Raw genomic sequence first — 243,688 nt, forward strand, 5'->3', positions numbered from 1 at the left:
TCAACAAGGATGCATTTATTTGATCAAAAATACAGTAAAACAGTAATATTGGGAAATATTATTACAATTTAAAATAACTTTTTTCTATTTGAATATATTTTAAACTGTAATGTATTCCTGTGATGCATAGCTAAATTTTCAGCATCATTTCTCCAGTCTTCTGTCACATGAACCTTTGAATGATTTGCTCAAGAAACATTTCTTATTGTTATTATCAATGTTGAAAACAGTTGTGCTTCTTATATTTTTGTGGAAATTGTGACATTTTTTTCATGATTCTTTGATAACAAGTACGTTCAAAAGAACAGCATTTATTTGAAGTAGAAATCTTTGGTAACATAAATGTCTTTACTGTAAATTTTTGATCAATTTAATGTATCCTTTCTGAGTAAAAGTATTAATTAAAGAAAAAATGCTACTCACTCCTATCATTTGAATGATAGTGTCACTTTTCATGTATTATTTTCCCACCTGTACAGGAAATCTGCCAGTCCGTTGAGACTGCATTGAGCAACCCGTGAGCCCAAATGTCTGTTTACGGCTGCAGATCTCTCAAGGTCCTCTTGTAGCCTCTATAAGGCAAAATGTAAGAAAATATGTTATTAAGTGAATTTTGAGTATTAAAAACCTCAATTTAGCTCTTGAAATATTTTGCTCAATGCTCGTACTACTTCAGCCAACCAAATAAAAGTGACTGACTATTTTCCTTAATACCCTTTATGACCACTAGGGTGCAATACAGAGCCTACAAAAACAATATACTGTAATGGAAACATGCTCACAATGGGAAGTGTTTATTTATGTCGATTCAAGCTAGGGGACTATTTTCTTGTTACACAGAGGTGAATGATTGCCATTCTTACGTTTTGTTCTAACAACAAACCCAGTGTCTAAAACTTGCTGCACATATTGCAGACTGAACAGTGGCGCATTATACACGAAATCAATACTAAGAAAATCGAGTTAAGGCAACATGTGATGCTCTTACTTCATATGTCAAGCACAATACCTTATTATATATAAAATGAGCATAAATGGTCCATGTGGCCTGTGCTGACCTGAATAACAGTGCGAGCCAGAGGTATCTGATACTCTTCTATGTTCACGGGTGTCCAGCCATTTCTTTTCCTCCTCCGCAGAACCTGAGACAGCTCATTGGTCACTTTCCCCCTGAAAACACAACATTTCAACACACTCATTACCAGCATCCTTGCTGTGAGAGGCCATATAGGGCACTAGGTGCATATTGCATCCATAAGGAAACAATCCCACTATTAAGCCATTCAGTGCGTTAAGTATTCGGCTAATGTCACTCTTTTCAGGATGGGCTAAAGGATTATCAATAAGACCAACCATTCATGTTGCTTAATGAGTGAAGGGAAAAATGTGTTGTCAAACTGAATTCTATTGTGTAGTGCTCAATGTAGACAGGAAAGCCGCGTTGACCTCTGAAATGCCGCACTCTAATTGACCGTGCAGGTTGAAACGACCAGCCATCTCTTTGAGTGGACAGGATGTGCCGTTGTTTGAGGTACGCAGAAAAGGCTAGAAGATAACTCTGGGGATGAGGTTTGAGAATTTCAGTTCTTACCCTGACTGAATTGAGGCAGTCGAGCTCCAGTTTTTCCACCGTCTCTGTCGGCAGCAGTGGGCCGAGCTGCGAGAGGTTAATGGGTGTTGTTATGGTGACTGTTCCAAGGACATCTCTGCAGCAACAACAGGAAGAGCAAATCACAAACTGAGTCTGGACTTCACTCATAAGGAAACATTGAATTATGAAGGAACAGGAATGGGAAGGTACAAGAGTGGGTTTCACCTCTCATATCAACCAGAAGCTATTTATAACAATCTGTTTTAGGTTTGCTGTAGTTTTATGTGGCTTGACAACTGGATAGAGTCAGTGCAAACTAGAAATGGTACATTATCGTTCAATTAAAAAGGTTGGGGTCAGTAAGATTTGATCATATTTTTGAGTCTCGTAAGGCCTGTTCACACCAAGGACATAACAATACAATCCAAAATATAACGGCACAGAGAAACAATATCATTGATATCACTTTCAGAAGGATTATTTCCAGTTAAAAACATTGACAGCCAATCAGAATCCATCCTGCATTAAAGAGCTTGAGCATTTAAAGCGGCAGAAGACATAGCTGTGCGCGTTCAGAATAAACAACAATATTGTGCGTTGGTGTGGACACTAATATAGTTATCGCTATAGTTATATTTATTGCTATCGTTTTTGGTATGAACGGGCCTTTATGCTCACCAAGGCTGCATTTATTTAATAAAAGAAAAACAGTAACAATTTAAAACCACTGTGTTCTATTTTAATATATTTTAAAAAGTTCATATATTTAATATATAAAAAAATATGTATTTCTGTGATGGTAAAGCTAAATTTAAAGCAGCAATTACTCAAGTCTTCAGTGTCACATGATCATTCAGAAATCAGAAATTATAATATGCTGATTTGCTTCTCAATAAACATTTCTTATTATCAATGTTGAAAGCAATTGTGCTGCTTAATGTTTTTGTAAAAAATAAAAAAAATAAAAAAACTTACTGACCCCAAACTTTTTACTGGTAGTGTTGTTCCTCTAAAAGAATATTTGTCTGTCAAAATCTATTCATCCTAAAGCCATTTCAACTCTCAACAGTAGATTTTCTGTTTTCGGTGAAACATACAAAAAGATATTTTGCATAATATCCTGGATGTTTCCTATACAATAAAAGTTAATGAGGATTGGGCCTCCAAAACATCAAGCTCCAAAACATGACAAAAACACCACAAAAATAATCCATATAACTAAATATGCTAAATTCAAAGTCTTCTAAAGTCATACGATAGGTATGTATGAGGAACAGCTTGAAGTCTGAGTTTGAAAAATCTTCAGTCATCAAATACCATTTGTACGCATGCATATTCAAACTCGCTGCATTTTGTCCAGTTGCAAGACACACAAGAACTGATGCTGTCACATTTGAATATGGCTTCAGAAGACTTCATATGGACCACTTTTATAGTACTTTTATAGAGCTTGACAACCCATGGTCACTGTTTGGTTTCATTTTATGAGAATTGACGTTTTGAATATTCATTCAAATCCCTTTAAGGAACTATCCCTTTGAGGACATTAACCTAGTCAAACTACTGTTTACCTATTGTAAATGTTGTAGAGCCAGTCTAGCATAGAGTATATGTCAATGATCTGCAGATCTCCATTGGTGATCGCCTGGAGACGACGGGTAACAGCCTGGTGGTAGCTGTGCGTGTACACTTGGAAGGAGTCGTATTCCACCGGATATACAGACACCACATTACGCCGAGCCGCCCCGAGGTCCTCCACCATACGGACTCTAAGCTTATCCAGATAGGCTGCTAGCTCGCCTCCCTGTGCTTCTTCATGCGGGGGTAAGTTTGCATCAGCTAACTCGACTACCGCCTCCCTCCAGCGTTTCTTGAACTCCCTCGGCCGTGGGCCTCCTGGAGCGGCTCGTTCGCTCTGAGCCCAGTCCCGATCGGCTTGCTCCTCCTGCTGAAGCACCTGGACCACTAGGCCCAAGTTGGGTCCGGCGGTGGGGCAACGCAGAGAATCCCTTACCACGTCCCACAACTCTTTCTGCAGGGCCTCGTACAGCAGCTCCACATCTTTGGCTTTGCGCCGACTGCTGTCTTTGCTGCTGGGGCTGGTGAAATCCTCAGTGCCCCCTGCCGTAGGAGATTCGGCCTCCCTACACTCCTGCTCCAGCTCCAGAATGTGAGTGTCAGCCAAAAACAAATCTCTTTTTGTCACCAACTGCAGGATCTCCAATACTGACAAAACAGAAAATAAGGTTACCCATTAGTCACATAGCAGAGACCGAATACTACATTTTTATTGTTTAGTCACCCTCATGTTGTTGACTAATAAATAAATAATCATAAATAAAAAAAACAAGAAAAGATTTTTCGATGTTGTGAATAAAAAAAAAAAAGATTGGTGTGTGTTTTACAAGAAAACACCATTCGTATTTGTCTTGAAAAACCTGGCTATATGAGGTAGCCTAATTTTCTGATTTCTAGAACTGGAAAAACTGAATGAATAAAATATAACTCCATGGACATTTTTATTATGAAAATATGTTGTTCTAAATAAGCCAAGCTCCAAAATATTTTACAGTGTAGAAATTGTCCTTATCCACTAAACCACGAAAAAGTGAAAAAAGTCATGGAGACTTGGAATAGGAGTGAACAATGAGGGCTGAGAATCACTGCTCTAAAACACCCAGAAGATAGTGAATATGGGAACATTCTCTTGGCCATCCAGTACAATTCTTCAGAATTCCCCCATTAGTAAATTTCATACCATTAAACCTAAAACATAAATGCAGTATATCTTCCAGATGGTCAAAATGATTGCCAGTGCACTCTGCTGGCTATAATTTATAATGATCTCACTTGTGTTTCTTATGTGCAGCAACACTTTTTTACATTCCAAAAAATGTCTTTGATGAAGCAGGCGGGCTCTCATTGAGGTCAGTGCTCACACCCATCCTTCATCATTTCCATTCCTTTCCTTTGGGATGAACACATTTACATGGTCTAACAAATTGGTCTGATTACTGGAGACAGGTTTTGGGAGGCTTCGAGAACAGCTTTTCATTAACCAGTCCATAGGAAAGTCTAGAGGTCAACAAGTTCACGTACTGAAAGGACTAGCAAAGCTGGTCACCAGCATATTGTGTTACAGATGCAAGTGACCAGCATGTAATGTTTCCAAGTTCTTAGCTTAACCAGACAAACTTCTATGGTATATACTTTATAATGATAATAATATAAAGAATAATAAAAATTATTAATAATCATTTTACTAAAATATTTATTAAAAAAAAAAGTATTTTATTTGAATTAACAATTATATATATATACACACACACAAACATACAGTAGTGGCCAAAAGTAATATTCGTTTTTACGCAGCACGTTTGAGCTTCTGCAAGAACCAATGAGGTTTGTTCTTGGGCGTCAAGCAGGTTTGGTTGAGCTTCTGTTTATGTTCGCTGATCAATGTTTGAATGTGAATTAAAGCCTAAATTCAATCTGTTCATCATATGAAGTGATTGTGGCTCTTCAGAATATTTGGACTAAACCGCTCAATCCGGATGGATTGGTTTTACGGTCTCTTTATGAACTTTTTTAAGCGTCAAATTGGTAGCTGCGTAGCTGTTAATGGAGGGACAGAAAGCTCTCAGATTTCATCAAAAGATCTTCATTTGTGTTCTGAAGATGATTGAAAGTCTTACGGGTTTGAACAACATTAGGGTGAGTATCTGATGACAGAATTTTCCTTTTTAGGTGAACTAACCCTTTAAGCTTGCTTACTGACAATTCTCAACACGCATCTATTGAGATGAAGATATGTCACAAATCAGCTGTGCAAATAATTGGCGCTGCTGTTGAATTCCTCAGAACATTGAACGGACAGTAAGGGGCCCTTTGCGGTGCTGAGTTGCCCATATATTTCCTGTGACTTCCTGACCTCTTCTTAGAGGGAAGGATGCGGGGGCGTTTGGTTGGCGCCTGACTCATCTGTCCCTATCCCTATCGAGGATGGACTGTCCAGTACTGCCATGACAGACCCCACACCCTTCTCAACCATCTCGGATAATAACAGTCCAAGTGTGCCAGTCCAATGGAAGGAGATCTAAATATAAAATACAATACCAAAAGGCTTATCGCCAACACAGACAGGGGATAAGATGGAAAAATGTATTTGCTGCCTGTTAAAAATTAGAGTCACTTCCTCTGCAACTCATCCAAGTGAAAAGTCCTCCACCCAAGGACGACATGTCACTGTATCATCTAAGTGACCTTTAGATAGGACTACTGTTCAAACCTAGGGGAAGTAAAAGCTGACCCTGTAAGCTTATATCTGAGAAGAAGTTGTGCAAAATTCAGAATTTAGAAACTGGCTCCCTTTTAATGCATGAATGAGAATTAAAAAAAACAACAAAAAAACAATTGGTCACATTACAGTACGTTGAATGGGAATTGAAATAACAGGAATTGAAATTTACTGAACTTCACTTCAAAGAAATTCAACAGGTTATGGCATTCCAGGTAATGAAGTGTTTTTCCACACTTGCTCATAAATCTGTTTGTAAGGCCCATAAAACCTTCAAACTCCAAGACTTTTGCAAGCATTTTAACTTTAAAACAAGGTTGTGTTTACAGTATATGTTATATAATAAAGAACTTATAAATACTTGCATATTTTAACTTACATCTTGTTTAAAAGTTTGGACAGAAATAAATGCTTTTTATTCAGCAAGGGCATATTAAATTGATCAAAACTGACATTAAAGAAATTTACATTTTTACAAAGTATTTCTATTTAAATAAATGCTGTTTTATATATATATATATATATATATATATATATATATATATATATATATATATATATATATATATATATATATATATATATTCATATACTGTATGACAGAACTGTATATATGTATTTGTTTTGAATGACAGACTTTTATATTGGACAAGCAATGGTCCAGATGTTAAAAGCCATGCAGTTTAAATGGTTTTATCCCACAGTTATTAAAATGCGGATCGATGCCAGTAACTGAGCTGAGCTGTGCAGAGAGGACAACACTAGTTCTTTGTTTCCAGAAAGTCTCATGCACTAAATTCATGGTGTGTAGAGCATACTTCACTTAAGCATGGACATGTCACCACCCTTCCTTAATGAAAACCACAGGGATTGAAGTGTTGCCTTTTAAGGGCACATATGGCACTATGCTACACAAATATACCTCCACCATGATTTCCAAGAGGAGGTAATGGTATTTACTTTTGGCCAGGGATTTTAAAGGGTGGGGACTGACAACCAACTCAACTGAATAGATCTGACTAAGCAAGATATCTGCTAACATTGCACCAACACACCTGCACAACCAACACCTCTCAGCAGGACCAATCAGCCGTTACAAGGAAAAGATTAGCCCGAGTTCTAGGAATGTAATGGAATATGATCTGTTCTTTGTCGTGCCACAGGTTCAGGACCATTTTCCATGAACCCTCCCTCTGTAAGGGTTTCAGAGTCAAAATTCTCCTGTCAAGCCGGAGAACGAGAAACCGAAGAACTTGAGGAATAGCAGCCCACTGAAATTCCCTTTCTCATTCATTCACTTCCCCCATTTAATGCTCAGCATGTGCAGAGTAGACATATTTTCCCCAGAAGTGAAATATTTAATAAGTGAAGGGCGATTGTATTTCCTGCCTCTGCCTTAGAAGCGCAGATGGGTCGAGTAATACTTGTTGGTCTCGTCCCCTGTGCCCAATCCTGTCCAGAAGGAATTTTCACATGCTAAAATCTTGTTTCAATGTCCAGCCCAGTGAGATGAAGTGGCAATCAAAGTGACAACTGGCCTCGCCTGCCACTGGAGACCTTAAGTCAGGACAGAACGGTCCCACTCCCTTCTTAATTAATTTAGACATGGCCAACGTCAACAGAGAAAACCTAAATTGAACCATTTGAAAAACCGAGTACTCCACCTTACACTAAGTGGAACCCTGCCCTCACTTAATGCTTGTTGGTTTATTTGACATGCATGGACAAATCTTCCTGCCAAGTGTTGGACAATAGCTGGATAAGGTGGAAGTGTTGGCTATTCCCTTTTACGAGTGACTCTGCCAGTTGGCATGCGGGAATATTTGCTATCATAAATTGGAGTTCAGTGATTCCATTCAGATACTGTTTCCATGGTGGCCATGACGGAATGGCTCTCAGCTGTAGTTATGGCTTATGGTTGGGGATTGCGGGTAGTAATTTGGTGAGGTCTGGAAATCATTCACTAGGATGAGGGGTAAACGCCCTTCTATATGGCTGCTTTATCAATTCAGTCAGATTTCATCTTATACTTTGCCAATCCCAAAGACAACTGAATGCGTTCAGTTCTGATAGATACCAGCCACCCGAACGCAACGAAGACCTTGCTGTCTGAACAGTGAGGTTTAGTTGCAACATGCTTTGTGTACCAAGAACAATTTCTTCATATTGTTATGACAAAACAAAATGGAAAAAATTGGAAAGCATTGTATTTTGTAAAAAGAAAGAACCTTTTTGTTAAGGAAACTTGCAGCATAACAATTTGAGCGAAATATTGCATTGACGTTTAAGTTTAATCTCAGAATTTAACATTTAGTATGTTCTTCCTTTGATTTAATATCCACATTTGGAGCAAAAATTCCAGATTTTCATTGTGGTTTCATTTTTTTTGGCACCCACTGAGTCTGTATGTAGCAAAAATCAAAGCCTAAATTCAATCGGTTCATCACATAATGCGATCATGTCTCTTCATTAAATTTTGGACTAAACCGCTCTATTTATATGGATTAGTTTTAAGATCTCTTTATGAACTTTTGAAGCATCAAAGTGGTAGTTGTGTAGCTGTCAATGAGAAAGCTCTCAGATTTCATCAAAAAGATCATCCGAAAAATGGTGTCAGTAGGAAATATCAGTTTACATTTCCAAACATTCCTTTTGCCATTAATTGTAATAATCAAGTGAGATTTTCGAATGCACAAGGAGTCTGACAACAGCCGGTGCTCCACACGGAGATCTGATCTCAAGCCTAAGACTTTTGCACAGTACTGTATATATATATATATATATATATATGTGACCCTGGATCACAAAACCAGTCACATGGGTACATTTTTTGAAATGTATGCATCATTTGAAAGCTGAATAATTAAGTTTTCCATTGGTGTATGGTTTGTTAGGACAGGACAATATTTGGCCAAGATACAACTATTTGAAAATCTGAAATCTGAGGGTGCAAAAAAATCGAAACATTGAGAAAATCGCCTTTAAAGTTGTCCATTTATGTTCGCAATTCATGCAGCATTCACTCACAAAAATAAATGTTTTATATATTAACGGTAGAAAATTTACAAAATATCTTCATGGAACATGATCTTTACTTAATATCCTAATGATTTTTGGCATAAAAGAAAAATCGATAATTTTGACCCATACAATGTATTGTTGGCTTTTGCCAGAAATATACCCGTGTGACTTATGACTGGTTTTGTGATCCAGGGTCACATATACAGATAGATAGATAATTGATATAATTATATTAATTATATTTTGAGCTATAGAATTTAAGATTGGTAAAGCAATGACACAGGAAGTAAAAGCATACAAAATATTTTGCCAACTCAAGTGAAATCTGATCTGGTTGACAGTTGACACACTCCATGAACAGGATTGACGTCCTGTTCTTCGCTCAATTTTCTGGCTTTTCTTACATGCACAGCAACCAAGGCATGCATGGCATTACACATTATTTGAAGCGTTACTTCCTTATTTAATGTTTCTTTTGATCCATATATATGTCATATATACAAATACGTCATTGTGAAGATGTTTGATAACATTATTAAAAAGGACTTGATTATCATTCCCTCAGGAATGTGCTGCCACTTGAGGACAGCTGCATGGATGAAGCAATGCTTTCTTTTGTCATAACACGTACGTCTGCAAAATAAATGGGAATTATTATTTAAGCTCATACAGAAGACCTTTCCTGGAATACTTAAGTAAGGATCACAAAAACAGATACCAAACAAAAAAATGGGTTTAGCATTGGAATTTTGTATATTTAATATGACATCCAATGAATGTGTAAACAAAAATGCTCTTCAACCAAATTACAGATGGATCGTAGTGTCTGGTGGTCTTCTCAGCTGATAGCTGAGAGTTACTAAACTAATAACTTGGAAACCCACATGACTGTTGCGAGAGTTCACAAGAAGGTTTCCCGTCAACATAATGTGGCTAAATACACAAATAAAAAGTGATTTTTTGCTGTGTCAGCTGGGACATGCAAAGCAGCAAGACACCCTTTCCCCCCTGCTGAAACAAAGCAAAGACATGACCAAACATGACACTATTGGGCACATTCAGTTCCTCTTTGCTCAGATTCCTCTTTTATCATGTTCCATGCTGCATTTACGCAAGGTAAAGAGGCTGATGGTTTCAGATTTGACAGCCCTCTAGCCCGTATGGTAGGAACGATTAGTTAAAAAAAAAAAGCCTTGATAATCAGCTAAATGCATGCCGCTCTGACAGTCATGTTCCCCGATTATCAATCTTTCTGCAAAATTTAGTTCCAACTCTAATCAAAAACATCTGAACTTGGTAATCAGAGTCTTGCTTCAAAATGACACACAATTGTGTAAGAGCATAGCTGAAATAAAATTATAGGTTGAGCACACAATGAACTCTGTTGACTGTTCAACAAATGCACCAGCAACCACTAACACATTATATATATGCTTGCAAAACAGTCCAGTCCTGTGACGTTAGCAATTCGCATTGCTAGGTTGAAGATATCCATTCTCATCCTTCACTACCATTCTTAAGGCTTTTTTTCTTCAACAAAGAGAGCTTGCAATTTGCTGCCAGTTTTGAACCTTATCTCTCATGGTCTTGCAGTGAAAAGCCTGAAACCTGAGCATGCAATCATGTGCAAATTCCTACGTAGCATGTTCCATGCTCATGCAGGTCAAGCTAAACAGCCACGTTCTGGTACAGTTGTGGTTAAAGGTTTGAGAACAAGCATTAAAGATAGTTAGATATTAGTTGTACATTCATAGTTTAAATGGTGAATTAATTAGCAAATAATGGCATGTTTAGCACTATCACAGTCTTTGATGACTGCCTGTAGATTTTCTTGAAGGGCAATATAATTATGCTTCATAAGAAATTAGAATAATCAGAAATACTATATTACATTGACACAAACAATTACAAAACAACTGTTATAAATAGCTAAACTGCTAAACATTTTATGTGTGTAAAATGAGAAACACATATAGAACAAAAACAGTTTTATAATGTATATTTCATTTGTAATGGACAGGTAAATCTGGTCCTTTTTTTGACGAATATGGGTCTGTTGCTGAATGCTGCTATACAAATGCACAGCTTCAGATTCACTAGTTGACTGTTTGTCCAAGTACCTGAAAGTGGCTCCCTGGGTTTGACCTCGGGCACCTCCTCAACTGGCTCTTCCTCGGGGCCCTGGGATGAGTGGTCCTGCATGGACTCCCTCTTCATCTTGCCCTTGCCCACCATCTTCAGGAAGGAGAGTCGACGACTGGTGGAGTCCGAATCAGCTTCTGAGCATAGGTCACCATTGGTCAAGCTCTCCTTGCGATCTTTACACCTCCCTGCCATTCTATAGGAAGAAGAAAGTTGATAAGGTTGATTAGTTACATTTTGATTGTGCAGACACTTTTATCAAAAGCACATTGCATCTAATTCAAGGTATACATTTTCATGTATTTCCTGGGAATCAACTCCATGACCACGGTGTTGCTAATCATGTTCTTCTGCTGTTTGAGACTCAGGAAAGCTTTATGAATTATGAAATGAATTGTTGCAATAGCACAAAAATAAATGGTCTTTCATAAACTAATAGTGTCGTTAGAAAACTATGGATTTAAAGGCATGTGTCTAGAACAGTGTGTCTATTCTACTAGTGGCAACAAATGGAACTACACAAACTATAATTGTTTACAAATGAGTTTCCCAAACACTCCTACCTCCCCCTTTGGCAATAAATCATCATATAAATCATTAATTAGTCCTAAACCGTTTATCACACTTCATTTCTTTATTTTGTGCAACAGTGCCCGTCCATTTTCAGCCATCTTGGTTCCAAAGGTTTTCTTTTTATTAATTCTTCCTATAGGGATTTTCAAAATGTCTTTGTTAAAGAATTTTAAGTTATTAACCAAATCAACTAGGTACAAACTGAATTATTTAAAGCAAAAAAGTATTTGAAAATCAGACAACAAGTCAAATATACAAGACTGTGTACTTAATGGGTTCAATGAGGGAAAGAACTACAATCCCATGATGCATTCCGAATGACATAATACCATTAAAATATAATATAGAATTATAGTATTACAATATAATACAGTATTGCTTTAAAGAAATAGATATAGTTACATATCTACACAATATATTAGATTTTTTTTGCAAAATATCACACATACACAAATATTTATATAGTTTGAGAGCATAGGGAGACTAACAATTACATCACTTGCAATGCTTCATGGGAGTGGGCGGGGTTTCTTTGCAGAATCATAAATAATAGTTTCTCACCAGGACTTAAAAAATAACTTATTAAAAAATGTTAAGATAAAGGCTTCAACAAAAGCATATATCACCAATGATTAACAAACTTGTGGCTCACAGTAGGTCTGTCTTTAATGGTTTAGAAGTTTATAAGTAAAAAAACAACCCGAATGTTGCACTCTAAAAATGCAACCGGAACCAAATGACATTCTTTTACGTTGATTATCGCATGTGCATTCTTCTGCTGAAGATTACACATACTGTGTTCCCTGCACTATTTATTCAACGGCACAGACTGAACTCTGCAGATGAAAATTGGCCCATGATTTACTCACCCTCAAGCCATTCTAAGTGTACATGACTTTCTTCTTTCAGACGAACACAATCAGAGTTATATTAAAAAAATAATATAACATTGCTCTTCCAAGCTTTATAATGGTAGTGAATGGAGGTTCTGATTTTGAAGTCCAAAAAAGTGCATCCATCCATCATAAAAGTAATCCATATGACTCTGGGGGTTAATAAAGGCCTTCTGAAGTGAAGCGATGCATTTGTGTAAGAAAAATATCCATATTTAAAACTTTATAAAATAAAATAACTAGCTTCCGAGTTCCGACAGACGGCCGTACACATTGATTTACGGCAAAAGAGTAACCTCTGACCTGACGCATGATGTATTGACAAATACAATTTTGAAAGATAAATGTCGGAGGATTTTGAAAAGGAAAAGGAGCTTGAAATTGTTGCCCAGCCCTATTTTTCTTACAAAAACGCATCACATCGCTTCAGAAGGACTTTTTTAACACCCTGGAGCTGTATGGATTACTTTTATGATGGATGGATGCACTTTTTAGGACTTCAAATTATTATAAAGCTTGGAAGAGCAATGATAATATTTAATATAAAACTGATTGTGTTCTTCTGAAAAAAGATACATATACACCTTGGCTTGAGGGTGAGTAAATCATAGGATAATTTTCATTTTTGGGTGAACTTCATTAAGAGGAATTGGAACCGGAACCGTTTAATTCTTTTCAATTCCCATCCCAACCCATCATACCGTAGCAAGCTCCCTTCTGAACTCCGTCTGCCCTTCTTCTTCCTCCCCAAGGGTGAGGCTGAACCTATAGAGCCCTGTGGGGAGGGGGTTTCCCTGCCCTTGCTCCTGGCAGACATGCGCAAGTTCTTGCCCAGTTTGCCCAGGGTCTTGAGGGGGGAGACCCCCTTCATGCGTTCCAGCGTGCCTTTGATGGAGCTTCCCTTCCCTGAGCCTCCACGTCGCACCTCATTAGCCTCATTTTCATCTTCCTCATCCTCAAACGGGTTTCTGTCCCGCGGCACACGCCCATCCAGGAGTGAGCCTCCGTTGCTTCTGGGCCAGTCCTCATCTGAACCAGGCTCCTCAAATGGATTGTGGTTAAGACTCATTTTTCTGAGAATGAACTCACTACGCGTAGTCTCCAAATCCACACTAAATCTGCCTCCCTTCAGCCGAGACGGGAGGTTCTTAAGGACTGGCATGGTTGCGCTTGGAGGATATATGCTGGAAGAGAGATAAAACAGTTATCTATCAGAATCCCCACTACCAGTATGAACTGTGTAAGCCATTACAGATGCCTCTACAAACAGGAAATTACTGCCACACAGGCCATTACACTGGCATTCATCCATCATGCTGCTATGAGCTTTCATTTTTTATGAAAAAGTTCCTTGGTTCTTGCCCGCGTACAGCCGAAATAAAATAGTAAAATGCACATAAAAATAGAGAGACTGGATCTTGTGAAACTGTAGATTTCAATAGGTAGCGTCTGATAATGTGGACACTGTGGTGACTTTAATTAATTTAAAAATACATATAATGGAAGATTTGTTCCTCTTCTTTGATAAGCATGTTGTTATGTTCTGAATTTAAATTCGTTTTGACACTTTCTTTGGGGGATATACAGTCAAAATGTCAATGTGATACAACTGAAAAAAACTGAAGAAAAGCCTAATTAACAATGAAATTATTGAAAAGAAAATCTTAACTAGTCTGGCTAAGTCTTAACTAACTTTTCTGCCAAATCAAAGCCATGTGATGCAACCAACATGCAGGAAACCCCCCCCATAAAAATAGGAAATGATGTCACAGAGAGGACCACTTCAAGGTGCAAGGTGACCTTGTGGTGCAACTCCCCAAATACATAGATTTTATGAATTAATCATTTCAATTATTTGTTAAAAATGCTTTTTATATTTGTATATTATTTATATATATAGTAATGATTAAGTCTGACACTCACATTCAAGGTTTAAATTTTTTTTTTTTTTTTACGGAGCCCCTCACATTAGGAATTTGTTCTCACAACTTATTAATTCATGGCCACGTTTTATTAATTCATTCCCTCATGATAATTACAATGTCGCCATGTTATACCGATGTGTCCCTGAAAAGATATGTTCTTTTCTTTATTTGTCATTGACCCATGTCCTGTTGAGCCCTTTTCATTTTACTGACGCTTTCGCAGTTTTAAATATCAACTCAGCAATATCCGCAATGCAAACAGCATTAAACAACACAGATAAGAGGGATCTGACAGTTTTATTTGAAAGATTACTTATTTTATGATGGCAGAATCTGAAACACACCCTCTGGTTAATCTTGAAGACAATTATTATGAGGACTTTTGATGTTGGGCCTGCCTATATCACAAGAATAATAAAATAACGACACATACAGCCCAGAGAACGAGAACAAACTTCTGGTTAGGACAACTCACCCAAAACTTTAACATCTGGCATTTTATATTACGCCATTACTCTGTGTTACGACTGAATATGTGAAATCTTATGTAAATAAACAAAAGGAGGCTTCAACTTGATGAACTTGAGTCTATTTCAAGAAAACATGTTTGCCTCTTTCAAAGGCTTCTTGGGTAGAATAGCCCACTTGGATATTTATGGCTGGTGACAAAAGGGGATAGGAACAGCGCTGAATCACATCCGGTTTGCTAATTTGTGTGCTTGTTGTGTATGTGTGTGCGCATATGATGGGGCCAATACTTTATGAATGATTAACTTTGGGTTAACGGTCGTCAACCTGGCTTCCTCTTTATAAAAACTACATACTGTGAACAAAAAAAGAAAAAAATATATGAAAACATGTTTCTGAGATCAAAGTCACATTCTATACAGTAGCTTGGAGACCAATTTCAGTGTGTAACAGCCAACAAGCCTTAAATTCCTAGAGAGGGTCTATTGTTTGTGGCTTCCTACCTCTTTTAAATAATTATGTCTGCATGATTTTTCCATATGGGTCACCTACCATTCAGGGCTTATTCTTTTATGATCATCCACATTGCAAGATGTGTGTAATACACTGAAAGTGTCTGACAAGGTTTCGAAGAATGTTTCAACTCTGTTTGTCCATGTGATAAAGTTCAGTGGGGATCCAAACCAATATTGGAAACCATTAACTTTCATTTTATGAGCAAAAACTATTTTCTTTTGAGTTTAACAGGAAAAAGAAAGTCATACAGGTTTGTAATGAGAAAATAATGACTGAATTTTAAATTTTTAACTTGGTTGTTGAATCACTAGTGAGATGTAATTATTAGACAAGAAGAACACTTATATAGCAAATGGAGTGAATGAGGAGGAGAACGCAAGTTACACAACTGCTTAACAACAATGTTCATCTATGCTTGAACCATAAGGAAATTAACAAGTTAAATTAATGAATTAATAAGACACAAAGCGACTGAAAAGTCTCACGGCTTCAGCGATCGAAGTTGCATTGCAGATCATCCTCTCTCAATATTTCCACTGAAATTCCAGCTCTAATTATAAACCTTACAGTGGAGCCAATAAGGAACGTCGGGTTAGATCATTGGGTGAGATATAAGAACCATACTACCGCTTTCCCAGACCAACTCCTCTTCCTGTCTCATACAGGTAGGGGACAAAAGGGACAGGCCCCCTGCATTACAGCCAATGGCAGTGACATTACGTAATAAGTTTACTGGATGAAGTCAAGGAGAAATCAGTCAGACGAGCTATATCAGTGTATCTATCCTGTTACATCTACAGTTAATAACCAGCAGTTGTGATTGCCACATTTGAGGTATTACAGGATGGCATATTAATGAAGTGATATAATGTCAGTATACCATTTTTTTACCTTAAAATGTACTGATAACAAGCATAATATTACAATATGGTTAGGTCACAGTTAGTCTCAGCCACAGACTTCACGCCCACGGACCGTTGGATGAACATCTGATGCATATGGTACACAAAATGGGAAAAACATGGGAGTTTCGAAGTTGTCATTTGATTGGTTGATTCTACAGGATGTCCGGGAGAAACGTGTGTCACGTTCTTTAACGGTCCACCTGGAAACAAAGCCGCCGCGATGCCAAACCCCCTCATGGAAGAAGAAAGCTATAGTTTTTTACAACTGTGACAATGAGCACTTTGAGGATTTTCAAAAGTATGTGAAGTTCAAGGGTCTGTTGTTGCAGTAGCCTAAACTTGCACAACATTCTTGAATTATTAATTTATTAGAAGCAGGCCGGTCAGTTATCGTAAGGACATCGACGTTACATTTCCACGCCCCTAAACATGACGCAAAACAAAACGTTACATGTCAGTCAAACGTCCTCTTGGGCGGTCCTTGGCCAATGATAGCTGTGATAGAGTCCAAACCTTGTGCCGTCAGTCTGAAGGTCTGGCTACATGAGACTAGGTAGCAGTTAACCAATTAACAGATTTTTACTGTAGCATATTTTCTCCTGAAAAAATGTATATTTTATTAGCATTAGCAATGATGGTTTTTCAGGAAAAACTATAATAGTTTTTGTACATTGTGTCCAAGATGGCTTCTGGAGGATGCAAAAATACCAAAATCGTGTTATATAAGGTGCATCAGCTAAGTCTCACTCTATCCGCACCATAATCCTCATCAACTGCACCTACTATTTCAAAATTATGCGGAACCACAGACTGCAGTGCCACTGAGGTTCAAAGTCTATCATCTTGTCTCTCAGAAGGGATGGGCAATGAGTTACACTGAAACGGAGGGAGGACTGGACTTAATATGTGACGGACAGAGGAACTGCTTCTGTTGTAGATTTGGTTTCAGGCTCTGGTTAAAGGAAAAGCACTGGAATGTTGGAGAGAGCCAAAGACAACCTCCATATGACTTTCCCCAAGGCTATTGCAAGCTTGTGATCTCAAACAGGTCCAGTGAAAGTACTGATTATACTGGTTAAATGTAAGAGGTATATTGCATTGATAGACAGACAGACAGACAGACAGACAGACAGACAGACAGATAGATAGATAGATAGATACATAGATAGATAAATAGATAGATAGATAGATAGATAGATAGATAGATAGATAGATAGATTTTTGTTTGCACGTCACTGAAGCCACAGATTCGACTCGAACACTTCGAGGATGGAAGTGTTGAAAAGGGTCCCTTACGCCATCATTCATCACCACTATATTAAAGATGAACTCAAAACAAGCAAAGCATTATATGGGTACCACAAGGTCAGATTACTTGTTTTGACGTAACCAGCACTGTCAAATCTTAGTCGACCATCTTGACATTGGAATATGCCCTGCTATAAAGGCTTGTGCTTTTCCAGTACATTATCTTTTACTTGTGAGTAAATCTTTAACTGTGCACCAGGAGAACAATGTTAGATGACCTTATAAGATTGCCTGTGAATGAGGATTCTTTTTTTAAAACAGGAAGGATAAATATTTTACTTAATAAGCAGGAAGGGAAAAGTTTTAAGTCAGCTAGTTTAGAAATCAGTCGTACTATTTTTTTACATGGTCATGTGACGAGTTTGCAAAAAAGACGTTTAAATGAGGATTAAACTGAAGGACAGAGAGGACAGTAGCTGCTGTGACACTATCGACATTCCATTCAGTTCAATTTCTCTCATAAGAGATGTAGAAATGTTTAGTTGCACTCAAAAAACTGACTTACAACCGAGTTTAAAAAAAATCAATAATGTATTTATTGGCGTTAAGCCTGATTTCCCTTTAATTATCCCTTTTAAGACATATTCAACATATTAATACAATATCCCAATATTTCATTCATTTAACAGTTCTATAACCAAATGCATAGATTTGAACAATAAAAACGCCAGCGTTATTGTAGGCTAGCATTGCAGCTGTAAATTCTTCAGAGTGGTTAACATGGTTACTAATAACACAAGGTCCAGTGAAGTTTAGCACTTTATAATAACAAAGGGGAAATTTAAAAAAACTTACGGAGTCCATGTCGGTCTGTCTTCATGTCAGAAACGAAAAGTAAAAATATTTAAATGAAATAATGTGACATCAATTCAAATCGAGGAACGTCCCACTTATGTGTGTCAACACCACCGTTCAGAGTAAATGACACGAGCTGCTCAGTCAGGAATTTTACTTTTAGTTTGTGGGCAGGTCTAAGAACTCCCCCCCCCCCACCCCCCCCCCCCCTCCCTCCCTCCCTTAAAATAAAAAATATTTTTAGAATGAAAAAATACATATATGAATAAAATTACATTTAATTAAAATAATAATAATAATAATAATAATAATAATACATTTTAAGGATATTTTAAGAACTTTAAAAAGGTGCCTACAGGTTCTCCAAAAGGATTTCACCAGTGTGCCACAAGTACCTTTTTTATTACAATCATCTAGTGTGGACACAAGGATAGTAATACCAGTAAATTTTGACCTTGCGGAAATTGGACCAGGTACACACACACACACACACACACACACACACACACACACACACACACACACACACACACACACACACACACACACACACACGTGTGATAGAATATACAGTTTGTGTGTGTGTGTGTGTGTGTGTGTGTGTGGTTGTTTTTAAATAGTTTGAAATAGTATTCATGTATTCAGGACATCCTTAATATAAAAAACAAAACAAAAAAACGGATGAACCGTAAATGGATATGTGGCTTATTTAATGGGTCACAGGCCATTAAAATTGACCTGTGACCTCACGTCTTATATTTTTGCCCCATTTTTAACATTTTTATATTTGACAAAACAATCAGGCAGCACATGTGCCAGAGGAAAGTCAGACAAATGCGTATAAATTTTGTCTGAACAATATAAATTGCTCTGGAGTGCGTCATGGGGGTACATTTCAACTGAACAAGACCTGCATAAAAGAAAGAAAGCATGTTGAAAGAGTGAGCTTCTCCAGACCCTTGTTTTCTTAAGTATTATGAAATCTGTGTTCTTCAACAATATGATAAACAGTACAGAAAAGCTTCTTCGCTGATGCATAAACAAAGGATTGCCATGATTGTCATGGCTCCCATGAGCCTCAGGGTCTTTCACAGAGGTCAAAAACCTGGCATGGCTATTTAACTCTAAATTTTTTTATTTTTTTTAAATCTGTGTTATAAACATACAAACAAAAGCACTGACCACTTGGGCTGAGCAAATGGGCTGCATGGGGGGGGGGGGGGGGGGGATAACAAGTTGTACATATTGTACATTCAAGGTTCAAGCATTTTATCCCCCTCTTTTCTTTTGCAGCTATAGCTTATCTTCCGGACACACTTTCCCATGTCCACCTTGACCTCCCAGATAATCAACTATAGGATTCATGCAATACCTTTTCGTTGAAACTGAACAAGAACAACACCTTCTTGTTCCTGTTGATTGTCGGGGCAAAAAGTGCATTAGGAAACCACAATTGGCGCCACATCTAAGAGCAGCACTGAATAAAGCGGGACTGTATAAAGAGAAGCTCCAAACTGGGGTGAATTCTTGGCTTGGGGTGCAGGAAATAGTACCGCATAACATTAACTTTGTCATTGTTGTGTGTGTTTGCTGGTGCATCCTTTGCTCCTGCTCTGCCTACGATGTTCACCTTGGCGATGTTTCAAATATTTCCCAACAGCCTAAGCTCTTCAAAAGGACAATCTGGCTTGCATTTTGTTCGACATGATTCAGTTTAGAAACATTTTATTTGTTTTTTCAGATTGATTCCTGTAAAATGGTTCTGGGATTTTTGGACTATGCTTATTCACGGAAATCACACTATTAAATATAAAAAAATCGACCCCCTTCCTGAAATATAAAGGCAGATATTTATTTGTCATGTATAAAGATTCATGTATACTGGTAAAAATGTAATTATTATAAATATGTGTAAAATATTATACGTAAAATATTTACTTTCTATTATTTATCTGTCATTATATTATATATTTTTGTCTATATTACGATGAAACTGATTTTTCCCAACCCAGTTATTTATTTATTTATTTGTTTGTTTAAATGATTAATATAAAATAGTATATTTTTTTATTATAATTCAATAATTTTATTATTTATTATAAAAGAGAAATACTTTTAATACATGGATGTTTTTACCCAGCATTAAGAGTACAATTAGACACATATTCTATTTATTTATTTATTTAAAAATAGTATCATTTTTATTTTAATAATTTTCATATACAACTATCTTTTTTTACCCAGTAATGAAGAGGTAGTTCACCACTGGCTTTCAATAAAAGTTGGCTGCCTATAAAATAGAAAGGTGAAAGAAAAATCTAAATCGGCGCTACCTGACTATAGAGAAAACAGAGGAAAAGGCTGTTGTCTTCCCTTTTGCCAAATAGGTATAGGAAAACTTCAACACCCATAATGCACTGGGGCATGTTGCCATCCATGGTCTGCTGTACGCTTTCCAGAGTCAAATATCTCCATGCTAAAGTAGGAAATACTTCTTAGCAAACTTTTTGTATTGTTCCCGAGTGCAAGAATTCAAAGAGTAAATGTTTAGCAGGAGTGAGTTACTTTCGGTTTCCAGTGAAGGATTCTGTCAGTTCTGCCCAACAACGTGAAGCAAATACTGACGCGTTGCTGCCATAGTGTTCCATTTTTACCATAATGTAGTTTAAAGAGTAGACATAGTACGATCAAATTTTCCATAACTGCTCTGTTAATAACCCTCTGTCGATCCGACTGTCCGTGGCCGGGATCACAAAAATGAGGAAGTATAACCTGTAGTTTTCGTGAAAAGTTTTCACGAGCTGTAAAACAATCCCAAAGTTAAAATCTACAAAACTTGTGTTTGATTAAATGAGGATCTCATTTGATTACACCCATTTTTAAAAGTACCTTTTCAAATATCTTTTCATTGCTGCTTGTCATTACAGTAAAGCACACCATTCTTGGTTTCTTTCCCAAAGTGGTGTGCTCACATCCCTGTTTGTCACCATTATTATGCAACCTCTTGCTGGCACCTGAGTGAAAGGTCAGCGGAGGATGGTCCAATCATAGCCCGCCTGCATCCTGCAGTGGTGCTCCTTATGAACCGCAGGAAAAGCCCTCTGGATCTGTGCTGAGAAAAGGGCTCTAGGTCATGCCACTAACACAGCAGCGAGCAATCAGGAGCAGCCTTACTGACACTCTCCAGTGTGGTGAATGCCAGCAGAGGAACAGGGGGTTATCCTTTATAGGGCCCGTTTTAGCTGGTAGCATCCTGATTCCGTTTCGCTGTAGTGTGGGCATCTGCAAGCGGGAATGGACTGGATGGACGTCACAAGTGTAACCTTTTACATTGAGGGGGGTCAGGTTAAAGCTAATTTAAGAGGTTTGTGAGGGAAAACGTCACTCAGCATGTGAGGAAGGCTTTGTCTTTCCCTGGGTTTTTATGGTTGTCGTCGTGTCATCGCTGTACGTGTGTTTTCTGTCATCTGCAATGTCTTGTTTACTCTTCTTGGTGCAGGTGTTGTTTTCACTCACTTGTACAGTATAAGACTAATTGTAGTATTCTACATATTATTACAAGTCGATTGTGTATTATATGAATTCACGATTCATTTTGACAAGAGAATGTGTATGTGACACTTTTTTTTTTTTAATGAAAATGCACAGAATATTCATTGCAACTAATTACCCAAATTGGCCATGGACAGCAGGTAAAAACATGTAAATAATACAGTGCAGTTACCATATAATTGTGTAAGTTATATCAAAACAATCGTCTTATCAGCTACAAAAAGAGAGGAGAAAATGTTTGTTTTGCTGTTGGTGTCAGAAGGTCGTGTCCAATCAAACTATATGGTAGTGGTTCCTTTTTGGTTCCTGTTTGACTCCAAGGACCCCCCTTTGTCCAAGACACTCTATGGCCCTCCTATCTAAGCTGATATGTACCTCTATTGCTTCTGATGTAATAAAAATAAATAAAATCAAATATATGATGTCAGTTTAATGTTTTACATCTTTATTTTTTAGTGTTTTCCAGCATTTGAATAAAGATGGTAATATAACTAAACTGAAATAATTTCAAAACTTATTTAGCCCCCCTGGAAGTTTGCTTAGGCCCCCTAGTGGGCCCCGGGGCCCTGGTTGAGAACCACTGCTCTATGGCACATTCATTTGTGAATTGGTAGAAGCTGTTCAAATAAGGCAGATGCCCTCGAAAAAAATAAAATAAATAATAAAATCCTTGAAAATGAACAACGAAAGGACAAATAAAATATAAGCCACAATTAAATAATGGTTCACTTGTTAATCAAGTCAAATTACACTTCTGTTGTTCTTTTTTTTTTTTTGTTGTCCTTTCCATGTTATGTAAATGCAAATCTTTTCGCACAACATTTTGCACATTATTGGGCTTATGCAGTTTGTGGTAATTTACACATTTTGATTTTTTTTTATACATTTTTTTTTTATATTTTTTTTTTAAGTTGGGTCGCCACCTGGTAATCAGTCAAATCTGACGTGAAACTAGTTGAAACCCAACTGATTACAATGACTAGATTTCTGGCCATTGTTTTGAGATGTGATATGCGCAGAAAGTGAATCAGTAACTGCCACATGCGAACACATGGTTTTGTAGCATCACAACACAGACCATGATAAACATATCAAGAAGTACTTGGTCATATTTCACAACTATAAAGATCAATAACGCTTTCCAGTTTTGTTTGAGTGCATTCATGCGAGACGTGTACAAAAAGTGTGGAGAGTGAAGTGTACTTGGCCTTAATGACATTAATGTTATATCACTGACATTGAGACCTACACAACATCCACTCGGCTCACCAAGACATCAGAATAACCTTCATTGCCCAGTGAAACAGCTGAAACCAATGACATCTAAACTACTACTACTACTGAAGTTGTAAACACTCCTGCACTTGTCATATGAGGAATTTTGTCAGAAACCCTGTCAAACCAGAAAAACGTTCCTCTTACCTTGTTTGGCAGTGAAGCGATGGTAAATCCCTGAAAGTCTCAGAGCAGGGACATCCCAGTGCCCCAGAGGTTTAGTATCTGTGTATGTATTTGTGTGACAGGATTAACTTAAGTGTCCAACTCGAGAGTAGCTAACTATACATGTGCTGTCGTCCGACTGAATGCACGTCTGAAGCCCGAGGATAGCTATGGTCACTTCCTGAGTTGTTTTGGAGCGCAAAAGACGATGCTTTTTCCTCAGGAAGCCGGCCATCCCCTTTCCTTTCCACCAGCTTGGAGCTTCCCCCACCACCTCTTGGGCCTCTGGGATCATGGGCACTATGACTCCACTAATTACTCTGGGAATCGTGGATGCATGCAGTACAGTATTTTTCTGTTTAATTCTTTACTGACTGGCATGGATACGTGTGCTTATGACCAACATGATTGGTCAGCACTGGTGCGTGGCGTGAGGGAAGTGGATCTGAATGAGTAGGAGTCCTCTGACAACTGCTCGGCTTTTGTCTGAAGCATGTTTGTTGATGCTTATCGTCCTCACAGGCCTAGCACATCTGAAGGTGTTTTCCCAACTGTGGGTTGAAATAAGCAGGGCAGACTTGCTGGGTTGCTGTGCCAGGGTCAATGAGTGCACCTGCATGTTCTCTGCGTGGGGTAGTTTGTTTGTTTTCTTACAGCGAGACTCGGCATTGTATTAGACCCACGGATCCATAGACACAGGGCTTTGATCACCACTGTGGTAATGAATGCTATTTATGTTGTTTACATCATGGGAACAAGCATGACTTTGCTGCTTGAAAGAATTCACACAGCTTTATCTAAAAAAACAACGTTTCTTTCCCCTTTGTTGACAGGCCTCACTGTTGACATGGTATGCTTCTGATATACCATGTGTTTTACATCCTCAAACAATACAAAATATTAACTTTGTACAGAGTTTAAACCCGTCATTCACGTTTTTCCATCTTTCACTAGGCCTAAGCATTTTTGCTGATTGACTGGTTGTTCATGAAAGCTGAATAAGAGCTTCTTCTGAATTTATAGTTATTCGTTATTCGATTATTAATCTTAAATGGAAAGTCATTCATGTTATACAATAACATCAATAGCTTGTGTAACCGAAATGGCTCAAAATAGATTCTTGATATGAACAGATTCAATGCTGCCCTCTGCTGTCACTCTCAATACACTTTTTGACAGGATAGCAGAACATCTTTTGTCAGATAGATCTATCCATATTTTTATCATAATTTATCCTGAATAAAAGGTTCAAGGAGCTAATACATGTTTCACAAACTCATACATCCACCATTATTTAAATTGGATTATATGTGTGAAATTAAAGGTAGAATATTAAAGTTGCAAAACCATAAAGCTACATGTAGGCATATTAAGTACTTTAGTAAACATAATAATAATGAACTGAACACATATAGTAGATTTATTATTATTTTATTTCACAAAGATTTAACAGGCTATATGAGCATGATTTATTCCTGCGTTTCTTAGCTTGAGTGTTTTAGTTTTAACAAAGGGATTCCAAAAGCAATAGCCCATAATTAATTGTATTATTATTTCTGTCCAATGTTTAAAATGAGATGTGCACTGGAATATGGATTTCAAAAACCCTTAATTGCAAGCAAATGAAAATGAAAACATGATACATAAAGAAACATGATAAGAGAAATTGCTGGCACTCTGTCACTGTACAAACAAACTAAACAAACTAAATACAGAGCTGGAAGAGAAAAATGTGAAAATTCCTTCAAAATGTGAAGAAAATTTGACCAGTTTGAGTAGTTAATATAGTAGCAGCAAACATATTAACAATACCTCATGGTTTTGTCACAAACCAGTCTTTATCCAAGTCCTTCATATCTACTGGGCTTAAGCATGAGCTGTCAGTTTTAATCAAGCATCATAAATTCATCAGTGATATTCAAGAGTTTTTCTGAAAAATAATTGAATCCTACAAAATCTAATTCACAGATATAAACAACACAACAGGGAATTACTGATTTGAAATCTAAAAAGCATCCTGACAAAAATCTTTGGTCCAATAGTGGAAAACTCATGAAATCATTATAATCTAAAAACCCAGATATTTCTTTAAAAACAGGGGTCAATATTTTTAAGGGAAAACTATTTAAAAAGGATATTATGTACTGTAAAAATTCTTCTTCTCAGGTAACCAAAAATGTTTTACATTAAAGGAGACATATCATGCTTTTAAATTGTTCCTTTTTACATATAAATCATACATTTGTAGTCTATATAAAGCGGAACTGCAATGCTTGGGTCCGAATTCCTCATTATTATAGCTCCACAGGCCCCTTTTCTATCCCTTTTCTGATGTGCGTCTGAGAGCAACTCGTTTTGGTGCGGTCTCTTTAAATACAATTGAGACACTTCATACCCCACCCACACTCGGTTCAACTCCACCCCGTTCGGCCATTTTTGTAGTTTGATAGCAGAGATACGATTATCTAGCGGCACAGAAACTTTTTATTCACACGTTATTAACAAAATGTCAACAACGGAAGACTTGTCCAGCCAGCCTTACATGTTCGAGCCAGAGTCGGAGCCGGAGCGAGATGAAAATGAAGACGACGAACCTGTAGAACAACGTCTTCATATGGATGTATCGCAATGGTGTGTACTGTATTTACACATGAAACTTTGGTCTTCCGACCTTTTACCACCGTGTCGATTTATTTTGATTAATATGTGCGAGGGAGAGAGAGCAAGACAGCGTCTAGTTTGGAGACGGTGAAGTCTTGTTTACACTTTCGCCTGGCTCTGAAGAGAGAGAGAGAGAGAGTGAGCGCGCGCGCGACCAGGGGCCTCATGTATAAAACTTTGCGTAGATTTCATCCTTAAAGTGTGCGTACGCACATAAGGCAGAATTTGCGTACGCATAAAAGTTTTCAGATTTATAAAACCGTCCGTACGCCAGAACCTGCGCAGAATTCACTTTATAAATCCCAGTCAGCGGAAGATTGTGCGCACATGCGTCTCCACCCTGAAATAACCATATATGGAGCTTACAACGCCTAGTTTTACTATGCATATCCTCATCTGCATATCATTTGCATATGATTATTCATCCACGTGATAACGTTTAACGGTACAAGACACATTACATTAATAAAAGTCATGTATTTGCCTATCCTTGTCTTGTTTTTGAATACATAAATCAAATAGTGTAAAATACATTTAATCTTTTCCACTGGCCGAATAGTATTTTTAATTGATTTATATTTTTAATGGAAACAGATAGGCCTTGGGCATTATTTGCACGAAACTATTTTCTCAGACAATCTGGTATTATCATGATAAGCAATTATCTCTGTGGTTAAAACATTTAAACACAGCACGCTACAGGAAACGTGTTCAAAAACATCGCATCCACAACAAATATTTCTATTGATTGAATTTGAATATAAAAAATGTTGTAACTTCTCAGTAATGATTTCATGTTTAAGTGTTCTCTATTAATTTGAATGGCATATTTAATCTAAATGTTTATATCATAAGTAAAACATAGTTTATATCAGAAGTATTTTATTTATTTAAACTGTTATTTGCATCAGTTTCACTAAACGGCCCAACGCGCTCGCTGGCGCGGACATTTAAGAAGGGATGGATATTTGCTTCAAGTGACAGGTTGGTGAGCGAAATTATATTTGTATTATCTTGTATTTCTTTAGATTTTCTGTCTAAAAGTGATCTTCTGCAAGACACCAGTGCAGAGCTATAATGAAATAGAGTCCAAATTTTATTAAAATCAATGAATCCATCAAACTCCATCATAATCATATCATAATGATAATTCGGGTTGATGCAATTTGATTTATTGGGTGATGTAATAGGATAATTTAGAAGTTTTTCATTTTAAATAGTTATTGCTATTTGGGCCAGTTGGTGTCGCCAAAACACATACTCTTCTAAAAGAGTGCGTACGCACGGTCAAGAGCATCCTTACGGTGCGCACTTATCTACGCCTAGTTTATTTTTTATAAATCCCGATATGTGCGTGGAAAAATGCGTACGCATATTTCTATGCCCATTTTGTGCGTACGCAACGTTTATACATCAGGCCCCAGGTCTCTCTCTCTGCTCGTTCTTTCAGTTAAACATGCGCCCTGTCACGCGCGGCAGTTCATCTACATTAGACGGCGTAATGAAGCGTGTGGGTTACTACATCCAACAACCGAACATTTTAACTTACCCTCTCGTAACTTCTGCATCCTTTAGCTTGGACTACAAAATTGCAGCGAGAAATAAAAATGGCGGATTGCTCGAAGTGTTGGGCCGGAAGTCAATGTCCTTATTTGGCAGTTCCGCTGCAAATACTGTGACGTAATAGTTCAAAAAACGTCATAGATAACAGAAAAATCAGAACAGGTTGAAAAATATGACCAAAACAGAATATAAAGAGATCAACGAAGCACCTGAAGAGAATAATTTCATATTTTCTGTACTTCTAAACACTCCAAATATACAACAAAATGCATTTAAGGGCTAAAAAAGTGCATTTGGCATGATATGTCCCCTTTAAAGTCAAATAAATGGTTTAATATTACAGAATAACACTGACTTTATTGGGTTATAACAATGAATGTAATTCTAAGGGATCTGGTAGAAATAGTTAAATTAACAAATAGGCTACATGTTAACTGGGAAGTACATCTGTTATAACAAACAAGTCTCATTTTTCACTGTTAAAAAATGTCAAAATAATGATGACAACTTTTAAAGGGTCCATGCTGTGGTCAGTCACTCAGTTTTTTACTCCGAGTTTTTTTTTTTTTACATAAATATTTTTATAGGTTTTGTGTTGTTTTGTTACTATACAAACTGAAGTCAGCAACCTGTCTATATTTTACAGAAGTGCTGCTGATGCCTTGCTATTGAGCAGTTTTGAGACAGGAGACTGACCAGCCGTAGATGTGTAGGTGCTCAGAGTCTCTCAGTGTCAGAAGAGCCCCGGCGGTCGGGGAAGACGTGAAGCTGGGGATGTTCAATGCCATTGTTGTGGAGATCTTCTTGTTTCTGCAAACCGTGAAGTTTATTCACCAATTCTGTGATAAAAACCTGATGAAGATGAGGAGGAAAAGCACATCATAGAAGAATCTTTATAACGAAAGACATGATGGAATGTGTCAACAGAGTAGTAACTGAAAGAAAACAAGCGACTTGTCAACCATATAGGACCTGGGGCCAGTTGAGACGTTGACCAAGTTAAGACGGTGTCTTAAAGGGATACTCCACTTTTTTTGGAAATGGGCTCATTTTACAACTCCCCCAGAGTTAAACAGTTGAGTTTTACCATTTTCGAATCCATTCAGCCGTAATAATCAAGAAACTTTGCTGCCGTACCATGAGTCCAGCAGGCGTAATGATATGACGCAGCGCCTGAAAATAGTCCCCAGCTCGGTAGACTATTAGGTTGACTATTTTCAGGCGCTGCGTCATATCATTACGCCTGCTGGACTCATGGTACGGCAGCAAAGTTTCTTGATTATTACGCAGGAATGAGAGTATAGTTCCTAGGCATATCAGCCTATAAAATCGCAACTTTTCATTTTCCGTCTGTTTTAGTACATGATGTAACTACAGAAGAGTCAAGTTTTAAATAGGAAAAATATCGAAACTCTTTGGTCATTTTTTTGAGAGAGATGCTAATGGTCATGTCCGATTCAATGATCTATGCTAAGCTATGCTAAAAGTGGTACCGCCAGACCCGGAGATCGGCTGAATGGATTCGAAAACGGCAAAACTCAAATGTTTAACTCTGGGGGAGTTGTAAAATGAGCCCATTTCCAAAAAAAACGACTAGCAATAAATTAGGCCTAAATCAGACCAATCTACCCTATTATGTAACAGATTTTAAAAAGTTATGACCAGTCTTGAAGAAAACAATTAGATGACTAACTTGTAAGACTGTAGTCTAAGAAGTTTATGCAACCGGCCTCTGGGCTTCGATCTTCGTAATTCACTTAATACATCTGAGATGATTTGACAGATGCCAGATCTTCTAATCGTGATCATTGATCTCTGGATAATTTGGCTCTTCAAGCGAATTTGCAGATTTGATTAAAATATCTGGATGAAGTTGATATTACTAAGTGTGCATGTGATCAGCAATGCAAGCGATTGGCTGGCATCAACACAGTAACATATAATTTAAAAAAGGTAACAGCCAAAAAGGCAAAATTACATAAAATTTTAAATCGATAAATGAAATGTGTCAATGTTTCTTATACCCAATTATTTCCATTTTTCACAAGTTCCTCTAGTATTTGTAGAGGCTTTACACTTTTTTTCAGTAGCCTTTTGTAATTAACAATTCATTTCATTTTACAGATGAAGCAGATAAAGCTTATAAAGTCAATAAAATATTTCTAATGGCATCTGCATCTCCTGCACTTCATCAAGCCACCCGTATAATAACTGTCAGCATTCAAATTTATGCATGGTTCAAACTAACTGTACGTAATGTGTCTAAGGATCCAATAAAATTATGAGATAATTATTCCCTCACAAATAAATCTCTCAATGAGAAAAGTTGGACATTATAATTAGACTTCACAACATTATTATTAGTTTCTAATTAATTTTAAAATTATTATTAATTTATACTATAATTAGTATATAAAAACATATTTCCATTTTTATTTTTAATTATTAATGTCCCTGGTTAAATAGGGTGCTCTTGTAAGAAAGTAGCAATGGCTGGGACAGGCAGTCAAAACTTGTGTATGTGAAATAACTTCACATACACACGGCTTACGGACATTTTTGCTATGAGCAAACTTTACAATGACATTCGAAGAACCTAACAAAACCTAAATCGTCAACATGTCAAATCCAAATAACTGAGTAATCCATGTACGAAGAACGGCCCCAGAAAAGCTTTTAAAAGTCTTGACTTGTCAATATCAACTTTGACAATAGGGGGGAGCAGAGGACGATGTCTTAGTTGCAGTGCAGAAGTGAAGGTTTGGCTGCTTAGCATTATGCTAGTTAGTCCCTGCTAGTAGTTGTTGTCACTACATCATTTACTATAATGCAAATATTAGAGCCAGATTTTTTTTTATTTCTTCACATTATTTCATTTAATCAAAACAAGTGTTATCCCATAACACAAAACATGAGAGTTTTGTCTATTCATCAACACTGTCAAGTCACTATTTCCTAGAGTGTGACAGTGATTCACCATTATGTCAAACACTGCAGGGGGTTATTTTGTTCCAAAAAATAAAACTATGTGCAAAAAAAGGACAGGACAGCTTTGTTTAAAAAGGAGAGATCATGTTTAATTTAAATTGTGTGATAGAATGAAAATAGCTTACTTCTGTGTTGTTACTGCAGGTGTGAAGGATGTCCTGCAAGAAATAGAAATCAAGAGATTTGATAAAAAGCCTGACACAGATCTCTTCCCTGCTGAAAATGGATTTCCATCCTAGTCCAGGATGGTTTATGCTGTTTGATTCTGCTCTTGCTGCTGGTATATGAGCTGAATGACCAAAAAGATCCAGCTGGTTTAAGGAATATATTAATGTTGTCCCAAAACACTATGGCTTTCAATCTTATGTTGAACAGAAAATGAGAAGAAAAACAAAAAGGTGAAAGAATTTGCATAATAAGTTCATATGATTTCCTTTTGGGTGAACTGTTCCTTTAATGCTAGTTAAAATAGCCTACACCACATACATATGACAAGCAACTCTGATTGTTTCTTCATCAGTATTTTCAGAGAGCAGATACCTTAAGCTTCTCTATCCTTTCTTCATCACTCTGTAGATCTAGTATCTCGTCAATGTTCACTTCCTCTGGCATGTCCTCTTCCTGTGAGGAGAGAAAGAGTCACATTTAAGGCCTGGTTCACATTAACATGAATGTGTTCGACAAGACAATCTGGTCTTAAATTCGCATTCAATTTGTCTATTCGAACCAATGTCCAACAAATGTCAGACAGGCTGAATGAAAATAAAATTCCACTCTCTGACAGTAGTGGCACTTATGGAAATGATGAAATACCCCGGTTACTCTAGTACACAAAGTGCTGTGCAATGTTCCATTTCTGACACCCGTCTAGGGTGACCACTTCATTTGCTCTGCGACTGCACCTTTGAAATGTTTATCTCACCAAATGTATTGCACCAAAAATTTGTCTTTGTGTGAACAGGCCTTTAATTTTCTGTAGTTTACATCGATCCTGAATCAAGCAGGCTTCATCTATGGACAAGTCACTCTTTTCATTCACATTTTTAGTTCTCGCTATTTATCTGCTTGTTAAAACTATTATCTACCACACTGATTCTACTACACTAGAAAATGATTTTTCAACGCTGTAAATAAAACAAATATTGTTGGAGTATGTTTTACAGGAAAATACTATTTCAGTTTCAATTCAATGGTTTACTTGTCGTTTCTTGTAATTATTTGTGAAATTTACTAGCAAATTCTTGAGTGAAAACACTATGGAAGCTTGTTTCCGTCACAGAGTGAAAAATAAAAAAGGTAATTGCGACTTTTTAAATCTCACAATTCTGACTTTTTTTCTCACAATTGCGAGTTTACATCTCAATTCTTACTTTTTATCTCAGAATTACGTGATATAAAGTCGCAATTGCAGGTTATAAAGTCAGAATTGCGTGATATAAAGTCGCAATTGTGTGTTATTAAGTCAGAATTATGAGATATAAACTCGCAATTGCGAGAAATATACTTGAAATTCAGACTTTTTTTCTCAGAATTGCATGTTTATATCTCGCAATTCTGACTTTATAATACACAATTGGGAGATATAAAGTCAGAATTGCATGATATAAAGTCGCAATTGCGTGTTATAAAGTCAGAATTGTGAGATATAAACTATTCTGAGGTAAAAAAAAAAAGACCGTATTTTTCCCCCGTTAGAATTGGACTTTATATCTCACAATTGTGAGTTTATATCTCACAGTTCTGAGAAAAGATGTCAGAATTGTGAGATATAAACTCGCAATTATGTGTTATAAAGTCAGAATTGCGTGATATAAAGTCACAATTGCGAGAAAAAAAGTCAGAATTCTGACTTTATAAGACACAATTGCGACTTTATTTCACGCAATTCTGACTTTATATCTTGCAATTCTGACTTTATATCTCGCAATTCTGAGAAATACAGTCTCACAGAATTGTGAGATAAAAAGTCGCAATTATCTTTTAAAATGTTTTATTCTGTGGTGGAAACAAGCTTCCATAAACACCATTTATTTCATTGTATTTAAAAATAATTATGAAAATTATGCTAAAATGGGAATGCATCTTTAATGTATAAATGAATAAATAGTGTGAACAGAGCATTTACATTTAAACCTTATCCAAGGCTAAATAAAAGTAACTCACAATTGTGACCTGCTCTTGTAAAAGAAACAATTGCATTAGATGTGCACTTTCAGATGCACTTGACAGCCCACCACATAAATCAATGAATCCCTTGCTAAGCCATCCCTAAACATTAGAAGTCATACTAAATGAGTACTGTGATGAAATCAGAGGGTGGCATTGGCATAGCATGCAGGTTCACACAGACAATCATTAGGTCTTATAGAGCAAAAAATCAAAGTATAGTCTCATCTCCCATTCTACTCAGCAGCTGTCAATCTAGGCCAGACAGCTGTCTCTTAGCAGCACTAATCTATTGTGTGGGAATAAACAAGTCTACTCCAGCCTCAACTACTCATTCACAATACTCGGGGTCAAAGTTCTTGCATTGAGAGATATAATTCATATCTAATGGCTGAATTTCTGCATTGACTTTAAAACGTTCACTGCGGTGGAAAAATAGTTTTCTCTAATAGGAAATGGGCTAGCTGATATAATGCAATCTTTATGTTTTTATGGTGTGTACCTTTATGTTTCGAGAATGATTTAATCTTCACTTCCCTTTTTTTGTGGCTTGGCAATACAAAATAGGCCAAGGGCAATTTTCAGATACTTCCAGTAAATCATTTACCAATACCAAACCAGCTTGAAACCTGCCACCCACCAAATGAAGGAAACAGGAAAAAGGCGGTGATTTGATGCAAATTCACAAACAAAATAATAATTTGGCATGTTTGTGAGAGAAATAGGAATGTCTGGTTAATGTACGAAACGTTTAGACGCATTTTAGCATTGTGAACTGGATCAAAGGATTCATTGAAAAGATCAGAATTTCAGTCATATGGATCACTTTTATGATACGTGTTTAGTGCTTTTGGATAATTTTTTGAGAAAATCATGCAGGTTTTGAAGAGACATGAGGGTGAATAAATTGAGAATATTAAAAAAACTGAGATAAATTCAAAGTAAAGCGACATGGTGTGACCAAAGCTAAATTACAATAGTATGTGGTGGGATTCAGTCTAAATTTACCATCTTAACAACAGCAAGGATGGCAACTATATGTTTCTTCTATTACCAAAGCTCCAAATTACCATCAGTATAGTGTACTGTACACCCACACAACAGGTTAAGAGCTGGTCATGCAAGCCAGTGCTTTTCCTGATAAGATTACGGATAAATACAGGGAACAGGGTTGGTGTGGGTGAAAATCCTGAAACTAACACCACTGTCGAAAGGTCAATCAGATCCAAGCTGAAAGCCCTACCAGGGCATCAGTGACCTTTCTTTTAACTCCAAATGCCACTGAAATGCTGTGAAACAAACATAACCCCTCGCACGATGAACGTTCAGAGCAATCCTCCAGTCATTTAAAGTTTGTGCCTTTGCTTTCAATTCGTTCCTAAGCAGAGATGCAGAATTGAAAATGGGAAATTAGTGTTGCAAATATTATTTAGACTCAAAATTTATGAAAAAACTACACAATTTAGTTGTTAAACTATAAAATGCTGTTAAAAATGCATTTTTTAATCAATGATTTTGAGTACTTAATTGTGTAAATATTCTGTTTTTATTCTCATTAGTCATACATCCTGTGGCGTCACTACATTTTGGCTTGTCTCTGTAGTAATTCCCCCAAAAAACAAAACATTTCCTCTTGATAAAACAGAGTTCTTTCACCTTTTACTGCAAACATGAGTGCTGAGTCAATCACTCCAACTGGTTTAGCATCACCCGATCCCCCTGGGCCGTGATTCAGCCTCTATTATTTCCAGGCCAGTAGCTAATGGGTAAGAGTTTTTTTTCTTCCTGCTGTCTTTGAGATGGGCTGTTTTTTTTCTTCTTCTGAGTTTCCATGCCTTATTAACAGCTGTGACCCTAATTCAAATGCCCATCTCCTGTGTATTTGAGCAAGTATTTATATTTATGATGTAAGAATGTAAGAACTAAGAATGTGACTAAATCAATATTTAGTCAACATTTAGAAAAGAATGTACCCAGTCCATTTTTAACAACTAGTCTGACAAGTGAGGCAAGTATTTTTGAGGCAAGATGCATCACTGGTGTTTGGTTTGCTAAGGCAAGCATGATCATTATTATTTCTCAATCATAGAGCTAGGGATTTTGAACAAACCCATAATAACCACATATATTACACTTCCACATGTATCTTGTCCTGCAATCATTCTGTTTAGTGCTACAAATTTGTCCATACAATGAAAGTCAACAGGGTATGGTGTTATTTTGGACCCGACTGACTGTTTTTGTGTGGACAAAAACAGTTGATTCTTCAGAATATCTTCTTTTTTGTTTGAGATGTAAGAAATTCATAAAGGTCTGGAGCAACACGAGAGTGAGTAAATGATAGCAGAATTTCCATTTTTGGGTGAACTATCCGATAAATTAAAGGAAGGAACCAAGCCATATATAGAGACCATAGTATAGTGACTTGCAAGTGAGCTCTTTTAACTTAGTCCACTAAGCCAATAACTGGCAACCACCCAGAACTTCCTAGCAACATGCCAAAAAAACTCTCTGAGAAGTGGTTCTCAAATAGGATGATTGAAAATTATTTAAAATAAGACAAAACAACTGAAAATCAAGGTCATCATTTTCCCCTTTATCCTTAAAGAACCAGGATTCCCACTGACTCTATGAGAAAGCCTATAATTTTAAAAGTGAGATTTCTAGACCTGGAATAAAATGTAAATTCATCATGTAATATAATACAACTTTATAACTCCATGGGCATTTTTGTAAAAAGCTAAGTTCTAAAATATTTTATTGGGTAGAAATTATAGGTGAAAAATATTCATAAAAATCCATATCCTTAATCCTTATAAAGTATATCACAAAAAAAATGGAAAGGAGCCTTTAAATATTGTTGTGGACAATGAGGGGCCTTAAGAGTAAAAAAGGCTGAGAACCACTGACTTAGAACATTTTAGTAACTGCATAGCAACGCCCTGGCAACCACCCACAACACTAGCATTGTGGCAGACACCTATAGCAATACAAATTTATTTTCAAATTTACGAAATGTAGTTCTATATTTCAGTTTTTAATAATTTGACATTCTTTTGCTTGATAAACTACAAATAATACTGCATTCACAAATCTTAAGTACTACGGACAATCTCAGCATCGCTATTATTTCAGCGCCTCTCATGTCAGCTCTATCCCTTTGTATCCATCCAGAGTAAAATGTCAGATCGTTTGTGCATCATCTGTCCTCAGGACTCCATACACTGTGATGTAATACCCTGTTCCACATTAAAGGCAAAAGTGCATGTGAGAGCAACACGGAGTGACATTGCATAGTCTAACTAATTACATTATAGTGCCTTTGGTGGAATTCTTAACATTTATTTAAAGACAATTCATAAGAAAATCCTTTTTCACAATAAACAATTTTTTAAATATTTGTACAGACAGAATAAATAATTTATCGCAGCCTGTGGTTATTAGTGACTTCTTTACTAACAGACCATATTAGGAACAAGAACTCAGCTGTGGGTCAACTCTGAAATGTAATATTGTTTATAAACATTCTAAATGCGGATCTCAGCTTCGTTTCTCACATCTGCTGTTTTGCTCTTTCCTCCTTGTGATGCCAATACTATAAGCACTACCCAGGTGCATTCATTTTCTGATCATCATTCCCACGGGAATGGAGCTAGCATACAAACTTAGATGTTATACATTTAGACATTTCTTGTTTTATAACAAATAACAACAATAGATTACCAATCGTCAAATTGTACTGATAAAACATAGAAAATGCCTTTTGTGCATTTAGGGGAAAATGTCTCCTTTACGGTGAAAAACACAATATCACCCAGCTAATAGCACAGGTATGTCTGTACGATGTCTGCTTGGGGTTCTGGAGATCTTGAAAACATCTGCAGTAGAAATACATCTGATAAACATCTTAGAAAGAGCAGTTTTACATTCTAAACCATAAACATCTTAAAGACATCTTCTACATGTCTATATGACATCTGACAGGAGACGTGTCAGAGAACTATAGCAGATGAGCAAACACTAAAAAAATACATCTTGCAGATGTAAATGCAGACATCAAATAGACGTCTCTAAGATGTTCATATGCTATCTCAACTGGATTTTCATTTAGATCAAGTCACGAACCAACAAGTTATACAAACCATTATTTAATACAACCTGGGTTGTATTTTCTTTAATTTACCTTACATAAAGTACACGACCATGTTAGCATGTGCCTAATTTGGCTAATTTGGCTAACTTTTACCAAATGAGAGAATAATATGCCTCAAAATACCTATGAGTGGATACATAGCCTTTGACATCAGCAACAATATATATGAGAAGCGTTTTCTCTTTCCTTTTAAAAGTTGATGAGCCTGTTTATTTAGCTACCCCAACCATGCATGATTATTTTACAGAAAACTTCTGCATGTTATTTTTTGCATGTGTTTTCCATACGTCCATCAGAAAAGACCTGCCACTTATTTTAGGTCTCGACTAAACTGTTAGAACCACTGCTGTTAACAATTTACTATTTTTTGGGGGGGGATTACACATTGGATATGTCACATCTGTAGCACAAAGTTTTGTGCCTCTTTTTTACCCATGTTTGATGACATGGAAAAAAAGACGAAGCAGCCTCTGGACTACAAACAGACACGCATCTGATCACTATGGGACTCAAATCTGTTTTTTTAAAGCTTTTTTTAGCTTTTATAGCGCTGTGGGCTTATGGTCCTGCTTAATGGGGCTTGTGAAGCCCTTTGCATGGACCAATAATAGGTAGCGGGTAGTTGTTTTGTGGGATGGGGGGTGGAGGACAGTTGCAGAAGGGCTTTCTTTGTGATACAGTGACATATGGGGTCTTCATTTCCACAGCCCCCATCCCCCTCACTCATAAGAAACACCCCATGAGACAAATATTCCATCAATCAATCCCAGGACCATAAGAGCAGGACGTTGTCGGGCCTGCTGCCGACAGGAAATGAAGGGGGGGATCTGATTACAGCCTCAGTGGGGGCTGTTTCTTTTTAGCACCAACATCACATCTTAAAAATCACAAAAAGATGGCTGCTGAGAATCATCCAGTCATCATGTGATATTCTGCCATAACATAAGTGTCCAGTGGCTGGACAACTCAACCACACATACAAAGAGAATAAACGTATAGTGATAAACTTAATTATAGTGTTGATAATTCAAGAGTATCCTAATGTTTGCTTCACAATGCCTAATACTGTGGTTTGGTATAGTTTTGGAATTATTGGTTTTATTTCATTTTCAGAAGGTGCTGAAAACATTATTTTTTTCTTTTCTTTTTTATTATAAACAATTAAATTTAAATGGAAAAAGTTTTTTATATTTAAAACATTTATTATTAAAAAATAAGTGAATATCAAAAGTTAAATTTTATATCTACAATGTATTTTTTTTTTAGTAACACTACAATAAGGATTCAATGAGAAATAAATTTGTATATATCAATGTTAATGTTAGTTAATAAAAATACAACTGTTCATTGTTCATGTTAGCTCAGGTGCATTCAATAATATTAAAACTTTTCATATTAATACTGAAATTAACATTAATCAAGATTAATAAATGCTTTAAAAGTATTTTCCGTTGTTAAGTCATGTTAACTAATGTAGTTAACTAATGTTAACAAAGGAAACCTTATTGTAAAATGTTACCAGTGATTTTTGAAAGATTATTGTAGTACATTTTACAAGAAAATACTATTTCAGTCTACTTCAAAATTTTATTCGATGTATTACTTGCGATTTTTTTTTATATTCTTTGAGAAATTTACTAGCAATTTCTGAGTGAAACATTGTTTTCAACCAATTTTTTTCAGTGTATAATTTAAAGATGACAGTCCAAAAGCAGCCAGACCTTATGTAAAAAATAAGGAATTTATGTGACAATTATTATTTTTTGATTAAATACTACTTTAATTAGAAGCAGACATATTTGGAAATATATTATACAGTTTGTGAAAGAGTGCAGAAAACCACTAAATGTGTTGGAACACCCCTTGGTCTTCCCTACTACATTTCATAAACGCCTTTATCGTGGCAGGACGCCAAGTACGTTCCACTGACAGAGCCTAAGCAAATCTCTGCTTACATCCACCATCACAAAGCCCAGTGTCTGTGAATGTTTATCATTTTCCAGACGGCTGTTGGCATCCTAGAGCTCTCCATTTAAGGCAGCATGCGCAACAACAAGTCACAACAGCAGCATCTCTAAGCATTTAAGATCAGCCCACTGGAGACTCAAAGAGAAAAAAATAAAATAAATCCCCTCCATCCTAAAATACCCCAAGACACAGGAATGTGAACTAATTAGATATAAATTGTCAGCATTTCTGCATATCAGGCATGTTTACTGGTCTTGAACACATCTTGTTTTTTCAAGCCTCCCAGGAGAACAGGACAAGTAGCCTGATGTAACTATGCGTGCTACATCAACAATCAGTCAAATGATTAAAACCCATTTAGAGATGCAAACATCATGTCAAAGTGTGAGGTAAAAATCTTCACAACTTACTTTTGTGGTCTTAAAGTGGTGGTATAATGCCCCTTTTTACAAGATGTATAATAAGTCTCTGATGTCCCCAAAGTGTGTACGAAGTTTTAGCTCAAAATTTACCAAAATAAATTTTTTTATGGTATGTTAAAATTGTCCCTTTTTGAGGGTGAGCAAAAAACGTGTCGTTTTGTGTGTGTCCCTTTAAATCCAAATGAGCTGCTGCTCCCGGCACAGAGGGCGGAGCTTCAAGAGCTCGCATGTTAGCAGCTTGCAGACACGCACTAAAATGTCAGAAACTGTTCTGCCTTTTATGTTCAAACCGAAGTCCGACAATAATGGAGAGACTCACGAAGAAGTGACAACATGTATAATTGCAACAGTGCGTTTCTGAATGGTTAGTTGATGAATTTATGTAGCTTGAATTTATGTTACGGATGTGACAGCTTGAGCAGACTCATAAATGTGCTCTACTACAACTCCTCTTCCTCTTCTCAACACTGCCTAACCCTCTTTGTTGCTTGCGTGTTCCCGGGGGTGGGGTTTATGTAAATTTTAGGGTTTATGATGTCACTAACCCGGGAGGAAGCTCATGTAGTTTAAAAGCGATTTCTGTAAAAGAAAATATCTCCCCTTGCATTGAACTTTGAGCATCGTAACTTTGCAGATGTTGTTTATGCTCAAACAGCAATATTACACTACACACTAACTAAAGTTAGAAAAGTGAAATCATAATTAACCACCCCTTTAAATAAGTTCATTTTGGGATTACTATCTTTATGTTCAAGGTCATGACACTACAAGTTGTTTATTAGGAGTCATTTACACGACACGTTTTCAACTAAAAACTGAATTTTTTTATACGTTTTGGCCACTCATTTACACGACAATGGCGTTTTGGGGGCCTGAAAACGGTTTCAAAGTGCACATTTTTGAAAACGATACAGTTATCATCTCTGTGTAAACTACAAAAACGCAAATTCGTGCTTATGCATATTACGTGTTTAGTCTAGGTGCATAGTGTTTCTTTACAAAGTGACAAAGTGATTTAATGGTGATATTTCTATGGGAACTATTAATTATATTACATTATATTATAATAATTTTCTGTCTGACTGAGAAACCTAATAAAATAAGATAAAGTTATTTAAAAAAAATGATATAGAGTTCACATTTTGAAAAAAGTTGTAATTTTAAACAATTTTAGTGAAGAGGAGCTATGATAGAAACATGACTGAGATTATATTTTGCCCTTAAAAAAATCTATCTATCTATCTATCTATCTATCTATCTATCTATCTATATACAGACACACAAGTAATTGGCTAGGGATACAGTAGCCTATCCCTCATGGAGAAAAAAATACGAAAATAAAATAAAAGTAATTGGGTTTGTTGAGGAAAAATTACTACAATAACACATAGTAAAAGTTGGCATCAGATTGTCATTGTTTACACATATATTCATGAGGGACACAAAAGGCAGTCGTTCAGTGGTATGACCCAAGGAAAGGTTCACGCCCTTCATGAATAAACGTGGGGCATAATCATTGATGAGCACATCAAAAGGTAAAGAAACGATATATTGAAACGTACTTGCATTCTTTATCACATTTTTATCATCAGACAATTTACATTCCATTCTGCATTCAAATGGTGTGAGTGACACCTGCTTCACAATTGAGACACGTAGCCCAGGCTAGTATAGGCTATGTGCACATTTCCACGTGGATGCTTTTAAATCTAGGCTACCTCCCACTTATAGAAAACTTTCATTATTAAAATTTATTGTTGTATTTTAACAATAAATGACTACACCAATATTACTGAAAAAAGAACAGATTTATCAGCAAGCAACGCCTTTTGCTGCTGGCAGCTCATTAAATATTCACAGAAATGATTTGAAAATCTTTAGACTTAATTTGTCTTTCATTTATTATATAATTAATTTTAATCGTTTATCATTAATCTTTGTTCCAAGAGGACTCACCCTTCCCAAATACAGCTCGTCAAGTCCACAATCTATCCACTTTTCCACATCCAGACGCTTCTGGAGTTCCTTTCTGTTATATTTGACGGTGACTCGTGCTTGTCTCTTCTGCACGCTCAGTCCAGCATCCCGGCTGGTACCTCGGCTCGGTGAGTGGATCTTATTGTTATAACGCTTCCCAACCCGATTCGCAGCCATCTCCAGAGTGACCCTCTGGATGGACACTTGCATTCAAATAATTGATCAAGAGTCTGGCGGAGTAGGTGCGCTCCTCGCCTCCTCCGACACCTCCAGAGCGCGCTGGGCCGCAGGGTCCTAGCGCTGCGAGATTACTGTCCTCGCTCTCGGTGTCTGGAAACCACCCGCAAGGAGGTGCTACAGCAGTTCACCAATCTCGGTCCTGGAGGGCCGCTGTCCGGCATAGTTTAGCTCCGACCAGCTCCAACACACCTGTTTGAAAGTTTCTAGTATGCCTAGTGAGACCTTGATTAGCTGGTTCAGGTGTGTTTAATTGGGGTTGGAGCTAAACTCTGCAGGACAGCGGCCCTCCAGGACCGAGATTGGTGAACCCTGTGCTACAGTGTAAGGTCCTTGCACACTGAGTCCGAAATTTTCACATGCGTTTTTTCGTATTCGTGATTCGGTGGCTCTGAAATGTCAAAACACCATTCAAAATGCTTGCTACGGATGCGAAAAACGCAGAATTTGTTTTTAATGTGCGAAAATTTCGGATGCGAATTTCGGACTCAGGTGCAAGGGCCTTTAGGGAAAATAGTGTGTGTGTGTGTGTGTGTGTGTGTGTGTGTGTGAAACTAACAAACAAACAAAAAGTTTATATTTATGTCGTTAATTTATTTTTCACAAACATCTCTGTTAATGATTTTATTAATGGCTATAGATAGATGCATGCTATTTTATTGATATAATGGCTTAAAAATGTATACTTTTCCTGAAAAATAGGCTATTTGCATAAATAAAAGAGAAAACATATTTGCATTTGTTTGAGAAAATTGCCATTTATTTTAATTTCTCTTCACTTTATCAAGTAGGCTACATAGCCTATAGTTTGGCAGTCATATCAAGATACTTTTTCTGTTAATGTCATGTATTATTATATAATAATAAATCATTTCACAGATTTTCTTGGCAACTGGTTTTTTATGTGTCTTTTCTTTGATAATGTGAACTAACTGTCATTTAGAAGGGTTAGCAATACACATTCACCTACACTTACAGTACAGACAGTTCCCACACACACATTGTTGTTTTCTTCTATCATGGTGGTGGCTATTTTCCACTGACGTCAATTGTTTTTAGAATGACCTAGTGATATTTTTTATCTCCTACCTAAACCTAACTCACACAAACCATCTTTAATAAGCTGTTTCATTGTGGTGATATTTGGCTGGTCAAGTCGTGGAAAAAGTATTTCCCTCTTTGCAAAAATCACTCGAGTCATGCATGGAGTTCCAGATGCCGAATCTTAGACTTTATTGGTGGAGACAACAAAGCTAATTCCTGCAGAACATCTAACCCTCTCATCAAGGTTCGAAATGACTTAGGACTCTTGGGGGGTCCCCTAAAATGTAATTATTAAATTATTAAAAATTCTGAAGACTACCTTGCTACACTATACTGTAGGCAAAATTATATGGACCAATGTTGAAGGTGGGATAATGGTCTTGGGATGTTTTTCATGGTTTGGGCTAGGCCCAGTATTGTAGTGGTGTCCGGAGAAGTGGCTATAATCTAACCGGTAAACCTCTAACTCTGGAGCAACAAAGTTACAAGTTCTTTTTCCTCTTTTTCTCTCCATGATGCAGGATTCTAAATTAAGAAAAATAATATTAGCTTCCTATTTAGCTTACCAAGCTCTCGTATATACTCATTCATGATCAAATCACATTCACTTTAATCAACTCACAGACTTGAATTAAGTCCTGGTTATCTTTCGTAATCACTGACTGGACAAGTAGGTTGTTAAACTAGCTTTGAATAACTAGTCTTGCTGCTAGGTCTGCTATGGAAGCTTGTTTCCGCCACAGAATAAAACATTTTAAAAGATAATTGCGACTTTTTATCTCACAATTGCGAGTTTACATCTCGCAATTCTGACTTTATTTCTCAGAATTGTGAGATATAAAGTCAGAATTGTGTGAAATAAAGTCGCAATTGCGTGTTATAAAGTCAGAATTGCAAGATATAAAGTCAGAATTGCGTGAAATAAAGTCGCAATTGCGTTTTATAAAGTCAGAATTCTGACTATTTTTCTTGCAATTGCGACTTTAGGCTATATCACGCAATTCTGACTTTATATCTCGCAATTCTGACATCTTTTCTCAGAATTGTGAGATATAAACTAACAATTGTGATATATAAAGTCCAATTCTAAGGAAAAAAAAGACAGACTTTTTTTTTTAACCTCAGAATAGTTTATATCTCACAAATCTGACTTTATAACACGCAATTGTGACTTTATATCATGAAAGTCATATCTCATATCTCCCCAAAGATCATATCTCCCAATTGCGTATTATAATGTCAGAATTGCGAGATATAAACATGCAATTCTGAGAAAAAAAGTCCGAATTTCAAGTATATTTCTCACAATTGCGAGTTTATATCTCATAATTCTGACTTTATAACACGCAATTGCGACTTTATATCACGCAATTTTAACTTAACACACAATTGCGACTTTATATCACGTAATTCTGAGATAAAAAGTCAGAATTGTGAGATGTAAACTCGCAATTGTGAGAAAAAAAAAAAAAAAAAAGTGGCGGAAACAAGCTTTCATAGTCTGCTGTTAGCTGGCAGATCATTTTCTTCTTTGGCTTCTTTTTAATAGTGGTGTGCCACAAGTTGGTCTATTTAAAAAAAGAAACATTTAGCAACTTATTATCATTATGCAGGTGCAAGCTCTTGGCAAGTTCAGCTGAACTGAGACATAAGCTACAGTGTGAATCACAGAGGCCTAAAATCATGGTTTCATATAATTGTGCAGACTAGTCTACAAACATATCTTAAAAGTCTAACAAAAATACAGCCTATAGTCACAATACAGTTGATTTTCCAGTTTTTGCTTTTCTTGAGGAGACTTATTGGTTTCCACAATGTAAGCAAAACCAGGCAAAAGATAAAACCAGACAGACACACACACACACACAATGTTAATTGACAGCGTTATGAAGAATATATTCCAATCCATCATCAATAATACATTAATTTGAGGAAATGATTTGAGTTTACCTCAGCGGTTCTGTGCTCTGTGGCGCTTTTTGAGGATCTTTTGAAAGACAAACAGTGTGACGTCACTTAAGAGGAAGTTGTTGTTGGTTGGTTGCATTATTTCCCTGAAGAGAAGACGGACACCTGCTGCGTACGTACACACAAACGACACAGTTAAAGAATCGAGTTTGGTTTAATAGGTATGGTGATTATAGAGCTTGTCTAACTTTATTCGCGTCGCAGTCATAAACGAGAACAGCTTGGACAGGTATACAGGAAGTGAAGAATGGCTCAGGTGCGTTTCACAGCCTCCATCGTTGGTTTTCTCTGTTGTCTGGCGGTTCTAAACGCGTGTGAGTGGGACCCAGACACGGACGTCGAGCAGGGTCTAGATTTGAGCTCATTTGATAACGGCGCGGCTTACCTGGCTTACCTGCCGGAGATCTCGGACAAAGAGCAGTGCCAGAATGCTTGCTGTGAGAGAGAAGACTGCCAGATCGCTCTGATCGGGACTCCTGCGGACGGCAGAGCAGAATGTCGCCTGGTCAACTGTTTGAAAGACGGCAAAGATGTGTGTGTTTTGACGCAGAGCACACAGTTCAAGGTGTACCGCAAGATCCAGGACCAAAAACCCCAAAACGAGGCTGATGTTCGCTCTGTAAACACAGGTAATATTACCAGGAAAAATAGAACTGTCTTAAAAACCAAAATTAACGATAAAATGGCATAATTAATACAGGCCTACTTATTTGAGCTATTATCAGCCTACTATAATGTGACTAGCCTACTAACTATGTTTTTTTTTTTAGCGTAAACTATGTAAAAATTAACATGTTAATTGTAATTGCATGTAAATTAGGGAAAGTTTAAGAATACTGGTTCAATTGGTGTCATAATGTTTTGTAATATATATATATATTCAAAAAAAGAGAGAAATTAATACACGTTAATGTAGCAAAACCTATTTTCAAAACTTTTCAAAGATATTTTTTAACTTGACCTGGACAAAATGTGCCTTTTCATAAAAAGGTCAAAATATGTTAGATGTTTTTTTGTTTTGTTTTTCTTTTTAAACGTATTAAACGTATTAATAACCTTTACACAGTTTTTTTGTTTGTTATTTTGTCATATGACAATACAATGGCTTTCTCCATGTTGGTTACACTATACCGAAAAGTTTTTCAAATATTAATAATATTTTACTGCTTTTTAAAGACTTGGCAATAAAATATTATGCCAACTTCTTATGCCAGTTTAGTGTGTTGTTATTATATCATTAGTTCATGTAGTAACTTGTTTGGCTAGGCTATATGTTACCTTATGTAATGTACAATAAAAGGGAAGGTTTAGCATTTCATGGATAATACATGAGGATAAGTAATATTATAATGTCTATTCATGGAACAATTGTTAATATTGATCTATAATCATGTTCATAATTATGCTAAAGTTTGAAATAAACCTAACCCCAAGAACAAAAAAAATGCTGTTTAGAAAATGCTGTTTAGAAACCCTTCCCTTTTTCCAAGTAGTGTTGCAGCATTGTTGTCCAGTGGCCTGCACCTGACCAACCCGTACTTCAGGTTTTACAACCCAGCACTGTCAACAAAAGTCTGTAATAGTGTAAGGGAGGGTAAAGACACACCGACACCGCAATACCTGAATGACATATTCACTTTGGTATCACAGTAGCTATATGTTGCAACAAGTGACAAAGTGTGGTCAGAGGTCTGCAATAATTTATTGGCCAAATGCATTATGCCACATTATTATGCCAGTTGAAATCTGAGAAGTACATTTCCTACAGTTAGGACAGTCAGTACATGTTCACTACTTTGAGACTATTCCTTTTCTTCTGTCTTTTTAGATCACTGCCTTCTCCCAAGTGCAGTGGGAAAATGCCGCGCTGCTTTCCCCCGATTCTATTACGATGTCACCAATCAGTCCTGCAAGCAGTTTGTCTATGGCGGCTGTGATGGCAATGATAATAACTTTAATACCCAGGAGGAATGTGAGGCATCCTGTAGTGGGGTGACGGGTAAATATCAGCCAATTTTTTTTTAAAGTGTTACATTTTCAGTGTTATGCAAACCTTTATTTTGTAAAAGGTTTATTGCCCCTAATGTCTCTTTATAATGCTTGTGCAACTCTCTCCCCTCTGTTATAATCTGTTTTCATAACTTCACATACAGTACTGTTATGGTTTATTTAATGTTTGTGGAAAAAAGTGATATTGTGAAATATGATTACAATGTAAATTACTGTTTTCTACTTGATTTGACTAGCCATTACTCCAGTCTTCAGTGTCACATGATCCTTTAGAAATCATTCTAATATGCTAATATTAATAGGAAACATTTCTTATTATTATATGTTGAAAACAGTTGTGGTGCTTCATATTTTTGTGGAAAACATAAAGTTTTTTTTTTTTTTTTTAATCAATTTAATGCACCTTCCCTGAATAAAAGTATTAGTTTCTTTTACAACAAAAAAAGCATTTGAATGGCAATGTAAAAATCAATCTGTGAAGTGCCAAAACATTAATTAACTTACTTGCTATCTCCTGTTTTGGACTTCCTGCTTTAGAGATGAGCTTTTGCGTCACACCCTTCACATGGTATTCGTCATTGTTTAGGCATTAAAGCTGAGATGACTGTACTGTGTGTAATGTGTATTTAGTCTAGTGAAGTTCAGTGACAAAACAGAGGCTTTTATGATGGACAAAGGGAATCTTTAAAGTGTAGTTTTATGTTGAGTAATTGTATTAAATTTGTCAAATTGAAGCACACAGTTGATGCCAGTACATTATGATTTAAAGGATCCATGTAGTTGTTTAATCTCTACTTTAACCGCTGGAGCCATTATAAAAGGACTGGAACATTTTGGATCACTAATATGTAATCTACCCACAGCGTGTCAGCAGTCTAGTTAGGGTGTAGTATTCCAAAAATGCGGCTAAATCAATGCAAATCAAGAAACACATCCTGGATTTGCATCATTTGCATCAAGGTAATGTTTGCATTTGGCTGGCATTGGGTCCCCAGAGGAAATGCAGAGAAATTTAGTGTATTGAAAGAAAAACATTCAGCTTTATTGAGTTTTTGGAGTTTAAATCTTGACACACTGGTATGTGAGGCCTAGTTTTGGAATGTATCCCATTACAATCAATGTAAAAGTCACTTGGAACAGTTTTAGAGCATATCAGTCTATGATTTGGCATGTCTGTGGTGACGAAAACCGAGGTTTCGACAAGGAGACCAAAATATGAGCTTTGGAAAACCATACAACTTTTTATTACAGCCTTTCTCCAGTGAGAATGGGCACAAATCAAGTACCCACATTGTAGTTTGTGGTTGGCTATGTGCTGAGTTGGTTTATGTCCTGCTATATTTCAATGGTGTTGAGTTGACTTGCATTTAGTAGTAATCTGTAGTAGAGTTCAGCCAGGTAACTTGTCATGGGGCCTGTATTATTAAGTTATTCTCAAAGCAAAGTGTATACCTTACCCTAATTTTACATGCTCAAAGTCATTTAGGTCAGTTTGTTTTCACATTTTAGTGAGACACAGAACAACTTCAGTGAGTTTGAGTGGGTTTATGCTGAATCTCTTAACAACTGGACACTCTGGTTTCATCTTGCTCTGGGTTGTTGAATAACCGGTTGAAATACCTGTTCTCAACAAGGACATGACAAACACGTTAGTTGTCACCATGTTTTTTTTCTTTTACCTCTTCCTTCTTTTACAGGAATTTCATTTGAATGAGTGATCTATCTTCACATATTCACTAAGACTGGGGGTAGGAAAGAGGAAAGGAAAGGCTTTTTAATGTTCTTTATGGGCTCATTGTGCCTGCTTTATCCGAGTGACCCTTTGTGATCCGTGGAATTACCACATTTTGTTGAGTTGTTGAGATGATGTTTAAAAGGAAAAATATGCCATCTGCTTTCAATAGAGATGCTAAGATCCTATTATTGTCGTCAGGAAATCATACAAAGAATTTTATTTACAACATTCTGGGCTGTTTTGTGTTATGCAACGATATTGTGCGTGTTTGTATGTGTGTGGCCCTGTGTTTGTACGTGGGTGTGATGCAGATTGTGCAACTAATATATTTTTATAGAACATTCCTTACTATGAATTTTCCCCATGGAAAAGTTGAGTTTAGTTTGGTACTTCGTTACTGAATTACACTACCGTTCAAACATTTGTTGTCAGTAATTTTTTATAAAGAAAATTATCCTCTTAATCAGCAAGAATGCATTAAATTGATCGGAAGTGACAGTAAAGACATTTATAATCTTACAAACGATTTATGCTGCAAAGAAATGCTGTTCTTCTTTACATCCTGAAAAAATGTATCATGGTTTCCACAAAAATATCAAGCAGCACAACTATTTTCAGCATAGATGATAATAAGAAATGTTTCTTGAGCAGCCAATTAACAGGATCACGTGACACTGAAGAATGAAGTAATGCTGAAAATTCAGATTTTCATCACAGGAATAAATTACATTTAAAATATGTTGAAACCGAAAACTGTTATTTTAATTGTAATAATATTTCACAATATTACTGTTGTTACTGTCTTGGTGAGTATAAGAGACTTTTTTCAAAAACAATACAAAATCTTACTGGCACCAAACCTTTGAACGGTAGTGTATGTCTCTTGTTCAGAAATATAGCACAGTAATTTAAATGGTCTTTCTGCTCTCTTCAGGTTCTGTGCTTACAGACTCCCATTCTGTCGCTCAACGCAGCAGAATGTCTATACCTGAGAACAACAATGGTAATCAAATCCATCTTCATATCTACATCAAAATCCAGATGCTCCAGTGACACCAGACAGTTCTCAGAGATATATGCGATTATGACATGGCAGTTTTGAAACACTGATTTTGTAATAAACATTTTGTAATAGTAAACAGTTAGCTCAAATTGTATCTCAACAACTGTGCTCAACTAATAATAAATATTAAAATGCATTAATTTGTCCTTTTGTAATGAATTAAAAGAGGGTCTGGGATGTCCAGGACCCAGTAATCATTCACAAAACAAAACAAAATTTTTGCTATCCGATATTTTATTACTATAAACATTTCTTTGTTTTGGTTCCCGTCAGCTATTTACACATGCATTTACTACAAAGTGTTGTTAATTAGCACACCAATTAGTCTTGAGTACTAATAATTTACAATTAAAATTAAAACTGAGACCGTATTCACTTGAAAATGGAAACAATAGACATTTGTTTTTAGTTTAGTTTCCATTTTACCAGGTATACATGTAACAAATAAAACTTTGTACTTAAGTATTCTGTGTCGTCCTCCTCAGATGTTGAACCCAAGGCTCTTCCAGAGATGACACTAGAGGACTTCCAAGGTATTTTATAATTTTTGTTTACTATGTAAAGTAAAGGAGTTTGTAGTGGTTTTGTCCACATCTTTGAGTAGAGTACAAGTTGTACACCATTGGTTCTAGCGTCTTCTTACCATCTGTCTTGCCGTATCAGACAAGTGCCTGGCTGACGCACAGACCGGACGCTGCAGAGCCTCCATTAGACGCTATCACTACAACAATGGCACTTGTCAACCTTTCACCTATGGAGGCTGCGGTGGCAACCAGAACAATTATGAAACTGAGGAAACATGCATGACGACCTGCACAGGTACTATTGTGTGCGGCTATTAATTTCCTTATCAGCCTTCATCCCTATAAATCAGTATAAAATTATAACTATGTGTTTGCATCCCAGTGAGGGTCATTCCCAGCAACCAGAAGGCAGCTGTCGTTCCCTCTACTCCTATCCCTAACAGCATCCCCAGCTTTGAAGGTAAAATGGCAAAAGGTTCTATCAGATTATAAATCAGCTGTCCTGAATTTCTCCATTTCAAACGTATCACTAGTGATGCAATAATGAATGTTTATAGGGGGGGGGTATGTTGTGGGGCATGTACATGGGGTTGTATCAGATGTAGGTTTAAGTTTTGTTTTGCAGTCAGATGTTTTTTTAATTTTAAAATGCTGTTCCATGTTGTCACCTAGGTTGGCATATTAATCATATAGCTGATTAACATTTTGTTTTATGATATGACTCATCCTAGATTGTCACCATTGTCCAATTGGGGTGATTATAAATTTGTTAGTTTTAATTGTAAAGGTCTTAATAATCCTATAAAATGAATACATAATCTGTCTCGTTTAGATGCTCCCATATCCTATTTACAGGAGACCCACCATGGGGCAAATCTTCATTTCCTGCTATTCTCCTACATAAAGCTATTCCATTTGTACACTCGAAGGTGCTCTCTGATTCCTCTGGTAGATTTGTCATCGTAACCGGGCAAATTTCTAATGTAAATATTGTTGTAGCTAATGTTTATGCCCCTAACTGGGATGACAAATCATTTTTCAAACATTTCTTTTCAAACACATTCAGATTTATCCTCCCTTTACCTAATTATTTGAGGCGACTTTAATTGCTGGCTTAACCCACAGCTGGATCGCTTCTCCTCTAACTTTTCTCCTTTGTCAAAATCCTCTAAAGTAATCCAATTATTTAGGAAAGAATTTTCTGTCTCTGTTGCTTGGTGATTTCTCAACCCCAATCCCTCTAGCCGGCAATATTGTTTTTTTTCTACCACATTTATCATACTTTCACACGTGTTGATTATTTTTTGGTGGACAACAGACTTCTTCCAAATGTGGCTGACTGCAGATATGAAGCTATTGTATGCTGACCAAGCTCCAGTCTGTTTGAACATTCATTTTAAAAAGCTTTATTAAGTCACACACCCCATGGCGGTGTAAAACAACAACATATTTCTCAGCAAATTGTTTTTTTATTTTTATTAGTGTGAACAAAACTCCAGATGTCTCTGCTGCTGTTTTGTGGGAAAGTCTTAAAGCCGATATTTGGGGGGAAATCATTTCATGTACGAGAGAAAACTGAGATTGAAAAGTTTTCTACATTGGCAAAGCGAATATCTCAGCTTGATAATTTATATGCCACATCTCCGTCCCCAGATATATAAAAAGCGCCTGTCTTTACAATCAGAGTTTGATATTCTTATGACTCACCAAGCGCACCACTGAACTTCTGCCTAGAAGGTCTACCTATTTTGAACATGGCGATAAAGCTAGTAGACTGCTTGCACACCAGTTACGCAAGGCAGCTTCTTCCAATCAAATCCCTCAGATCCAAACTGACTCAGGTATTACTACCAATCCTTTAAAGATTAATTCTGTATTCAAAGGATTATATATGTCCTTGTACTCATCTGAACTGACTTCTAACTCTTCCAGCTTTGATTACTTTTTCAATAGCTTGAACAGTCGTCTTCAGAGGAATTAGTTGCGCCAATTAGTTTTGAAGATCTTTATGCAGCTGTTTCTTCCTTACAGTCTGGGAAAATTCCAGGACCAGATGGGTACCCGGTTGAGTTCTATAAAGTGTTTTGGCAGAAACGTTTCCCCCTGTTATTGGATATATTTAATGAATCTCTCAAAAAAGGCCTTTCCCTTAGACTTTCAATCAGGCCTCTATTTCACTTCTTTTGGAAAAAAAGACAAGTACCCATTGGACTGTACTTCTTTCCATCCGATTAGTTTGCTAAATGTAGATTTCAAACTTTTATCAAAACTGCTGGCTTTAAGACACGCTCTTCCGTCTATTATTTCATTAGACCAGACAGGATTTATTAGGAGTCGTCCCTCATTTTCTAATCTCAGTTATCTTTTTAATACAATATGCAATCCCTCTCATGCTAATACAAAGGAAGCAATTTCATTGAATGTAGAGAAAGCGTTTGATAGAGTGGATTGGAATAATTTATTTTATAAAGTTTATTTCATGGATTAAGTTGCTTTATTCTTCCCCAATGGCCTCAGTAAGTACAAATAACATTCAATCTGATTATTTTTGATTATTTACGAGTCAAGGATGTCCCTTAAGCCCTCTTTTATTTGCAGTTGCCATTAAACCTCTTTATTTCGCCCTTCGATCTAACTCTTGTATTACAGCCATAGTTAAAAATCATTTTGAGTTAAAAGTTCCTTTTATATAAGGTAATATTTTACTACTTTGTTTCTAATTTGTCGTTGTCTGTTCCTGCTACCCTGGCCACTCTTCAGTCATTTGGCCAAATCTCCTGTTATAAATTAAATGTAGTAATATTTACCATTAATACATTAGCAAATAATTTTCCAGACAAGTTTTCTTTTCTTTGTTTTTGTTGGTTTTCCTTTAAAAAAAATATATATATATAAAAAAAAAAAATATTATATATATATATATATATATATATATATATATATATACCCTTTTGTCACTGTTTACAACTTTTTTGTGTTTAAAAGCATTAAATAAACCAGAAAAAAAACATTAACTTATCATTCTTCCTCCTGTAACTCAATACAGAAGCCTGTGCTGTGCCATCCGAGTCCGGCCCATGCCGTGCAAGCTTCCGTATGTATTACTTTGAGGCCAGCTCTCAGTCTTGTAAGACCTTCACCTATGGAGGCTGCCAGGGGAACCTAAACCGTTATGGTAGTGAGGAAGAGTGCATGTCAACTTGCCACGGGAAAGAGGGTAAGAGTACAGAAATTCTGCTTCCTGTTGTATGTATTTGCATTTGCTTTGCTGGTGGCTTATGTTGTTGTGCTTCTTTTATATAGGGAGGATGGATGAACATGGACATCACAAACGTGGCCGCTGGACTCCAGGTGAGGCATTGTTGAACACCTGAAAGTACTTAAAATGATTTTAATTAATTATCATAATTAGTTCAATTGAATTATATATATGAATTAATTATAATTTACATACACATATTTCTAATTCAAATAAATACAAATAAAATTATTTTGACCTTTCTATTCATCAAATAATCCTGAAATCAAACATATCATGGTTTCCACAAAAATACGAAGCAGCATAAGGAATGCATGATAAGAAATGTTTCTTGAGCAGCGAATCATATTAGAATGATTTCTGAAGGATCATGTGACACTGAAGACTAGAATAATGAAGCTGACAATTCAGGTTTGCCATCAGAGGCAAAAATATATTCAAATGGAAAACGGTTATTTAAAACTGTAACAATATTTCACAATATTACTATTTTTACTGTTTTTGATCAAATGACAGCATTTGTACCAAAAAAATCATACCAACCCTAAAATGTTCATAATATTTATTGTAAGTATAATGTCTAATGCATGTACCGGACAGACTCATTTTATTAACTTTAATACATTTTTATATTATTTAATGGTTTTAGCCAATTTTTATTCATATTGCATATTTTACCTGCAAAATTTACAAAGTGTCTATTTACACCAGGTACCTTGTTGGCAGAGGCTATTTACACAAACTCTGTTCACTATTGTCTGTTTGAGCCAGACAAATCCCACCCATAACAGGATCAGTGGTGTTAAGAGTAAGGCGGGTGGCGTTTGCTTTTGACGTGACCGACCCGAGTTCGAATCCGGCTTTTACCAAACTCATTCTTCTTCCTTTATTGTAAACAAAAAATTAAGAAAATATTCGAAAAGTGAAAATAAAGTGCCTAACGTGTATTTAATAGTGGGAATAGATGTTTAACCGGTAGGTGTAGAGGAGGGCTTTAGGTCCCGATAAGGTAGCATCCATTTATGATTTTAATAAATATAATCATATACATTGAATATGTTGTTATTGTACACCGTTTTATAATATACTACAGTATACTGAGGTGCAAATAATATCTGCCACTCTCTAAAAACTATTTACACTTAGTGCAAAGAAATTACTTTTTGTAGCATCTATTGCTGTTTACACTTAGTGCCCAAAATTTGACATATCTTGTGTCTCTTCCAGCCTTCTTCCTAGTGGCCACCCTGGCCATCATGTCTGCCCTACTTCTGGTAGGTTTGATCCTGATCGCAGTGCGCAGAAACTCTCGAAATAGGTTCGTCATATTGGATGATAAGGAGGAGTTACTGCCTGAAGAGGAGCAGGTGTCTTATGAGAAGATACCCAAAGTGGTTTCGAACTAAAGCCGGATGCCTTTCAGTGTCTGGTACAAACTCCCATCTCATGACACTCCAACATTCAGATCAATTAAAACCACTGAGAATTAAAGTTCCAATTTGAGTACATTTTGTAAGATGTTCCAAATTATCAACACAAGAACATAATACATATCAATACACACAGGCATTATGCAAACAAGTGCAAATTTCTCACACGTATGAGGAACCAGTTTAGAATAACGTGTATGTTTCATGGTTTTTTAAATGGGATATTCTACACTTTTTGTTTAATTGTAAAAGTGGGAGATATTGTACTATACTTCGGTGAGTTGGTTGATATACTTCTGTTACCTTCTTTGTCTTCTGTCACTTTTTATGGTTATTATACACATGAAGTTAATCAGCTTTCAGGGATATATTTATCACAACCATAATGACAAAGAATATGATTAATAATGGAGTGGTTTCCCATAAACTGTTTTGACTTCACTTACATGTATATGTCAGTATACATTTATACATAAGAAGAATTAATTGATGTTTTTTTTTTTATTTAATTTTTTTTATTGGCTTATAACACTCATTACACATTTTGTCTCTAGATTGCATTAGTGAGAATGATTCTATGGAAGTCAAAATGTGTAGCAACTTCAGACTTTTGATGATGCTTGCTTACAACTGAATGCCTTTTAACTGACCTGTAACTGTTTAATTCATACCAGCCTATACTTTTTTTTTCTTTTCTTTTTTTCAACATTGTTATTTTCAAATCTTCAACAATAAAGATACATTTATTCATTTTATGTTTTGTTTCAAGTTTATTGTCCCACCCTCCAAGCTAAATTCCACTGCCATTCTTTAATAGCTTCTGTGTAAACACACGGACACAATTAAACCATTAGGGCAAGAGTTAACTAGATGATGAAGGTAGATTATTAGACAGAGGTATTTTTCATAAATGTCAGGGCCAGGTTGTCACGTGTGTTGTTTTTTTCGCCTGTGTGTTTTTATGTATATTACCTTTTCCATTTACTCTTTTTCCTGAATTGTTTAATTGTTTACAGCTAAAAATGTAGCAGAAGCCTTTTTTATTAATGATAGTATTACATTTTTTTAAATAAAAGGCCTATATAAACAGCAAGTTACTCTTATGACAACATTCTCTGCTATAGAGCCATGTAAATATTCAATAAATGTAAGAATTTAAAATATGTACCAGAATCCGAAATGGACTTTCAAAATTTAAATTTACTCTTAAAAACATATTGCTGGAGCAAAAGAGAACATCTAGCCCCCTAGTGGTCATTCAAATTCACATTTGACTAACCACTAGGGGGCGATGGTGGATTTGATATTGGCTAGGAACACAAAGAAGTGCAAACTACTGCATTATTTTGGTCTTGTTTTAATTAATATCACATGTATCTCACTCCAATAATGAAAGTGTATTTTAGATACTCAAGTTAATCTTTTACTCTGAATGAAAACTAGGACATTCACGGACATGAGCACTTCAGTGACATACAATAATCCCCTTAGAATCTAGTATCACAATATGTTTTTAAAGTCTTATACTCTTTAGTACTCTTCATGTTTGTAAATGGCAAAAACGTTAGAGTTATTACTGTATGAGGTACGGGCACGGTGAACCTAATTTATGATCTTCCTGAATTTTTTCTCACGCACAGAGCAGCATTTGGAATGCAGTTTCTGTCTTTGTCTCAGCAAGCTGAGAGCTCTGAAATTAGGTCATAAAGACCGAGCGATTAGCTCATTTCCCAGTCATGTAAAATCACCCCCTCCGCTCACACAGAACAGGAAAAAAAGGAAGGTAGGAGAACATGACAAAAAGTCTCCCTAACATGGCAAACTTACTACAAAGCCTTTGTGTCGAGCACTACAAGTTTACTAGGAACAAACCAACTAGACTGGGTTCAATACAAATCACACTGAAAAAGTGAAAAGGTCTTGATAGGAGGTGTTTTGGAAAACCTGAGAAAGTGGGAGGAATGAGGGGGTCATGGCTCACACTTAGATCACGAAAGTGCAGTGTGGGAAACGCACTGTGTTTACAGAGTGCCTGCAAGCCTCCCCATTCGTCTACTGCAGGGCTCCAGGATGTTGTAAGGGCCTTTTGTGTTTAAGTGTGTATCTGAGCCTTGGCCTATGTAACCCCTGCATGTTGTCAGTGCCCGTGGTCATCTGGTTTCCATCCCGCGTAAGTGTAATTGTGCTTATTTAGTGTGACACCCCTCCTTTCTCCTCCCTCCTCACCCATCACGCCAGCTGCCCGACTAACTGCATGGATGCTCGGCATTCCATGAATGTGAGAGCGCCAAGCCGAAACGCACCCAAACGCACAATCTTCTTGACTCAAGTTTATTGAGAGTTTTGAAGACAGACATTTCCAAACAGATTGCAAAGCCAATTTACTTTTGGCTGCAAATAACTATTAAATATAAATATTTACTGCTATTTTACTTTTTTTACTTGCTATTGCTAGTTAGAGAAATGTAGAAGGAGGAACGTTCTCATTCTAGAGAGCTTTTGATTGGACAAAAAATTGGGTACACCCACAAGCCCAGGATGAGTCATCAATATTTTTGCTCCAATTTCCTGGAAGAGAAAGACTCATTTATAAATGCGTACATGTATCTTAATTTTAGACATGAACTAAAACCGTAGGCTTTGAGCATGCAAAATTACTTTGGAAATGATTGTGATATGATGTCATGCTCAATGGTTTACTGTAATGTTTCAAACCAGCACAGCAGCTTCATGTTTTACGTTCTTTACACCGTGAGGTTTCATTCTTCTATTGGTCACAAGGGATATGAATTCGCAGTTCAAAGCGCACAAAACATGAACTTTGGAATGCAGTGAAATTCACATGAGCGTGCGTTTCCGGTCTCCACCATTTGCATGTAATTTCTTTTCTTAAAGGTGCACCATGGAACTTTGGCCTCTCTATCGCCATCTGTGGTTGAAAAATACAATTGCATGCAACCTGTAGAGTTATTTTTTTTTTTTTTTTTTTCCACAAATATGTTTATTATAATTTTCAATTTAAGGACAAAACACATAACACACACATAAGAAAAAGAAATAAAAACCTCCCCCCCACCCTAAAACCCACCCTTCACTCAATTACAACAAAAATATTTTCTACAAATCAAGGTCTTTTACAAGGCGTAGAAAGGGCAACCAAATGTCTTTAAAGTCCTCCAGTTTTCCTTTGGCAATATATGTCAGTTTCTCCAGCGCCAAGTTACTGGACATCAGTTTGATCCACTGTTTCACTCCAGGTTTTTCTGTGTCCTTCCATTTCAAAGCAATAACATATTTCGCCTGCACCAGGCAAAAGTTTACAAGTATCTTGTTCTTTGTATTGCATTTGAAGCTATTTGGAAAAATGTGTAATATACAGAGTTTACCATCTAAGGGCATTTTACATTCAATTAGATCAGAAATTAGTGCACAGATTTGCTTCCAAAAGATTTGAAGTTCCTCGCATTGCCACATACAATTATAAAGTGTCCCCTTTTCTTTACCACATTTGACACAATCATCTGGTATATTAGGGTTGAAATGATGGAGTTTCACTGGTGTGATGTATGTTCTGAACAACCACTTGTACTGTACTAATCGGAATCTTGTGTTGATAGTTTGTTTTTGTGCAAGAATACAGGAGTTATTCCACTCCTCAACTGAAATGTCTGTTTCCATATCAGATCTCCAAGCTTGTAAATATGAAAGGCTACTTTCTTTTGAGGCTGCAATTAAAATATTATAAAATTTGGAAAGTAAGCCCCTACTGTGATGATGGTTAATAGCCATATTCTCTATGGTGGACAGTGGGGGCTGCACTGTCGACTTCAATAAACTAGTAATAAAACTTCTGACCTGAAGATACTTAAAAAAATGTTTCTTAGGCAAGTCGTATTTGTTTGTCAACTGTTCAAAAGACATTAGAACTCCATCATTGTACAAGTCCCCTAATTTACACACACCTTTATTCATCCACATTTTAAAGCCCATATCCGCGCGTGCAGGTTTAAATGTAACATTGCCCCAAATGGGTGACAGAGTTGAAAGCTTAGACTCCTCATTCAAAGCAACATGTGCCTGGTGCCAGATCGAAACAGTGTTTCTGACAATTGGGTTTTTTGTGTTTTTTAGCAGCTGTTTAGTTTCAGCTGAGTAAATATAGGATTTTAATGGCAGTTCTATTGTGTTGTTTTCAATTTGTATCCAAGAAGGAGTATCCTTACGTGAAAAATATGAAGTAGCGGCACATAATTGAGCTGCCCAGTAGTACAGCTTCATGTTAGGCAGTCTAAGCCCCCCTCGGTCGAAAGGTAAATATAAAAGAGAAAGTCTTAACCTGGGCCGTTTATTATTCCATATGAATTTGGTAAAGTTTTTATTTAATGATGAAAACAAAGAGGCAGGAATATGTAGGGGAATAGATTGAAAAAGATATAGAAACTTTGGAAGAATCGACATTTTTATAATATTAATGCGACCTATCATGGAGATTGGCATCGTGTCCCATCTCTCTAATGATTCTAAAACCTTTTGAACTAGAGGGTCATAATTGATAGAAACAATTTTCTTTATGTCCGGGTTAACCTGGATTCCCAAATAGGTAAAACCTTCGTAGGTGCAGGTAAATTGTGTTTGGATAGGAGGGTTGTTTTTGTTCAGAAATAATAGGGAGCTTTTCTTCTGGTTATAGAGTTATATTTTTAATTAAATTTTTTACATCAGTTGTGCTTCAGCACTGCTCATCTGCATGGATGAATCTGATTTGATTGTTTGTAATGGTCAACTGTGATCACCATCTGAGCTGATCTATTATTCTACACTGGCAGCAAGAAGAAAGCAAGAGATACATCCAAAATGCATGTTGTTTGAGCAAGTAAGTCCTGTATCTGCCACCATAATATTCGGACCTTCTTTTCTCTGTTTACAGACATGACATAAACCCATAATTCTGGTCTCACTGGAAAACAGAGCTATTTTATGAGGTGGCAATTACATATAAATTCGTAAAATGTTTGAATTATCAATCAATGAATTAAAAGTACAATTTAAGGAAAGTAAACATAAAGATCAATCATAAGATTGAAGAGAGAACACAAGAACAAAATTTTAAAGACTTTTTTGTGCCACATAGGCCTACATACAATTCTGAAGTGTAGCTTGATTAAAATACTTTTGGTGCCACACTATATGAATGTACCTATACAATATGTTATAAAAATGTAAATAGCCACATTTTTAATAAATATATTTAATTTGTAAGAATAGCCATGTGTACCTTATAGCCAACTTAATAGATCTTTTTTTTAGTTGAGGTGTAAAAACGCTGTATGGTTTTCTCACCTATGGTGAGTTTGTTGCTTAGAGGTGTTGTTTAAATTGATAAAACTCACAAGCCCTTTCACCCCTGCATCAGTTCACCACTGCAGCCCTCTGCACCTCTCAGGCCTGTCACCACGTCTTTACTGCCTGACAACAGACTACAATGAAAAACAGCAGAAGATCAACACAAACCACATCTGACTGAAAACAGAGACGAGATAGAGAGAATGACACGAGAGAAAGAGAGTGAAAAGACACGTCACAATCTGGAAAGATTGGCTTATGATAAATGACATAGGAGAAGAAGAAAGAGTGCACTGGGGTGCGAGGCAGCCTTAGAGAAAGCCACTGGTGATGATGATGTCATGGCTTTGGCTCTCTAGAGCATGGAGAGGGCTGGGCTGCGAGGGGGGGGGGATGGGGGGGGGGGGGGGTGCGGGCCGTGGATTGGGTATTGGCGGAAGGGGGGACTGTAATATGAGTGACCCCCATCTTAAATTGAAAGCAGTTGTGAATTCTCTCGAGGGTAAAGTTTAGCAATCCAGACTCGGCTCACGGTTCCCACGACACAGTCCGACCTCCCTCCTCACTCTGTCCCGATGTCCATTCTTTCTCTCTTTCCTTCCTAAAATCACTAGTCTCCGTGCCTATAAATGGGAAGTCTGGTGGCAGTTTCGAGGAAAGGCCAGCACTGAAAAAGGCAATAAGGAGGACTCACAGCATCCATGATTATTAAAAGAAATCTGGAGATTATAAAATGCCTCTGAAATGGAAAATAGTTGAGGCAGATAATTTAGGAGATGGTCGGGTGGCTAGACCGCTCCCGCCTTGTTTTTCTCTCTACTTTCTCTATCATTTTATCGTCGTCTTTATCTTTCTTAGCAAGACAAACGCCTGTTCTGCAGCATCTGGGGAAAATGCAGTTTTCCCAGTGCAGCCAACATGCAGGAAAATATCTCTTAAAATCCCTTAAAATATTAGATCATTTGACCTTTTATGACAAGCCAAGGTTTGTTCAGGATAGAAAACATGATGTAGTGTGACTCCTCAGAAACATATGTAAGGGATAATGTATAGCGAGGCGGTTGTTATAGCGAATAACAACCCCCGACAGGCTGATCGGGAGCCCGACGCGAAGCGGAATCTTGAATCAGCCTGAAGGGGTTGTTATTTGCTATAACAACCGCCTCGCTATACATTATCCCGCTTATTACATGGCTACCTACAAAATAAATAAATAATTTGACACAAATTATTGATTTAAAAAGGAGTTTATTGACTTAAAACCGATTGTATTGCTTCCGCTAAAGAAAATAGTCCGTTCCGCGTCCATAGCAACGCGCTGTTTTTCATGGCAACGGTGTGTTATACTTCGCAGCGGTCTGTTATCAAGAATTATACCATGGTCTGGGTGAATACTCGATTCTGATTGGCTGCAGGGTGTCCATTAAAAAGTGATAGAGGACACCTAGTAAAGGAGTTCTGGTGAAACTGACTGTTTACCATTCGAAATTAATAAATAAATGCGCTGGCTACATCAGCTGTGAGTAACCATAGCAACAGGCAGTAAACTGAAGGGTTCTACGAGCTGAGCGGACTATAAATATCTCCGATTGCTAAATAAACCGTCAGGCGTAACCAGGGAAACCAAGTTATTGTTTGTAAAAACTTTAGATTTCGATTGTAAAACTAATTAAAATATAAACTAATGTTTTAAAAATTTGTTATTTGGCAAGTGACCTTGGTATAAGCGGGTTAATGCCCTTCGAGGTGTCCATTGTCAGGAATTTATGGACTTCGGCGGAGGCAACCTCCACGCCTCGTCGTCGTCCATTAATACCTGACAATGGACACCTCGTCGGGCATTAACCCTTACATAACAGACTGCATTCTACATTGGAATTCAGCCAAGCCATGTAATAATGCTATTTATGTGTTAATAATTTGTGATATTTGTAAAACAAAACAAAAAACTAGGGCCGTGGAACAATTAATCGCGATTAATCGCATCCGAAATAAAAGTTTGTGTTTACATAATATATGAGTGTACTGTGTATAATTATTTTGTATATATATAAATACACACAAATATTTCTCAAATATATATATGCATGTGTGTGTATTAATATATACAAAATAATTATACACGGTACACACATATATTATGTAAACACAAACTTTTATTTTGGATTTTTTATTTTTTATTATATTAATCGCGATTAATCGTTGCACAACCCTAAAAAACCCATAAAAAACACTTTTTAATTTTGAAAATATATTTTAAAAACAGTTTTGAAATGGTTTTGTTAGGTGTAAGCTAAATTAAAGATTTTTCCTTTGGTTTATTGCGGAATCTCTTATAAGTCATTGATCCGTCTGCGATCTGAAAGGGATGCAGATGCCCTGATATTTCAGTACTGAGGTTCATATTTAGTAGCCTAAGGTCTGTCTTAGAGAAAATAGAGCCAAGAGGTCTAAAGTCATTTGAGTTTCCTAATCCATCCACCCACTTGCCATGAATATTGTTGTTTCAGCAAAGTGCTGGCAAGCCCAAATCTTCCAATCAAATTATGTTTTTGATTAACACAGGCAGTCTGGTCTAAAACACACCTGACCCATGCAAAAGACGAGGATTTATTTGGAAAACACTGGCATATCATTTGATGTCTGAAGAGTCTCCTTTTGGAAAACGGTGATGTTGTGGTATAGTTAAAAATATGGCATTCAAAACGTAATTCTTCTGGCAGTACAGCTAATTGCTGAATGTATACGTTGCCCAAGTAAACACAACCGCACACAGAACAGATGGGAGCCTCTGCATTGTCTTGCATGACACTTTGCCAGCATAACACTAACTGCTGGGTAAATGCTTCCAGACCGCAGCTGTAATGTTTTTCCTCAGTTGTATCTATTGTTACGATCTCAGTCCAGAATACCAGCTAAGTAAAATGTGTGTGGCAGTCTTTACAGCCAAGTATGTGTGTGGCAGGCTTTATAAGCAATGAATCGTATTTATGGTTCAGTAAGAATTACAGGCTTGTGCCATACAAAAATGAGTGATCTTATGCAAAAGGGAGAGGCTTCGATTTGATGTCAGACATGAGGAAAGTTGTGTAAGGTCATCGGTTTGAGTCTGAAATCTCACTTTCTCTCCCTTTCCCTCTCTACATAAGCACCATTGTGTTTTTGCATGATAAAATCAAGAGGAAGGAATGTTTGGGGCTGATTCAAAAATGTAAATAGCATTTTAATTTACAAAGATGTGTTATATGTTGACTTAAACAGCGGAGACATGCTTTGTGTCTCTAGAACATTGATTTGTTGTGTAAGAATATGCTTTAGCCTGATAAGCTGTACAAACCTCTTTATGTGTGAAATATCTTGACAGCTTCAGGGAGTGAATTAATGCTTTGTTTTTTAACGGCACTAATTGCAAGTTGTGGTGCAATTTATTTTCCCGCAGTCCTGTGCATGCTCACTTTTGTGCTGGCTGGGTTGTTCTGTTTTATTAGTCAGGCTGTGTCCACAGCTTTTTGGACTCAAGCCCTCGGAGACAATGTCTGGGTCTGTAACATCACAGAAGGAGCATGATGAAGTGCTTTGATGTGAATTAGTGATACATGGAAGGTCTCTTGAATGCATTTATCATCTCAACCTTTTCATTCTTTTGTTGAAGAAAGTGCACAGCTGTTGATAGCCTCACTTTGAATGTCTTCGGAATTAAATCCAAACAGCAATCATTCCCATGTTTGGTGACTGAGGCGATCGGCCCTCAATCAGTGTTCAGAATGTAAATATCCATTCACTTTAGGTCAGTGTTCGTGGCAGGGTTATCATTTATATATTATCGTATTTAATGTTAAGATTTTAAAATAGATATACTTTCAGTTTACAATTTAATTGTAGTTTATGTTATGCGCTTTTGTCTTTTTTTAAAAGTTTTTAAAAATAAATATTTCTATTAAGCTTGAATTTATTCTTATTTCAGTTTTAGTAATTTTAGTAGGCTACTTCAACTTATTTATTTAATTCCCTTGCCAAAGCAACATTATTTATTTAGCATATTTAGGCTACATTTATCAAAAAAACAAACAAACATTTTAATAGACTATTTAATATTTGATGGTCTGATGTGCTCTGTTACACACAGAGGTGGACAAACACAACTTCCGTACTTGAGTGAAAGTACAGATACTTCTGGTCAAATATTACTCTGTTACAAGTAAAAGTTGTAAAGAACAATTTTTACTTAAGTAAAAGCACAGAAGTACTCGTTTTTAAAAATAGGCCTACTTAAGTATCTAAAGTAAAAAGTAAATGTCAATTGTTTTATTATTGTTGCATTGTTGTATGTAGCCTAATAGGCTACTTACAGTATGCCTCTGAATCTATGCCTGCCTACCTACCCTCATATCACTATTGAATTTATTTCTAGAACACAGTTCCAGAAGTGGGATTGAATGTGAGATTGAATAAGTGCACTCAATAATGTCCACAATGGTTTCGGACACCCAAATGGCTGTTCCCTCAAATAGTGTCCTATTTAGTTTTTTGGCTTTTAGTATGAATATGTTAGCCTTACTGTTATCTATAAGCTAGTGTGCTCCAAAACAATGACAAAATTCGCATTTAGAAGACCAAACCCAATGTTGAAAATGAATATCAGGTTAATGTCAGAATCCAACGTAAGATTGACGTAAATCTCCAACGTTGGACAGACGTTTTATTGTGGTTGAAAATGAAAATTCTGATCCGACGTCAGGTTCTGACATCAGTCAGACATCGAGATTATGACGTCAAACCGACATCGGGTTCTGACGACAATCTGACTTCAGGTTCTGACGTCAACCCGACTTTCACTTCCAACCAAAATGCAACCCCTGCAACCAAAATCATCCCCTGACTAACGTAACGTTACAACTTTCTACTCAAGGACCTTGACAGAAATGCAGTGGAGTAAAAAGTACAAAATTTGTCTTTCAATTGTAGTGAATTTATAGTAAAATATTTCCAGACAAAATAATAGGCTACTCAAGTAAAGTATTGATAGCCTACTCAAAAGTGTAGCCAACTTAAGTAGGCCTACAGTACTAAGTAAATGTACTTTGTTACCATCCACCTCAGATTATACACTTCTTTGCTTTTTGTTAGGATGACAGCAAGTTTCAAAAAGTTTAGTTCTGCCTCAGCGGTCTAACATCAATGTCAACATGATTGAGATGGCCAATCAAATCAAAGGAGGCGGAGCTTACTGTTCACAGAAGACAAGAACGAATTCCAACGCGCTCTTGTTTTAACTTACTAGAGTGCATGGTGAGATGCAAGTACCTAAACATTTAATATTTGACAACTGTTTTACCATAGAAATATTCAAAGCTGACAGTAATGATTTATTACGTTTAAAATGTGTTATAATGACCATTAATGTCTTTTAAATTACATAGGTTGTGAAATCAAGCATTTCTCGTTCTCACAGTTTTTAGCTAGCTTATGTACTAGCATAGCATACATTTACCAGATTAGCCTGCTGTGTTAATTATATTAGGTATGGTTTTGGCTTTCAATATGGTTCCCAATTACATGTCTCAAATTAATGATGTTTGTGTGTACTTAGGATGGCAATTAATTTATTAAAATATTATAGTTAAAAAAATATATTTTATTATTATTATTAATAGTATTATTAATATTTTTGTAATAACAAAATATTATAGTATTATTATATAGTATACCACATTACTATTATTTTGTATAATATTAAATTACTTTTACAGAACATAGTATGTTGCAACAATCGATTTCTCGATTTCTCATGACAACGGCCTTGCTTTACAATGCATCAAATTATTTATTTTTTTATAACTGGGAATATCAATGAAGAAGCGCCATTTTACGTTGTTTCCAAAATGGCGGTGGCTAACATGATCTGAAACTAATGTGAAAGAAACAAAATAAACTTTCACTTTCAACTGCTCATAGTGTGAGGTTAGGAGAGAGAAACTAAAGCGAGAGTTAATTTATAATATGTGGCATCTGATTGTGTTTGAAGTGTTTGCATTCGAGATCTGGTGCCAAAAGAAGTCTAAAAAGATGATGTACTGGTAAGAAACTCTTTCTTTCACATTGCATTCCGGTATTATGGTGACCTAATAAACAAAACTGTTTCCAGCCAAACAATCAAAACAGCCTGATATTCTCCCACAGAGTCTTCCTGTAACGTTTCATTACTTGTGAGAGGATATGACATCATTCACTGAGAATTCAGTCTCTCAGAATATTTTGGATATAGAGTCACCTAATTTATGAAGGATCAGACTTTTTGGTGGGCAGCCTATCAGACAACAAAAATAGCTACTTGAGTCAAGTCTGGTAAGGAGTGGGCTGAAAAAATGTCTCATGGATGAACTTTTTGAGGGTGGAGATCTGTATTGAACAGCACAAAAGATAATTGGCGCAGGTCTTATGGATCTCTGGGTGGTCACTGACTGTTAGACTTCCCCACAGCTGCCTTTACAAAAGAGGGCTTTCGGGATTATGGGTGGACAAATAGGAGATGTGAAATATTAGAGCCCACCAAAGATGCCTGTTGTATCCTTTTGAAAATTGGACTACATTTTTAGTTTTTTTAAATCAAACTTTCTGTAAAATGTTAAAATACTCAGTTTCAATACTATAGCCAAAAGAAGTTAAAGGTGCTCTAAGCGATGTTGGGTGACGTCACTTCTTGTTGACGTTCTAAGTTTTGTCAAACAAAACGGAGGCTAGCTCGACCCTCCCTCCTCCTCATCCCGTCCCCTCCCCCTCTCTTCCGTGCTTCCTGAAACAGTCATGAACCATTTAGAAAAAACAAACTGGATTTACACAACTGTCCAGCAAAAACAGAGCCACCTGAATGTCGGATTGGAAGCCGGCAGAGTTCTCGCGACCTTTTGAACGCTTTTCCGATGTAAATTCGGGACTTCGCGTTCCTTCTCCTTTTCCCTCTTCTTTGTTATTTGTTCATTGGAACATCGTCTCTTTGGTCGTGTGTCGGCCATATCAAAATTCTCAAGAATATACTATTTTAACGTTAGTCGTTGTTAGGACATCTCTCCTCTAGCTAACTTCCCTCTTCATGCTTCTTTCTCCTCCACTCCCCACACATCCCCCTTCATGTGCACGCGCACTAACCCCCCAACCCCCACCCCCAAATCATTCTTGTCGGTTATTGGCTGGAGCACTGTTTGTTATGTTTTGTGGTCCAGGCTGGGCCAGTTTGTTTTTCTTGACGTTTGTGGAGCCTGGGCTGTCTACAGAGACCGCATTTTTTTACAGTGTGTTCAGGGGACAGGCAGCTAGCGGATAGTGAAGAGACGTTTGCTGGATGTGACAAAAAATGTTTTGGCCTAAAAAACGTGTGACATCGCTTAGAGCACATTGTAAAATGTAAAAATGGCCTTTTCCCAGAAATGAGCTTTTGCAGGGTGTGGTGTATGATGCACACTAGAAAGTTTTGTCCTTGTCCAGTGTCTGTGCTATTTCTCTCCAGAAGTTACAAGCAATAATATACAGGGTATCTTGGTACTCCCTTAAACTAGAATTGTGTGTATCTCTTAAAGTCACCATGAAAAAAAAAAATGAGACAATCTGTCATGAGATCAGTTGGTAAGCTACCAATTGAGCTTGAAGGGATAGTTCAGCCAAAAATAAAAAAATCTGTCATCATTTACTCACCCTCCAGTTGTTCCAAACCTGTATGAATTTCGTTCTTCTGCTGAACACAAAAGAAGATATTTTGAAGAATATGGGTAACCAAACAGTTGATGAGCCCCATTGATTTCCATAGCTATGGAAGTCAATGGGGCTCATCAACTCTTTGGCTAAGCCATTCTTCAAAATATCTTCTTTTCTGTTCAGCAGAAGAACGAAATTCATACAGGTTTGGAACAACTGGAGGGTGAGTAAATGACAGAATTTGTATTTTTGGGTGAACTGTTCCTTTACCTTGTACTGAACCCAGAATATTTCTACAGCGGAAATTGTTTTAATGACGTTCAGGGGTAGGAAGAATTATGTTTTTTGCCTTTAAATGTTGAAACATTTGAGGCATTTATTTACAAGGAAGGAAAATGAAGGGACTCAAACAATGTTACTGCCACCAGCTGCGGGAACAGATCGCAAGCCATGCAGCACCTCCCTGTTCCCATTTGCCTCAGTAACAGGTGTGAAGCCATCGCCTGCATTTCACAGAGACTTGTGGTATAGCGATCAAAACCGGAGCCACAGACAGTACATTACTCTCACGCTGAGCCGTCACGTCCAGTTTAGAGATGGACAGAGACAGGATGTAGGCCCTCTGTTTACTTTCACAAAAGGCTCCAGCCATTTCCTGTGGGTCATTTGGTGACTGAAAGCAATAGTCTTGGGTTCAATGGTTTGCAGTTCAGCTGACCGTCACGCCGTTTCTGTTGACCTGTCACCTCAGAAACAATAAAATTATGTGTCTTCTCTTGGCGGACACCACAAAGCAAATTATATCTTGTTTTGAAGGTGATAGTTATACAAGTGAAATAAATGAGGAGTGTTGTTTTATGCTTCAGATTGGCTTTCTTCTGGAGGTATATGGACAATCATACATGTACAAAAATAAGTCTTTGGTTTTTTATTGTCTCCGCCTAGACAATCAAATGACATAATCCTCAGTTTGCTCATGTACTTCATGAAAACAAAGTCATTTTTTAGCAGTCAAATGTATTTGAACTTGAACTATCACATCTGATCACATTTGACAGTATAGTCTTTCTTAAAGCAGTATAGACTTTCTTAAAGTCTTTCTTAAAACTTAATATGTCACAATTGTGAGTTTATATTTCATAATTCATAACTACATCTTAAAATTGCAACTATTTCTCACTATTGCAACGTTATATCTCACAATTTTAACTCTCACAGTTGTGAATATTTTTTTCAGTTGTGGCTCTAAATTTCACAATTGCGACTTTGGCTGTGTCCAAATTCAGGGTCTACATCCTTCGGAGTACTCATTTGAAGGATGTTACGTCACAGCGCCGCGACGAAGGCTGTCCAAATTCGTAGGATCCTTCAAATGCGGCCCACAAATACGTCCTCCTTTTCCCCGAATTGGAAGGATGGGTGTGGTGGATCCTTTCCCGTCCTACCTATCCCATAATTCTTTTCGGCAGAGCGTAATGGCGGACGAAGCGAGTGGTAGCCATGGTAGCAGAGTGGGAGAGGAGTATGCTTTTCAATGTAAGTTTTTTTAAAACTGTCTTTTCAAAAAAATATATTTATAAATTTATATATATTTATAAATATATTTTTTCAGTGGTTGTCTAGTCAGGCATTTTGTTTTAGCGTTAAGCATTTTTTTTTACATTTGTATGTTTATGTAAAAAAAAAAACATTACTTTCGTAAACTAGCTTCTTCCTTACTGCCTGTGTGAATATCCCCTTATAGTAATTATTACACACAGCTAATTTGTTAGTGATTGAAGCTGTTTTTAACGCTTCTAGGGACGAAAGAGCAGACAGAAGTGTTTATAAAGCTCCGGTTGCTAGGCGACAGGATATGAGCAACGGGTAAGGGAGGGAACTGAAAGAAGGCTAGGCTGTCCAAATTCACAAACACCGATTTCCGGGTTTTGCGGTCGTCGGAGGATCCCTCCTCCTTCAACCGGGTAGGAAGGATCCTAAGGAGGATGCAGACCCTGAATTTGGACACAGCCTTTATGTCTAATAATTATTACATTATTTCTCACAATTGTTACTTAATATTTCATAATTTGCAACTTGATATCTCGTTACTTTTTATCTCACAATTTCATCTTTCTATCTCACAGTTATGAGTTTATTCCTTGAAACGATCTATTTTTTTTATCAGTTGCGACTTTTAACTGTATATCCCACCTTTGCAACATCATCTCTCACAATTGTGACTTTTATATTTCACAAAGGAAGTTTAATTTAGAAAACTTCTCTTATTTTAAGCTTTTTTTTTTTTTTTTACTCTTAGGCAAATTACTTCCATATGATCAGAAAGCGATTCATGAAGATGTCTTCAGATCTGCACAACATACCTTCCATAATGCCCCTGATAAAAACATGTTCTGTTACAGCTGTGTTGTCGATCCGCTGTTCTGCAAATGACAAACATGAGTGAAACAAATTACATACATTTTCTAATGCTTTAAACCTCCTGTTTCAGCCTATAGAGGCCTGTAATTGGCCTTCACCGACAGGCCTCTCTTCAGCTCTGAAAGCAAATGCACTCCCGTTCACCCTCCCACTGTGTATATTTGAATCATGGATCATTTGTGCAAGCCTGCGGCTTTCTTTGTGGCGACCCCACCGGTCTCCAATTGACTCATGCTTGAAGGTGACTATGATCCCTGCCAACTTTGCCGTCATCGACTGCGTGGTGATTTTCTGGCTGTTTCCCATGAACACGTGCAAGACAGTGATTAGTCAACATTTGATCGTTAAATTTGCATGCTGAGGTATGGTGTGGTGGTAACTTCCTCAAGGCGCTAACTGACTGTTGCCAGTCATTGTGGTTTAATGGCGTCTCAGGCTGATCAACAGCTCCAGGTCAGAGCCAGTGACCAGGCTCCTGAAATTAGAGAAACACAAGCCTACGTTTTCTCCTCACACTCCCCCACTCCAGCTCCTCTCCATGCCAGTGGTACTGCGGGTAGAGGAACTAGGCCCAATATCTGTTTTTTATATCTAGGTCATTGGGATGTCTGTGGCTTTAGATGGGAGCGTAGCCTAATCTATGGGCTTTCTCTAGTAAAATGCTTTCAGCTGTGGTGAGCTTTTTCTCCCCTTTACGCCTGGATCTTGCACACTGACATGCTGGATCATTAGATAGCAACTCCCTGTGCTTTCATCATCCAACCTGTTTTTTTTTTTCTGTTGATGGTGACTGTCTCTTGAATTTAAGTCTGTGTTTTTTCCATCCAAGAATGCAGAAGACACAGATGGGAACACCTTTGGAAAGCTTCCTGGCATTTAATATCTCCATTGTTGGAGGCCTGTGAAATATATCTAACAACCCCAAGTAGAGCATCACTGTTTAGGCCATCTTCAGAGCGGGGTTTGGGGGGGCTACATAATAAAACTACTGTTTGGCATTCAGCCACTGACTACTGCTGAAAGGCAGAATTCCTTTAGTATGTCTGCTGATAATTTGCCAACGGATTTTCATGTTTCTCTCAAAAACACCTTTGGTTTTCAGTTTCCTGTTTTAGAATAGAGTTCTCTGATGGCCTGAGGCAACATTTGTCATTGGACCTTATTGGAACCACTAACCTTTAAGAAATAATGTAAAATATGGGAGACTAGAACTAATAGTTCACCCAAAAACAATACATATTTTGTCATCATTTACCCTCCCTCATGTTGTTCTTATAACCTGCATGACTTTTTTTTTTCTTCAGAAAGAAAAAAAGATATTCAGAGAAATGTCTCAATGTCACCAAAACTATTTGATTACAGATATTGTTCAAAATATCTTTGTGTTCCACAGAGGAAAGTCATACAGGTTTGAAACAACATGAGGGTGAGTAATGAAAAAATGGAGCAATGCCATAGAAGTTTAGGTTCCCCAAATAATTTTTCTTGGTGTGTGTGTATAACATTTTAATAATCTAAAGTACCTTTTCCACTGTAAATAATCCATGGATGTTGAATAATTTAACATCCATGGAAATGGTCTGCATAGAACCATTCCATGGATGTTAAAAGTTACAATACAGAACCATAAGAGTTAATTATTCATAAGAGATATTGAACATTTCCATGGAAATGTTCAATATCTCTTATGAATAATTAACTCTTATGGTTCTATACTGTAAAAAATACTGTAAAACATTATTTTCATTATTTGTAATCACAACTTTTTATCTTTTGTCAAATCAACTTAGTTAATTAATGTGGTTCAGATAACATAATATTTTGAGTTTCTATTGAATAAACCAATCTCCTTCATTGCATTGACTCAATTGTTTAATTTCAATTAACTTAAATTTTTAAGGCAACCAGGTGACTTACTTTTTTAAGTTAAACCAACAATAATTTTTTACAGTGCATAATTATTATAGGATAAGAAGATACAGACATATTTCCCAACATATCTGTATCATAGCATATTTAATGGCCTTTCAGCTAAATGTAAACAATTATGACAAGTAAAACGGCAAAACTGGACATGGTGAATTACAAAAAAACCCAGATGAGATTTAATGAAAAACAAGATTTTGTGCAGTTGAACTTTTGGATTCAAGAGCCCTTCTGAATGTAATACAGACCATGTATAGCCTACTTTTTATTACAATAAAGCAATTTTTTTTATTTATTCTTATATATATTTTATTTATACACAATGTCCTGTTTTGAGATGAAGTAGTAGTGGACTGGATGGTTGGATGGAATAGTAAGGGTGTCTCTGTCTGTACAATTGGCAGGGATTTCACTATATCTCAACAATGACATTCTTCTATTATTGCTCAGCCTGTTTACATGGAGACAATTCAACTATACAACTGAGGACCAGAATTCCTAACATTTAGGCAAAAGCCTCATTGAAACCATGCATTTCTCCTTATCTGTGCAAAATAAACGAATTCCCCGTGTGGAAGGTCACTCACCTTGAAGCGCTTCAGATCCAACAGCCTGTTTGTTTGTCTAGAAGTAAAATGTGATCTTGGAATGTCTTGGATCTCCATCCACTCCTTTGATTCTTTACTCTCGTAAATTATTTGTGCAGTTTACCTCCCTTACGAATTCAATGAATCAGTATGTTTCTTTGTGGTTATCTTGTCAATTTAACTTCATGAAATTGAATTCTTAATGAGATGCGTGGACTTTTTCATTGTCTAATCATTTGTTTTACAGCTGATAACATTGTAGAACATTAATTGATCATTCCATCTAATGTTAGATTGTTTAAAAAGGGATTTCTTAAAAAATAACATGCTTTGGATATTTTGGAGAAACAGGTTTAAACAGTCTTTACAAGCCCAATTTCTTTTCTCAAACATTTTTTTATTCTCACTCTAGTTTCTTCCAAAACATTCGCTTGATTAAAGGGTGAGGTGATCTCAGAGGCGCATGACAAACTGTTATGATGATGATTTAAGACATTACTTGCGCTGACATGTCTGACTATTCCTCACGCTATACTGTAAATGTAACATATTCAAGCGGAACGCATGACGTGATAGAGTCATTTTAGTTTGCTGGAAGTTAGTTTGGTGATATTTTGCTATAAAAGTCAGGTCAATCTTCATGCTTTATTTGGGGTCTGAGAGACCCAAAAAACATTTTTATAGTTCAAAATCATTTAACGTAAGTGTTAGGTTTATACTCTTCGTAATTGTATGAGAAACCACACTGACATACATTCAGACTGGGTCAACTAATCAAGGGCAAATTTTAACTGAAAGGTTGAACTGTTTTCAAATGAGTGACATTTTTACTGGGGCAAATTGTCACACACACACACACACACACACACACACACATATATATATATATATATATATATATAGGCTATATATTGTTTTCCAAGACTTTAGGTCTACATAAATAAATATTGGAGTAAAAGGTGTGACAACTAGCCCCAGTCTCTCAGTAGGCTAACTGAAGTCTATGAAAACGTAAACATAACGTAAATTCAATCTTAATAGGTTATTTGACCTCAGGATGTTGGCACTGTGACTTAAAAACAGATCATTACCTCTCCGGCTAATTTAACGCGTTTTTAATAGCTCTACAAATTTGATAAACTGCCGCTGCTCACAGAGACGCCCTCGTAACATAACGGGGCTTTGTTGAACTCTGCACTCATCCGTCGTAATTGTACTCTTTTGGTGTGACTGATTATATTCCCTGAAGCAAAATGATGTATGAGGACAGCAGCAGTAAAGGAGTTAACGCTGACAGGAAGTTCAAGGAGTCCGTGTCCACACGGGGGGCACTTCTACTCCTCTCTCACACTCGCTCACTTCAAGGCACATGCAGCCTCCAAACCCACTTCAGTCTTTCTCAGTTCTCCACAAACAATTTATGAGCATTTTTTTGTAATTAATGCATTCTTTACGCAGTCTACATGTAGTGTGAGTGATCAACGAAGACAAAGAAACCAAAATGAAGATGTTCCATACTTAATTTTAAGTTTTGAACGGTAGCGTTTCTTTCAGCTTTCGCACGCGCGTAACGTCCAGTCGAGTGACGCGTGACTGTTACTCATATATGGGACTGTGTTCGCGAGAACAGTATCCAGTGAGGATGATGACAGCTCATACTCAGCGGAGAGACTCTCAAGAAAGTTGGAAACTGAACACTGGAGCATCCAGCGTTGCTTAGGGCATTACACCACAGGAAGCCAAGCTTCGAGACGCATTGTTTAGTCAAAGCAAGCAGGAATACTCACTCATGCTCACGAGCTGGGAAAACTGTTGACTCTTTTCTTCAAAGTGGGATATTAGGATTGGAAACGGAGTACGTACATTGGCTGCGTTACTTTTGATGTCTCCGAACAGCACACCTGTAAAGGTATGTTACAGCTTGTCAACTGTTTAAGACTTGTCAATTTTCTCACGATCAAAGATAAGGAAAATATAAGTTACATCTACGTACCACGTAGAAAACCAGTAGGCTACTGATAAGTTGCACAGCATTAAGACTTTACAGTAACCTATAGTGCTTAGTTTTTTTTTTTTTTTTTGCGTCTAAGAACTGGCACAGTTTAATAAACAGAGATTCATAAATCACACAATATGAGAGCAAGTCAAGAAGTGTGTGGGGGTCTATCATCATCATCATCATCATCCCCATCATCATCCCCATCATGTCTTGGACCTCTAAAACAGTACCTGTTAACATAAACATATGTATATTTTTTATAGTAGGCCTAATTAATATGTATAATTTATATATATATATATCTGTTTACTTGCTCCAGAGTAATTTTTTACCATTCAGTTCCTTATTATGATTTCATCTCACTTCAGCCTGCATGGGGAAAAAAACTAAGCTGGTCTGTTGTCTGGTTTTTAGATGGATTGTATGAACTTTTAGCTGGTAAGACTGGGAGACCAGTGAAACCAAATTAAAACACCTTATTGTGAGACCAAGTCTAGACCAGTTTAAACCAGCAAGCCAGTTTAGGCTTGATTAAGGTGTTTATTTTCAGCAGGGTTCTGTACACCTTGTTGCTGTTTTAAGCTGGTTTTCCAGCCTGGTGTGTTCACAAAACCTCTTTAAAACCATCACAACAGACCATCTAAAAACCTTAGGCTGCTTTAAGATGGGGTTTTTTTCCAGTAGGGTATAGACTCATTCTGTAACGTGTATTACCTCAGCCTTAGCTCACAGGCGGCATTGGAAAACCCTTCAACATGGGATTGGTTTCAGCATCAGGTCTTTTGTAAGACATTTATAAAGTCCAAACTTTCTCAACCACTCTTACAGCCCCCCTCTCTTGCTCAACAAACACTATTTTCTTTAGCAGCTGGAATGCTGACTATTCGGGGTGGACAAATAAAACTTCCCAACGATTCCCGTCTGGTCTCAATTTACTCACTCGTTAGTTCAACCGGGAATACAACTCATTGAAAAGATGTCAGTCTTTACAAGTGGGAATCTGTATGTGCAAATATTGCCTGAGCTAAGCCCCAAATATGTCATTTGCTATTAAAAAAGAAACTCAACTTCATCTTGGATCAGTGAAATCATGTGATTGATGGGACAAAAACGTAATGCATCCCAGCTATTCTGAATTACATTATATGCTGCTGTTTAGCAAGTTCATGCTGTTGTGCTTTATGATCTAAACACACACCACACAGTTTATCTGTCATTTTATATTTCAGTAGAGCCGTGGGATCTCGTTTATTTTCCTTTCAAACACGTAGGAGACGTGTATACTTGGTAAAAACAGAACACTGACCGACCTTAAGGTCTAACTTTCTTGAAAATGTCAACACGCATGGATTTGAGCTCTGAAAACTCTAACTCTCCGCAAATGACACTTCAGGGTTTTTCCAGCTTATTATGTTATTTTGAAAATTGCAGCACTTCTCAGGGCAAAAAAAATATCTTAAATATCGCCCATTTGGGTCTTTGGGGGGAAAGGGGTATTGTTTGGTCATTTTCATCATATCAAAGAGAAGAATAGGCTTTGGGATTGGTCATGGAATCTGAACTGAGTGACAGGAAGTCAGCCAAACCCTCCCTCTGGATGTTTGGACCTTTGAATGTGAAGGTTAACATGCAAATCTCTGTTTGCTTTGAAAGCCAACATCCCCTTTTCACCATCCACTTATTCACTTGGAAAACTGTCCTTGCTAATGCCGGCCTGCTGCTTAGTTTACCATGAATTTAGGAGACAAACCCTCTCCTCCTAAGAGCTTGGAGGAAATACACCAAATCCCCATTTCCTCCCAGTGCACCCCAGCTACAAGAATTTGGGCTGATGAGCTTCCCAGCTTCATGCTCCATGTCCCACATGGAGTGATGCGGTACAATACGTGACTGAGGTGCAAAGCGCAGCTCGAAATCTGTGTATCATCTTTCATAGTGTCAGAATGTTTGTTGCAATGGCTGAACTTTAATGCCCAAAGTCTATTTTGTCATCAGCATAGTATGCACATAGTGTACGTGCTCAGTCAGATTTTTTTTTTAACTGTACATACTTTTTACGCTCAGCATGCACATGCACATTAAATATTTTTGCACTTATAAGTGCCATTAAATTACCTGCTCCATTGTTTCACAGTCGGAAAAGAAATGGAGGTTTCGGGAACAACGACAACAAACCACTCAAGACTACAACAACCATGGATGCTCATGTAAACAAGATACCGCAACTAAATTTAAATGAGTACAACTACATTTTTATCGCTCATAAATTTAGGAGAGAAATAGTGCAGACAGCAGACAAAGATGAAGCTTTTTAGTGTGCATGTGATGATTGCTTATTGTGTTCTTGCACGCTATCAAACGAAGCATACTTTAAAAAGCTATGCGTTCTGTTGTAAGTATACACAAACTGTGTGTAACATACAAAGTATACTTAGGGCTTAAAGAGTTAGTTCACCAAAAATTAACATTCAGTCATCATTTACTTACCCTCATGTCCAAACCCGTAAGACTTTATTTAATCTTCGGAGCACAAATGAAGGTATTTTTTCTGAAATCTGAGAGCTTTCTGTATTCTACATTGACAGCTATACGCTACTACAATTTTGATGCTTCAAAGTTCATAAAGAGATCTTCAAACTAATCCATATGAATTGAGTGGTTTAGACCAAATTTTCTGCAGATGAACGAAAGTCTTACAGGTTTGGAACGACATGAGGGTGAGTAAATAATGACAGAAATTTTTATTTTTGGGTGAACTGACCCTTTTAAGCTTTGTATTTGCATTATGTAGATGTTCTATTAGAAAATGCATTTAATTTTGACGTTTAATTTTCATCTCAAATGCAAATGTTCTAAGATATTCCCAGATAAGAGCATCTGTCCAGCAGATGTCCATGTAGAGGTTCTAATGGAGGTAGTAGTGAAAACATGGCTGACTTAAACAGAGGCATTTCTGACACTGGTGGAGGAGAAAAGAGCTGGGTATGGGAGGGAGTTTTCGGACTCTGTTTCTCTCAAGGAGTCTTGTGTTTGCAGTGGTGATGGAACGGGTGTGTTTGTGAGGGTTTCAAAGTGCAGGTGTGTAAAAACTCACAGCTGTGAATGCAGTCCTCTGTCTGGTGACTCAAATCCGCAGTGTCTCTCTGCCTGACTTGACAACGTCTTCCATGAGTAATCCGCCCCACCCTCCTGCACTTCTCTATGACTCTTGATCACCCCAGGTTTCTATCTGCACCCACTGTTCTTTCATCCAGCGTAAAGTTCACAACATTTCTGCGTCATACCTTCTGTCTACACATAGCCTTGCCTGGATCATTTATCCAGTTGTCTTTTTATCTCTTATCTTTGATCACTAGAGACATTCCTGCTTGTAATATATAACTGTTTAACTTCCCAAGCTTGGTACACTATGCATGACATAGCGTTTCCTTTTCCTGGCTACTAAAAGGTCCATTAGCCCCCCTTTTCCCATCGCTGATAAATTGATTAGGCTGCATGCTAGTTTGTTACCTTGAGCTTTATGGGCAGACACTTATTATTTTATAGACACCATTTGTAGAGCAGCTTTCCTACTATAATTAGTTGCATGTACTGAAACAAAGGGGATTTCCCTGGTGGAGCAGGCAAGAGCTCAAGGCTACAGGCCTTTTTTTTTATAGCCCCACTCTTCACTACACCCGATGACACTTTTATTGAGCCTCAGGAACTTGGATGTTTCAGCCCTCTCGGCCAAAACTCTTTCCCCACACTGTATTTTCTCTGGGGAATGATTGCCTTTCTGTGCAATTATGACACATTTCTGAAGAACCATGAAAATGGCTCTTTTGAACTATATAAACTGCTTTCTATTGGTCATTGTGAGGTCACTGGCCTTGTTTCATAGTGTGAATGTCAGGGAATGCTCTGGTCTTTCTGGCCAGTTGATAATGGCCAAATTTGGACGATCTCACATGGACTGCATTACTGATGCACAGCTATTACACTCTGCACTGGTGGGTCATTACAAAATGTAGGCCAAATTCCCAAAACGACAAAATTTGTCCATGAAATGTGTTGAACATTAAAAAACTGAGGGGGACACGTTATAAACCTGATCAGCATGGCTGGTGTATATTAATTATAATTTGTCAAGCAAAATTAAACTCTTGAAATATGAAATTATTTTCCCCCAAAAATTGGGTGTGATTTTCTAAAAGCAGAAGTGACATGTCCATGTCTTCAGTTCTAATTGTTATTTCACCTTGAGCCAATTATTTGTTCTTAGAAACAGTTTTGTTATTACCATATTTTACAACCCCCACTTATTACTGTACAAGAAGGTACAACATTGAACAAAGACTTGAAACAAAAGGCTCCTCAAACTCCTCTCAACCTCACGTGATTGAGGACCACATACAGTTTGGCCTGCATTACTGTCCCTCCCTCCTCACTGCCACATTGCTTTCATGCCCACTGCATTTTCTCACCAGCATTTGTGTAAGTATGGGTCACTACCCCAACTGAGCATTATCCATTGTGTTTGGGAAGCCTTTGTTGTCTAACTGAACAAGGAAAAGACTAAAAAAATATGGTGATGGCATTGGGCAGATGTCAGAGGGGGAGTGGAGAGGTGGATGGCAGAGCTGTGGTCCGGCTCCACGGGGAAATGTGAAGGTCAGCTGGAAAACAAACAATAACCTTCAAAACTCTCAGTTTAAGACAATAGAGCTTCAGGGCCAGAACTCACCCCCCTCACATGGGCTACAATAGTCACGCTCCTGTTTATTTATGTGTTTGGGTGCATCAGCATTGACCTCACTTTGTGAACAGATCAGCTGTTGAACATCAGAACACATCTTCACCTCTCTCCACACAAACATGCACTTCTTGTGTGTCAGACAGTTTAAGATAGAAGGACATTGCATTGGGTGTTAGCGTGTTTACAGTAGTGAGCTCTGTTAGCAATATGAATTCATCTGTTGATAATTCTTTACAGTTCAGTGTCAAAGCAATAGTTTAAAAACTTTTTTCATAGTTAAAACCAGAAGCTTTGCTTCTGCTTTGTCTTTTTCGTTGCAAAATATCTCTGAAGAAAATTAATTTAAAATTAAAATTAAGTTTGTGAGGGCTTTAAGAAAGACTAAATTCAATTTGTTCATCAAATAAAGCGATCGAGTCTCTTCAGAAAACTTTGGACTAAACCGCTCAAATCATATGGATTAGTTTTAAGATCTCTTTATGAACTTTTTGAAGCGTCAAAGTTGTAGTTGCGTAGCTGTCAATGGAGAATACAGAAACCTCTCAGATTTCATCAAAAATATCTTCATTTGTAGATGAACGAAAGTCTTACGGGTTTGGAACGACATGAGGGTGAGTAATTAATGACAGAATTTTCATTTTTGGGTGAACTGTCCCTTTAAGGTCTCTACTGTGTGTCAGTGACTGACTATTTTATATTACAATACAAAAAACAGTGAACTCATTCCCACTAACATATAATTGTCATCCAGCTCTACTACCTTTTAGAGACGCAAAAGAAAACTCCCCAAAACACTCACACACATGTGCAGGCAAGAACACGCACACAGCTGTCCAGTGTAATAGGACTCTGTCAGCGGGGTAGTTTTGTCTCTATGGCTGTCAAAGTGCAGAGCGTACGGATGCACCTGGAATGATGCCATGAGAGATGCAACTGTAATGAAAATTACAGGGTGGAAAAAAGCCTCCCGCTCAACATTTTTCAATATGACAAAGTTGCAATTTTGCATGAGGAGCACGTCAGGGTGTTTGGAAGACGTATGGAGACTGGCTGCTCTGCATTAGGGAGAGTGGAGTCTCGCTAACCTCATTCTAACCTCTGCGCTGGCTAACCAGATGTTGGCTCGCATCCACTCGGCCTCAAAAATACTTGTTGTCACCGCCGCCCACCTCCCCCCCCCCCCGACGGTAACATTTATTCGCTATTAGAAACTGTTGTCGTGAAGCGAGTTAATTTTTACCACAATTCCATTTCTGGAATTTGGGAATTTCGCAGCAAACAAGCTCTGGAGCCAAAAAAATACATGGGGTTTTAACCGCAAAGGCTTGTAGTGTTCTACAACCTTCATGCTTGCAGTTACAGGAAGTGAGATGCCTTTAATGAGGCAGAGCTGGAAATGGGCTCTAAAGGACCCGGGGGACTGCGGTGAGAAACACTCTGAAGGACAGTGCATGGAAAAGTGCCAGGGTAATTTTTAATTTGGTCTGGTTAGTAGACATCCAAAACAGATCATTACGCTTGGCTTTGAGTGTTTCAATGCAGCAGAAGTATGGAGACAAACAGAGCTGCCTAAATAACAGGAGCTAGTCTGTATCACGCCCAGACCGACTCTGTCCCTCTCGGGTATTTGATCCAAAACTTCAGATCAGGGTTTGTCAATTGTTGGATTGTGACCAAAAAACAGGTTGCATGTCTGTTCTGACAGGAGGGGGGGTGCACCAAATGTGATGCACCAAAATTTCGGCGGCCCGAAAATGGCGTTTTCGGTTTTTGGTTTATATTCGTCATTCAAAAAGGGAAACCGATGCTGCAGAAACACAAACCGTAAACAAAGCAGGGCATGCTTAGCCTATACCGTTTTGAATATCAATCCTGATGATCACTTTCTTTATTCCACGCCGCTCGTGTTAATATTTAAGTACTCGCCAAGGAAGACTCAGGTAAGATGACGTAATATTAGAACAGCCTTCTATCTATGCTATTATTCTCATACACTGACTCATTCACAAAGCTGAACAACCAATCAGAGTCCTCTCTCTCACCAACGGCCCGACACTGATTCTACATGCCGAATCGGCCCAAAAAAAACCCCAGACGGGAAATTTTCATTTGGGTGATATGCATTTTTTTCTTCTTTTTTTCTTTTTTTACGTTTAAATAATAGAAAACTCCTTATTGAAAGTCATAAATCAAGTTGACGGAAAATACCTGTGTCAATTTTATTGCAAGACATCAGAGCAAATCGAGAAAGTAGAAATTCTACCCTATGCTGTGAACTATTTCTGTCATTTTCTGAGTTATGAAGGGTGGCTGGATAGCTAAAAGCTTATCCCTCAGATGTTGAGCTCTCCCGCTTGTGTTGTCCTCTGAGTGACGGGCAGCAGGGAGCCTGTGGAGTGAAGGCCGGGGCAGGTGACGTGGGAGACGGCTTGTCGGGATATGATAAACATTAACACATCATAGAGGAGCCCTGTCTATCCCTATTGTTTCCTTTTCCTGAAGTTCCAGCACCAATTGCGCTGACAGGACACATGCTCAACATTTGGGAAAGAGAGATTTTTGTGTCTGTGCCAACCATTACATATGTTTAATTTTCTCTTCTTTTTTAAGAGAGAGAGAGAGAAAGAGAGAGAGAGAGAGAGAGAAGGCTGCGAGCTACCCACCCCACCCCCTACTCATTGCATCTATCGCGTTTCAGCTCTTTAATTGCTTTGGCTCAGACCTTTGGTATTTTTTTCCTCTATATTTTTTTTTCATTGTCTTCCTCTTCTCATGAAAGAAGCGGAAGGCACTTTAGAACTGATAAAGAGAGTCAGTTTGCAGTAGTTTTTCTCAGTCTAAACTAATGGGAGTATACAGTACATTTGTTGGATGGTAATAATGTCGGAGCTGACTGTGTAGTGTGTAGTAGTTATTTTATTTTATTTTATTTTATTTTATTTTATTTTATTTTATTTTATTTTATTTTATTTTATTTTATTTTATTTTATTTTATTTTATTTTATTTTATTTTATTTTATTTTCCAAACAAACCTTCTTACTGTGATGTGCTAGTGCTACCCACTGAGCTATATTAATTTAATTTAATTAGTTGGGGTTAATTTTTTTTTATTTTTTTATTTTATTTTTTATGTGTTGTATTGTGTTGTGTTGTGTTGTGTTTTTGTTCTGTTCATGCTATAAATATGCTGATTCTGTTATTCCAGAAAAGAACATCTACGGTATATGTGAAATATATATATTTACTGTCATTATTATTTTTTGTATTGATTTTCTGCCCATATTTTTCACTACATTTGTCACATAACATTGCTTATAGATCAACTGAAAGTGTTTTGTTTTTAACAGTTTGCATTTGTTTTGCAGGTTTCTACTTCCTGTGATAGAATCACACCATGCCTGAGGGGGCGGGCCGCGACAGCCAGAAAAAAAACACCAACCAAGGTCAGATGTCAATCAAATAATATCAGTGTTTGAAAATCTGAACATGATTATGTAATATCCCAATCAAAAGCTACTGACAGGAACTGCTCATTCACGGTCTGAATTTGAAGTTGCTTTTATTAACTTCTATGTTGTGGTTGAGTTCAAAACCACAAACGAGAGCCTGGGAAAATGACGAAAGATATATTTTCCGAGATATTTCACAATTTTCAATGGAGATAAGCCATCAAGCATGCCATAGATAAGAGTGTATGTTAGGAATGAAATGCTAAGTTATCAGGTTCAGAATTAGACAGGGTGGTCTCCCTCTTGATATTTTTGGACCTCAGCCTCTCCTACTTCACAAAGAATGGTTGCTTACATTATCAATTCAAACAAACTGTACAAGTCAGTTGGAAATGTGCTGACAATCACAATTGTTTAGGGTTGGTCACCTCTCTTTGGATTGGGCTCTCTAAACAATTCGTGATTGAAATAATTCTGATCATGCAATAGAGACCAAGGGGCACATTTATGTTTGGAAAGAATTTTTTTGTGTCAGATAGAATCTGGAATATGTCAAGTTGCTGTCAATATACTATACATGACATCCCAAAAGAGCAATATATCACTGTTAATATACAGTCAAAAATATATGCATTTAAAATCACATGTAATCAACCTCAAAATAATAAAAAGATCATGAATACAAACATCTTTGACATTTGACCCAAATCATATCGTCGTGACCTCAGCTGGTATGTGATGAGGTGTTGTTGAGCTCTGAGCACCTTTGCAGGGAACTGCTTATATTTGGTTTCACCACTTCCTCTAATGGGGCCGAAAGGTGCAGACTGGCACGGCACACAGGAAGTATCTCAACAGACGGATGAGCGCCTAGATACGTTGATACAGTAAACACTCACTGCTTGAGCTCAGCTCTATCTTGTATGTGTTTTTTTTTCTTTTTTTTTGAGACAATGTCTGTGTTGTAATTTAAGGAAGTATTCCTATAAATAGGCATAGCAGACTTTCAGTAATATGCTGTGGTCAAGCTCAGGCAAGTTTTGATACTGTTTTCTGTTCTGTTCCCATTAAAAATGATGTCATTATCCGGAGGAGGAGGATGTTATTAGAGAACTAAGTTGTGCTAGTCAGGAATGGAAAGCATATATATATGTATATACGCACACACACACACACACACACACACACACACACACACACACACACACACACACACACACACACACACACACACACACACACACACACACACACACACACTAACATTCGATAGTTTGGCATGGCTGCATTTATTTGTTCAACAATACATTCAAAACAATCATATTTTGAAATATTATTAAAAGTTAAAATAACCATTTTCTACTCTAATGTATTTTAAAATGTAATTTATTCCTGTGATGGTAAAGCTGGATTTTCAGCATCATTACTCCAGTCTTCAGTCACATGATCCTTCAGAAATCATTTTAATATGCTGATTTGCTGCTCAAGAAACATTTCTTATTATTATAATAAATTATTATAATTATAACAACGATTATTATTCTTATTATTACATATTGAAAACAGTTAATTTAACAGATACATTTTTTTTCAGGAATCTTTGATGAATAGAATTTCAAAAGAAAACATTTATTCGAAATAGAAATAGTTTGTAACATTATAAATGTTTTTAATGATTTTTAATGAGTGTTCATTTCTTTGAAAAAAAATGACCCCAAATTTATATATGTTTATACATCACAAGGGTCACTCCTGCTATATAAGGAGGGACCCTTGTGATGTCATCAATCGTGAGGTTTCCTTTGGAAGAGAAGAGAGATATGGGTGGTGGTCATCATCCTCCATACATTTATTTCAGTACTAAATAATAAATAAATAAACAAATAAATAGATAGATAGATAGATAAATAAATAAAAAAATTATATGAAAAATGAAGCCTGTTTTATGACCTTCAAGATTTTTTTGTGTTGTGACAATGAATCACAGTTATTATCATTTTTTGCTTTGTTTTTTTTTTGTGCTTTATTTTGGGGTGAAATGTTACCTGGATATGTGAGATTCACCCATATTCAAACCTAATTCAGAGGTTCCTCATATGTTGTTGTCTTGTTTCTTTAACACATAAGTGCTCTTCAGCATTTTCCGGCAAGGACTGAAGAGTTTGACAACTCTCAAAATAACGTGGTTTTGCGGCCTGCACGCTAATACACACCTAGACAGGAAATCTCACTATGAGAGAGAAGTGTGCACATTTGAACATTTCATGCACGTTAGATATGGTGCATGGTTCCTGTCTGCGTTACGAATGGTGAGGTCCGTTTAGTCTCTAATGGAATAAGATTCAGTTTCAGAAATCATTTGGATACCTGATGTCATTTGGAAGACAGTGCTAGCCAGTTGCTTTGAATTAGTTATGAGGACTAACTAAACTACAGTGAGAAGACATAATTCACAGCTAACCGCACTGGTGGTCATTCCAGCTGATGTTGCCGTGCCTTGCGGATCAGGTATGTGATTTCTTGCTCTTGGCTTTCACTCATTTGGCCAAATGATCTTCACAGACTTCCATGATCTACATAACAGGCCTGATTCTCTGATAGGAGTTAGATGAGCCTTGTTAGTCTCTTTATTGAACTTTGAGTGACTAAAAAAAAACAGTGCGCATGAAATTTATGATGAAAATACCACAATTACTGGAACTCATAATAAGTACGTATCACTAACTAATAATTTAGCGCAATTATGGACACAAAGACCAAATTAAGGTGTTTTTTACATTATTTCTAAGTAGATCTATGTCATTATGAAAATATTACGAGGAAATGAGCTCTAATGTATTATTTCAGATTTCCAAAACAGCTGCACAATTAATCGAGTCATTGCATTTTCCATTAGGAATCATATAATTATGAAGAACAGTATATGTGTGTTGGCTCACGCACATGTTCATCAGTCTTATCTAGAGATGGTCAGGTTTTGTTGGAAATCCCAACCGATTTATCCACTCTTAATTCGTGCTGTGCGCTTAGAGGCTTTTTAAACTTAATGTTGGGGATTACAAAATCCATAGGGATCATGTTTAGGGTAAAACAGTCCCCTGCCTTTGGTTCTTCCATGCCACATGAAAGTTTCTGACTTCACGCCCAAGTAGTGATGGAGTACCCTGTCTGTTTGCTTTTGTTCCAGAGGATGCACTGGGTTTACGTTGTCACACTTCATGCATCTGTCTGGCTGAATTTATGCCGTGCTTTGAACGTGCTCCTGAATGCTTTTGTATCCAGTACAGCTGATCTTGAGATAGGCATCAAACGAAAAGCAAAAGATGGCCGTAGCGGTGATGTATGTCTGGCTGTAGAGGATTTTACAATCCATCCCTCCACGTTTTTTCCTCATTTTCACATTTTTTCATGTGCGACTGCCGCCATAGTGGTGCTGATCTTGGATTGGGGCCAGCAAAAGATAAACACATGCCTTCATGTACTTTATGAGTGCGTTTAAATCAAATTCAGGCAATCAATATTACAGAAGTGCTTTCAAACCTTCTATGAACGCAGGGAACGGGAGAAAAGGCAGCAAACAGTTCCAGCTAATGGTCAGATGGAATACTTGATGGATGATAGGCAGACTTGGCGAGGAAGGGAGTGCAGAGAGTAACAGTTGACTGCGTCGCCCTGCCTGCTAGGTCAGAGGAAATGGAGGATTGTTCGTCTCTGCCGGCTTGTGCTCTGTAACTGGGCCACCATTGTGATGAGCACAGCCCAGCATTCAGCCTTTAAACAATGCCAATCCTTACAGTGCTCTGTACCGGCCTGTGTTCTCCTGCCTTGACGACCAGACTGTTGTGTTCAGTTTTTGATACGGCTCTTCAGGCAGAACGTCACTGTTTTGATTTAGATGTTCTGGTCGTTTTAGGGCACGGCTGATTGAATGACTTCTGTGTTCGCAGGTTTAATCGTCTAGCAAATTGCAGTCAGGAAGTTGTGATTTTTGTTTCCTGTCTATACAGGGCGTGCATAGCACCGTTAGATTGACAGCCTCTGCGGGTTTGCTGCAAACCATTGTGATTGTGTAGTTTTGCACAGTCACACCTTTGAGGCAGGCAGAAAAATATTGGCAGGAAACACATTGTAAGCACTTATAGTTTGTCCTTGTACTTTACTCTTTAAAAATGCATATTGTTTATATGTAAATGTAAACTTATTTTGTGTTCATTCTGTTCATACTGGGGTCTTCAAGATGCAGGATATTTAAGCCAAAGTCTCCATTTGCTCTACATTGCTGTCTTGGCAACATAACATTGTATTTTTTTTTTACTTTTAATCAATAAATACTGTATTATGCAGTGATCACTAGAATTCTCACACCAACTTGTTTCTTTCTCTCTCTGCTGCAGCTGCTAAGCGCCCCTCCTCTGTGTCCTCGCTGAGTGGGATCGTGAGCCGCATGGCCTCCTCAGGTGGTGCGTCCCGTGGGAGCTGCACCTCTGTTAACACGGTGTGCTCCGACAGTGACCGCGGTGCCAGTCTCAGCTCCTCTGCCTCATCTGCCTCGCTGCAAGATGGACACTCGTCATCTTCCTCCTCATCGCTCCCCTACGGAGCCATGCCGGTCTACCCTGGGCCACAACGAAACGGCTCAGATATCAGCCTGGACCTCACCCCTCTCTCCCTGCTGACGGGAGCCAGTCCCCTCCCCGCCTCCACAACACCACTGCACAAACTCACTCGCCTGGAGAGGGTGGCGCTGGAGATAGTGGAGACGGAGCAGGCCTACGTGAGGGACCTCAAGAGCATTGTGGAGGTAAGGATCAGACACTCCATTTACCATGTTTCATATCGTAAGAACATAAAATGGAATTTGCAACCAAATAAACTTGAGGAATAATGTTGAGCTAATGTTAAAACAATATTGAAATAATGTTTCTTATAACCTTTTAAAAGGCTAGTATACCCCTAAATATTTGTTATTATTTACTCATCATCCTGTTCTAAACCTGTATGCATTTGGAACACAAAAGAAGACACTCTTGAAAAAAAATGTGTCCATACAATGAAAGTCCAATGCTGTTTTCGACCCATTTACATTTTTCAAAATATCTTGAGGTGAGGTGTGCTCTTTTGACTTGGCCTGTTAAGTCACCACTGAATAGCAACCCACTAATAACACTCAGTACACCTAGCAACACCCTAGAAACCATCCAGAACAACCTAGTAAATATCTATCAAACGGTCTAGAAACCATCCAAAACACCCCCTGCAAACAGCTTGCAACGGCCTAGAAACCACCCCGGACCAACCTAGTGAGCATCTAGCAACACCCTAGAAACCACACAGAACAACCTAGCGAGCATCTAGCAACACCCTAGAAACCATCCAGAACAACCTAGTAAATAGGCTATCTATCAAACGGTCTAGAAACCATCCAAAACACCCCCTGCAAACAGCTTGCAACGGCCTAGAAACCACCCCGGACCAACCTAGTGAGCATCTAGCAACACCCTAGAAACCACACAGAACAACCTAGCGAGCATCTAGCAACACCCTAGAAACCATCCAGAACAACCTAGTAAATATCTATCAAACGGTCTAGAAACCATCCAAAACACCCCCTGCGAACAGCTTGCAACGGTCTAGAAACCACCCCGGACCAACCTAGTGAGCATCTAGCAACACCCTAGAAACCACACAGAACAACCTAGCGAGCATCTAGCAACACCCTAGAAACCACACAGAACAACCTAGTAAATATCAAGCAACACCCAAACCACCCCGGAACAACCTAGTGAGCATCTATCAACGGCCTAGAAACCACCCAACACCCTAGAGAGCATCTAGCAACACCCTAGAAACCACACAGAACAACTTAGCGAGTATGTAGCAACGGTCTAGAAACCATCCAAAACACTTCCTGCGGGCACCTAGCAATGGTCTAGAAACCACTCAGAACCACTCACATTGCCCTAGCATGGTGATGGTTTGCATGGGCAAGAACCCCTATTTTAAATGTCTAAATGTTATTATAAAATATAAATGTTAAACACATATAGGGTGACTTTGAAAAAGACCCACTGAATACTATTATTTTTGCTGGTCCGAACCCACCCAGGTGGTGGTACATTCTTTTGAGCTCTAGGATTGCTCAGTCATGGAAGCTCATCCAGATCAGCATTTCAACCGTCACATCTCTTCACCCGCCGCCCACCCTGTATGTAATCCAGGACTCATATAACAGACAGCAGAGAAAGCCGAGCCCTTTCCCTGTGCCAACGGCGATTTAAAATGTGATCATTGTGAGATTCTGTTGTGCCATTCATCACGCATTCAGGTGGAGCAAAGGAGGTCATGGCACTGGATGAAAGCAACAATAAATTCATACTGTCAGTTCAAACGCATCTCTGCGCTGCTTTCTGCATGCACAGCCTTGATCCAGGACAATAAGGAGGCTGTTGCTCAGCATTTCAAACGCATGCACGCACAAATCAGAGTGTGCTGTAAATATAAGAGACTCTTTGTGGGCGCTTCTCAACACATTCATCATATATCCATGCACAGGTTGCTAGAAGAACAGGCCTCCACTGTGACCTTTAGCAGGGGTCATGGATAAGCACCAATATGTTATGCCCCGTTTACGCTGGCAGCGATTTGACCTCTCCCATTGGTAGTCGTTGCGCGTTTGCATAAGCTTTCCTCACATTTATCACAGTTAGATTTATTGTAATACTTTTATTCATCAAGGACATTCAATTTGATCAAAAATAACATAAGACATTTTATAATGTTACAAAAGATTTCTGTATAAAATAAATGCTGTTCTTTGCTGTTAAAAGTCCTGAAATCCGGGTTTCCACAAAAATGTTAAGCAGCACAACTGTTTGCAACACTGATAGTAAGAAATATTTCTTGAGCAGCAAATAAGCATTTTAGAATTATTTCTGAAGGATCATGTGACTCTGAGATTGAGAGCATGAAGAATCATTCTTCAGGAGGGAGCATGAAGAATAATTTTCACACATGACTTGGCAACTCTGAGTACAGACCTTAAATTCTTTGAAAGTATTTGGAATGTCGACTTGACTCTTGCATTGTCAGTACAAGATCTTGATCAAACATTGATGCCCCTTTTGATGAAATAATTATTCTTCATGCTTCCTCCCAACTATTCTTTCACAGTTTGAGCCTGATGAATCTTGGCTTTGTCATCCTGGAATATGGCCATGATGTGTCTTCCTACATGTTTAAGAAATTAAAAGATACACACTCCATAAATTAGGGTTAGAAGAACTGTTGCCAAACATATAACATGCTAGAAACATAATAATCACTGCAATAATGATCTAATTATAGTATTTGCCAATTTAAATCCAAACAGCAACTTTGGATAAAGTTAAAGCAGCTCAAACATGCATTTTAATCTGGCACTAGGCTTAAGCCTTGTTTGTAAAACTGGGGGTAAGTGAGTTTAGTTTAATTTGTGCTGATTTTTCTTTGAGCCTAGACTAGAGAGTGTTGAAATTGGTCTGTCATGAGTCACAGGTCATTGTGTTTGTGGTCTACTCGACACAGCCTTTGAACTCATGGAAATGTTTCCAGTGCCGGCCATCAACAGGTGTGCGCGTATATTCTGTATAGTATGTGTCTGTTATCCTTTGTATCTGTGACTGATTGATTGCAGAGGATCATGGGTACATAGGCTGGAGGTTGGGGAATGCCTGAAATGTATCTCCTTTTCCCTTTTGCTGATGGTTTATTTGAAGTCGAGCTTTTCATAAGCCAATAAAAAGAGAAGGCATGCAAGCTTATGCTGCTTTATGAAAAGATGCCTTCAGATCAAATAGCCAGAAATTGGTTGCTGAAAGACGCAGATCATGCCGAGGAATGCTGCTGTTTTATCAATCTGTGGTCTCAAAATGGAGGCTGAGTGGTGGATGGTTTCGGGGACATAGTGCTGACTCTGGGATATGTGTGTATGATGTCTGATTGGAGACATACTTAGCCAGGCTCTGCTTCTATTAGTAAGAGCCGTCTGGTTTTGATAGAAAGCGTAACAAAGAATGATGTCAAGCTAGCTGGAAACGAGCTTAGAGTGCACGGCTTTGCTGTGTCTTAGTGTTTTGCCTGTTGTTTGTGTGGGTTATATTATTAGTTTGTGAAGTGTCGTTTGGTGACATTCAGGTGCACTGGGTTCAGCTCCAGTGTGTGCTGATGTGGGGAGCGTTAAGGGGAGCAAGACTGAGAGATTCTCCCTTTTTGTTTTAGCTGAATTTCAGCCAAATAGGACAGGAAATTGGGGGACGAGGGGGGTTTGGCTGTAGCCCCCATTCTGGGGCACAAGCAGAGATGGAGAGGGGCTGCTCACGAGAGAGGGACCGACTCCTGTTCCAAACTCCAAACTGACCTAGTTTCTCAGACAAAGACTCTGAGAGTGTGTTTAACTTCTGTTACAATCTCTCTCTCTCTCTCTCTCTCTCTCTCTCTCTCTCTCTCTCTCTCTCTCTCTCTCTCTCTCTCTCTCTCTCTCTCTCTCTCTCTCTCTCTCTCTCTCTCTCTCTCTCTCTCTCTCTCTTATTCTCTCTCTCTCTCTTTGTTTGCCACCTTTCCAAACTTCCTCTCAGAGATAACGTCTTTTCTTTCTTTCTTTCTTTCTTTCTTTCTTTCTTTCTTTCTTTCTTTCTTTCTTTCTTTCTTTCTTTCTTTGTCAGTTGTTCTACTATACTGTGTCTGTCTGTCCCTTCTTTTCTTTTCTTCTGTTTGTCTGTCTGTCTCTCCTTTTTCTTTTCTTTTCTTTTCATCTCTGTCTGTCCATTTTTCCCCCTATCTATCTATCTATCTATCTATCTATCTATCGATCTATCGATCTATCGATCTCTCTTCTCTTCTCTTCTCTTCTCTTCTCTTCTCTTCTCTTCTCTTCTCTTCTCTTCTCTTCTCTTCTCTCCTCTCCTCTCCTCTCCTCTCCTCTCCTCTCCTCTCCTCTCCTCTCCTCTCCTCTCCTCTCCTCTCCTCTCCTCTCCTCTCCTCTCCTCTTCTCTTCTCTTCTCTTCTCTTCTCTTCTCTCCTTCTGGTCCATATCTCTTATGTGAACATTATGTGAACATTTATGTTTTTCTTTTTGCTAGACTGGCTGTCATAACACACTTCACGTACGCTCTAGTAAGTCATTTCAGTAAGACGGCATCTGCCAAGAAAATGTGCGCATAACTTATGGTCCCTTTGTCTGTGGCTGGTCCCGCTTGTCTCACACACTCTCCTTTCATAACTCACAATGTAATCCTCAGATTTCCCCTCACCTCCTGGATTTTCACTCTTCCCTGAGTAGCTGTGTCATCACTCATCTCTTCATCTAGCGCTCCAGTTCACGCTCATGAGCTCCATTCGTTCAGGGGAATTCACTCCATATTGCTGTGTGTAAATCAGGGTAATTACAGTGTCCATGTTCCCCCTGCCTTGTAAAGGTGCTGAATGCACCAGTCCCTTATATTCTGGCTTATGTTGCCCCCACCTCAGCATGTTTGCTTTCCCAGACACCTTGTGGCTCTGGAAACAAACAGAAGAGGAAAAAGACCCCATGTTTTACAGTCCAGGAATGCAGAGGCACAGGGAAAGCGGGAGGGTGACAAAGAGAGCCCCTTATAAAGTCAGTCTACTGTCTCACTATACTCAAAATGTATGTTTATTTGTAGCTATTTGCTGTAACTTTCAGTTAAAATCTTTTTTTAGTTTGTTTTGCCTGGTGGCCTTCTTTTCTTGGCTCCAGAGTCTGTAGTTTCTCTCGGGAGATTGTAGGGGCCATTCTTGGCACTTTCCCGCACTATAGTCCGTTGCAGTCTGGTGGAATTTGTTTGTCTATGATGGTTTGTTGGTTTTGGTCCCAAGGCTTGCTAATTAAGGGTTAATGAGGCCAAGCACTGATAAACTAACTGATACAATGTTGATAGATAGCGCTGTTTAACTCTGCCAGCTTAACAGCCAGGAACCACTCCTGAGACCATTGGCATCAGATCTGTTTTGGTTTTTGGCCTGTGTTGGACACAGAAGAGGTTGTAAAATATGATTAACTTTCTAATTTAATACAAAATGCATTTTCCTCATTAAGGCAAGAATGTACTGTATCTTCATAACAGCCTCATTATGATGATTATAGTGCTGGAAAACCACTTCAAGCCAGAAACCTCACTACCACAAGGTTGTTGATTTAGTAGAAATGATAGTTAATTATTAAGCTGTGCTGTAGATTTTTTAAAGAAACATTCTGGGTTATACAAATATAAATCTCTTTTTTCTAATACAAAAAAAGATGTTATGATGAGGCACGTTTTGGAGGATTTAAAATACGGAAATACTAAACATAATTTTATAAAAGGACTTCGATTAATTCTAAAATGTTCATTATTTGAGCTGCGAGTTGTAAGTCTTTCACTGTGACTTCCTTAAACTTTAACCCAGTGAAACTGCTTGACTAAAGCAGTGTTAACCAACCACTCCAAACCAACGTTTGGTGACCCCATGCTTCTCTTTTCCTCAGCAGGCGGCCTAAACCAGCCAGTATTTTACGTGGCATGATGATGAGACAGTTTTCTCATGAGACTAGCTTATGACTTTCTTCAAGGTCAAAGTTGAAAGAGCAGAGAGAGAAAAGATAAATATTGTTAGAGGGGCTCCTTATAACCACTATATTAGTTGCATGCTTTGCTTTTCAGTACCGCTTTGTATGTTTACACTGAAGATCACTGAGGGGCTCAAATGTGACGTCCACGGTAATTACGTTACAGCGATTTTTGGTGTCGAGAGATCATTCAGGGGTGAGAGTCATGTCCTGCTGCGAAGGACCCATTTATAGTATCTTTGTAGTCTATGAATTATGAATCAGCTCAGTGTTAACAGTGGAAAAAGTGATGAAATAGAGGTATTTTACTAATTTCATAGGTCTCACAGGAGTTTTGTGAATCGAAAAAAAAAAAAAAAGCAAAGCAAATTAAAGTGTGAAAATGCCTCGTATGATTTCTATGAGGTCATCAAACTCAATCTTTCTTGGTTTCTCTCTCTCAGGACTATCTAGGCTGCATTATTGACTGTGGAGACTTGCCTCTCAAACCAGATGAGGTCAGCACCCTCTTCTGCAACATTGAGGACATCTATGAGTTTAACAGGTTGGTGTCTTCTTTCTTTTAAAGCTCTGGTGGTCAAGATGTCTGTCTGGGTGGTAGTGGTGTCTGCTGAATTTTTTTCCGACAAAATGACTGGCCTGTGTCCTGCTCTGTCCCACCGTGAGGGACAATGTGCAGATGTCTGCCAAGAGCGAGTGTTCGCCGTTTCTGATACACTCCAGCAGACTATCCCTTGACTGCTGAAGTCGATCAGGAATGCTCTTCATGAGACGTTTTTTCTCAGCCTTCATCATAACTTAAGCTCTTTTTAAAAGACGTGCAGCATATGGTTTATTACATTGCGAGTTCATGCATGGTCCACCGAACAATTTAGTCAGTCTTGTTATGTGTCTGCTTTACACTGTTTATTGCAAATGACACTCTGTGTTTATTTCAGACTCGTACGCATGGTTGAGCCCAGAGGTTTTTAATTGGTGGGTCGCTGCTACTTGCCACTCAAACACCGTTTTTACATAATTTTCTTTCTTGGTCCACTCCACTCCACATCACCCCCTAATGACATTAGGCAGTGTTGAAATTGAACATGGCGCCCGCCGCCTTACTGCCAGTTCTTGTGGGAAATCAGCTTGGCTGTTGAAAACAGAAAATCTTAAAAACTCTTGGGTGTCCTCACGACCTCATTTAATAAAATTTCCTGTAATAAAATGGCAGAGCATTTGTTCCCATCACAGCTGCTTTTGGCCTCTGCTTGAGATTATATTGGCATGTAATGAGCAGAATGAGTTATTCGTTTTTTAAGAAAACCATTCTTAAGGGGAAAGTTTACCCATAAATAAAACTTGTGTCATATTTGGTCAGTAAGATTTAAAAAAAAATTAAAGTCTTATGTTCACCAAGGCTGCATTTATTTGATCAAAAAATACTGTAGAAACAGTAATATTGTGAAATATTATTACAAATTTAAAAATGTAACAATTGTGTAACATGATCCATCAGAAATTAATGTAATATGCAGATTTGGATCTCAGGAATCATTTCTTATTATTACAATGTTGAAAACTGTTGTGGTGCTTAATATTTTTGTACTTTTAATTTTTTATCTTTGATATCTTTGATAAGTAGAAAGTTCAAAAGAGCAGCATTTATTTGGAATATAAATCTTTTGTAACATTATACATATATTTACTCTCATTTTTGATCAATTTAATGGATCCTTGCTGAATAAAAGTAGTTCACTTTAAAATGAAAATTAGCCCATGATTTACTCACCCTCAAGCCATCCTAGGTGTATCTGACATTCTTCTTTCAGACGAATACAATCAGAGTTATATTAATAAATGTCCTGGCTCTTCCAAGCTTTATAATCGCAGTGAATTGCAACCAACAAATAGCCTGGCAAGCCAGACCTACATCAAGATGTTAGGTCTGGAAACTCACCATAGACGCGGTTTAATCCGAGGGGCGGGATAAACGGCTGTCTTTCAAATTCCCTCTGCACGCAATAGGACAGCGCTTAAACCAACCAGAGCGTTTTCCCAACAGCGGAGCTTAGTTGACAGATTCAACTTTTGCCATATCTGGCCGGCAAAACGACGAACACATCTTCCTTTTTTTAAGAATGACTTAAGTGCCGTTCTTTGCTCTTTTCTCAAAGAAAAACTTAACTCCAAGTCCTCCCGAGTCGCGGCCACAGCCGATTCGAAAGACCGTTGTTCCCCAGCAGCAGCCGTCATTCTTTGTTTTCAAGTGGCAGCCGTCACAACTCTGTCGTCATATGTTAAGCCCGCCCCCGCCTACTCTATACACGACGTGATTGGCCTGACCCAATTTAGGTTTTTGCAGCTAGAAGGTCTATTGAGAGTTGCTAGACCCACCTGGCTGCGAAATACATTTTGCTGCCGCTAGGGTGCGTCTAGATTTCTAGGCTAACCAACAAATTGAAGCTCAAAAAAGTGCATCCATCCATCATAAACAAACTCCAAACAGCTCTGGTGGGTTAATAAAGGCTTTCTGAAGCAAAGCGACAAGTTTGTGTAAGAAAAATATTCATATTTAACACATTACAAAGTAAAATTCTAGCTTCCGGCCAAACGACCATGTGCAGTCTACTTGCGTCTAAAGCGCAACTTATGACGTCTGAAGTAGTGTAACGTAGCGTAAATATCAGCAGTACGTTGCATTGCTCGCATAAGTTGCTCTTTACACTTAAGTCAGATCCATATGTTCGTTTGGCTGGAAGCTAGTTATTTTACTTTATAAAGTTTTAAATATGAATTTTTTTCTTACACAAACTCATCGCTTTGCTTCAGAAGGAAGCCATTTGGACGTTTGGACATTTATTAACCCACCATTTGGACGTTCATTTATGATGGATGGATGCACTTTTTTGAGCTTCAATCTGTTGGTTGCAATTCACTGCCATTATAAATTACTAGTGCAAAATGCCCATGCAAAATCAGTTTTTGAGTGTGTTTTTAGTAATTGTTGGTTTGGTGTGTTTGAGTGCTCATTGTTACAATTACACAGCAAAAGTTCAGTGACATTTTTATTTGTGCATGGTAGAAAGCACAAAATGCACTCCGAGAAATGCTATGCTTGAGCAAACAGTTTGTGAATAGGCTACTACAAATGATACCCGTGAAAGAGACTGTGAACGCATTGAATAGGATATGTTTAGTTGGTGAATAGCATAGGCTACTATTACACAGTAGCAATAACGTTAAGCGCACCAGAATGAAATATAATATTCAGAAGTAAACAGCATAGCTGACTTATAGATTCAGTTTACATCCACAAATGAATAAGCGCGTCGATTCAGGGAGCAGTGCAAAGTGCCCGTGCAAAAAAAAAGTTCAGGAGATATTTCTTAGCGATGGCTGATTTCAACAGTTGATTTCAATATGATAAAAAATAACTTTTATATTGTTTCAATGGATTAATTGCATTTTGAAAAAAAGTGTCATGAATTTATTGCATTTTTGGGAAAAAATAATGGGTTTTTATAATAAATCTTTGAAAATCAAAATCTGGATTTGTTATTATAACCTAAAGATGCTATGTGAAAGTTTGAAACAGAAAATAGTGGTTTTCATCTTGCCACTTTCTTGGTAAAGAAAACACATTTTTACTCAAATTAATCAAAATGGATTTATCACGTTTTGGAACCAAACTCTAATATTCAGAAGTAAACAGTGTAGCTGACTGAGTGTTTATGTCAGAATGTTTATTTTTTAACCACAACCTTCTTGGGGCTTCTTTGACCGATACAACCCTCTAATGTCAGAATGTTTATTTTTAAACCACAACCTTCTAAGTGCTTCTTTTACTGATATTTTTAACGATATCTTTTGCATTTCTCATCCAAACAACGTCAAACTTGGCACTGCACTTACCCGTGCCCGTAGCGAGACACCTGTCAAGTTTGAAATCCATCGGACTAACGGTTCGAGAGATATGCAAATAACACACACACAGACAGACATACTGACAGACAGACAGACGTTTCTGTAATTTATAGATAGATAGATTGGAAGAGCCAGGACATTTATTAAAAATCCGAATGTATTCGTCTGAAAGAAGAAAGTCATATACTCATTTAGGATGGCTTGAGGGTGAGTAAATCATGGGGTAATTTTCATTTTAAAGTGAACTACTCCTTTAATTTCTTTGTAAAAAAAAATCATAATAATAGTCATACCAAACTTTGAACAGTAGTGTATGGAGTATATTCCAATTAGGCTGAAACCATACGCTATAATTACATGATAATAGACTGAAATTTAGGTCAATCACAAATCAAAACATTAATTTAAATGAAATTTGCAGGTCTAAAATCAAATGAGAGTGAATAATGACTGAAATTTGGTCTGTTCATCCTGTAAAGCTTTGTGTTTATGGAAAACAGGGAGTTGGAAATTATTCAATATTTCTCTGATTGTGTTCAGAGAAAGAATAACAGCATGCGGGTTTGGAACGACAACGACTGTGCGTACATTACAGAATTTTCATTTTTTAAGTGAACAGTCCTTTTAAATCAGCTCTCATGCGTAACTCTCTAGTTGTTAAGCCTAAATAAAATGACTGACTGACCTTGTTTTTCCCTCCTGTCTTAGTTTAAACACACAGAGGCTCTCTCTTTGCCCTTTCTTACTCTTAAAAGCCCTCTGCTCATCGCTGTGGAATGTAGCCCCTGTATTCAGACTTGATTCTGTTGAGTCTACTTTTTTGGCACCGGTCAGAACTTTAGGACACATACAGATGTCCTTTTCCTCTTAGCCAAAGCAGCCAGGCTCCGAGGTAGAGCTCCAGCCCCTGTGGTGAACGAGCCACACATGACCTGTCAGAAAGTGAGGGTGCAGCCAAGCGAGCAGTGCATCCTGGGACAGCAGACAGGACTTATTTTGTTCCCACAGACATCTGTCCAGTTATAGTGAAGCATTGTAAATTGTGCCTTTGCACTGGAATGCTGCATTTGTCTTGTGCAGCGACTGCAACAGAACAGGCTGTTTTTGCTGGCTTGGGAATCTCCTCTCTATTTTGCAGTGATGAAAACATTCCACTGCTGACTCATTCCCGTGTTTTGCAATAGTTCTTTAAAACCGTCTCATCAGTTCATATTGTTCTAGGGTTATTTTAGCACTTGTAATCACATCTTTCTAGGTCCTTCTATACTCATTCTGGTGCCCTTAAATGGGTGTAAAAAAACCATCAGGGTCAAATATACTACCATTCGAAATTTTGGGCTCAGTAAAATTATTTTTCTGATACTTTTATTCAGCAAGGATGCCTTTATAATGTGACAAAAGAGGTATATTTCAAATGAGTGCTGTTTTTAAACATTCTATTCATCAAAGATTCCTGAAAAACGTGTCACAATTTACGCAAAAATATTAAGCAGTACAACTGTTTTTTTAACATTAATAATAATAATAAATATTTTTGAGCACCAAATCAGCATATTAGAATGGTGTCTGAGAAAGAAAGAACCGAAAACAATTATTTTACATACATGTAATAAATACTTTACAATATTACTGGTTTATGGAATGTTTGATCAAATAAATGCAGTCTGTGAGAACATAAGAGAGTTCTTTCAGAAACATCAATAAAATCTCACTGACTCCAAAGTGTTTTTACACTTTTTGCATCAAGCTCTTCATGTTGTCTCCTTGGTAACCAAGCACACCAACTTAAGGGAAAAAATACATCACAATTGTAGGACAGTCATCATTTTTGAAAAATTATACAAATAATGTTCATAATACTTTATTAATATAAATAATATTTATAATGGAACTATTAATAATTATTCTATGCGATCTTCATATAACCATAATTTTTTTTCTTTTACTTTTAATAAAACTACTGGGACTTGCTTATAAAAATGTACACATCAAGTATAATTTGGGACAGATCCATTGAGAGACACTTAACTGCCCAGACACATCCCTCCGTTAAGTGACACAGCAACCTTTACCTACTGTGTGTGCTTGCATGAGGTCACGGTCTGCCACTGTACCATGCTTTGACTTCATTTTGGATTCAACCTTAACACTGTGTTTTTTTCTTAATAAAGACAAATCTGTTTTTTCCCAAAGCATTCATTTCACTGCTCTCTTGTCTCCTCACTGTCTCACTGTCTGCTTTGATCACATTCGGGAGAAATAACGGGTGTAGATTTGTCCTGAGGATTTGTATAATGTATAAAAAAGAAGAATGACTGTGTGAATTTCCCCCTCCATAGGATGCTGCGTCTCCAGCAAAAATAAAGGCTTGACTGCTGTGGGAAATACGAGCTAGATAAAAGGAACTGTAATGCAGCGAACTTCTGTTTGAGTTATACACACCGTGTTAATAGATGAATGGTGGGAGTAAGACAAAAGAAAGGGATAAGACTAGGAGGAGAGAATGAATCGAGAGAAGACAACAACTTATGGGTTGAGAAGAGATCATAAAAAAAGGGGAAGGGTGATGTGAAGACTGAATGGGACAAAGGGAATTACGTTAAAAAAAAGAAAAGAAATAAAAAGCTTTCTTTCAGGTAACTCCCTGTCTCTGGTCATAACTCCTGAAAATTAATCTTTTATTTTTTTGCTGTTCTTCATTGTAGTCTGTTGTATGATTTTGCTACATGGTTTGGTAGCCAATCCTGACACGTTCAAAGAAGTGTCTTAATGTATTAAATTTCTCATTATACCTCAAATATGATGCTAAACACTCAAATATCTCTTTGTATGTACCGTATCTGGCAAAGAAGAACCTGGGAAAGTATTAAGTATGAATGTAACACACATATTTCAAGTCTCAAACCTTTGGTCCGCCAACACTTTCCTGGGATTTAAGTGAAAGGGCCAAAACCTCACAAGATTTGCCAAGATCTAATTGAATCCAACTTATCTACTACAGTTCAGACCAGAAATCGACAGTAATATCTTTATTGCTTTACAATTACAAATTACAGAACTATGTGTTGTTATTATGACACACCTTTTCAAGACATTCAAGTCACCGGTCAAGAACATCCCATCTCTACAGGCACCTAGAACATCAAGCTCTTTGGACAATCTAAGAAATCATGCATAAACTCATTCAATTTCCTTTATAACCACAATGAAGTCCCCCCACCACAAAGGTCAGCCACTAAATGAGTTTCGTCTTCAGAGGGGAAGAGAGGATGATGAAGGCTGGAGTTCTGCGGTTTCCTTCCGAACTTTTCCCCTCAGCCACATGAAGGAAAGTCCATAGTGTTTAGAGAGCGTCACGTTGTTTTCTTTCACGACATGCAAGGAGGGATCCCTCGAGACTGACCGGCCTGGCGGTTTGGGGGCCTTGTGGGAATGAATATTGGAGTTTTGCTAATGGACTGAATGAAATACAGCGTGCGAGCCTTCACACAGCTTTCGTTTAACCCTTCAGAACATAGTCAGAGAATGTACAACCACTCATCCTCAGTCGAAAAAGTCCCACCGACCACAAGAGTTCATATCAACTCCATAACACTTGAGGGAAAATCCATTTGTTTCCTTTTAGTGTTTGAGTCACAATAGAGATGGTTTTACTAAACCAAGCTTCCTTTATTTACTTTATTTACTAAACCAAGCTTCCTTTCCAGACACTGTTACCAGCCTATATAATGCAAAATATGTTTTTTTCATTGATTTACTTCCTTAAATTAGCTTTTCCCCACCAGCAGAATGTAGAAAATCTGTGTACACTCTCAAAATAAAGGTTCTTTTTTGCCCTTCTATGGTTCCATGAAGAACCTTTAACATCCATGGAACCTTTCCATTGCACAAAAAGTCCTTTATAGAGAAAAAATCTGTTTATTCAGATTATTTAAACATTCTTTGCGCTAAGAAAAAACATTATTTTAAGAACTTTTTACAGAAAGGTTATCTGGGGAACCTGAAATGGCATTGCTGTGAAAACCCCCCCTTTGGAACCTTTATTCTTAATAGTGTAGAAAGGTTTTCAAGTTTTACTGTGGGGATATTGGAACACGTTTGGAGGAAATCGAGCCAAAATGAAAAGCTTCCCATCTGTGTGCATTTAGACAAGAGTTTACTAAATTATAAAAAAAGATATAAATGCTGTTTAGAAATGCAGGCCGGAGTTTGAGCCTGTTCCAGTCAAGAGTGTCCAGTACCAGATGTTTCCTCAGAAAAGGAATAGCAACATTTAAACATACAAATAGACTCATGTCAGAAAACTGGTTTTTGACACTCAATAGATTTTTCAGCTTGCAAATGCTTTTGTGAGAATATGTGAGCAGAAATACTTTTGTCATGCACGAAAAACTGAATTGAATCTTTTTTTCATAGTGAGCTTTTGGAAGATCTGGAACGAAGCCCCCATGCGGCAGCCATAGCAGAATGCTTTGTGGAGAGGGTAAGCACATGACAAATAAAAAATAAATTTCTTCCTGTTTAACACCTTATTAGAAGGCATACAATACATATATCTCAAGACAAGGAGTTTGTGTTTTAATGCACGTCATTCTAGGACTGTTGTCTAAGGGAAATCCAGTTTTGTTAATGTGTTATGTTGGGGCCTTCAGTTGGCAGTGTGGCACAAGCACAAAGAAATGTCTGGGCCAGAAAAACAGATGGACTCTGTGAAACCTAAACATACCAGCAACTGTGTTGAACTTTTAACACATGCACACGTCAGCTAAGTGCATTTGCAGACAATTTTGGTGCTCTTGTCTCCACACCACAATGACACAACAATGAGCAGACCAGACTGGGATGGGAACCAGACAAGGACATCATTGTTTGGAGTGGTAGAGGGGTTGAATGTGCTCATTCTTATTTCTGCCATGATTTGTTTCTTGGTTTAGAAAAGGAAATAATTATTTACCTTTCAGTTGCCAGAGGCAGTGTCTCAAGCACCAAGACCCAATGTTTACCTCCTGCTGAAGAGGCCACTGTTCGGATAAATTAGCACTGGCCTAGGAAGCACAGAGTACATTTGATTAAGCCATTACCGGTGGGTTATTTTGAGGTTTAGCTCAATTTAACCTTCTCTAATGCAGCAGAGGCTCAGAGTCAGGTTTTTCCCCCCATAGTCTCAGTAGCATCAAAAAAGCCAAAACTTCCAAATCCAAATCAAAGCAATGCCTCTAGACTAGATATCAGGCCCCAAATAGAGCAAATATTTGATGTGTTTACATGCTTGTACAGATGTAGTTCAGTGACTGTAACTGAAGCTGAGCTGCCCATATCTGGTCAAATCTGGGTATAGTGGCCATTGCCAGATGACGGGGTTCACTTGATTGGGTTGTTCTGGTACTGCTTCTGTTTTTGGTACACAAACATTTAGTGGAAAAATCTCCCATACTGCCAAGTGAATGCCAGTCTAGATTGTGCCATTTTTTCTTCTGTCTGTTATATTTTTGTCTGGTTTCATAACACCACACTCTGCATATTTTAAACAGCAAGTGATGTCCAGAATTTGAAGTGTATTTTTGTTGGTAGAATAAAGAATAAAGGTCGATCAGTCTTTGAAATCAATTAATTATTATTATTAATCTTTCTTTTTTTTTTTTAGAGTGAAGCTTTTGACATTTACACCATTTACTGCATGAATTACCCCAAGTAAGTGAAGAATATTTCTATTTCTCTGATATCATGTACACTACAGTGCCGTTCAAAAGTTTGGAGTCAACTTTATTCAACATTTTTAATAATATTAAATATTTTCCTGTGCAAAAATTATTTCTGAAAAATCGTGTGACACTGAGGACTGGAGTAATGATGCTGAAAAGTCAACTTTGCTATCACAGGAATAAATTACATTTTATAATATATTTGAAAAATATATATGAATATAGTCTTTTAACAACATTAAACATCTTACCAACCCCAAACATTGTAACAGTATGTGCGGATGATTGCACACTGCAAGTGAATTTAGTTGAAATTTACTTTAAATATATATTTATGTATATTTAAATGTATATGACTTATATATACATTTTAATTATATAGTATTTTAAATTGCTTAAATTGTTAAAAACCTTAATACGCTGAAAACTCATCAATGCTGTTACATAATTATACAAGTATGTGGCATTTTTGCAGTAAACGTAATTAGATTTATGTGATGTAGATGTCAACCACAATGATGTATAATCATGTAAGATATTTTTTATGAATGTCGTGTGGTTTTAATTAGTCAATGTTAACTATATGTCTAGAGGAAAAATTAGACATATCAGAGGCAGACATGCTTGGGTGATGACTACTTGGAAATACTTTGCAGCCCCTGTCTTAGTATTCCCATGGGCTTCTGGTACAACAGCAACAGATGTTCTGCTAGAGCTGATTCTGATCCACCTTTAGAGAATTAGTTGTTGCATATTAATAGACAGTAAACACTGCAGCGCTGATTCGTCTTAATACAGATTCTTGAGAGAATATTTATTAAAAATATTTGATACGGCAGTACTCGTATGCATCTAATGGTGTTGAAACAAAGTTATACTGAGAAAAAACACATGTTTTGTGTGAAAATGGAAGAAGCAGGAGGTTTCACCAAAACAAGTACTTCTGAGTTGAATTTAGCATTTAGAGACTGTATGCGAAGATTCTGAGTGTTTTTGTAAGTGCATTTGTAGGTTTATAGACCCATCAGCGTAATGCATTACTGCAGTCCTTATAAGATGAAGTGCTGTAGGGCAAAGCTGCCAAACTGATGAGTCTCCCAGTAGACCACCCTCTTAAATGTCTTCCTCCCTGTTTCCGTCCAGCTCAGTAACCGTCCTGCGGGACTGCATGAAGAATGAGAGCCTGGTGCGCTTCTTCCAGGAAAGGCAGGCCACCCTGTGCCACTCGTTGCCTCTGGAGACCTACCTGCTGAAACCGGTGCAAAGGATTCTTAAATACCACCTTCTACTGCAGGTCAGTGGAGTACAATGCAGTGACAGTAGTGCCGATTAGCTCTGATCCTGGCATCTACCAGCAGGGCAAATGGGGCCATGCCAGAAATGTATAACTCCTGCCCAGGGCCGGCCCGAGGCATAAGCGAACTAAGCGGGGGCCCCCAATCGAGTTTTTTTTTTTTTTTTTTTTTTTTACTACATATTAAATAACTTAAACAAGTGACATAAATGAGTGAATGAACGAATAATTCAAGACAAGAAAATTCTGATTTCATGATCAATATACCTGCCTACTACAACTGCTGCTGTCTGCCAGTGTTTGAGTCACGCGCACCTCGCGTGCATGGACAATTCGTGCGCAAAGTCACGGTAATGTTAAGCCATGCCACAAAAATTTGATTTGCCTCACATGATTGACATTTAAATCAATGATTTATCCTTTAAATTTAATGATATTCAGAACAGAACAAGAATAAAAAAATAACTATAAACAAGCCAAAACGAAATAATTTAAAGCGAAAGTGAAAGTAGGCGTTGGGCTCACGTATCTCTCTCATTAGAATCAAAATGTTTCAACATTCGCGATGTATTTGGATGCTAAACTATTCTTTATTATAGGCTTCTTTGTACTTCACTCACGTTCCAATATTGATGGAAAAAATCATCCTCTTCACACGCGCAAAAATGTGCTTGGAAACATCACAGTGGAGCGGTGCTTATGCTGAATTGTACGAACTGTAGGCTACTACTGACTATTTTAACAGAGCAGTGTAATTTTTATATGTTAGGTTGACTATTTTATTATTATATTTTATTACGGTTATAATGAACAGGCTGCGATGTCAAGATTGCAATGCTGGAATAGGCTATATTGTGTGTGTGTGTGTGTGTGAGGCGCGGGCGTGATCGAGGAAACATAAAAACATACTCCGTCATGTTCATACAAGACATTCAAACTGCAAAGTGTTGCAAAACGTTGGTGGATATTTTGCAAATAATTTAATATGTTTTGTGATATGTTTTACAGTTTGTTTTCAGAAGTTTCAAAGTGTTAGTAAAAGAGTAAAGAAAAAGTTAAAACTTTTTTATTTAAGTATCTATTTTTTATTAAGTAGCCTATTTATTTTGAATTAATACATAACCTCATTGTATTAATTTATAATGTAACACTATAGTGTGACATTTGTGTCAATAATCGTAAAGCACAGGTGACGGGAGGGGGCCCCCAAATCAAATTCTGCTTAGGGCCCCCAAAAGGCTCGGGCCGCCACTGCTCCTGCCAGACTTTACAGCTGATATGTTGTCACCCCCTTGTGGTAGGAACTATCCAAACACTTTGATAAAAGTGATCCAGGGTATGAGGTGGTAGAAGAAGCCATTATAACCATGACAGCAGTTGCTTGGTACATCAATGACATGAAGAGGAAACAGGAACATGCAGTCAGACTTCAGGTAATCCCAGACATCAAATGCTCCCTATGACTTTTTACAATAAGTGTATTGTATCTGTAAGTGTAAGAGTTCAGTGTATTTAATTATATTGCAACTGCAAATGTAAAAAGCTAAAAAAATAAAATAAAATAATAATTATAGGAGATTGAGAGCCTGTTGCTGAACTGGACTGGTCCTGATCTCAGCGGTTTTGGGGAACTGGTTCTTGAAGGTTCCTTCCGGGTTCAGCGTGTGAAAAAGGAAAGAGCATTCTTTCTTTTTGACAAAATGCTTCTCATTGCCAAGAAGAGGCTGGATCATTTCATTTACAGTACTCACATCTTTGTAAGTCATCATAATTTGTCATCATATTTAAGTTTTCTTTCCAAATCTACCGTAAATCTATAGTAGGAATATAGTATTATATTTACAGGATTTGGGATATGCAGACCTAATGTTGTTCTATTTCTTCCTCTCATCTTTCAAGTGCTGTAATCTGCTCTTAGTGGAAAACATGAAGGATCCCCTCTGTTTTAAGGTGTCTGACCAAACAATCCCAAAACAGCAACACATTGTTCAGGTAAAGTATATAAAAATAAAAATATATACAAATATATAAAAGGACACTTTTTATAATGTACATTGACAACCTTACCTTAAAAAAAACTTACTTTATCTGTAGGCTAAAAACCAGGAGGAGAAGCGGCTGTGGCTACATTACCTCAAGAGGATGATAGTGGAGAACCATCCTGCATCCTTGCCACAAAAAGTAAGTAGTGTAGGAGCTGTTTATATGTCAAACTATTAATCACTATGTACAGTCAAAACTGACTGGTTCAGTTATACATAGTTCACAGAAGGACACTATAGTGTTAAATATCTTAATATGTTTTCCAGGCAAGACAGGTTCTTGGTGACAACTTCTGTCAGTGTAAGTGTTCACCGCATGTAAACTATTGCTTAAACACTGTTAAACACAGTAAACACTGTGTGTTTTACATACTGTGGATTATTAATGTTTTGTATTTTGTTTAGCCCCGCAGTTTGATCAGGAGCCAATAAGAAAGCCGATGCCTTCTCCACGACTGGATGATGTTCATAACTACCACAGAGGAAGAAGGCAATCAGGTCTGGCAGATAGTGTTTATTAGAATACCTTAAAATGCCAAACCGCACTGATTAATATACTCATAAAAATTACTTTCATAACTTCTGACAGAACCACCAGAGTTCATCTACACCCCTGAGAAAGCCAGGAAATGCCTTCCACTCCTCTTAGAGGGAAACCTGCCATACAAGCGTGGGAGGAGACAGTCTGGTGAATATAATCTAATCTCATATTCTGAAAGAGACCTAAAATGATTATGTTCTCAAAATAGTTTTATTTATAAATATAGTTGCATAATAATTTTTTCTTTTTTATTGTATTTTTCGTCATGTTATATTGATACTGTCACAAATTCTTGATCTTTTGTACTTTGGCAAAAACTAAAGTTTAAAGTCTAAAATATAATCTTTATTTGCATCAAGCCCCTGCCAAAGATATAGAAGCTGCATTCCAGCAAAGTGGTGAGTTTAAACTTAAGTTCTTTTATTTTGTTGTGTTATCTTGTTTTTATTTGGTCAGTGATGATGAGTCTTTCAAAATGAATGTGAAAAAGTTAGATAATTTCAAAGATTTTAAGAATGGAAATGTTTTTTTTTTAAAAGAAAGCAAAATCATTTTTTGTTTCTATTTTTCTTTTTCTAATCTGCCATGGCTTCACTGCTTATGGAATCCAGGTTCTTTAAAGGTGTGAATTTCATTTTATTCCATTTAACATTATATACTGTATACAAAGCCTTAATTATATCAATTTCTACGACAAAATGCAACCTTGTAGCAACATAAAATGTTAATATAATAGCTAATATCTAATAGCATATATATCTACGCTTTTGTCTATTAATGGGTTCCCAGACTGGCAGTGAAGGGGAGTTGTGCCCACAGGCTGATAGCATGGGCTCTTCAGGCAGTACCAGTACTCTGGCATCCTCTGTCATTGAAGTTGAATCTGGCCGTGATGATCTGGTTTTATGTCAAGATGAGGATGACATGACCCCACTTTCTCCACCACCAACACTGTCTATTACTGAGGAAATCATGCAGTTCATTAACCAGAGCCGTGCTCGACAAGGCATGGCAGAGTTAACGTCTGAAGTGGTACATATTGCACAAAAACATTTTGAAACCTCAAACAATATTCAGAGATAGTAATTGCTGTAGTAACTCAGCACAATGCTTCTCTACTACTGGTTTTCACATTGAAATCTCTGATTGTGTAGCAGTATTGCTGTTAATTTGTTAATGTAAGCTTCTAGTTATAAGAAAATGGCATTTTACTTACTTTTTTTTGTGTGCACTTTCTTCCATAGTGCCAGTTGACTCCAGAGTCCCTGGAAGTCGAGCCACTGGAGGCACAGCAGTCAGATGAATCCAAACCACTAATATCTGAGGTGGATGAAAATAAACATCAGACAAATAATACCAAAATATCAGAGGCAGACAATGAACTGGTGGATGGGTCAGAGAAAGATGAGAACAGTTATCCATCCTGTGAAGCAAATGTTGCTTCACCAGAGGAGCTTGAGAGAGCATCATCACCACTGCACACCCCCAAAGAAGTGAATCAATCAGAAGAGTTGACATTACCAGAGCCCAGTCATAGTGAATCATCCAAACCAGAGATGGAGAAGGCCATAAGTGAAAAAGGGGAAAAATATACTGAGGACTCTGTTAGTAAAAGTGAAGAACCTCACCTATCTGATAATTTGGACAAAACTGATGACACGGCATGTGAGGCCAGTTCAGCTTGTGCTCACATTGCCACTACATTGAAAACAACTGACATCTCTCTTGTCCCCAAAGTAGAACCTGACCAAAAACTGACCAAAAGTGACAAGCAGATTATTGAGAAGATACGCAGCTATTATGAGGCAGCAGAGGCAGGTGTTGAGGAGGGTCAGATGGCACGAAGGAACAGCTTCTCTAATATTCCTGCAGGATTAGTAAAGGATTCTGTGTCCCGATTCAATGTTCCTGTTCACCAAGACAGTCTAGTTGAGTCTGAGAGTGGCCACTCAGACTGTGCTGAAACAGACTCAGCATCTTCATTACTTCCCATATCAGACCAGGCTGACCAGTGTGGTCAGATAAGTGAGTCTGACCAGACTTTCAAACATCAGGAATCTGCTCTCTCACATTCAGATGTTATCCAAGAACAAAAAGAAGAATTAGACAGCAAGACAGCAGAACAAATGGATCATTCTGTAGAGTTCAATCCCTGTATGAAACTGTGGAAGGAAAAAGAAAGAATTGGCCAAGAGTCTCAAAACAATCTGAAAGTCCCTCTCTCAAGAGTGAACAGCTGTGTTGAACACACAGATGCTCCTGAGAAAAATAAGACATCTATAAATTGCACAACACCCCTAGTACAGCATAAGCAATATGAATGTTCACAAAGCCATCCAGACACTTTAGACCCTTCTAATCTGCAGATGACAGAGACAGCGGATACATCTCTTCAATATGGAAGAAGAAACAGAGCTAGAATGTCTTCTAATGGAAGCCTGGATAGCCTTCCCAGTCAGATTAAAGTTGGCCGGTGGTCACGTCATGGCAAGGTGGTAACATGTAGTCATACCCTTTACGAAGGAATGGCAGAGGTACCAGATTTAGGTTTTTTTGAGGGTGGACCAGTCAACCAATGCTTGGTAGAGAACTCAGAAAAGATTCTTAATAAAGTGCAAATGCTTGCACGCATGTACACTGCCAAGGCAAGCAGCATGAAGGTACCACTACATCAGAAGAAAACACGAGTGAGTAGAGGAGCATGGTTAGTGGAAGGAAAAGGGAGCACTTCACCTAAGTCACAGCAAGTACAGCTGCATCGGGGGGATATGAGAATACTAAGTCAGCCTGCAGGTGAGCTCTTAATATAGTTTAATTATTATCTTGTGTGATTGAAAAACATGTTATTTTAAATATGTTTAATAAAATGTTGCCTACTGTTTTGTTGCAGAAGAATCTTCCGTATCCACATCTACTGAGCCTTTTGGTCACATTATTTTAAGAGAGAAGCTGTCTACAATGTATCACCAAGAAAATGATTGTAATCTCATTGGGCCTCCAGATGAGATCTCAACAATTGGATCTGACTCATTGTCTTTTTCTTCTGCTGAATCCTCTGCTACTTCAGTTGAAATATTAACAACTGTTATGGAATCACAGGTCTCTGTGATATCAGACCATAGAGAAAGCTCCTTAGAAAAATGTGAGTCTAAACAACATGAAGGAGCTCAATCCTTGTCACTTTCAACTTCTGGAACTCATGTCCAAGAAATGCCATCCAACCTCTCTGAATTTCCTTTAAATGAACATGCTTACAACATATCACAGTCCATTCAGGAGAACTATTCAAATGTTGAGGACAAATTCATTGCAATAAATGGGATTGAAGAAGGTCAGATATTGCATGAGGAAAACCCTGCTTTTGTGAGCAATTCTGGTCTAAGTAGTCAACATTTTATTGACCCAGTAGTCATTAAAATTTTAGAAGAAGAGACTCACAGTGTGGATGAGAAAAGTGCCTCAATTGTACAGTATTGTGAAAGAATATTGACCATTGATGATCAACAAGATGAAATGCATACAGGACATTTGAAATCCAAGCAGGTCCAAGATGATACTGAAACCACTAGCTTGGAGAAAATAACACCTGTAGTGACCTCTGTTAACGAAGTAGGTGCATGTCCCCCATTAAATCTAGCAGCCTTCTTGAAAAACTGTGTTTCAAACACTTTGATCATCTCCGAGGGGTCAGAGCAGTCAGACCCTTTGGCCCAGTTGCAGGAGGATACAACTATCCCTACACAACTGCCGCCTCTGCTTGGTACATGCAGAAAGTGTAGTCCTCCTCTGGATGTTAAATCCAAAGAAGACCTGAGCAATAATTCAAAGTCTTTTAGCCCACCCTCTTTAGCTGGAACTTCGTTTGATGAGCTTCCAAGGTTTACTAGCCAAAGACCTTCTAATCTACCATCCACTGCTGGAAAGAGGAGTCCCTTTGCCAATTGGAATTCATCATCTTCAGTCGCTCAAAGGTAGTCTGCTGAGCATATCACAAACCAAGCTGTAGTTATAGGGTTTACCCAGTTGAAATTTAGGTTATGCTGTTGTAGTTTATATAACAGCACTAAAGTATTTGATTTCATTTTAATCTGTGTCTTATCTTGCTTTTCAGAGTGCCAAATACTTCATCGCGGACTGAGGAACAGATCCAGGATACTTCTGATTTTGGCCTTTCTCATAACAGACAATCTTTATTCCATACTGTTAATGAAAAGCCATTAAACATTCCCTTTGGTGTTGGACGTCCATTAGATGCAAAACCACCCTCTGCATTTAGCCCAAACTTGCGAATGCGATCACCCTCTCCAATTAGAGGTGCCCAGAACTCCAGACCGTCCTCAACGGCCTCAGCTCTTGCAAAGTCTCTTGCTGCCTCTTGTATAAGTCAGACGATTTCTCAAAACATGGCCAAGAGAGGTGCACATCTTCAGACTGCTTCCCCACCTGTAAGCTCCTCTCCTCTGCCCACATCTTCAGTTAGACTTAGGTCACCATCACCTAAATCCATCACCTTGGACTTAAGTGTGGAGTCAGGTTTTAGAAGTACATCCAGCACTGGGGTAGGAAATCCCCAAGGTCAACCCCCAAGGTCTTCTCCATCCCCATGTAGATCAAACAGTCTTCGATCTAGTCCAGCAACAGTTCAGACCCCTCCTCCTTTTCGTAGTCAGCGGTCAATATCCCCTGCACCTCCAGTTAGCCTCCATTCAACTCCATCTGCTAACAGCCCAAGCTCTGCTGCTCTTGAACAGCCTCCTTACACCAATTTAAATGGTAATAACAACAACAACAATAACAACAGTTTGAGTAATAATGGGTTGGCCACTAACCACAAAAAAGCACCATACTCAAATGTGGGTGGACTCCCTCATTTCCACGATCCTCAACGAATAACCTTGCACAATAGGGTGGCTCGGCCCTTCCCGTCCTCCGAGCCCAGCTCTCGTGTACAGTCCCCCTCTATCTGCCCTTCTCCAATTACTCGAATCTGCTCCCCTCCACCTGCCCCGAACCATTCAAGTCATCTGGTAACAAAGCCACCGAATCCCAGAGCCCCCAGACAAAGTGGCTTTTTTACCCCTCTATCTTTGGACATCTCAAGATCAATGTCAGCTTGTTCACTATCTCCCTGTGAGAGTCCCAGAATCACCTCTCCTCCCCCTATTGGCATTCCTACAAGTGTATGGGGCTTTGCTAATCCACAGCCAAGGAATCCCTCATTAACAAATGCATGCTCTCCAACAAAAGCGGAAACAAACTCTACACCAAAAGACACCAGAATAATCTCTCCTACCGCAATGGGGATGTCTCCATGTTCAGCAACCATCTCTCAGAGCCAGAGGAGGCTACGAGGAAACAGTTTGCCCTTTGTTGCTCTAGGGGATAGACCACCAAGTCCAAAAAGACAGGAACGCAGGTCTTGGGCAGAAAGTGGACGATGGTCAGTGGGTTCAGAATTGGGGTTAATAAGTCCTCGTGGGGGTTCATACAGTGGTAGCCCATCTTCCATCAGCCCTGGCCCTCTTTCACCTGTCAGACTAACAGCCGAAAGGACCAGTCATAATGGAAAACATTTCACAAACATTGTCTGGCCGGATGTACATGATCTGTTGATTAAATACAATACAGAGCCCAATACTGAAACCGACGCTTTGTCCTACACCGAGACAGAGCAAGATGACATAGAGGTTGCAGAATCTACATGTCGGAGCACCCTGATCTGTCCCTATGTCGCTCCAGTCAGCCCCAATGAGAGAGAGACTCCCATTCATTGCCCAGATGAGGGCAAAACAGAAGATAGTGTTATTAATCAAGGGTCCAAAACAACATTAAAAACGAGTTATGCCACCACTGTCAACTTGCAGATTGCCGGAAGTGGGAGGATAGCATCCTTTAGCAATGCACAAGTCAGCCTGACTCAAACACTGTCCCCTGTAGCAGATAGCCAGAGCAGGAGAAGGGTCAGCATCAATAGCTGCAACCTCTCAATGCAGAACTGCAAAAGGCTTTGAGTGGTGTGCTCCTGAGGTCTGGTTTGGTGCCTCATTCTTCAAAGACACTTTATCTGGCACTTTAGCATGTAGAAGAGGAGTCAGCTTAGAGATCCAAGTCCACTTCACTCAGAGGGGAAAAATTCATGGACAATAAAATACGGGTGTCAGCCAGTTGATGCTATGGTCAGTGATTTTATTTTATTTTTTAACCCTCAACCCTACTTCCTGGCCAAGATACCCGTAAATCATAGATAAAATTACTGTTTTGCTATTTTTGGCAGTGTTTATTTTATTGCTTTTAAGACTGTAATATGCAAATTCGTTATATGTAATTGAACTAAAGGCTCTGTCATTTAAGGCTTTTAGTTGGCTGTGATATATAAAGAACTTATTTATGAAATGGTTGTTTTCTGGCACTTAACTCTTGTTTCTTTGTTTTGCACATTTTTCTCGAATGTGGTCCAGATGTGTCTGGAAAATAGTGCATTTCAGAAAAGCCTTTCTCATGTATTTTGTGTTCTATACAAATTTTCTTAAGACATTTTAAAACAAGGGAACATGAATAGCTGCTTTGATTGATGTTAATATGAACATCAAAACATCTGATCTGATATTTTGCATTGATGAAAATGTTTGCTATACAATTAAAAAAGCATTCCATCATGCTTAAGAACTGTACTCTGGTGTGGACTAAGACAAGGTAATGCTGATCAAGTGGACTCTTGGACATTCTGTTTTAAATCGTGTATTTTTAATGTAATACATTGTTGATTTCTAAATGAGATTGTCACAATCAATTAATGCTTAAGCCAATTAAACATATATCTCAGATTTGTTTACCTATGGCCTTTATGCTTCACATCATGCCTGCCAGCCGCATTATGTAAAGAAAACAAATGTTTCATCTGCTCTCTGTACTTTAAAAAAAAAACATGATTGCCACACTGTAATGTGCCCTCAGTTATTTGTACCTAAATAAAACCTGCATAGTGTATATGTGATTGTGCCATTGTGTTACCACAACTTTTAGTAAAAACAAATGGTATTTTGCTTAGAAACAGGTGATACAATGGTAGATTTTGTATGGGTGTGTCTGGGACCAGAGAAGGAAAAAAGCTTGACCTGAAGTGAAATTTTAGTAGCTTGTCTTTAAAGCTTCAAGTTTCAGTACAAGTTTAAGCAAGTGTGGGTTGGAGCAATGGGCGTGCCAAAAGGTGGGGGCTTGCCGAACCCTGCCGGTAACTATGTGCATATGTTACATAATCTACATTATATTCAGGCAGACAGCTGCAGGTGTCACTACTGGATGTGCCACAACATAAAGAGACATGTCACTTTGTGACACAGGCCAACTGGCATGTGCCAGTGGAAATTGGTATGTGTCACTAAAACGTGTGATGTGCCAATGGATTGCGTCATGTGCCACTTGCATAACAATTTGCTTTATGCTGTCAAACATATGATTTATTATATCACTGAGTTAATTCGTATAATTTGATAAAAATATTTTTTGAAATATTAAAGCCACAGATGAGAATATTGCGTTGGCCAGTGTTACACTCACTACTGACACCTACAGGCGTGCGTCCGTGCAGCATCATGCAAAAATAAAGGTTTACAGTAACGGATGCTTATATATAACTGTTATATGTTATTCGTAGTGACCCATGAGAGATTTATTTCGTGTCTTTCCTAGAATGGGCAGTTTGTGACTTTGCGAGATAAACAACATAAAGTAGCACTGGTATTACAACATTCAGTGGCACATGATACAATCAAATACAGAAACCAGACAGTTTCTGGGTCCCATTGACTTCCATAGTAAATTTTTTTCCTACTATGGAAGTCAATGGGACCCAGAAACTGCCTGGTTACTGACATTCTTCTAAATATCTTCCTTTCTGTTCAGCAGAAGAAAGAAATTCATACAGGTTTGAAACAACATGAGGGTGAGTATATGATGACAGAATTTTCATTTTAAAGTGGAGTATCCCTTTAATGTTAATACTGCTACTGGACTACAGAGGTGGTGCCGGATACATCAATGGACAGAGAATCACTTGAGATCATGAGGTATAGGCTACTGGGCCTGTTGCGTTAAATACAGAAATGGTCTTCTGTCTGTTTTTTTGTGGACAAAATCAGAACGGATGGTAGTTATATACAGTTAACCCTTGTGTGGTGTTCATATTTTTGTTATTCAGCCAGTGTTCGTGGGTCTGGTGGACCCGCTGCATGTTTGGGTTTTTAGTTCTACACAAGGGCAATTCCACGCAAAACTGTCACATCCATAACGCCAACACAATGCCATTGTATTTAGTTGGCGTTATGGATGTGACATTTTTGCGCGGAATTGCCCACAATCAAAAATTTTATGTTAAAATACTCAACAGATGTTTACTTCATTCCAATTACAAGCAATATAAACTGCATATATGGTTAATATTTTCTCTTTACCTTTGTTAGATCACATTTAAGAATTGCAACCCTGTGCGGGAACGGCAGGGTTAGAAACACAAAACTCACTCTTGCACTCACACTCTCTCACACTTACACACAATCTCTCTCTCTCTCACACACACACACACACACACACACACACACACACACTCACACTCACTCACTTGGATACGTGGTTAACGGGGACTCTCCATAGGCGTAATGGTTTTAATGTACAAACTGTATAATCTATCCCCTACATTAACCCTACCCCTTTGAATTTCAAAAAACACCATTTAGTATGTTTTTTAAGCCGTTTGGTTTATGAGGACACAGATGTCCTCATAAACCATGTTTACGTTGTAATACCCATGTCATTATACACATTTGTGTCCTCATAAACCATATACAAAAACACACACACAATAACAGTATAGGCCCTGACAGGAGGAGGACAGAGTAAAGGTACACAGGACCTACAATTTACACACTTTTATTAGCCACAGGTCCAGTGGACCCGAACATCCTGTGTGTAATATAAATGTGTAGGGGGGGTGTACAGTGTGTGGTCATTGAAAATGTGTTCAGATATATATTCTTCACAGAAAATGAGCCAAGGCCATTGAGTCTGAGTTTGAAAAAATAATTAATCGTATCATTTTTCTCTTGAAAAAATGAAAACTGGTCCTACAGACCCGAACACCATACAAGGGTTAATGTATAGGAATTTAAGGGGCTGTGTCTTTTTTCAAGGTTTTTTCCTATTGTTGCCTTTTCTGGCTTCTTCATTTTATATAGTCTGTTGGACTAGGACTGCATCGACTTAAAGTTGCATGTTTATTTGTGTATTATGAATATTTGTTTTTCAGGTATTTCACTTGACGCTACGGGATTAAGCAAAGTCAAGAATAGATTTCTGGTTAATCTCCTCTATGATAAATATTGTTTCTGACTGTTGTATGTCAGCAGCGCCTCTCACAGATCATTCTGTTATTAAGTATAGTTTTCAATCCTTCTGGTGTTAACGGCAATAATAAAGGGTATTGGAAATTTTATTCAAATCTATTAAAATCGGTGTTTCATTTAGTCGTAGCAGAGGATGTTTTATATCACATGATATAAATATTTCTGTCTCAAATATGATATAACCTGTAGTCAGAACACATTTAATTCTATGATTAAAGCTATCCCCAATTCTTTCATAATTATGTTTAATCCAAGGATATCTTCATAGGGAGGCAGGCTTTATGACCTATACCGGGACCAGCCATCGGGGGGCGATCGAGACACTTTGGCTTCACTTTTCAGGACTTGTGCGGCACGCTTGTAGCCTACACAACATGACATTTTTCCAGGGGGCCAATGTTTCAGAAAATACTGAAGCTTCCCCGGGCGCTGCCATTGATTAGCAGACCATCACCTGCTGTTAGCATTCCATTGACTCCCATTCATTTTGGCGTCAATTTGACAGCGAATAACTTTACATCTGAGCCGTTTAAAGACTCCATTTGTCCATTATTTATTTCTAAAGAAACACGAAAATGTATAAAAGGCTCCATTACCTTGTATACGTTATGGCTCCGTAGAAGCAGTTTTTTGTAAAAATAGGCTAACGATTGCGTCATAACCACGTGACTCTCTGTCGCACAGTAGAGAAATTACCGTATGGACAGGAGGAGAAGCTCGCGGGCAATCGGGGGGACGTGGAGGCAAAATGACAAAATAATTAATCAGAATACTTATCAAAATTTTGTCCTGCTCCTAGCTCATGGACACCTCCTACTCACACTCTCCACCTCTGCAAGTTTCGGAAGGGAATGATTCAGATTTCTCTTGGCACAGCTACTAGAAGACAGACAGGTTGCTCACGTCACATCTACGTCGTCAAGCTCAGTTTGAGTCTGCGCAGTACGCTCCTTATGGAAAGCAACAAAGACGATTTTTTTGGTTAATAACATCCTTATTCTAGTTAAATTTTATATACACAAATCTAAATATCTGAAAGTGAAACCTAAGTTTTGTGTATTTCACAATGAGTTAGTTTCTTATACAAATGCCCTTAAAATGATTAAAAGTAAAAATGCAATTTTCTTTTTTCTTTCTTTCTTTTTTATTTTCTGTAATACACTTTTGCACCTGATTCTACTCTCATTGTGTAATTATATATTTTTGTTTCCATGTTGTTTGTACATGACATATTGTTCAATAAAAATATTTAAAAAGTACAGTTTACTGCAGAACAACTCATTATGTCAGTGTGAAATAAACAATTATGGACATGTAGAAATTAAAGCTGAAGCTCCAATCTCCTCCCGAAAATTGACTACTTCGTTTAGAGAAGCTGTCTATCACAGCTGTCAATCATGACGTCACATTCCCGTTTTTATTGCATCAAATAACTAACTAAAGTCCAAACTTATTTTAAAAAACGAACACTAATTTACATCAGCGTGAAAAAAAACTACCTAAGATGACAGAAAACATCTTTGGAAATGATTCATTTGAAGTGTAATTTGATTGTTTAGTTTCCATCGTGGAACTTGATCGTCTGATTAAAGATCATATTATAGAGCCTGTGAAATTTTCAGAGTGGGCAGTGGACTTTGTGGAGACTACAGAGTAACCATTAATCGAGAGTCGTCACTGGAGCAGTATCCCATTCCTCGAATGGAGGACATGTTTGCAGTTTTAGCTGGAGGTGAAAAATACAGCAAATTAGAAATGAGTCATGCATATCAACAGATTCTGTTAGATAAGACGTCACAGCCATATGTGACCGTGAATACACACAAAGGATTGTTCACGTACACCAGATTACCTTTCGGAGTTAGTTCCAGTCCAGCAATTTTCCAGAGGACCATGGAAGGGGTCCTGAAAGATATTCCAAAGGTCACTGTATATCTGGACGATATCTTGCTGACAGGACAAGATGATCAGGAGCATCTGAGGACATTGGATCAAGTGTTGCAGCGGTTGGAGGAGTCTGGTTTGAGGTTGAAAAGGGGAAAGTGTAAATTCATGGAAAAGGAAGTAATTTTCCGTTATTAGTCCTTTGACGACATCAGAGCAGATCAAGCACTGGACAACTCGAGATCCTGTCCTCTCTAGAGTGCGTGAGTATGTACCAAGGTTATAATCGTTAACGAAAACGAACGAAAAAACGAAAACTAGATGGGAAAAAACATTGTCGTTAACTGAAATAAAAATAAAAACGAGGCATTACAAAAAAACGATAACTAACTAAAACTATAATGTGTGTTTGGCAAAACTAACTAAAATAAAATAAAATTATAGACTAAATGTCCTTAGTTTTCGTCTTTGTCAAGGTCTTTAATTTTTTAACGCAGCGTTTTCGTTCAGCTGCATTTCCTTTCCCTGCTCTCCCTCTGTCTCTCTGTCACTCATGCGTCTCTCACATGCGCGCGCGCACGCACACACACACACACACACAGCCTCTCCCCTCCGTGCACACCGCGTCTCCAAGAGAACGAGTGTTCGTTCGACGTTGAAAGCAAGTTCGCGAAAGGTTGGTATCTCTATCTCGTGAACACCTTTACACAATTACACATTAAAAAGTGGTATAAAAATATTTGAAATTCTGAATATAATTTCGTCAGTGTGTTAATGTCGACCCGAGAAGCGATTGGGCCTTCTTTAAGTTTGAGGTAAAATGCACTTTTTGGTTGTGGTTGTCGATGTCAAAACACTATATAAGCTGTGATTCAAATATTAAATAATGTTATGTCATTTTTTTACTTTTACACTGTATGTTTGCAGCTTCAATCCAGATGAGTAGGCTATTGACTGTATAGGGTAAATTTAGTATAGATAGATTTACGATGACGTCACATTTCTCCTGCAACTCCTTACGGCGCCATCTTGTGTGTCAAGTGGGTCAAGCGTTTGTGTTACGGAGCATGATAATATCCTTAATCGGCATTATTCTGAACATGAAAATCATACGATTATTCTCTGTTTGGCTGGAGTTAATGTTCAGTGCTGCTCTTGTGAACATTTAGAGGTTTTGTGCTCTGGAGATGTGACACTTTATCTAACGTTAATCATTTCCAAGATGGGCTAGCTAAATGCGCTAACGTTAGCTCAAATCGCTGTACCCAGGCGGCTACTATCGACACAGCCCTTGAGAGGTGTTGGCTGGGCAGAAGCACACTCTGACGATTGTCCACCTTCATCACTTTCTCTGTGGCCACATCAGCTGGTCGAGGCAGAGGCTAACGTTACACCTGGAGCACATCGCTCCGTGCCTCTGCTCTCCATCTCTCTCCTACACTAAATTAGTTCGGAGCGTTGTGTTTGTTGTTGTTGTTTTTTTACGCAGATGGTGTTGTCTTGACACTGAGTCTAAATGTACCGTATAATAAGGGCTGTGCAGATATAAGCCGCCTGGCTACAGCGATGTGAACCGTCAATACAGGGCTCCAGACTAACTTTTCCACGAGGGAGAGAGAGCAAGAGAGCGCTTAGTTTGGAGACGGTGAAGTCTTGTTTACACGTTCGCCTGGCTCCGAAGAGAGAGGGAGTGCGCGCGCGACCGTCTCTCTCTCTGCTCGTTCTTTCAGTTAAACATGCGCCCAGTTCATCTACATTACTCACCGATCAAATAAGACTTTGGCGGGCACTAAAACAAGTTCAATGCAGGAGAATTCATGCGTGAATTTAACTGAGTAGTACATGACCATGCACTCGCACAAATGCGACCACATAAAACTTTAACTCGCACATTCTAACAAAATAATTGTATGCTTCCAGAGACTTTCTTCCTCTTAATTCGTCACGCACTAACGGTGTGGATGAGATACTTGGCAATGTCCATTTCCTGAATATCGGGGTACGCCGCAGGATTAGCCTACATAACCAGTCCTCATTCGACATTGTGTAAGGATCCTTTCCATTGATATAACTCAATTTCTCATTATATCTTGCCTTGCAAACATCGTCTAATGTGTTCCTGTAAATAACCTTCACCTTGTTGCCAAGTTTGGAGGAATTTGTCATCGTTATCTCAACACAAAAGAGTCAAAAATACTTTATATTAACTGGCTTTCTATTAATGCAGCACAGTGAATGAGCCATGTCTCCCAGTGGCTTACTGACAGCTTTGACACACAACATGGCGGCGCGCCGCAGAGGATAATGGGTAATTCGAGAAACAGAAACCCATCTATAGGCCAGGGTGTGAAAATTGTACAGCTGTGGTATTTGTAGGGTGTGAATTCTGTATAGAAGATGTGTAGATTTTTGGTATGGCGTGTGGATTTTCTAAGAGGTAAAGGAATTTCAATGGGGTGTGAATTTTTTTTCTAAAAATGTATGATGTTTTTGTTGAGTTATTATTACACAATACTTTTTCTGACCTTTTTGAATCTTGCCCCTGACAAATAACCCAAATTACAAAAAAAGACTAAAACTAACACTAAAACTAATAAAAACTAAACTAAAACTAAGCATTTTCAAAAAATAAAAAATAAACTAAACTAGCAAACCCACTTTAAAAACTAATTAAACCTTTAAGTTATATATAAACAGAGACAACAAGAGCTCAGTGTTCAAGACGGGTGTGTGCTGTGGGGAGCCCGCATCATCATTCCAGAGCAAGGACGTGCAGGATTGCTGGAACAGCTACATCAATCTCACCCAGGTATGTCAAGGATGAAAGGGCTGGCCCGACCCCGGAGTTACCTGTGGTGGCCAAATTTAGATTGAGGCCCGCGTAAAAGATTGTACTGTGTGTCAAGAACAGAGAAAAGCCCCTGTTGGTGCACCACTTCATCCGTGGGAATGGCCACGACAGCCATGGAGAAGAGTGCATATGGACTATGCTGGTCCATTCCTGGTCCAGATGTTTTTAATTTTAGCTGATGCCGATTCTAAATGGATTGAGGCATATCCAGTAAATTCAGCAACAACAGCGACTACTCTTGAGTGCCTCAGAAAGAGTTTCAGTACCCATGGCATTCCTGAAATGATGGTGTCTGATAACGCTCAGTGTTTTGTAAGTGAAGCGAGCAAAGAATTTATGTCTAAGAATGGAATGGAATAACATGTTACTTCAGCCCCGTATCATCCATCATCCAATGGCCTTGCTGAGCGGGCAGTCCAAACTTTTAAGGACCTCATGAAAAAATGTTCTGGGAACACTATGGAGACCAGGCTGCATAGAGCATTGTTCAGTTATCGTATTACACCCCAGTCTACCACGGGATTGTCACCTGCAGAAATGATGATGGGGAGGAAATTGCGATGCACCCAAGACAAAATACACCCTGACTTCACCAGCAAAATTGAATTGAAACAACAAGTTCAAAAAGAGCAACATGACCAACTTGTAAAATCTCGCTATTTTGAAGTGGGAGATACGGTGTACAATAGGAACTTTGGATATGGACCAAAATGGGTGCAGGGAGTAATTCAGGATATCACAGGACCTGTATCCTATAAAGTAACAATAGGAAGTGGCCAAGTAGTGCGACGTCATGTTGATCAATTATTCAGTCGACAACAAAAAGAGATGCTAACTAAAGACTTTCAAGTTGCCTGGGGTGTTCAACCTTATGATGCTGATGTTGTGTCAATGGATGCTGATATTCAAATGCCAGAATCACTCAGTACGTCGACAACACTTGAATCAATTCCAACTGTAACTGGGAGCCTGCGAGTGCAAATCTGGATGTCAAAGAAATCAATTGCCAGATTCACCCAATGCTCAAAGAATGCCTGAATTGACTCAAACTGCAGATAGAAAGGCGCCTGAGAGTGCACCCTCTGGATGTCTACAATGTTCAGTAAGAGAGAGGAAACCACCAGCATATCTTAAAGACTTTGTGACATAAGAAATAGAGTAATCGGAGTTTTCTCTGAGTTTTTCAGTTTTTCAACATGCAATTTGTAGGATGGGTTGTATTTATTTGTGAAATATTATCTAGGCTCATTTATTTATACCTGTAAAACACAATACATGTTTGTTACTCCACTGCATTTTCGCTCAAATTGACCTTTGTACTTGCACATTACTTTCTGTTTGTTTGCGAGTATTAACATATACTTTGTGTCACTTTTGGTTGATTTATGACCCCTGTGATTGATGTATGACCCTTGTCACTAGTGATTGACAGGGAATCCATGTGTCACTCAAACTGACTGGTCAGTGGGTGTCAAATGTTTTTACAGGGGGAACGTCTGTATGGGAGAAACTGTTTCAAAATCGTTGACACACCCCTGACAGAATATGTTGCCGTGTAAAAATACACACAAAGAGTTTAGCACAACTATTCACACACACACACACACACACACACGCGCACACACACACACACACATATCTAACTATATATTGTGTCGCTTTGATAGAACCTTGATATCACCCGTTTTTGGGGGTCAAAGATGATGGTAATAGTCGAAACATCCTAAGCTCATCTCTTTAATTTTGTGCTGGATGTTGAAGGGCTAGTGACTTCCATGATATTTTCTAGCATGAAGCTTTGTCTGGATCACTCAACACAAAGTTTTGTGTTCTGACCACACGAAGATTACACTAAGATTAGATTTCTTGAGTATTTCATGTTTGCACTGTACCCAAAACGTAGGCGTCAACATGTATCCCTTGTGGTTGTTACACACACAGAGGTATAATTTGAAATGTAGGTTTGTCAACAGAAAAAAAGGTACATGCATACATTTAAAAAGTTTTCTAAGTGAAAATTGTGTTTTACTCATGTGAGGAAACTGCTCGGCTACAGTACTAATAAAATATGCTGGTCATCAGTCTGTTTTAAAGAATAAAATAAAGTAAAAGTTTTACTTAAAGGAAATAGACAACTTTTCTTGCTTTTTGTATGGCAAACAAATGTATAAAATGTTTGAACGTTTAAAATCCCTGTGTGTCTTATTTTACTCAGAATTTTGGAGTAAAAAATGTCAATTTGTTGTTTTGCAACACACACACACACACACACACACACACACTATGGGTTGGGTTAAAAACTAAAACATTTTCTTTAAAAATACTAAAATAACAAAAGTAACGACCAAATTTATATACACTAAAAAGATGTTTTTGTGTGCGAGCCCAGAGAATCACCAGAAAGCTTTTGATGAAGTGTCATTCTTTAAACATCTAGGCTAGCCTAAAGGCCTATTTATACTTCTGCGTCGAACTGCCGCCGTAGCTACGTCGTAGGCTGTGTGTAGCGCGCGTACCCTACGGCGTACCCTGACGTGCACCTCTCCAAAAATGTAACAACGCGTCAACTCTACGCGGACGCAAACGCTGTGATTGGTCTGCCAGAACCCCTCCCTCTGGGTTTCACATGCTCCCTAGGTGCGCGTCAACGCGGACAACGACGCAGAAGTATAAATTAAAACCAACACGTTGCCTACGGCGTATAGGCTCCGGCGTAGGTCTGACGCAGAAGTATAATGAGGCCTTAAGCAACTGTCCTAAAACCATTAACAAACCCATTTAGGATGCACTCTTCCCCCGCCAGTTCCACTCGCAAACACCTTCACTGTGAGTTAGATAAATGTTTTGATTCTTTGTCTTTTTAACACTGATCCTATTGGCGTCGGGAAACAGATACAGATGTTCTAGAATAAACGACACCTTTTCTTGTTGAGAAGAATATAGCACGGGGTGTGTGGGTAATTAGGACTCCTTAGCTTGATGAACGTGTCTGATTCTTTGTCTTAGGCATTAACATAAAACCTAAAGTTCAGGTACTACTGATCCTACTGAGGTGCACACACACACCACACACACACACAGTTGTTCTTAAAAGAACATTTACCAGTCTACAGATAAGGCATTGTCGGGAAAATTCGTTTCGCGTACCTACCCCGAAGTGACAAAATAAAATAAAATTCTGTATCAAAATTTATAAGGAAAGACCAGTACTTTGTTTAGGCTTGGTCTGTAGGGAATTACAAACCTGCGCACATATATTCAAACGCACATAACTATAGAAGCAATTCTTAATGCGCATGTGAACGCCATCAGCGTTTCTCACAGGTTCGCGTTTAAAGTCTGTGTAGAGAGAATGGTGTCGTCTTAGCGGCCCCTAATTTAATAACAAATGATCGTTGCGACGGAAGCGAATCAATCAAAACTAACTTTAACTGGAAAATAACTTTATTAAAGAACCGCTATAAAGCCAAAACAATCTCTGCTACCATAAATTATACGTTTATCTCTGTAAAGCTGCTTTGAAACAATCTACATTGTTAAAAGCGCTATATAAATGAAGATGACTTGACTTGACTTGACTTGACTTGACTTAAAAGAACAAGATCTAATAACTTTTCAGATATAGATAAAACAAATATAGCAGAATTACAAAGCAAACTAGACAACATCTATAAAAAAAAGGCTGAAGGAGCCTTTATAAGGTTTAGGAAAAGATGGCTGGAGGAAGGTGAACAGAATACCTCCTACTTCTTTAGATAAGAAAAGAATCACGCTACGTTAAATACTATTCATCAATTAAAAATTAATGATAAAATATCCAAGGACCCTAAAGAGATTTCAGAGTATTGCTCCTCCTTCTACTGTAATCTATATGCGTCACAATATGATGCTAAAGCCTCAAATGACTTCTAAAATTCAGTGGAAGTGAATAAAAAAATAAATAATTTAGATAAGGCTGTGTGTGACCAACCTATTAGTTTAGAAGAAATAACCAATTCAATTCATAACTTAAAAAATAATAAGTCTCCTGGAACTGATGGTCTAACCTCAGAATTTCATAAGTTATTTGCTGAGCAACTAGCCCCTTTTCTTCTTTCAGTTTTTTGTGAAAGCTTATCTAAGTCCAGCCTCCCATCTACCATGACTCAAGGGTTAATTACCCTTATTCCTAAGCCTAAAAAATTTTGACTATAATTGATAATTGGCGGCCAATTAGTCTTTTGAATAATGATTATAAATTAATTGCCTCTATATTTGCTAAAAGAATCAAGTATGTATTAGAATATATTATAGATGAAACTCAGTCAGGTTTTATGAAAGACAGGCACATTTCGAATAATGTAAGGTTGGTTTTAGATACATTAGATTATTCATATTTGATTGATGAAAATAGTTTTATTTTATTTTTAGATTTTCGCATAGCTTTTGACACTGTGGAGCATCTTTTTTTACTTTCTTCTTTAAAGGTTTTTGGGTTTGGTAAGTTTTTTTGTGCAGCTGTTGAAACCCTGTATAATAATGCAAATTGCTCAATCAAACTCAAACATGGAACTACATCTAGATTTGATTTAAAAAGAGGTATTAGACAGGGTTGTCCTATTTCTCCGTATCTTTTCCTGCTTGTAACTCAGTTATTATCTATGTCACAGTGTTTGGTTTGTGTTCCCTGGGTAACCACTAGATGTCCTCCTTCCCCACGGTGTCTGGCACTTTCTGAACTACATTTCCCATGATTCTTGTCTCATCATTGCACTCACTCAGCTGTCCCTTATCACTGATCATTGCACTTAGCCAATTCCCCATTATCATTGTCGTTTCCCTGTGTATATATACCCTGTCTGTTTTAGTCCTTGTCACGGAGTCATTGTTGTATGTCACTTACACTTCTTGAAGTCTGTTTTCTGGTTTGAGTTTGTTTTGTTCCTTGTTTGTTTATTTTGTTATTGGACTGCTAACATGGATTTTGACCCCTGCATGGATGACGACGAATTGGATTGCCCTACAAATAAAAGTGTTGTATTTGGATCCACCTGTTTCTCTCCCTTTCCTTGGGGTGTGAATCGTGACAGAATGACTCCGTCACACAATGGATCCAGCAGCATGAACATTTTGCAGGGCCTTGCTTTATGGGCCCGCCAGACCGAAGAGGCCATGGCGCTGAATTCCCCTAAGCACCCTTCGCCGTTGATTCCTTCCAGCTCTGAACCTGCACGTTACCATCGGAAACAGAGGAGGAGAAGGAAGACCTCCTCCGTGACTGTTCCGGTGGTCCCGAGTCCGGTGGTCCCAGTTCCGGTGGTCCCGAGTCCGGTGATCCCGAGTCCGGTGGTCCTGAGTCCGGTGGTCCCGAGTCTGGTGGCTCATAACACGGAGACCATCCCTGAGGTGACTACCGTCCCTGACGCGCCGCCCAGGCGTCTTGCTCTGCCCGCACCGCCCAGGTGTCTTGCTCTGCCCGCGCCGCCCAAGTGTCTTGCTCTGCCCGCACCGCCCAGACGTCTTGCTCTGCCCGTGCCGCCCAGGCGTCCTGATCTGCCGGCCCCGCCTGAGCTGCTCGCACTGCCTGCGCCACCCCAGCGATCCATCACTTCTGCTGATCCAGAGACTGTTCACGTCACATCTGCCGAGCCTGTGTCTTCGGACAAGATGGCCACCGCCGAGAGTGTTCATGTCACGTCTGCCGAGCCTGTGTCTTCCGACAAGATGGCCGCCGCCGAGCCTGTTCACGTCATGCCTGCCGAGCCTGTGTCTTCGGACAAGATGGCCGCCGCCGAGACTGTTCACGTCACGTCTGCCGAGCCTGTGTCTTCGGAGAAGATGACCGCCGCCGAACCTGTGTCTTCAGACAAGATGGCCGCCGCTGAGCCGGTGGTCTCTGTTCCTGAGCCAGTGGTCTCTGTTCCTGAGCTGGTGGTGTCGGTTCCAGTGCCTGAGCCGGTGTCTGTTCCAGTGCCTGGGCCGGTGTCTGTTCCAGTGCCGTGGCCGCCCGAGGGGTCGTCTCCGCCGTGGCCGCCCGAGGGAAAGTCTCCACCCTGGCCGCCAGATGGACTGTTCGCTCTGCCCTGGTCGCTCGAGGGAAAGTCTCCATCCTGGCCGCCAGATGGACTGTTCGCTCTGCCCTGGTCGCTCGAGGGAAAGTCTCCACCCTGGCCGCCAGATGGACTGTTCGCTCTGCCCTGGTCGCTCGAGGGAAAGTCTCCATCCTGGCCGGCCGATGAACTGGCCGCTCCGCCCTGGCCGCCTGAGGGAGAGTCTCCGCCCTGGCCGCCCGATGAACTGTCGTCTCCGTCCTGGCTGCCAGATGGACTGTCACTCCCCGTCCCCGTTTCCCTCCATGGACCTGGTCCCCCATCCCTCCACCAGTCCACCTCCCGCCTGGACTTGTTTTGGTTATCACGTCTTGGAGCGTCTGGTAGCCGCTCCGTAGAGGGGGGGGTTATGTCACAGTGTTTGGTTTGTGTTCCCTGGGTAACCACTAGATGTCCTCCTTCCCCACGGTGTCTGGCACTTTCTGAACTACATTTCCCATGATTCTTGTCTCATCATTCCACTCAGCTGTCCCTTATCACTGATCATTGCACTTAGCCAATTCCCCATTATCATTGTCGTTTCCCTGTGTGTATATATACCCTGTCTGTTTTAGTCCTTGTCACGGAGTCATTGTTGTATGTCACTTACACTTCTTGAAGTCTGTTTCCTGGTTTGAGTTTGTTTTGTTCCTTGTTTGTTTATTTTGTTATTGGACTGCTAACATGGATTTTGACCCCTGCATGGATGACGACGAATTGGATTGCCCTACAAATAAAAGTGTTGTATTTGGATCCACCTGTTTCTCTCCCTTTCCTTGGGGTGTGAATCGTGACAATCTATGCATGTTAAAAGTATTCTTAAAGGTATCTCAATTGCAAATAGAGATATTATTATAAGCCAGTTAGCCGATGATACAACCCTTTTTTTTAAAAAAAATAATGATCAATTTCCAATTGCAATTAATGTTAAGTTTTCTTATGCCTCTGGTCTCTATCTCAATGTCAGTAAGTGTGAGCTAATGGCTGTTAAAGACTGTGATTTAACAAGTATTAGTAACATTCCTGTCAAGGAGAGTGTTACATACTTGGGTATCATTATTGTTAAAGACCAGCTGAAAAGATGTTCTTTGAATTTTAACCCCATAATAGATAAAACCAGAAAAAAAATTTAACTTCTGGCTTCAAAGAGATCTCTCCTTAAAGGGAAGAGTTCTCCTTACAAAGGCTGAAGGTATAGCCCGACTAACATATGCCTCCTTATCTTTGTATCTTGATAACCTTAAAAATATTGATAAAATACTATTTGATTTCTTATGGAAAAATTGAACACACTATGTAAAAAAGACAGTAATTATGAACACATATGAGAATGGTGGCCTTAATTTTTTAGATTTCACCACAATGAACCATACCTTTAAGATTAATTGGATTAAGCATCACTTAAAAAAACCAACTTCTGTCTGGAATTTTATTCCTCACTATGCTTTTTCAAATATTGGTGGTCTTAGTTTTGTTTTGTTGTGTAATTATAATATAGATAAAATTCCAGCTAAGTTATCTGCTTTCCACAAACAAGTGCTCCTATCTTGGTCATTAATATATAAGCACAATTTTTCTCCGCATCGCTGTTTCATCTGAAAAGAATTTGCAATGGTTTTTGGTTCAATCCCTTTTGGTAAACTAATGCTATTTAGAGGTATTGAAGACCATTCTCCCGGCTCAGTGTCTTTTGATGTTACTAAATCCTATGGTGGTAAAATTTGTTTTTCATCATACCTCAAGAGTAATAATAGAGCTATTCGTACTCTTTTCCAAAGAGAAATTGTTACTGTGCCTTATATCTTGTCTCACTGGGCCTCCTTATTAAATGGAAAATTGATTTGCTGGAGGAAAGTGTGGTTGTTACCACAAAAATATCATCTTAGAAATAAGATTAAAGAAGTTTATTATAAACTTATTCACAGATTTTATCCAGCAAGTCATTACTTACAAAAATTTAAAAAGGGAATAAATGTAAATTGTACTTTTTGTAATGAATATGAGGAAACTGCCTTGCACTTATTTTGGCACTGTGCATACTCAGTTACACTATGGGGTAAGGTCCAAAAGTTTATTAGGGAGAATATTCACTGTTTAAAACATTTTTCACTCTTATGGGAAAATGTACTTTTTGGCTTAACTGACTTCACATTCATAAGTGTAAATTTAGCAATAAAAAAAACAATTGTATGGTTTTGTTAACTGAAATATGTATTTATATTGACAGTATCAGAGACTCTGTGAATAAGAAAGCTGTAAGAACTTTGAAAATTTGTAAATTTTACAATTTATTTATTTGATTTTATATATGCGTGTATAATACTTTCCTCCCCCTGGCAATTGTTTTGTTTGGTGTAACAAAAAAATTGTATTTCCATCTTTTTCTGTTCCTTTTTTTTTTTTTTTTTTTTTACTTTTTTGTTTCTTGATAACATGTTGTATGTTATAGTTCTTCGAATAAAACAAAAAAAAAATTTAAAAAAGAGAAGAGAAGGTGTATCCTTTGCGGAAGAGTTTTATCGGCTAAACGTGGCGCACGTATTAATTCTCATCCCTCTTCACATCGGTCACAATAATTTTATTATTTTTATTTTATTTTATTATAATTTAACAACAGGGTATCTTGCTTTATTATTATTTATTATGAATTTCTTAAATAACCAAACTTCAACAACATAAGGGCAGATCCTTTGAGCGCTGCTGATGACGCGTTGAAGTGACGCTCGAGTGATCAAGTATTCCAATGTATAAAAAAAGCTTTCATTCGATTCATCCGTCCTCATTTTCTTTCCTTGCAGCCTTCCCTTGTATCCTACAGGGGGTAGAGCTGAGACGCGAGGAAGGGAATTGAAACGAAGATGCACAAATAAGAAATGTACCAGGTCTGCAGCCTCCCCATACGTGACCCTGGATCTGGATTTGTGGCAATAGCCAACAATACATTGTATTGTATTGTATCTTTTATGCCAAAATCCAATACCAATCATTAGGATATTAAGTAGGCTAAAGATCATGTTCCACGAAGATATTTTGTAAATTTCCAACTGTAAATATGTAGCCTAAAACATTTATTTTAGTGAGTGAATGCTGCACAATCGCGAACATAATTGTAGAACTTTAAAGGCGATTTTCTCAATGTTTAGATTTTTTTACTCCCTCAGATTCCAGATTTTCAAATAGTTGTGTCTCTGCCAAATATTGTCCTATCCTAACAAACCATACATCAATGGAAAGCTTATTTATTCAGCTTTCAGATGATGTATAAATCTCAATTTAACAAAAATTGACGCATGTGACTGGTTTCATGGGCGTCGGAAGAAAAAAAAAAGTGGGTGGGTCCTCCCCCAGAAAAATGTTACTGGAGTTAAATACCATTTCATGTAGGCTATTCTGGTGCCTTTTAATTAAGTAAAAGTAAACAAAACTCCACTTCACGTCGCGCGGTTCTTTGCCTCCAAGTCGTGCATTAAATGCACAGCTATCCGTGGATTATCCCGCTAATACCATGGTCATCTGCCAGCAATGACAATTTAAAGCTGTTATTGATGTTTGCAACGCAATATTTGACTGGAAAAGTACAACGGGCGGTTACTTTCGTCAGTTGCGGCTCGTTGAGAAATATAATGTAGCGATTCAGCGGAGTTTAATTTATTAGGGAATTCCCTAATAATTGGATTTGACTGACAGCGCTGTGAAAAGACAAATGTGCTGAATCAGAGACGGTAAAAGTAAGTGGGTCCAATATCATTGGTCTTAAAAAGTAGGTGGGTCTTGTCCCACCCATATAGCCTACAATGGTTCCGACGCCCATGACTGGTTTTGTCGTCCAGGGTCACAATAGGATGAAAGTGTAGCGGGCTGAGAAAAAAAACAAAAAAAAAACGGACTGTCGGAGAATCCGCTCGCAACCAAGACACAGAGTCAGACATATTATATCGGGTATTAGATTTTCTAGAGACACTAACGCGTGAATTGGGTTACAGGTTGCGCTGTTGTAACCTGCTATCTGGGAAACAGTTTTGCTGTGCACTTCTTTTGCCAAACTGTATAACGATTATTGCTGCACTAAAACATTATCGCTCCGCCTATATCATATTAGTGCTTGCACTACATCTTTACATCTAGGCTACATGTTTATTCTATTTGTTCGTCTGTAAATGCAGCTGGGTTCCCGGATTTTTTTGAGTAATTACGAGTTATTTAACGGGGTTGCAACTGTAGTATGAGATAAATATTAAAAGTGTTTCCTGTAGGCCACCGCTTTTCTGCAGCGGCGCTTAATTCAATGCGATGACATAAAAGAGAGTGTAGGTCTATACCGAAAAAAATAACGACAAGAACACTTCATGTTTACTCCTGTTTACCTTGACATGGCCCACGAATGCCAAATATATATCGCGTGATTACTGAATTCAGTTTAAACTAAAGTTTAACATAACGTCCTTTCAGTTTCGTATGCTCCATGTGTTGTTGCCTATGACGGGATCACAGTCCAGCCCAATCACGAGGCGCTATATAAACGTACTCCACTGCACTCACTTCACTTCAGTCGAGATTAAGCTACGCCGTGGTAGTCATGAAGATGGATACAGTTATACTACGTCATATCTGCAGAAAGTAGCCGGAGACACGGATCTCAACATTTTACTAATGTTTTGCTTTTCTTGGAGTTGTGGCAGATGAAAACACGCCTATTCTACATGATGATTACACGTGATTCTACAATTCTGTCTATGGTCGTGTTAATCTTTACCCTCAATAAATGTTTAATGAGGTAGGTCGGTGGTAGGCTGCAGGTTGTTTAATTCCAATAAGATCGATAAAAATTAACTATGGTTTTATTATAGTGAAGTACTATTACTAGTGTAGTAACTAGTGTGTTTGTTTGGGTTTTTTTGTTTGTTTTGTTTTTGGCAGATTGATTACCATTTGTATAACCACAGTTTTCGTAAGGGCTGCTGACAAACTGTAGTTTAAAAAATTAAAATCTGTAAAAAATTATCTCTGTATTAAGTCAGTGTCAATTTTATTTGTTAAATGCATAGTTTGTTTAAATGAAATAGGCATATATATTATATAAAAGAATAAATAGGAGAAAAGAATGAATAAGTGACAATTACAATTATTTTTTGCATCTTTTTAAGAAATAATCCTGTTAATTCTATTAATCTGTATTTGTTTTTCCCTCTATTGTTTCTTTAGACTAGAGGCAGCATGTGTCTTCAGCCATGTGCTTCATTGTGTACTGAATAAGCTAAACCCCAGGGAGGTTAAAATGTAGGAAGCCACTCAAAGTGCCCCATCTCTTTCTAGGTCTGATGACAAATCTGGTGCTAAGGGGGAGCTGGATATTTGATATGAGGACAGATTTACTCCACTATTCCATGCGTTTCACATCATTATTTCTGTATCTGCTGATCATGTTGACAAGACAGATCAAGTGTGTATCAATATGCAGCATAGAGAGTGTGGATATGGTGAAACAGATTGCAGAGGAGCTGAGCAAAGTGGTACATTAGCTAATTATTATTTTATTTTTACTTAAGGAATTATTGATAGAAATTCCTGTCTTGTCTGTTCTTCCTCTGCTTCTGTTAAAGGTGTGGTTTCTCTTATGACAGGAAAATGACTGCATGCTGACGCTGTACACACCAACCCTAGCTGTAGCAGATTATGAGGTATGTGGTATGTGGATTTTACACACTATCATTATTTGTCAGTATACTATTTGAATATGCTGTTTTCTAGGTCTGACATTGTTGTGTAGTTGCCTGAAGGGACATTTGAATCTTTGTCCTGTGATATAATTACTCATCGGATAACTGATAATTTACTTTAATTGCTTTGGAATTGGAGTCAAGATATAGTGTTTTTGATAAAAAAAAAAAATGTTTTAAAAATGCATAGGCTAAATGTATATTGAAACATATTGCATACTGATGCAAGCAACAATGTTGAATTTCATAGATTTTTGTGAAGAACAGCTGGGAAATTTTCGTCCTTTGTTTATTCTTTTGTTGACCTTTAGTTTACTCAAGATTTGCAGTAGGAAACAGTCTTGTAATCATTCGCTGATATATTTCAGAAAACCTTTTGAAGAGGTTGTGTAATTTTTGTAATAAATACATGCAGGTCAGTGCATTTCACAGTAAGGAAGCACAGATGTCACTCTTATCACTTATAAGAGTTATGGCAAATTGGTTCTGTTAATTCACGTTATCTTTGTGTGTCTGGAATGTTGCTACTAAAGTTGTTTTTTAATGCCTTATAAACCACAACGGACTAACTAAGTGCTGTTGAAGTGATGTCAGTGATGCATCTCATTTGTTTCAAATATTGGCCATTAATTGCAAAGCCCCCGTCCATTTGAGAGCTCATGCAAACAATAGCAAAGCCGGCTTTTAGGCAGCCACAGATACAGTAACTTAAATCCTGGCATCTATCTAATAAATATTCTTGCTTATATGCTTTTTCTAAACTAAATTATGCTCATGATGCTCTCCTAGACCTTGCAAATAACTGTTTTTGCCCATTCAAATCTGTTTCGTTTTTGTAGTCTGAACATGCAGTCTTTAAGCATCACCGCTGCTACAGGGTATTAATTGTTGTGTCATCTCCTTTAGCAGAACTGCTCCAGGTCCACGCTTATGTGTTTTGCGCTGGAACTGAATGTTTTGTTTGTTGAAATCCAGAGTGTGGCCAAGTTGAGCTACTTGCCTCAGAAACTACTAAGGCTTCTCAATAATCTAAAATATAAGGTGAGTTCAAAATCTGCAAGTCATTTAGGATAATCCAATAATCTGATCCTCTATTATTAGAGAAGTGGCTGTATGATTGTGTGGTTCATGTAATTGTTGGTGGCTTTGTAATCAATATATTAGTTCATTAAAGATAACCTTTAATATAAAAGATGGTATGGTATTTACAGTAATATACAGCCAGTTACTGCATACATATAGCAGCAATTAGTGAGAGGGCAAAATTTATGGAAGCAAAATAATGCCAAATGATTTTGAAACAAAAAGCCTGTTGAATTGCACTACTTGAAAAAAAAAACAGGCATTGCATTAGCCATGCTTGCATTTTAATGCATTGTATTTTTAGGGCTTGCATTTTTATGGGCTGAAATTCAACATGGTTGAATATTTAAGCTGTGAATATTTCAATTCAAAACATTTCAAACACATTTTCATTATTAAAAATTCAATAATCCATATGACACATGACATTAAATTATGTTTTATTAACAAAGTTCAGGTGGAGCACATTCAAATGATCTATCCAATCATCTCGTCATCAGCAATTATCACGTCTTTCCTATCAGCATGAGAGGAAGCCTTCACAATCCTACACAATCGACTTGCCTTCATTCCTCAACAATTTTCAGCAACCCTCATGAAGTCTTTGCTTGTTCCTACCACAGCCAGGAATACGGGGGGAGCACTCTGGGTTTGGGCCAAATACCGAGGTCCGAGCCCTCTCCTCAGACAGCACGCCAAATACGCATAACATTCGTCCTATCTGGCTTATCCGTAAGTGTGAACTCGTGAAAAATAAAATAAAATAGATACCAAGAAATATCAAGCAAAACTATTCGTTCTACTATTCGTACTCGCCTGCACCCAGACATAATAATGTGTTTGTTTTGCATTACACGCAATAGTTCATGTGAGTTCGTACATTCTAGCCTGCTTGCACAGACATAGGTGTTTGTCATTATGCACCTGACCTACTTACCTTCATCTCCCAACTCTTAGTGCAGACCACACACACACACACACACAAACACCCTACAAACCATGGACACACACAGGAGCAGTGGACAGCCATTTTTGATGAGGCACCCGGGGAGCGATTGGGGGTTAGATGTCTTGCTCAAGGGCACCTCAGTCATTTCCTGCTGATATTGAGAATTGAACCCGCAACCTTTGCGTTCCCCTACCAAAATTAAGTATGCTTCAGGTTCATTTTATTAAGTACTTAAGTAAAGTTCAAGTATATTTTTAAGTAAATATACTAATATAATTGTACTAGAAGTATACTTGTAAGAGAACTGTTTCTGCACCATTGGGACTAAATTGGCCTAATTTTCATATAAAAGTACATTTGTAACAGTAGTAAACTTTGAGTACATAACTAGTTTACAACTAAGTTTTTCTGTTGTTGAACTTATAGGTATAATGATCATTTACTAGTCAAATACTTGTAGCACATTTTTTTAGGTTATGAAATTACACTCTGAAGTATACTCTAAGTAAACTACTAGTTTAGTAGTTTTATATTGCAAGTATACTTGCAAGGTTTCTTTAAGTGGACATAACATCATACATATAGTTTACTATTTATATATTATTTTTGCACTTTTGAAGTCTGAATTTTAAATATATTTCTGAGAAGTAAATAAAGTATATTTAAGAACATGAAAATAATTTATTTTTAGTTTAAAAGAACTATACTAATAGAACACTTGAATAAACTTATTTTTTTCGTAAGGGTTACCAGTCTGACTCTCTAACGATTAGGCCACGACTGCCCTAAATGTATTACTGCTCACATTTTCTATTTGTTTTTACTGAGGGATGAGCTGAAATTATTACCTGTCCTGTGATAATCTACAGCATGCGACAAATACGACCCATACATCTAAGCTGTAAATAACCCATAATAGATACAAGGATAGTAAACCTGGTAAACGAACTTTGATGTTGATTCCAGAAAGCATAGCCAGAAAGTTTGAAGGAGACTGTAAAAATAAAATATATATTTTTCAAAGCTGTAAATTTACATTTATGCATTTGGCAGATGCTTTTATCCAAAACGACTTAGGCTGCATTTTAAGGTATACATTTTACATTCTTATCAGTTCTTGCTTTCCCTGGGAATCAAACCCATGACCTTGGTGTTGCAAGCGTCAACGCTCTACTGTTTGAGCTACATAAAACAGAGTATCTGCGTATATTTTACAAAAAAAAAAAAATACTATTTCAGTATTTCTACCGTATTTCAACATTTCATATTTAATTCAATACTAATCCTATACCAATTTTTTCAGTGTAGTTTTAAAAGCTTGAATTTTGAAGCAGTTTTAAGTAGCTTTAAATGCTCAATGTTTGAAGTTTTTTAGGCCATGCAGTATTTTAGACAGATAGACTGCTATGTGGTTGTTTGCTAGGGTATTTTGGGTGTTTGCTATAAAAGGTGTTCTGGATGGTTGCTAGGGTGTTGCTATGCAGATGTTCTGGGTGGTTGCTTAATTGTAATTAAAAATTGTGTAAAACAATCTGGAAATGTTTTCATGAGATTCACACAAATTAATTTATGATTTTGTGAATTAGAATTACATTGTCTCTGGAAATGTTAAGTTATCTGTAAGACACTTCCTCTGCTGCTGTGCCCTATTACATAATAACCTATGTAACCCTATTAAGTTACAGGACAGGATGAAGTCATGCCCAGAGTGTGAGCTCTTCCAAGAACAAAGAGCAGAGACTTTTTTGGAAGAATTACAAAACTTTTTACAAATGATGAATGCTGGAAAACGTTGCACTCCGAAGAAGGTTAAGAGACATTTAGAGAACTTGATGGAAAAAAACATGAAGAACATGATCTGAAGGAGCAGCTGTGTGGATCCCTGAAGCGGTTCTGGAGAAGTTTCTGAGAGGCGAAACAGACACCATATACTAAGCTAAAAAAAACTACAGTACATACCCATCTGTAACCCGAAGCATGCAAAGATATATTTTCTTAAATAAATTACTTTTACTGAATATTTGCTACAGTGTCTGCTTTGACAACAAACTACCTCTAAAGCTTTTTTGTTATTTACTCGACTATAAATGATTGCTGAGTAGCTAATTATGCAATTGGTTGGTTTGAGAATTACAGTAGTATTCTTCTGACCAAAATAATGACAGTTATCTTAACTACAATAAGTTTAATGCATCTTAATAGAAGATTTAATTGGGAAAATCATGGGCCATAAAATGTGACAAGACGAGTTAATTGTTCACGAGTTCACAAATGTTGACCTTTTGTTACATGCAATGTTGTCAATAAATAGCCAGTAATACATTGTTACACGTTATTGGCTAATGGCTTTGCATTATTGGCAAATAAAGTTATTGGTGCGGTTTCCCAGACAGAGATTAAGCCTAGTAAAATGGCCTTTTAAACCAGATTAACAGAAATTGCTTTCTCTGTCATGGTTTTAAATAGTACAAGACTTGGTCTAGTCCAGAGTTTAATAAACTGATTTACTGGAAGACGACTAGAGCTACTACAGGACTAAATTGAGGCTTAAATTAAACCTACCAGGAGGTAGGTTTATCTTCATATTAACGTTGTGTACTTGGACTATGTCAGTGAAGATCAATATATACACACACATACACATATTTATAAACATATTATAAATATTATATGTGTGTGTATCCGAGGCAAGCTAGTAAGAGCTGTGCGTGTAAACTTCACTTCCCTGCCTCAAGAGGTGCAATAGTGACTGACACTAGAGACTAGCGTCCAGTTGTTAACACATTTACCTTCCATGCTGGAGTCCCTGGTTCGAATCCTGCTCGGAGTGGGTAGAGTAGGAAACTGCGTTTACTCACAATATTTTTGTAAACACAAAAGCATTGATTAATTATTTTTCCTTCACCATGTCCCTTTGGGGTTTCGTAGATTCTACAGCTGATGTGTGCAGTTTTTATTTGCTATTTGCTTTAAAAGAGTTTGATCTTGTTCAGTATTTTTCTGCTGTCATTGTTTTCGTTGGATTTGTTTCTCAGTTCCATGCCATTTTAATTTGTTTCTGGTCCATTCCAGGTTTTATAGGCAACCTCTGTCATTCTAATTCAGATTAGCAGAGTTGGTTTTAAATTAATCTGGTTTATTTTAGTTCAGGACTCCATAGTCCTGAGGGTTGTTCCATAAAACAAGATTAGAATACAAGCCAGGCTTATTTTGGTTAGTCAGACTTATTGTTGGTGGATTCTGTTTCATAAAGCAAAAGGCAAAATAGTTCAAACTCAGTTACTCTGGCAACTTATGCTGGGAAATTTACCTGGTCTGGGGCAGGCTAACTGTCAGGCTAGGCGTTGATGCTTAACCAGAATACCGTTAACACTGACGCGCTTGGAATGTGATGATATTACATCGGACCCTCTGGCATGCTGCCATCTATCAGTCCAAAAATGAAAGCAAATGCACTTTAATAATAGCCTAAATGTAATAAATTTGAACATACAAAAAGTGTAACAAAAGAAAAAGTAAAGTTACATTTGTTTAGTTGGTGTGATTTTTGTAATGAATCAATTAAATGTATATAAATTGGGAGCTCAACCCATATGTGTCAGACAGTAACGAGTACTGTACTTAAGTACACTTTTTGAGTATCTGTACTTTACTTGAGTATTATTTTTTTCTGGAAACTTTTTACTTTAACTTCACTACATTTGAAAGACAAATATCATACTTTTTACTCCACTACATTTCTGTCAAGGTCCTTGAATAGAAAGTAGTAACATCAGTCAGGGGATGATTTTGGTTGCAGGGGTTACATTTTGGTTGGAAAATAAAGTCGGGTTGAACCCGTAAGATTAACGTCAGAACCCAACGTTGGTTTGACATTAAACAGAGGTTGGATTTTAGTTGGAAATGAACGTCGGGTTGACGTCAGAACCCGACTGATGTTGGTTTCTGACGTCAACCCGATTTTCATTTTCAACCACAATACGTCTGTCCAACGTTGGAGATTAACGTCAATCTGACGTTGGATTCTGACATTAACCTGATTTTCATTTTCAACGTTGGGTTTGGTCTTCTAAATGCGAATTTTATCATTGTTTTGGAGCACACTAGCTTATAGATAACAGTAAGGCTAACATATTCATACTAAAAGCCAACAAACTTTAAATAGGGCACTATTTGAGGGAACAGCCATTTGGGTGTCCGAAACCATTGTGGACATTATTGAGTGCACTTATTCAATCTCACATTCAATCCCACTTCTGGAACTGTGTTCTAGAAATACATGTGATATTGATATGAGGGTAGGTAGGCAGGCATAGATTCAGAGGCATAAGGTACTGTAAGTATTACATATGGCGATACAAGGAGGGTTTAAAGGTGGTCAGCTAGCGACTACGCCACCCTGGAATCTTGCCAGGGACAGTAAAATGTAATTTTTATTATTAAAGCAACACAGGTTCGTTCACAGTAAATTGGCAGGAGACGTGAATACCAAAAAAATATATAAATTTTATTAAAGATAGAAAGAGACTTTATAAAAGCACAGAACAACCATCAATAACACTTAATATAGACCACAACAATTACACCATTTAACAAGACACACACAGAGCGACCTGAGTAGTCAGCGGCATCTGAATTCAAGAGAAAGGAGTCGAGGCGTGTCAGCAGGGGATAAAGGGCACATAAGGCCTCCACGGCGAGTCACCGTTTCTGTACACCTGTGCATCAACACTCACGCACGTACACACATGCCACTCATGACACAGCACTCGTGAGGAAGACCACCACCAGCAATCCACCCCTGCTTTAAGCACTCAGCTCCTGTAACAACAGAACTAAGTTACACAACTCAGAATTGTCACAGTTGAAACAGTCACTTCACAAAAGACTTCACTCTTCCAAGTTAAACATATTACAACTTCTAATCACAATACCAAAATGACTAAGACAAAAGAAAAGGAAAATAATCACACAAGACACAGAAACAACCAAGAAATAAAGAATTCACATTTACTTGATCAGAAATAAACTCTAATTCCCTTAACCCTTGGGCTGCATTATATATTTGACACCGTTGAGTGCGTTAAGGGACAAAAATGTCCACTCTAAACACTGCCATAAAACTATTATATATTATTATTTTTTTCCACTTTGACTGAGTTCAATATTTTAACCAGCATCAGTCCTCATCATACATACCACATATTTATTTAATTTCAGGATTTTAACCCTTTAAATTCCAGTTTTGGTGACGGTACCCTCAATTTTATAAGAGGAAAAAACACAAAAATCTAATTATTTTCCATATAGTTTTCCAAAAATTTTGGTGCATTTTTATTTTTTGTGCTACATCAGATTAAAATAAAAAACCCATTCAGTGCATTAAGGACAAAATTGTCACCATTGAAACCCATTAAAATATCCATTTTTGAACCCACTGTCATAATATTCTAAAATCATAATTTTTATTCAAATACCCTGTCATCACCAAGCCTTGGGGTAAAATATTTACTTTTTACTGTATTCAACCAGTTGGTACCAATTTTCATACATCTGACATATCACAAACATCATGCAGTATTGCAAACATTCTCCTGATTTCTACTAGGTGACTATAACCTGTGTCTGTCTCCCTACACATCAAAATCTCTAGAAAGAAAGCAAAACTACAAGATCACCATGAACATGAACTTTTATTTTTATCATCTTGTCGAGTGTGAAATGGCCGCACCAAAGGCACAGCTTTATAACTTTTGCATCAACCGCACTTGTATAAACACCGATTTCTCACTTAGACTATTGCAAAACAAAGGTAGACTTTGTTTTGGATCCCTCGCAGATAGATCTTTGTGTTGCCGCAAGATGAAAGTTGTTATGTCTAAGGACTGACTGCATGGCTGTGCTTGTGCCTACGTTGTCCTATGTGAGAAATTATTAGTTACCTTTGAAACATAGACTGCTAAAAAACGAAGCCGTGTCAAAGGTTCATGTCTGTGCGTAAATTACGCATGAATCAAACCGAAAGAAAACAATGCCGTGAGAAGCGCTTTCTCTCTCTCGTGCGCGCGCGCGCGCTCACACACACACACACACACACACTCACACACACACACACACAGAGAGAGAGAGAGAGAGTAAAACATGACTTTCAGGATATTGTGATTTTTGTCACTCGCCTAAACACCATGCATTACGGCCCTACACACACACACACACACACAATTTTTGTCAACGCAGACACACATCGCTCTCAGACATCCACACATACTCGGAAACATAATTTTTAGATCTTTGAACCATTCAAATCCTTCATGCACAGTCAAGTGCCCCTATAGTGGAAACCAGGAAAATGGCGTGCATTTCCCCCTATAGGGAATACACATGTAGTGACGTCATCTGGTAAAATACACTATATAATGCAAATATAATGCCTTTGCTTCAAAATGAAAGAATGTTTCAACAACAATCATGATTTATGTATTAATGACGGCCCCGGCTTTAAACGACGTTTTAATGGGTGTCAATGGGACATTTTTGTCCCTTATGGTACTGAATGGTGCTATTTGTTCTACACCGTGTGTGTTATACATATTTTAATTTTTTTTTTCAAAATTTGTAAATTTATGCAAAAAGTCACAACTTTGCCAAATTACATACCATTGGCATTAAAACAGCCAAAATGGTCAAAGAAATAAAAATGAAAAGGACAAAAATGTCCCTAATGCAGCCTAAGGGTTAAACCATGAACTAAACATAAAGTAAATGTACTACAATAACAATCAAACAGAAACTCACATTAACAATCTTTACAATCACACTACCGATACTGAAAGAAAAAAAAAAGGTATAAACCAACACACACACACACACACACACACTACTTCAATAACGAACACAAAAGAAAAGCAATTTTAATCCAAATGGCAACAGCAAAGCAACAGCGCCTCTCACGCAGCCCAACCACACGGAAACTAATCGCCCATGCAGACGCAATTGTAATAGACCATTCTGTACTTAATGCATCTATAAAATTACAAATTAACAATCAGACGAACTCACCATAATTTAACTACTAACAACTATTCATAAAAATCACAGAATATCGTCACTCAACCTATAAGTTAAAACCACATACCTTGGGTGCGATCTCCGGGAACCAAACCAGTCAGGCAGGCAAACACATGCATGAAAGCTGAGGGCTCGTCCAGTCTATTGAGAGGACAACGTGCGCGCCGGCGGTAACTAAGCCCTTCCGTATTGAAATGTAAACACCCGTACTGGCCGTGCTTGAATCAGCCTCACCCAAACCTTTGACTGTACACAAACAAGGATGCCGCTACAATACGAGTGGATACTTAAATAAAACACAATCTTTACTTTCTCCTACCAGAAGAGGGACAACCTCAACCCAATGCCAGCCGCAGGAATTCGCACGCCCTGAAAATAGGCTAACGTTAGCTACATGCCATTGACGACCCAGCTGACATCACCCAACATACCAATAGGGTACTGTCGTAACCCCAGTTTTCTGAAACATCGAGTGGAGAGATCCACCTAAGGGAAGGGCATCCGTACCTGACCTCTGCAGAAGCATCCAATTGCACCAAGTCTGGCTAGACAGACAGAAGCGCGCAGCCAATGCCAGGTAAGGCCCCACCCCCTTACCTTGGGGCATATAATGCCTGCAAGCACTGCTATTCTCCAGTAAGTATATTCGCTTCTCGTGCGGCAAATGGGGCAAAGCTGGTGGATCTCTCCACTCGATGTTTCAGAGAACCGGGGTTACGACAGTAACCTATTGTTCTCTTTCATCATCTCGTGTTCGAGATCCACCTATGGGAGAGACATGGACAGCTCCCCGATTGCCCAATACACTCACAGTGAGGTTTTGAAAGCCAGAGAAGGATGGTTGCCCCAGGGAGGCGGTGCCTGACACGTCCCATAATCATGAACCTGTAATCCTGACGCACACACATGACTGCTGTGCACATGCAGGACATGAAACATGTATGAGGCATACACACGATAATAACCCCAGCAACACCAATGTGCATACACCCAGAAAAGGAATGGAAATGCATGCTTGGTGACAGGAATGTGCATGGCCTGCCAGCCTATTCACTCCTTATTCAATACTTCCAACAGGGTTGCAGGGAAGGGCTAAGAAGACCCCACCCCTAAAACCGAATGTGCTACCTAGATTCTGGTGACATCCAGTCGGTAGTAACGCACAAAGGTATGAGGAGAAGTCCAACTGGCAGCGGAGCAGATGTCCTGCAGTGACACTCCCCTAAACAAAGCCCAAGAGGCGGCTAAGCCCCTCGTGGAATGAGCTCTGATGTCCCCTGGGGGCTGCACTCCCTTTGATTCATAAGCCAAAGCTATAGCATTCAAAAGGCAATGTGAGAGGCATTGCTTAGATATGGGATTCCCTCTATGAGGGGGCGCCCATGAAATAAAGAGCTGGTCGCTCTTCCGGAAAGCACTGGTCCTGGGGCCTGTACCATGAAGGTAGCTGAACAAACTCGGGGTTACAGGATTAGTTTTGAGTTGACAAAACCAAACCGATGCAATCAGGCTTTATTGGTACCATGATGCAGCTCATCAACTTTCTCTGTCAACTCAGGCTTTGATCCTTAAGCTATGATTACTCCACGCGCGCGTGCACATAAAAGAGTGACGTCGACACTGAACAACCAATCGCGGGTAAAGCTAGAGCAATATATTTTTCCGCGGAGGAGCAAGAGATAATCATTAATAATTACGATTAATTTAAATATGTATTTCAAGCTCGAAACAATACGGTCTCTGCTGCCAAAGCAAGAGAAGACTGTTGGAGAAAGATTGCTGATTGTTAATGTATAAGTTAAACAAATACATTCTATATTTATGTAAAATTATGTATGTATATATGTATGTGTAGCCTATATGTGTAATATAGCCAATAGCCTATTTTTGTAATATATAAAAAATGTGCATGTATGTAGGCTACTAAGAAAGATTAACATTCATTGATTTTTAGATTTTTAGATGCAACCCCAACTCCAAATGTTCTTGGCAGCAGATAAAGACAAAATATAAAAATATAATTCAAAGTGGTTATTTCAAGGAGTTAATTCAAAGAGTATTTACCACAACCTTTTATTACTTTTGTGAACATTTTATCACACTTGTTTGCAGCAAACAGAAATAAAGAATTAAATTCAGAAAACCAGAATACACTGGCGGAGGAGTTGGCTCTGAGTAGGCAATAAGGGACGGCCGATTATGGATGGGATTACAGGTGCTGTACAATCTGACCCTGGTGCTGGCTCCTCTAAGCAAGTAACACTGAGTACGTGTGCAATACATTACTACTTTTTTTTTTAAGTTTTAAATATGGCTGACTGTATGTTCTGCAGGGAAATACAGTGTCCCTGTTGAAGCTAGCACACATTCACACACACAGACACAGACACACAGACACAGTCTCCCACACAGAGGTCAGTATGCAGCAGACAGAACACCAAACATAACCTGCTTTACAACAGTTATGCTTTACAGTGGCCTACTTTTATTTATTAGGGTGAAGCAAATGATGAAGACACTCTGTCTGTGTGTTCTCAGACAGTTGCTGATGTGAATGCACTGGGCTTTTTATTATGGCAAACATTTGAATGTGTGGCATAAAAAAGGGACTGGCCCTTACACATCTCTTTTGTAGGATTTTTCACAACCTGACCCAGAAACTGAGGCCTCTACCTCAATGGGCTTCAGAAGAAATGTGTAAGGATTTAAAACCCTTGACATAAATTACAGTCAGTCCTGTGTTTGTAGGAAGTCAAGGAACTTTTTGTGATTTTGATGAGCCTCCAGAAAACTTGTAATGATCATGTTTGTGGTGGAATTATGTTTCAGGTGGAAACAGACTCAGTCAGGGCCCTGTACAAAAAGAGTCTAGAACTAGACTGCACACTAAAAGAGTCTCAAGCTAGACTGCACACTAAAGGAGACTTGAACTAGACTGCACACTAAAGGAGACTTGAACTAGACTGCACACTAAAGGAGCTGACTGTGAGCTGAGGAGGCTCCAAACAAAATCAAACAGCTGGATAAAACTGATCTATATATATATAACTTATTTAACCAAGTAACACTTTAGTATGAATATTTATTAATGCAACTTTCTCTTGCTCTCTTTCTCTCTCCCATCCCACAAAACCAATAAAACAGTTTGAGACATATCTGCAGTTTCAATGTGCTTTTATTAAGTGTAATATTGTATGGTGATTGCATCTACATCTGCACCAGCTGGGTGGTCAAGTGTGATCGGGTCAGTTTCATCGGGGAGAAGCTGGTTTTGTGTTGTTTCTCGCTCTTTCTACTGGTGGCTATATTGTGCAGAATGGCACATACAGCCACTATCTGTGATGCCCGCTCTGGTGACTCTGAAGCGCCGAACACAGTTGAAATGTGCCTTTAGGATGCCAAAGGTCATCGCTATCTTCACTCTGGTTTTACTGAGGGCCACACTGAAGCGGTGCTGTGGCCCTATCTGAGGGTCATGATAGGGGGTCATTGTGTAGGTTTTTCTATCTCAGTTCAAATTAACAGTGTTTTGTACTGTACCAAATTTAACTTGCTTTCCTCAAAGTGCTGACACAACACAGACTCAAGGAAAATTTGTAAGACAAGCACTGGAGCCAGGCCATTTGGCATCCAAACTTGATCATATGTTCATGACCACAAGTCATCTGCAGATGAAATGTTTAGTAGATCATTGTTATATCTGTTAAAGTTACTATTAATTTAAAGATTCATCTCACAGAAAATAATCATCTCACATATTCACATCATCTCTACCTGAACATTAAGGCTGTGATAGGACTTCCTATTAACATAATCTGCCTCATGTTCCCCTAGAGCAGTGGAGATTGGAGCAATAGACTGCATACATGTTGCAATGACTTGGGAATCCTATCATAAGATTATCAGAAGAATAATAAAAAAGATTCAAAATAATTCTTAACATGTATTATATTGTGTAGTACATTTGTGAAATTTGCTTTTTGAGAAAAAAAAAAGTGTTCATGTGATGTCACCCTATCAATATATCTTACCGGCAATTTTATAAAAGCCCTCTTTTATGGACATGGTCGATAAATGTCCGGGGAACACTATTAATGAAGCTTTTCATGTACTCCTGCAGAGCGAGGACCATCTTGCGAATGGTTCGACAAACATATGTTTTCCCCTAGCTTCTGTGCGTCACCCGCCGTGCAAGAATGTACCACTTGCACACACAAAAAAAAACAAAACGCAACGCAATACAATTTGCGGTACAGTAAGTGCATGAATTCGACGTGTTAAATTCTTTATGTGAGGCTCAAGAAGTTCGCAAAGATAAGACATTCCTTCCGCGGAAAATCTGTATCTTTCATACAAGTAACTATCAGGAAAGGCAAGGGGATTTTGTCTGGCTAAAAACTATTTCTCTACGAAGTGCTCGTCAAACAATTTGCGCTGAGATGTCCACCGGATTTGGAAGAAAAGGTGAAGTCATTGCAACAGACACTTGGAATAAGTTACGTCACCTATAATGTTTCTTTGCTCTCAGCTGATTGGTCAAACTTCGGTCTGAGATCTTGAATCCAGAACATAACCTGCCCCGGAGCAGGTTAGCCGTGCAGCGTAAGATACCATGGCAACGAACACCGATTAAAGCCGAGCTACTTTCATAGTACCTAAAACCCAGGGTTGGCGGAAACTAAGCTGAAACATAGCTGGCTAGCCACCTAATCCGGCTTCATGGTACAGGCCCCTGGCCTCAACCTCAAATTTCCTCCTGATTTGTTGGCAATAAATTGGTCATCTTCAAAGTGTACCTGTAGGTAGGCTTATAAAATCAGTTTCCACTGCACACTTAAAATGTTATTGAAGAGGCATAATTCTCTACACTTGGAAATATGATGCCCTTTAAATTGTCATGTCACCTTTGTGAACATTACATGACAGAGTTTTCTGCTGTTGTTGTCTTCTGTCAGGCAGGCTGTTTCTTTAAATAGTTGTAATATTTATAATATTCATATTTTCAGGCTCCCTCTCCTAAAGTTAAATACTTTTAATAATTTGAAACCCCATGTTTGCATCTGCCTTCAGCCTCTGCCTATCAAACACCTCCCCCAACACTCCTGGCTCCAGTTTAACATGCTGCATCCTCCTCTGAATGGTCCTGATGTCAGGCAGAGGCATATTCATGGCTTGGAGGGTTTTATATCCTGTAGTGCCACAATATAACTATAGTTACATCTCCACCTCCCCCTTTTTTTGTTTTGCAACTAGTTGTGCCAGCACATTGTCACGCTTCAAAGACAGGGTTGCCAACTTTTCAGTTTAGCTCGGAGTGAGACTTCTCCAACGGGGTGGGGTAAGACTTTCCCTCTTTGCCGTGCGTGCGCGCGCTATCGGTTTGGAGCACAGTCTCTGTCTCGCATGCGTGCTCGCTCTAGATTCCGGGAGATTTTAACTACTTTGCGCCATAACTAGTGGTCCATCCAGTAGTTAAGAGCCTGAATTGTTTATAGTAATTCTGAAATTTAGTGCACATGAGTGGAAAAAAAATACAGCACAGAAGAATGTCTAATTTAGCGTGAGATTTCTTTGTTAAGCGTGAGATTGAGGCTGAATGCGTGACTGTCACGCCAGATGCGTGAGAGTTGGCAACCCTGCAAAGAGAGAGAGAACCCAGGCGCAGAATGAACAGAGAGCAAACAGTTTATTATGGACAGTTTGTACAGATGAGGATACTCAAAACACCACGTTTAACCGGCGGGCTACCAGAACATAAAACAACGGAGAGGATGAGTGGTGTGAATAATGCTGAGTGGAAGCCAAACAGGAACCAGAATGAAGATAACACCAAACAGGAACCAGAATGAAGATAACTCCAAACAGGAACCAGAATGAAGATAACTCCAAACGATCTCCAGAAGTTGTCAATTTCTGTGGAAACTTAATACACACATGGAACCCAGACAACACACCAAAACGAACCAGCAAAGACAAGGGGAAAAGAAGCACAATATAAAGGGACAGGATCAGGTGAGCACAATTAATGAAAGGTACCAAAGTACATGAGGATCAGGTGAGCACAATTAGTGAAATGAGGGCAAGACAAGAACTAAACAAGGGGGCGTGGTAACAGAAAACAAGGAGGCAGGACAAGAGGAGCACATGGCAAACACAAACAAAGACAGAGCCATGTGCTCAGACACAAAACCAACGAGGAAACATTAAACAATGACAAAACAGACAAGACAGTAAGAGCAGGATCCTGATACACATAATCTAATTTATACAGCTTTCTTTACAGTTTTGCTCATGTAATAGTGTGAAAAATGTATAATTCATCAAACTGCTTCTCAATCAGTTGCAGAGAGAGATTGAGCTTGATAATGAGAGATGATCCATATCTCATTAAAGTGGGGAAGGTTGGAATATTAAATTCACTCAGAATGGAAATTGTAATTGTTTTATCCAGCATTTGGTTTTTGTGCTTATCGAACATTATAATTGCACTACTGCCCTGTACTGTATAAGTTTGACGATAAAGATGTGTTGTGTTCTCTTGTGTTACTGATTTGGTATAACCCCCTGTTCAACCAATGGTACATTCCTCACGTGTTGCACTCGCACTCGCACACACAGTTTGCTGGAAGCACTCTGAAGAGAGATTGTCGATCCAGATTGTTGATCCAGAACAGATGATTGTAACACTGTCCCATTTTATGCTTGCAGTAAACACACAAAAGTGAAAAGGCTTCTCTGGTGTCTGTCTTTATTTGGGCTGATCCTGTGGTGCGTCCAGTAGTGTTGTTTTTGGCGGCCTGTTTTAATTTTAGTTTTAGTCTAGTCTTTGTGTCAAGCTGTCGTTTTAGTTTTTATTAGTTTTAGTCACGTTCATACTCTTTTTAGTCTAGTCAAGTTTTAGTCGACGAAAACTGATGACATTTTAGTCTAGTTTTAGTCGACGAAAACTGATGACATTTTAGTCTAGTTTTAGTCAATGAAAATTGTATTTTAGTCTCTTTTTAGTAATGCAATTCTATTTGACCCAGTCAATATAGAATTTCAAACAAGGTTATCTTATTATATTTAGTATATTTAGGGCTGTGACGGTGGCAGTTTGTTTTACCACCGCGGTAATGGACCAACCCAGCTAACAGGGAACGTTCCCACAACTTTCACTAACGTTCTTTAAAAGTTGTGTAAATGTTAGCACAAAACGTTAGTAAAATAATGTTTTCGGAACGTTCATACAACGTTATTAACGTTCTTGTAACGTTGAGTAAAAAACGTTCTTAGAACAACGTTCTTGGAACGTCTTTATGACGTTATTTGTGATTGATGAACGTTCTCATAACGTTGATAGAAAACGTTCTTAGAACAAGGTTCTTGGAACGTCTTTATGACGTTATTTGTGATTGATGAACGTTCTCATAACGTTGATAGAAAACGTTCTTAGAACAAGGTTTTTGGAACGTCTTTTTGACGTTATTTTTGACTTGATTAACATTCTCATAACGTTGATAGAAAACGTTCTTAGAACAAGGTTCTTGGAACGTCTTTTTGACGTTATTTGTGATTGATGAACATTCTCATAATGTTGATAGAAAATGTTCTTAGAACAAGGTTCTTGGAACGTCTTTATGACGTTATGTTGTGATGGATGAACGTTCTCATAATGTTGATAGAAAACGTTCTTAGAACAAGGTTCTTGGAACGTCTTTATGACGTTATTTATGATTGATGAAAGTTCTCATAACGTTGATAGAAAACGTTCTTAGAACAAGGTTCTTGGAATGTCTTTTTGACGTTATTTGTGATTGATGAACGTTCTCATAATGTTGATAGAAAACGTTCTTAGAACAAGGTTCTTGGAATGTCTTTTTGACGTTATTTGTGATTGATGAACGTTCTCATAACGTTGATAGAAAACGTTCTTAGAACAAGGTTCTTGGAACGTCTTTATGACGTTATGTTGTGATGGATGAACGTTCTCATAATGTTGATAGAAAACGTTCTTAGAACAAGGTTCTTGGAACGTCTTTATGACGTTATTTATGATTGATGAAAGTTCTCATAACGTTGATAGAAAACGTTCTTAGAACAAGGTTCTTGGAATGTCTTTTTGACGTTATTTGTGATTGATGAACGTTCTCATAATGTTGATAGAAAACGTTCTTAGAACAAGGTTCTTGGAATGTCTTTTTGACGTTATTTGTGATTGATGAACGTTCTCATAACGTTGATAGAAAACGTTCTTAGAACAAGGTTCTTGGAACGTCTTTATGACGTTATTTGTGATTGATGAACGTTCTCATAACGTTGATAGAAAACGTTCTTAGAACAAGGTTCTTGGAACGTCTTTTTGATGTTATTTTTGATTTGATTAACGTTCTCATAACGTTGATAGAAAACGTTCTTAGAACAAGGTTCTTGGAACGTCTTTTTGACGTTTTTTGTGATTGATGAACGTTCTCATAATGTTGATAGAAAATGTTCTTAGAACAAGGTTCTTGGAACGTCTTTATGACGTTATGTTGTGATGGATGAACGTTCTCATAATGTTGATAGAAAACGTTCTTAGAACAAGGTTCTTGGAACGTCTTTATGACGTTATTTATGATTGATGAAAGTTCTCATAACGTTGATAGAAAACGTTCTTAGAACAAGGTTCTTGGAACGTCTTTATGACGTTATTTATGATTGATGAAAGTTCTCATAACGTTGATAGAAAACGTTCTTAGAACAAGGTTCTTGGAATGTCTTTTTGACGTTATTTGTGATTGATGAACGTTCTCATAACGTTGATAGAAAACGTTCTTAGAACAAGGTTCTTGGAACGTCTTTATGACGTTATTTATGATTGATGAAAGTTCTCATAACGTTGATAGAAAACGTTCTTAGAACAAGGTTCTTGGAATGTCTTTTTGACGTTATTTGTGATTGATGAACGTTCTCATAACGTTGATAGAAAACGTTCTTAGAACAAGGTTCTTGGAACGTCTTTATGACGTTATTTATGATTGATGATCGTTCTCATAACGTTGATAGAAAACGTTATTAGAACAAGGTTCTTGGAACATCTTTATGACATTATGTTGTGATGGATGAACGTTCTCATAACGTTGATAGAAAACATTCTTAGAACAAGGTTCTTGGAACGTCTTTATGACGTTATTTATGATTGATGAAAGTTCTCATAATGTTGATAGAAAACGTTCTTAGAACAAGGTTTTTGGAACGTCTTTATGACATTATGTTGTGATGGATGAACGTTCTCATAACGTTGATAGAAAACGTTCTTAGAACAAGGTTCTTGGAACGTCTTTAAGACGTTATGTTGTGATGGATGAACATTATCATAATGTTGATAGAAAACATTCTTAGAACAAGGTTCTTGGAACGTCTTTTTGACGTTATTTGTGATGGATGAAAGTTCTCATAACGTTGATAGAAAACGTTCTTAGAACAAGGTTCTTGGAACGTCTTTATGACGTTATTTGTGATTGATGAAAGTTCTCATAACGTTGATAGAAAACGTTCTTAGAACAAGGTTCTTGGAACGTCTTTTTGACGTTATTTGTGATGGATGAAAGTTCTCATAACGTTGATAGAAAACGTTCTTAGAACAAGGTTCTTGGAACGTCTTTTTGACGTTATTTGTGATTGATGAAAGTTCTCATAATGTTGATAGAAAACGTTCTTAGAACAAGGTTCTTGGAACGTCTTTTTGACGTTATTTGTGATTGATGAAAGTTCTCATAATGTTGATAGGAAACGTTCTTAGAACAAGGTTCTTGGAACGTCTTTATGACGTTATGTTGTGATGGATGAAAGTTCTCATAATGTTGATAGAAAACGTTCTTAGAACAAGGTTCTTGGAACATCTTTTTGACGTTATTTGTGATTGATGAAAGTTCTCATAATGTTGATAGAAAACGTTCTTAGAACAAGGTTCTTGGAACGTCTTTTTGACGTTATTTGTGATTGATGAAAGTTCTCATAATGTTGATAGAAAACATTCTTAGAACAAGGTTCTTGGAACGTCTTTTTGACGTTATTTGTGATTGATGAAAGTTCTCATAATGTTGATAGGAAACGTTCTTAGAACAAGGTTCTTGGAATGTCTTTATGACGTTATGTTGTGATGGATGAACGTTCTCATAATGTTGATAGAAAACGTTCTTAGAACAAGGTTCTTGGAACATCTTTTTGACGTTATTTGTGATTGATGAAAGTTCTCATAATGTTGATAGAAAACGTTCTTAGAACAAGGTTCTTGGAACGTCTTTTTGACGTTATTTGTGATTGATGAACGTTCTCATAACGTTGTTAGAAAACATTCTTAGAACAAGGTTCTTGGAACGTCTTTTTGACGTTATGTTGTGATGGATGAACGTTCTCATAATGTTGATAGAAAACGTTCTTAGAACAAGGTTCTTGGAACGTTTTTTTGACATTATTTGTGATTGATGAAAGTTCTCATAACGTTGATAGAAAACGTTCTTAGAACAAGGTTCTTGGAACGTCTTTTTGACGTTATATTGTGATGGATGAACATTCTCATAATGTTGATAGAAAACGTTCTTAGAACAAGGTTCTTGGAACGTCTTTTTGACATTATTTGTGATTGATGAAAGTTCTCATAACGTTGATAGAAAACGCTCTTAGAACAAGGTTCTTGGAACGTCTTTATGACGTTATTTGTGATGGATGAACATTCTCATAATGTTGATAGAAAACGTTCTTAGAACAAAGTTCTTGGAACATCTTTTTGACATTATTTGTGATTGATGAAAGTTCTCATAACGTTGATAGAAAACGTTCTTAGAACAAGGTTCTTGGAACGTCTTTATGACGTTATTTGTGATTGATGAAAGTTCTCATAACGTTGATAGAAAACGTTCTTAGAACAACATTCTCAGAACGTCCTTATAATGTTATTAGTATTTTCTGAATGTTATATTTAGGCTATCATAGGCTATCATAGGCTATCATATTTTGAGTGTTTTTAGTAATTGTTGTTTTGGTGTGTTTGAGTGCTCATTGATGTTACAATTACACAGCAAAAGTTCAGTGACATTTTTATTTGTGAATGGTAGAAAGCAAGTACTGATCCTGAAATAATGACATAAATAAAGGTAAAAAATTGAACTACATGATGCAGGGAGCAGACTACACAGTGAACTCAGAGAAAACGCTACGCTTGAGTAAAAACAGTTTGTGAATAGGCTACTACAAATGATGCCCATGAAAGAGATTGTGAATGCATTGAATAGGATATGTTTTGTTGGTTAATAGCATGCTACTATTACACAGTAGTGATAATGTTAAGCACCAGAATGAAATAAAATATTCAGAAGTTAACAGCATAGCTGACTTACAGATTCAGTTAACATCCACTAATGAGTAAGCGTGATGATTCAGGGAGCTGGCTACACAGTGAACTCAGAGGAAACGCTACCCTTGAGCAAACAGTGTGTGAATAGCTACGACAAATGATGGGAAAGTGCCCGTGCAAAATCAGTTTTTGTGTGTGTTTTTAATAATTGTTGTTTTGGTGTGTTTGAGTGCTCATTGTTACAATTACACAGCAAAAGTTCAGTGACATTTTTATTTATGCATGGAAGAAAGCACCAAGTAAAATTTGACTATATACGATTCAGGGAGCAGGCTACAGTGAACTCTGAGAAAAGCTGTGAATAAAATACAATATTCAGAAGTAAACAGTGTAGCTGACAGAGTGTTTATGCCAGAATGTTAATTTTTAGACAATTACCTTCTTTTACCGATATATTTAACAATATCTTTTGCATTTCTAATCCAAACAACGTCAAACTTTACACTGACTGCACTTACTTGTGCCCGTAGCAAAAAACCTGTCAAGTTTGAAAATGTTGTTAACAGACAGACAGACAGACCTTCCTATAATTTGGATAGATGTACAGATAGATAGATATGCTATTCAAATATGTGAAGCACTGTTAAATATATTGAAATACATTTTGAAAATATATTATTTCAAAAATACATTGAACATAAACCTTTTAAATTGTTCCTCATGTTACATCTTTAAATATGTGTACATATTGTGTATATTTCACAAAATATATTCATGCCTTTTATCATGTTTAGTTTTTAATAAATGTTTTTGCAATTTTATTTCTACACCACGTTAACCATTTATAAAGCTATATAATATATTACATTATATTATAATATATAACTATATATAGCCTATTAACCTATTATATAAATGATTTTGTAAACATTGTTTTACACTCATACTTCATATACTCATTCCGTTTACAGTTTGGTGATGGCCACTAGCCATACACTTAATAATGTTAACCTCACATTTCAGGATATTTTATATGATTATCAAATAATTCCCTCCATCAATTCTTCTTTTATATTAAATGCTGCGTGAGCGTGACTTCTACGTCTTTTAATTAGCGCGCGCACTCGAGTTGGATTTGAACCAGATTTGAACTGGAGTTACCATGGAAACGGGCGGGGAGCTCAACTGACGACCACACCACAGTCTATGCTGACGACAAGCAGCAACTCCGTCTCTCACTGTTGTCTCTTCGCTAATTTCAGGTAAGTTTAGTCACCAAAATTAAACAAATTGTACATAAAAATGTTTCTGACACATTCTTTCATGTAAATGATACGCTTCCGTTGAATATTTACTTTATAGAAATGGTTTTAGTGTCTTCGGGAAAAGTCCGTTAGCATCTCAACTTTTAGGCTAACGTCAAGGTAAGTTAAGGTTAGGTTGATTAGACTTTAGCTGCTAAGTTTAGGCTTTAGGCTTTTAATCAGAGGTTTTGTAAAGGTTTTGCTGGCATTTTTTCAATGTGAATGGAAGTAACGTTAAACTAAATTATCTTAAAAGTAATTAACTTAAAAGTATTCACTGGACCGTTAATTCATAGTTTTCACGTGACGGAATGCCCACCTGGAGGGCAAATTGGGGTTTTATAATGCCATTTATCCCTAGTATTAACATGCAACCGTTTCAAGTCAAGTTTCAAGTCAGTTGAATCACCGTTTTATATTATTAATGTGCTCTTTTAATTTAAGCATACAGCCGCACACACACACATACGTTACACACAGATTAATAACCTTACTTAAAAAAAAAAGATATATTCCTGGACAAGCTACTTTTTTTTTTTTTTTTTTTTTTTTTTTTACAAGTGAATGAACGATTTATTTGTCCAAAGGACAAGTAACTTACAAGACCAGGGTTAATGCTAAGCCCTGTGGCCAGTTGCATAAACTGTTAAGACTAGTCTTACAAGTTAGTCATCCAATTTTATTCTTTAAAACTGTTAATAACTTTTTAAAGTCAGTAACATAATAGATTGGTCTAATTTGACACCGAACAGTAAGACTGATTATTACCCCTAATTAACTTCTAGTTGATCATACTAGTTCTTAAGACACAGTCTTAACATAGTGGTTATGTTTATGCAACTGACCCCTGGTTTATACATTTTTATAATTTTATTATAATAACGTTAGCTTCAGAAGACCTTTCTCAATGCTGCTATTGTCATACAATGAAAGTATTATATTCCTACTTCCATATAGTATGGCAAATTAGTACAAATTAGAAAAGTTTAGCAGGTACAGAATTTTGATGCACGTTATCTTATTTTCCCCTCAATGATAGTTTTCATTTTCAGGTGTAGCTAATCCTTTACAATGTGTTATTGAACCTTTCCATTGTATAACATTTGTAAGCTACATTTTAATCTTGTGTGGTTTAATATTTATAGGACTCAAAGCACAGCCTAAATAACTTAAGGGTTAACATTTATTGAGTAGTCACAATGTTATTATTAAATGTTTATGAAACAATAAATCACCATTAGTAACATCAGTCAATCTGTTCACTTTATAGACGGGGCATGAAGAGACTGGACCACAGCATGAAGAGACTGGACCACAGTGCTAGTTTGGCACCCCCACACTACTTATATTTAAGGGTTAGTTCACCCAAAAATGTATATTCTGTCAGTAATTATACACCCTCATGTTGTTCCAACCCCTTAAAGGATTAGTTCACCCCTAAATGTAAATTTCCTAATAATTTACTCACCCCAATGCCTTCCAAGATATCTATGTCTTTCTATCCTCAGTGGGAGAGAAATTATGTTTTTCGAGGAAAACATTTCTGGATTTTTCTTCTAACAACAGACTTCATTGGTTACCATCGTTTTTAAGTCCAAATCAATGCAGTTTCAAAAGTCTTTTTAGTGTTTAAACGGGCTGTACGCGATCACAGCTGAAGAAGAGGTTGTTATCTAGCGAAACGATAGGGCGTTTTCAATTTTTTTTTATAATTTATAGACTTTTTACCTTCAATAGTTCGGATTGAGATGATCAACAAACGGACAGGGAACTACGTCATCACGTTGAAAGGTCACGCCGGCAATACTATTTGAACTACTTTTCATATTCAGCAGAATGTTATTCATATACTATTCATATTCAGTGAATACTATTACTATATATAATTGCAAACAATACTATTTGAACTATCCTCCTACGTACGGTCGCATTGTAAACAGTGGGGCGATACTAGGGGTGCACCGATCCGATATTAGGATCGGATATCGGCCGCGATACTGATAAAATAGCTGGATCGGGGATCGGAAAAAATAACAGATCCACGGGCCGATCCAGGTTTTTTTTTTTTTTTTCGTCGCAGCAGAACCTACGTCATTCGTCAGCTTCACGCGTGTCGCATGCTAGAAGCAACATGGAGCGAGCCAGAGGCCGTTTCTCAATACCAAGTACGCAAACTTCGGACTTGCGTCCTCCTTGGTAGTTCGGACTTGCCAAGTTCGACTCAGGAGAACGAACTCCCGAGGACGAGAGGACGCGAGTCCGGTTATTCTGCAAATGGAACAGCGGTGTACTTGATCGCGTCACTCAGCTCGCTCTGGCTACTCCGGTAATCCCTTTATGTATATTTTAGCCAACAATAAAACGAAGTATGTTATACAACACCACTCTGCCTCTTTTCATTTAAAAAAAAAAACTTAAACATATTAATGGCCACATAAATGTGGTTCAGGCAAACGCGTACATTGATTATCTTTACTGCATATTAACAACACGAAATATAAAACACAACCCTGCTTCTTTTTGTTTTCATTTTAAAAAATATGAAACATAATGATCATTAAAACTGACATTTAAATTTGCCATTGCTGATTAAGTGAGCATTCAGGTCATGTTTGTGATGGTGGTGTGACACGTTTGACCAATACACAGTTTTTTTGTTTCCACCGCTACATTTTTTTTTTTTTTTTTTTGACATTTATTTAAAGAAGTTTGATTATATTCTATTTTCGATTACATTTATTTAAAGAAGTTTGATTATATTCTATTTTCGATTTTGAATGCACAATTGTTTTTTAAATAAATAAGAATACAACACATTACATACATCTGTTATTTTGTCTTAGTTATGTTTAGTTAGTAAAGTCTGGTGCCTTTAGTCTCTTCAAGGAAGGTATTTGTGGAAGGTATACAGTTTATTATTAATTCAACTATAGTATCGGATCGGTATCGGGTATCGACAGATACACAAAGCCCAGGTATCGGTATCGGGACTGAAAAAGTCGGATCGGTGCACCCCTAGGCGATACTTCTGCCGGTGCCGGCGTGACCTTTCAACATGATGACGTAGTTCCCTGTCCGTTTGTTGATCAGCTCAATCCGAACTATTGAAGGTAAAAAGTCTATAAATTATAAAAAAAAATTGAAAACGCCCAATCGTTTCGCTAGATAACAACCTCTTCTTCAGCTGTGATCGCGTACAGCCCGTTTAAACACTTCAAAGACTTTTGAAACTGCATTGATTTGGACTTAAAAACGATGGTCACCAATGAAGTCTGTTGTTAGAAGAAAAATCCAGAAATGTTTTCCTCGAAAAACATAATTTCTCTCCCACTGAGGATAGAAAGACATAGATATCTTGGAAGGCATTGGGGTGAGTAAATTATTGGGAAATTTTCATTTAGGGGTGAACTAATCCTTTTAAAGGATAATTCCGGTATTTAGCACTTTTGAGTCTCTTTTCTGGTTTGTTTTGGATGAACTAGAGTGGTGGACACAGAAATGTTGACGATGGGTCCTGTCTCGACTTTTTGACTCGTTTAGAATCGCCTTTGTCCGCTTCAGAGTGGCTGGCTACGGGCATGCACGATTTTACAAAATTTCAAATAAAACACGACAGAAACTGTATTTCGCTACGCTACTTGTTTTGGAACATCAACGAACACCACTAGCCACTCGGTGAGTTGCACAGTTTTGGAAACGAGCGTTGAGGGTTGTTTTAAGGACATGTTCGTGCATGCCGGTAGCCAGCGACTCTGAAGCTGTCAAAGGCGATTTGTCCACCACTCTAGTTCATCCAAAACAAACCAGAAAAGAGACTCAAAGTGCTAAATACTGGAATTATCCCTTAAAGGGATAGCTCACTTTGAAACTAAATTTTGGCATGTTTTAGCTTACCTCAAGGCCATCCAAGATGTAGGTGTCTTTTTTTCCGCAGTAGTTTGAATTTTTATATTTTTAGGTCAAACCGTTCTTGTCTGATAGTCCTATGAATGCAGGTCTGTGGTCACTGTCTCAAAGAGCATGCACAGAGTCCAAATTAAACAATTTCCCATCGTCCAAATTAAACAATTTCCCATCGTTCAAATTAAACAATTCCCCATCGTCCAAATTAAACAATTCCCCATTGTAAGTACACATTGATGGCCTAAGACACGAAACGAGCGGTTTGTGTGAGAAAACGACCAGTATTTCTATCGTTTTTAACTCTTGTACACAGCCACGTCCAAGTGATCTGAGGGCATAGATGTATATATACTAGAATAGATGTTGCCTTGCCTACGGCATTCGTTCCAATGAACTGCCGTAGCCAAGGCGACATCTAGTGTATATATCTATGCACCAGTCTGCGCACACGTCACACACCAGGATGCGCTCCTGCCCTCAGATCACTTGGATGTGGCTGTGTATTAGAGGTAAAAAACGATATAAATACTGGTCGTTTTCTCACACAAACCGCTCGTTTCGTGTCTTAGGCCATCAATGTGTACTTACGATGGGGAATTGTTTAATTTGGACGATGTTTTAATTTGGACTCTGTGCATGCTCTTTGAGACAGTAACCATAGACCTGCATGATATGACTGACAGACAAGAACGGTTTGACCTAAAAATATCAAAATTGAAACTACTGCGGAAACAAAGACACCTACATCTTGGATGCCCTTGAGGTAAGCTAAAACATACCAAAATTGAATCTTAGTCAAGACATTGTTAAAATAGTCCAAGTGACTGGCTCAACCTTAAATTCATCAAGCGACAACAATCAATTTTGTGTGCAAAAATAACAACTTTATTCAACTATTAATTTTTTTATTTGTGGGCCTCTGAGTGAGTTCACAAAAGTGCCGCACTACATCCGAGACCCATCTGCGTCATCTTCTCAGTTCTCGCTGCTCTTGTGAACTCTAGGGCTGGGACGATACAACTATCTCCCGATTCGATACTATCACGATAGGGATCTTCGCCGTGACGTCACGACGCGGTTACATGCGCTCTGGTTGGCAGAAGAAAAGTAATAGCCGCTTGCTGCGCAGCGCAAACACAGAACAAAAATGGTTGTATCGTGCTGTGTGATCAGCAAGATTGGTTACTGTACTGTGTGTATCATCTGTGTACATATCCTTATAAATTAAGGGCAAATTATTGTATTTTCATACATTTTTACGTATGTTAACCAATGTTATATACAGGGCCTGAAGTTAACTTTTTTTACTTTTTACCAGACAGGTTTTTTTTTTTTTTTGGCCTCATAAAAGGTGAAAAAAAGGAATTGCACAAACATTTGTTCTTTAACTTGTAAGAATACACATTTAAGTGCTGTCAAGTTATTAACGAGATCCATAAGTAATAATAACTCTTAGAATACAGATATAGACCTAGTGCAGCTCGTATGTAAACAAATTACACGTGGCTGTGTTGATGGCTGGGCAGCTGTTAGTTACAGCGTTCAGGAACCGTTAAGCAGAACTAAATTAATATTGTTATTACTGGTGAAGTTACCGGGTAGGCTACCGGACATTTTCTCACCGGTTCCCAACTCCCAACATCTGTGCAACTGTCATTGTACTGTCAGCATTGCATGATCTCATCTCATCTCATCTCACCAACGTAGTCAGAGAAGGGCCTCATCTTTCTCTCCGATCACATACACGTTCCGAAACACTCAAACTGCACTGCTTTCACAGATGCTTTTTTTACTCCAGTAATGTGCCGCCAGATTTTTTAGCTGTAAATCCAACGAAATTGCTGACTTCGTTTAAATGTCAAAGAACAACAAAAAATTCTCACTCAGGTGATATGGATCAGGCAGAGAACATGAACCCTGGTTATATAAAAGCTTAATTATATCTCTTTTTAGCTTCTTCGGACAAATAATTAACATATGCTGACAAAACACAGGTAGACTGCTGCGACATGCGACATGTTTTGGTTCTTTCTGCCAACCAGTTCGCGCCCACGCCCATATCGTGACGTCACATTTGACTCCGGCGAACATCCCTATAGGTGCTGATACTGCTGGTATTATGATTTTGTCTTTTCGTAACGATTTTTTACTGCACGAATCGTAACTACCACAATGTTAACAGAAAATAAACAAAGTTAATAAAAGGCTGATTTGACGTTTACTTGTCTGACAGGACAGCGGTTTCTGTGTTTGCCTAGCAACAAAAAACGCAGTTCACTGCTCGTTCTGTGTGATTGGGGCAGTGCTGTGCGCCTCGCGTTTTCGAACCGGAAAAACGCGTTAGGTGTGATTGGGGCTTTACTCTATTTTGATCGCTATCATAAACATCAGTGTTTATATTTGAAATTTTAACTTTTATCCTAGTACTTCTATGATAATTTTAACTATTGTATCACAGAAATAATGATACTATGAGGTTGAAAAGACTGTTTGTGAAGCTGTTTCATGACGACTCTGAGTCAGCACAGCTTTAAAGGCCATGTTGCAGGTTTTTTTTTTCATCGAATTTGTGCAGTTTACTTGTTGGTAAGAAACATTTAAACTGTTATCCATTGTATTTTATGTTGTTGGGTATCACAAAACGCAATATAATACGAAAAAGTAGGCTATTTTACAGCGGTTTCCAACGATTCTCCTTTCCGCCACAATGCATTCCATTACGTCACGTTGGGGAGAGAATATTCCAAAGCCCGCCTTGAGAGCGTTGAGAGTGACTAGAGAGACGAGTAGTAGACGAGAGTATTCAGATAGCGCAGATTATACAACACATCTCTAGTCACCTATAACTGTTTAAGCTGGTTCATAAGTAACTATAAGATAGATGTTCTAGATAAGATATAAGTTAGATTCATAACTATAATCGTATTAAAACAGGTGGCGTACGCCGTTTTTAACCATGTAAACACTTGAATCGCACTAACTGAAGTGCGCGTGTGTTTTTGTAACGCACCTTAAGCGCGTATTCATTTTAAACTTGACATTAGGAAGTTTTCCCTGAACTCTGTCAACACGACTCACTGTCAGCAGTCTGCCTTCATCCAGAAACAGCTCAAATAACGTGACAGCAGTGTATAAAACTGTTACAGGCACCGACATAATATTTCTGTCTTCATCACGGCACAGAATAACAAAATACGTCCATAAGAACCCGTTTGTTATTTAACGTACGTAATTACGCGCATGCGTGAAACGGATCGTGTACCGACAACAAGCTTTCCAACGCAGTTTCCATGGGACGGCACCGCCGGCCCGGCGCCCACACAAGCACCTGCCAAACAGCGACAGACACGCGGCGGCTGTGTTTGCAACATTTTCACCGGAGGAAGAGGTAAACGCTTAGAAACACTTGGCAATGATGCTGTTACTGGAGCTAGTAGGCTACCATCAAAACGTGGGATAACTAATCATTAATGTGTTTACAACGTTGGGGGAAAGACTTAATTAGGGATTATCTGGAGGGGGTGGATAACAGGTGGGACTGGCAAATTAGCCCATAGCTAGCATGATGCCTTCTATTTCTAGATGAAGACAAAGTTTACCGGTACTTATCTGAACTAATGTCATGATCACTGCCACTAGATATAAAGAAAACGTTGATTTTTTCACTCATTTTTCCCAGTCAGTCGCCATAGTTCTAATACAAACTGTATTGGCTGAGGCTACCTTTCCTCCGCTTCTCCCCAACGTGACGTCATCACCGAATTGCGTAAAAAAAACCGTTCATACCAAAAAACGTAAAAAACTGGTCTTTAAGACCATTTTTGAGACATTTTAAAAATGGTATACATATCTTGAGTGATTAATGTACCCATTGATCAACAGTGGTGGTTAACCTGCAACATGGCCTTTAAATGTTGCGATGTGATTTTGTCAAAGGTTTAATAGACAGACAAAATGGAAGCAGATTGCGTGGGTGTTTGAATCGAGATCACATTTTTTTAAAGATGAATCGTGCAGCTCTATTGTCTTATCTCTCTCCCAGTATATGAGTAGCGCGAGGGCTTTTCAATGCATTCAATCTCACGTCGCTTTTACGCATCCACTTGAAAGGGATATTACGTTACTCGACACTCAAAATTTAACAACACATTTCATCCTTTGTTGGAACGAAAGTGACTTACTTCGGTCAACCTCATCTATAAGCAAGGACAAAAATAAAGCAATTTAATTTGAATTAATATCGATTCTGTAATAAAAAATTTTTTTTAAGATCGTTTAAAAAAAAAAAAAACGCGATACCTAGGTGAATCGATTTTTTTCTCCCAGCACTAGTGAAGTCACTCAGAGGCCCATACGGGAGAAAATTAATAGTTGAATAAAGTCTTTATTTTTTATTTTTTTTGTGTGTACAAAAATTGTTGTCGTCGCTTGATAAACTCGCCAGAATAAAATTGCCTAGAAGCCTATGGAGGAGTGAGCCAGCTCTCATATTTCATCAAAAATATCTTAATTTGTGTTCTGAAGATGAACAGGAGTCTTACGTGGTTGGAATAACATGAGGGTGAGTAATTACAGACAGATTTTTTTGGTGAACTAACCCTTAAACACCGTTTTCATTTCATTTAAATGTTTATATGAAAATATTTGTTGTTGTTTTTTTAAGCTATAATGTAGCGTTTAAAATGTATGATAATCATATGAAATTTTCTGCTTTTTGATATACTGTAAAAGTGTGCACTTATAATTCACATGGTTGTGTTAATAAAAAAATAAAGTTGGACGAATAGTGCAGAATTTTTTTTCTAACCTTAAAATAACATTTTAACTTGAAAGAAAGTGGACATTTTATCGTTCTTTGAATGTTGTATTGATAATAACATTTTGGGGGAAAGAACGTTGCAGGAACGTTATGCTTACCTTAAGATGATGTTCCAGCAACGTTATGCCAATGTTCCAGCAATGTTATGCTAACCTTAAGATAACGTTGCATGAACGTAATGCTAACCTTAAGATGATGTTCCAGCAACGTTATGCCAATGTTCCAGCAATGTTATGCTAACCTTAAGATAACGTTGCATGAACGTAATGCTAACCTTAAGATAATGTTCCATGAACGTTATGCTAACCTTAAGAATGTTCCAGCAATGTTGTGATAACGTTCCGGCAACGTTATGCTAACCTTAAGATAACGTTCCAGCAACATTATGCAAACATTAAGATAACGTTCCAGCAACGTTATGCAAACCTTAAGATAATGTTCCAGCAATGTTGTGCTAACGTTCCAGAAATGTTATGCTAACCTTAAGATAACGTTCCAACAACGTTATGCAAACCTTAAGATAATGTTCCAGCAATGTTGTGCTAACATTCCAGCAACGTTATGCTAACCTTAAGATAACATTCCAGCAACGTTATGCAAACCTTAAGATAACGTTCCAGCAACGTTATGCAAACCTTAAGATAATGTTCCAGCAACATTATGCAAACCTTAAGATAACGTTCCAGCAATGTTATGCTAACCTTAAGATAACGTTCCAGCAACGTTATGCAAACCTTAAGATAATGTTCCAGCAATGTTGTGCTAACATTCCGGCAACGTTATGCTAACCTTGAGATAACATTCCAGCAACGTTATGCAAACCTTAAGATAACGTTCCAGCAACGTTAAGCAAACCTTAAGATAACGTTCCAGCAACGTTATGCTAACCTTAAGATAACGTTCCAGCAACGTTATGCAAACCTTTAGATAATGTTCCAGCAACGTTGTGCTAACGTTCCAGCAACGTTATGCTAACCTTAAGATAATGTTCCAGAAACATTTTGCAAACCTTAAGACAATGTTCCAGCAACGTTATGCTAACGTTCCGGCAACGTTATGCTAACCTTAAGATAACGTTCCAGCAACATTATGCTAACGTTCCAGCAATGTTTTTTCTAACATTAAGATACCATTCCAGCAACGTTTCGCAAACTGGACATTTCAACATTTTTAGAACGTTTCAAGTCAACGTTCCCACAACGTTCTTAGCAAACCTTAAGACAATGTTCCAGCAACGTTATTCTAACGTTCTGGCAACGTTATGCTAACCTTAAGATAACGTTCCAGCAACATTATGCTAACGTTCCGGCAATGTTTTTTCTAACATTAAGATACCATTCCAGCAACGTTTCGCAAACTGGACATTTCAACATTTTTAGAACGTTTCAAGTCAACGTTCCCACAACGTTCTTAGGACATATTTTTGTTAGCTGGGAACTACCGGCGGTGGTTGAGGGGTTATTAAAAAAAAATAAAAACTCGTTTTATATTTCCACACAAAGACGCGTGATATAGCCTACCACTCTGCCTCTGAGAGGGATGTGGGACACGAGCAGAAAAGAGACCATCGAGCTCATATGATATCTTCGTGTTTTCTACTTGATGTAAATTGGTCTGAAGAGCGAATTTTATCCTCCACATGGGCGAAATATTTAGGCTATGTTTGAGATTGGGCTGCCAGAGAAAGTTAAACTAAAAATCACCCGCGCGTGTGAAACGCGCTTTACAACTAAACTTGACGCGCCTATGTCTAATATAACAAGCACAAACTGTGTTAAAAAGAATTTGACATGCAAGTACAAATGTAGGCTATCTGTCCTACAGCGTTTTTCTACTTTACCACAGTAAAGAATACGAATTATAATAGGCCTATTAAAAGCGAACCAATGAAGAAACGTTTATAATCCCTTTAGAAAATGGATGAGACGTGAGTGAAGATTTGGGAAAAGAAACAAGAGATTCCATGCAGGGATGAGTCACGATTTTTGGATATTCGATTAGTTTATTTAATTATAGAATATCGAATAGGTTGTGCGATTATTCTCTAAAATAAAATCTCCATGTTCTGGTGCTGATGCGGTGACGCGTTCATGTAACCAGAGACGACGCACATAACAGCTAGCTGTCACAAAGAACCGGCAAAAGTAATGATTATGAATGTGTCAAATATATCAATGAGACATTTTAATATAATAACTAATGGAATAATATTGTTAAATTCGCTGATAATCGGGTGACCAGATCGCAAACCAGAATTTAAAGCCGACGCGGGTTCACGCACAACTCTTCCATTCGTCGTGACGTTATAACATTTCGTCTCGTCTCGTTTTGGTCAACGAAAATGTAGAGACATTTTAGCATAGCTTTTATTTTGTAAACCAAATTTAGTCTCGTTTTTATTCGTCAACGATAATGCATTATAGGCCTACATGTATTTTAGTCATCGTCACATGACCAGCATTTACGTCTCGTCTCGTTTTTGTCAGGTGATAACGGTTCGTTGACGACAATATTTCGTCATAATTTTCGTTGACGAAAGCAATGTGTCCAGTGGTCTGTTACACTCACACCACTTCCCGTTAGCCTCAGCATATCATTATCCTCCTCTGAATTGTCCTGATGTCAGGCAGTGATTCAAGGCTTAAGGGTTTTGCACCCAGTTGTGCCAGACCATCTCATTTGTATGCCTTTCTTTATGGTTTCTTTGCCTCACTTTATCCCACCGTTTGTTTTGTTGTCTTGAGTGAAGCGGCTTGTGAGAACAATGCTGGACCTAGGATTGTTATGGCCATCACCAGTCCTGTCTGTTTCATGGATCACCTGCCCCTGGTTTTTGTTTTTCTTGTTCACACACACTCACACAAACACACATTTTTGTTGTCTGTCATTGTTTAATAAAAAATATTTTATTTGAAAACCTTCATTTGTATCAGCCATGCTTAATTGATGTCTCAATAGCTGTAACATAAGTTACAAGTGTTTTGTTAGTTAATTGCTTGTTACTTGAATTGAGTTACAGCTACCCATACTCTTAGCCTATACTCTTACACTAACCCAGAGCCATAGAGAAAAATCTTCACTCTGCACTTACCTATAGACCCAAACATAAAAGCGTAAATTCGTTTTTAATCTGTTATAGTTTTGATAATGTGTGTATGGCTTAATCTTAAAATTATATTCTTAGTCTTAACATGATGTTTCACGTTGTGGTCCTGGGGGTGGCCACTTTTATCAGAAGAAGTGAGCTAGCTTCTAAGTGAATTCTGAACGGACCGCCACGGCAGACCTCTTTGCGTGATCACGAAGGTAGGCTAATGGCTGAATCGGAATTTATAAGCAACATCACGGGAATCAATAGCCTAATAGCCTACAGCCCAGTTGTGCTAAAATAAATATCATGAGACGTCCATCATCAGATGAATAATATGGAAAAGTTAAGTTAGAGCCGCTAAAGCCAGTGCTACTACCCATGCGAACATGAACACTAAGCTTTTCCCTCCAAAAATATAGCCTAAAACTGATCTAAGTAGCCTAATATACAGTAGGCCTATTTCGTTGTCACCCTGCCTCTCCAAATGCAAAACTGACATTAATAAAATGCAATAATGCAATAACAGCTGAAAAAGTACTTGGGTGTGTGTTTTATTGTATATTTACCGTTCAATAATGCAATCGCTGCTGCCTGTCCCAGAAGAACATGACAGCCAGCGTATGTTTTGGAACTATTGGGTCTTACATGAACCACGTGACAGCCATAGCGGCGACATCAAAGAGTGTCGCAACTCTTTCTCTCTATGGCTCTGGTCCGCATGAAGCAGACTTCGTTAATAGGAAATCATTACACAGCATCAATGTAGGTTGTCCCACTTAGATGACCGGTTAGGCACCGGAGTAAAGATAGTTTTGCGGTTTGATATTCTTTATTCTTTTGGCTATGGTACCGCCGTGCGGTGTCGTAGGCATGCAAATAATATCTCATTTCGTTATTCATGATTTGTGAATTCGTGTGACGCGGTCCTCCGGTCTATTTTTTTTATACTGACTTTTATTTTTAAATTGCGTATAGCTCCAAAAGTCGGTCACTTAGAAGACTGAACCCAGCTTCATCTTGACCTGCTTGATTTGTGAATTTTTTCACAGCAAAGCTCATGTCCATAAACGGTTTGGTAAGTTCACTAGACAGGAATTTGGAAAATAGCCATTCTTTCACGTTTAACATCAATTTATAATAAACACACAGACCGCTGGATTACAAAAACACTTGTTTTATATTGAGCTTGATTTGTGAAAACTTTCACAGTGCAGTTTGGTTCAGTTAACCCTTCCCTGACGGTTTAAATGTCCAATTCTGATTTCTGAAACGTTCCACAGTTCAGTTTGGGTCAGTTAACCCCTTCCCTGAGTGTTTAAATGCCCCATTCTGATTTGTGAAAGGTTCCACAGTTCAGTTTGGGTCAGTTAAACCTTCCCTGAGTGGTTAAATGACCCTTTCCGATTTGTGAAAGGTTCCACAGTTCAGTTTGGGCCAGTTAACCCTTCCCTGAGTGTTTAAATTAACCATTCTGATTTACGAAAACTTTCACAGTTCAGTTTGGGTCAGTTAACCCTTCCCTGAGTGTTTAAATGCCCCATTCTGATCTGTGAAAACTTTCACAGTGCAGTTTGGGTTAGTTAACCCTTCCCTGAGTGTTTAAATTAACCATTCTGATTTGTGAAAGGTTCCACAGTTCAGTTTGGGCCAGTTAACCCTTCACTGAGTGTTTAAATTAACCATTCTGATTTACGAAAACTTTCACAGTGCAGTTTGGGTTAGTTAACCTTTCCCTGAGTGTTTAAATGTCCCATTCTGATTTGTGAAAACTTTCACAGTGCAGTTTGGGTCAGTTAACCCTTCCCTGAGTCTTTAAATTAACCATTCTGATTTGTGAAAGGTTCCACAGTTCAGTTTGGGTCACTTAAACCTTCCCTGAGTGGTTAAATGTCCCTTTCTGATTTGTGAAAGGTTCCACAGTGCAGTTTGGGTCAGTTAACCCTTCCCTGAGTGTTTAAATGTCCCATTCTGATCTGTGAAAACTTTCACAGTGCAGTTTGGGTCAGTTAACCCTTCCCTGAGTGTTTAAATGTCCCATTTTGATTTGTGAACACTTTCACAGTGCAGTTTGGGTCAGTTAACCCTTCCCTGAGTCTTTAAATTAACCATTCTGATTTGTGAAAGGTTCCACAGTTCAGTTTAGGTCACTTAAACCTTCCCTGAGTGGTTAAATGTCCCTTTCTGATTTGTGAAAGGTTCCACAGTGCAGTTTGGGTCAGTTAACCCTTCCCTGAGTGTTTAAATGTCCCATTCTGATCTGTGAAACGTTCCACAGTTCAGTTTGGGTCAGTTAACCCTTCCCTGAAATTTTGCATGTCCAATTCTGATTTGTGAAAACTTTCACAGTGCAGTTTGGGCCAGTAAACCCTTTCCTGAGTGTTTAAATTAACCATTCTGATTTACGAAAACTTTCACAGTGCAGTTTGGGTCAGTTAACCCTTCCCTGAGTGTTTAAATGTCCCATTCTGATTTGTGAACACTTTCACAGTGCAGTTTGGGTCAGTTAACCCTTCCCTGAGTCTTTAAATTAACCATTCTGATTTGTGAAAGGTTCCACAGTTCAGTTTGGGTCACTTAAACCTTCCCTGAGTGGTTAAATGTCCCTTTCTGATTTGTGAAAGGTTCCACAGTGCAGTTTGGGTCAGTTAACCCTTCCCTGAGTGTTTAAATGTCCCATTCTGATCTGTGAAACGTTCCACAGTTCAGTTTGGGTCAGTTAACCCTTCCCTGACGGTTTAAATGTCCCATTCTGATTTGTGAAAGGTTCCACAGTTCAGTTTGGGTCACTTAAACCTTCCCTGAGTGTTTAAATTAACCATTCTGATTTACGAAAACTTTCACAGTGCAGTTTGGGTCACTTAAACCTTCCCTGAGTGTTTAAATTAACCATTCTGATTTGTGAAAACTTTCACAGTGCAGTTTGGGTCAGTTAACCCTTCCCTGAGTCTTTAAATTAACCATTCTGATTTGTGAAAGGTTCCACAGTTCAGTTTGGGTCAGTTAACCCTTCCCTGAGTGTTTAAATGTCCCATTCTGATTTGTGAAAGGTCTCACAGTTCAGTTTGGGTCACTTAAACCTTCCCTGAGTGTTTAAATTAACCATTCTGAGTTGTGAAAGGTTCCACAGTTCAGTTTGGGTCACTTAAACCTTCCCTGAGTGGTTAAATGTCCCTTTCTGATTTGTGAAAGGTTCCACAGTGCAGTTTGGGTCAGTTAACCCTTCCCTGAGTGTTTAAATGTCCCATTCTGATCTGTGAAAACTTTCACAGTGCAGTTTGGGTCAGTTAACCCTTCCCTGAGTGTTTAAATTAACCATTCTGAGTTGTGAAAGGTTCCACAGTTCAGTTTGGGTCACTTAAACCTTCCCTGAGTGGTTAAATGTCCCATTCTGATTTGTGAAAACTTTCACAGTTCAGTTTGGGTCAGTTAACCCTTCCCTGAGTGTTTCAATGCCCCATTCTGATTTGTGAAAACTTTCACAGTGCAGTTTGGGTCAGTGAACCCTTCCCTGAGTGTTTAAATGTCCCATTCTGATTTGTGAAAGGTCTCACAGTTCAGTTTGGGTCACTTAAACCTTCCCTGAGTGTTTAAATTAACCATTCTGATTTGTGAAAGGTTCCACAGTTCAGTTTGGGTCAGTTAACCCTTCCCTGACGGTTTAACTTGTTAATAGTCACGAGACAAAATCCGGGCAGGAACCAAGACAGTGGTGCGTACTGGCAAGACAGTATTCCAACAGAACTTGAAAAGTCTGAAGAGGAAGACACATGGAACATGAGTAACTCAAAACTAAACTGACATTGAAACAGAACCAGAATACAAAGAACATAAAAGAGTGATAATAAAAGGAGACTAGACAGCCACATGAACGGAATGTAAACAGAAACAAAGTTTGTAGCAAAGAGACAGATTAGTCCTGACAAACCATTAACATATAACACATAGGGATTGGTGGGAAATGACAGTACCCTATGATTTGATTTATTATATTTTTTTAATGTTTTTCCATGTCTTGTAAATTAAAATGAATGTTATTGTTACTTTAGATGCTGGTGTGTGTTTTTTTTTATCTCATTGTCTCTAATTTGATGTATTCATGTATAATATAATGTATTGTTTGTTACTACATTTGCTGTGCTTTGTGTAGTCTATAAGAAATGACTATTACAATTTTATTTAATTTATTGTGGTTGTTGTTAGTAGTAATACTACTACTACTACTACTACTACTACTACTACTAATAATAATAATAATAATAATAATAATACTGTGAGAAAGATGATGAATTGGCAGTGCTGTGAAAAAAAAATAATGTTTTTTTCAGTATTAATTTTATAAACAATTTCATTCCAAAATCTCAGGACCATATCCCTTGCGCAAATGTACAAATGTATACGTTGTGCACATAAATCATAATCTTTGAGTGAAAATATGCATAAAATTAAGTACTTCACTTTTGGTTAAATAATAATTTGATCATGTAAAATTATAATTTAAATGATTATTAAAGTGACAATTAAATAATTAAAGTGTGTTGGCCTACCATAACTGCACTGGGATGAATATGGCAAGTCTAAGCCATGTGTAATTTCACCACAAAGCCTACTGTTGCTATTTCGGTGTTTAAAATAAGAATAAAAGGCATTGTGTTTAAATGTAACCAAATTTAGCCACATTTTTTCTACAAAAATCTATTTGAGTAATTTAAATTATTGAGTGAAATACGAATAATATATATATATATATATATATATATATATATATATAAATGTATAAACTACCGTTCAAAAGTTTGGGAGCAGTAAGATTTTTTTTACGTTTTTAAAAGAAGTATCTTCTGCTCACCAAGGCTGCATTTATTTGATAAAAAACAATAAAACAAACAGTAATATTGTGAAATATTATGACAATTTAAATTGACTGTTTTCTTTTTTAATATATTTTAAACTTTAATATTTTAATTTATTCCTATGATCAAAGCTGTATTTTCAGCATCATTACTCCAGTCTTCAGTGTCACATGATCCTTCAGAAATCATTCTAATATGATGATTTGATGCTCAAGAAACATTCATTATTATTATCAATGTTGAAAACAGTTTTTTACAATTTTTTTTCAAAATTCTTTGATGAATAGAAAGTTCAAACGAACAGCATTTATTTAAAATAGAATATTTTCTAACATTAAAAATGTCTTTACTGTAACTTTTGATCAGTTTAACTTATCCTTGATGAATAAAAGTATTGATTTATTTTATTTCTTTCCCCCAAAAAATAAAATTAAAATTCTTACTGACACCAAACTTTTGAATGGTAGTGTGTATATTATATATATATATATAAGATGCCTACGCCTTGTAACAGCATTAAAGACCGGCATTTAATGGTTTGAAATAAACTTTTTACTACAATTTTTTTTTAAACAGTAACATAGAAGACTGGAATATTTATTTAAAGTAAATTAAAATAAATGTTTTAACAATATAATGTAATTTCAACGAATACGGCAATATTTCAGCACCTCAGACAAGGACAGCGACTTACTGGCCACCACCACGCGGTCACTGACACCGTACAGCATAATTTTCGGAAATCGACACGGAGATCCATCACAAATATACTATATATTATTATTTTACATTGTTTCAGGCTTTTTTCTTGGATTCGATTCATATTTTTACCACAGGCAAGTCAAAACAATACCCATCAAATCCAGCACATTAGATTCTGAAAAATCATGCAAGATTATCCCGTGGATTAGACCATCATGGCCAATCCACACAAAAAAAGAGGTATAAAGCATGGTGCTACAGACCTTTGGAGTGAATGTGGTGGGGTTGAAAGACTAGTTGAACAGTTTTTAAAAGCTGAGGTGACTCTAGAGAAAAGGATGCCATGGAATTCCATCATATGGAGCAAGGGAGCCCAAAATATTTTTGGAAGTGACGCACTTAATTACCGAAAGTGGCTCTCGGTTGTATGGCACAGTAACCATAGAAATGTGCAATCAGCAGTTTTTAAACATTTCCGCAAACCAATGAAGCTAACTGACCAGCTGGATAAAACCGAGGAAGACAATAGTGATGCAGTATCAGATCATGATTTTCTGTGCAGTGAGATGGCTGAGGAAAGCAATGAGCGTAATTACTGCTCTGAAGTCATTCCTTCACCTGAAGAAGTTGTAGAGCCTGAGGATGACAGCAATAGTGGACCAGAGAATGCAGGAAAAAATGAAAAGAGCCAATGGAGACAAGCAACACCAGGTAAAAAGAAATTTAAAATTCATATATGTAGTAAAGACTGGAAAAAAATAGCACCTAAAGGAGGACAACTAAAACTCAGAACACCTTGGACTCAAATAGTTTACAAAGAGTTCAGGAAAAAAAATCCATCATGTCCAATTGCATTTAAGTACCAGCGAGTTAGATGTCCTCACAGTCAAAAACATGGACCATATATGAGGTTAAAGGCAGTGTGCACATTCTCGGACTGCAAGGCCAAATATGTGTTCACCAGTAATAAGCCAGCACAACAGAACAGAAAAATCACCATCTCTGTCACCCAATTTGGCCGTATTAGACACGCAAAAGAAGAACAAAAATTTCGTAGGGCAAGTTACACTCGAAGAGGCAAAATTGCAAAGGCAATAAAAAATGGAATTTCCAATTTCTACTACCGAAAACTGAGTTCCACTTCAACTGAAGAGCTCATGGCTGGGAACATTTCGAAATGCCTCACAAAAAATGTTCTCAAAACCATATCCTCTGAGTTCAAAAGGAGTCAGTGGTTTCATGATAATGTTGTCATGGAACTGATGATAACGCAGAAAATACTCAGAGAGTGTGACACAGGATTTTTAAACAGCCCTGGGTATATACAGCATTTGCAAGTTGACCCTTTTGCAGTGCAAATGTACACAGAACAGGGAATGGGAATCCTTGTGTCCCACCTCCGGAAAAACCATAACACATCCCTCTATCTTGATGCCACTGGAGGAATAGTGAGCAAGATACCCAGTCAAGATAAGAGAGTACTCTATTATGCTCTTGTTCTCCCAGGAGATGGTTTCAACAAACCTCCACTTCCAGTTTCTGAGCTGTTGACAAATGAACACAATGTGACAAATATTTCAAGTTGGCTTCTGAAATTTGTACACAGTGTCTGCAAGTTGACTTCTGTCAAAATCCATCACATTGAGACAGATTTTAGTTGGGCATTGATCCAAAGTGTGCTGTTATCATTCAACAAAGAAAATGTTGACACTTACTTACACAGGGAACGCAAAATCTGTCATTACAGACTCCAGAAGAAGGACCTAAAGAGATTCACAGTGGTGCATATATGTACTGCACACATGGTGAAAACCATCTCAAATGCAGTCAGCAAAGTGACAAAAGACAAGGGATTGCACAACTTTGCTGTGTTCTGCTTTGTACTCTTGCAAAATAGCACCAGTCTTGAGCAAGCTAAAGCAATCTTTCTGCAGATGTGCTTTGTCTTTTTGGCTGAAAAAAACACACCAACTGTAGAAGCGGGAGTTGAAAAACTCGAAAACTACATAAAGCAAATCGATTTGGATGTTGAGGATGACATTTCCCTCAAGGCATGCATTCCTGCTGAAGAAGACATTCCAATGTCAAAAAACACAATAATTGGACGCTCCCAGTTTACCTCTGAGTTTGGTAAAGTAAGGGATGAGGCTATGGAGCTAATGGAGAAAGAAGACACACTTAGCAGTGTGGAAGACAACATGTACAAGTGTGAAGGGATTGTCACTCTCCTGACAGGGCACTACTTGGGCCTCTTCCCACTATGGAGTGGCATTTTCCTTGGAAATATGGAACAGTATGCCTCAGAGTCCAAAAAACAACCCCAACCTATAACACCAGATTGTGAGAGAACCAGGGATACAAACAGCCATGTAGAATGTTGGTTTGGAAGTTTAAAAAATTCCATCTTACAAAGACGAAGAAAAATGAGGCCAGCAGATTTTATCTGCACACTTCATTCATCTTTACGAGGACGCTACAAGGAACACGTGATTGGACATGGTTTGTCAGTTGGATCCAAATGTTCTAAATTAAAAAGAAAAAAGGAAGCAATGGAGCTAACTGAAGAGCAGTGGGCCAAAAGAGTTGCCACACCCAAAAAGTCCAAGTACTATAGTGTCCCTCCAATCATGCCAGTCCCGAAAAAACAAAAAAACAAAAAGCCAGACAAAAGGAGAAAAAAGGACATTTCTGTTAGAGATAGAAAAACTGACACAGGCAAAACAGACACAAAAGCAATTCAAATAGAGGCATTTGAAGTATGCGAGGAAGATGTCCAGCAACTTGATAACACCAAGCACCTAAAGACATGGTCAGAAATAGCTGCAATCAAAGATCCTCAAGAAAAGGTAATCTTCTTTTCCTTTAATGTTATGAAAAATTTGTGTTCTGAGAAAAACATAACATGCAAATAAAATATTTATTATAGATGCATGCTCTCTGGGAGACAGACATCGAAGAAGCTGTCATCGCTGCACTGCCCTTAAGTCAAAAAGACCACAAGAACACTTTGGTTTTGAGAGTAAAAGACTTCCAAACACTGTGTCCCCAAAATTGGCTATGTGGAGAGGTAAGATGTTTTAAGTAAAATAATGGACATCAATCATCAATCTGCTGTTATCATAATTTTTAAAAGATGTATTAATATTACAATGACTAAACTCTTAAAAAAAATCCAGATTTTTTATTCACATGCTAATTCAATGATTTATTATTCTTTGGTAGTATTTTTACAAGTTGCAAATTGTATAAGGTGTTGGTACAAAACTGACCACAGGTGCAACACATTATTCATTCTTTAAAATCCTCATCTCATTCTTCTTTAGTTGTACATATTTTGATGTCAGAGAAACATTTAAACTTGTAATAAGAACACTTTGTTTGATCTGTAACACAAAACTGTATGAACTTCTTTAACAGTAATAATTTAAAAAATATCTTAATTAAAGTAGTGGACAATGCAAGATACATATTTTCAAAAGGCCTTTTTTGGCATACTGTAATTGTAAGATTCCTGTACTTTTTCCAAATTACCTGCATTGATGATTATTTTTTTTATCCATTTAGATCAGTAAATAACCCTAACCCTACCCCTAAATACATGGTATTATAATGCCTTTTAAATTCTATTTTATTTTGTATTGACATATGAAATTACTTTTGAAATGCCAATGCTTCAAAACCCATAGAAAATATTAAATATGTTTAATGTTCATTCCAATGTATGTGATTAACATGTTAATTTTTGTTGCACCCACTAAATACAGACCATTGAATTCTACCTCTGGATGGTGAAAACTCAACATGAAGCAGGAAAAAAAGTAATGATCATTAATAATTACACTGCTGGTGTAATAATGGATGGGGAAGTTGAGAAGGTAAAGAGACAGTTAATGTCAAAGGTAAGGACTTAACAATAAAATAAAACTTTGATGTGTGATTTAACAACATATTTGCATGCATGCCAATCCATAAATGTAGCACTAAATTATTTTAAATATTGTTGTATATTAATGCCATGTCTCTTTACATGTTATGTTATGTGTCTTTTTTATATTTCATGACTTTAATTTTGTATAATATAAAATATATTATATTTCACACTATTTGAAATAAAACTACACTTAAGCTCAATTTAACTTACCTTCAGTAGACTTGCATTGTTATTTATTCATTTATTAATCAAATGTTTTTTTCATTAATTTTTACATTGCTTAAATTGCATTTAATATTTTTTTCACAGGTGAAATTTGAGGACTTTGATGCAGCAGTTGCACCACTGAATGTAAATGAGAACCACTGGGCCTTGGTGGTGAGTTTTAAATTTGGTGCTCATTGATTATATATATTTCTATGCATTAATGAAAATGTATGTAATTGAGTAAAACAGCAACTGGAAAAAGCTGGCACACCACAGCTCATTAAATAGAAAAAAATATTTATTATGACTAAAAGTCATAATGCTGTTCATCAGACAATGAGACCATTATATACATCAGAGTACTAGACCAAATGATAGACCACGAGTACATCACATAAACAATGGCTAAATAAATAAATAAAGCACAATATATATATATATATATATATATATATATATATATATATACATACATGTAGTAACACAATGATACCAACAATAGCATGTATACTAAAAACTAGCAAAAAAAAAAAAACTAGCCTAAACTAAACTGAAAGTGAAAACAGATACATGAAAAAATACAAAATAAAGTGAATAAAGCTGTTATTAAATTATTATAGAAAAAGGGTTGGATGTTAAACTATTCCTCAAGTTACAAACATTATTCTATGTCTTGTATCAACCTGACTACATTTGGCTATATTTACAAACAAAATTCAATGGTTTGCATGTAGTAATGAGTTTCATAATGTATTTTTTTTTTTTATTCCAGATTCTAAATGCTGCTTCAAAAGAGGTCTCAGTTTTAGACCCTTTTGGTTCAAATGAGGAGACACTGGCAAATAAAGCAGGACAAAGTTTTAGGTACCTACTTTTACATTTCATTGTTTATTGCATTTAATTAAGCTATAATTACAATTTCTGGGACTGTTTGCAATTGCATTTTAGGAGGTTCTTTCAAATGCGCCACAACATTCTTGGCAGAAAAGATTGGTGTGAGATCAGATGGAGGCCAATGACAATTACACACACAAACCAGCAGGATGGAAGTAGTTGTGGGGTTTTTGTTATGAAGGTATAGAAACATTTTTGACAAATGTATATACTCGTGTACACTGAAGTGGTAAATTTATTATATGGTGCAATTACTTTTTCTGTTGTTACTTTCAGTTTGGTGAGGTAATTGTCTCTGAATTCCCTGCTGTACCCAACCATTTTTCCATCGATGCAAGGCTGGAGGCAATAGCTGAAATTAGGCAACAGATGGCAGCTGCTATTTTAGCTTCTTCAGGTATTAACAGTAACTTTAGTAACACTTTATAATAAGTGCATGCTATTAATCATTAATAAGCAGTTTATAAATACAGCTATAAATGATTTATTCTTGATTTCATATTTATAATGTGTTTAATAATTGTATTTTAATACTTTATTAATGATAAATTGATCATGTCTAAATTAAGTATTGTATTATTTTCAAAGCAGTTATTTAGGAGTTGTCAGTTAATCATAACATCACTTATAAAGTGTCAGTAAATGAAAAACAAACTATTTAAATGTACATTCATACATCTTATTATTCAGACATATAGTAATAGTTATGGTGTGTAAATAAATGCTTTATTAACATGTATTTCTACTGTAATTTAAGGTTAATTCAGGTAGTTATAAAGCATTTAGCAGATATCAGTTAACTATTTTTGTGAGCTCATCTAAAGGATGACAGTGATACACGACATAGAGATATTTAACTGAGCCTTTAAATCTCCTTTATAAATGCTTTATACGACATAAATAATCCTCACTTTAGATGAGCTCACAAAAATAGTTAACTGACAACTACTAAATGCTTTATAACTACCTGAATTAACCCTGAAATACGTGTTAATAAAGCATTTATTAGCACACTAAGTAACTATTACTATATGATTGCACATTTAAATAGTTTATCAATCATTTACTTACACTTTCTAAGTGATCTTATGAACCAATGTACTGTTATTATAAAGTGTTACCGTAACTGTAATTTAATTTTAAAGACAAACAAAATTCTTCGGTATTGACTGCTGTTATAAAGTGAGTTTTAAAAGTGACCTTTGATTGTGTGACAGAGCCTATTGAAAGTGTTTGCCAGTTTTGTGGCTGCAAAGAGATCGCTGAGAATGCACTGTGGGTGAGTATTAAGTTATTTGTCTGTGTGGCATATATTTATATAAACACAACAACAACAACAACAACAACAAAATAAATAATGTGTAAAATATTTCATACATTTTCTTATTACAATGTTATTCAGATCCAGTGTGATAGCTGCTTGCTCTGGGCACATACAAAATGTACTAATCTGACCCTGAAAGAGGTGGAGTCAATAACCAAGGATAACAGTCCATGGCTCTGCACATTTTGCGTTGTGTAAATACACACATGATTCTGTAATGGAAAGTAATATGCTATTTTGTAACAAAAGTTTCTTTAAAAGGGTCAACTAATGACAGTGATGTTTTCATGCCTTATTGTGAAAGAGAAAGTACTTTGAAAACGTAAAAAATGTAAAATGTAAAAGTAAAGATTATTTGTATGTTTCTTATCCAAGTGTGTTAGCTATAACAAATAAGAATGAATAAACCTTATACATAATTTTAAACTGAACATTATTTTTCAGTCATAACAAGTTATGTGTATCTTGTGTATGGGTTTCTCAGCCCTGTTACACTAACCTTTCAATAAAACTGTTCATTTAAGTGATTCAAACATCCTTTCACTAATCAGAATGGTTATTTTAAACACTCAGGGAAGGGTTAACTGACCCAAACTGAACTGTGAAAGTTTTCACAAATCAGAATGGGGCATTTAAACACTCAGGGAAGGGTTAACTGACCCAAACTGAACTGTGAAACCTTTCACAAATCAGAATGGTACATTTAAACACTCAGGGAAGGGTTAACTGACCCAAACTGCACTGTGAAAGTTTTCACAGATCAGAATGGTTAATTTAAACACTCAGGGAAGGGTTAACTGACCCAAACTGCACTGTGAAAGTTTTCACAGATCAGAATGGGGCATTTAAACACTCAGGGAAGGGTTAACTGACCCAAACTGCACTGTGAAAGTTTTCACAGATCAGAATGGTTAATTTAAAGACTCAGGGAAGGGTTAACTGGCCCAAACTGAACTGTGGAACCTTTCACAAATCAGAAAGGGACATTTAAACACTCAGGGAAGGGTTAACTGACCCAAACTGAACTGTGGAACCTTTCACAAATCAGAATGGGACATTTAAACACTCAGGGAAGGGTTAACTGACCCAAACTGAACTGTGAAAGTTTTCACAAATCAGAATGGGACATTTAAACACTCAGGGAAGGGTTAACTGACCCAAACTGAACTGTGGAACCTTTCACAACTCAGAATGGTTAATTTAAACACTCAGGGAAGGTTTAAGTGACCCAAACTGAACTGTGAAAGTTTTCACAAATCAGAATGGGACATTTAAACCGTCAGGGAAGGGTTAACTGACCCAAACTGAACTGTGGAACGTTTCACAAATCAGAAAGGGACATTTAACCACTCAGGGAAGGTTTAAGTGACCCAAACTGAACTGTGGAACCTTTCACAAATCAGAATGGTTAATTTAAAGACTCAGGGAAGGGTTAACTGACCCAAACTGCACTGTGAAAGTTTTCACAAATCAGAATGGGACATTTAAACACTCAGGGAAGGGTTAACTAACCCAAACTGCACTGTGAAAGTTTTCGTAAATCAGAATGGTTAATTTAAACACTCAGGGAAGGGTTTACTGGCCCAAACTGCACTGTGAAAGTTTTCACAAATCAGAATTGGACATGTAAACCATCAGGGAAGGGTTAACTGACCCAAATTGCACTGTGAAAGTTTTCGTAAATCAGAATGGTTAATTTAAACACTCAGGGAAGGTTTAAGTGACCCAAACTGAACTGTGGAACCTTTCACAACTCAGAATGGTTAATTTAAACACTCAGGGAAGGGTTAACTGACCCAAACTGCACTGTGAAAGTTTTCACAAATCAGAATTGGACATGTAAACCATCAGGGAAGGGTTAACTGACCCAAACTGCACTGTGGAACCTTTCACAAATCAGAAAGGGACATTTAACCACTCAGGGAAGGTTTAAGTGACCTAAACTGAACTGTGGAACCTTTCACAAATCAGAATGGTTAATTTAAAGACTCAGGGAAGGGTTAACTGACCCAAACTGCACTGTGAAAGTTTTCACAAATCAGAATGGGACATTTAAACACTCAGGGAAGGGTTAACTGACCCAAACTGCACTGTGAAAGTTTTCGTAAATCAGAATGGTTAATTTAAACACTCAGGGAAGGGTTTACTGGCCCAAACTGCACTGTGAAAGTTTTCACAAATCAGAATTGGACATGTAAACCATCAGGGAAGGGTTAACTGACCCAAATTGCACTGTGAAAGTTTTCGTAAATCAGAATGGTTAATTTAAACACTCAGGGAAGGTTTAAGTGACCCAAACTGAACTGTGGAACCTTTCACAACTCAGATTGGTTAATTTAAACACTCAGGGAAGGGTTAACTGACCCAAACTGCACTGTGAAAGTTTTCATAAATCAGAATGGTTAATTTAAACACTCAGTGAAGGGTTAACTGGCCCAAACTGAATTGTGGAACCTTTCACAAATCAGAATGGTTAATTTAAACACTCAGGGAAGGGTTAACTAACCCAAACTGCACTGTGAAAGTTTTCACAGATCAGAATGGGGCATTTAAACACTCAGGGAAGGGTTAACTGACCCAAACTGAACTGTGAAAGTTTTCGTAAATCAGAATGGTTAATTTAAACACTCAAGTTTTCACAAATCAAGCTCAATATAAAACAAGTGTTTTTGTAATCCAGCGGTCTTTGTGTTTATTATAAATTGATGTTAAACGTGAAAGAACGGCTATTTTCCAAATTCCTGTCTAGTGAACTTACCAAACCGTTTATGGACATGAGCTTTGCTGTGAAAAAATTCACAAATCAAGCAGGTCAAGATGAAGCTGGGTTCAGTCTTCTAAGTGACCGACTTTTGGAGCTATACGCAATTTAAAAATAAAAGTCAGTATAAAAAAAATAGACCGGAGGACCGCGTCACACGAATTCACAAATCATGAATAACGAAATGAGATATTATTTGCATGCCTACGACACCGCACGGCGGTACCATAGCCAGAATAATTGTAGGCTACTACTGTAGAACCGATTGTTCTGTACAATAAGCTGGGCACCAGTGTTCCGTCCATTACAAATGCAGTAACAATCCTCATTTTATAGTGCAGTGCCCCTGCAAAATCAGTTTCTGTGTGTGTTTTTAGTAATTGTTGGTTTGGTGTGTTTGAGTGCTCATTGTTACAGTTACACAGCGAAAGTTCAGTGACATTTTTATTTGTGCATGGTAGAAAGCAAATACTGATACTGACATAATGACATACAATAAATATGGAAAATTGAACATGGTTGCAAAACAATTTATAATGGTGATATTAGGTGACATGTATTTGGGTATCTGTGTAGTACAGGTAGCAGGAGTTTATATTAGATTAGATTTACATTAGTTTAAACTTAGTTGTCATTGTGCAGATTACAATTATAGAGACAATGAAAGGCAGTATAGCGTCTACAGAAGTGCAAAAATGCAGAAAAGTGCAATGTGAACAGTATAGACAGGCAGTGCAGTATAAACAGTAGTGCAGTGTACAGTATACAGTTAATGAAGTGGTATGGTGTATTCTAGACTATTTGAACCTGGTTTAAATTATTAAGATCACATGATCTTCATCTTACCGTTATGGAACCAATTTAAGCGCAGCTGATTAGTTCGGTTCATTCAAGTCTTGGACTTTAATCTCCGCTTTCCTAAGCGGCCTTTATGGAACAACACTCAGGTGTTAATAAGCTTAATTTTAAACCCTATCCGGGAAACCGCCCCCTATACTTTCTCCCTTCTCTGTAATTTTGGTCAAGAAAGAGTATGCTAAAAAGAATAATTTGATGAACTTTAATGAAAGATCACCCAAAACCAGGTGCTAAAGCAGTGCTCCGTTGGTTTCAATAGACTGCTTTTGATTTTGGTATTGCATTCTTTTCCCTTACATTTTTTTCTGTTTGCCTAGATTATCAGGGTTAGGTACCCGCATTTCCAAAAACTGAGGTATGTTTCACAATACCTTAATGCATGGTTTATTTGATGATCAGCAGTTCTATGGAGATAGAATTGTCTCTTTATTACATGCGAGAAAATAAATGATCTGAGAGAAAAAAAAAAGTTTGAGAGAAAAAGTTATCACACTGATAGCAAAAAAGCATTTCATGAGAGAAAAAAGAATATTTGAGAGAAAAAGTTTTCATACCAATAGCAAAAAATAATAATATTTGAGACTAAAAAAAGTTTTGAGAGAAAGTATTTTCTCATAGAACATAAAAAAATATAAATTTGAATTTTTTTTAATTATTTCTGAGAAAAAAAATCTCTCTCAAAATACTTTGAAAAAAACGATATAACTATATATTTTTTGCTATCAGTGTGAAAACATTTTCTCTAAAAAAAAAGTGTTTCTCTCAAAACGCTTTTCTTTGCTCTCGATGCAATTTCTTAAATTCAGTAAATGCTAGGGGGCTTCGGGGTAATATATATATATTATATATATATATATATAAAAGCACTTAAATGCTCAAAATATGTTATCAGTATTTATTTCAGTATTTTAACTTCCACGTTTCCTTCCCTAGTGGCGGATACAGAACGTCATTAATAGGTGGGCCTGGTGAATATACGGAGGGGCAATATCAATATCAGATATATGTACAATAACATTACAATGTCCAGCAATCGATTTAAATAGTAGGCTAGGCTACATGGGGTTTAAGTTGTTATTTAATGAGATGTAGCCTAATGTTGTCAGTACCAAGAATTTTCGTGTGAATTTTTGTGTGACTACATACATAAGCCCCTTTCACACAGCGCTTTGAACCCGGGAAATTGCCGGCAAATTGCCAGAGCGCCTTCTGTGTGAACGCAAACTCGACCCGGGATTAATGCCGGGATTGATGCCGTGTTGGGGACCTAGTAACATTGCCGTGTTCAGTCCCGGAACGCGCGATGTGTGAACAAAAGCCGTAATAATGCCGTGTCGTAGTGATGCCGCTGAAGCCGGGATCGTTCGCCAGCTGTGAAACGGTAGGCTACGTAATGCGCAAGTTTATGGTCGAATCAGAGAAAAAAATGCACAAGCGTGGTTTCTGGAGAGAGAAATCGCAGCTCATAAGCAAACTTTTCAAGACACATCGATGTCACGTGTCTTTACAGGATTTTTATGGGTTGTGTGTGAACGCACTCTCTGATTCCGGAAAATCACTGGCAGTGTGAATGAACCAAAATCAAACGAACCCGGGTCAAATCCCGGGTCACTTTATCCGTGTATTTTCCGGAATCTCTGTGTGAAAGGGGCTATAGATTCGCCTATTTGAATAACTTATACCATAGGTCCACTACCTTAATCCGACTTGGGTAAAGTTGATTATATTCGCATATTCGCGGAGTTCCGCGTTCAATATCTCGTGAGCTGAATATTGTTACTACACAAATAACATTGTTTTAATATTTAAATCTTCTTCTTAAAACGAGCTTTCCTTCGGGTTTGCACTTTGCAGATGGTCCCTTCTTAGCAGCCTGCGCAGAGATCAATGTATTTTGTCCAGTGCGAAGGAAAGATCGTTTTGAGGAAAATTATGTTGTAGCTTCTGGTGTTTAATCTGTAGTTATATGTGATAGGTGTTTTGTGTAGCAACAACGTTTAGTTCACGAGTTATTGAACGCGGAAGTCCGCGAATGTGCGATATGCGAATATAAACCAACTTTACCTAAGTCTTAATCCGCGCCACTGATCGCAGCGGCAACGAGCACTTTGATCACTTGATTTAAAAAACACATTTCAGCCCTAGATCGTCTCTTATTTAAAAAATAAAAAACCTTATGGCGAAATGACAATATCCTCCACACACTCGTTTGTAAGGCGGCCTCCTGTATTTTTGCTAGTCGATTTTATTTCATCCAGTGACATGGGTTTTAACTTCATTCAGGAGATTTTGGGTAACTGCACAACTGACAGATGACTTTGAGCGCACCGCCAACGGTGTGTGTGTGTGTGTGTGTGTGTGTAACCATAGCGACAAAACGACAAACTTTCGGACCCTAGTGGGGGTGGACAAAACTTAGATTTTGAAGCTCCTACGCGTACGTAGGCTATGGGTAAGATGATGACACACACAACTCGATGAGTAGCTGGCTGAGCAAGTTCAGCATCACTGAAGATTAAACATTAAAAAATAGCACTCATATTCATGAATGATCGTGTATTATATTGTGTATTATATGCTCAACTAAGGCAGAGGCGGCATCTATGCCGGTGAACCGAACAATGGTGTAATGATTCAGTTCGACTCCCAAGACAAGACGATGCTCACCCGACTGGCCAATAGGAACGTGGCCCCGCCCATGACACAACTTTCACAGCAAAAGCAAAATCCTGACACGAGAGCAAGAAATTGCATCGAGAGCAAAGAAAAGCGTTTTGAGAGAAACACTTTTTTTTTTATAGAAAATAATTTCACACTGATAGCAAAAAAAATATATAGTTATATAGTTTTTATATCTAGATTTTTTTCTCAGAAATAATTTTAAAAATTTAAAATTTATATTTTTTTATGTTCTATGAGAAAATACTTTCAAAACTTTTTTTAGTCTCAAATATTATTATTTTTTGCTATTGGTATGAAAACTTTTTCTCTCAAATATTCTTTTTTCTCTCATGAAATGCTTTTTTGCTATTAGTGGGATAACTTTTTCTCTCAAACTCTTTTTTTTCTCTCAGATCATTTATTTTCTCGCATGTAATAAAGACACAATTCTAGCTCCATACAGTTCGGCCATGATGTTCGCATATAGAAAAAGCACACATGCATAATGCAACCCGGATATGCAGAACATCTGCAGCCACCACAAACATAAAAATACTATGATTCATGCCCACCAGCAAAACTTTATAAAGTTGCTGCAATCTGAAAAGTTTCATTTAGGCTACTACAATTTGACCTTAACAGATGGTCTATAACTTTGCAGAGAACAAAACTACATAACTTTAAATGTATTTCAATACATGGTTAAGAGTCCCATGCACATACATGTTGACTGATTGCTAGCAACACAGCATTCTACTTCATGACAATGACATGAAAGGAATTTGGCAGCCTTCAAGTATTTCAGGGACATTACATGGCTGACATGGCATAACTGTTTTAATTTTCCTTGCTTTTATTTTGTGATTATTTGAATTCCTTTCTGTTAAGTACTTTGAATTGCCATAGTGTATGAAATGTGCAATATAAATAAACTTGCCTTGTCTTGCTTTGACATATTTTGACATACTTTCCTCCAAATATTTTTGTAGCCTATCGCTAACAAAAGAGATACAAAAAAATGTCATTTAACCATGATAATGTTGACCATGTTAAATTAACCTTACAATGAAATATTCAAAATTAAGCACGTAACAGGTTATTTCATGGCCTTCACAATTATTATTTTTTCACAATTTAAAACAAAAGGGAGATTTAAAGCAAACTTTTTTTTGTTTCGTTTTTGCAGAAATTAGGAAAAATCATGTAACAGCCGGGTTTGCGTTGAAAAGTGTTCTACATTTATAATATTTATTTAATTTTCTTACAATAAGGAATTGTGTGAAGTAGTAGAAATCTTTACCTTGTAGAAGTAGTAGTAAAGTAGTAAAAATACCTTGAGAGTGCACGTCGTCACAGAGAGAGGGCTGATATGCATGTGAGTGCAGGTTTTTTGTTGTTGTTTGTTTGTTTTTTGTAGGCCTACCTATCTTTGTTGGCTATAAAAGACGTTATCAGGAGGAAAACTCAAGTTTAAACAGGTACTGATTGTTAATCAGCAACTAAATACAGGGTGAAGTTCTTGCACCACACAACCTTTGCGTGCAGCAAAATGGCTTTCCTCCCAAGCACGAGAGGGCGCCGTGCAGCTCTCGCTCTGCGTGTTGCTTGCGGAAGTTTAAGAAAAGAAAACAACATTGGCCCTCGCTACCTGATAGAAGCAAAACCAGACAGCTGTTTAAGGGTAAGAAGACTTTTTTTACTCGTTTTTAATAATATGTTTAGCGGTATATGGGGTTTGTGATGAATTAAGACATGACTGTTGCAATTAAACGACGGAGTTTTATTTGTAAAATAAGGTGTAGGTTATCCAGCTCATGTGCTAATACCTTATCGGCTGGATTTAGCAGCATTAGCTAGAGCACAGCACATCACCGTAAACAAACAAAATGCAAGAAAACCGGACGAAGTTAGATAGACTATTAATGTGTATCTGTAGTTTTAAACATGCAAGTCGTGTTATGCATACGCTAGTAAAGAGCTAACATACTGTGTTTAATCAAATCGCAGCGTAAACGTCAAACGACTCGCATCATTCGCTTTGTGCACACTCCTCTAGCATGTATAGTGTGATGATCGAATCTGCCATCTATTTGTCTTTGTTATTTATTAATCGCATTTTACGTGTAATTTATGTGCTTTATCCAGTAGTATTCCCGTCTGGATAACACGGAAAGAAGAAAACAAAGAGATGTCCGACAGCGAAGACAGTGATTTCTCCGATAATCAGAGTGCTGGGAGCAGCGAGGCTGAGGAGGCTGAGGAGGTGGAAGAGAATGAGGTGAGGCAAACAGCTCCTCCTTCAATGTGTTTATCATAAAACAGCTGGAAGTCTGTATGTACCTTTGTATGGTAGCCAGAACCGTGCTTTACCACTGATCTTAAAACTACATAAACTATATATATATATATATTGTTTTACGGTGTGTACTTTACTCTTAACACCTTTTATCTATTTATTTATTATTCTCAGGTAAGGTAAAGAAAGTCAAATCTGACCTAAACCGTAAGCATTCAAAAGGTACTTACAATTTGGTCAGAAGACTCCCCTGTGGTATGTTCGCATTAAAAGTCTTCCAGCATCATAAATCTAAGTCTCGGTAGGCAGATTTTGTAATCAATTAAATTTATTTTAATTGGTTACTTTTCTTTTATAATAAACAAAAATATAAAGGCAAATAAAACTTCATCGTTTAAGTATAAAATACAATAATCACATCTTGAATCAAAGGTGTAGTAAGCTCTGGGCTTCTTCTCTTCTGCTTGGGGTTTCTTGTCCTCAGCTCTGGGCTTCTAGGCGTCGGGGGCACACTGGCGTATCAGTATCCCCACGGGCAAATCAGTTCTTCAGTCTTTTATACTTCTGTTGTTTACAACAGGCGTTGGGTTGTCACTCCTCCAAAGTTTCCCAGATCCTTCTCCAGGCAGGTGCAAGCGGCCCACCTCTTCATGTCCTTGAACTACAGTAAACTCAGCTAAGATGGCTGAGTTCATTTAAAGTTCTAGGAGTCTAGCGCACACACATAATCGCACTTTTCTGCTCCTCTTAACATGGGTTGGCACAGTCACATATACATACATAACCAATTACTGTACATCTATGCCAAAACAATATAAGCCATCTTTTACAAACAAAATAAATAACAACATTGAATGCAATGCATTATATCCAATACATTGGCTAAATATGTGTAACAATAAAGGCATCTATAATAAACAAGGAGGCAGGTAATTGCATTTTCTTGATATTATACAACAATATGTATATATATATATATATATATATATAAAAATACACATATACATGTATAAGCGGAGGGATGGCAGACTCTGATGACATTATCCAATCTTACTCCCTCGACGTGACAGTCCCACTTTCAAGTAGGCTACTTAAGTAAACACAACTCCAGCACTTCAAAGCTCAAAAGTCTGAATATTATCCAATTTGAATGTTATTTTTAATGTGATGTCCAAAAATTTTTTTTTGGTTCATCTTTCAAAGCGTGTCCTCATTTGTAAAACTTTTTGTACTGATGTAGGAAAAGTTGTGAAACACCAAAATTTTTCTCCAAATTGTGAATGAAATTAGAGAGTGAGTAAAGAGCGCTTCCTTTATAATCACTGAAGCTGTCAGTCAGTTCAGCGCAAACTCATTGAGTGCGAAAACCCCCGTTTTAATCAATGAATCTGCGCAATGAATCTTTTATTTAAGTTGTCGCTGTGTCTCCGCTTTGTTATTATAAGGATTTGTGCATGTGCAGAACTTGGTAAACTTGCTATATATAAACTCATTCAGCGTTTTGAGAGATATTGAGCAGATCCTCACTACTGGTAACTTAAACACCTCTGATTGGACATTATTTTTTTAAACAAAAATCCCTGTGATTGACTTGCTACAATACTCAACGCTGCACGATCATGTTGTAAATGGACACTTTGGCACCGCCGTTGAACTCGCGTGACATGAAAATAACAACCAGATCGCTTTAATTGACTTAAATCTGTTTTATTTAACAATACAAATTATGTTAGACATGCATAGCAATTTAACTCTGTTAATCCTGCTATAAAAATATATTACTTGCATTGACCTGACCAGCCATACCCAATTGACGCCCCTGGTATGTATGTGTATGTGTGTATTTGTAGTCTTTTGTAATGTATAATGTTTGTAATATTTATTCCAAGTCTATTTGCTTATTTTTTCCAACTCTTCCAAGTTTATTGGTAAATAGTCTTAGCCAGATGGCACTGCATAAAGTCTCGTCCATTTTGAAGCTTATTTTATCCAATAACTGCGAGTACGGATCTAGATTTGCCTGTACCACGGTCAAAAGCACATCCCTCACATCGCAATCTTCCTCACAACCAGGGCAGTATAACTGGCAGTGACAAGGCTGCTGAGGAGGAGGGAGAAGATTTGGAGGATGAGGAGGAATATGATGAAGAGGAAGAAGAGGATGAGGACCGGCCCAGGAAAAAACCTCGGCATGGTGGCTTCATCTTGGACGAAGCAGGTTCGAAAACCCCCTCACCAACATATATTTCTTATATTAAACTAATTTAACATATTTGGCCTTTTTTGCATACCTGAAAAGTATATGTATAAAAATGTATCTCTGTTTAACTAGATGTTGATGATGAGTATGATGATGAAGATCCATGGGAGGATGGTGCTGAAGACATTTTAGAAAAAGGTGTGACATTTTTAATTATTTCTGCATGTTTTGCTGAAATGACTGAATTAGTTGTATACATTTACTGCTTATTTTATAGCTGATGTAATGATGTTTCCCGTACATATGCCTAATATAAACTTGCAGGTGGAGTTAAAATCTCTGTTGGTATTGTGTTGCCAATATGTGCTGTATGCTTTATATCCATAGCTTAAACAATTACGAAATGGAGGCATTTTAAGTGAAATAACAACGGGTTGTACATTACATGTTGTATAAACTGATGCCGTTAATTTGAATGTATTTCTTGCTCTCATTGATTCTTTATTTCTTGTGCATGCCTCCTTCAGTTAACGGTAAACCAACTCCAGATTTCTCTGTTTTTTCTGTCTAATTGAATGATTAATTTCAAATCATTTTCACATTCGGTAAAATCCATTCCCATAATCTGCACCCCTCTAACATCTGTTTGTGACGTCTAAAGCTGTTTGGCAAATGTTTAATTTGTTTACATTTCTAAACAAGGAGCATGGATGGCAAATACATTTTTTGCTGTACATTTTTTTGCATCATCAACATATTCAGTAAGGGTAAAGTTAATAAAGGCGATCATTATAAAATACACCATTCATTAAACAGGGGACTGTATAGTGGGGACTGACTGAGTTCTGAAAGGGAACCATATATGGTCATTTGCCTGAAAATGCTCCTTTGAACAAAAAACCCAATACCTTATTTTGATTGTATTCAATTGTGCTTATTGTATTGCATAAGCTAACAGTGACATGTTATCATTATCACGTAGTTTCCATCTTTAAAAATATATCATATGTCTATGCCTGCCCATCAGTGGTAATTTCCATTTTTTTTTATTTCTGTTTACCTGGTCCTGTTTATGCCCTTGCCTGAAATTGCTGTGTACACATGACTTTGTATTATGGCTCATGTTCCTCCCTTCCTCCCTCTACACTGGATTTGATCAGAAGAGGCTGAAGGTATGTGCATAAATCTTCTGGTGTGCATGGATATTCACTTTTATTATGCATCAACCATGTGTTCAATAGCTGTGTTTATATGCACTGCTTTAGGTAAATCTGAATAAGTTCAGTCCATTGCAGATTCTGAATGCACACTACCATTCAAGTCACTGTGGTCAGTAAGGTTTTAGCAATGATGCATTAAATTGATTTAAAAGTGACAGTAAATGAATTTATCTTACAAAGATTTATATTTCAAATAAATGCTGTTCTTTTGAACTTTCTATTCATCAAAGAATCATTAAAATAGGCATCACAGTTTCCATGAAAATAATAAGCAGCACAACTATTTAATGAGATAATAAGAAATGTTTCTTGAGCAGCAAATCAGCATATTAGAATGATTTCTGAAGGATCATGTGACTGAAGACTGGAGTAATGATTCTGAAAATTCAGCATCACAGAAATAACATTTTAAAGGGGTGGTAAAATGCCCTTTTCACAGGATGTAAAATAAATCTCTGATGTTCCCAGAGTGTGTATGTGAAGTTTTAGCTCAAAATACCCCACGGATATTTTTATATAGCATGTTAAAGTTGTCACTTTTTGAGGGTGAGCAAAAACGCACAGTTTTTGTGCCTGTTGCTTTAAATGCAAATGAGCTGCTGCTCCCGGTACAGGGGGTCGGAGCTTCAAGAGCTTGTGTCCTTTTACCTCACACAGACATGCACTGAAAATTTCAAAAACGTTTAGCCTTTTATGTTCAAACCGGAGTCAGAAAGATGGAGAGACTCAAGAAGAAGTGACAACATGTAGACAACATTTCTGAATGGTTAGTTGGTGAATTTATGTAGCTTATGCGTAGTATCTTCTAGTCATTGATTAGCATATTCTTTATTGATAATCTATAAATTGTGTTTCAGGGGCGGGGTTTATGTAAATTATAGGGTTAGTGATGTCACTAACCCGGGAGGAAGCTCATGTAGTCCCAACCAGCCGTTTGTTGTAGTCCTTAAAGTAATTTCTTTAAAAGCAAATATCTCCCTTTGCTTTGAACTTTGAGCGTTGTAAATTTCCAGATGTTGTTTATGCTCAAACAGCAACATTACACACTAACTAAAGTTAGAAAAGTGAAATCATATTCAACCACCCCTTTAAAATGTTCAATTAAAAAATTGAGAATAAATTGTAATAATAGATCACCATATTACTGTTTTTACTTTATTTTGATCTACTAAATGCAACCTTGGTGAGCACAAGAGACTTCTTTCAAAAACATTAAATAATCTTACCGACCCCAAACTTTTGAATGGTAGTGTACTTTTTATAAGACATTTTCTTGCAAACAGTATGTTAAAAAGAATCTTCTAAAAATGTTCTATTAAAGAGCTAGTTTTACATGTCATCATTTACTCACCCTCAAGTTGTTCCAAACCTGTATGAATTTCTTTCTTCTGCTGAACACAAAAGAAGAGATTTTGAAGAATGTCTGTAACTTCCATAGTAATTTACTATTTACATACTATGGAAGTCAATGGGGTTCATCGACTATTTGGTTACCCATATTCTTCAAAATCTCTTCTTTTGTGTTCAGCAGAAGAAAGAAATTCATACAGGTTTGGAACAACTTGAGGGTGAGTAAATGATGACAGAATTGTTTTGGGTGATCTATCCCTTTAAGTTCTGCCCCACCTCTTTTCACTTGGTTAGAAATTTTACTTGGATCGAGATTAATCGGTGTATTCAGCTTGAGGCACTAGTAGTTAAATTATTAATGAATTATTACAGTGCATATAAACATAGCTATTAGCGGTTTTTGAATTTTCTAAAAAAAATTCTAGCCACAATATATTTTTTCTTTTTGTCATTTAGTTGCTTATTCTGTTTTCATCCGTTAGTGTCCAACATTGACCAAACAGTCTTAGATGAGGATCACTCTGGTTCAAGGAGGTTGCAGAATCTCTGGAGGTGTGACAACTGCACTAAACACACTTTTGCATGGCTGAATCTGAAGAATGGAGGTCGTTTTAAATAACTGGCTGTTTCTTTATAGGGATTCCCGTGAGGAAGCTCTGGGGGAGTATTACATGAGGAAATATGCCAAGTCCTCTGGAGGCGAGCAGTAAGTCAACAAGAGTTCATCCGTACTCAGTGTATGGTACTTAAATGAAACGCATGACTGACTTCAGCACTTGCCAGTTTTGCAATTAAAGGAATGTTGGGTAACTTCATGAACCTTTTTGCTTTGAGCTAGACATTCTTGTTCTGTTGTTTACTTCAGTTTCTATGGCGGCTCTGAAGATCTTTCTGATGACATCACCCAGCAGCAGTTGCTTCCTGGGGTCAAGTATGAAAAACAAAATCCATTTTTTGATCATTAGATGTGTTGAATTAAATCTATATACATATAAGACCCCTGGGCTTGTGTTAAGAGATTGTTCTCTTGCAGGGATCCTAATTTGTGGACCGTTAAGTGTAAGGTTAGTTCTGGACATATCTAACAAATGGCTTATGATGAGGCTGCAGTATGTGCACTGTTTAATTCTTTTGTTTCTCTGTAGATTGGAGAGGAGAGAGCTACTGCCATCGCCTTGATGCGAAAATTCATTGCTTATCAGTGCACCGACACGGTAGGTTTTCCATAGGCGCGGAACTTTATGAACATAAACTTAGGTGCATTGTGTAAAACACCTTGATGTTTTTCTTAAACTAGATTTCTCTGTCAATTTTTTATTTTTTTTTAATTGTAGGCCAAGAGAGAAGAAAAGTGCAGACAGTACATTTAGCATAACAATGTTTGCTTGAAGGTGTGTCGTACTAAAATGTTGTGCTTTGTTTCTCTGCACAGCCACTTCAAATCAAATCAGTGGTGGCCCCTGAGCATGTCAAAGGTTATATCTATGTGGAGGCGTACAAGCAGACCCACGTCAAGGCTGCCATTGAGGGTGTTGGAAACCTGCGCATGGGCTTTTGGAATCAGCAGATGGTGCCCATTAAAGAGATGACTGATGTGCTGAAAGTGGTTAAGGAAGTGACTAACCTTAAACCCAAATCTTGGGTTCGTCTAAAGAGAGGCCTTTATAAAGATGACATTGCCCAGGTGGGTACACCATAACACTTGGCTTATATGGTCATTAAGAAACAACTATGGTGTTTTTTTGGTTCAGTTGAATTTCATTTTTAGGTTTTCACTATGGCTCTGTGCCAGGAGAACGTTTTATGTATGTATCTAATAATTTGCCTTTGTCAGGTGGACTACGTTGAACCGAGCCAGAATACGATCTCACTGAAAATGATTCCTCGTATTGATTTGGATCGCATCAAAGCGAGGATGAGTATGGTGGGTTATGTCATCACAGTGTATTTATACTACTATAAATATATATTAATGTTTTCAACGTTGATAAAAATAAATGTTTCTTGAGCACCAAATCAGCATATTAGAATGATTTCTGAATTATCATGTGACACTGGAGTAATGGCTGCTGAAAATTCAGCTTTACCATTACAGGAATAAATTACATTTTAAAATATATTATAATAGAATTATAATATTTTATAATATTACTGTTTTTACTGTACTTTGATCAAATAAATGCAGCTTTCGTGAGCATAAGAGACATTCAAAAATGTTTTAAAGGTAGTGTAGATCCACTGTGACATTTTAGTGACCTGATCTGACATGATTGTTCATTTCACAGAAAGACTGGTTTGCAAAGAGAAAGAAGTTTAAGAGGCCACCTCAGAGGCTATTTGATGCTGAAAAGATCAGGTAAGTCTCTCATAATCACAACCCACTGAAACATGTCAGCCACACTGACACATGTGCTCTGCTCCACAGGTCTCTTGGCGGTGAGGTCAGTCATGACGGTGACTTCATGATATTTGAAGCCAATCGCTACAGCCGCAAAGGCTTCCTGTTCAAAAGCTTTGCCATGTCAGCTGTGGTAAGAGCTTTCACGCTCATTCTAGTTCTGGATGTCTTGTCTAATCGCTCCTTATTGGTACACTGGTTCAACCCATGTCTCTTTTTGCACAGATCACAGATGGGGTCAAACCCACTCTGTCAGAGCTGGAGAAGTTTGAGGACCAGCCAGAGGGTATTGACCTTGAAGTAGTCACAGAGACAACAGGTAGACAACCAGACAACTGTAGATCTCTGCAACAGTGCAATAAAAAAATTATTGCATGGAAAATGCGCATACACTGTGTATGTGTGTATATATATATATATCTCACAAAAGTGAGTACACCCCCTCACATTTCAGCAAACATTTTAGTATATTTTCTCAAGTGACAATACTATAGACATAAAAGTTGGATATATTTTAGAATAGTCAATGTGCTGCTTGTATAGCAGTATATATTTACTGTCCTCTGAAAAAAACACTCAACATACAGCCGTTAATGTCAAAATAGCTAGCAACAAAAGTGAGTACACCCTAAGTGATAATAGCTGTACGTTGTTTAACCTTGCAAAGCCACAATGTCCTATTCATCATTTTCATGTTTTTGTCTGCTTGACAGACCATAGAAATTTGTGTATCTTTTATTAGAGCAGTTAAAATTTGTGCTTTGAGTACAATTCTCTCATACTGACCACTGGATGTTCAACATGGCACCTCATGGCAAAGAACTCTCTAGGATTTGAGAATTAGAATTGTTGCTCTCCACAAAGATGGCCTAGGCTATAAGAAGATTGGTAACACCCTGAATCTGAGTTACAGTACAGGCCAGGGTCATACAGAGGTTTTACAAGACGGGTTCCACTTGGAACAGGCCTCGCAAGGGTCAATCAAAGAAGTTGAGTCCTTGTGCTGTGCGTCAGGTGCAGAAGCTGGCTTCAAAAAACAGACGCATGAGTGCTGCCAGCATTGCTTTAGAGGTTGCAGAAGCGGAAGGCCAGCTTGTCAGTGCTCAGACCACTGCACTCAGACCACACTGCAACAAGTCGGTTTGCATGGCCGTCGTATCAGAAGGACACCTCTTCTGAAGCTGGCTCACAAGAAAGCCCACAAACAGTTTGCTGAAAGCAACCTGTCCAAGAGCATGAATCACTGGAACCATGTCCTGTGGCCTGATGAGACTAAGATAAACTTGTTTGGCTCAGATGGTGTCCAGCATGTGTGGCGGTGACGCCCTGGTAAGGAGTTCTAAGAAAACTGTCTTGCCTACAGTCAAGCATGGGGGTGGTAGCATCATGGTCTGGGACTGCATGAGTGCTGCTGGTACTGGGGAGCTGTGCTTCATTGAGGGAAACATGGATTCCAACATATACTGTGACATTCTGAAGCAGAACATGATGCCCTCCCTTCAGAAACTGAGCAATCAGCATGATAACGATCCCAAACACACCGCCAAGATGACGACTGCCTTGCTGAGGAAGCTGAAGGTGAAGCTGATGGAGTGGCCAAGTATTTCTCCAGACCTGAACCCTATTGAGCACCTGTGGGGCATCCTCAAGTGGAAGGTGGAGGAGCGTCATGTGTCTGACATCACAGAGCTACTGGATGTTATAATGGAGAAGTGGAAGAGGGTCCCAGCAACAACCTGTGCAGCTCTGGTGAACTCCATGCCCAGGAGGATTAAGGCAGTGCTAGATAACAATGGTGCTCACACAAAATATTGACACTTTGAACACAGTTTTGACATGTTTACTTAGGGTGTACTCACTTTTGTTGGCAGCTATTTTGACATTTATGGCTGTGTGTTGAGTTATTTTCAGAGGACAGTAAATATATCCTGCTATACAAGCAGCACATTGACTACTCTAAAATATATCCAACTTTCATTTCTATTGTATTGTCCCTTGAGAAGATATACTAAAATGTTTGATAAAATGTGAGGGGTGTACTCACTTTTGTGAGATACTGTGTGTGTATATATTAGAGATGCACCGATTTTAAATTTATCTGCCGATTATTCAGAATGATATCGGCCGATGCTGGTACCGAAAAATGTCTCCCAAATAATGCTGCAAACTATACAGAGAACCCTCTCATTTGGTACACTATAATATAGGTTGCATTTAACAACAGAGGTATTATATTAAAATGCTATTTATTTTCAGATATAATAATTACTCAAATAAAAACTGAAATGTTTGTATACAACTCAGTTGCTCCCATAAGGTAGTTTTCATAAGCACTTGTCTTCATTGCAAATTTATTCAAACATATATAATTAACAGTAAATAAGCTCCTCTCGAGTTTTTTTTAAATAGCTTTTTTATAGCTGAGGTAAATGCAACATTAAGTGACATTGTTCACAAGCTGTTTTAATGACATCTTTCCACCATTGAAACACTGATTAAGAGATTACATGAGACATGATACGGATTTTGGTAAGTTGTACTGTATCTTTCAACGTACCCTCTGATATTCATGCATGTTTTTCTAGATGTAATTTGTATTAAAGTGGAAGAAAAGACTGCGCTACAGCGATCTGTCACGTTAAAGGTGGGGTATGTGATTTGCAAAACGGCCGGCAGATTTTGAAAATACACAACTCAAATGGTCCTACCTTCTTTCCTTTGACTCCACCCATTCAAAGAACATGAGGGGGATGGGGGGATGGGGGGAGGGGGGTATGGTACGACCGTTTGATTGATGCACTTACTGTCCAATGATTCTAGGTGGTCTTGGAAATGATTGGCTGGAGTTTTTCGAGTCCTGCCCGTTCCACAGATGATTAAATTGCTTAATTTTCATTTCAGTGCTTCTAACTCAGTGGCTGTAAGTGGGTTAGGAATAGGATTTCAAGTGATTTTGAAAAAATGGCCAAAAAAGAGAATTACATACCCCACCTTTAAGAGCGTCAAAACGCCATTTATTGTTTGAATTTCGTGATAAAATGGACAGAATTTGAAAGATGATACTTTAAAAAAAATTTTTTTTTAGAAGTAACAAAGCACAGTACTATTTGCGATTTATTGGATGAGAGGCGTGCTACAAATTATATTTAGTATAGGAAAAAAAATTACAGTGTGAGTTGCAATCAGACACATTTTTCCGCACCCCTTTGATTGACCGGATATAATCGGCCCTGATTATAGGCTGTTCTTAAACAATCGGTTGATGGCTGATAGAGAAATTAATAGCTTTTATTGACCGATGCATTGGTGCATATCTTATGTATGTGTATACACAGTATGTGTATATGAATGTATTACATGTTCGTATGTGTGTGCATATTTCATCATGTTTATACGTTTAAAAAATACATTCATATTTTGACTGCTGTAAATTATTGACAATGATACTTTTTGTCGTACCGATATACTGAGCTTGTACCTTTGTTCATAAATTTTTGCGAAGTGAATCACAAAGATTTTTTTTTTTTTTTGTTTACAGGTAAGGAGCGAGAGCACAATCTTCAGGCAGGAGACAATGTGGAGGTGTGTGAGGGAGAGTTGATCAACCTTCAGGGCAAAATCCTGAGTGTGGATGGCAACAAGATCACCATCATGCCCAAGCATGAAGACCTCAAGGTGAGATAAACAACACAAAGCATTGTATCTTGGCAATTGAAGCATGCAATTTCAGTATCATTAGAGTCATTAAAAAACGGAGTTGCGAAAGCTTTACTTTGTGAGAGTTCAATTTTCCTGAAAATCCCTTTCTGCAGTGCCTAGAGGTGTTTTGACTGAGCACGTTGAGTGGCAGGGTGATTCCACCAAAATGTAAAACTGAACCGCATTATAAGTCGTTCCTGCCTGCTGCTGTTAGGCTCTTTAAAGTGCAATAATTAATAACTGAGTCTGATGTCTGATTTATATTTATTTATTTATTCTTATATTTTTTGCCTATGTCCTTAGTATTATTACAATAGGTGATGTATGCTTTAGTTAATTTTGTTTGTGTATTTGTTTTTAATATTATTATTATTATTATTATTATAGGATATAGCATGTTTTTTAGTTAATATATTATAGAGTATAGAATGCTTTAGTGAAAGTTAATGTAGTAAGGTAGATAGATTGATGATGTCTGTATGTGTGGATTGAATGTGGTTGCTGCTATTGTAACAGATCTAATTTCCAGAGAAGGATTAATAAAGTATCTATCCATCTATCCATCCATTTATCCATCTATCCATCCGCCTGCTTCACTTTCTTGTCTTTGTTTTTATTTAGGACCCTCTTGAGTTTCCAGCTCATGAGTTGAGGAAGTACTTCCGTATGGGTGACCATGTGAAGGTTATCGCAGGGCGTTTTGAAGGTGACACGGGCCTCATAGTCCGTGTGGAGGAGAACTTTGTCATTCTGTTCTCGGACCTCACCATGCATGAGGTAGGTTTCACTAGTAAGCTATGGAATACCCCATTCAGAAAAACACACAATATACAGTTGTCAATGTTGTGTGTTCTTTGTCTGATGTGATGTAACTTTTTGCTCCAGTTGAAGGTCTTGCCCCGGGACTTGCAGCTGTGCTCTGAGACTGCATCAGGTGTGGATGCAGGAGGCCAGCATGAGTGGGGAGAGCTGGTGCAGTTAGACCCCCAAACTGTAGGTGTCATTGTCAGGCTGGAGAGAGAGACCTTCCAGGTAAAGTCCAGGAGAAACCGACGAGTTCAAGTGTAACGTAAGCAAAAATCCAGTAGGATACTTGCTGGATTTGATTCTTCACAGCAATAGCACACTTTTCACCATAGTTCCTTTAAGGCCAGTCAGTTCACTCTGTGACCATCTTGGCAACGTTGCTAAGCGGCCACATTGTAGTTTAATTCTGGGTACACACCAAAAGATTTTTTACATCTTATAAGATTTTCAAAATGTGATAGACCACAAACATGAGGACAAAAAATCCTAGATTTAACCGTTTTGCTCCTATAGTGTGAGGTGTGCATGATGTGACAAAGACAGCACACCACACACGAACAGATTTTCAACCAGAGTCTCGACTGTGAACACAGAAAATCTTGCGAGACTTCAGAATAAGCATGGCGGACGATATGCAGTAAGAAATTGCAGTTATAGTGTTTGGAATGATTTTTACAGATTTTACCGTTTTTTTTGTTTGTTTTTTTTCATACCTCCATCTCTGCTGTCCACATCAATTTCACTTTGTGCTGCACCATGACTGCATTTGTTATGCTTCCGTCTTCCATCATCTCGCTTTCTGATTGGATATTGTTTTGTTTCACATGATAATCTCCAGAGCGTGCGTGCGTTTGCCTCAGGGTTCCCCCTAGAGATGCGCGGATGGGCTATTATTTCATCCGCAACCGCATCACAAAACTCATCTTCCGTCCGCCATCCATCCGCACCACGTTTTTGTCCAATTTTCAAAACCGCACCCGCCCGCCATCCGCTGAATGTATACATATATTTTTCATTTGATTGGTTCAACCGCCCGGCACCCGTCCGAATTTAATTAAAATATTATTTTTCGTCACGTTATCCGCCCGATCCGCGGTTTATCCGCGCAGTCCGCGGCTGTAACCGCCAACCGCGCATCTCTAGTTCCCCCCACACATCAGGATTTCTGATCGTAAATATTTTACATGTTGAATATTTACGATTCGCGATCGGGGCGGCTCTGACATTCTTCTGAGCAGGTTCGGAACACTCTTAACACACCTCACACCAAAGGAAAACAACCATCAAGATAATCGAGACAAAGCTACGATTGTCAGAAGGGGGGCAATCGGCCCAAAATTATCTTTGATTATCTTTAGCTATCGGCCGATTATCTTTTGGTGTGTACCCAGCATAAGTATAACCCCGAAGCTTGTAATTCAATTACATGTCAAGTCAGCATTTACATCTGACAACAGTGATATCAGGGATCAGCATAAGGGTTGAGCTGTTTGGTCATGTTTGTGTGTGTATTGGAAGTAATTCCAATGTTTATCACACTGCTTTTACATATGCCTGCTTTGAGAAAATCATTATTGCTTCTCCACAACCTTATTTACTCTATCCAGCTAAATAGTATATAATAGTAATAACTTTGCCACACTACTGTTCAAATGTTTGATAATATTTTTTTTAAATGTTTTTGGCAAAAAGTCTCTTATGCTCAACAAGTCTGCATTTATTTGATCAAATTTTCTTTCACAATGATTTGTTTTTAGGTTCTGAACATGCACGGGAAAGTTTTAACCGTACGACACCAGGCAGTGAACAGACGGAAGGACAACCGCTTTGCTGTCGCTCTCGACTCTGAGCAAAACAACATCCATGTGAAGGATATTGTGAAAGTCATCGATGGACCTCATTCGGTACCTACCAGAGACCTGGGACAAAGGTTTTTGACATTTACTGTGTAACTGAAAGGAAGTTAATATTCTCATTTATGTAATCTGTCAGGGCCGGGAAGGTGAAATTCGCCACATCTTCAGAGGCTTTGCTTTTCTTCACTGCAAGAAGCTGGTTGAAAATGGAGGCATGTTTGTCTGTAAGGCACGTCACCTCGTTCTGGCGGGCGGCTCAAAGGTAGGTCTGTTCTACACCTGTGGACAAATCTTATGTTTTTCCCAACTTCCCTATCCTAAACAGTCCTTGTCCTTTGTTCCCAAAGCCCAGAGATGTGACCAATTTTACAGTGGGGGGCTTTGCTCCTATGAGTCCACGCATAAGCAGTCCAATGCACCCCGGCGGAGGTGGTAAGCGTGTTTATTTAACTAACAGGGTTGTGCCACATAGTGGTTGAAGTTTGAGGTTTTTAATAAAAAGTTTGTATGTTCAAATACTGCAAGAGGTTTTTTTTTATTATGCATTTAAACACTTGCAAATGCCAACATCTGGTTGCCTTTTGAGCATTTGAATCTTATTGATAAAAGCTTCTCTTATGTTTTTAACTGGGCATTATCTGTTGTGTTCTGGTCTTCCCTCCAGGTCAGCAGCAGAGAGGTGGAGGAGGAGGTGGTGGTGGCATGGGTCGGGGCCGCGGACGACGAGACAATGATCTGATTGGCCAGACTGTCCGTATATCCCAGGGACCGTACAAAGGTTAAATTATTTGAAACCAACTTTATTTGCTTTGGTTTGGTATTTTGTTATAGAATGCCATGAAATGTATACATGGTAAGTGTGACTTAAGTGCCATATGCCATAGCCACAAGTTTTTCAACACCTTTATTCAATTCCACAGGCTACATTGGAGTTGTGAAGGATGCCACAGAATCAACCGCTAGGGTAGAGCTCCACTCAACTTGCCAGACTATTTCTGTGGACCGCCAGCGTCTTACAACTGTGTATGTTATCAGTTATCTGTCTGCAGTTTTTAACAAAAAACTCTTCTTCTTCTACATTTTTTTTTATTCCATATTTGACACAGCTTCAAGCTACCATTAAAAGTGCATTACTCTCAGCTCTGCTTAACACATTTACACCACACGGATCTACCAGGGTGGCACGGGGTGGCAACTGCCACCCTAAGAAAAAGCTTTGCCACCCCAGATTTTTCCCAATATAAAATATAAATGTAAGCAGTGCATCATGGACCCTGATGATTGCCGCTTGAAGCTGTATTTTATATTTAGTTATAGCATAATGTAGTATAGATGATTTGAATGCTTATTTGCTTTAGTGTTGCCACCCTTTAAATAATTTTCTTGATCTGCCCGTTTCCCACACAAAAAACATAAATAAAATGGCATGGATCCACAACAGTTTTTTTTTTTTACAGTTCTGCCTCATTTTACTGCAGACAGGTTTGTGTTTATCTGACATGTTTTTTGGGATTTCTTATCAGCCAGTACACTAGTGCAGTGAACAATGACTGAGAGTTCATGCCCAACTAAGCACAGGGATAGATAAGGCTGGATCAAATTTTGCATATTGAATACCTCAGAGATTCCTGAGTAGATTTTAGTGTGTTGATATCTGTGAATCTACACCATTTAAACATTGATTTAAAAAAACAAAAAGATGGTCTCATATTCACCAAGGCTGCATTAACTTGATCAAAAATACAGTAATATAACAGTAATATTGATAAATATAATTATTTTAAAAACTTTTTTCTATTTTAATACATTTTAAAAATGTATTTTTTTCCTTTCATGGCAAAGCTGTCAATTTTGATCAATTAATTTGCAATTTGCTGAATAAAAGTATTAATATTTTTCACCAAAAAAAAAAAACTTTCCGTTCCCTAAACTTTTGAATTGTTGTGTAGGTTTTATATCTTGACTGTCGTGTAAAACAGGTTTCTTCTGTGAACTTTGTTCCCCTGAATATTCTATCTCAATCTTTTTGCTCTCTTTGAACCAGGGGTGGTAAAGAAAGACAAGGAAAGTCTTCCACCCATTTACGAACCCCAATGTATGGTTCCCAGACGCCCATTTATGGAACTGCCTCACGTACTCCCATGTATGGTAGCCAGACACCCCTCCATGATGGTAAGAAACAATATATTTTTATAGACCTTGATGTTCTGCAACACATTTAGTTTTTAAAAAAAAAATCTTTCATTGCTCACAGGAAGCCGTACTCCTCACTATGGCTCTCAGACTCCTCTGCATGATGGCAGCAGGACGCCAGGTCAGAGCGGCGCATGGGACCCCAACAATCCAAACACACCATCACGGTAAGAAGCGGAGTGAGATGATCAGTGCAAACAAACAATTTCACATACATACCAACTTCAACTCATTTTCCCTCTGTTTTCAGGCCCGATGACGAATATGAGTTTGCCTATGACGACGAGCCCTCTCCGTCTCCTCAAGGCTATGGTGGTACGCCCAACCCTCAGACTCCTGGCTACCCAGAAGTGCCCTCTCCACAGGTCAACCCTCAGTATAACCCTCAGACTCCTGGGACTCCTGCCATGTAAGAGTTCATTCAGATGCTCAGATGCTTTTGATCTGGCTCGAACATCTTAAACTGAGTTTGTTTTTGCACCGTAGGTACAACACCGACCAGTTCTCCCCGTATGCAGCGCCCTCTCCACAGGGGTCCTACCAGCCCAGCCCCAGCCCTCAGAGTTACCACCAAGTAGCCCCAAGCCCAGTGGGATACCAAAACACGCACTCGCCGGCCAGTTACCACCCCACCCCATCACCAATGGCCTACCAGGTAATGTTTTGGCAGCTAATAAGAAAGTAGTTGATTTACACTAAATGCACAGAAATATTTTCAGGGCTCCAGACTGCGACCAAAATGGTCGACATATGCAACCATTTTTTGAGAATGTGCGAGTTAAAATTTGACGTGGTCACGCACTTAATCGGTGTCTGCCTACCTGCACTTTCATTAGAAATGTATCTAATCTGTCACTTATTATCGACTAGGCGAAATCGGCTATTCTCCTGTAGTAGACGGTTACAATAGAACGTCAAGAAGTAGCAGTTAAACTGCTGTTTCACACTGCAAGAGTGAGCAGCGCATATTTTTTTCGGCATGCATGTTAACCAATGATTGCATTCACACCGGGAGAAGGAGCGTCGCGTGCCGAAGCGTAGAGTCTATTTTTGCTGCGCTGCTCACACTCAATTAAAGTGAAAGCACACTTTTGATGGGCAAAATAAATATTGTAACGTCTGAAGAACGACAGACAAGGGAAGCTCCGTTCCTGAACTTTTAATCGGAACGCAAGAACAACTATACACAAAATGCACCAGCCTAACTCACTCGCTTGTTTCACTTTACCTGGCCTTTTCCAAACCGCGTTAATCCTATAATTGCCAGTGCAAAATAGTGAGAGTCTGTGCGCTACAATATGATTTCCCCCCAAAAAAAAATCTCTTTAAATTTACCCATTTAAACTTGTTTTTAATTCAGTTTGGGTGAAAGTATGGTGTATTATAAAAAAAACTGAAGTAAACTAGCTAGAAAACATGACATATAAACTTTCTTTTAGTTATTATGTAATACACAGACAGGTAGCCTATATAGGCTCTAGCACTACCCAAATCAAACCCGAGTGTGCTTTTTTTTTTTTTTTTTTTTTTTTCATCCGCAGAGTTTGCCGTCTTGTAAACATATTGAAGTATGACTGAAACAACATGATCTGAGCAGTTGATCTGGTTGTGTTTGTTGTTCACCATTTACAGTTTCAGTGACGATGTTAGTTATGAAACGGCTGAAATTCGCGCATGCGCAACAGTACGCCATTGTATCAGCAACTGCTGCTTAAAGTCCCTATTATCAGTCATGTACACAGGATTTTTTTTTATGGCTTTCATTTGATAGCACGAGGTCTCATGCCACTGTCAGTCTTTTTACATCAGTGCAAAATTAGGGTATGCAGAGTAAGACAACTGTTCATCGGCATGCACTGATTAATTCTATGTTGTACCAAAAAAAAAGGATTGTGACCAAATCATGTGCTGGTGTGACCAACTGAGAAAGTTAGTCTCAGTTGGAATTTTTTTTTTTACCGTATCACTGAAACCAAATTAAAGTTTTAATTTAGCCAAAAACGGAAAATGTTTATTTAACAATCAGTTAGTTCAATTTATTTGTATAAATGTTGTATACAAACATTTAAATTGCTGTCATTATATGCTATGAGAGTGGACAAAATAAAAACTATCACTGGTGTCTGCACGGAGTGGATACATCAGATGTGGATTTAAAACATAGACAACAAAACTGTGTATCGATACAGTACTGTATGTGTTTTCATATTATAAAGTAACACATTTGTCGACTAGATGTCGCATTAGTAGAGAACGGCAGTATGGTTGCTGTCGAGGCTGAGAGGACGCTAACATTAGTAGTACCTCAAACATCCTCAAAATACATGCAAGTCCTACCCAAATGTTTAATGTGATGATTGTTACCATCTATTTGCAATAGTTTATATCCAGCTGGTCATTAAAGCTAATGAATGATATGAGAGCAAATTGATATGTAAATGCAGCCGACAGAAACATATAAACACATCAGAAACGCATCCGAATGGTAGGGGGAGACCGGGGACAGTTGCAACATGGGGATGGTTGCAACATGTCATTTTTCTCCAATCAGAAACAAGCTAGAGTGATGACACTCATACTGCACATGCACAGTTAGACCCTCCCCCACCAAGAAGACAGTAGACATATTCAACATCTGCTGCTGCATTTATTGAACAAAACTTGTTTTGGAGGTATGAAAGTAAATTTTTTCATGAGATGTATTTTTATCATACTGTCCTGAAACTTTGAATTATTGTTTTGTTGACTTCTAAGTGACATGGTTAGCATGTGTCAAAATCAGTGTGTCTAGCAGGAATATGATGTTCTGTCATGGCTGATAGGGTTGGGGACGGTTGCAACAAGTTATAAATTGCATGTTTAATAAAAGTTTGTTGCATTGCAAATTGTTAAATTCTTTCTGTCTGACACTGAAATATGGAGAGATTATGTAGGCCTATGTTCTACACATAAACAAACAAAACTCAATAACTGTTATTTGATAAATATGACTAAAATAAATTATAGGCTACAATAATATTATTGAAATAAATAATACTATAATATTATAGTAGGCCTAAAACAGTTAATATTTTCAGAATTCTGTGCTCATTGAGACAAAAAGCTTAAGTTAATTAATGAAATTTAAGGTATTTTTAACATGTTGCAACCGTCCCTGGGTTGGGGTCAGTTGCAACATCTGGCTTCTTCCATTCAAATAAATACTGAGAACGTTATGTCATATGTAATCATCTTTAAATGGTATGGGTAATTAGCAGATAGATGCAAGTTTAATATATACAAATTTGGTTGGTCTAGTCCAAATAGTCTCTGAGTAACTGAGAGAAATGCAAAAAGTGTTGCAACCATCCCCGGTCTCCCCTACTGTTATACATATTTTGTTGTTTTGATTTTTAAAAAAAAGAAGCAAATAAAATGATACAGTATACATACAATATACATGTGTGCAGGGCAGGACTTGGAGGTCTGGAGAATATGTTTGGGCCCTACCTACGCTACAAATGACCTCAACTAGAACATCGTTATGTAGCAGCACAAAATAATACACAAAAATTTAAATATGCTTTGACAGACATCCCAAGTCTCCTGGAAGTTCCGGGAGTCTCCCGCATATTGATAGCGGCTCCCTGATGCCCGCATATTAGTTAAAATCTCCCGGAATCTAGAGCGAGCGAGCAAGAGCGTGCATGCGAGACAGAGACTATGTAGCGCGCGCACGGCGGAGAGGGAGCGAGAGACCTTGAGTGTGTGTACTAGTGTGCGTGTGTGCCTCATGAAGCTCATGTAAGATAGAGAGCATCTTGATTGGCCTGTTTCGGTAAATCAACCAATCAGTTGTCAGTGTGGGCAGGCTTTTATCTCTTCTCCGGAACCGAATGAATCAGTTCAGTGTATCTAGAATCAGGAGCGCCATGGCAGAGGGAGAGTGCCACAAAAAACGAAAGTATAAGACACATTTTACGCCAGACTACACGAAAGTGTACAGTTTGTAACAGTGACTTCAGCATTGCCCATGGCGGGTTAAATGAATGTAAAAGACATGTTGAGGTGAGTTCAAGTTTCATTTCATGTGCATATTATTCAGGCCAGCTAGTTGCCAAGCTATATAAAAACAACAAACTCCTGATACCTGATGACTGATCCTGAAACAACTTTGGGATACCTCCCTGAAATGACTTTTTGCAGGTTGGGATGTCTGCTTTGAGGTTCCTAGAACAATTAATATGGAACATGCCTAGCCTAGTCAAAGTTTAGAGGTGATATTAAATAGTCATTGTAATACAGTAAAATATAGGATTGTGCTCTCTGTCGAGAGCTCAAACCCTGAAATAACACTAAGTTATAAAGTCATAATTGTGAGAAACTTGCAGAACTTTTATATCTTTTTAACACACAATTGTGAGTTTATATCGCAATTCTAAATTGCAAAACTCGCAATTGTGAGAGAAAAAGTCGCAATAATCTTTTAAAATGTTTTATTCTGTGGCGGAAACAAGCTTCCGTAATAAAGCAAGAGGTGAACAGTATTTTTCAATTTATTGTTATACCTGTGTCCTAAATTCAATCTGAACGAAAAGTATGTATAGCTATTACCAGGTAAAATGAAATCCGTATCAACAAAATCCACTTTTGGATTTACACATGTAGCTTACTGTTTAATGCAGCTCAGATGTGGCAGAAATGGATTTACACAGCAATTATATTTGCATAAATTATGTTAAGAGATCAATGTTTTAAATGTACTGTAACATTTTCATTCAACTGATTCCTTCAAAATACTAATTAATTTAACATGGCAAATGACTGTATTTATGAATGGGTAGCCTAATTGAATCATTTACTCGACCGATTCGTTCAAATGCGCAGATTCTTTGAGGAATAAAACGCTGTGTTGCTCAGAGATGCAGCGGCTCTGCTGTTTGTTCTGTTTTCTTTGACGGAGTAAAAACAGAATGTGTCGTCTGTGAAAGTTACTCAGTAACTTGTTGCTTATTGAACTGTTGTATAAAATCAGTGTCACATTTGCGGTCGTGCAGATATTTGGAAAAACCGCACTCTTGCATGCGTGATAACTCCATCATAGATTTGTGTTATAAATCCATAAAAATGTTTTTTGTTTTTTTTGGATGCCATTTCTGCCCTTCATTGTTATATCGTTAATTTCAACATTTACTAATGCATTTTTAAATGTTAAAGTTGTATCTGTTTACACTTATTTAATGCACTATGAACTAACATGATCAAGGTATAATTAATATATTAATATTTATAGTTAAATACATTGCAATAAACTTAAGCAATATTTTACTTTTAGTGTTATGTTTGCAAAGCTTTTTGCGATTGGGTTCACGTTTCAACTGAAAACAGCACTGACTAAATCTTGTCAAAGTTATAGTTTATAGTTTGTTTACTTGTTATAGCTTATCCATCTTGTGTGCACAAAATAGACACTGACACAGTCAAAACTGGAGAAAAGCGAATTAAACGTCGCTATTTTGGTCAATGTTTTTGTGCTTCCAAAACGGCTGAGCCTGGAAACTATTTTTTGTTGTTTCAGCCGAATATTTTCAGTTGATCAGCATTGATCATCAGTTTCAGTGCATCACTAGCTTGGAGCAATAAGGACTCTCTATTTGAATAAATCAGTATTGAATTGTGCTCCTCAGGCCAGTCCGAGTCCCAGCCCGGTAGGGTACAGTCCCATGACTCCTGGAGCTCCATCTCCGGGAGGCTACAACCCTCACACCCCTGGATCTAACATCGACCAGGCCTCCAATGACTGGGTTACCACAGATATCATGGTGCGTGTGAAAGACACATTCCTGGACGCAGGTGTCATCAATCAGACCGGCATCATCCGCAGCGTGACGGTGAGTGAAGTTTTTTTTTTTTTTTTTTTTTAAAGTAGAATGCTGAGTGCTGAGACGTTAAAAATATTCTACAAGCAGAAGCTTGTGGGTTTTGGATTTGCATGTTCTCTGTTCTTTTGAGATGCCCAGGGCTGATTTTGGCAATGGATTAGGTGTGTCCATGTTGTGATAAGATTTATTCCCTGTTCAATTTTATGGTTCTTAACTTGATTGTTTACTCTTGAACATTTTTGTTCGTGGGAAAAAAAAGTTTCATTCATGTTAAATTTTATGGTTCATAACTTGATTGTTTACTCTTGAACATGTTTTGTTCGTGGGAAAAAAAGTGTTTCATTCATGGAAGTTTTTTTGTTTTTTTTGTTCTTCTTTCACAAAGGGGGGGATGTGCTCTGTTTTCCTGCAAGACACCGAGAAGGTTGTTAGTATTTCAAGTGAACACCTGGAACCTGTTACACCAACCAAAAACAACAAGGTACTGCTGAACTTATGGAACCATTTCCCAATCTACTAAATATCATGGCAAGATAATTATGATCCAGTATATACTTTGTATATACTGCTTACAAATGAACAAAAACAATGTTAAACATTATGCAACATGCATTTTTATATATTTTCACTCTGCTCTGTTCTGTTATGCATTTTATATTTTATTTATACATTTTTAAAGAACTGCAAGAACCAATGAAGCATATATTCACCTTTTATGCAAACTGAATTAAATCCATGCCACAGACACTGAAGTGAAGAGACCCAACCAGCCCAGTATTTGCTTGATCCATTATCTTTTTTCCTCATCGATGCCGCTACATTGTCAGATAAGGGGTGAGCAGTGAGGAGTTTAGGAAATGAAGCAGAGCCACACAGAATATCACTTACATTTAAGCACATTCACTCCTCCCACTGAATCATACATGCTAAATTCACTGGAAACACAGACTTAAGAACCTTGTGATTATGTGTGTGTGTGTGTCATACTCGTTTGTTGTAACATTTGAAAAAAATGTTCATCTAAAATGAATGCATGTGTGCTCTTCAGGTGAAAGTGATTCTGGGAGAGGACAGGGAGGCCACAGGAGTCCTGCTCAGTATTGATGGGGAAGACGGCATTGTTAGAATGGAACTGGATGAGCAACTGAAGATTCTCAATCTCCGCTTCCTTGGGAAATTGGAAGTGTGAAGAAAACCACACATTTAAATATCGAATGCTATTTGAATGCAGATGCTGCAGATTAGTCGGTTTCAGTGAGCTTTTTTTTTCTTTCTTTTTTTATTGGTCGAAGATTTTAGTGGATAGTCTGTTTTGTTTCATCTGTGGTGTAGAAACGTACTTTTTGGCAAATTGATTCCATGTCAAATAAAATGTGAACCGTGAGCTCCTAAATCCATCCATCCTGAGTGTTCGCATGAAATATTTAATAGCTTTTGGCTGTTCATTTTAAACCATTTTACCGCCTGCCAATATTTGGAACATCGACCATAAAAAGGAATAATTTTTTTTTCACTCACGAGTGATTTGAGCTTCAGCAGTTAAACCAGGAGTTCAACCACTGTGTCCTTCCACCACCAAACTTTATTCAACATCATATTCCATTACATTCTGAACCTTTAATGTCATTGACAATTGGTGTATATTCTGAATACATTAAAGGTCTTTCAAAACACTTTAACCCTTGTAATTTGCATATTTATTGAGATTGGGAAAAATACACCAAGTATGAATACTTTAGGAATTATGTACTGTAGCATTTTTCTTCAAATAAGTGAATCCGGTCTGAGAACTGAAAGAGGACAGTCAAACACGAGAACATAGGGAACATCTATAGCTACAGCTTCTCTTAGTTACAGGGCTCATGAGGATTCTCATAGTTAATTGGAACGTAAAAAATGGTGGTGTTCTTTGGACAGGGATGTCCTGGGCTGTTAAACCACGCTAATGTATTGAACACTTCCTCTTGTTCTTGTTTGGGGCATCCAAGGGTTTGGTTCCTGAAGAGATGGATCTTCAGCTGGATCCACACTTCACGACCCTAAAAATATGGAAAGGACCTTTTATGCTTTTGGGTTTAGTACTGAATGTAATTTTTATTTATTTATTCATTCATATAATTTGGGCTGACTGTTGATACAATTCATCTCAGTATATGTCCATTATAATGTAATTCCTTGCATATTTGATCAAATTCTCAGTGAATATGCTAAATTATACATGGCAGTATTTCATAAGAGTCGTTTCGGTAATCTGGCTACACTTGTGCTGCAAGTTTTTGATTGACTGAAAAATTATTTCCTCGTGAATCACGCTGGATGTTGTTTTTGCATGATGCTCGCAAAGCCAAGCCCGGACTAGAAACACATTTCTTGCCATTATTCTGTGGTACACAATCAAAATAGGTTTTAAAGTCACCACGGATTTAAAATGTACAATTCTTATTTATTGATGGAATATTGCAGTATTTATTATAAATTATCTGTGCACATACATTTTTTTAAATGAATGTCTTTGTAATATTTAATCAAAATAACTTCCCCTCCCTCTTGTAGCAACACCTCTTCTCTGATGACGTGTTTGATGCAACCTGTCACTCAAATGATATCACAGCAATAACAAACCACAACCATCCAATCAATTCCCAATTAACAAAATCAAGTCCCCGTCTCCCCCTCCCCCCCCCCCCCCCCTACATTTTTCTCTTGTTTGATAAGCTGTTTTACTAGAATATACATCAAAATAGGTAAGAAAACGCTATCGCAACTTCCGTTTCATGTCAATTTTTAACCCAACTCAATTTATTTGCTTACTGACTACTATTAAATTTACAGTGCTATACATAAGTTTAGACACCCATGCTAAAGTTGACTAAAAAGAGGAATAAAAATCATCTTTTGGAAATTTAACTTAATGCCTTAATTAAAAAAATTAGGAAAAACTTTAGCATGGGTGTCTAAACTTATGCATAGCACTGTAATTTAACATTCCTCATCTCACCTCACGGTCTGTCACGCATTGCAAATCAAAGTTGTTTTCAAACATCGGGGTCAGGGCGCCATGTATGTCGTCATGCTGCAGATCACATAATGGAAAGATTGATGAAGTGTTTCATAAATGTATTCAATATGATATATCATGTTTTATGGATGAATCCAAAAACTTACCTTATATGACACATCACATGAGGTTTTGATTCCAGAGCTCTCCAAGACACTACAAAAAAAAAAAATTGGAATGGGGAAATAGATGAGCTCATGATAAGATGATATCATGTTGTATGTGCTGATAACACCCACCTATCAATGTCAAAGAGTTTCCGAAGCTTGACTGCTGCTTGGAAATAAAGAAGCGGAGAACCCATGGTCTCCTCGCAGCCTGCACACGTCCCGTGTTTAATCCATTCCTCCCTCCTGCCAAATAAAGCAATCACTATCACTTCTCAATACACCTGAGCTGCTATCAGACACAACGTTTTAAATGCTCTGGTCACTGTTCTTTTTATACACACTTTCTCACAAGTGGCCTTAAAGTCTTTATGAAATCAAGAATGACAAATATTGCAGTATTTATTATAAAGGATTTGCCCGTGCAAATGTTTTTTAAATTCCTATGCCCTCGTAAACTTCAATCAATATAACCTAAAAGTCAGCCTGAAAAAAAAGTTGAGTCTTTTCTTTCCTATTGTGATAGCCTATAGGCATGAAACGGCTAATCGAACAAGAAAAAGAGTGTAGGGCAGGACTTGATTTTGTCCATGGGAATCGATTGGATGGTTGTGGTTTGGTATTGCTGTGATCTCATGTGAGTGACAGGTTGTCCCGCCCTCACGCTAGAAGAGAAGAGATGTCACTGCAAGTTATTTTGATTAAAGATTACAAGGGCACATTATTTAAAAAAATATTTGCACAGATAAGTCATTTACAAAAAAAAAAAAAAAAAAAACTGCAATATTCCATAATAAATAAGAATTGTCAATCTGATTTCATGGTAATTTTAAAAGTGCGGTCACATTTATTACATTTAAGAAGCAACATTTCACGGCTCAAACAGAAGTCATTTTTAAACCAAATAGCTTTCTGTTGGCCAGTGTGGTGAATTTGCAAGACCACGAAATCTGTGCAAAATCTCATGCAAACCTCTATTGCAATGACTGGATTTCGCCTGTGAAATTTTGCCAAGCTACAGTAATTGTGACAGCACCTTCACTATGGAAAAGTGTTGATGAATATAATATAATATATGAATACAATTCAAGCTGTAAGACAGGCTTTATGCAGAACTTCACATGAACAAATTGGAAAACGAGTCTCGTCGCAACTGCTTGTCAGAGAAAGTGTTAATGGCAGTGCAAACTGACAGCCAGTGTTGGTACATTACAAGTAATTCACGTTATGTAATCAGATTACTTTTTCCAAGTAACTAGTAAATTAACCCATAACTTTTACATTTACAGCAAAATATGTTACTTTTTCAAATAAGTTATGCAAGTTACTTAGTTTTTCCATTTATTGACATATAAATTGACTTGCAGAGGCGTTGTGTGCCCGGCAACATGATGGTTATTGTGGTTCTAGACTAAATGTGAGCATTTACTCATCTCACCTGCACAAAAACAGATTCAATATTCCACAAAATGAAGTGCAAACTCAGAATATCACGCAAACCTGCAATGCTGTCCTTTGATGATCCAATTCAACCATACTAATAAGCTAAATTACTTTAGTTAAACATCACATTTGCATTTCATTTTGTTTTTTTGTTTTTATTGCTGAAGAGTAATCAGCAAAAGAAGAGTGTAAAACTTAGTAAGAGTGTTAAACTTTCTTCTTTTATATCCTATGCTGAACTCTGAACCACATAGTCTACAACACTTCCTACTTTTACCATATCTTTCTATGGTAGAAATAGTAAGAGTAGTATGCTAGTATGTGGTTCTGAATTCAACACTATTCTTCTGCAATCCAGAATAGCAGCACAGCTGAAAGTTTTGTTTGAGCTGCGCCCTCTACTGTACAGGCGTGAATTTGCATTTCCTTCTGCCTGAGGCTTATTCATTTCACTTTTGGGGCCCTATTTTAACGGTCTGAAACGCAAGTATCAAGCGCGAAACGCAAGTAACAAGTGACTCTTGCGCCCGACGCAAATCTAAAATGGGTTGGTCTGAAGTAGCTTCATTATTCATAGGTGTGGTTTGGGCGTAACGTGAAATAAACCAATCAGAGCGACATCTCACATTCCCTTAAAGAGCAGGCGCGCTTGTTCTAAAGCGGATTCCTATTATAACGGCGGATTTGCCAGGCGCACGCCAGGAGCGGTTCACAGCCGAGGAGACCGACGTTCTCGTCAGGGCCGTAAAACACAGAGAAGTGACATTGTATGGGGATGGAGAAACACACCCAAATTAGCTTCGGTTAAACAGGCGTATGATAATTTGGGTAAATGTATAAGCTTTTATAATAAACTATCTATCTATCTATCTATCTATCTATCGTAATAATGTATGATTTGCAAAAATGAAAACTGCTGCTTCTGTGTAGATGAGAGAATCAAAGTGTATGCGCGTTGTGCACACACTACATTGATTATGGCCAATCATGCGTCCTTAAAATAGCATATGAATAACATGCGCAACGCGCCACTGACTTTAGACTAGTTTTTTTCGGTTAGTGGCGGAATTGTTTTCTAAACCTGCAAAATAGCATGAGGGAACGTTTGCGCCGGAACACGCCTCCTCTTTGTGCTGAACCGCCCCCGGGAGCGCAAGTGTATTTCTTAGTTAACCGACGTGCGTCTGTGGAGGGAAAAGTCCGCTGTGCGCGGGTGCAAAATAGGAATGATACATGCGTCGGTGTACAAAGTCAATTGCGCTGGGTGCAAGATAGGGCCCTTGGTGTGAAAGGGCCTTTACATTTTTCTAAAAATAGAACTTTTGTTGTTGTTTTTCTTGTTATTAAAGAACAAACAATCAAGCAAGCCCGGCCCAGATTAGAAAAAAAGTAACGTAACATTACTTTCCATAAAAAGTAACTAAGTAACGCGATTAGTAACTTTTTAGGGAGTAATGCAATATTGCCTTTCCCCAACACTGCTGATGGACATATCTATGGGACCTTTAAGGCAGTGGTTCTCAATTCCAGTCCTCATGACCCACTGCTCTGCACATTTTGTATGTCTCTCTTATCTGACACACTCAGTTCAGTTCATGGAGTCTCTCCTAATGAGCTGATGATCTGGTTCAGGTGTGTTAAATAAGGGAGACATACAAAATGTGCAGAGCAGTGGGTCACGAGGACTGGAATTGAGAACCACTGCTTTAAGGTAATCAGCTAACCTAGTTATTTTTTATTGTTGGCGTTTAATTCGATTGAAATCATTTTAATGTCTAAATGTTAGTGAGAAGAAGAAAGAAAAAAAAACCTTTAGATATCAATGTGCATATGTGATGGACATCAGTTATGCTCATCTTTGTTTGCTCCTTTTTTAAGTATCTTAAGTAGTCTAGAACAACTCCATATTTAACAAAGCACAAATAATAAAACATGAAAAGATCATAAGACATGTTTACCAGAAGAAGAAGAAGTGTTTTCCTTTGATTAATGATGGCCAGAGCTGAGTGAGTTCAGGCTCAATTTCCTGAACATAAACATGATCATTCAAATTTTATATTTTACTTTTTAAAATAATAAACAAACAAACAAACAGAGGATTGAGACACGTTTACCTGAAGATGGGAATGAAATACCGGCCAGCAGTCACAGCAGTGACCTGTATGCTGAGGCCTAAAAGTCATTGGAAAAACACAGTTAAATATAAAGTATTTCTGATGGGTTTTTTGTTGTTGTTTTTTTTTGTTTTTTTATCAGAATAAATCTCAAGATTTCAAAATAAAGAAATGAATAATGCGAGAGAAACAGAAAAAAATACAGAGAGATCCTTTTGATTTTATTTCAGATCAGCAGAAGTGGGAACATCCACTGAATTTCTAACCATAAGCCATGGATGGTCCAGTTGCGAACAGTCTCAGGTATTTTGCAAATGGTTTTGTTGTTAAGACTCTGTGGGAGGATGGAAAAATATGAAATAGCATGTGCAACATGAAAGGCAGACTTCACAATTAGTTTTCAATATCAATGTGAGTGTTGTGTAAAGTTTTTCTAGCACTGTTGTGATATATAAAATATAAAGACATACTATGCAGAAACTCCCAGGCCACTGAAGAGTGAGTTGCATACAAGTCCAGTTGCATGAGCTGAAAATGAAAAAGCAGTGCACTTTTTTTTCTCTTTTCTGTGCCGTTTCTCTTTAAACGTTCTGCATTCCTGACAGATAAACGACTGCAGGTCCCTGCTAGTCAGTAACCTAAACGTATTATGGTGATTTATTGTTTTGAAAACGTGTGAATAGTTGTGTCTTACTGCCTCGTGACAATCCCAGAGCAATGTCCGTTATCATCCGCCAGGACCCAAACAGTGAGCAGAGCAGCGGTGCAGGCCCAGAGGATGTGTTTGTCTGAAACAATATAGTTTAAGTCTATGTATAGAATTCAAAACAACTGGAGTCTGAGGTTAAATATAGCTCTTGTAAATAATAGAAAATGCTTACCATAGCGCATGTTGATCCAGCCGTTTTGAAATCCTGTGACAGAGTGCCAGCTTCAGTTTCCTTTCCCTGATAATGCAGAAGCGATACACACCACAATCTCGACTAGAGGATGCTCTGTTTGCATGCCTGAGTAAAAAGGAACTGATACTGCGACGCATTAAGAGTAGAAAGAGACTGGGGAGGATTTGAGAAAGTAAATGCGTCTCGTCTGTTTCTCATATGAAAAAGTTATCTGTAACCCACTTTAGGGCGAATAGGCTGAAATATTAAAAAAAAAAAATCAAAATAAAGAAAAAAACAGTGTAAAAAAATTATATGATCAATAAGTTATGACAACATATGGTTTTACATTGCTTTTTAATTCATCAAAATAATTTCAATAATTTTTCAAAATACAATAAAACGTTATACAAAATCCAACTCATTTTTAAACTCGGTTTAATGAAATTTAAGTTGAAATTAATTAAACATCCAAGTTGATTGTACTTGAAAATTTAAGGCAGCAACTTTTTTTACAGTGCATAAAAACAATAATTTGATATTGTTGGCTGTCTCAAATGATGTCTTTAAATTAAACATAATTTTATTAAATGTGCACATTCCGCCATAATACAAAATATACATGATGTTATTTTACAGAGCAAAATTTCACTTAAAATTTCCTTTGATAGATGCAAACCATAATGATAATCTAATAGGAAACAAAGATATAAAAAAAAAGATGTGCTTATTTTCTGATGGCTATTATTTCATTATTGTTCTATTTCAAGGTAAGTGAAGTTGCAATAGTTGTGACAAATTAAATGCTTAGTTGTTTTGTTTTATTACATTATATTTTATATTCTAATAATTCATATGGTGAAGTTGCAAAATAGTTGTAAAATCCAAAATTGTTAAGTCCAGCCAAAATCCATAAATATTTTAAGTATTGCATTGTTTAAATTAATAATTTTTTAGCCAACTGTGATTTTGTACATGTATATTTCTGAAATGCATAACTTAGACAGTTACCTCTGATAACAGATCACTCTAAATTGTAAAATGGAATTGTTGTGTATTGTGAAAAGCGCTATACAAATAAATGTGAATTGAATTGAATGTCATAACAGCTCATCTGCTGTAATAATTATAGATATTCTTGTGGAAAAAAACAATCAGCCTGCAGATTTGTGCTGATGATTTCTTAAGATGGTGACCTTTGGATAGGCTCTGTTTGTGACAAAATATGTGTTTTGTAAATATGAAAGATGAAACATGAATATTATTTCAGTTCAGTGTTGTACTGTATGTATTGAATCAGCTGGTTTCTTGACTGTTCAGGGTTGTCTTTCCCCACCTGACCGTACTTGGCTCCAGTTCAAAAACTATGTGTGTGTCCTTGTACGGGCCCCGACTAGACAAGAATCAACAAGCTAAACAGAGAGCGGCGTCGGACATGAGGCATTTACTGGTAAATACACTGCGTTTCTTCTTTATTCCTCCACGGTTAGCAACCCCGACAGCTGTAGATGTGTGATCAGGAAGAATCTACTCCTAAAATACTTGTGAAACAGGAACTATGCCACAGATCGATACTCTGACCATTGTACTGCAGGCATTGTTTGAGAACATTATTCGGTGGTAGTCTCATTTTTTATACGAACAAATTTTGTAATTTGTTGTTGTAAAGATTGAAACTGGCATTTTTGGTGGCTGTTGAATGACTGATAGCCGTAAATGACCTCTAAAGAAAAGACTCATTCAACGGTCGCCTGATACTGTAGCTCACTGTATGAACTAACATTTGTTTGTCCTTTTATTTCAAACTGTTTGATTGTTTCAAAAAAATCTTTTTTTCTTTTTTTTTGTAACTTATCAAATTCTAGTACTCTACATGGCAACAAGGTGGTCAGAAGTTTGCTTGTAAACTCGTTGTCTTCAGTTTCTGCTTTAAACGTGTCCTCATTTGAACAGTCAGGAGGTCATGTCACCATTAGCTTCTCCACATTTAGCATGCCTACATGCACAAACACACACACTGCTGGACAGAGAAGTAAAAAGGGAGGGACATTCTCAGCCCAACCAAAGAGTGTGCATTACGCTTTGATTGGTTTGTTCCAGGTGCTGGTGAGCAGCAATTGGCTGAAACCCCAACACATAACTGCTCCACGTGAGCTGATCTGACCTTCAGAACCATAAAATGTTACATTCCTTTCACATGTTTCATTCTTAAAGGGATAGTTCACTCAAAAATGTAAATTCTGTCATCACTTATTCACCCTCAAGTTGATCCAACCGTGTATGAGTTTCTGTCTTCTGCTAAACACAAAAGAAGATTTTGAAGAATATGTGTAACCAAACAGTTGACGGTAGCCATTGATTTTCATATTAGTCATAGTATTAAAAAATGGGTCAATGGGGCCCATCAACTGTCTGGTTACCGACATTCTTCAAAATATCTTCTTTTGTGTTCAGCAGAAGTCAACTGAGTAAATGATGAAGCTATCCCTTTAACACATGAAATATGTCATAAACATTTCAAGTGGTTTAGTTCTCTGAGACAAGCATATGCTTTTCACAAATTTGAAGCAAAATCCAGAGATAAGCAAAATATTCAGATTTGGAGGCAGTTTTGATTTACATGCTGTCTAATGATTGATTATCACGCTAGTTTACATGTGCGTTAGCAATGCTTCAATCAATCACTTGTTCTTCTTCGCTTATTTTTGGATCCGGAGATTCTGTACTCTTTCAGAAAACGCGTAATAACGCCTCCTATAACAATGAAAATATGGATTGCTGGAAAATTCTGTCAATGGTGGGGAAAGAAAAAATTGCATTACTTGAATGGAAAATTAAAGGTTATTTTTTAAATATACCTATTATTGCTATTTGTGATGTAAATTACTATTATTATTTTGGTCTCGCTTTATATTTAAGTAATGTCTACTATGTATTTGCATTAAAAAACTGTTATAGGTACAATGTATACTTATTGTGTTCATGTTGTACTGCACAACACTTATGCTGCTATTGACGTGAGATACAGGTGAGGTGGGACAGGTTTGGTGGCATCTGTAGGTTAGGTTAGAATTTGTTTTAATATAAGTACAATATATGTTACTACATGTTTAGTACATAACATCAAGTGGGACCATATACACTGTAAAAAAAATATTTTTTTGTTAAAGTTGTAACTAGATTATAGGAGTGAATTTTTTCTACTTCAAGTGTTACTTGTCATTTTTTAGTAATTGTTTGTGAATTTTACTAGCAATTTCTGAGTGAAATTTGTTTCTAAACCCAATTCTTTCACTGTACATTATCTAGGATTTTGAGATGTTAAACATAAGACTGTCCATCTCAGATTGACTGAAGATCATTAAATATGCTTCGGTTTCTCAAAGTGTAATGAGACCGTGCTGAGATACAAATGTTGGTCCTTTGAGTATATTTCTCCTTCACTCTTCCAGAGTTTTCCACGTCTAGCCACCCGGGCGTTTAGCACAACAGTCCGGCAAATGAGAAACAAGGTGCCGGATTGCCAGAAGGTTTTCCTGGTAAGACAAATTTAGTCAAAAATACACTCCTATACACAAACTATTAATCAGTTCGGATGGAAAGTGCACTGACTTACATTTGCACAGAGATGGAAATTAATCCAATAAAAACTGCAAGAAAAAAAACAGGTCCACTGCAAACTGTTGGCAGCTCTGTCCTGTATAATTTTGACGGTTATTCTGTATGCATAAAACATATTACGAGCGTTTTTCAGCATACTGTCTCTTCATCTAAAGTCAGCATCAATAACATGAATCTCCTGCTCTTCATCTTCATCTAGTTATACAACAGCTTGTGCATCTTAGGATAGTGCAAAGACATTTATTAATCTTTAGTAAACATGTAATAACTACTCAAATAGTGACTAAAAGAAATATGTAGAAAGTTAATGTAAAATAAATGCATTATGAATAATTATTACAAATATTTTAGTAGTATATCTGATAAGAAGAAACACTTTTTGTCAAATGTTTTATCCACATTTACAGGAGGATAACGGTCTGCCTATCCACATTAAAGGAGGCACTACTGACGTCCTTCTGTACCGTTTGACCATGACCATCACAGTCGCAGGTACAAAACCTCACGGTCAATCATGAAAACTCGGATTTACTTATTTTTGTTGATTTAGGTTCATATAAAGTGCATACCAGTATTAAGATAAGTCTCCTTTTTCTTTGTGATTCTGTTTAGGCACTGGCCTTTCCTGTTACTGGTTGCTGTTTGCCTCTTTCCCCAAGAGTAAAGCATAATGACTTTAAAGCTGCATGATGCTGTACAAATCCATTTCATTTCAAATACCTTGAACAATAAAGCACTTATATGAAAGATGAATGTATTAAATCCTACAAATGGGTCTCTATCATTGGGTATAGTGTTTGGTCACTACAGTATGCACTACAGGACAAAAGTTTGGGGTCTGTAAGATTTTTTTATGTTTTTGAAATAAGTAATTATGTATTTTTTAGGGGTCCTTTATGCTCACCAATACTGAATTTACTTGATCAAAAAATACAGTAAAAACAGTAATATTGTGAAATATTATTACAATTAAAAAACTATTTTCTGTTAAAAGCCATTCAGCATCATTTCTCCAGTCTTCAGTGTCACATGATCCTTCAGAAATCATTCTAATATGCTGATTTACTGATTTGAAAACAGTTGTGCTGCTAAATATTTTGGTCCCACTTTATATTAAGAGTCTTTAACTACTATGTACTAATATTTAAATGTATCATTTGATACAAAGCACTTATTATACATACATAATGTTTTACATAGTAGCCTACTTATATTATTATAATTACCTGCATGCATAATTACACTGTTGACCTTTCCCTTACATTTGAACACACCCTTAAAGGTGCTCTAAGTTATGTTGGGTGACGTCACTTCTCGTTGACAAAGTAATTGAAAGTCGTTGAAAGTATTGTCAAACAAACGATTGTCCTCCTCATCCACGCACTAACCCCCCAAACCACACCCCAAATTGTTATTGTCGGTTATTGGCTGGAACAGTTTGTTATGTTTCGTGGTGCGGGTTAGCCCAGTTTGTTTTTCTTGCCATTTGTGGAGCCTGGGGTGTCTATAGAGACCGCGTTTTTTTACAGTGTGTTCAGGGGACAGGCTGTATGAGATGTTTGCTGTATGTGACAAAAAATATTTTGGCCTAACGTGTGACATCGCTTAGAGCACCTTTAAACCACCCATACTACCAAACCTGTCCCTAACCTTACCCGTATCTCACCTCAATAGCAGCACACAAGTGCTTTGCAATACAACATGAACACAATAAGTACATTGTACTTTTTTTTTAAATGCAAGTACATAGTAGTTAAAAATATACCCAGTATAAAGTGTGACCAATATTTTTTGTGCAAATTGTAATACATTTTTTCAGGATTCTTTAATAAATAGAAAGTAAAAATAAGATTTTTTTTTTTGTAAGATTATAAATGTTTTTACTGTCAGTTTTGATCAACTGAATGCATCCTTGCTGAATAAAAGTATTAATATCTTTCAAAATCCAAACATTTGAACAGTGGAGTGTCACTAAATCAACAATAAGCACTTGGCGCCACCTAGTGGCGTTCCAAGTTTGGAAACACTACTATTTTTAATGCTTTTGAAAGAAGTCTCTTATGCTCATCAAGCCTGCAGTTAAAAACAAAAAAAACCAAAAAAAACAGTAATATTATGAAATATTATTACAATTTAAAATAATGGTTCTCTTTTTTAATATACTTTAAAATGTAATTTATTTTTGTGATGCAAAGCTGAATTTTCATCAGCAAGTACTCCAGTCTTTGGTGTCTTATGATCCTTCAGAAATCATTCTAATATGCTGATTTATGATCAATGTTGGAAACAGTTGTGCTGCTTAATATTTTTTTATAACCTGAGATACTTTTTTCAGGATTATTTGATGAATAAAAAGTTAAAAAGAACTGTATTTATTTAGAATAGAAATCTTTTGTAACAATATACACTACCGTTCAAAAGTTTGGGAACAATAACTTTTTTTTTTTTTAAGAAATTAGTACTTTAATTCAACAAGAATGCATTAAATTGATAAAAGGTGATGGTAACGATTTATATTGTTAGAAATGTTTTTATTTTGAATAAATGCTGTTTTTATGAATAAATGCTGTTAACGTTTTACTCATCAATGAATCCTGAAAAAAGTATTCCAAAAAAATATATTAAACAGCACAACTGTTTCCATCATTGATAATAACTGAGTATCAAATTATCATATTAGAATGATTTCTGAAGGATCATAAGACACCAAAGACTGGAGTACTTGCTGATGAAAATTCATCTTTGCATCACAAAAATAAATTACATTTTAAAGTATATTAAAAAAGAGAACCATTATTTTAAATTGTAATAATATTTCATAATATTACTGTTTTTTGGGGGGTTTTTTTGTTTTTAACTGCAGGCTTGATGAGCATAAGAGACTTCTTGCAAAAGCATTAAAAATAGTAGTGTTTCCAAACTTTTGACTGGTACTATATAAAAAAAAATTATGCCATAACTTAATTCATCTCGAAATGAATTTCTGTTGCAAAAAAAAATGCTCACTGCTTAACAAATTGGGCTTGTTCCACAAGAAGAGCTCCCCAATATTTAAAAGCTTCTGTCCAAAAATATATCAAACAATACTTTGAATATTATGCAAATTGCTTTAATATCACTCTTAGAAAGTTAGTTACATTTAATACAGAGATGAAAAAAGCCCTTTTTGACTAGTTTTGGCATAGCATGCATAAGTGCAGTAAGATGAGGTACTGTATCTTTGTGGCATTGAAAGAATTAAGACATATTTTGAGATTTCAATACCATAAAAACAAATCCAGTTTTTTTCAGGATAAAGTGACAGAACTTTTAAAAATGCATAAAATCATAATGTCACCAGGAATCTAGATTAAAGCATTTGCATCTAATAAACCTTCAAACTTGTGAAATCTTACCTTGGGATCCTCTCTCTCTCTCTCTCTCTCTTTCTCTCTTTCTCTCTTTCTCTCTCTCTCTCTCTCTCTCTCTCTCTCTCTCTCTCTCTCTCTCTCTCTCTCTCTCTCTCTCTCTCTCTCTCTCTCTCTCTCTCTCTCTCACACAGTTTTCCACATATGGTAATGTATGACAATTTAACACTGGGCATTATGAATGTTATTATGAACTCTTTCCCCTGCAGGAAAACCTGCAAGTTATAATGACATAACAAAATGAACTAATCAATTCAGTAATTTTTTAAGATGCAGAATGCAAATATACACTACCATTCAAAAGTTTGTGGTCACTAAGTTTTTTAAATAAGTATTTTATGCTCACCAAGCTGGCTGCATTTATTTAATCAAAAAAATACAGTAAAAACAATAATATCGTGAAATATTATTACCATTTAAAGGAACGTCATTTATTCCTGTGATGGCAAAGCTGAAATCAGCATCATTACGCCAGTCTTCAGTGTCACATGATCCTTCTGAAATCTTTCTAATATGCTGATTTGCTGCTCAAATCATTTTTCAGGATTCGTTGGTGAATAGAAATTTAAAAAGAATCACATTTATTTGAATAGAAATCTTTTGTAACATTATAAATGTCTTTACTGTCACTTCTGGTCAATTTAAGGTATCCTTGCAAAATAAAAGTATTAATTTCTTTCAAAGTCCAAACTTTTGAACAATAGTGTATCACTGGCATGAATAAACAATAATAAGCACTTGGCACCACCTACTGCCCACAGCAAAACACAGCTAAACTTTTAACTTTAACTATAACATTACTGATCCAGACTTTTGAACGGTAGTATAAATCATTTGTCAATGTGCAGTTTTAGTGCATACATTACCAGTGCATTAAAGTCCTGTAAGACATATAAAGGCTGATCCCGTCATACTGTCCAGTGTCTTGCGGTATTTCTTCCATTTTCTGAGACATGGATGTAGAGGCGTGCATGGTTGGTATAGAAGCTTTCCCATGATGCTCTAGTCTAGCGCAAGAAACGGATGCTCATCTTGTGATCAATGTTGACTTTCTCCAAAGACTGATACAAAACAATAAACAGGTCGAAACACAAGTATTAGCGATCATATTCCACTGGCGCTTTCAAAAGCCGTGAATGCAGAATTTTAGCCGATACCTTACGAAACTCCTCAAAGGATATTGCGTCATCACGGTCTAGATCTGCCTCTTGAATAGTGCGGTCTGCTATGCTCTCCAGCTGCTCCTCGGTCACCTGCATCCCTAGCATGTCCCGGAGAACCTGTCAATCAGTCTGCTGTCAGTCATGTTCTGTTTGTGAGAAGACAGCAGAATGAAGAAACTACTGACCTTTAAAAGCTCATCTCTGGAAATCTTGCCATCCTTGTCCTGGTCATACAACTGAAACGCAACTACAGGAATGAAGGACCAGGTGAGGTTGAAATGATCTTCTCATTCCTTTCAATTCAAATCAATATTTCACGTCGATTTATTTATTTATTTGGTGAACAGCAGTGTAATAAACAGGATATTGCACTGTCAGATGGTCATTATCATAAAATAAACCCTTTCATGATGATATATCTCCATTATTGACCATCTAAGTGTACATTATCTCTTTAGTAACATCATCTGTTCCACTACTGAGAGGATGTGGTTAATCTACCAGGTAAAAGCGAAAGCAAACATACATTTGAGTTTGTTGCTCCTGCTATTAATGGGCTCAGGAGAATTGGGGTCTTTGGGTCGGTCCTTGTCAACAGGCCGGAAATGCGCCAGGATCCTCACAAAAGTGTTAAAGTCCACTGTTTCCTTTCTGAGAATGACATAATTGTTTATATCAACAAGATACAATCACTGTTTATGATTTTGGTAACTGAAAAATAGCTTTTTGAGAATTATATTTACATATGCGGCATGCCGTCTTTCAGAACTGATTTCCAGATAACAAACTAGATTTAACAGTCTAAACAAAAGGCAAATCAACTAATCACAGTTTGTTTCATTTTTATAAGTTGTTTAAGGGTGGTGATATCCGAAATAAATTATAGCCTACCACAATAATAGCTCAGCGTGAAAAAAATACTTAAATAGACAGTTTGGGCCTTGTATTAGACAGTTAAGAGTGCTTAATGTTAGATTCCAACATTCAAGACTTCAATGTTAACATCAGTTATTTGCAATCCTCTAAAATATTACTTTGTAGCTTATGCCAAGATTCGCTCACCCTGGGGAGAAGAAGGCACTTATTATTCTGTCTCTTATGGGGTTCATTGCCAGCTCCTTTATGGCTCCAAAATCCTGAGAACTATGCGAGAACAAGACAGGAGGAACGGGCAAATATTTTTTAAGTTACAAGTGAAATCTTAACTGAGGTAGTGTCATGATAAGACATCAGTCTAAACATCAGGCTCACCAGAGATGACCTCGTCCTTCTTTATCCAGAACTTTGAAGCGATCATACAGACGAATAATGTGGGCATGCGAGACTGGAAAAGAGAAATCACATATTATGAATTATGTTTCACTGAAGCCCTGTAGCATCGTGACTCAACAAATGGAGTGAACAAAGGAGTGCATCAATTCCAATGGACCGTATACAAATTGAATTGACCATTTAATCAATTCTCCTCTATAACAAACCTCACTGACATTCATTGGTGCATTTTTATTTCTAAATTGCTCGACATATACACATATACACTATTTGTGCAATACCCAGTGTGTATTTGTTTATCAGTGGTTTGCAACTGTGAAGTAAAGTCTCATGAGCTAAACACCTGTCATTGTCAATCTAGGACAGTTTTTGCACATGCACCCGAATTTATACCCAAACTTTGAGATACTTTTATCTTAGCAAACATATGCACCTGAATGTTAGTATAAACGGCAACAAATGTGCAGATACAATTTTTATTTTATATCGTTGTTAACTCGTTCAAGCGCGACAACAACCAAACGCCAGTGTAATAAAACACAACTGTAACTCACAGCCCGTTTCTTGCACCAACTCCTCGACGTTCGGGATTTTTAAAAGGGTGGAGCTCGTCGAACCCATTTTATATCGTTATGTCGACAGCTTTTAAACATTTAAACCATATCCAGATAAATGAGAGCAAAAACGGATGAAAACTAAGAAGTCACGACATCAAAAATCAGATTTTAAAAGTTGCTAAATGTTAACGGGATGTTTGCACGCGCCGCTGCTGTTTCTTGTGCTTGCTCAGAATAATTCACGCTCTGTGTACTAGCAGCTACACAGATTACAACGCCCACTGCAATAACGAAATCCGATTCTTTTGAGTCGAATCTTTTCAATGAATCCACGTCTGAGCGGTTGAATGATTCATTTATGAATTGGACTGAATCGGTAACAGCGATTGAACGGAGAACCGTTTCTGTTCGAACGACTTGTAATGAGCCAAGAACAAAATGTAAAAATGTTATAAATAAAAAGTACTTTTTAAAAAAAGTATTTTTACGGCGTGAATGTATTCACATTTTATCAACACACTAGGAAGTAGAAATGGTTTTAAAACATTTAAACGTGCAAAAACTTTTGTAGACAAAACAATTATTTTTAGCTTATAATGTTTAAGAGATACATCATTGTTGCAACTGAATTCGGACGCAGGAAGTGACAATAAATATTCTTGAAAATAAAACTAAAAACGTACAACAGTGGGCCTGTCCAAATACCCACACATGTGGTCTTGGTCACTGACAGCGCGTGCGCGCAACAGGAAGTTAGTGCAAGATTGTCCCAGGTCTAAAAATGGTAAAGCGCAGTACAACGCTCACACCTATGACCCCCCGCTTCTGAGGGGTATTTGCGTCTATGGGTATTTGAGGCAAAAGCGTATCCGTCATTCATCGCGTTCAGGAACTGACGTACCCGATTTTGTAGGACAGTGGTTCTCACCACAGGGCCCACATTTGCCATGCCTCGACCTTTCTTTTTTCTTTTTTTTTTTCTTTTTTTCTTTTTTTTTATGTTGTCCGCGACTTTTTAATGTTGTCGTTTTGTCTGAATATCAACATTTGTGAGATTTAGTCAGTCGAAACAGTTTTGAGGTTAATTTTTCTAATTTTGTGTGAAAATATGATTATGAAATGTTGAATATTAAAGTTTTTTGTGTCTATTTGTTAATGAGGGATTTGTGGACACATTCATGTTTTTAGATTTGTGGAGTAAAAGTTATAATTTTTATTTTTTAAGTAAAAATATTAAATTAGACCCTTGTAAGATGACCCCTTCAGAATTAGCACAGAAGGGCCTAAGTGGCATGTTGTTACTTGTGTTATTATTTATGGGGTTATTATTTAATAATTCCATGAATTACATTATTAAAGTAGTTCACTTTAAAAAATAAAATTCTGTCATCATTTACTCACCCTCAAGTTGTTTCAAACCTGTTGGAATTTCTTTCTTCTGCTGAACACACAAAGATATTTCGAAGAATGTCGGTAACCAGACAGTTGATGGACCACATTGACTTCCATAGTAGGAAATAAAATACATCATGTAAGTAGAAAAGTGATCAAGTGCAAATACAACAAGTTTGGGTCATGACATAAGCTATAAAATATGCATTTATTATGTCAAGTCAGGTCAAGTCACCTTAATTTATATAGCGCTTTTAGCCTATAGATTGTTTCAAAGCAGTTTTACAGAGATAATAGGAAATTACAGTAACAGAGATTGTTTTGGCTTTACAGCAGCTCTAGAATAAAGTTATTGTCCAGCTAAAGTTAGTTTTGATTGATTCACTTCCGTTGCAAAGATCATTAGTTATTAACTTAGGGGCCGCTAACACGGCACCGTTTAACAGAAAACACTCAGCGTGCTCCGGCCTGCTCATCCGCACAAAACAGTGTCAGGTGGCTCAAGAACGCAAACCCTGAAATAGATTCCAAGGTGCAAGCCTTGAAATTATTTGAAAAAAAGGTTATCTCTGCGCAAACCTCAAAAACGCTGAGAGAACGCAGACACATCACATGTTTAGTCTATAGGTATGCGCGTTTGAATATATATGTGCACAGGCGTGTAGTCCTTCTTTACAAACCAACCCTCAACAAACTACTTGTCTGGCCTTAAAAATTATAATAAAGAATTATTTATCGCTTCCGTGTAGCCACGTGAACCGTAATTATCCCGACAACATTTTATATGTACAGAGGTAAAGGGGAGGGAAGGAGGCCTTCACAGGGGAGAGACTAGTTGACACTTCAGGACTGCGTTGTCGTCACGTCCAGGCGCAGGTCCTTCATCAGATCTGGATATGGCCTGGATCCGGCGGACTGCGGTAAACCTCGGAATAAACAGAGAGACTGATGTAACAAGTACATCAGGATTCATGGGAAGTGTTCCCGGTTCCGGCTGACCTAATCTATGCAGCCTAACATTGAATTATAGAAGTCTATAATGTGTTATGTATATGCTAGGTCAAAGAAGTGCTTTTAGTCTAGATTTGAACTGACAGAGTGTGTCTGCTTCCTGGACAATATTAGGAAGACTGTTCCAAAGTTTAGGTGCTAAATAGGAAAAGGATCTACCACCAGCAGTCGATTTTGATATTCTAGGTATTATCAACTGGCCGGAATTTTGAGATCGCAGAAGACGTGAAGGACTATAATGAGTTAAGAGCTCGCTCAAGTACTGGGGAGCTAAACCATTTAGTGCTTTGTAAGTTATCAGCAATATTTTAAAATGTATACGATGTTTAATAATGAGCCAATGCAGTGTTGACAGAACCGGGCTAATATGGTCATACTTCCTAGAACTCGAGCTGCTGCGTTTTGGACCAACTGTTGTTTGTTTATTAAGCGTGCATTATATGTCTATTGTGAAGTTTAAAAAAAAACTTTTTTTATTGCATAACAGAACAATAACAACACATAGAGAGATCACAATGTATTAAACTATTATCTATTACATTCATAATAGCATTAAAAGAAAAAATATTTTTTAGAGTGTCTATTGTGTAGTGAGTGCTATGCGTGATGGCGTAATCACGTAACGTAGGAAATGAATCAGTTTTTTGAGCTGGTTATGCGAAATTGTTCAAAAGAGTCGATTAGGTGAAATGAGTTTTATTTGTCATCACTATTATGCTACTACACAATGGCTCGTGATTATTTATGAACAAACACGTAGGCTATATTTGTAGTAGGCTAGCATGTGTTTGTTCATAATAATCACATTTAGCCTAATTTATAACAAATAGGACGTTTGTTTTTATTTAGCCTATTCATTTATTTGTATTTATGCTAATCTCAATGCATTATTTTTATATCAGATTTTAGATTATTTTTTGTCACCATCGAACGCTCACACGTAGTTGTAAAATTGTATCTTGTATCTGATAGTCGGGTCTCCGCACAAATTAATAAACAATTTGAGGGCAAAAAATGGCTCTGACATTTTCTTATACACTGGATGTCGACAGAGTCTTTTGAATACACTGGATGGCGCCAGAGTCTTTTGTACTTTTGCCTGTTTGCGTTAGTTATCAAACAAGACTGTCATGGGAATGTGTGACTGCTGATCTGCGAGCTTGGTCTGTTGCTGAGTACTAGTAGTTGCTTTAAAGACAAATTACTGGGGAAACTCTAGACTACAGATGATGAAAGGATACATGTTCAGCACAAGATCATCATCTAGTCATGTGGGAATGTTTATTGAATAAAACAACCTGCTGGTAGACAGTTAACTCTAGGCTTAAGTTTTAAAAATATCCAAAATGGTGTCAGGCAAGGCAAACTTAAATATATCACTTGAAATGTATTATGATCAAACTATTTCGACAGAAAGGATCACATTGTTTTGTTTCTAAAATCTCATATCCACATGCAAATACATTGAATGGATTACATGTGTGGACAAGAAACTCTGCACCTTCCATGACATTCATCCCCCCCAAAAAAAAGGAATGAATTTGGCAAATCAAAATCATTCACCGTCTTAGACATTTAAAGACATTTTGTGCTAGTTATCAAAACTGGAGCATAAAAATACAATCACTGCCAGGTGCGGTCACGTGTGTTTAAAATATCAAAATGTAAAGGAAGAGAACAACAACAACAAAAAAAAAATTTACAAAAAAAAGAAAAGAAAAGAAAAGAAAAAGGCTCAAACACAAGCCCACTCAGAATTTCTAGTAATGGACAGAATGATGACCTCAAACACAAATACTTACATAATAAAGGCATTAATTATAAGGCATTAATTATATTAAGTATAGGCATAATAAAGGCATTAAAATACTTACATAATACCTCTTGGCATGCTTTTCACTGCATGTTTATAAGGAATTGTTATTGCTCTAATAATGGGTTTTGACGTGTTGTTGGTTTACGCAAAACAAGGCTAGTTGTGAGGTCTTGAAGGAATACATTTGGTATTTTTATATTCAATCTTGGTTCTGCAGTAGAGCTTAATCATTTTAAAAGCTCTTAATTTTATTACATTTGTGTAAGCCCTATATGCTCTAATAAAACTTCATTATTGCATTTCCTCGGGTAAAATGCAGTTTTACAGTTGTGAAGTTGGCAGTTCTCTGTGAACTTATTAATTCCCGGGGGACTTAATTAAGAATACATTCCCGTTGGAAGCCATTATTATCACCAGTGATATGATTAGAGGCCTAATTTAATTCCCTTGTACACACACTAAAGTAACTGTCTCCTGGAACATTTTGCAAAGGGAATTTGTAAACGGAGATTTTAATTCCAAACAATGACATTTCATGTTGCATTATAGTTGCTTCAAGAACAACTTTATAGTTGCTAAAAGTACTGGGGAATCTTATGTTAAGAATTCACTTGCTGAAAAAAGTCAGCATGTCAATAAAATGTCAACTGACCAGTTTGTGCTTGGGACATTACGCCGCATGGGGATGTGGGGACTTTCATGATGTTTTTGCATATTTTCATGATGAGGACACCTGCACAAGTCATATATGCCATTTGCACATCATATTTTGCATTAATATAACAGAGAGTTAAAATTACAAAACAATCCCTAACTGATTTTAAAACAGGATTTGGTTAATTTTGCATTAAAAATCCTGTTGTCCAAACATTCATTAAATGTGGAAAATTCAAGGGTGGTTGGTTGCCAAGTGGAATATTTGTAAATACTCAGGTTGCAGAGGGAAACATCTATGATGTCACAGACCATGTGATGCAGGTTAAGCACCTTGAGACTGGCATATATCCAAACAAGTGTAATTACTCACTAAATTAAGCAATTCATGTTTACCACAATCTGCAGGTTGTCGCTCGCAGTGCAACGATAATAGCTGTCCAAGTCAACATAATTGTTCCGGCATAATGGAGAAGAGCATTACTATAAATGGTTGTACACTCCTTTAAAAAAAAGAAAAGAAAAGACCTTTCACCTCCTTCAGGGTTCACAGGTGTAAAGCAATTTCCTCACGTTTGTGGTTTATTCTCAAAGCACAAACAATTGGGAAGAAGAAGAGTTCGGCTTTGGAAACTCCATTGAAACCTCATCTGACCACTCTGACTCAGTGTATATTTCTGCCTGTCATCTTTAAATGTGCAATCTCACTCCACATGGGGCTTGACATAGGCTATATTAATAAAAATAAAGGTTCCATAAGGAGGTTTTCGCAGTGATGCCATTGAAGAACCATTTTTGTTGCAACAAAGAACCATTAGTGAACAGTTCTTAAAAGAACCTTTTTTTTCTTAGTGTGAAGAACTTTTTAATAATCCAAAGAACCTTTTTCCACATAACCTTGTTGGTTCCATGGATATTAAAAGTTCTTTATGGTACCATCAATGCCCATAAAGAACCTTTATTTTTAAAGGGATAGTTTCTGTGAAAATTCTGTCAATCTGTGAATGTGCGAATAAAAGCCTAAATTCATTCTGTTCATCATATAAAGTGATCACGTCTCTTCAGAAAATCTGGACTAAACTGCCCAATTCATATGGATAAGTTTTATGATCTCTTTATGAACTTTTTGAAGCATCAAAGTGGTAGTTGCGTATAGCTGTAAATGGAGAGCCATAAATCTCTCAGATTTCATGAAAAAAATCTTCATTTGTGTTCTAAAGATGAATGAAAGTCCTACGGGATTGGTACGACATGAGGGTGACATTTTTGGGTGAACTATCCCTTTAAGAGTGAAGACTTCTTTACTCATTTCAATTTTGAAATACACTACTTATATTGGCATGAATGAGCAATTCATCTCTATATTCCTTTGTATTCTATACTCAACTCTTGTGCCATACACAAAACGATCTGTCTTACAACATGCTGGATATAAATAATTGAAAATGCTGGCAACACCCACACAGTGCTTCCCGAAAGGTCTGCATTGCTCAGAAACTGTTTGTTCCCGATATTTATCTGAAACAAAAGCAATGCTCTCAAAATCACATCCTTTGTTGACATTAATCCTGACATATTGCCAACTGTTTTGAAATTGAAATGGTTCGTCAAACGGCTGTTTTTTGGTGCGTCATGCAGTAGTCAGAGATTATTATGACCATCAGGAATGTCCCAGGAATATGGGAGAAAATTCAGATATAAATCATTGTATATTATATAATATAATATTATATTATATTATATTATATTATATTATATTATATTATATTATATTATATTATATTATATTATATTATATTATATTATATTATATTATATTAAATATAAATAGATAAATAGTTCAGCAACTTAAAAGCTATGACATTTCTCACTAGCAATGTAATAACGGCACTGTTCTTGAAGCAGATAAACTTACAGATTCGCTATTAGAAGAGGCGCTGCTGCCGAACACTGTTGAGAGACGCACAGACGGAGGTAATTCATACATGCTTAATTTCTTTCACTGCTATCAGTGGCTCAAGTCTCTGTCAAAAACCTGACAATGTCTTTAAATACAACATCTGAACAATGTATTTTATATTTTATATTATATTGAACAATTATATCATATTATTTTTAAGCATATAGGTTACTTCCCTGATTATGCATGAAAATAAAAATGATGTAATTATTTAGTTATATTTATTTTCCTTTATTTGCCTGTTTTAAATGTGTTTATAATATTAAATTTAATACTTATATTTAATGGCTTTTTAAGGTAAGCTAGTGATGCGTGTGATGTTCTAGCCTGTGGAGTTTAAATTATAATGTGATATTTGGCTAGTTTTGCGGTTAATAGAAAACTAGTCATTATGTATGATTAAAAATGCTTGTTGTGCATAACTGTAGTCATGTATTATTATGTATGATTAAAAATGCTTATTGTGCATAACTGTAGTCATGTATTATTAACAAAGTATTATTAAACAACCTGTTTTCTATAAGATCTCTCAATCCTCATTTCCTTAAACTGTCAAACTTGGCATTACATTATTTACTTTTCAGCCAGATGTGAGTCATTCCATAAAAACGACATAGTAAATTCCATACAGTGTATGACACAGGGATTTGTCTCATGGAGAGTATCCTTACATCAACTCAGTAATTCAATGAAACTACTACAATGGCCTTGTTGAACATAGAACTACTGGTTCAGCCCGCAAAACATGAAATGAAACTTTAATCTAATTGCACAAAGAACCAGCCATTGTTTGGAACTAGGGACAGCCACCAACAGTTTACCTGTTGAAAACTCTTCTGTTCTTTCCATCCAGTTTAATTCCTGTAACCCATACCTCTTTCTGTTTTCACCTAAGCTTGGAAATGAAAGTAGTTTGGATGATTGATAGATGCTAAACAGGACACACCACAAAGGTCATTATCATAATACAATACATGGTAGGCGATACATACAGAGACAGGAGATTAAGAAAACACCAACCTACATTCTACGATTCCCATTTTAGCGAATTATCAACATAAAAAGAATGTGCTTTAAATGAAATCGTTAAAATTGTGAAAGTGAAAGCTTGTTAGGTATAGGCACCATGCCAAGGGGAAAGGACATATTTCCTGTCTTTCGGACATTGACCATTATGTTGGAATGCAGAAATTATGGTCAAAGGTCTTTTGTGCAAATGTTTTTGTTTTCTTGGGATATTCCAAGCTCAAACAAAACACGACAACATGGTCAAACCCCTAACGTTTAGCATTAGATCTAACCGATGCCACTCTCAAGGGGATTTTTTTAAGGTGTAGAAGGTGAACCTGTCGAGTCACAATGACTAACAACTAATTTTGGTCTACCTGGGTATTTTGCCTTGTCTGAGTTGAAATGCCACTTTATCCATCTCATTTTAACGTAAGAGTGGGCGAAGTGTGAAAAGGCTTCTGGTGTCATTTTACTTCCAGTAAAATACTCACCTTGCCATTTCACTTCCAGTTATTTTACCGGTACAAATACAGTCCTTTATGCTGCATTACACTGTAAACTGATAATTTTTACAATAATAATAAACACACTGGTCTGTAGCACAAATAGCTTTACAGTTTATTGCACTTTGTTATTCTTGTTATTCCACAGCTATGCATACGACACACAGATTTACTTAGCCCTATCGCCTAACGATTACAGCCCCATTGACTCCCTGTGCCAATGCACTGATGAAGTCAACAGTTGGAGGTGCCAAAACATTCTTCAGTTAAACAAAGACAAAACTGAATTCATTGCATTTGGAAACAAAGATGAAGTTCTCAAGGTGAACGCATACCTTCACTCTAGGGGTCAAACAACTAAAAGTCAAGTCAGGAATCTTGGTGTGACACTAGAGTCAGACCTCAGTTTCAGTAGTCATGTCAAAGCAATAACTAAATCAGCATACTATCATCTGAAAAATATTGCAAGAATTAGATGCTTTGTTTCAAGACAAGACTTAGATAAACTTGTTCATGCTTTCATCACCAGCAGGGTGGATTATTGTAATGGACTCCTCACTGGCCTTCCCAAAAAGGCCTAAGACAGTTGCAGATCATACAGAACGCTGCCGCCAGGATCCTAAGCAGAACCAGAAAATATGAACATATCACACCAGTCCTCAGGTCTTTACACTGGCTCCCAGTTAAATTTAGGATTGATTTTAAAGTATTATTACTGGTATATAAATCATTCAATGGCCTAGGACCTCAATACATTGCAGATATGCTCACTGAATATGAACCCAACAGATCACTCAGATCACTAGGATCACATCAGCTGGAAATACCAAGGGTTCACTCAAAGCATGGCGAGTCTGCTTTTAGCTATTATGCCAGCCGCAGCTGGAACCAGCTTCCAGAGGAGATCAGACGTGCTCCTACAGTAGTCACATTCAAATCCAGACTCAAAACACATCTGTTTAGCTATGCATTTACTGAATGAGCACTGTGCCAATGTTCGTCCGACTGTTTGTACGGTATTTTTATTTTATTTTTTATTCTAAACTGTTTTAATTATTCTTATTTCTTTTGATTATTTTAATTTCTTCTATGTAAAGCACTTTGAATTACCATTGTGTATGAAATGTGCTATACAAATAAACTTGCCTTGCCTTGCCTTGCCTTCTAGCTATTTACGTAAAGCAAATAATGAATCGGAAGTCTTGCACATTCAAAGAAAATATTGTACTTGCATTGCAAAATAAGGTTAAAATCTATAGAGATATAAAAGACACAGTCATGGAAAGTCATGCTGAAAAAAATAGAGGCAAGGGATCTGTGAGAATGCCCATTATTCTGTCCATTAAAGGTGAAAAAGCCCTATATGCAATAGGGATGCAATATCAGTGAATGAAAGAGGCACTCATCTGTTGCTCGACAGGTTCAACTGCATGTGATGTTTACCTGTGCATGACACTAATTGCACAATTGTCTTATACCTAATGACCTTAGTGAAACCAGACAGGTGACAAATATAATCTAAGGCAACAGCAAACGCAAAACTGAAACTAAATAAGGCAGAGGTGTGTGGAGAATGGAAATGTACAAATTGTTCTCCTATCCAATTAGAAAACAGAAAAAAAGAGGCACTGTGAAAGAAACGCCAAAGTATATTTTTGACAGATGGTGGTGTGGAGAATGTGCCCTTAAAAACTGGAAAACAACCAGCTTTTAATTACCACATGCCTAAAAGAGGGATGAATGTCTCATTAGTGCAGAACAGGTTGACGGGACTCTGCTGACACCATTTACCACTGGCTCTAATTGCTGAAATTATTGAAGGCCTGTATGTGTTTCCTGTTCATGTGACTCTGTGCTGCTCTGTTGTCAAGAAAGGGACCAAATGTGTGAACTTTACTGAGACACATAATAATAATATATACTTCAGTAATTATGATATAAACAATCGGCCATCTTAGAATTTTACATTATGATGTAAACTTTTTTTGTGGCGTAGATGAAGGGAAGTGTGAAGGTGTTGGGAAAAAGTTAGAAAATGCATTTTCCTTCCGTGCAAATGCCTTTTCCTCTGACTCATGTAATCACGAAAAGCATTGTGAGAGGCAGGGAGCAAAACAGTTTCCAATGATTAAACATTTGGGGAAAATGGCTTATCTAATTTCCCTTCTCTTGAACACATGAATAGCAGAGGGGATTTACATGTTTTGTTTTACTGTCGTTTTGCTGTGGAACCAAATTTCCCTCAAGAAATTGCTAGTATATTTCACAAAGCAACAGCAAGTAGCACATTTAATTCAAAGTGAAATTCGGAAGTAGAAAGTAGTTCTCCAATAATCTTACAACGTGGCTACTGCAGACAAGAGGAGTTGGATCCAAGTGCAGTAAACATTTATTGAAACAGGATAACTGAAATAATACCAAACAACAATACCAAACCGAACAAGATAAATCCAGGCACATGAACAAGAAGCTACAACAAACGCACACGATACAACCATATATTGGCAACGCTAGACAAGGAACAAGAGAAACACTGGGGTAAAGGGAATACAAGGTTAACAAGATAACAGTGTTAACAGAGTGGCTAATTGTCATGGGAACACACAAGGTTAACCAAGGGAACTACTGTAACAGGCCACACTAATCAACATGAAAAACTGAACTACAACACATGGCACAAGACAGGAATTAGCACGAAAGTCCTCACACAAGACAGGGGAACACAGGCTGGGATCATGACAAATCTTTGTTTTATTTACAACTTCGATCATTTTTTACAATGTAGGATTGATTGATTGACTGATTTATATTTTATTAAATTTAGTTATCTAGCTATCTAACCTATAAATCATTTCTCAATGTATTAATCAGATCAATCAATCTCCGCCTTGCTTTTCAGAGCTGTCAAAACATGAAAATCCAGACACAAAAACCTTCTATGAGCAATATTACAATTAGACCTGTTTCTGTTTACATGTTGACATTTTGTTTCATGTTCTCCAGCAGGATTTAAGAACGATCCAAAGTGGATGTTGAGCTTCAATGGAAGCAAGAATATCTGAGCATCTGTACAAAGAGTAATAGAATTACTTTTCCCTTGAAAGAGCAAAGCAAGGGATTACTCTTAATTTTTCTGTCATTTAATTACAGTTACTTTTGATGGAATTGCATTAAATACTGTATAGACAATAGAGAAATTTAATAAAAAAAAATTGTGTATTTAACATCAAAATTTAATGTCTAATGTTAAATAGTTTTTAATGTAACCTTCTCCATTTAAATACTTTGGTCAGTTCAAGAATAATTTCTTAAATTGTATATTATTTGAAAGATTTAAAAGAGCAGTTCCATGTCTATCCTTGTAATGTTCAATTGGTCGAGGTTGATTTCAATTCAGTTAAATTCAATTCACATTTATTTGTAACGCTTTTCACAATACATATTGTTTCAAAGCACCTTTACAGAAAATGCATATTTCTACTTTCAATTGTGAGTAATCTGTTATCAGAGGTGACAGTGTCAAAGTAACGTCCATATGTCATAAATGTACAGTTCTAAGATAATACAAATCATGCAGATATATAACATCATGTATTCATTTAAGCAGTGAGCTCATTAAAGGTACAATATGTAAGAATTTTGTATCAAAATATCCAAAAACCACTTGTACAGTGTTATATATTTCTTTTAATTGTGTACTTACATTCTCCTAAATGTTTCCAAGAATTTGTACATTCAGAGAAATTCACAATTTTAAATGGTGCCCGTCCCTTGTCGCCTGTCAATGACGTAATATCCGCGTTATCCATGGATTCCGCTTGTACTGCCATAGTAACCATGGCGACAGACGTGGACAACGTAGTGCGTAACGTCTAGCGGCACGCTGTTTTTTTTTTCGTTCAAACATTATGGACCACGGCAAGCAGACTTTGGGCCAAAATGAGAAATAAAACGAGGATCAATATCAGCGTGGCGTTTTCGAGATGCCAAGAGTTTCACGTCCGCGACAAACTTCGACTTGACAGAGCTTCACGACTTGACAGAGACATCGTTCTTGCATATACTTTATTATACAGGTGAGCAAATGTACATAAAACGAATCAATGTTATATGATGAAATGATAAAATATGATCAGTATGTTATTCTAATGTTGATCTAGCTTACTGCTAGTCTCATACAGCCAACAAACTAACACTGAATAACATTATAACTTTCAACACACTCAAATGCAACTGACCTGTATGAGTTTGGTATGAAATGTCCTCATTCCTAATATCCGCGGGACTCACGTGTGGCGCTGATATCTGTCTCTCATTAGTAATCGTGCCCTGCTTCATACCACAGTCATGTTAAAAAACATGAATGTATTCACTCATCCATAAACATTATTAGATCCATCGGCATGACGACAAGTTCCATGATTCCGCTTATTCACTGCGTCATCAATCTATGCCTTTGTTAAATGAGGTTAGCGACCCCTAGTGGCGAAAAAAATGACATATTGTAGCTTTAAAGCAGTTATTACAAGTTGTGATCATAATGAATACAATATATGGAATATTTTGCAGTTGTGTATGTTGATTCAGAATTTGCATCATCTGAAGTCCTCGTAGGAGTTGACGTCATCTCTTCACAGGTGTTGGGGCATCTGAAGTCTTCGTAAGAGGCTGGATCCAAACTGGAGTTTGCGTAATCTTTAGCTACCTCTGGATGGGCATCCCGAGATAAAACAGAAAAGCAAATGGAAAATAATTAGCGTAGCTGATGTTCATAACATTTCAAGCAATAGACAGTCATGTGCTTTTGATCTGATATAACTGGAGTACAAGATTATGAGATGCATTATGTGAATGCTTGGTTTAAGAAATGTGTCATTCATCTAGATTTAAACTGGTTAGAGTGTGTCTGAGCTTTGAACATTATCAGGAAGGCTATTCCAGAGTTAAGGAGCCTAATGCGAAAAAGGTCTCCCTCCTTTAGTGGACTTAGATATCCTAGGTACTACCAAAAGTCCAAAAGTAAGAACTCTAGCATGCTGCATTTTGGACTAACCATAGCTTGTTTATTGAGGATGCAGGACAACCACCTAATGCATTACAATAATCCAGTCTAGAGGTCATGAATGCATGAACTAGCTTTTCAGCATCAGAAACAGATAGCATGTTCCGTAGCATAGCAATGTTTCTGAGGAAAAGGCTATTTTTGTAACATGAAATATGATTTTCAAAAGACAATTTGCTGTCTAATATAACAACCAGGTCTTTAACTAGAGGATGAAGTAACAGTACATCCTTCTAGATGCAAATTGTATTCTAAGAGATTCTGCGTACAGGTTTTTGGATGAATTAGTAATAGCTCAGTCTTATAGAAGAGAATTAATGGGTATCGAATGCAGCACTAGCAAGTAAACTAGTACTGAGATGCAGCATTGATCAGAAGCTAGAAGTCAGTCATTTGTAATTTTAACAAGCACAGTTTCTGTGCTATGAAGGGGCCTGAATCCTGTCATAAATGGAAGATTTAAAATGGGTCTGTAATTTGACAATTCATTTGGATCTAGTTGTGGTTTCTTAATAACGGCCAGCTTGAATGGTCTTGGCACCCAGAGCTCTTCTGCTACAGGTAACAACTCTAATTTAGTAATTTAGTGGGTAGCCTATTGGATAGGCCTATAAAAAAACATGTTGTTGGTTTTGATGCAATGATACGTTTATTTAGCTCTTCCTGTCCTATAGTTGTAAAGCACTGCAATTGTTCTTGAGGGGTGATAAATAATTGAGGCTGGATCATAAAACGTTGTCAAATTGTATTTCTAATGCTTTCAATTTTCTCAGTGAAGAAATTCATAAAGTCATTACTACTATATAAATGTTGAAATATTTAGTTCAGGAGTTTATTTGTTAATCTAGCCTTTGATTGTTTTAGTTATTTTTTATGAGTTTGTGGAGAAGCTCAGCCCTAGCTGCTTTTATAACGGGACATACTGTCTTTCCACACGATTCTAAACACCTCTAAATGAGTTTTTCCGCTCTAGGTTACGAGTTTCTCTCTTGAGAGTATAAGTATGGTTAATGAGGGACTTTATATGGGATTCAGAAGGTAATTAGTAATAAATAATGCAATACTTTTTAGAGAGAGTAATTAGTACAGTAATCTAATTAGGCTACTCTTGAAGATGTAGTAGCTAGTAATTAATTACTTTTGTATAATAACTTATGCAGTAGTGAAATTGTCATGGTGTGGTGCAGGCAGAAGAAGATGAAGGAGAATCAAAAGTTCCAATGCAAACTTTTTTTAACAATATAAATCATACGGTAGGCTACATCAAAGACAGGCAGAAGGTTCACACACACGAAATACGACGGAGATCGGACAAGGACTGACTGAATAGAATGGCACTAAATACAAACACAGATGAAGACTGATTAATGGAACACAGGTGATACAAATGACAATAATGACTAAACGGGTGACAAAACTGAACTGATAACGAGAGTAACCATAAAAATGAGGCGGGAAAACAGACCAAAGGAAGACGTGATTAAAGAAAACAAGACTCAGACAGAACACAACTGTGACAGAAATAGTGGGGAATGCAAGTTTTTATTATTATTATTAATTTAGCTGTAGTTTCTTTTTTTATTCTTTTTTTAATGCAGCCTCAGACTGTTTTGAATATAATATAATTGTTTGCGAAATTAGTTTTCTATTTCAGCTGAAATTGCAGAACAGTCATGAAACCAGTAAGCTGCTTTTCATTAAAATACCAGGGTTTCTTTTCTTTTGTCATGCAGGGGAAACGTTTGAAACAATCTGAAGCTCGCTCTTTTCTAGGCGTCCCTATTGTGTATTGTTTTGTTTATGTGAAAAAAACAAACGAAAATCCGCTGTTTTGAGGGGGAATTTCCAGTATCTTTACGCTGGTTTCTGTTATCAGATGCAAAAGAGCTCTAATAAGCCAAATTATTTTGTGAAGTAATGCCAACACAAACCACCGGCTTCAAAATGACTTAACTTCCTGTTTATTTTCCTGAGGATTTTTTTCCTCATTAAATCTCAAGATGTCAAGATTACACAAAATTATAGAAAATTAAAAAGAATTGAGGGGGATTCTCTAAACGGTTTGAGTGATGTCATTTCTACCGGAGTGATGAGTCAATGCATAAGGATTTGACAGGTGCGCATGTTTGAAAATCCTGCATATACAGTAGAGGAAAGGATGATGCATGTTGTCTGGAATCATACTTAGTTTTAACGGTTTTACTCTTGAAATTAGATGCTCACTGGGTTAAGTGCAATAGTCAGCCAACATTAGATTGACAGTAGATTGATACCCATACAGGAAAGCGTTCAATGATTTAGCGTAAGTATATACATAAATTGCAGTTTTGCTTTCAACTTAACAAAATAAACATCTTATTATAATCAAAACACGCAGCAGGAAAAGGTGTGCAGCACTTGTGCTTTTGGTTTCATTTTGTCAGCATTAGTAACGTCACTAAGATGTAGTAGCATTCTGGTCTGACCTCAAGTGATCTGACTCCTTTTTTATCATAGGCTACTAGACCTTTATCTGACTCAGATCTCCAATAATTTTCCCAAGCAATTTTCCCGTTCTTTTCTCGAGAGGGCAGACCTGCAATCATTTGAAATGATAACACTAACACCATAGTAATCCTTCCAGTATCAACACGGAGGGATGCCAGAATGAATTCGATACCAGAAATGCAATCTCACTTCAGAGACATCTGTAAGTAATATTTGACAAAACATGGATAACTGCAGGGCTGCCAACTCTCACGCATTGAGCGTGAGACTCACGCAATTGACACTTTTCACACGCTCTCACGCCACACATCCATTTTCTCACGCACAGAAATATTGCGGAGCAAAGAGGTACTTTTAATATTAAACTAATTCTCAGCTCTTAGATTCCGTCAATTTTATTACGAAATTCAGACAAAAATACGTTTGGCGCTTGTAAATGTGACGTGACAGATCGCTGAGCGCCTCAGTTCAAGTGCACGTGAACCGATCACCTGTTACTTTTTTATTTAAAGATGCAGTACAACTTACCGAAAGTATACATAATATCGACCAATTAGTGTTTTTCAACCACGGAAAGAGGTCAATATAACAGCAGGAGAACAATTATGTCACATAACCTTACATTTACCTCAGGAAAGCCATTTAATGACCATAGCATGTTAACTGAATAGAAAAAATAGCTAGAGAGGAGATTTTGCTGAGCACTATATTACATATTTATTATATTTTTACTTATGTCATTAAATAATTGTTATTATAACAAAAACAGCATTATATTTAATTTAATTTGTTATTTTTAACCTTTAATAATACCAGCAGATTGGGCCCTCTATGTTTACAGCATTAGGTGAGATTATTTTTTTTAAATAAAATTTAAAATAAACATGTATCCAAATGAGTCAATATTGAATCAAAATCGGAATCAAATCACAAGAATGGAATTGAAATCTTAATTTGTCAAGCAATAATAAAAACTGTATCCTACTAGTCATTGTACAATGTAAACATTGTAACATGTTGTCACTAAACTTCATAAAATTCTATTTAGTTACCAAATGTTTTGACAATCACAATTACACTTATTGTGATGCAATATTTGTTTTGCATACCCCACCAAAAGAAAATCTCACTCCAAGCTAAACTCAAAAGTTGGCAGCCTTGTAACTGAAATGTACGCGACACTGGTCTCAAGTCTCACGGAGGAGCTCCGGAAGGATAAAGGGAGGAGTGATGACAGTGGAAGATGAGAGAGGACCAGACAAAAAAGTTTTTTTATTTTAGGGCTGCTGCTTTTCTTTTTTGTTGTTGTTTATGTTTATGTTATTCTTAAAGTTTTTTGAATGTTCGCCAGTTCCCGCTTCCTCCTTCCCTGAGCCTATCAGTAACTGTGCCAGACAGCTGTTAATATATATTTCCAAATGCTTGCATTCTTTGAATTATTTTATTTTATTCATTAATTTCATTCATATGGACCTTGTGTTATGGATAAGCCTACACCTTTATCAAATTATATGGAATTATGTATCCTTTCCAAATCCTGTCTGTGTGGGTGTGCAAAAGATGAACATCTTTCCTGGCAGTCACATTTTTAAGATGCTATATTGTGTTCATCCAATAGAATAAAACACGGAGACGAACCCAATTTCACTATCAGTTTGTCTCAGGCTTATTTATCCACAGAGACACGTCTGTGATGGCTGTATCATTTCCTTGTTATTAATGTAGTATCATTGGACATTGCAAATGGGTATTTGCTTTTCAAAACACATGCAAATGTAGGCTATATACTTCTTTGCACACTGAAAATGTGAACC

The 243,688-nt window shown here is 37.4% G+C and overlaps 10 protein-coding genes and 1 long non-coding RNA gene across 25 annotated transcripts in view; 6 read left to right on the forward strand and 5 right to left on the reverse strand.

Annotated features, from left to right (window-relative positions):
• exoc3l2b (exocyst complex component 3-like 2b) overlaps nt 1–13,701 on the reverse strand; it is a 21,941-nt gene extending 8,240 nt beyond the window's left edge. The window contains 8 exon segments of the mRNA XM_084127532.1: nt 472–572; nt 1,059–1,106; nt 1,108–1,136; nt 1,139–1,168; nt 1,591–1,706; nt 3,163–3,817; nt 11,030–11,247; nt 13,219–13,701. Coding sequence (XP_083983658.1) covers nt 472–572; nt 1,059–1,106; nt 1,108–1,136; nt 1,139–1,168; nt 1,591–1,706; nt 3,163–3,817; nt 11,030–11,247; nt 13,219–13,679 — 1,658 coding nt within the window. The 5' untranslated portion in view covers nt 13,680–13,701.
• An 11,140-nt stretch (nt 13,702–24,841) lies between these two features.
• On the reverse strand, nt 24,842–41,605 carry ppp1r14ab (protein phosphatase 1, regulatory (inhibitor) subunit 14Ab). Its single transcript, XM_084127533.1, has 4 exons — nt 41,304–41,605; nt 31,179–31,259; nt 30,764–30,796; nt 24,842–28,502 (listed from the first exon to the last, which is right to left on the reverse strand). The coding sequence occupies exons 1-4, from the start codon at nt 41,532–41,534 to the stop codon at nt 28,368–28,370; spliced, it is 480 nt and encodes a 159-aa protein (XP_083983659.1). The 5' UTR covers nt 41,535–41,605; the 3' UTR covers nt 24,842–28,367.
• A 2,830-nt stretch (nt 41,606–44,435) lies between these two features.
• spint2 (serine peptidase inhibitor, Kunitz type, 2) lies at nt 44,436–55,344 on the forward strand. The gene is made up of 9 exons (XM_084125534.1): nt 44,436–45,202; nt 46,402–46,572; nt 49,253–49,321; nt 49,867–49,914; nt 50,045–50,200; nt 50,288–50,365; nt 52,952–53,122; nt 53,209–53,256; nt 54,392–55,344. Exons 1-9 carry the CDS (start codon nt 44,821–44,823, stop codon nt 54,568–54,570), a joined length of 1,302 nt encoding a protein of 433 aa, XP_083981660.1. The 5' UTR covers nt 44,436–44,820; the 3' UTR covers nt 54,571–55,344.
• Nucleotides 55,345–74,140: 18,796 nt separating this feature from the next.
• LOC311090646 (uncharacterized protein) lies at nt 74,141–113,822 on the forward strand. 2 transcript variants are annotated; one of them, XM_084126053.1, is made up of 19 exons: nt 74,141–74,469; nt 82,664–82,741; nt 87,142–87,548; nt 93,794–93,894; nt 101,673–101,739; nt 102,901–102,947; nt 104,102–104,252; nt 105,554–105,685; nt 105,827–106,009; nt 106,152–106,244; nt 106,347–106,433; nt 106,562–106,595; nt 106,700–106,792; nt 106,884–106,982; nt 107,195–107,457; nt 107,625–107,867; nt 108,080–109,628; nt 109,726–110,806; nt 110,947–113,822. In XM_084126053.1, exons 2-19 carry the CDS (start codon nt 82,693–82,695, stop codon nt 112,844–112,846), a joined length of 6,579 nt encoding a protein of 2,192 aa, XP_083982179.1. In that variant the 5' UTR covers nt 74,141–74,469; nt 82,664–82,692; the 3' UTR covers nt 112,847–113,822. The 2 variants fall into 2 exon arrangements, with proteins under 2 accessions (XP_083982179.1, XP_083982180.1); XM_084126054.1 differs by lacking the exons at nt 74,141–74,469; nt 82,664–82,741 and adding an exon at nt 84,997–85,255.
• Nucleotides 113,823–117,384: 3,562 nt separating this feature from the next.
• LOC311090648 lies at nt 117,385–185,903 on the reverse strand. The gene is made up of 3 exons (XR_014607925.1): nt 185,809–185,903; nt 118,086–118,250; nt 117,385–117,959 (listed from the first exon to the last, which is right to left on the reverse strand). It is a non-coding gene; the product is annotated as an uncharacterized lncRNA (long non-coding RNA).
• il15l (interleukin 15, like) lies at nt 131,579–136,803 on the forward strand. Of its 13 annotated transcripts, none has more exons than XM_084126060.1 (5): nt 131,579–131,810; nt 132,239–132,546; nt 132,658–132,714; nt 133,660–133,794; nt 136,465–136,803. In XM_084126060.1, the coding sequence occupies exons 2-5, from the start codon at nt 132,355–132,357 to the stop codon at nt 136,645–136,647; spliced, it is 567 nt and encodes a 188-aa protein (XP_083982186.1). In that variant the 5' UTR covers nt 131,579–131,810; nt 132,239–132,354; the 3' UTR covers nt 136,648–136,803. The 13 variants fall into 13 exon arrangements, with proteins under 13 accessions (XP_083982186.1, XP_083982192.1, XP_083982191.1 ...); XM_084126066.1 differs by having other exon boundaries at nt 136,471–136,803; XM_084126065.1 differs by having other exon boundaries at nt 133,663–133,794.
• LOC311090498 (uncharacterized protein) lies at nt 171,714–178,477 on the forward strand. The gene is made up of 9 exons (XM_084125796.1): nt 171,714–174,685; nt 174,766–174,906; nt 175,604–175,738; nt 176,080–176,148; nt 176,750–176,841; nt 176,926–177,052; nt 177,148–177,268; nt 178,089–178,150; nt 178,274–178,477. The coding sequence occupies exons 1-9, from the start codon at nt 172,055–172,057 to the stop codon at nt 178,391–178,393; spliced, it is 3,498 nt and encodes a 1,165-aa protein (XP_083981922.1). The 5' UTR covers nt 171,714–172,054; the 3' UTR covers nt 178,394–178,477.
• Nucleotides 185,904–186,037: 134 nt separating the features above from the next.
• Nucleotides 186,038–210,034, forward strand: supt5h (SPT5 homolog, DSIF elongation factor subunit). 2 transcript variants are annotated; one of them, XM_084126069.1, is made up of 30 exons: nt 186,038–186,156; nt 186,621–186,753; nt 188,845–188,989; nt 189,104–189,169; nt 190,132–190,143; nt 192,024–192,093; nt 192,179–192,247; nt 192,407–192,472; nt 192,575–192,605; nt 192,687–192,755; nt 192,974–193,225; nt 193,376–193,465; nt 193,827–193,897; nt 193,967–194,072; nt 194,165–194,258; nt 197,478–197,614; nt 198,260–198,415; nt 198,524–198,670; nt 200,203–200,349; nt 200,438–200,563; nt 200,649–200,733; nt 200,966–201,079; nt 201,222–201,324; nt 202,346–202,473; nt 202,556–202,661; nt 202,745–202,903; nt 202,981–203,149; nt 208,161–208,364; nt 208,741–208,836; nt 209,404–209,758. In XM_084126069.1, the coding sequence occupies exons 2-30, from the start codon at nt 186,664–186,666 to the stop codon at nt 209,542–209,544; spliced, it is 3,249 nt and encodes a 1,082-aa protein (XP_083982195.1). In that variant the 5' UTR covers nt 186,038–186,156; nt 186,621–186,663; the 3' UTR covers nt 209,545–209,758. The 2 variants fall into 2 exon arrangements, with proteins under 2 accessions (XP_083982195.1, XP_083982194.1); XM_084126068.1 differs by lacking the exons at nt 186,038–186,156; nt 186,621–186,753; nt 188,845–188,989; nt 190,132–190,143 and having other exon boundaries at nt 189,106–189,171; nt 209,404–210,034.
• rnaset2l (ribonuclease T2, like) lies at nt 210,030–217,187 on the reverse strand. The gene is made up of 10 exons (XM_084126070.1): nt 215,959–217,187; nt 215,772–215,865; nt 215,548–215,605; nt 215,344–215,411; nt 215,078–215,135; nt 214,922–214,989; nt 211,653–211,766; nt 211,521–211,569; nt 211,354–211,428; nt 210,030–210,394 (listed from the first exon to the last, which is right to left on the reverse strand). The coding sequence occupies exons 1-10, from the start codon at nt 215,966–215,968 to the stop codon at nt 210,203–210,205; spliced, it is 786 nt and encodes a 261-aa protein (XP_083982196.1). The 5' UTR covers nt 215,969–217,187; the 3' UTR covers nt 210,030–210,202.
• Nucleotides 217,188–217,286: 99 nt separating this feature from the next.
• On the forward strand, nt 217,287–222,137 carry cox7a1 (cytochrome c oxidase subunit 7A1). The gene is made up of 4 exons (XM_084126072.1): nt 217,287–217,408; nt 219,411–219,497; nt 219,987–220,071; nt 220,192–222,137. The coding sequence occupies exons 1-4, from the start codon at nt 217,325–217,327 to the stop codon at nt 220,248–220,250; spliced, it is 315 nt and encodes a 104-aa protein (XP_083982198.1). The 5' UTR covers nt 217,287–217,324; the 3' UTR covers nt 220,251–222,137.
• Nucleotides 222,138–222,672: 535 nt separating this feature from the next.
• chp2 (calcineurin-like EF-hand protein 2) lies at nt 222,673–226,254 on the reverse strand. The gene is made up of 7 exons (XM_084126071.1): nt 225,976–226,254; nt 225,401–225,473; nt 225,212–225,292; nt 224,676–224,800; nt 224,335–224,396; nt 224,144–224,266; nt 222,673–224,047 (listed from the first exon to the last, which is right to left on the reverse strand). The coding sequence occupies exons 1-7, from the start codon at nt 226,040–226,042 to the stop codon at nt 223,994–223,996; spliced, it is 585 nt and encodes a 194-aa protein (XP_083982197.1). The 5' UTR covers nt 226,043–226,254; the 3' UTR covers nt 222,673–223,993.
• Nucleotides 226,255–243,688: the final 17,434 nt, after the last annotated feature.

Source organism: Abramis brama, assembly GCF_963993115.1.
Source record: "Abramis brama genome assembly, chromosome: 10".
NCBI classification, from domain to species: Eukaryota; Metazoa; Chordata; class Actinopteri; order Cypriniformes; family Leuciscidae; genus Abramis; species Abramis brama.

What these genes read in the sequence shown, in the direction of transcription:
- ppp1r14ab (XM_084127533.1), bottom strand. Translation starts at nt 41,534, where the DNA reads ATGCAAGTGTCCATCCAGAGGGTCACTCTGGAGATGGCTGCGAATCGG. An exon ending in AAAGGATAGAGAAGCTTAAG is followed by an intron (nt 30,797 to 31,178) that starts GTATCTGCTCTC and finishes TATTTCTTGCAG; the next exon opens with GACATCCTTCACACCTGCAG. An exon ending in CCTGCAGTAACAACACAGAA is followed by an intron (nt 28,503 to 30,763) that starts GTAAGCTATTTT and finishes CATCTTCATCAG; the next exon opens with GTTTTTATCACAGAATTGGT.
- spint2 (XM_084125534.1), top strand. Translation starts at nt 44,821, where the DNA reads ATGGCTCAGGTGCGTTTCACAGCCTCCATCGTTGGTTTTCTCTGTTGT. An exon ending in ATCCTGTAGTGGGGTGACGG is followed by an intron (nt 46,573 to 49,252) that starts GTAAATATCAGC and finishes TGCTCTCTTCAG; the next exon opens with GTTCTGTGCTTACAGACTCC. An exon ending in GACACTAGAGGACTTCCAAG is followed by an intron (nt 49,915 to 50,044) that starts GTATTTTATAAT and finishes TTGCCGTATCAG; the next exon opens with ACAAGTGCCTGGCTGACGCA.
- LOC311090646 (XM_084126053.1), top strand. Translation starts at nt 82,693, where the DNA reads ATGCCTGAGGGGGCGGGCCGCGACAGCCAGAAAAAAAACACCAACCAA. An exon ending in AACAGCAACACATTGTTCAG is followed by an intron (nt 106,245 to 106,346) that starts GTAAAGTATATA and finishes CTTTATCTGTAG; the next exon opens with GCTAAAAACCAGGAGGAGAA. An exon ending in CTGCATCCTTGCCACAAAAA is followed by an intron (nt 106,434 to 106,561) that starts GTAAGTAGTGTA and finishes TATGTTTTCCAG; the next exon opens with GCAAGACAGGTTCTTGGTGA.
- il15l (XM_084126060.1), top strand. Translation starts at nt 132,355, where the DNA reads ATGACAAATCTGGTGCTAAGGGGGAGCTGGATATTTGATATGAGGACA. An exon ending in CAGAGGAGCTGAGCAAAGTG is followed by an intron (nt 132,547 to 132,657) that starts GTACATTAGCTA and finishes CTCTTATGACAG; the next exon opens with GAAAATGACTGCATGCTGAC. An exon ending in TAGCTGTAGCAGATTATGAG is followed by an intron (nt 132,715 to 133,659) that starts GTATGTGGTATG and finishes CATCTCCTTTAG; the next exon opens with CAGAACTGCTCCAGGTCCAC.
- LOC311090498 (XM_084125796.1), top strand. Translation starts at nt 172,055, where the DNA reads ATGGCCAATCCACACAAAAAAAGAGGTATAAAGCATGGTGCTACAGAC. An exon ending in TCAAAGATCCTCAAGAAAAG is followed by an intron (nt 174,686 to 174,765) that starts GTAATCTTCTTT and finishes TATTTATTATAG; the next exon opens with ATGCATGCTCTCTGGGAGAC. An exon ending in TGCTATTTTAGCTTCTTCAG is followed by an intron (nt 177,269 to 178,088) that starts GTATTAACAGTA and finishes ATTGTGTGACAG; the next exon opens with AGCCTATTGAAAGTGTTTGC.
- supt5h (XM_084126069.1), top strand. Translation starts at nt 186,664, where the DNA reads ATGTCCGACAGCGAAGACAGTGATTTCTCCGATAATCAGAGTGCTGGG. An exon ending in CAGTTGCTTCCTGGGGTCAA is followed by an intron (nt 192,473 to 192,574) that starts GTATGAAAAACA and finishes GTTCTCTTGCAG; the next exon opens with GGATCCTAATTTGTGGACCG. An exon ending in TGTGGACCGTTAAGTGTAAG is followed by an intron (nt 192,606 to 192,686) that starts GTTAGTTCTGGA and finishes GTTTCTCTGTAG; the next exon opens with ATTGGAGAGGAGAGAGCTAC.
- rnaset2l (XM_084126070.1), bottom strand. An exon ending in AAACTCTTTGACATTGATAG is followed by an intron (nt 211,570 to 211,652) that starts GTGGGTGTTATC and finishes TTTTTTTTGTAG; the next exon opens with TGTCTTGGAGAGCTCTGGAA. An exon ending in AATGCGTGACAGACCGTGAG is followed by an intron (nt 210,395 to 211,353) that starts GTGAGATGAGGA and finishes CCATATTTTTAG; the next exon opens with GGTCGTGAAGTGTGGATCCA.
- cox7a1 (XM_084126072.1), top strand. Translation starts at nt 217,325, where the DNA reads ATGTGTGTGTCCTTGTACGGGCCCCGACTAGACAAGAATCAACAAGCT. An exon ending in CGGACATGAGGCATTTACTG is followed by an intron (nt 217,409 to 219,410) that starts GTAAATACACTG and finishes TCACTCTTCCAG; the next exon opens with AGTTTTCCACGTCTAGCCAC. An exon ending in ATTGCCAGAAGGTTTTCCTG is followed by an intron (nt 219,498 to 219,986) that starts GTAAGACAAATT and finishes CCACATTTACAG; the next exon opens with GAGGATAACGGTCTGCCTAT.
- chp2 (XM_084126071.1), bottom strand. Translation starts at nt 226,042, where the DNA reads ATGGGTTCGACGAGCTCCACCCTTTTAAAAATCCCGAACGTCGAGGAG. An exon ending in GAAGGACGAGGTCATCTCTG is followed by an intron (nt 225,293 to 225,400) that starts GTGAGCCTGATG and finishes GTTCTCGCATAG; the next exon opens with TTCTCAGGATTTTGGAGCCA. An exon ending in CCTTTGAGGAGTTTCGTAAG is followed by an intron (nt 224,048 to 224,143) that starts GTATCGGCTAAA and finishes GTTTTGTATCAG; the next exon opens with TCTTTGGAGAAAGTCAACAT.